The sequence below is a fragment of the Homo sapiens genome, chromosome 4 (genome assembly GCF_000001405.40).
Source record: "Homo sapiens chromosome 4, GRCh38.p14 Primary Assembly".
Taxonomy (NCBI): Eukaryota; Metazoa; Chordata; class Mammalia; order Primates; family Hominidae; genus Homo; species Homo sapiens.
The window spans coordinates 128,042,863-128,331,220 of record NC_000004.12 but is presented as its reverse complement, the minus strand read 5'-3'; the positions used below and the strand labels follow the sequence as shown (position 1 = coordinate 128,331,220).

The 288,358-nt window shown below is 39.7% G+C and overlaps 2 protein-coding genes and 2 pseudogenes across 55 annotated transcripts, besides 15 other annotated features; 2 read left to right on the top strand and 2 right to left on the bottom strand.

Moving 5' to 3' along the window:
- Positions 9,048–9,610: an enhancer, noted in NCBI's record as "OCT4-NANOG hESC enhancer chr4:129242766-129243328 (GRCh37/hg19 assembly coordinates)". NCBI's record gives its function as "activates a minimal SCP1, AML or CMV promoter by ChIP-STARR-seq in primed H9 embryonic stem cells {active_cell/tissue: H9 hESC(primed)}" and the evidence as "EXISTENCE:reporter gene assay evidence [ECO:0000049][PMID:30033119]".
- Positions 42,113–42,407: a silencer, noted in NCBI's record as "tiled region #12082; K562 Repressive DNase matched - State 5:Enh". NCBI's record gives its function as "represses a minimal TATA promoter and a strong SV40 promoter by Sharpr-MPRA in K562 cells {active_cell/tissue: K562}" and the evidence as "EXISTENCE:reporter gene assay evidence [ECO:0000049][PMID:27701403]".
- Positions 42,779–42,968: a silencer, noted in NCBI's record as "silent region_15684". NCBI's record gives its function as "represses an Ori minimal core promoter by ATAC-STARR-seq in GM12878 lymphoblastoid cells {active_cell/tissue: GM12878}" and the evidence as "EXISTENCE:reporter gene assay evidence [ECO:0000049][PMID:35858748]".
- Positions 43,289–43,468: a silencer, noted in NCBI's record as "silent region_15683". NCBI's record gives its function as "represses an Ori minimal core promoter by ATAC-STARR-seq in GM12878 lymphoblastoid cells {active_cell/tissue: GM12878}" and the evidence as "EXISTENCE:reporter gene assay evidence [ECO:0000049][PMID:35858748]".
- Positions 43,408–61,979, top strand: PGRMC2 (progesterone receptor membrane component 2). The gene is made up of 3 exons (NM_006320.6): positions 43,408–43,848; positions 58,704–58,859; positions 59,808–61,979. The coding sequence occupies exons 1-3, from the start codon at positions 43,431–43,433 to the stop codon at positions 59,903–59,905; spliced, it is 672 nt and encodes a 223-aa protein (NP_006311.3). The 5' UTR covers positions 43,408–43,430; the 3' UTR covers positions 59,906–61,979.
- Positions 43,479–43,528: a silencer, noted in NCBI's record as "silent region_15682". NCBI's record gives its function as "represses an Ori minimal core promoter by ATAC-STARR-seq in GM12878 lymphoblastoid cells {active_cell/tissue: GM12878}" and the evidence as "EXISTENCE:reporter gene assay evidence [ECO:0000049][PMID:35858748]".
- Positions 43,709–43,768: a silencer, noted in NCBI's record as "silent region_15681". NCBI's record gives its function as "represses an Ori minimal core promoter by ATAC-STARR-seq in GM12878 lymphoblastoid cells {active_cell/tissue: GM12878}" and the evidence as "EXISTENCE:reporter gene assay evidence [ECO:0000049][PMID:35858748]".
- Positions 50,433–50,727: a silencer, noted in NCBI's record as "tiled region #13521; HepG2 Repressive non-DNase unmatched - State 16:ElonW". NCBI's record gives its function as "represses a minimal TATA promoter and a strong SV40 promoter by Sharpr-MPRA in HepG2 cells {active_cell/tissue: HepG2}" and the evidence as "EXISTENCE:reporter gene assay evidence [ECO:0000049][PMID:27701403]".
- Positions 54,616–54,813: a silencer, noted in NCBI's record as "fragment chr4:129197563-129197760 (GRCh37/hg19 assembly coordinates)". NCBI's record gives its function as "represses an EF-1alpha promoter that drives an FKBP-Casp9 reporter gene in an ReSE screen in phorbol 12-myristate 13-acetate-treated (for megakaryocytic differentiation) K562 erythroleukemia cells {active_cell/tissue: K562(+PMA)}" and the evidence as "EXISTENCE:reporter gene assay evidence [ECO:0000049][PMID:32094911]".
- Positions 65,287–65,788: an enhancer, noted in NCBI's record as "NANOG hESC enhancer chr4:129186588-129187089 (GRCh37/hg19 assembly coordinates)". NCBI's record gives its function as "activates a minimal SCP1, AML or CMV promoter by ChIP-STARR-seq in naive H9 embryonic stem cells {active_cell/tissue: H9 hESC(naive)}" and the evidence as "EXISTENCE:reporter gene assay evidence [ECO:0000049][PMID:30033119]".
- Positions 108,295–270,432, bottom strand: LARP1B (La ribonucleoprotein 1B). Of its 54 annotated transcripts, XR_938753.3 has the most exons (24): positions 269,002–269,909; positions 256,703–256,761; positions 256,228–256,287; positions 253,259–253,433; positions 248,916–249,056; positions 240,077–240,220; positions 239,709–239,874; positions 232,891–233,035; positions 223,908–224,082; positions 216,479–216,651; positions 209,033–209,395; positions 168,904–169,027; positions 162,376–162,403; positions 154,314–154,349; positions 153,955–154,010; positions 152,579–152,790; positions 151,709–151,815; positions 131,622–131,782; positions 130,556–130,700; positions 124,684–124,793; positions 123,838–123,965; positions 121,228–121,365; positions 110,781–110,866; positions 108,295–108,872 (listed from the first exon to the last, which is right to left on the bottom strand). XR_938753.3 is itself a non-coding variant. In XM_011532057.3 (23 exons), exons 1-23 carry the CDS (start codon positions 269,525–269,527, stop codon positions 108,831–108,833), a joined length of 3,414 nt encoding a protein of 1,137 aa, XP_011530359.2. In that variant the 5' UTR covers positions 269,528–269,909; the 3' UTR covers positions 108,295–108,830. The 54 variants fall into 54 exon arrangements, 50 of the variants coding, with proteins under 50 accessions (XP_011530359.2, XP_016863829.1, XP_016863827.1 ...); XR_938754.3 differs by lacking the exon at positions 121,228–121,365; XM_011532057.3 differs by lacking the exon at positions 110,781–110,866.
- FOSL1P1 (FOSL1 pseudogene 1) lies at positions 174,822–175,881 on the bottom strand (annotated as a pseudogene).
- Positions 249,421–249,621: a silencer, noted in NCBI's record as "peak5106 fragment used in MPRA reporter construct". NCBI's record gives its function as "represses an SCP1 promoter by STARR-seq MPRAs in K562 erythroleukemia cells {active_cell/tissue: K562}" and the evidence as "EXISTENCE:reporter gene assay evidence [ECO:0000049][PMID:32103011]".
- RPL15P8 (ribosomal protein L15 pseudogene 8) lies at positions 261,573–262,522 on the top strand (annotated as a pseudogene).
- Positions 268,827–269,685: an enhancer, noted in NCBI's record as "H3K27ac hESC enhancer chr4:128982691-128983549 (GRCh37/hg19 assembly coordinates)". NCBI's record gives its function as "activates a minimal SCP1, AML or CMV promoter by ChIP-STARR-seq in naive H9 embryonic stem cells {active_cell/tissue: H9 hESC(naive)}" and the evidence as "EXISTENCE:reporter gene assay evidence [ECO:0000049][PMID:30033119]".
- Positions 268,827–270,544: a biological region, named in NCBI's record as "H3K27ac hESC enhancers GRCh37_chr4:128981832-128982690 and GRCh37_chr4:128982691-128983549".
- Positions 269,003–270,502: a silencer, noted in NCBI's record as "silent region_15680". NCBI's record gives its function as "represses an Ori minimal core promoter by ATAC-STARR-seq in GM12878 lymphoblastoid cells {active_cell/tissue: GM12878}" and the evidence as "EXISTENCE:reporter gene assay evidence [ECO:0000049][PMID:35858748]".
- Positions 269,686–270,544: an enhancer, noted in NCBI's record as "H3K27ac hESC enhancer chr4:128981832-128982690 (GRCh37/hg19 assembly coordinates)". NCBI's record gives its function as "activates a minimal SCP1, AML or CMV promoter by ChIP-STARR-seq in primed H9 embryonic stem cells {active_cell/tissue: H9 hESC(primed)}" and the evidence as "EXISTENCE:reporter gene assay evidence [ECO:0000049][PMID:30033119]".
- Positions 278,361–278,530: an enhancer, noted in NCBI's record as "experimental_73968 CRE fragment used in MPRA reporter constructs". NCBI's record gives its function as "activates a minimal promoter by MPRAs in K562 erythroleukemia cells, with activity observed for both the introgressed and non-introgressed 4:128973931 variant alleles {active_cell/tissue: K562}" and the evidence as "EXISTENCE:reporter gene assay evidence [ECO:0000049][PMID:34662402]".

The following is a 288,358-nucleotide window of genomic DNA, read 5'->3' as shown; positions in this document are numbered from 1 at the left end:
GCATCTTACCTGATTTTGACCACTCTGGGCCCCTAAATCTTAAGTTCAATTAAGCTGAATCCTTATAGTACAGAAATTTATTTGTAAAAAGGCCTTACATGATTGTTAATTTCAGAACTTTATAAAGACAGACTTGTTGAGAATGATAACCTACCTTATGGAATGAGAACTATAAATATTTTACTATACAGTTAATGTAAATAGTTATGTGCCAACTAAAAGTGGAATTCTAATGCTAAATTTTCAGCTGCAAGCCCACTAGGGAATTGGTTCTTTAAAAAAATATTAACTAAATTTGGCTACCAAAACAGTCTCTATTTTTGTCCAGATTTCTTTTTTCCTTGCATTCTCCAGGCCAATCCTCTGTCTCTGTCATTTTAGGTATGGAGTAGGGATGTGGCTTCTTGGTATCAGGGTCCTTGTTCAAATCCATTGTAGTTGTTGATAGTGTCTATCTACAGTGCCTCCAAATCCACTTTAAAATACCAAGTCCTTATTAATAACACTCCTAAAGAGGTCTCACCAGGCTTTCCCAGTGCTTCAGACAATTTTTAGCTCTATAGTTCTTCCCAATTTAAAAACAAAATGAATTTCACAAACAGAATTGAAATGTCAAATTTTACTACCATCTGGATTTAAAGACTGCAAGAAAAACTAGGTTTGGGTTGTTTTATTTTTGCAGCCAAAGTGAATGTATTACAGTACATTTGTTTTCAGACCATTTACCTCTCTATCTCTATGCATTTCACTCCAGGGGAATAAGGTATTCAAGTGAAAAAAAGGAAACCATCCAGAAAATTCTAAGAGGACCCTATAAAATTCAGTAGCTGCATTCGATATAATGGAAGAAAAGTCTTCCAATTCCTCTTCATCATCATGAGGATAAACCCGATCTGCTCACTGCACTGAATTTAGAACCGTGAATGTGAGTTAACAACTTGGCTCTGCTCCTCTGGGGGCTTACAATCTGATATATGTAGAGACATAAAGGATGTACGGGCAACTTAACAAAGGCTTTATGGTCCATCGTTTTAAAGCACAATGCAGCCCCAGTGCCTCCAGCGTAGGAGAAAGAATGGCAGCAGCTGAGACGTATGGGGTGGAGAAGGGGTGGATGGTGACTGGCAGCAAGGACAGGGGTGACTGGGCACCTCAGGGAAGAGCCCAGGACTGGGACACATGCAAAAGGCAGCTGAGTAATTCCATGTACTACAAGATCCCCTCCAGAGTGCATCATTCAGTTCTCTCAAGAATCCCACCAAAAGGTTGGTCAAAGACTATCCACCAAATCTTAGACATGGAAACTAAGATCCTGAGAAGTTATGATTTGGCTTAGTGACTTCTGAGAAGCACAGCAGGAGATATGCCACAAAACGCTACGTTGGCTTTTGTCCAATATTCCCTGAATGGAAACCTGGTTTCTCCCCAACTTCGGGCATTCATTCAATTCCAACAAATGATTCTACTATGCCCCAAACACTATGCTAGATGCCGGGGATACAGCAGTGAAAAAGACAAGGTTCCTGCCCCAATTAAACTTACATTTAGCAGAAAATATAGATTTTACATTTTTTCTTTTATTAATTTTACATTTTTTATTGTAAAATATACATAACAAAAATGTACCATTTTAGAACATTTTTAGGTGTGCAGTTCAGTGGCATTAAACACATTCACATTGTTGTGCAACCATCACCAACATCCATCTCCAGACCCCTTTTCATCTTGTCAAGCTGAAATTCTGTACCCAATAAATAATAATCCTCCTTTTCCCTCTGCCCCCCACCTCTTTTGACCATTTTATCTGTTGTCTTTATGAATTTGACTTCACTAGATATCTCACACAAGTGGAATTATACAATATTTGTCCTTTCGTTTCTGGCTTATTTCACCTAGGATAATGTCTTCAAGGTTCACCCAGGTTGTAGCAAGCATCAGAATGTCATTACTTTTTAAGGTTGAATAATTCTGTTATATGTAAATATCACATTTTGTTTATCCATTCATCCATTGATGGGCACTTGGGTTCTTTCCATCTTTTGGCTATTGTGAATAATGCTGCTGTGAACATTGTTGTACCATTATCTGTTTGAGTCCCTGCTTTCAATATTTTGAATATACCCAGAAGTGGAATTGCTGGATCATATGGTAAGCCTATTTTTAATTTTTTGAGAAACCACTATGCCATTTTTCACAGAGGGTGCACTATTATACATGCCTGCCAGTAATGTCCTAGTGCCCTAATTTCTCTATATCCTCATCAACACTTGTTATTTTCTGGTTTTTTGTTTGTTTGTTTTTAATAATAGCCAGTATGAAGTGGTATCTCATTGTGATTTTGATGTTCATTTACAAATAATTAGTGGTGTTGGGCATCTTCTCACATTTATTAGATACCTGTATACATTCTTTGGAGAAATGTCTATTTAAGTCCTTTCCCCATTTTTAAATTGGATTTTTTGTTGTTATTGTTGAGTTTTAGGAGTTCTTTATATACTCTGGATATTATCCCTTATCAGATATAAGATTTGCAAACATTTTCTACCATTCCATGGTTGCTTTTTCATTCTGTTGATAGTTTCTGTCTTAGTCCATTTGCATTGCTATAAAGGAAAACCTGAGACTGAATAATTTATAAAGAAAAAAATGTTTATTTGGTTCATGGTTCTGCTGGCTGAAAGATTGGGCATCTGATAAAAGCCTCAGGTTGCTTCCATTCACGGTGGAAGTCAAAGGGGAGCCAGTGCACGGTGGAAGTCAAAGGGGAGCCAGTGCATGCAGATATCACGTGGTGAGAGAAGATGCAAGAGAGAGAGGGGAGGGAGGTACCAGGCTCTTTTTAACAACCAGCTCTGGTGGGAACTAACAGAGCGAGAATTCACTAATTACTGTGAGGATGGAACCAAGCCATTCATGATGAATCTGCCCCCATGACCCAAACAGCTCTCATTGGGCCCCCACCTCCAACACTGGAGATCAAATTTCAAGGTTTGGGGGACAAACATCCTAACTATAGCAGTGTGCTTTGATGTGAATGCCGATTTAAACAAAAAATTACAGGCTTTGGGCATGCTGGGAAAGTAAGAAGAAATCTCACGGACTGGGAGGATGAAACCCTTCCTCCCTCATTTGTTCATTCAACATTCACTGCTCTACGCAGTGGGCATACAACAGTGAACAAAACAGACAAATTCCCTGGCTCCAAAGAGCTCCCATTCTAATGACATTCTTGAAGTAACATCTAAGTCAAAAGACAAAAGATAAAGAGGAGATTGCTGGGGATTGAGCAGTAGGAGGATAAGGGAGAATGACAGAGTGGAAGGAGCTCTCTAGGGGCAAGAAACAGCCTGTCTGAAGGCCTTGATAAGATGAGAAGTTGCTATGTTTAAGGAACAAAATTAAGGCCAGCAAGACTTGAGCAGAAAAATCAGCAAAAAGGTTAAGCCTGAAAAAGTGAACAAAGCCCAGTTATAGAGAGTATATACTATGTTGGAACCTTGGTTTTCATCAAAAAGCAACAGAAAGCCATTTAGAGTTTTGGGCAGAAGGATGACATAAATAGTTATATTTATGAAAAATTACCTGACTCTAGAGAAGAGAAAAGATAGAAGGGTGGGTATGGGGGGCAAGAGACCAATTATGGGGATATTGCAGTAGTGAACCTTGGATCAGAAAGGTTGGAAGCTGCATTAATAATAACACTAAATAGAACTGACAAAAAGCTAACTCAAACTCTCTCAACTAAAGGAAGAAACTTATTGTTTCATAAAACATGAAGTTCCAAAGAGTAGTCTTAGGTCCAGCTGGATCCAAGGATTTCACATGAAGTCAACAGTTCCCCCTCTCTACCACAGGAATCTATATTGAAAACATATTATTTATAGCTGCTGAAAAACATTTTCACATTTTTATAGTTTTCCATATTGTGAATTATTTCTTCTAAAAGTAGAATATAAAAAATTACATTTACTGGATTTCTTTGCATTTAGAGTAAAGGTGTATGATCTAGGCATTGCCAAACAGATACAACTACAGGAGACTTGAATGTGGAGGGGAGTTATAATCAGTGATGGCCCCACACTGGGAGATTGATTTCCTGACAAGGACAGTGGTCAAGGAATCTAGTTCTTTTGGGGCAACAGCAACACAGATTATGGCTTCAGGTTCAGGGTTGGTGCCATATCAATTGGCAACAGGTAGTAGGAATGATGTTTTTGCCAGTATAATTTTTCAGCAAGATCAGCCAGTGTTCTTAGCTTCAATGTCCATGGCAATGAACTATCAAGCCTGTTTTCCAGCAATTCTGGAAATTCCTTGAGCTACCTAATATCTTTTAATAAATCCACTTTTGCTTATTTTTGGACTATTTGGAATGGATCTGTTGTTCATAATCAAGAATGTTGACTATTATACTCCTCCCTTTTTCTTGACTCCTTTCATGTGTTAACCTCAATCTCGTCTCATGCAGACTTTTTCCACATGGTAGGGAAAGGACTACCAGCAGTCATTAACTGGCATTTTCCAGCTCCATAACCCAAAAGGCGAGTCCCCTTCCATTTCAGCACCAAATTTAAAAGCTTGGGAAATAACAATAGCTACCATTAGTATAGCCATTAATATAGCATTTACTATAAACAGACACTAAGATGGTCTATATTTACTTTTTTTTTGAGATAGTCTCACTCTGTTGCCCAGGCTGGATGGCAATGGCATGATCATGGCTCACTGCAGCCTCGAACTCCTGGGCTCAAGTGATCCTCCAGCATCAGCCTCCTGAGCAGCTGGGACCAAAGGTACAGGCCACCACACCCGACTTTTTAATTGTAGAGATGGGGTCTTGCCATGTTGCAGGCTGGTCTTGAACTCCTGGGCTCAAGCAATCCGCCTGCCTCAGCCTCCCAAGAGCTGGGATTACAGGTGTGAGCCACCGTGCCCAGCCAAACTCATTTAATCTTTACCACATCTCTAAGAAACAGGTACTATGATTTTTCCTCATTTTTCAAAAAGGGAAATGATACAATAAATTTCTCAAGGTCATATAGCTAGGAAGTAATAGAATCAGAATTTAAACTCAAGCAATTTGACTCCAGAGTCTGTGCTCCCAATGCAGGGACATTCCAACACAGAAGTGCAGTAAAGATTTTATTCCTACCTCACTGGTTTCCCTTTCCAGAACAAGCAAAGGTCTGAAAAGGGAAGCCAGAGGAAAATCAGATAAAATCTGGAGGAAAATGTGATGGCTTAGAGAAGAAAGGGTTTCAAAAAAGGAGATATGTATCTACTCAATTAGAAGTTACCCTTCAAAACATGTCATATATTCAATTATCTCCATGTGTAAATTATTGAGAGACTGCAGAGAAATTTCCAAATGAAAAGTTACATCATTGAAGAGTAAAGTGAATTTTGAATAGGCTTTCATTATCTATTAATAATCATAACTTCAGAATTATTGACTAACATGTTTCATTTGTGAAGCAAACAATAAACATCATTAAGCATGAAAAAAAGAAGGAAAGAGAGATCAACTGTGTCAGATGCTAGTGAGAGGCTGAATTAGATTCAGACAGAAAATTGACCACTATATTAGATGCTATTGATAAACTGGATAGGATCTATTTCAACAGAGTGGTGGGTACAAAAAAGTGTACTTGGAATGGGCATATGAAAGGAAAAAAATGAGAAAGTAGAGACAGAAAGTATAAACAAATAGTTTGAAGACTGTGAAGAGAGGGAAAGAAATAAAACATATGAGGATGATGTGACGTCAAGGGAGATATAGTTTTATTTTATTTTATTTTTTTAGGTTCCCTCAAATCATGGGATTCAAGGGATGATTAATAATAAAACATGTTTGTATATCATTAGGAATAATTCCATGATGAAAAAAAACAATAATTAAGAAGAGAGAGGGTAACTCCAGTATTGAGGTCCTTGAGTAAACAAATGTGGATGTGATGTGATCTAAGACGCTAACAGAGGGGCTGGACATCAGAAGTAGAAACACTACTTCCAGTGTTCAGAAAGAAACATAAAATACATGGAGGGTACAGATGCAAGTAGATTGGTAGGTTTAGTGATGGGAAGATGAGGCAATTCTAAGTTAGCTACATTTCCTTGGCCGAGGTTATTGGCTGAGAGTGAATGGGATGAAAGAATGGAGGTTTTAGAAGAAAGATTGTCCTAGAGTGTAGGAGGGTGAATGTACCAAGGAAGTGAAACAGCATCATCTAGCAGCATTGGATTCCATTTGGGATTTACAGTGGAAAACTTTAGGCAAGTCCAGTCATCATGGTTGTATGAATTTCCTCTAGTAACATTAGTTTCTCAGGTGTAGTTACAGCATAGGAGGATAACTGGGTTTCACAAGGGGTGAGTTTTTTCAGATGTGTTCAGTGGAGAGAAAGGAAAACAAGAAAGTTCAGGTTTTCTGCAAGAATCTGGCTCAAGTGCCAGACCATGGAAGCTAGCTTAACAAGAAGATAAATAACAATATGAAAGTTAGGGAAATTAAAAAATAAAATCAGCAGGATCAATGGATTGAATGTCCCTATAGGGTCAAAGAACAGTTCCAAGGGAACTGGTAGGAGTGAGATAGAGACTCAAAATGTGATAATCAGACAGCAGGATAGTGATTGCTGTCCAGAGATTTTAAAGGCTATTGGTATTGACTGTTAATAATGTCTATGGTGTGGCTGTAAGAATGGCAGTGGCTGGTTGCAGTGGAGTGAAGATATTTGAAGTAGAGAAGTTCAAGAAATTGAGAGACCAGGGTACTGGGTGGATAATCTACAAGGACAGCAAAACCAACAGGATTGTAGGAATAATGGAGGAAATCAAATACAATAAACTAGATGATAAAGTCATCAAAGAATGATGAGAGACAGCAAGAGATTCTGAAAGATGACAACTATTAGAAGAGAGATTAGGTGGTAAAGTCTGAAGACATGAACTCAACAGACTTAGGGTTTTCAAAGTCAAAAGAAGGATAGATAGTTTGGAAGGATCAATAGGAAGAAAAAAGATACTTACTCTACCTACAGCCAAATAAAGGTTTACCAGAAAGGGGTCCCGATGCAGACCCCAAGAGAGGGTTCTTGGACCTTGTGCAAGAAGGAATCCAGGGTGAGTCCACAGAGTAAACTGAAGGCAAGTTCATGAGTGAAGTAAAGAAACAAAAGAATCGCTGCTCCATAGACAGAGCAGCCCCAAGGGCTACTGGTTGGCTATTTTTATGATTATTTCTTGATTATATGATAAACAAGGGGTAGATTATTCATGAGTTTTCTGGGAAAGGGGCAGACAATTCCCAGAATGGTTCCAAAAAGGGTTCCTCCCCTTTTTAGAATGTATAAGGTAACTTCCAGACGTTGCCATGGTATTGTAAACTGTCATGGCACTGGTGGGAGTGTCTTTTAGCATGCTAATGCATTCAGTTAGTGTATAATGAGCAGTGAGGATGGCCAGGTATCACTTTCACTGCCATCTTGGTTTTGGTGGGGTTTGGCTGGCTTCTTTATGGTGTCCTGTTTTGCCTGAATCTTGTGATACCAGTCCTGCTGACCTCCTATCTCATCTTGTGACTACAAATGCCTAACCTCCTGGGAATGTGGTCCAGTAGGTCTCAGCCTCATTTTATCCAGCCCCTGCTCATGATGGAGTCACTCTAGCTCGAACACCTCTGACAGAAAGACAAGACATCTTCCATTTGGGAGGAAACTGCTTCTAGGAAAGAAATTTCCTCAGGGAACAGCCAAGTTTCAGTTAGAGGAAGAAGGGGAAGCAAATGTTCAGAGAGCAGTTTTGGGATGTAGAAAAGTTTGGTAATGGAAAACCAAGAATTATAGAGGGCAGTGGAGGAGTCTGAGATTGCAGAGCAGCATAAACAAGATAGAGTGGGGAAGGTAAAAAGCAGTGTTGAGACAAGCGATAATGATCTAGGAGGTGTGGACTTCTAGCACTGAGGTTATTGGAATGTGGGGTATGTTGTGAGCTGTCCTGGAAGGCTAGAGGAAGCTGAGTAACCAGTGTTATCCAGAGTGTTTAGCCAAGAGGTGTGGGTCATTGTTTAGTCCCATATCTCACAGAGGCGTTTGGGCCTGGGGAATGGAAGAGGGCCTCCTAGAAAAACAGCTCATCATGGGTTGTAAGCTGTTCAATGAGCAGTGCTGGCTGGGGAGGAGTTCTCTCTAGAAGCACTACTTGCTGTTGGGACCTCCAGACCCTGGTCTCTCTTTTCATTGCAGTACTGTCACAGCCTGAGCATCAGTGGGGCCACAGGTCGCTTCACCAGGTGAGAGGTGCAGAAAGAAGAGCCATAGTGGGTCTCAGAGCAGAAAGTTTTGGGGCAACTGGAAAATGAGACCACATGAGGAGCTGGGGCCATTAGTCTCTCTCTCTGGAAAGAGAAAAGGAGTTTCATTGTTTTGTTTTGTTTTGTTTTTGTTTTTGTCATCTGGCATTACAGCCTTATCTTTAACCAAGTTTTCTTTGCTCCATTTTTCAAGTTTCACTACCCTGAATTTTGCCTCTTTCAACCCCAGAAAAGTCCTTTTCTTCCTTGACCACGATTTCAACAAATAATACAAGCTAGGTATGACTGAACTACCTTCACGCAACACTTTGAACAAACTCCAGTGATATTTGAGACTTCAGACAACTACTGCTCTCTTATCATCCTTTGCTGCCATTCCATCAAAACAAAACAAAGTAGACAAAGACATGACTCACAGATGACTGATTGAGGTTAGACATACAGATGGATAGATAGACAAATAGATAATAAATAAATGAGAGAAGGGAAGAGGAAGAGTGGGGAGGGGAGTGGTAAGGAGAGAAGAGGACAGATTTGGTCATCCCTTTGATGGCTGGTAAAATGTCTAGATATTCTTTGGAATAATTCAATTCTACAATCTTATCAAAAGGATAATCTTATTTAGAAACATAATCAGCAAAACTAAAACTAATTTCCCAATTCCCCAACTTCCACATCCAAAAAATTATTACAGCTCCCAGACAAATGCAGATTTGAATTAGGAAAGGCCTAAAGGGAGCATTAGAAGGCACACTGAAAACTGTCTTCCTAACCTCTCAATCAGAACTGATCTTAAAAACCCAAAGCTAGAAGAATCTGTTTGGAGGCAAAAATCAGAGCTCTAGTCCAAAGACCTGTTTAAATAGAAGCTAAATCCTGATCTTGCCTGGAAAATGAGGTTCTTACATCAGGGTTACTCTCATAACAATGAGGAGAAACTGGCATTGTCTCTCGAGGTAAGGCTCCATCGGTGGATTATGGCAGCTAAGGAAGGGAGTCAGGATCAGAGCTTCAAACACAACCAGCTAAGGAGCCCTCATTTAGAATTCCCATTGTGAGTTTACCCCCTGGGTGGCCCATAAGGCTTCCTCTACTTTCCCTTAAACACCACACACACACACACACACACACACACACACACACAACTATTCTGCACCTTTTGAAGCTAGTATGGCAGTTATCCAAGCAAAATGGAAAATTTTTTAAATTCTACAGCATTTCAAAGAATGTTAAATTACCCAAAAAAGTGAGAATTATTTCTCCAGGGCATAGAATTATTTATATAGCTACCATAACTTTTAAAACAATGTTGATGTATAATGACATTTGTTCCATTAAAAAAAAATCTCCCCTGGCCTTTTCAGGTTCATTGTTCCTTGATTAGTTGATCCAAACTAAGCATTCCAGACATTGTTGTACAATAGCTCCATTCTGTATTCCAAAATATTTATATGGTATGACACACTTGAGCTATGTTTGCCTATGGTAGTTAGGTTTAGAACCACTTTAGAACACACACAGACCTATAATCCAGCCAGTGTTCCAATTAGACTTTTCAGAACTCCCCATCCCCTCCGTACTCTTCTCAAATCTGTTTCTGCTGGCCAGGTGCAGTGGCTCACGCCTGTAATCCCAGCACTTTGGGAGGCCAAGGTGGATCACTTGAGGTCAGGAGTTCAAGATCAGCCTGGCCAACCTGGTAAAACCCTGTTTCTACTAAAAATACAAAATTAGCTGGGAGTGGGGGCGCACGCCTGTAATCCCAGCTACTCCAGAGGCTTAGGCAGGAGAATGGCTTGAACCTGGGAGGTGGAGGTTGCAGTGAGCTGAGGCCGCACCACTGCACTTCAGCCTGAGTTAAAAAACAAACAAACAAACAAACAAAAAAAACAACAATAAGAAAACTACCTGTACATATCTGTTAAATTTACATGTATATATCTTTAAGAAATCACATATTGGAATTTGGTGTTTTTGAAACTGCTCATTATGACCATTTGTCCATGTAAACAAAATGCAGCTTTCAAGGCTTCTCGGTGACATATCTCTTAGGAATTGGCAAAAAGGCTTTAGAAAATAGATATTTGGCTGGGCATGGTAGCTCATGTCTGTAATCCCAACACTTTGGGAGGCTGAGGTAGGAGAATCACTTGCCTCCAGGAGTTCAAGAGCAGCCTGGGCAACATGGTGAGACCCCATCTCTACAAAAAAATAAAAAATTATTTAAGCATAGTGGCACATGCCTGTAGTCCCAGCTACTCAGGAGGCTGAGGTGGGAGGATCGCTTGAGTCCCGGAGGTTGAGGCTGCAGTGAGCTGTGTTCACACCACTGCAGTCGGCCTGGGTGACAGAGTGAGACAAGAAGAAAGAAAGGAAGGAGGGAGGGAGGGAAGCAGGGAGGGAAGGAAGGAAAGAGGGAGGGAGGGAGAGAGAGAAGGAGGGGGGAAAGAGAGAAAGACAAAATAAAAGAAAAAGAAAGGAAGGAAGGAAGGAAGGGAGGGAGGGAGAAGAGAGAAGAGAAGAGAAGAGAAGAGAAGTAAGGAAGGAAAAATATGGTTGTGAAGCATCTTCCCACCCCTTCAACCTCTCTCTCAAACCATAGTGATGGCTGAGCTTATGGATGAAATGATCAGTTTAGAGAAAAATAACTGTTTAATCTTCTTTGCTGGTTAAAAAGACAAGAAAATATTTCCCCCTTGAAGAGTCTGGTTTATGAAAGATGAAGAATATATCAATCCAGAAACAGCAATGGCAGAAATAATTTGTCAATACTTTAGAATGCTTTGTCAAACCCACCATGGACTTTCAGTCTTTGTAGTTAGCAAGTCCCAGAGCTTCATGGTGCAGCAAAAGGGCTTTGGACTTATTCCAGCTTACCCACTAACAGGCTATGAGACCTTGTCAAAGTTACACCTTGCTTTTGGCCTCAATTTCTCTATCTGTAAAATAAGGAGGCTAACATACTAGGTGATCTGTAAGGTTCCTTTTATCCACGACTTTCTTTTTTGTTTTGTGTTTTTTTTTGTTTGTTTGTTTTTTGTTTTGGTTTTGGTTTTGGTTTTCTGAGACGGAGTCTCGCTCTGTCACCCAGGCTGGAGTGCAGTGGCGCAATCTTGGCTCACTGCAAGCTCCGCCTCCCGGGTTCACGCCATTCTCCTGCCTCAGCCTCCCCAGCAGCTGGGACTACAGGCACATGCTGCCACACCCAGCTAATTTTTGTATTTTTAGTACAGACAGGGTTTCTTTGTGTTAGCCAGGATGGTCTCGATCTCCTGACCTTGTGATCCGCCCGCCTCGACCTCCCAAAGTGCTGGGATTACAGGCGTGAGCCACCGCGCCTGGCCTTATCCATGACTTTCTCTAAGATATGTATCTCCATCTGCAGCCATCTGAAGCAAAGGGGTGAAGAATCTAAGTACTACTGTCAGACTGCTGGGGTACAAATCCTATCCTTGGTCACTCCAGCTGCATGAAATGGAGGAAGATACATGACCTCTCTGTTCTCAGTTTCTTCATCTATAGAAAGGTTATGATGATGATAACAGTAACTCTTTTACAGGGTTATTGTAAGAAAATAAAGAAATGTATCAACTGCTTTGCACCATGCCTGGCACATAGCAAGCACTTGATAAACTTAGTGATTATTAACTTAAATGAGGTCAATTTTCAAAAACAGTAAATGTATCCCAAGCACACTTAGTGAACCACTTTCTGTACATATGTGCCCAAGTATGACCTGAGGCAGCCAGGAAATGGCCTTAGACTTTTAAAGGCAGAGTTTACAAACTGATAACCCACAAGCTGTATGCCCCATGAGTATATTTTCTCTGTATGAATGGTGTTATTGTTGTTGTTTAATTGAATCAGTTGCCAAAATTTAAAAATCAGAATTTCACATTCTGGCTTCAATGGAAAATTGGCGTATCTGGCAACAGTGGACCTGCATTCCTGCATAGCACCAGTGACTAGAGTTTCCCCTTAATGTTCCCATTACTTCCTCTTGTCTTCCAAGCAGCCTGCTTTACTCATTGACACTGCAAGCCTTGACCCTCTAGGTATTTCGGTTTTGATTCCTGCACTGCACTAGGGGATGAGGACAACTGTTCTCCATTAAAGAAAATCCACCCTTTTCCCACCACATGCACAGTCCAAGAAGAAATTATCACATAGAGGAAAATGGAACTGAAATATGGAGTGAGTGGGAGACTTAATTACATTATTTGACCTGTGAATCCAGCTTGGCTTGAACCCCTTATATCTTTAGATTTTCCAGTTAAATCAGTCATTGAATTTCCATTTTAACTGAGGGAGCTTTATTTGTTTTTTTGTCCCTTGCAACCAAGAGACATAACCAATTTCATGACAAGGGCGGCCAATTCATCCTTGTTTTATGACTGAAAATATCACATCCCTGGAAACCTCTCAGTCCCAGGCAAACTGGGATGGTTGGCTCTCCTATTCATGGCAGAGTTGTGGTTCAAAGTCAGTAGCAGTCAGCAAAGCCAATGCTTTCTAACTCTCCATATCTCTCATTTTCATTTCCAAAATTTATTATCATATTGTCAAAATTTGAACCAGATCTTGGTTTCTAACACCATTGTTCTATAAAATGAACAAAGGATCCTTGGAGAAATAGCTGATTCTAGCGCTGGGGCAGAAAATACATAAGATAAGCCTGGAGCATGTTGTATTATAGTGTTAGAAAGCAAGGAAGTACTCAAAAAATAAAACAATGGGGCACACCAAAGAGACACAAGGGCCAACTGAAAGAGGCTTCAATGGCCAAAGCTGGAACAATTTGAGCAACAAAATAAAAAACATAATATTGAGTTATATCCCAAAGCATAATAAAGATCCAAAAGTCCATTCTGATGTAAATAAATGGTTGAATAAATAAATAGGAGAAAGGACAAATCTCCCTTACAGAACAATTCCAATAATTTACGTAGATACTCTCCTTTCCAAGAGGCAGAACTTGACTTCCCACCCACTTACCCCCTTTAGGGTATTCTGGTGGGCATAGCGACTTGCTCCCAAAAAGCAGAGTATGGAAAGTGAGGAAAAAGTAACTTTATAGTATAGAAACCTGATTGTCTTTCCCAGGTGATCAAAGCTAACATCAATATGATGTATCATGTGGATAGTATGTAACCTTAATATGACGTGATAGTATGTAACCTTAATGTGATGTGGTGTGTGTGTGTAATTGGACCACAGACATGTAGTGCACCCTCCTCTCAAAAATCCGTGACTTCCATCTAACCATGAGAAACATACTGAAGAAGCCCGAAGTGAGGAACATTCTACAGAAAATATGATCAGTACTTCTTAAAACTGACAAAGTCATCAAAGACAAGAAAAGTTTGAGAAACTGTCATAGACCAGAAGAGGCTACAGAGACATGATGTCTTAGTCCATTTGTGCTGCCATAACAGAATATCCTAGGCTAGAGAATACCCTAGGCTAGGTAATTTATAATGAACAAAAATTTGTTGGCTTACAATTCCAAAGGCTGGGAAGTAAAATGTCAAGGTGCTAGCATCTGGTGAGGGCCTTCTTGCCATATCATAACATGGTGGAAGGGGTCACATGGCAGAAGGACAAAGAGAGGGCAAGAGAGAGAAAGAGGGGGCAAGCCCATTCCTGCGATAACATCATTGGTTCACTCATAAGGGCAGAGCCCTCATGACCTAACCACCTCTTAAAAGTCTCACCTCCCAATACCATCACAATGGCAATTAAATTTCAACATGAGTTTTGGAGGGGGAAAACATTCTAAGCATTGCACATGATGACTAAATATAATGTGATGTCCTGCATGGGATCCTAGAACAACAACAATAAAAAAGGATGCTAAAGAAAAACTGGTGAAATTGGAATGAAGCATTAATTTTAGTTATTAATAATAATGTACCGATGTTGGTTTCTAACTTGCCACAAATGTACATAGTAATGTGGAATGACAACAATAGGGGCAAGCAGTGAGGGTATATGGAAGTTCTCTGAACTGCCTTTGAAGCTTTTCTAGAAATCTAAAACTATTCTAAAATTTAAAAATGTATTTAAAAAATAATAATAGATCAGTTCCTATTCTAAAGGAAAGCCCCACTGTGAAGAATGACATGGCTTCATCAATTTCAAAAGCTTATAAAAAATTACATTTTAGAAAAAGGTTTTATGTGTTTTGTACATTTCCTATATAAAGTAACAAGCATCCCAGTGTCATCTGTCTGGACATGTTTTTCCAACATTGCAAGTTAGTTGTACCATTAGATTTGATTGACCTACTTAGAATTTTGGTTCTTCCAATCGTTCATTAAACTTACAAACTAAATTAATGCTTGTTCTTACATGTCTTGGCAGAACAAATTAATACTATCTAAGCAAATTAATAACCTTGGCTCCTAACTCCTGTGATTTTGGCAGGTTATACCTTCAGATTCTAAAGCCTGTACACAGGGGAATCTTTGGGTAAGGATACACTCTCCTATCAATACACATACAAAGTTATCCTTAATTAGTGTTAGAAGAATGCCCCAGAGGAGGAGCAGACTCATCATACCTTCTTGTCAAGCAATAAGAATCTGGCCCAGTGCCCTTGTAAGAAACTCAGACAGAAACACAAATACAAATCCTCATGGTAAGGAAGTAACTTCTTCACTCGACAACACTTTTCTTAACACCTGAGCTAAGAATACAGAAATGACAGACACTGAAGGATTTCCATTTCTACTTGAAGGGCAAAATAGCAACATGTTGTTAAATAGGAGATGCAGAGATATTAAGCAGATGAAATTGAGGAGTTCTTGAAATACACAATTGGGTATTCAACTAGCACATCAGAAGTGGTAAGTACTAGGAGTATAAATATGCATTTCATGAACACTGATCATGTGCCTCCCACTGAAAGCCTCTTCTGGGCTCTGCAGAGTATGCAAAAATGATTAAGACACAGTCCGTGCCCTCAAGGCATCATGCTATCCTAGTCTGGTGACTAGGATAAAGGAAATACACAAATACTTACAACCACAAAGTAGAAGTTAATATGTGCCCCAAGAAAAGTACAAAGTGCTCCTAGAGGTTGAAGAGGAAGACATAAAATTTAGTTAAGGACAGGGAAACAGACAGCACTTTGAGATAGCCTTAAATTGTGGTACAAAATAAGCTTGAATGGGGGTATTACAGGCACAGGGACAACCTCAGCAAAATCACCCAGGTTTTCCTGTTTACCTAGGGTACATGTAAATAAGTCTTGGGCAACGTGGCTTTTAAAAGGAGTCAAGATAGATGCTAGGTCTAGGGGAGAGAGTGGAATGAGAAGCATGGTGTTTATGTGCTTTTAATGCATCTCTCCTCAGATTTCTTATCAATTGTAAGGGGAAAAATAGTAACTGTACTGTGGAGAAACCAGACAATGGCATAATCAAATAATCAACATTAACACAGCCAATGAAATACAGGCAGCCAGCATGTGACTCCAAATGCGATACCCTGAAAAAGATGTAACATCCCTTTTGTAGTTTTCTAGCAGATGTGTATTATCTGAAACTCAAAAGAAAACATCACACAAACTCAAACTGAGAAATATAAAGTAACTAACCTGGTGTGGTGGCTCATGTCTGTAATCTGAACACTTTGGGAAGCTGAGGCAGAAGGATCACTTAAGCCCAGAAGTTTGAGAGCAATCTGAGAAACACACAGAGACCCTGTCTCCACAGAAAATGTAAAAATCATGGTGGCACATGCATGTAGTCCCAGCTACTGGGGAGGCTGAGGCAAGAGGATCACTTGAGCTCAGGAATTTGAGGCTGCAGTGAGTCCTATTTGCAACACTGCACTCCAGCCTGGGTGACAAAGCAAGACTGTCACAAAAATAGTAATTAAAATAAAATAAAATAACTGGCCCATGTTCTTCAAATATGTCAGTGTCATAAAAGACTGAAAAAAAAAACAAAAAAACAAAGGTGAGTTCATCCAAACTAAAGAGATAGCATGACTAAACATAATGGCATCATCCTGGACTGCATTCTGAGCTGGAGGAGGGAAATGCTAGAAAGGACAATATTGGACTGTAGGGATTTTTCTTAAGTATTGTACCCATATAAATGTCCTGAATTTAATAATTGTACTGTGGTTACATAGAGAATATCCTTGTTTCTGGGAAAGACACATTGAAGAATTACTGTTGGCTGGGCGTGGTGGCTTAGGCCTATAATCCCAGCACTTTTGGAGGCTGAGGCAGGTGGATCGCTTGAGCCTAGAAGTTCAAGACCAGCCTGGGCAATATGGCAAAATCCCACTCTAAAAAAAATACAAAAATTAGTGGGTGTGGTGGTGGCACGCACCTATAGTCCCAGCTACCTGGGAGGCTGAAGTGGAAGGATGGCTTGAGCCTGGGAAACGGAGGTTGCAGTGAGCTGAGATCCCACCACTGCACTCCAGCCTGGGTGACAGAGCAAGACGCTGTCTTAAAAAAAAAAGGAACTACTGTAAATGTGTATGATGTATGCCACTTACTCTCAAATTATTCAGAAAAAGTAATATGTGTATATGGAAGGAGAAAATGATAATAAAACAACTATGGCAAAGAGTTAAAAATCGGTGAATATGAGTAAAGGGTACGTGGGGTCAGGGGAAATTCTTGACATCATCTTGACACCATTCTTGTACATTTTCTGCAGTTTGAAGTTATTATGAAATAGAACCTTTTTTAAAAAAACAAAGACCCTAGAAAGCATTAAAATAAAAATTACTGGCCGGGCACAGTGGCTCACACCTGTAATCCCAGCACTTTGGGAGGCCGAGGTGGGCAGATCACGAGGTCAAGAGCTCGAGACGATCCTGGCCAACATGGTGAAACCCCATCTCTACTAAAAATACAAAAAATTAGCCAGGCGTGGTGGCAGGCACCTGTAGTCCCAGCTACTCAGGAGGCTGAGGCAGGAGAATGGTGTGAACTCAGGAGGTGGAGCTTGCAGTGAGCCGAGATCGCGCCACTGCACTCTGGCTTGGGCGACAGAGCGAGACTCCGTCTCAAAAAAAAAAAAAAAAAAATCAAAATTACTTTCAGGTAGGAAAGTAACCAAGTTCTATTAAGGTATAAATATTTTTCCATGACTGTAAATTACTATTTATATAGTACTTCAAATTTTAAAATATTCTTTTTCACTTAATATTATCTTATTTAATTTAAATATTTCCATGTATCCACTTGGTCACATATCAATCCCATTTAGTAACTATATAGTTCTCTATCATTTTCAGCATCTTCCATTATTGAACAATTTCCATTATTTCTAGTTTTCACAATTGTAATTCACTGCTATGAATATATTCATAAAAATTACTTTATATCTTTTGGGACTATTTCCTAGGGATTTTGGAATAATTTTGCAGAACAAGATCTAAAACGAGGACTGTACTCTGTTTTAGATGTTAAAATTATATGGATTGAGATCCACTCATGCCAGAGGACATTTTCCATGTTTGTGAATATGAAGTTATTCTCAAAAATTAATCATCAGCACATTGGTACCATTGCCAGACTGCAGCGAGCTCTCTGTCTCTCTCTGTCTCTCTCTCTCTCTCTCTCTCTCACACACACACACACACACACACACACACACCATTCACCAAGACCAAGGAGCAAACCAAACAGGAAAAGAGGAAGATGCTCAGGGGCAGGGCTGACTGATGATTGCCAGAAGACCATTGCCAACTCAGCTGGAAAGCTTCATCCAGTTAAAACAAAGCACAGAAAATCAAATTTGCCCATGTTCAGATGCACTGGTTTTAGTAAATATGTCTTTTTCTGTTATTTGTGGTTTTTTTTTTCCTGAGACGGAGTCTTGCTCTGTTGCCCAGGCTGGAATACAGTGGCATGATCTCAGCTCACTGCAACCTCTGCCTCCCAGGTTCAAGTGATCCTCCTGCCTCAGCCCTCCCAGTAGCTGGAATTACAGGCACGTACCACCATGCCCAGCCAATTTTTGTATTTTTAGTAGAGATGGGGTTTCACCATGTTGGCCAGGCTGGTCTCGAACTCCTGACGTCAGGTGATCCACCCGCCTCGGCCTCCCAAAGTGCTGGGATTACAGACATGAGCCACCGCGCCCGGCCATATGTCTTATTCTTAGAGCTTCCAGGATTGTAATATAGAAACTGCTCAGTTAAAAAAAAAAAAAAAGACATGTACTCTGATTATAAATGTGTCTGGGGAGCTTTCAGAATTAAATGACTAAAAAATAATTTTATATGTAATGATAATTATGTCAGGCTAAAGACCAACTTGAGTTAATGTTTGTAAACAAGGAACAGCAATTAGCAATTTCAGTAATTAGGAACTGGTTTGTAAAGGATAAGAAGAGCATGGAACTTTGTTAAAACCCTGTTTCTGTCTTTAAGGAAGTACACAGACACACTAAGGTGTGTCTCTTTTGGGAACTGTAAAATGTGTGAATATATAGGAAATATAAGCACTTGAATTCTTACCAGCGCACATGAACGGGCAAGGCAAAGTTTTCAAAGAGATGCCTAGCACAAGAGAACATTCAGGAGTAATGGAAATAATCTATATCTTGGCTCTGGAGTTGGTTATGTGCATACAAGCTTTTGCTGAAACTCTCAGACTTTTCACTTAAGATCTGTTAAGTCTTGCTCCAAAGTACACGTTGAAAAGTGCAGCAGAGGCACACAAAGTTGGGCAGTAGCAGACCTGTTCTATCACTAACTAGTACTGTGAGTTTAAGCAAATCATGTAACTTCAGTTTCCTCATTTGAAAAACAAGATTATGATGAATGATTTCTTAGTTCCCTACCAGCTTTAAGAGTCTCATTGACAAATTTTTTTAAGTAGTAATGATTTTATGGAAATTATTAATCTGATTTAGGACTTCGGCAATTTTAACTGTAAAAGTTAAAGTTTTATCCATTATATTAAGTAATACATGGATACATTATAATTATAAAAAGAAATTCAAATGATATGATAAGGCCAAAGTTTTCCTGGCACCCTTCCCATAATCCTAGAGGAAACCTGTCTTACCAGCTTGCAGTGTATTCTTCTAGGTTTCTTTGTTGTTAATGCAGGAGAGGTATTATGGCTCTGTGGCTGTTAGCCTTAGCTTTAGCCTCTGTGACTCTTCAGTCTTAAAGACTGAGGAATAATTTTGCCCAGATCCAGAACCCAGTAAAACCACTAGCCAGTGTAGAACCCTGCTGAAGTCATCCAAACTCCCTATGCTTCAGTTCCGAACTAAAAACAGCAACAAAAATGGCAACCACTCAGGAGATTGTTGTGCCGATTAGATATGGTACATATAAAACACACAACAGAGCCTGGCACCCAGGAAGTATCAGTTATTACTGATAAACTTTTAGCTATTTTGTAATAAAATATCTATACTTACTTCTTCACCAATTCATTTGAAGAATAAGTAATTTAAACACATATCCTAACTCAAGAAAGTCACTCAAAGAGCAACATGAAATACAAATGCACTCAGGAAAATAGATCTCTTCTCTTGGAATATTTAATCATTGATCTTGAGACCAAAGTCTTCTTTGATATCATCTGATAAACCTTGCAGATGAGGGAAGTCAGGCTCATCAAGTTATGTTACTAACACTTCAGATTTTTATTTAATATGGGAAATATTTAGTAGGTGGGGGGAGGGATGAAAAATAAAATTGAAGAGAGCTATGTCCAGCCTTGTCTCTATAGTTTTGTCCCATCACTGAAAATCATTAAGCAGTCATGATACCTAGGGACCCGAGGACACCGACAGCATAACATGGCTAAACACACTGTGATGAATATCTGAGCTTTGTTTCTAACTTAGGAATGAGGGTTCAATGTGCTTGCTTTATTTTCATTTAGCATTTATTCTATAATAGATTTTCCTTTCTTAATTAAGAATCCTTTAATCAAGGAGGCCGAGGCAGGAGAATCGCTTGAACCTGGGAGGCAGAGGTTGCAGTAAGCCGAGATCATGCCACTGCACTCCAGCCTGGGTGACAGAGCGAGACTCTGTCTCAAAAAAAAAAAAAAAAAAAAAAAATCCTTTAATCAAGCGGGGGAAAAGCCTGCCTGGTTAGATTTGGATTTTACTATTTTCTTGACACAGAAAGACACAGAGACTAAAGTTTCAACTGAGAAAAAATAAAGTATCACGTTTTCTTCCACTTGAGCCTAATCAATTTTTTACCTTTACACACAGTGATAAGAGCCTGTGCCAAAGGTTCTTGATTCTGTCTACGTGAAAGGGCTATACCTGACAGCCACTTAGTCCACAAGTCAATAGCCTTCAATAATGAAAAGTCAAGGGCCCTGACTCTGGGTTTGCACCATTCCTGCACTGCTCCAGGACAGATGCTCCCTCTGCTGGGGTGGCCCCTGCTCTGGCAGATGATCCTTTTGCTCCCATGACAACCCACCGTGCAGAGAGCACACCCATGCAGTGCCCTGTTGGAGATGAGAGAGACGAAGGGTAGAGCGAAAGACCGGGGCTTGCCCTTTAACCAGACCCAAATGTTTCCCTGGCCTTCTTGGCTAAATGCCATTATCAACACATTTCCAAGAGCAACAGCTGGCCTCGGGGAGCAGTGAACTATGGCCCTTGTGTGATTTAAAGATCCCTCTGCCCCACATTTCACCTCACTCTCCTTTTAAACTGTCTGATACACTGTATTTGAGACTTATTCCTTTAGTTTAACAATCATGTCTTAAGATGTAAATGTCCTTGGGACCATTTGCTAATGCAGTAAGATCCATCAGTCATTCCTGCTACGGCATGAGTTTGTTTCATCCATCCCTTTCTTTCTACCAGCTAAGATCATCAAATCTAGAGGAGGAGAGTTGGGTTATGTTTTATTGTTCTTATTTTATCTTTTGACTCAAGAGATGAACTTATGAGGGAAGGAAGGGTGATTTGGGAGAATAGGGCCCTGCTGGGAAGGGTAGGGAGGTGAGTAAAAAGGGTGGGCTTCTGGCAGACAGCAGGAGGGCCTGGATCAATCTGGGTGAGTGGGGAATCCAGCAAGGAAGCATACATCCAAAACAAGCCCCATTATTTCACAACTATGGGACTAGCCTACTTCAGGGAATATCACTCCAGATCTTGGCCATGACCTAGAGTTGCATAAAATCTGCTTATCTTTCAAATTAATACCACAGTGATTGATGAGAGAGCATTTTTTCAGTAAACTGAATTTAAAACCCAGTGATCACATGAAAAAAAGCATAATAAAAAATCACACACACACACACACACACACACACACCCATCATGTACAAATTATAATTTAGATAAGGAATATAATTCCCAATTACAAAGTGAAGGCTGTGGCAGTATTATGTATAATGACCTTGACAGAGAAGATTATCTTCCCACATTGGCCTGCCACCCCGTCCTACATTTTGTATAGCCGTGACCATGCCGTATTTAGGATGGAATAAGGACAAAGGCCTACACAACCATTGATCCCCCGAGGATGGAACGACTGGCTACTTTTCCTCAAAAGTGTGCTAAGCACATGTGTGAGCTGGTAGCTATGGATTGCCTTCAAATAAACAACTGTTTCCAAATCTGCCTGGATTGTAAAAATCACCCAAGGTGCCTGTTTAAACCAAGCCATTCCACAGAATTCTGATTCAATAGGCCTGGAAAGGCCCCAGGAAATTGTGTTTTTCATCAACACTTCAGATTACTTTTGTAATCAGGCATATGCTATAAATACCAAGATAAGACGTCTACAATTTCAGGAAGAAAATTAGAAAGGGGGAGAGGCCAGAGGGAGTCATTTCTTTCTTGAGCTTGGAAATATGCATTGCTGCCCCGTTTAGAGGATAGAGTATGACTTCAGGCCCAATTCATTGCCTGTCTTGAGCTGAGAACTTTCCATAATATCAACAGAACATAAGAATCCCAGATAAAGAGGGAATTCAGCTCTTATGTACGAAGGCCTATTAATATCCATAAACTCACTAACCTTTTGGAAATATGCAATTAAGATCTAGTGTTGACCGGACACGGTAGCTCACGCCTGTAATCCCAGCACTTTGCGAGGCCAAGGCGGGCAGATCACTTGAGGCCGGGAGTTCAAAACCAATCTGGCCAACATGGCAAAACACCATCTCTGCTAAAAATAAAAAAAAATAAAAAAAATAAAGCCAGATTTGTGGCACACACCTGTAATCCCAACTACTCGAGAGGCTGAGGCAGGAGAACCGCTTGAACCTGGGAGGCAGAGGTTGCAGTGAGCCAAGATCATGCCACTGCACTCCAGCCTAGATGATAGAGTGAGACTCCGTCTCAAAAAAAAAAAATCTAGTGTCGTGGAGCTTATTGTGATATTCCTTGATATGCTGGTGGTAAAGGCCCCACCACTGCCAAAAAAAAGATGAATGTTGCTACTATAATGGTGCAGCCAGAGTTCTGAGATAATAAACTAAAGCTGGTTAACACAGCAAGTTAAAATGTGGGTAGTGCCCAGAGCTAGTTTGAAGTACAATACACAAATGGAACACAACTTTTCACAAGAATTCCTTTACCACGGAGCTAGCTGTATTCAGAGCCCCATTCAGCAGCCTCCTAATACATGGCCTAGGCCTGAAAGGGAACACAGGAAAATAAAACAGTAATTATATGGAGCGATAGGATTGTAAGTGAAGTTTTTCTATATTTATTTTCTGTATTGTTATTTTAATATGAATGAGTGCAATAAGAAATCAGCAGTTTTTAATGTATTACTTGCTATTCACTCATGACTATTTTGTCAAAAAGCAAATGAAAGTATTTCTTAATGACAACTGAGCCAGTTTACTAATGCTTCTATTCATGAAGATATTATATTCCATCAACACATTCCTCTGTCATAAACTTCATTTTCAGACATGAAAACAATATAAGAGGCACTGAGACTCATGTCTCAATTTTGGAAAAAGCATTTCATACACTATGAAAATGGAGTTCAATGCTTATTAAAATAGCACTGGACATTCTGGAAAAACTTAAAATATGCCACAGAAGCCTCTGAGGTAAAGAGAAGGGAGAAGTTAGGGTTGAGAGGGTTAGGAAGTAAGAGCAGGGTGGAAGAGGCCAACAGCCCAGGAATTTCCTTGGTACAGGTAGGCTTTGGTCTTTTTCACTGCCTAAGGCTGGGGCCAGAGCCTTGAGGAAACGCATTGTGGTTAGCCCCAGGCACCCCAGGACAGAAAGGCTCTCTGGTGGAAATAGAAATGTACATTGGAACCATTGCATCTGGGCCTCATGGTCCTTTCATGCTTTGATAGAGGGAAGGGGTAGAGCAACTGCCTAATGGTGGGACTGGGAGAATGATCACAAACAGGATGCTAGGCTGCTGAAAGTGGAGTGGGAATGGCTGATATCAGAGGGAGGGGCTAAGACCAGCCCTGTGATGGTGGGGGGAATCCTGGCTAAGTGAGGGAAAAGGAAAAGATAAAAGCCCCAAGGAGAAACCACGAGGACTTGCAGCCCCACTGCTCTGTAGCTGAGTGCAGGCAGTCAGGCACCCAAACAGACAGACAGACTAAGGCTGTTCTCAGCCATCATGGCTGAGCTCAGGCTACCCTGCTTTGCATATCTCATGAGCATTTTCATGTTTGACCACAGCTGACTAAAGTATATTTGCTTCCAGACAATTTGCTAATAGAGATATAACTGCAAGAGAAAGGCAGATATTCCAGTCCAGGCCAATAGGAAAAGCTGAACTTTCACCTTTCTCCCAGAGTTTATGATGAGGTTTGGAATTCAGACTAATGTTCAGAAGACTTTTTCTTTCTTTTTTCACTTGACTTTCCAAATGATGGCAGGGACCTTAGATAACAATTTTCAAACTAATATTTTCACCAAAAAGGATTAGATAAAAAACAACTAGCAATCTTTCTTTTTATATTTTGGTTTAAAGTTTAGTATTCTCTTTCAGGTGGAGGATGACCAGTTTTACACTTTACTGAAAAAAAAATATGTTTTAATTTTATAATTTACTTTCCCAAGAGTCCATCAGATTTCTCCAAACACTCATCTAGAATATATCCTTCAATTTTTCATGAGACTCTGGACATCAATGGGTAAGACTCTTCCATGACATCATGACACCTTAGCCCAAACACCCTCTCCTGTGGTTGTATTTCCTTCTACAGTCATGTGCTGCCACATCATGTTTCAGTAAAACAACAGATCACATACACAACAGTGGTTCCATAAGAGTATAATGGGCCAGGTGTGGTGGCTCATGCCTGTAATCCCAACACTTTGAGAGGCTGAGGCAGGTGGATCACCTGAGGTCAGGAGTTCCAGACCAGCCTAGCCAACATGGTAAAACCCCTTCTCTACTAAAAATACAAAAATTAGCCAGGTATGGTGGCGAGCACCTATAATCGCAGCTACTTGGGAGGCTGAGGCAAGAGAATTACTTGAACCCAGGAGGCGGAGGCTGCAGTGAGGCAAAATCACACCACTGCACTCCAGCCTGGGCAACAAGAGCAAAACTCCATCTCAAAAAAAAAAGAAGAGTATAATGGAGCTGAGAAACTGCAACACCACAGTAAACAAACTTAACTGCAAGCAAGAGAGCCAGGATTTGAACACCCCTGACTCCAGACCCCGTGTGCTGAGCTACCAAGCCTTCCTGCTCTCACCAGTGTGAAATATTAAATGCTCTGGGATCACCTCCTCCAAGTAGCCTTCCTGGCCAGCATTTCCACCCCACCTCCTCTGCTCTGGGTTGCATCCGCCCTTAGTGTTCTCATAGCTCTTTATCAATTGTCTCCCAGCAGGGACTGCATATCCCTTGAAGACAAGGTCCATGGCTTATTATCTTTATAATCCCAGCACCTCCCAGGGTGGCTAGCAGAGAGTAGGAGCTTAAGGAGTGTTGAAATAAGAGACATCTAGAGAAGATGCCAGAATTAAACATCTATTATTCTCATGTTGAATCTATTATATATATTTATACTTTCATTTTATATAATGGCATTACTATAATTATCCCTTTTACAACATAATATTGATGGCTAATTTAGATGAATTGATTCTATTTTCAAGTAATTCTGCTAGAGCTCTTTGACTATAGTAGGCAGCTAAAATATTCAAGGTATCAACAGTGGCCAAATGAATAAATAAAAGAAAAATAAAGGTCATATATTAAATAAAGTGGAATCAAATAGTAATTGTTAAGAGTGAAGGCCAAAATGTAACCAACCATAATGAATATTTAAGAGCTCCCATTTTAGCAATCAATGCCCTTCCCCCACAGGAACTCACTATAACGCACTGCTCAGATCCCATTGAAGGGAAGAGTTCCTGTCACCTCTCTTCCAGATTCCCTGTTAAGCCAGGCTTTCTCCTCTCGAAAGCACCCTTAACCCTTGACTTCAGGAGGCTGGTAGCAAAAGTCATGACACAGAGAAAATGTGCACTAGCAGAGTCCTTACTGGGAGCACAAAGTTAGGAGCCCAGCTCCTGAGCAAGAGAGCAGAAGAGCATAGTGGTAAATCTTGAGCCTATACCTACTAGCATTTATCTTGAGCAGGTTACTTAACTTCTTCAGGTCTCAGTTTCCTCATATGTAAAACAGCCCCTACTTCATAAGTCTGCTGGGAGGATTTGGTAAGATGATGTATACAAAGTACTTTCCACATTACCTGGCACATAGTAAGTGCTCAGTAAATGTCAGCTACTGTGGTCTAGGCAGATTGGTGAGTGATAGCATCAATGTCTCACACAACAGAACCAGCCTGTGGGGTAGCTTTAGCACAGGTTCCAGGATTGGAGAACTTTGATCCTCAGTGAGTCCTGCAAGAATATGTCAAGGGAACTGATATGGTATAGATTGCCTGGATGCAAATGATCAGTTTCTAGCTGTGTGAGCTTAGAAGAGTGGCTTAACATCATTGTGCCTCAGTTTCCACATGTGTAAAATAGTGATAATAATTGTACCTGACCCATACATTATTGTGAGGATTAAAGGTGTATTTGTGTGTGTGTGTGTTGTGTGTGTACAGGTATATCCATATATATATATACATGTGTAGTGTGTATGTGTGTATACATATATATGGATATACCTGTACACACACAACACACAAACATATATGAACAGCTTTGGTACAAAACAATATAAATAAGCTGTTACTGTTATTATTCCAGGTGACCTTCAGCCTTCACTTTCTACCCAACAGCTCTGTGTTGAAGCAGATAGAGAAATGACATTCTATGTGGTCACTGAGGGAAATTTTAAATATCTTCCTACATTTGTTCAAATAAGCTGAGAAATCCTTGGTACTCAGTATGTCTACTGGACAAAGTTGGAGTCCAATATTTCAATAGGACCCTTTCTGCTTTTAAATTATTTATTAACCAGTTTGTGACAATGTACAAGAATTCATATTTCTCCTATAAAAGTCTGGTTCTCCTGCCCCTAAGTGTTTCAGAGAAAGAAAGAGGTCTGGCTCAGGAGAACAGTTTTGTCGAGTAAAAATGGCCCCAAAACTGTTTACAATTCTCATTTGATTACTCTTACCATAGAAAACAAAACAAAACAAAAAAACGGTTATGAGGACTTTAAATAAAACTCATTACGTGAAAAGGAAATGGCAAAAGTCACACAAAACTATTGCATAGTTTCTGAATTAAGTCAAATAAAGTAAGGAAGCATCCAAGATAAGGCTGAAACACACCCTTCCCACTAGTGATCTGTTATTCTCTGATAAAAAAAAAAAAAAAAAAACTAACTAATAGAAGCCAACCCTGGGCTACGTGAGGTCCTTGCAAAAGGTACCTTCTCTATTTCCTCCTATCAATATCCACAGCAGCGCTGTACCAAGACATTTCTGCACCCTAGTGCTTTCATAGTCACTAGATCTCTCTCCCACCCCCAACACCACCCCCCTCAACACACAGACAGTTACATGGATGGTTTGGGGTGAGGGCGAGGAAAGAGAAGACTGAACAGTTTCTGATTCACTGCACACGCAGGGTCCTGTTGTAAACACCTGGACACTCAGCAACCACCAGCTCTCCCCCATCATCCCTCCCCAGCACTTGGTTTCCGAACATGGAAGAAATAGCCCCTTCAAAAGACTGTATCTAAAACTGTCACAATGCCCACCCCATACCCAGCACAATGCAGAATTCATCAATATCATATTTAACAGGCCCCAGAAATTTCAAACTACTAAAATTTTTCTGGTAGTGCTATCTGGATACATGCCTGTTGCATTTTAAGCTAGATGAGGTAAAATACTTGAAAGAATCCTATACTCTAGCTCTCCTAATATAATAATATACATCATTTATTATCCAAACTTGCCACATGTCAGAAAGCCATTACTCTGGTGGCAGCTCAGCAGCCTATGGAAAATGAGTCAGGACACTCAGTCTAGTTGCAGATGGCAGATGCCTGGGTCACATATCACCCATACAGGGGACAAATCTAGAACCAGTGTCCCAGTGAGGTTCGGTCGGTGGCAAGACAGGCCAGAACAGGGAAATCTGGGACCCCGAGTAGTCAGAGTCCAGGAGCAGAACTGGTGTGGGAGAAAGGTTCCAAGAGGGACAACTGGTACTAAGGAGTTCACAGAAGAAAAAAGGAAGAAAATCTGGGGCCTGAGGCAGCACACCACCCCAGGGAGGGGACCAGCTGAGGCTCAGTCATAAGGAACAGGACAAAAACCAGTCACCAGTGAGCCACACCAGATCTTTTCAGGAATTAGTGGTGTTTGGATACACAAACACACATAAATATACATAACTATGTATGAGAGAGAAACTCTAGTTTAGAAAGCATAGAATTAGGTATCTAGTCTCAGATTTAAGCCTCACAAGCTATGTGACCTTAGGCAAATCACTTACCCTCTCTCAGCCTATTTCAGTAGCCGTAAATGGAGACTACATCTTTCACACTTGTTGCACAATGTTGTGAGGACCTGATGAAAGAACAGATGTGAACACAGTTTATAATCCACAGTGCTCAAGAGCCATAGCAGGGGCTTCTTTCCTTCCTTATTAACATACCTGAGGGATGCTCTGGAAGGATCAGATTCTGTGCAGCCTTTACAAGCCCCCTTTTGCCTTTCAAGTCTACTCACTCTCACTCTCTCTCTCTCTCTCTCTCTCTCTCTCTCTCTCTCTCTCTCTCCTCTCTCTCTCTCTGAAAATCATTGCTCTAGTCCAACAATGAAGCAGACATTTAATTATTCTAAGTTCATACTGGAGGCCTGGAGGCCACGAGGCTCACAGATGTGGTTTCTTTAGCCTGCAGTTTGGCCTGTACAGGGTACCTCTTCCCACTTCTCATGCTCCCCAAAATTACATATATCCTGTACAACTTCTAATATTTAAAAATCAGTAGATTCCATAAGGATTTAGCTTTATAGCTTCCCTTGAAAAAAATCAAAAGATCTAGCAACACTGGATCTAAATTCCCACAAGGCAACACCATGGTACAACAGTGGTTCTCAAATCGCCAAAGTGTATTAAAGCAGAGACTGCAAGGCTCCCATGTTTAGAGTTTCTGAATCAGTGGGCTGAGACGGGGCTGAAAATCTTCCATTTCTAACAGGTTTCCAGGTGATTCTGATGCTGCAGGTCCAGGGACCCATACTTTGAACACCACTATGCTAGATCTTTGTATGGGCTGCTCTCTTTACATAGGGTGTGCAACTCCCATTTGCCATAGCACCCACCACCTCCTATTGTCAGTGACACAAGTAAGAATCTGATGTCATTTATCTGGCTAACTCTGTTGTTTTTCTTACACATGCAAAGCCATGTGACTGACTGAATCTACCCGGCCTCCTAGGCAATTGAGTTAGCAACCTCTGCTCCTTGGAGGCAAGAACTCTGCCTTACCTAATACAGCACTCTCTTCTCTTTCTCCCTCTCTCCTCTCTCTTCCACACACACACACACACACACACACACACACACACACACACCATCCCATACAATGTCTTGCACATAGCATTTAAATATATTAATTGATTTTAATTTCTGCATACAACCTAAAACTTTCAAGGCCTGAGGATAAGGGACAGAAAGACTTTTAAGCAAGGAGTTGGTGTAGTCATCTCCTCTTACCTAACAGATCCACAGCTAAGAGCAGGGGGGCCATGCTGCCTCAAATCTCATGGAGATGGGAGGCAAAGAATGAACCAGATCAATGGGTCAGCCATGAGTTCTCCTGAGATCCACTTGTCCAATTAGCTTCTCAATCCTAGTACTTATCCCCAAATCCCCTAAAATTAGCTACCATCCAAGAGTATTATCAACTGAGCAATTCAACAAACTGCCTTCACTGATTGGTTTTGTTATTCACCAGCCTGAGGGCATGGGGGACACCTGGGTAATAACTTTATGTCTCTTCTTGCTTTATTTTCTATGAGCCCATTAATAAACCTGGAACAAATTCTGTGTGCATTTCAAAATCCACTAAGTAAAGTCACTACGGAAAACAATATGGAGGTTCCTCAAAAAACTAAATATAAAATTACCATATGATCCAGCAATCCCACTTCTAGGCATATATCCACAAGAATTGAAATCAGTATGTCAAAGAGATATCTGCACTCCCGTGTTCATTGCTGCAGTGTTCACAATAGCCAAGTTATGAAATCAACCTAAGTGTCCACCAATGGACAAAAGAAAGTGGACATATCCAAAAGAAAATATGCTAGGTGAAATAAGCCAGGCATAGAAAGACAAATACTGAATAATCTTACTTGCATGTGGAATATAAAAAAGTTGAACTTATAAAAGTAGAGAATGGTGGTTACCAGAGGCTGGGAGTCTAGGGAGTGGCTGAGGAGATGTTGGTCAAAGGATATACAAAGTTAGACTGGTTAGACGGAGGAATAATTTTTTGAAATTTATCATACAGTAGCATTATTATTATGTATTATTAATCATAGTTATAGCACTGTATTTTATATATCAAATTTGTCAAAAGAATATATTTTAAATGTTCTCAATAGAAAATAATGGTAAGTATGTGAGGTTATGGATATGTTAACTCACCTGGTATAATCATTCCATAATGCATACATATATCGAAACATCACATTGTGCCCCATAAATATATACAATTATTATTTCTCAATTAAACATAAAGATTTAAATTTTTAAAAATCTACCACAATGCAGGCCAGACTCTTTCCCTTGTCCACTCCCAACTCACATGATCTATCTCAGTTCCTTGGACCAAAGCCATGGTTTGTGTAAAATGACCCCAAATTTAACTTCCACGAAGAGTTTAAATGTTTCTCTTCTCAACAGTGAAATAGGCAGTTCATTCTAGAGACTCTATAAAAGACACCAGTCATTAAGGCAAACAAATTTTATCCTTCTTTCATGGGCTAACAGTGAATGAAAAGAGGGGTACACCAAGGTAATTTGTGAAGGCGTAAGCACAAGTCTTGAAATTAAAATATTCTTGAAATGCGACCAACAAGGACGAAACATTTAAATTAACGGTTAGAGTCCTCTCCTGCACTGTCAAAAAGTAGCTTCAGAGCAGTATTATTATTTTATGGAAAAGGGCCTGGAGACCTATTACAACTTCCCAGGATTATACAGTTATAATCAAAGACAGAGACTAACTCATTCTCAAATCCACAGCCTCAAAACCAATCGTCATCACTATCCATAGGCCTTGTATCAAGGGCATACCTTCTCCACAAACTGTCTCCAAAAAGCTTAAGGACTCAAAGGCTGAAGATGGCTCAAAAACGAAATGGAGCATGATGATTACTCCTTAAAACAAGGAGAGAGAAACAGAAAATTAAAACATAGTGAATCAGAGAAAAGACATGCAAACACACTTTTACAATGACAAATGATTCCCAGCCCAGACATACTTTGCTTTAGTCTAGTTGAATGTAATAACAAATTCCAAGAAAGAACAGATCTCTCAGAAGGAGACTGGGAAGTAGAAACAAAGGTAAAAGAGTCTGAGACAAAAGTTTTCAAAGCCCATCAAGCACCTCCAGGGAGAGCCTTGGCCAAGTGTCCCAATCCTTAATGAACAGAAATGCCTAAAACCTGTGAATTCCAGGAAAGCCAAAAGGAAAAGACTAACAGATTTGACCACATAAAAAGTAAACACTTCTATAAGGTAAAAGATCCCATAGCAAATTCAAAAGGTGAATGAATATAGACAAGGAGAAAGTATTTGAACCTATGTGAGAAAAAGGGTTAAAATTATTTATTATATTATAAACATCCCTCCACATACACATATACCATACCCTCCACCAAAAATGATCAAGGACAAACAACCCAACAGAAAAAATAGACAGGAGAGGAAATTCATGGACAAATCATGAAACAGGAAATGCAAACATCCCAAAAACATGCAGAAAAATTCACAATCTCACCTGTAGTCAGAAAACATGCAAATCAAAATAAAGATGTATTGTTTTTACTGATCACACAGCCAGGGGTAAAAAAACAAACGAACAAACTAAAAAACTAAAAATATCAGCATCACCCAGGACTGGCAGGAATATAAGGAAACAGATATGCCTCTATGTTGCTTGGGCTATATAATCCTTGGAATATAATTTGGCCATGCTTAATAAAAATAGTATGTTCTTTGATCTCAAGTCCCTCCTTGGAGAAGTGCAGTGGCAAAAAATAACCTCAACATTCATCAACAAGAGAAATAATTGAATATATTCCAGACATCCATACGAATATTGTAAAGTTATTAAAAAGAACAAAAATAGCATTAATTTGGGAGACAGTAAAAGGCAGTGGTAGCACTTTGGACTCAAAAGCCAGATTGCCCAAGTTCCAGCTGCTGCTCCCACAATCACTAGCTGTGCAACTTTGGGCAAATTAATCACATGTCAGTTCCTTGTCTACCCACTGGGGACAATAGTGCCATGGTAGTTGTAGGGTAAATGAGGTGAGGCACAGGGCCTGGCACCCAGCAGGTGCTAGAGTGATGTCCATGAGATTCTGTTGGGAGACGGAGAGACTGCACAAAATGAATAGCATGAATCTATTTAAGTTAAAAAAAAACTGTTTTATACAGTGGACTCTGTGTGTATGGGTATGGTGGTGGTGGTGGTGGTGGTGGTGAGAGGAAAGGAGAAAGTTTTAATTTTTTCTTTCCACATCTCTCTGTCCTTTGGCTTGTTACAAAGAACATGTCTTACTTCCGTCATTTGGAAAAATGATTCAGTAACATTTTTTGGAAGTGGGGTAGACGAGCATGCTTCACAAGTGCAGGGGATACAAAGGCATAATTAAAGACGGGAGTGAATCTGGAAACCAGGAAGTTTGGTGTGTCTGGAGCACAGATCATGTGCTGCAAAGCAGTAGGATATAAGGCTGGAGAGTACATATAAAGGAAGGGTCATGTGTTCAAGGGAGGGAGTGTAGACTTTAGCCAGATATTCATGGAAAGTTCTTAGGAAGAAAGGAATGCAAAATATCAGCTGTGCTCCGGCAACCTAAAAAATAGATTCTACCTCCCCACTGAAACAAAACTTTCAGTGGCTCCTCTTTACTCTATGTAGGGATAAAGTCCAAGCCTAAGTCCATGAGCCTTATCTGCAGCCTTCTCACCTCACCCTACAGCTCTTCACTACCGCCGCACTCAGCTACCTGTGTTTCTTAGAAAACTCTGCCCTCTCCGGGTCCACACCTTGGTTCAGGTCACAGCTTCTGCACACAGTGCTCTTTCTCCTCATGCTGCACTAACTCCTCAGAGTTCACCTCAATTCCCTAAGGCTCAGTTTCCCATCTAAATCCTCCCATATTACCCTAAGATTATCCTAAAAAAATATTTTGACATTGATTTATAATTGTCAGCTTATTGTTAGCCTCCCCAACTAGACTGCAAATCTTTAAGGACTGGTACTTGATATGATTCCCTGTTGACTCCTCAATACCTAGCACACCACACAAAAGATAGAGATCTTGAAATATTTGTGAAATAAATGAATGCTTTTAAATATATGAGCCATCTAACTAATTTCCCTTTCTAGTATTCAATGTTTTTCAAAAAGCTTTCTGATTCAATTCACTATCCTTTATATGTCAGCCCATAGGCAGAGATTTTTCAACACATCATGTTGGTGCAACTCTGAGTCCATGTGACAGTTATACTGCTCACCAGAAACTAATAAATTGGCTTAGGGATTTTATATGTCACTCTTGCAACTCAGTTCATGAAAGTTCTTTCCTGGAGAAAAAAAATTTCCATGTGCTGGCAAAAGCAGATTTCTTAGCATTCAAAATGAAAGGCCACAACTCTGAACCATGAAAAATTAGTATGATCAAAGCCCCTTGAAAGGCCTTTTCTGGGTACATCAGGGCCTTGATTTATTCATTTATTCAGCAAATATTTAGTAATCCCCACCAAATGCCAACCTTTGTTCTAAGCTTTGAGGATAGAGCAGGAAACAAGACAGTAAAAGCTCTACCACCGTGAAATCACATTCCACATTCTACTAGGGGCTAACAGACAGACAGATAATAAACATGTAAAAAATAAGATAATTTCAGGTAGTGCTAAATGCTATGAAGAAAATTAAGCAGGATAGAGAATGATTAAAGTTGGGGGAGAGGATGTGAGAGCTCTTTAGACAGGTGGTCAGGATAAGGCTTCTCAGAGGAGAGAATATTTGAGCTGAGACTTCAGTGATGAGAACAAGTCAGCCATGAGAAATGGGGTAGAGAATTCCAGACCCAGAGGAAGATCAAATGCAAAATCTCTAAGTTAGGAATGAGGTTGGAGTATTCAAGCAAAGACAGAAAATCAATATGACTGGATCATAATGAGCAAGGAAGGCGATTTGAGAGCAATCAAAGGGAAGGTATAGAATAGGTCATATAGGCCATGATAAAGAGTTTGGATTTTATTCTAATTGCAAGGCAAAGACATTAGTGAAGTATAGGAAGGGAAGTGGTAGGTCTGATTTATATTGTTAAATGGCTAATAACAGAGAATGAACTCTGGGAAGGCAAGAGTGGAAACCAAGACGCCAGTCAAGAAGCTGTTGTCATGGTTCAGATGATAGCTGCTGATGGCGTGCACTAGGATAGTAGCTATAAACATGGAAGGTGGTCAGTCAGATTTGGGACAATATATTGGAAGGCCAGTGGAACTTGACAGTTGGATACTGGAAAGAAGAGAAAAAGAAGAATCAAAGTTTTGATCTCTTGGTTCTCTCATCAGAAATTTCTACACCTGCATGCTGCTAAAAGTCAGTTGTTCTACTGCAGATCTTTCATTCAGCAACCATAACAATGTAAAGCTAGTCAAAATTTCTGCTTCTGCATGACAATACTCGAATTATGTGTGCCAATTTATTATAGAGGAGTCAAAAACAGTTTATTTTGCATTAAACTAAGGCTCTTAGCTTCTGAGGGGTTTTTTTGTTTGTTTGTTTTTTGCAATCTGAAAAGCAGATTGCATTTTCTAAAGACCCAAGTACTTATAAAACAACATCGATTTGTACCCCCTTTAAAAAGCACCATTTCTATATTAGAGATCTATAGGCACATAGCTTCTATTACAGTAATCACGTCTTTATTTTGCTTTTTAGTCTTATTTTCTCATATGATGGCCGTGTTTCATATCATAGTTTTATGAATGTTAAAACCAAGGCTTAGCAAGCCAGGCTGCTTACAGCACAGGAAGAAACAGAATGGCAAGCTGACTTCCTTAGAGTCAAACCTTAATGTATTCATTCATCTTCTGTGAAACTCCGGCAATAGTGAATCTCAAAGAACTAACTGTTTAAGGCTGTAGAGCAATTTTCTTTCTCCTGAACCTAACTCTTTTGATGCTTTATATATATGTCCCAGTAACAGACTCTTACAAAACAACATTTTGAAAATATAATTACTATGTACAAATCTATGAAATGTATATAAAATATTATTAAAGGGAAAAAGCAGGATTGAACATATCCTCATAGCCAAAGTGACCTTAGGAAAATTCACAGTACTTATTGTATTAATATGCACAGTACTGTTAAGAACTGAGAGTATTTAGGGCTTGGGAGTAAACCACACTCCTCTTTCCCACCAAGGTATAAACCACCTGAGAGACTGCATTGGATACTGGAGAGGAGAGAAAATAAAGAATCAAAGTTATGATCTTTTGGTTCTTCTCATCAGAAATTTCTGCACCTGCATGCTGCTAAAAGTCAGTTGTTCTACTGGAGAACTTTCACTCAGTATCAAAACGAAGTACAGCTTGTCAATATTTTGTATATGTTTCACAGATCTGTAAATAATTCAGTCTAACACAAAAGAGTAGACAGCCAAAAACTACCACGGCTACTGATAAAGCTGATGCTGGAGATTGCATGGCAACAATGGGCCTCCCAACACCAAACTGTAGGATGAGGCAGGCTTACACTGAGGTGCTAACCGGTAGTGCAGGGCAACTGCAATCCTCCCCTCCCCTCACTCCACAGGCCTATCCCTGTAAAATCTGCAGCCCAAAGAAATAGGCCAGAAGGCATGATTCCTGAGAGAAGCCTGGCCCCAAGAGTAAGACTGGCCAAAGAGGCCAAGGTTTCTCACAGTTTCTCACCATCAGGTATCTTACTTCATGGAGAAGAGGAAGGGGTGACCCAAGAGGCCAGGAGTGTTAACAGCACCCCCTGTAACTACATCACATTCCCCACTCAATTTTATTCTCTTAATTTAGTAGTCTTCACTCTGGCATAAGTCTACCCTGTGATTCCATGGGTACTTTCTAAGGAGAATACAGACATAGGAAATTTTAAGGAAATCTATTCCATTTATTCAACTTTCACCTATTCTTTCCCAAAATTGAGCTGCCTGAAATATGACTGAGGTTGAGATGTCACATCAATTCTATTTTTACAACTCCTTTTAAAAATCATTCTTTAAGCTTCAAGTCAGTGACAAGTAAAAAAAAAAAAAAAAAATCATTCTTTTCCCGCTTATAAAAGACAGGCATCTTCTTATCCATCCCAGATCCTTCTATAGCAAATTGCTCTGGTGTGCAAAAAAACCTCTAAGGCATCATACAAAGGAACAATTCCAAATACTGTCTTGAAATCAAAATTTGATTTAATCAGGGTATAAGAAACCTACATGAGGATTTCCTGGCTTTCCTTATATATATTTCAGTTAAGAGAAGAGCCTGGTGCTAGAAATTGGGTATTTTGGTCTATGTTGAGGTGTTCTGAGTATACATACACTGGGACAAGGGCGGGTGCTGTGCTAATTTTTGTCCAATGCCATTTCCTCTTCCATTTCCTGATGATGTCAAAGAACGCGGGTGAGAGAGCAAACAAAAATACTAAAGGAGGTTGTACCCTACTTCATCCAGATAACAAACTCACAGTCAGGTTCCATGCTCCACATATACATCTCAGAATTTGGATATGCAAGATTTGTGAAAATCATTCTGGGAAATACCAATTAGCTACAAGGCACACTTACTCCGGAATGAGAGCATTTGATGTAAAATCTCATTCTCCTGTGTCTCAGATGCAAATTCCAAATGATTTCAAGGAAAAGAATGTAAAAAATTCCAAATTTCCTTTCAATATATCAATGTTACATGAAAAAGGAACATATATAACTAGAAAGTTAATGTTTCTCATTTTCTTTAATAGATATTCAGATCTTAGAAGAAAATATTCTAATTAATTTTTGCCAAAAGATTATTGAATACAGTAAATCTATATTCATTTTTTTACCAAAATATGTCTGCTCAGTGTTATTTGTTAAACATTTCTCACCTCATTATTCATTCCTACCATTCATGTAATAGACTTAGATTTAGATATATTGTTTTCTATTTTAAACAACACATTTAACAACAATCATTTATTTGCTTGTGTAAGCCCTATACCTAATTATCACCCAACATATTTTCCCATTTTGTTGCCTAGCAAAAAGTTACATTTACCTATAAATACATGAAGTAATTGAGAAGGGAGCTCCATTCACTTCGTTGAGAGATATATTTCCAATAAAATTTTAGTTCTCTTTAGTAATTATTTGTAAAAATTTATAATGTAGTTATGATTATTATGTACTAACAATAATTGTAATGATAACTCCATTCAAAAGAAATTTCTGACATTTAGAACCTTATAGTCATAGGAATTTTTTTAAATTACAAACTATTTTTTTTGAGATAAGAGTCTCACTCTTGTCATCCACGCTGGAGTGCAATGACATGATCTCAGCTCACTGCAACCTCCACCTCCCAGGTTCAAGTGATTCTCCTGCCTCAGCCTCCCAAGTAGCTGGGATTACAGGTGTCCACCACCACACCCAGCTAATTTTAGTAGAGACAGGGGTTTCACCATGTTGGCCAGGCTGATCTGGAACTCCTGAGCTCAGATGATCCACCCACCTCAGCCTCCCAAAGTGCTGGGATTACAGGCATGAGCCACCATGCCCAGCCTATAAACAACTTATTATTGTGGAAAAGAATAATAGAGTAAGCAATAAAATATATTTGGGCACAAAATACATTAAAATAAAATTATGTTAGGGAAGTAGAATGAAAATACAAATTCAAATAGGAAAAGGCATAATGTAAAATTTCTGTGAAAATAAATGATGGTGAGTATTCCTTTTCTATGGATTTAGATTTCATTTAGATTGCATTTTAGGTAACATAACCCTTTTTATTTTAAAATATTCACATTTATATTACGCAAAAAATTACATGTTTTGCCACTAAGGTCAAAATATTTTACATGTCAACTTAAAAACTATTTTAGGGGTGTGTCAGCAAAAGTATGAAGACCATTACCTTAACCCTGTGGGCTTATCCACTGAGATTAGGCTGGGATACAGTTACTTCCTTGGGTGAGAAGTCAGCAGTCAATTGTAGTAGTCGTGCTCCCATCTTCATGAGACCACTTCTCCAATACTGATTTCACCTCTTTTGCAGGATGTCCTGGGGCCACTAGTAAACTGTAGAGTCTGTCCCCAAAATGCCCTGAATGGGTCAGAACAATTTATCGATTAAATCAGTTCCAATGCTATTCTGTATCCAAGGCTGTAATTCACAATATGTTCTATCGCCATCTCAAACTATGTCCTGTCAGCTTGCCCAAAGTTATCAGAATTTCTAAAATGTGATCAAATACTTTAATAACTAAGAACCAACAAGATGTTCTCAATTTGATTTTAACCCTCTCCCAGTATTAATTTTCCAGAGAGAAATTAAAAGTTCAGAGATTAAATCACTCTGTCCTTCTAAATTATGGCCCAAAGTAATCAGTACCAACTTCATGTTAAAGTCCAAATCATTAATGGCCAACATTGAACTCTTTTACTCTGTGAATTAAAGTTCAAACAGGCTTTGTCACTCCCTGGAAGTGAACTTAGCTCCAAACCTGAAATTTCCCTTCCCCCGGGGAGCTGATGCTGTTTGGCTTACCCCAAGCCTCCCCTGGCAGGAGCAAGCTCCTTTGAAACTTGTGTGAGGTAGCAGAGGAGAAAGCACACTTTCCATGAGCAGGATGGCTCCCAAGAGAAAGTGGAGAGGAAGAAGGTGGGCTGCCCACGAGCCAAACTTAAACATCGGGAAACTCACTGGTGGCACTCAAACAGAGCATCAAATGATATGTTCGTGGCACTCCAATGTTTCAAGAAAAATGTGATATGGAAAAAAAAAAAAAGTTTTTCCCTAAAATAGGGAAAAATTACAAGAAACAATCTCTCTTATTTAAGAATTATTTATTGAATATCATGGTGCAAACTTCTGAGCTAGGTTCACTGGGAAATGCATAAGTGAGTCAAAGCTGGATGCTGCCTAACAACCAACCACTAGTATTTCTAACTCAATTATTATATATGTCAGTGACTCATATTTTAGATTTTTGTTATAGCACCACCCTATTTCCAGTACCAATTTTTATATTAGTATGCAAAAGTTGATACCAAACAACTCCAAATAGCTAAGTGACTCAGGACAGCAGAGATGTATTTCTTATTCATATACCTAGGTATGTTATTTGGGAGCTGTTTTCCACTTTGTCCTGTCTCCGAGACCCTGGCTGATGGAAGCCCACTCAATTTGAAACATCGTTGGAGTAGTGATTAAAGATGGCCACATTTTCCTGTAACTCTGTGGTTGACAAAAATTTTTGTAATAAAGATGGCCACAAATTCTTTGTCACTCTCCCTCCACCCCTATCAAGTGTTTATTTCCTCTCCCCTTAAAATTGAGCTGGCCCTGTAACTGCTTTTACCAATACAACATGTCATTTCCAGACCTAAGACTTACAAAACCTCGAAGTTTTTGCTTTTATTGCATTTGAGAATCCTAAGCCACCATGCAAGAAAGAAGTCAGGCTACTCTGCTGAAGAAGCCATGTGAATCAGAGAGTCTTTGGAACGGCATGGGTAAATAGAAAAGCTCAGCTACTCTAGCAACCTAGTTGAGCCTCCAAAAACTCCAGCCCCAAACAATACCAGGCTGGAACCACATGAGAGACCCTGAGCAAGATTAGACAACTGCCCATGAGCCTAGTCAACCCACAAAACTGTTACACATAATAAAATGGTGACTGTTTTAAACCATTAAGATTTAAGGTGCTTTGTCATGGGACAATAGATAATTAAAATATTTCATCACTGTTGGCAGGAAGAAACAGCGCAGGATAAATGTCCACAGGCTCTTAAAGCTTTTATTTGGAAATGACACAAGTCACTTCCAATCACATTTCATTGGCCATTCTTGAGGTAAAAGGAGTAGGGAAATCCAAATCTACGTGTGTGGAAAAAGAAATAGAAATATTTGGTGGCTAGTACTAATATCTTCCAGAGATTTACAAGTAAATCAGTAAATAGATGAAGTGTCAGGGGAAAAAAGCTAACAACAGGAGAAAAGAATGTACATGACGATTCTTGTAGATGTCCTCTAGGCAAAGCAGGGATGTAAGAGGAAAAGGAGGGTAGAAAGAAGTCAAAAATAAAAAAAATAAAAAAGCATCCGCAGGGAAAAAGTAGAAATCTTGGGATCTAAAGGACAGTTTCAATAACAGAATAGTCAAGAAGAGCATAAAATAAAAGGCCAAAATGGGTGGTACAGGTAAGGAACACACAGAAATTCAAAGAAGGTAGGTTAATGTGGGCTGATAGAGGCCTCAGGTGGAAGTAGAATTGAAAGAATGGATAGGTCATGGAATTTGTATGGTTAGAAATAAGAAGGGCATGCTCCGTGAGGAAACAGCATGAGTCAAGTCCTAGACTGTGCAATACACATAGCATATATGGGGCAAGGGACTAGGTATTGTAAGGGGAAACGTATCATTTAATAGAGGGTATCCAAGGGATTGTTTGCTGGGGAACGGGAAGGCAGGGAAGCCACTCAGGGACTTATGGAGGCCCTTGAGTGCTTTCTGAGTTGTCCTCTTCAAATTACAGAGCACCCCTGGAGATTGGTGTCTGAGCAAAGGAAATCAGAACACAGTTCTAGTCTCTTCGTGTAGGAATGAAATAGGAAAAGACTGACGGCAAGTCACCAATTGGAAAGTTATTGCAGTACTCAAAGCAAGAGTATCCTATTGGGACAAGAGCTTGTTACTTAGGGTGGAAAATAAGAACTTCCAACTAGTCCAGTTCAAGGGGCTTACAATGAGAATCAAAAAAGCTGGGGTTTTGGGAAGGCTTCAAGTGTGAAGAAGTCGAGACACTATTTTATCAAGGATATAAAGGAAAACTTTTTTACTTCACGTGGCAGCCAATGTTGGTTAGCTACCCAACATTCCCCAGCCCACTTCCTTGACAGCAGAACTTTAATACTGTCCAATTCCTCTCTTCCCTCCAAACCAACTGGAAAAGAAACCTACACACACTAATTCAGCCCCAAGGTAAATCCTGAGGGTCTAAGCTACTGGTTCTCAACCAGTACCACACCTCTGGGGGGTGGGAGGGAAAAACGGTTGATTTACGGTGTCACAATGCCTGAGGTGTGGTACTGACATTTAGCTGGAAGGAACCAGAGATGGTAAATGTCCAGCAATGCTCAACACAGTCCTGAATAAGAATTAAAAAAGCCAGATAAACACTAGGCAATCATGGATGTCCCATGCTCCTTGTCTGTTACTGCTTTAGGGACAGCTAATAGCCCAGTTCTGGTCAATAAGATATAAGGAGTGGCCTGCTTCTGGGGTGCTTTCTTCCTTCCTATCAATGTTGTCTCAACTGTATACAGCTCTTGGGACTGCTACAGCTATCTTCTCCTCAAAACCAGTTTCTTCTTTATCTTCCTATTTCCATCACTGGCACCTCCCATTTTCTGTTACCAAGTCCTAAAGCAATTTTGACTTCTCCTAACCCTTAACCTTAAGGTGACTATTCCTTTAGGTTTGCCTGGGATAAAACTGATATAACTCCTGGTCTCTGGCTATAATTATTAATGCCCTACTTTACTTCCAAAAGTGTTCCATATTGAAGGATAGAGTATATGGTCATTTACTACCAATTGTGTCGCTCTCCCTCAGGTACCTCTAATGCAGGGCTCAGCAATATGGCTTATAAGTTGTTTTTGCACCTCTCCAGAACTAAAAAAAAAAAAATTTACATATTTCAATGATTTTCTTAAAAATCAAAAGAATATTTCATACCTGAAATTATATTAAAAATTCAATGTCCATAGTTTTACTGAAGACAGCTACACTCATTCAAGTATTGTCTATGGCTGCTTTCTCGTTACAAGGTAGAGCTGAGTAGTTAAGGCAGAGACTTAAAATATGATCGGGCCCTTTACAAAAAATGTTTGCCAACCCCTGCTCTAATGTCTCCCCTAGCTCTGAGTCTCCTCACCTCACGCACAAATACCCTAGCCTACTAACTGCTTTCCCACTCTTTCCCCAGCCTCTAATCCTTCAGACACCTGGTTGCTATACAGCCTCTCTACAAGAGTGTCGACCCTGTCACTTGCCTCGTCAATATCCTCAGTGACTCCTACAAAACCGACAGTGAAAGGTTCAAACCTATTCTATGAGACTCAAGACAACAGACAACAAAGGGCAAGAGAGAACACGTCAAACGAGTTCGTCAAACGAGTTGAGTGCGTGAGACTTCAGAGGTCACTTTTTCACACTAGAATTTCAAGGTGTGAGAGGCTAAAAGACGTCCAAGTACATGAAACAGAACCTGCAAATAAGAGTGAATGACGAATAGAAAGACCACCTCAACCTGTCCACTTCCCTACGGCCGCAGAAGTTATGATTCAAGGAATAATGAGACTCTAAATCCTTTAAAATTCTACAAGAGCAGCCTTTGCCAAACCCAGCGGGGAGTGGCTGCTCGGTGCCAGCGCGAGGAGCACGTAGACTGCCGATGCCAGAGAAGCCCGGTGCGGGTTCCGTGCTTTCTCTCCGTTCCAGGAAGACCCCAGCTCGTGGCCAAATCTTCTTGCCGCTTCCCGGTCTGCGCGCCTACGCTGCCGGTTTCCCGACAAAAGCGACGGCGCCCTGGTGAAAAGCAGACGCCCCTCATCGGTTTGCGCCTTGCAGCTCAACTATGCCCCAGCCTCCCACAAGCCACCTGCCCGCGTCCTCCGCCAGGCGTCCAGCCCGGACCTGCCCCCGCGGCCGCCAAGGCGCACGTGAAGCTCCCGGGCGGGGGGAGCGCAAGGAGGCGGGAGTTTGCGGACGCGAACGCAGGCCTAGGAAGGGAAGCGATTCCAGGGCGCACGCGCAGAGCCTGGAGACTGGGCGGGGCGTGCCTCCCGCAGGGGTTACGAACGAAAGGCGAGCGCGTGGCGCTCAGGAGCCCGCGCACGCGCTGTGGTCTCGCCCCGCCCATGAGCGTCCGCGCGGCCGTCGTAGCATCTTTTCTTCAGACCCGCCCGGCTCGTCTACTTAACCTAGCGGAGGCTTGGAGTGAGAGCAGGGAAGTGTGGGGCGAGGTGGGCGGGGCGTTGCACGCGTGCGCGGCCAGCGAAAGAAGGGAGGGGGCGGGAGATCCGAGACAACGTTACCCCGTCAACACCCAATCAGGAGCCGGCCTGACCCCGCCCCCTCTTCTCACGTTATTGGCTGAGAGGCCCCCAGATGGGCGGGGCCGGCCGTGGGGTTGGGGAGGGCAGGGGGCGGGGAGGAGGAGGAAGGCGCTGGCGGGCAGTGATGGCGGCTGGTGATGGGGACGTGAAGCTAGGCACCCTGGGGAGTGGCAGCGAGAGCAGCAACGACGGCGGCAGCGAGAGTCCAGGCGACGCGGGAGCGGCAGCGGAAGGGGGAGGCTGGGCGGCGGCGGCGTTGGCGCTTCTGACGGGGGGCGGGGAAATGCTGCTGAACGTGGCGCTGGTGGCTCTGGTGCTGCTGGGGGCCTACCGGCTGTGGGTGCGCTGGGGGCGGCGGGGTCTGGGGGCCGGGGCCGGGGCGGGCGAGGAGAGCCCCGCCACCTCTCTGCCTCGCATGAAGAAGCGGGACTTCAGCTTGGAGCAGCTGCGCCAGTACGACGGCTCCCGCAACCCGCGCATCCTGCTCGCGGTCAATGGGAAAGTCTTCGACGTGACCAAAGGCAGCAAGTTCTACGGCCCGGGTGAGGAGTTGGAAGGGGAGGGGAAGGACCCCCTGCAGCTGAAGCACAACCCCCTTCGGACAGGGAGGCCTCTGGGCACCGGGTTAGTTTGCCCAGCCTTCTCGTCTCCGGGACCCCCGCGCCTCGGCCGCCGCACCTGGGACGGCCCATCCCGCCCCTACACACACACCGTCCCCCCGCAGCTACGGGCACCTCCAGTTCTTCCCCCGAAACCAGGGTCCCCGGTGGCGCCCCAGAGACCAGCTCTCAGCATTCATCTTTCTTCCATCCCATTTCTCCTCGCAGCCTTTTTTTTTTGTTTCTTTGGCTGGATTTTTCAAAATCGTTTTAGTTGTCACAGGTCAACGCTGGCCCTTAACCTTTTTTGAGTCTCCTGATTCCTGGGATGGATGGGGCACCAGGGAAGGGAGATTTCTGAAGTTGGGACCTAAACTAAAGTTTTGGGCTCTGTAATTCACCGTTTTCTTTTCCTTGCCCCCTTTTTTTTTTTTTTTGCCACTGATCTCCTTTTTTCCCTCGCTGTATTACTCCGTAAGGCCACGTTTAGGGGCATGTAAAGTCCCAACCCTCCAGTCTCTGAAGTCCAGACGTATAAGCAACACCTCGGACTCTCTTTAAACCAGTTTTAGTTCGGAGTTGCTTTCCATGATTAACAAGGTATGTGGGATGAGAACAGACCAGAATGCAGAGCTTATTAAAGACTGGTAAGGATATTCACCTTGAGTTTTGGGGGTGGAGCTCCTATACCCAGCAGGCGTGTCTCTGGTTTCTTTTTTCTTTTTTTTTCTCTTTTCAAGTACACGTTGATAATGACTTGTGTTTTCACTTAGCAGAACTAAGGAGAAAAAACTTAGAAGAGTTGTAGATTTATACCCCCATGTGCCAGTTATGCAAGTTAAAGATTTTTAGAACTTTGTTTTGAGAGAACTTTGTTTTCAGGGAACTTTGTGTAGGGTAGTTGATTTAGACGCCCTTTTTTTACAGTGTGGTTGTAGCATACATTTTGGATTATGTTAATAAACCCCAGACTCATGGAACCTGTTGGTATATCATACAGTTGAGCAACATTGTGCATCCTGGTTGTGCACTGATTAATACTAAGCTTTAAAAAAAAGTGGTGACTACAATAAGAATAAATAATTAAATTAGAGACCTAAAGTGACCTGTTATTGGAGAGAGTACCTCCAAGCCTTAAAGTCATAGGGTTGGCAGTCTGGAAGTAAGCTGGTTTTCTCCTTAATTTAATCTGTAGGTGTATAAGATTTATTGACACTTAAAAATATATACTTCTGATTTCAGTGCTTGATAGCTGGAAGATATTTTAGAAGTGCTTTGGTTTGTAGTTTGTTCATTGGAATAGGGATAAGAAATAGGAGATTTTTGGTGTTGAATTATGTAATTTATTTCTTAGTTGTTTGTACTTCTGTGTATATATACACATTTAATCCAACCAAGTAAATACATAGCTTACAGAGTTTTTGCTTCTGGTTACATAAATGTGAACACAAGGTGTCTGCCTACTTATATCAACTGAAATGGTTAATACATTTTTGTTTACTTAAGCACACGTGGGACAAGAGAACAGGGCCAAAGTACAGTATTTAAACAGGCCAAGCGAAGTAAATTTTTTTTAAATCAAGGATTTAGACAGCATTTTATACCTAGTTCAAGCTTTTCCCCCATTGGTATTAAAATGTGTTAAGTGATTAGAAATCCTGTACAGGTTTAAATTTTTAATATAGACCTTACCCAGCTAAAAGATCAGCTTTTGTACCCTGTCTGAACTGCCACTGAAGAAAACAAAGTATTAGTACAAAGAATCGTATTAGTCCTCACACATTATGCCTTGGCAGTATCTGAAAATAGCTAAGAGAGACAGTCATAGAAACAGTTTGGCAGCCTCCAGTGGCAAACGTTTGTTCTGTGATAGAAATTAAAAATTAAAGCCAGGCGTGGTGGTTCATGCCTGTAATCCCAGTGCTTTGGGAGGCCGAGGCGGGTGGATCACCAGAGGTCAGGAGTTCGAAACCAGCCTGGCCAATATAACAAAACCTCGTCTCTACTAAAAATACAAGAAAATCAGCTAGACGTGGTGGCGGGTGCCTGTAATCCCAGCTACTCGGGAGGCGGAGGCAGGGAGAGTTGCTGGAACCCGGGAGGTGGGGGTTGCAGTGAGCCGAGATTGCGCCATTGCACTCCAGCCTGGGCGACAGAGAGAGACTCGGTATAAAAAAAAATTAAAAATTAAGAGTCATAGGTGGTAGATTGCTTTTTTATGGTATGTGCACTGAGGGAGGCTCTTGAGATTACAATGGAGAAGTCAGTTTTAGATTAGTTTCTGCCAGTTCCTAGGTTCTGTTGAACAGCCTAAGAGTGATATACAGTTAGTATTCTACAGTTGATCAACAACATAACAGATATTTGAATATTTTATTATTGAAAGGAACCTTAAAGAAAGCCAGATCATTTTATGGGCTTAGAATATGTTGATATTGCATATTAATAGAAAATGTAATAAGTAGTACTTTTCAAAAAATCTTAAAGCCAAATTTCTGGCTATAAAACAGATACAAGTTCAGTTTTGCTTTTAATTTTTATTTTCATCCTCATAAATTAAGCAGTTTTGTAGCAGAATAATTCAGAAGCAGTAATTGTTAGTTTCTATGCCTAGCCAATATCTACCCTAATTTCACAATAATGGTTTTAGGATTAAATTTTGTGAGATTTTTCCATAATGCTAAACATGTGTTTATTTTTAGTCATACATTTTTAAAGTTCAGGCTCTTAATTAAATATTGACAGTGTAATTTGGTGGAGTATACACATTTTGGCAAACAGTTGGCATTAACTGTATTTGCCAATATTAAATTTAGTAACAGATCAGGCACTTGGCCAGCAGGTGAGGAAAGTTTGGTCATGTAAAAAACTGAATACAGGAGGAGAAAGAAAACCAGATTCGTTAAGCACCCACAATATCAGATCCATTAATTTTTTTATCTCCATAATTCCTCAGTGAAGTTGGTAAGTATTCCTGCTCTACAGGTGGGGAGTCTGAGGTCTAGGTATTTTAGGTAAATTGGCTTGGATTACATGTATGTCTAATAAATCCAGATGGATATTACCACACAGCTTATCTATACTATTTCTAGTAAACTGCATCCTGTGATAAACTTGTAGAGAATCTTACTGTTGTTTTTCTTTATACTCTTCCCTGGTTCCCATAAATCCAAGGATTTAAAGCCTCAAAAAAAACATGCCTTTCGGCCAGGCACGGTGGCTCACGCGTGTAATCCCAGCACTTTGGGAGGCTGAGGCAAGCGGATCACTTGAGGTCAGGAGTTTGAGACCAGACTGTCCAACATGGTGAAACCCCATCTCTACTAAAAAAAAAAAAATAAAAATAAAAAAATAAAGGCCAGGCACGGTGGCTCATGCCTTAATCCCAGCACTTTGAGAGACCAAGGCGGGCAGATCACCTGAGGTCAGGAGTTCGGGACCAGCCTGGCCAACATGGCCAAACCCTGTTTCTACAAAAATACAAAAAAAAATTAGCTGAGCTTGATGGTGGGTGCCTGTAATCCCAGCTACTGGGGAGGCTGAGGCAAGAGAATCACTTGAACCTAGGAGGTGGAGGTTGCAGTGAGCTGAGATCTCGCCATTGCACTCCAGCCTGGATGACAGAACGAGACTCTGTCTCAAAAAAAAAAAAAAAATGCTTTTATGGCTTTATGTTATACTGCCCAAAATGGTGGCCCCAGGTGGCTAATTAAAAGTAAATTAATTAAAATTAGATATAATTAAAAATTGAGTTCCTTAGTAACACTAGCCACATATAAAGTGCTGAGCCCACCATGGCTACCATTTTGGACAGTGCACTTTGTATATTTTCATATTGTGAGACTGGCGTGCCACCTACTGCACTAACAAGGCACCTCTTAGAGTATTTCTGTCTTCCCAGAGAGTTGTTGAAAACAACACTGATTCTAAAGGTCAGAGGAGGAGAAGGAGGAAACTCCATTTATTGAGCTTAGTATCGCTAATTTTCAAACAGCCCTATGAGATTGCCCAAAGCCACATATCTAGTAGGTGGCAACACTAAAAATTAAATCCAGATTTTCATAGCTTCAATCCTTCCCATTGTATTACAACATAGTCTATTCAGTTTCACATGTTTACAGAATCATAAGTTTTGAAGACTCAAACAGCTAGTATAATTTTTAACAATTTTATTTAATATTACTGCAATGGAACTTTACCAAAACAGTGCTTTTATTTTTTTGGAATGGCAAAAAATTATACACTTGACTTTTTGATAGTTTATTTTGCGTTGTTGAACCTTGCAATACTGCTGCTCCCTTATTCCAGGTGGAGTATTCTTTGACATATACCAAAGCTATATTTTTTCCAACTTACCTTTTAAATTCCACTGAAAGAAAAAAGTCACGTAAGAAGAACCCCATGAGATGCCTAATATTTAGGAGGTTGGGGAAAAGAACACATGTACCTTGAAGTGTTTTTCCTCCATTTTAAACTTTATCTTCAATTTGTTCACTTTTATTTAACACTTTAGTTTGCAGAATTGGAAACTCTGTGTTTGCAGAGTTGCATCATAAAAACTGGACCCAATCTTACCTATTTCTTCATGGATGTCCTAAAGTTGCCACTGCCCACCTCTCATCCCAGCTTCTTGCTTTGAAGCCAACTGGCTTTGTTGTTTGGGCTAATGCCCATATGCATCTATTACCTACCAGTAAGATAAAAGGATTAGCTAGGTTTTCTGATGATTTTTTATATTCTGCTCAAATTTCTACTAGTTATTTCTATTATAACTACTTAGTTGGCTCTGAATTCAACATCATCCCGTTGTTTTTAATCTTTGAGGGAATCGTATTTGTGTTAAATCCTAAAGCATATTATAAAAGGATAGCTTGAAACCAGAAGCTGTTATTCAGGGTGGAAGAAAGGAGTAGATTTAATAACATCTGGAATTAGCCATTCAAGTTCTTTTAATTGTTTTTTCAACACTCTGACATAGACCACTCCTTTCCCTGTGCACCCAAGACAGACATGACTGTATAACTCCTGTATTCTTTTGGAGCCTATATCCAGTCTCAGGATCTTTAATAATAGGATTTCAGCTCCATTTTTAAATACTGAGGAAGACTTCCCTGGATTTCATTACAGTAAAAGCTTAAGAGATGAGAAATGGAGTTAACTGAGTCTTCAAAACAGATGTGTTCCTATCCTCATGGAGTTAATAGTCTATTAAGGAAGAGAGGCAGTAAACAAGGATTTCAGTATGTAATTATAATCTGTAATATGCTATAAAAGAAATTAATAGAATGGGAATAGAGGGTAACAAAGGACTTTATTTAGATTAAGTGGCTAAGCAAGGTTACCTTTTTTATGTTAGATTCTCGAGAAAAAGGGCTCGACATTTAAGCAAAAACCTAACAGAGCCAGCCATACAAAGATTGGGTATGAGAATGTTCTGAAGTGAGATTGTTACTATGCTTTCTATACCGAGCAAAGCCATCTAGCAGTAGATCTAGAACTGATCATACTAGAAACCTCTTTAACACTGTTGATTTTCAGATTTTACTTCAGCCTTTATCTGATTAGTATTAACACAATATTTCATTTTCCATCCCTTTTAGTCAATCTGTGTTGTTTTATTTTTCTCACATTAATGACATATAGCTGGATTTTTTCATTTAATATTAGCACTATGTCCTTTAATAGCTTAATTAGTGTATATGTTTTGTGATTACGGGTATATTTAGGTTTATTTCTATCATCTTATTTTGTGATTTCTCTTCACCTTACTTTTCTTTGCCTCTTTTCCCACTATTTTTCCTTCTCTGATTGATTTTTTTATTTCTTCCATTTTCTCTCCTCTACTGATTTGGATGTATTCTATTTCTATCCTTTTAGTGATTTCCTTAAGTTTTTGCTATAGATGACTATCCTATGCTTCTGAACAATATAAGAATTTTAGCCAAACATCATTTTAGTGTCAATTTGAAAAAGCTGCCTCTTTAAGATACTTTACTGACATTTGACAGATTATTTCTTAATAAATAAGCAAAACTGCCATGACTACAAATATGGATAGTATCCCCTGCGTTGTACATAGTCATATGTTGAGGCCCTGGTTAGAAAGCTTTAACTCTGATTCCTCCCCCATCCTGTTTTCCACAGTATCACTATTAGACTTTAGCTTCACTTTGTTTTTTCAAACTCCACCCCAAAATTGATGAAATTATTATCTTTTTAATATAGTCCTTGTTTAAATTTACTAACATGGTTATCATTTTTTTAATTCACTGTTGTTTCTTGCATCTCATTTCTTTGGGGTTCACTTTTTATTTTAGTGAGGTGTGTCCTATAGTTTTTCACTGGCAGGAAAAAATTTTTTATTTTTCCTCACTCAGGAATAATAGTTTGGGTTTAGAATATAAAATTGTAGATTGGGCCAGGCGCAGTGGCTCATGCCTATAATCCTACCATTTTTGGGAGACCAAGGTGGGAGGACTGCTTGAGCCCAGCAGTTCAAGACTAGCCTGGGCAATATGGCGAGACTCTGTCTCTTACAAAAATATAAAAAATTAGCTAGGCATAGTGACATGCACCTGTGGCCCCAGCTACTCAAGAGTCTGAGGTATTAAGATCGCTTGAGCCCAGAAGATCAATGAGCCTTGATAACACCACTGCACTCAACCTGGGTGACAGAGCAAGACCCTGTCTCAAAAAAAAATGTAAATTGACCTTATTATACCTCAACTCTTGAGTAGCGTTATGCCACTGTCTTCCACTTGTTGGTGAGGAGTCGGCTTGTAGTTTCTCTTTACTTTTATTAATCTTTTTCTTCCTTTTGGTTGTAGTTGAGATCTTTTTGTCTTTGGGGTTTTGCTATTTTACTAGGATTTGTCCAGGTATGGATTTGATTTTATTTACCATGTACCAAACTCTACTCAAGTCTGTGGATATATTGTCCTTTTTTTTTTTTTTTTTTTTTTCCCAGAAAATTTGCTGTTACTTATTGCCTCTTCCATTATCTCTGTTCCTTCCTCTGGAACTGTTAATAGATATACATTAGGTTTTCATTCTATTCTTAATGTCTCTTAATCTTTCCTTTTGTACCATTTCTTAATAATTTTAAGCAAATTTACTTTAGTTCTTTAATCTGCTTCTGTATCTGTTATATGTGCCCACTCCTCCATGATGGTTTGTTTCTTCATGTAGTTTATATTTTTTATTGTGAACTTATTATCTTCAGTAGTTACTTTTTTTAATTTTGGAGTATTTCCTGTAAAATTCCATGAGCCCTAAGTTGTGAAAGAGGTAAAGTGCTTTGGGTATGTTGCAAAATAGGGCCTCACGTAAGTTAAAACAATGATTTTTTAAATTAAGTAATACATGCTCAAAATAGAAAATTCAAAAGGATATACAGTGAAAAATAAGTCTACTTCCCACAACTAGTCCCAGCCACCATGTTCCCTTCCATAGCAGCAAAGCACCAGTCTACGTATTGTTCTAGAGCTATTTTGGGTGCAAGTACAAGCATGTGGATATCTTCCTTTCCCCCCACACTAATTATAGTATACTATGCATACCCTTCACAATATTTTAATATCACAAGAGCCTTTGACATCAGTATAGAGAGCCATCTTATTCTTTTGAATACATGCATAATATTCTATTTTATGAATAAGTCATAATTTAACAGTCCACTGTTAACATTTGTTTTCAGTCTCCTGTTATTGCATGATGCTGCAATAAATATGTACATGTCATTTTACACATGTGTGTAAAATTATGATTATAAAGTAAATTCCTGGAAATAAAATTACCGAGGCTTGGGGTATGGATATTTTTAATTTGGATTCTTGTTTCTAAACTGCCCTTCAGAGAGGTTGGACCAATTTACACTTGATGAAAATGCCTGTTTCTCACTTCTTGCCAAAAACGTGGTATTAAGCTTCTTGGTCTTTGTCACTCTTGAGAGGTTAAAATGGTATCTCAATATTTGTTTAAATTTACATTTCTCATTTACTTAATGAGGTTGGACTTCTTTTTAAAAAGTTGAGTCATTTATGATGCCTTTTCTACAAATTGTTTATTCATATATCCTTTGCCACAGTTTTTCTCTTTTTTTTTTTTTGAGACAGAGTTTCACTCTTGTTGCCCAGGCTGGAGTGCAATGATGCAATCTCGGCTCACTGCAACCTCTGCCTGCTGGGTTCAAGCGATTCTCCTGCCTCAGCCTCCCGAGTAGCTGGGATTGCAGGCATGCGCCACGACACCCAGCTAATTTTGTATTTTTAGTAGAGACGGGGTTTCTCCATGTTGGTCAGTCTGGTCTCGAACTCCTGACCTCGGGCAATCCGCCCACCTCAGCCTCCCAAAGTGCTGAGATTACAGGCATGAGCCACTGCGCCCAGCCCTGCTGCAGTTTTTCAATCATCATATTGATCGTACAGATTTTAGGTGTTCTTTATAAAGTAAATCAGCCTTTGCCGCAAATATTTTTTCTAGTTTGTCCTTTTACTTATTTATGGTGTTTTTTTGAACCACACAAAGTTTTGGTTTTATGTATTCAAATTTATCTTTTCTTTTATAGCTGCTAAGTTATGTATTATATTTAAAGACTTTATGCACTTAAAATTGTTTTTAAAAATCTGTAGTTTTTTTAGTACTTCTGTGGTCTCAGTTTTTTAGTTCCATTTGAAATTGATTTTGCTTTAAGATGTGAAATTAGAGTCCAAATTTGGTGGGGTGGTGGGTGTTTGTTTGTTTTTGAGAAGGAATCTTGCTCTGTCACCCAGGCTAGAGTGCAGTGGCGCCATCTCGGCTCACTGCAACCTGCGTATCCCGGGTTCAAGCGATTCTCCTGCCTCAGCCTCTTGAGTAACCGGGATTACAGGCGCCCACCACCGTGCCCGGCTAATTTTTATATTTTTAGTATAAGAGACAGGGTTTCACCATCTTGGCCAGGTTGGTCTCAAACTCCTGACCTCGTGATCTACCCGCCTTGGCCTCCCAAGGGGTTGTGTTTTTTAACAGAAGGTTATCTAGTTGTCCCAACATGTTTCCCCAACAGGGGAATAATCCCTTTTTCCTAATACTTGAAGTATTATCTTTAGTGTTCATTAATTCTTATAGATATTTGAGTTCATACTATTTTTTCACCTTGGAATTTTCATTCTGCATGGGTTGCATAAACTCAGGCCCCACTCCCATAAGTGGCACGGGCCTGGGCTTTTAATTTTTCTGTCTTTTCTTTACCCCAGCCTACCCATGCACCCTGGAGTTAAGGCCATATGCTCAGTTCACAATGTTGCTGAGCGCTTTTGACAGTAGCTCAAATTTCAGAAGCAAGATTGCACTTTCAGTCACTTATAGAATCATACTATTCAAGAGATTATTTAGTTTGGTCTCAACTTCAGGCAGGTAAAATAATTTTCCTAATTTATATTTGAGGGATCTAAGGACTATGGAAATCGAGACTTGTTGATTGTGAGTGGATCCTCTAGAACCCAAGTATCTGTCTTCTTGAGAGGTATTATTTCAGTTTTACCATACTGCATTCTCTCTAAAAGTCTTGGGACTTACTGGACCTAAGCATAAAAAAATTTATTAGTTCAGTTAATCACTTTTACATATTGCCTCATTTGTTGATAGGCTGATTATAATCTTATTTGAAATAAATTACCCAATACTAAGTGTTATTAGTTACTCAATTTATAATCACAAAAGATTATTGTCAAAACAGGCCTGAAAACTGCACTGTTGATAAACTTTAATTAATTAAAGTTCATCTCTGAGAGATATGGTTTTTAAACTGTGAGAATAATTAAAATATCCCTTTAGAAACACTAAGGTAGCTATATAATCATCCTAATAATCACAAAATTATCTGTTACTACATATTTACTTCCTCCTGGAATTTTCTGTTTATTAAATTAATATTTAAAACATTTTACAATGAGCATATGTTGTTGCTGTTTCAAGAATATGTCACCTCATTCTAACTGATTGTATTAAAGTAAGCAGTTTTAGGATACGGTAACAAATAGGTTTATTGAACTTTAAAATATCTTGACCACAAGTTGGATTGACACTGAAAACTAAATGAAATCTGAATTCTGACTAGTATAGTACTTCATGTTGGGTTTGTTTTGTTTGTTTGTTTGTTTGTTTGTTTGTTTGTTTTGAGATGGAGTCTCGCTCTGTCGCCTAGGCTGGTGTGCAGTGGCGAGATCTCAGCTCACTGCAAGCTCTGCCTCCCAGGTTCACGCCATTCTCCTGCCTCAGCCTCCCAAGTAGCTGGGACTACAGGTGCCCACTACCATGCCCGACTAATTTTTTGTATTTTTTAGTAGATACTGGGTTTCACCACGTTGGCCAGGATGGTCACGATCTCCTGACCTCGTGATCCGCCTGCCTCTTGTTGGTATATTTAACAATAGCTTTGAAATAAAATTTATCTTTAAAATGATGTCCTTGAATATTTGTTATGTAAGTATATTTCAGAGTATTTGCTTTGACTGAATAATGCTGTTCATTTTTTGTAGCACGAATTTGCTTAAAATTGGGAGGCTGTTTTTGGATCAGCATTATATTTTAATATTTGATAAAGCAACAGAATTTAATTCTTCTAGTTACTACTGAACTGTTAGTGTCTAAATGAGCCTTAATAATAAAAAATAACCAGATCATGTAAACTAGCCTTTTTAAAAATAAATTAGGCTGGGCACAGTGGCTCATGCCTGTAATCCCAGCACTGTGGGAGGTTGAGGTAGGCGGATCACCTGAGGTCAGGAGTTCAAGACCAGCCTGTCCACCATATATGGTGAAACCCCCTCTCTACCAAAAATATAAAAATTAGCTGGGCGTGGTGCCACACCCAATAATCCCAGCTACTTGGGAGGCTGAGTGAGGCAGGAGAATCACTTAAACCTAGGAGGCAGAGGTTGCAGTGAGTTGAGATCACACCACAGAGTGTGACTCTGTCTCAAAAAAAAATACTAATACAAATAAATAAATTATACCATGCAACAGACTTAAACCATTTCAAATTGGCTTTATTTGGGGAGCTCCCTATTGTTTTAGTATTATGAATAGCCAAGTATACTTACCAAATATTAGAATTGGTAAATATTTAGGTTTTTTATGTAAGGGGATAACGGAATGGGAAGGTATTGCTGACTTTTCAGATAAGCTCCTGGTTGTATTATGAATGCAGGGAAATCTCCTTTTATTAGACATCAAATCCTTCCTCAGAATAACCCATCCAGTTCCAACTTTAGTTCCTAATGTTATATTCTTTAATGGCCTTACAGAAGGCTGGGCATGGTGGCTTAGGCCTGTAATTCTAACACTTTGGGAGGCAAAGGCAGGAGGATTGCTTGAGGCCAGGAGTTCAAGATCAGCTGGGCAACATAGGGAGACCTTGTCTCTACAAAAAATAAAAGAAATTATGCAGGCCTGGTGGGCCATGCTTCTAGTCCCAGCTATTTGGGAGGTTAGGGCAGGAGGATTACTTGAGCCCAGGAAGTAGAGGCCACAGTGAAATATGATTGAGCCGCTGTACTCCAGCCTGGGTGACAGAGTAAGACCCTGTCTCAAAAAACAACAAAAAAAATTTTTTTAATGGTCTTACAGGAAAGAGCATAGAAAATTATTACTAAAAAGACCTTTGCAGAAGTTAAATGCTTCCTGAGGGAAATTCTAAACATATGGAGAAGACAGCTTAATATAGTTTAGGGAGTGGGGGAATATGTTAATCACTGAATTATTCTTTTCTATTCAAGAGTCAACAGAACATCATTTGTCTGGAATTTGGCTTGGATTATTAACTGTTGACTCAAGTTCACTCTTACCAAGTCAATCATTCCCTACCCCCAGTACCCCAGAAAGAGCATATTTTATGAAATTTTTTATTATTATTATTCATTCAGTGTTGAAGCTTTCTTAGGGAAGTTGGTAGAGAAATTAATAGAGAATGCACTGGTATATATTAATATACTCAAAGATGGAGGGCTTTCTGATTGCTGTTTTTATAATGATTTTATCTTCTCTCCTTTGTATCATTTAAATGTGTTTTATGGCTTATACTCTGAAGTGCCTGAAGTAGATTAATGTTTGCAGGCCATGGAGATAAATACTATAATAGAATGCTTAGAAAAGCTATTAAGTAGAGCTTTTTTGTTAATTCTCTTCCATTTTGATTTAATAAGTATTCTAAAATTTTCATTCCCTTGAAATTTTGTAAGTAGTAAAATGCTCCAGTTTTCATGGTCGTTACTCCATCTTTGGGCTTGTGAGTCTTCTATGTGTTTTCTTGAGGTACACTGGAGGATTTAGGAAAGTGGAAATAGTACTCTCAGTTCTGTCAGTAATTTTAGGCAAATCACACTGAATGCCTCCGCTCCTGTTTTTTATCTGCCAAATGGGGAAGGCAGTCTGTCCCTTCCACTTTGGGAAACTCTGAGAGAGAAAAGTGAGGTTGCTGGAAAATTCTTTTAAAAATTGAACCTATAATTTTCCATTTGTAGATTGTTATGGCCTTTATTAGTTTTATTTTTCCTTTTGTATGTTTCACTTTTTGCTTTTTTAAGTTTATAAGCATTGGTCTAGTCAGCATTAAGGGTAAATATAATGTTTATAGATTTTTTTTATCATTGTTTCTTAGAAATTTTTATTTTTAAACACACTAGTTCTCTGTCTCTGTCTCTCTCCTTGTCCTCCTGAAAACACCCATTGCCACAAAGTGTGTAGAATTTTGCACGCACATGTGCATGTACACACACAGACATAACTGGTTAATACCTTTTTTTTTTTTTTTTTTTTTTCTTTGGAGAAGGAGTCTTGCTTTCTCGGCCAGGCCGTAGTGCAGTGGCATGATCTCAACTCACTGCAACCTCCGTCTCCTGGATTCAAGCAATTCTCCTGCCTCAGACTCCTGAGTAGCTGGGATTACAGGCGTGCGCCACCACAGCCGGCTAATTTTTGTAGTTTTAGTAGAGATGAGGTTTCACCATGTTGGCCAGGCTGGTCTCAAACTGCTGACCTCAACACTGCTGCCACAGAGTTGGGATTACAGGCATGAGCCACCGCACCTGGCCTGGTTAATACCCTTTTGAATGTCAGTTGAGATGATAGAAAAAGTTTGAAGGTTACGAATATTGGCCAGTGGTAAATTGTGTTCCATATTCTTATATAGAAGACACATTTGAAAGTATAAAATGGTAGCCTATGTTAATAAGACTGATTAAATAAATTACAGGTACACATCCATTCAGTGGGATAATATATAACCATTCAATGATAAATAATTGTTGATAGTCATGTGATACGATGTAGCAATATGGAAAATGCAATAAGAATAAGAAAAGCAGAATACAAATGTACTTTACTGGAACTGTTAGCTTTACTTTCATGTTACTGTATCAATACCTATGAATGCTACTCTTAAAATTATTGCTAATGCTACTTCTAGTTCCATGCAGTAAACTTTTCAGAGAATGAATTTCACATCTGGTTAACTTTATAGTACAGTGCTGTTAGCAACTCAAATTAATACTCATAAATGCTTAGATATCTATTTAAGTGAAACCTCGATTTCTACTCTCAGAAGGTACAGAGACTTTTTGACACATAACTTTCAGTTTCCTAAATACTTTTATATATGAATATAATCATTTCGCTCATTTAAAAATCAAGGAATTTCTAGTTTTTTCTGCTTGTTTACTTATCAGAACATACTTTGTTCTTTTATTTATAAGCCCTGTTTTTCACCACTCTGTTGTTGTTGTTCATAATAGTGTCTTTGCCTACCATAAGTGAATCTGTTTACAGAATCTTGAGTTTCTTTTTATTCGGAACTACAGCTAAGTCATTTGGAAGAAAATTATTACGTTCCTACTTTATGCCAGGCACAGTGCTAGGCATTGAGGATACAAATCCTCAATTGATGAACAAATTGCTGTTCTCAAGGACAAACCTTGGGAATGGTTTTTGTCAACACATCAGTCATGCCATTTCTCCTCAGAGAGAATGGTACCCAATTCCTTGGATAAAATGCTAATTATTGCTTAATGTGTCAGTCCAGAAGAATTATTCCTTATAGCTACTTCCTCTGTTTTCCAAAAGTCATGACAAGTAAGAGCTATTATTTTCCTTAATGACTTTTCCTAGTTTATATAGATCATTGTATATATATTATGGTAGTCAGATGATTTATTTTGAATATGGGTCTTTTTTTATTAAACCACTCAGCAAAGATTTATTAAATGCGTGTTGAGCACTGAACTAGTCACTGGGACCACAAAGATGATACAGTCTCTTTTCTCATAGAATTACAACCTTCATAAGGATAGCAGAAAGAAAAATGTTACAGATTCAAGTTCAGCTGAGTCTTTACATAATACATGATGTTCTGTTGATTATTTTTATTTTTTTGATGCCACTATTAACAGCAACCAGTAAACATTATTTCCCCTCAAGCAGACTGGCTTCTAAACCTAACCACTTAAGTTTCTTCTTCTCCCTCATTACCTCACAGTCTTCATTTTGAATATTAAGTTTGGGGATATCTGAAGTAATTGAAATTGAGGGTTTTAAGATCTAAGTGAAAAGCTTTACTTGGGTCAAAAGGCAGATTTCCAACAAATTTCTTTTCTTATTCCATCTAGTATCTGTACATGTTTTGAAATTAAGGGTATATACAAATGTGAATTATGAGGGGTTTTTTTCTTTGTTGTGTTTTTTTTTTTTTTTTTTTACTTTTTCCTTTGAGACATTCTAAAATATTGTTAGGTGATCTAAATAATTTATTTTCTTTTTTCCAGCGGGTCCATATGGAATATTTGCTGGTAGGGATGCCTCCAGAGGACTGGCCACATTTTGCCTAGATAAAGATGCACTTAGAGATGAATATGATGATCTCTCAGATTTGAATGCAGTACAAATGGAGAGTGTTCGAGAATGGGAAATGCAGTTTAAAGGTATTTTTATTTTGTTGGATTCTTTGGAAAATTAAATATTTGTTCAAAGAAAATATATACTATTTTACATGCTTTAAGAGCCTAAGGATGTCATCCGTTTTCATTGCCATCATTATTTGATAATATTTTTAAAGATAGCTAAAGCTGGGTGAAGTGGCACATGCCTGTGGTCCTAGCTGCTGATGGGAATCCCTTGAGCTCAGGAGTTCAAGGACTAACCTGGGCAACATAGTGAGACTTGTCCAAAAAAAGAAATTGCAAAAAATAGCTAAATAAAAATATGATTGTTACATGTGATAATTATTTTGAAAATCAATATTTAAAAAAATGACTTGTTACAAATTCTAAGCCTCAAAAATTGTGATACTTACAGTCAGCTTCTTCATTAAGGTTTAGTTTTTTAAAAATACAGGCTTATATTTAAAACTGAGTTGATTACTGATTTCAATACTATAATTTATTCCAAAATGATTTTACAGATCTTAACACTCGAAATGTAGATAAAAAATATCTTTCCCCTTTCTTATGCCCTCATAACATCAGTTTTTACCACTTGTGTGATGCTGTCCCAGCTGTTTATCTGACCCCTGGGTCCCTTGGAACAGCTGTTCTGGTTTAGCTGGGTACTGAGATGGGTCCTGGACTTACTCATTTTTAAAAAAGATCTCCAAGTGATTCTGATGCAGTATCCAACTAAGAATCACTGGTACAGAACACCCTCTTGCAAAGAATTCCCAAGCCTTATAAGTTCCCTAATCCTGTTTTCTTTTGTTCAGGCTTTACATGTGTATAAAGACCAGCCATGGTGAAGCAATTTTAGAATATTTAGATAATATTCTAATAATCATATTTTATATGATTCTAAAACAGACAAATGCCTTTTCTCTGTATAATGGAATAGTGAAACAAATTTGATCACCACTGATTTTCTTTTGATGTATCTTTCAGAAAAATATGATTATGTAGGCAGACTCCTAAAACCAGGAGAAGAACCATCAGAATATACAGATGAAGAAGATACCAAGGATCACAATAAACAGGATTGAACTTTGTAAACAACCAAAGTCAGGGGCCTTCAGAACTGCAATTCTTACTCCCTTTCACAGACTGTCCGGAGTCTTTGGGTTTGATTCACCTGCTGCGAAAAACATTCAACAAATTGTGTACAAGATAAATTAATCTCACTATGAAGATTTGAATAACTAGACATTATTTATGCTGCCAAACTCATTTGTTGCAGTTGTTTGTAATGTCTAGTGGGGCTTCATCATCCTGAAAAGAAGGAGACAGGGATTTTTTTAAAGAGCAAGAAAGTCACAATATTACTTCTTTCCTTCCTTTTTTCCTTCTTTCCTTTCTTCTTTCTCTTTCTTTCTTTTTAAAATATATTGAAGACAACCAGATATGTATTTGCTACTCAAGTGTACAGATCTCCTCAAGAAACATCAAGGGACTCCTGTGTCACATACTGTGTTTTTATTTTAACATGGGTGAGGGAGGCGACCTGATCAGGGGAGGTGGGGGTACACATCAATTTGAGTTGTTCAGGCTACTGAAACATTAAAATGTGAATTCCCAAACTTTTCTTTTTGGCTTTGTCAGGGAAAAGAAAAATATCTTTATAAAGAAATCTTTGGAAATTAGGAGAAGGAATTTCAGGTGGGTTTAAGTCAGAGCTAGTTCCCCAACAGAAAGATCATTTGAAACCAGTTTTTATCCCTTCTCTTTCCTTCCCTTTCCCTAAATCAAATCAATATTAATTGTGCCTTATTTCACTTAACATAGACTTGAATTATTTTTAGGGAAAGCCCCTATAATGAATTCAGAAATCACTACAAGCAGCATTAAGACTGAAGTTGGAATATTCTGTTGACCATAAAACCTTGATATCATTCTGTGTATATAGAATGTAAAAGGAATATTACAGTGTTAACTGCCATATATGTAATATACACAAACTCAATTAGCATTGTAATGGCCAAATGCATTCCCCCATGCTTTTCTGTTTTCAAAAAAATTGAAAAACAAATCAACTCTTATCCCCAACAGCTGCCTAATTTTAGGAGTCTGACCCTCCACATCTCACTGGTGTGGGTGCATGGGGCTGTGGAGTGGGTGTCAGTATGGATGTGTCTGAATGTGTGAGGCCTTGGAAGGGACTCTTTCTGCAGATACTGTAAATACAAGTACCATTTTAATAAAGCATGTACAATAAACCAAAATAAGCTTGAGTTGGACTTTATATACAGAACTGTAAGCCAGTGCATTATGATACAGTTGTAAGATTGTGCATTTGATTCAAGATAAGGAAAAATCTTGGAAATGAAAAGCAGGCACTGGTTAACCAAGTTGTACACATTGTACCACATTCAGCATAACTTTAGGAAGAAATTCCACTTTGTGGAACATTCTCCAGAAATCCAAGATTATTCAGGTAAGAATTGGTATATTAAATGTACATCTTTTTACTTTCTATTTTGATGCCAACTGATTATACTAGACAATTAGCACTCCAGGTGGTTATTGAACACAAAACAGTAAAAGAATATTGCACTGATAGATACTAAATTATTATTTTATTAGGTTGAAAAAGCCCTTACTAAAAGCCCCTCATATATCAATTACTTTATTTCATTATGACTACTTAGGTTCCGGGCTGGGGACAAGTTCACTTAAAAAGGCAATGTTATTTAACAGGTCACCAGTTAAGACTTCTGCTTTGTAGATACATGCAGAAGCCATCAAACAAGGGGGAGCTTTTAACTGCAACAATAAGCTAAAGTATGTAAAATACTACATTCTATTCAGTCTTGGAGTGTTTTGTAGAAAGTTATCTTCAGCCAAATCTTTGCTGAAGACTGGTTGTGGAGTGTTGGTAAATGCTTTGTGTTTTTATGTAAAATATTTTCTAAACAAAAAATGTTAAAAGTACATGTCCTCTGTAGTAAACTGATATCTATATATATGAATCATTCAAGCCTAAAGTCTAGTAATAAACTGTACTTGTGAATAGAGAAACCCTAAATATTCATGCAGAAAAAATTATGCGGTCTGTTAAGAAAAATGAGTAATTTGTGTTTTGGACTTGAAATAAACAGTGTTCTGTAGATAATTCCTCAACTTCAGTTGAATGTTTCTCATTCTCAGGTAGTTTTTCAGGCAGTATTTGAATGAGGGGACCAGACAGTGCTGGTATTGTTCCTTTGTTCCTGTTCCCCGCTCCCCCCTCCACACAGACAGACACATGCACACACACACACACACACTCCTGCTTAGCCCTATTTTCGAAACTTGCCTGATAATTAGAATTGCTTAAGGTACAGATTCTTAGCCTTCAATCCAGACGTACCACCCGCTAAGCCAGAATCTTTAAGAGAATGGGCCTCAGAATTTATTTGTAAGGAATACCTCAGGTAATTCTGATCAGGAACACTTAGGAAACACTGGTTTTTCAAGTTAATATTGACCATCTTTGTTAGGCACTTGAAATGGCCTTACTCAGGTAATTTTGGTCTGATTCCCTTCATCTGGTTTTGTGTCATTCAGAAGACTTCACAAAATTCTAATGTATGATTTTAGAAAACAGCAAATTTTGATAGTCTTTAGATTTTTATCTTTGGGTAGCATTTCCAAGTTGTCATATTTCCCACATTAAATCTACACTGTGTGTACTAGCCAGTTTCTCTGCATTAGGAAATGAACCCATAACAGTTACAGATCAGGTTTTTAAAACCTTGACCATGGTGCTAAGGCTGCTTAGGTTTCCTAACAGTAATTCTACGTGCCTTTCTGTAGGTAGATCTGTTTCTGCAGGTAGATCTTCAGAATCCAACATTACACCTACCTTTACCCACATTCTTGAACCTAATTTGCTGAATTACCACTGGGAGATATTTTGTTCTATAGAAAACAGATATTTTCTACAGAATCAGGCTGTCCTTATCCAAGTATTTCACATAACCTCTATTGATAACAGAAGTGCAGCAAGTTGCTAGTAAGATGTGCCATTAACATGTTAACAGTGTGTAACTACAGAGCTTTTATGTGTCAGAATAAGCGGGTAATACTGTAGTAAAGAATTTATAAAACTTTCAAGTTGCTTTGAGTATATTGAAAATAAGAGTCATGGAATATTGTAACAGTGATACTGAATGAATTGTTCTAATTAAAGTAGCAAATGCTTAAAAGATAGCTTTTGAGTATGTTCCATTAAGGTCAGCCATCAATTTGTTAGATGATACTCATCACTGATTATTTTCTATTTGACTATGGCAAGAAAGCTCCAATAAAGACGACCCAACTTTCCTGTTTTTAGGCAAAAACCATCATTCCTAGGCACTGTTAGAAAAGCACGTACAGAAAAATTGCCATACTCCTGAGTCACTTTGAGTACCAGCTTTGCATTTGTTCTACCACCACTAGTGGCTGAGAGCACATTTGGGCTGCCTGTAATTACTCCATTCAAGAGAGCATTTGACATGCTATGAACACTGGCTTATTCCTAAAATTTTTCTTTTACAGTATCCACACAAGATCCAAGAAAACCACATCATGATGTTTAGTGTAAGAAGACCAATATTTGCATATGCTTTTAAATACTTTGAAAGCATGATTTTAGTGGCTGCATAGTATTGTTCCCAAATAATAAAGTTTTTAATGAAAATGCAGGAAGTTCTGTAGCAGGATGAGCTGCAGACAAGAACCCCTCAGACACCAAGTTGTGGAAGCAAAGGGCTTTATTCAGCTGGGAGCATCGGCGGACTCAAAAACCGAGCTCCCCAAGTGAGCAATTTCTGTCCCTTTTAAGGGCTTACAACTCTAAGGGGGTCTGTGTGAGAGGGTCGTGATCGACTGAGCAAGCAGTAAGAGTATGTGACTGGGGGCTGCATGCACTGGTAATCAGAATGGAACAGAAAAGGACTGGGATTTTCACAGTGCTTTTCCATACAATGTCTGGAATCTATAGATATAACATAACTGGTTAGATCAGGGGTTAATCTTTAACTACCAGACCTGGAATGCAGTGCCGGGCTGTCTTACTGATTTTGCTTCTTTCTTTTCTTTAACTCCTACTTTTTCTTTGAGGCAGAAATTGGTCATAAGACAATATGAGGGGTGGTCTCCTCCCTTATTCCCCCACATTGAGAACCTCACTCATTAGTGGGAGTTCTCACTTCCATCCTCACTACCCATGTCTTCTTGCAAGACAGGTCATGATTCATATAGCACATTTGTGCTGAAGCATTTTGGTGAACTAAGGTAGCAATGAAGCTTTTTATCATTTGAAGTACAGGTAGCAAACAAAGGAACAGTAAGCAGGTTCCTATTACTATTATAACTCCTATTATAAGAGTTTTAAATCTTCCTAGCACTGGGAACCATTTTCCAAACATGGCCCCAGGATTAAATCTATGCCACACTTGCACAGGCACATGTGCCAGTTTTGTCATTTCTAACTATGTCTTAAACTACTTGCCCTTGATCATCTATGTGTAGACAGCAATTAATAAGGTTAAATTTCCTACAGACCCCTCCTTCAGCTGCTAGCAAGTAGTTGAGAGCCCATCTATTTTGATAGATAGTATTTCTCATCTGAGTTTCTTGCTGGGCCAGAATAGTCAAGGCTCTGCCAGTTTTATTAGTGATTATTTCTAAGACAGTTTGTAACCATATGATTCAGTTGAGCATGCAAATTGGGGTCCGGTATCCCCACGAGCCATCTTGTGCCTAAGTAGCAGGCTCATACTACTGTATGATTCTTTCAGGGGGCCACTTATCATCTTTCCAGTCGCCTATATCTATGCTTCTATTTTCTCGGGAAGCATAGACTGGGAAGCCTAGAAGTTTGCCTGTTTTTATGGGCAGTAGGAAAAAGGACGGGTTATAGCACACATCAGGCTGGTCACTTCCTGGGCTACATACCTTGTATAGAACAGCATTATACAAACAAGTTCCTTTTAGAGTCCCTGTACACTTATGGTAACCATAAAATAATAGGACTGTAGCAACCTTTTGTCCTATGTTGTGGGAAGTCAGGGACCCCAAATGGAGGGACTGGCTGAAGCCATGGCAAAAGAACATAAATTGTGAAAATTTCACGGACATTTATTAGTTCCCCAAATTAATACTTTTATAATTTCTTACACCTGTCTTTACTGCAGTCTCTGAACATAAATTGTGAAGATTTCATGGACATTTATCACTTCCCCAATCAATACTCTTATAATTTCCTATGCCTGTCTTTAATCTCTTTATCCCGTCATCTTCATAGGCTGAGGATGTATGTCGCCTCAGGACACTGTGATGATTGCGTTAACTGTACAAATTGCTTGTAAAGCATGTGTGTTTGAACAATATGAAATCTGGGCACCTTGAAAAAAACAGGATAACAGCGATTTTCAGAGAACAAGGGAGATAACCATAAAGTCTGCCTGCCTGCAGGGCCAAGCAGAACAGAGTCATATTTCTCTTCTTTCAGAAAGCGAATAGGAGAAATATCACTGAATTCTTTTCTCAGCAAGGAATAACCCTGGGAAAACGAGTGCATTCCCAGGGGGAGGTCTCTAAAATGGCAACTCTGGGAGTGTCTGTCTTATGCAGTTGTAGATAAGGGATGAAATATGCCCTGGTCTCCTGCAGCGCCCCCAGGCTTGTTAGGATTGGGAAATTCCAGCAATTCCAGCCTGGTGAAATTCTAGTCAGACTGGTTGTCTGCTCTCAAACCCTGTTTCCTGTTAAGATGTTTATCAATGACAATGTGTGCCCAGCAGGACATGGACCTTCATCAGTAATTCTAGTTTCACCCTGGCCTTGTGATCTCACTCTGCCTCTCTGCCTTTGTGATATTTTATTGCCTTTGAAGCATGTGATCTCTGTCACCCACTCCCTATTCATACACCCCTCCCCTTTTGAAATCCATAATAAAAACTTGCTGGTTTTGTGGCTCAGGGGGCATCACAGAACCTGCCGATATGTGATGTCTCCCCCAGTGGCCCAGCTGTAAAATTTCTCTCTTGTGCTCTTTCTTTTTATTTCTCAGACCAGCCGACATTTAGGGAAAATAGGAAAGAACTACATTGAAATATTGGGGGCTAGTTCCCCTGATAGTCCCACCTTAGTGACTTGATGTATATACTGGGAATAGTCCTCAGTCTGAGGAAGGTCATTTGAAGTCCTTACTGTACAAGTCCAAATTTTAAGGGAAATGAGTCCTGCAATGACTTTCCTCATTCTTTGGCCATGCGGGGACCAGTTAGCTTCCGGGTGTGACTGGAGCAGGGCTTGTCGTCTTCTTCAGAGTCACTTTGCAGGGGTTGGCGAAGCTGCTTCCATCCACATAAAGCTCCCAGTCTACTAATGTTTAAGGATGGTCTCAGAGGTTGGGCCTGCTAGAATAAACTGAATCCAAAACCTCTACCCAGTTATGTTTAACTAGGCTCTCTGATACCAGGAGCAAGGTGGCGGGGTTTAGGGTGTTGTAAACTTCAACCGTTATGCGGGAATTTTCACAGAGCAAGCTTTGGTATTTAGTTAGTCTAGCATTCGTTAGCCAATGATGTCCTTTGGTATTTATTAAAGTCACCACAGTATGAGGGGCCTTTATGTTTAGGTTTTGCCCAAGAGTTAGCTTATCTGCTTCTTGTGCTAGCAGAGCTGTTGCTGCCAAGGCCCTCAAACACGGGAGCCAATCCTTAGAAACCCCATCTAGTTGTTCAGAGGGGTAGGCCACCAGCCTTGGCTAGGGCCCCACAGTCTGGGTCAAAACTCTAACTGCCTTTTTTTTTTCTCTCTGACACATACAGTGTAAAATGTTTTGTCAGGTCAGGTAGTCCCAGGGCTGGGGCCGACATGAATTTTTGTTTTAACTCATGAAAAGCTCGTTGCTGTTTGTTGTAATAGATATAGTTTATTCAATCTACATTTTTATTAACTGTCACCCACCAAAATATTGACTCAAATCCTGCAGCTATTTGATTTCAGGCTTTAAATTGATCTGGTATTCCCCATGGACTCCAATTGCATCTAAATAGACGTGAGAGTCGAAAGACCCATAAGGGGCTTCTCTCACTTTATGATGTCTTATTTTTCCTCCCTCTGGTTGATGAAATGCCAGGGTGAAAGGGATAGCCAATTGGACTAAAGCACAAGTGCCACTCCAGTTATTTGGCAGAGTGCCCAGTAAAGGTCCACCACAATACCACCACACATCCCCTCAGGGATGAACAAGGGCTAACTGATTGATAAGCTCTTGAAAATTTTTAAGCTCACTACATCCCTTTAGGTCTCTAAGGAATGCTAAGTTTCCTCCTTGTCACGAGACACACAAACTGAACTTAGTGTTGGGAGATGGAAGCTGGATGGTCCTCAGGGGCTGACCCACAGGGTGCCAGACTTCGGGATATAGCAGAGAGAGCTTGGCATGACTTATTACTCCAGGCTGTAGAATCCTGGAAAAGAGCTACCATGCAGCCCACACCTGGTTGATTGGAGGACCACCTTAGTGGAAAGGGGACAGTCTGGGCCTCTGGCCTGCCACGTGCACAAGCATAACAATTGCTTTTGTTTAATGTGCAGACGGAATATTTGATCCATTCCAACCAGGCATTCACATCTTGGTATCCTGTCTTAATTGCCAAAGTTTGTTTTAAGTCTTTAACTTCTATGATCCTCTAGTAAAATGAATGTATGATTTTAGGAAATTACAAAAAATGGTTGGGGCAGTCTATCCTTGCTCTTTAGTGGTCCACAGAACGTTGGGCCAACTATGGCATAAAAGCTCTACATTGGGGGGCAGGACTCCCAGTTGACACTGGGGTCTTTATCGAAATCTCCCTGGATTAAATGGTCCTAATTTACTAAAGCCCAGCTGAGGGGAGTCAGGAGGGACATAGGTAATTTTCTGAAGTAGAGAGCTGTCTTTGACTTGGTGAATGCCCACAGTGTATAACAAGGCAAGCATTAAATGCAATGGTTTGAAGCAAAATTGACTTGGTTATGTTAAGAACTAGATGGTCAGCAATAGAGCAAGGAAAGAAGAAAGAGTAATAGAATAGATTGAAGAGTTTCATTTTTCTTAGCTTTAGTTTGGTAGGGTTTTCCCCTGGGACTATGGCCCACAACTCTGGAGGGGGTGCCACTTTCTTGACTTGGGTGTGATGAGTCCAACCCTTTTTTGCTGTCCGAACAGCAGCCTCGGTGGTTAGCAGCACAAGGTAGGGTCCTTCCCAGGCTGGCTCGAGTTTCCCTTCTTTTCACCCTTTGATGAGAACATGATCTTCAGGCTGGTGCTGGTTTACCGGAAATTCTAGGGGTGGTACATGTGCTGAAAGGCTTTTAGTTTTGAGGGAAAGGAAAATGGAAGATAAACCAAGTATATAATTTTTAAGAAATTGACCTTTTGTTTTAAATGTGGGACATCAGCAGTAGACTTTGTAGTCCTTCATGCCTTTCTACTGAGAAATTTCCTTTAGCACCTATTTTTATTAGTTTTTAGACCAAAGAAAGCCAAACACCATTTTATATTTGACAATGCTTCCTGTATGATTTTTATACCAGATAAGCTAAATTTCATTTTTATATTAGTGTGTTATTAATGTTAAACTTAGTTTTAATAAAACTTTGTAGACATATTTATTCAGTTTTTAATGTTTCACCATAAGGTAAGATTTCTATAGACTCTTTTTAACCTTTTATAATTTTTGTTAAAGAGCAGGTTAATGCTTTAAGAAAAACCCATTGTGTTTTTATTTTAATGTTCAGATCACAGAAAAACTGGATGATACCTCTTTGACTTTAGCCAATATGTTTACACACAGAATTTCCTTTACAATTAATGTTTTAAAACTTGCTTAAACCTTCAAAACAATTTTTTTAACCTTTTAATGTAGGTAAAACTCCACATTCTTATGCCTCCTTATAATCCCTTTACCAAAGGTATATTTTACTTTTCTTATATACCTTGCACATAAACTGTTTTTTTTTAATAGTTTTACATTCAGGAGGCCTAATTACTTTTAAATTATACAATATTTCTTGCATAAATTTTTTTATAACTTTTTTTCTCTTTCACAACTTTCGCAGACAATTCTTTGACATGCCTCAACTTTCTGACTTATTACAAACATTTCTTTAAACAACTAGTTAATTTATTTCAGGACAAGAATTTACCATATAACATTCTTTTTACATAAATTCTGCTCCGCCTTTTTTTCCCTTTTTTTGAAAGATGATAACCATTCTTTTCCAAAGCAAACTTCCTTTATGTCTGTGGACTACACTGTCTAAGGCCACAGATTAGAAGTTACTATAATACATGTTACACTGTTAACTTTTAGCTAACTCTACTTTTGTTGAAAACCTTATAAGTTTGGGATTTCAATTATCCTTTGCTATTAATAAGATCTTGTTTAGTCCAAATTAACTTAGAATTGGTATAGATAGCTGTGTGGTTTTGGTTTGTTTGTTTTTTTTTTTTTTTTTTTAAGGATACTTCTGAACTGTTGAGGTGTGCTCACAATGAGGTTTCCTCTAAAAGTTATTTTTCTACTTTCTTCTGTTAGCAAAGCAGTTGCTGCTACAGATTGAATGCATTTGGGCCATCCGTGGGTCACTGGATTAAGGATTTTTGATAGGAAGGCTATGCGTTATTAGTGGCCTCAGTGCTTTCGGGATACGCCCTTGTTTACACTGACAACAATGTGGTATTGGAGTGTTATAGGGTTACGGAGAATACCCTTAATTATCAATTATAGGTTTTAAATTTACCTTGGCTTTTAAAGGAATAGGGTACACTGTTTTTTTCTTAACTACTTGTATATCTCTCTCTTTCTGTCTTTCTTTCTCTGACTTTCTGTCTCTCTCTCTCTCTCTTTGACTTTCCTTTTGCGTCTGTTTCTTCCCCTCTCTCTGCCTCTCTCTTTCTCTCTCTCTCCTTGACTCCCTCTTTGTCTCTGTCTCTTCCTCTCTGTCTTTGCCTCTTTTCCTCTCTGTGTCTTTCCTCTCTGTCTCTCTGCTGGTCTTTCCTTGCCTCTGCCAGCCGCTTATGCTGCTGTTCTCTCAACCACTGTGGTGGGAGGGGGGTGTCTAAAACCAGCTGTAACCAGGAATCTATATATGGGAACTGATCCGGGTGCCCTGACTTACAGATTACCTTGTGCCACACCTTTGAAACAAGGGACCTGTCCAGGTTTCCTTCTGATGGCCAACCTACTTCTAATCCTGGCCAGTCTATTTCAAAGTTCTAAGTTTTCCTGGTGTTATAGTAACTTCATAGTCTCCCCTAAATCCCTTTTTGAAATTTTTCAATATAGTTCCTAGTGGGGTGGGCTTACTTTGTGCCTGACCTATGTTTCCTTGAGACAAAACACCACGCTCACACCACACACACGCCACAAAACAAAGAATGGGTAAAAAGGGCACACACACACTTTTACAGTTTACACCAAACCAGAATCAAAATCAAAACAGAGTATCAAGAAATCCAAGCCAGGTCAAAACCAAAACCAAAGTATCAAGCAATCCAAGTCAAGTCAAAAACAAAAACCAAAGTGCCGGTACAGGCACGTCATGGGTGATCAGGCTACACTTCCACTCAAATGGAGTGAGCAAGTTCCAAAGACCAGTCTTACCAAGTTTCAGATGTCCAGACTCCAAGTACCAGTTCCTTTCGGTGTTCAGCCACTGTGTTGATCCTCCGCGGGGGCCTGCCATGCACCGCTCTGATGAGGCATTCCACCAGGGCAAATGCCTACCTGGGAGAACTCTCAGGATCTGGGGAGCGCTCTCAGGATCTGCATCACTCAAGCTGGCCGGAGTCCCCCACAGGGATGCTCCACAGGGTATGCCTAAGCTGCGTAATGGGCTGACTCGGCCTCCCACTAATCACCTCACTTCCTGGTCAGGGAACCAAGAAATGTAGCAGGACGAGCCACAGACAAGAACCCCTCAGACACCGAGTTGTGGAAGGAAAGGGCTTTATTCAGCTGGGAGCATCGGTGGACTCTCATCTCCAAAAACCGAGCTCCCCGAGTGAGCAATTCCTGTCCCTTTTAAGGGCTTACAACTCTAAGGGGGTCCATGTGAGAGGGTCGTGATCAATTGAGCAGGCCATGGGTATGTGACTGAGGGCTGCATGCACTGCAGGTAATCAGAATGGAACAGAACAGGACAGGGATTTTCACAGTGCTTTTCACAAGCCACGGGTACGTGACTGGGGGCTGCATTCACTGCAAGTAATCAGAACAGAACAGAACAGGACAGGGATTTTCACAGTGCTTTTCCATACAATGTCTGGAATCTATAGATAACATAACCAGTTAGGTCAGGGGTCAGTCTTTAACTACCAGGCCTGGAATGCAGCACCGGGCTATCTGACTACCGATTTCACTTCTGTCTTTTCTTTAACTCCTACTTTTTCTTTGAGGCAGAAATTGGTCATAAGACAATATGAGGAGTGGTCTCCTCCCTTAACTCTATATATGGTATGGTCCAGTTTGGTTAAAAAAGAAAATTGAAGGAGAGCAAAGTTTAAAAGTTAACTCTAAAATAATCATGGTTTTGCTTGGTTATAAAATGAATATATGTTCATGGTACAGAAAAGTATTAAGAAAATAAGAATTGACCAAAGATCAGAGTTAAGTTAGCCTTTTCCAAAATCCCTTTTCTCTCCAATCCCCTTCTATGTATATGAGATTATAATGCATATTTAGACACTCCAAGATTTCAGATTCAAGATACCCATCCAGTCTTACTGGGTATCGCTACCTGACTGTTCCTGGAACCTCAAGATAACTTGCTTCTGCTATTATAGTCTGTTAGTGAGCTTCTATACTCCCCTGACAGGTCTTCCTGCATCTCATTGTTCTCATTAAATGTATGATTCCTGTTAATCTAAAACTCCAATTTGGCTTTGTTTCTTCCCTCCTTAAAGGCCTTCAGTAACGGCTGATCTTCTAAAGAATCAAGACAAGGCTCAGAGCCTTCTATGCCCACCTCCTCACCAGTTCCCACTGCACAGTCTGCTATATAAAGCCACTTCCAACTTGGTTCTGGGGTAGCTTCCAGAATATACCCTAGCTGCTTACTCCATTCTTCAGTCTGGATTATACTCTTCCCCACACTCAAGCTAAGTGCCTTCCTTGCTAATTTGCTCAGTCTTAGAGACTCAGTCTCAGACTCAATGTCCCCAGAATGAATTAGGGAGCCCTCATTCTGTACTTTCATAATATCATAGGGGTACTTTCGTATCGTTGAATTTACTATGTTGTAATTATCTGTCTCCTCTGATAAGCTAGGGACTGGATTTATACTCATTTTAGGCCCAGTGTTTTTCCCAAACTTAATATACTGCTGGCTACACGGTGTTTGCTCAAAATATTTTTGTTAAATGAGTTGATAAAATGAGAGGGTAGACCAGTAACAGTAGTTTTTATACCAACCTCCAAGGAAACATCAATGTCTGAGAAGAGAGCCTAGGAGCTGCATTAGAGCAGTACCTCTTTTCCTGTTTGGTTTTTATTGGGTTTACAATTAAGAATCTTAAGGGTTTTTATGCTACCAAAAAAAAAAATAAAGGTTAGAAAACCACGGGACTCAATGACCTCTGGTACCTTTTCAGTTATGGTTTTTGTTTTTGTTTTGTTTTGTTTGGAGACAGAGTCTCACTCTTTTTGCCCAGGCTGGAGTGCAATGGCTCGATCTTGGCTCACCGCAACCTCCACCTCCCGGGTTTGAGAGATTCTTCTGCCTCAGCCTCCCAAGTAGCTGGGATTACAGGCATGCGCCACCATGCCTGGCTCATTTTGTATTTTTAATAGAGATGGGGTTTCTCCATGTTGGTCAGGCTAGTCTCAAACTCCCAACCTCAGGTGATCTGCCCACCTCGGCCTCCCAAAGTGTTGGGATTACAGGCATGAGCCACCGCACCTGGCACTTTTTCGGTTTATGAGTACAATTCAAGAGCAGAACCATGCAGTCATAAATCGCTAGCATAGCTCAATGACTGCAAAACACAGATTTGTCTTCCTGATAACTGAATGAAGGTGGAAACCACAGTGCAACCCTGACCTGAGTGCCTATGTAGTCAAAATTGTTCTGCAGCAACTGCAGCTTAGGCATCATTGCAGGAGGGGAGAGGACCCCCAATTGTTTTTCTTTTAACAAAACACTCTTCAATGCCTTTGAAATCCTACCTGGGGAGCCCTTTGCTCCCTTCCACTGTGTCCCTGGCCTCCAGCCCCACCACCCCCATCACAGAGGCACTCCTTGTTGTTGCTAGTCTATTCCACTTGCGATTTAGAAAAAGACCAGCTAAAATGAGAAGAAGATTTAAATTTGATCTTCCCAAAGACAAACTGCAATGTAGTGAGAGTATAATGAAAATGGCCCAACCTGACAAGGCTTTCCTGGGAAGGAATGCCTTTTTAGTAGGGAAAGACCTTTCGCCTTTAAAATAGTGCTAACAATGAGAAAGGAAAACAAAAGCAAGATAAGGTAGACAAGGTAGGAATAAGTAACCATTCTTATGTAAAAAAATGTAAGAGCAAGCATTTTATTTTATTTTTTTTAAGTGAACGTATCTATTTTTATAATGAAACATTAAGTTTTGATACATTGCCTCATTTGCTTTTTTAAAATCTATTATCTGACTTAAACCTATTCAGCAAAAATGCCAATAAATTATATTAATCATAGTTTGGGTCTTTTTAAAACTAGGAACATAATATGTTTTATGATAAACAATAATACTAAATCTGAGTTGTATGTACTGTTAACTTGAAATTTGTTTTAGATGTTTAGCTTAAAACAAAAAGAAAACCAATCACATTAATACACTGTTGCAAAAGTTTCTCCCGAATGCCCTCCACATCACTGTGTGTCAGCATCCTTCAGCTTCTTCACTGAGGTATGGAATGCAGCCATATGTGGGTGTCAAGGCACTCATTCTAAGCTGTCCTATCCTGTACATCTTAGCAATCACATTAGATGGATGGCTGATGATATGCACTAACTCCCAGCCCAGGCTATCAAGAGCAAGCATTTTAATTCCTTCTGTGTTTCAGAATCTGTAGTGAAAAGCAGGCCCTGGAGTGGGTCTGCTGCTTTGAGCAAGTTTCATAACTTGGCTGAGCGTAATTTTCCACATGCATGGAAAAGGACTAGTTCTAAGTATTTTTAGGTAATATATAATTGTCTTATTTAAAATAATCTGAATAACCCTTTGTTAATTATACTGATAGTTCTAAGTCTGAAAAATAATCACTAGCTTTCCCACAGTTAATCTGTCAGCAACAAAGTATTGATGTATTTACATTTAGTCCCACAGCATCTATGCAATATTAAAGTTTAGCAACAATGCCAGGAGTCACCGTTTCCACATTTATTAATATTCTTACATGCCCAACTCACAACTCATTAAGACTAGGGACTCGTGGGGTGGGGGTTATCCTGAAATCATTTGCATGACTTGATTCATTTGTAAATGAAATATCAGAGATGGAAGTGAGAGATTACATTGAATTGTGAAAACACCTCATTACTGACCATCTTCACTGTAGAACAGTACAGTACATTGTGCATGTTAGCTATTTTTAAATTGGAAGCAAAATTGAAAATGCCAGATGATGGCAGTGAGTTCACCAGTGTGTTTCCTGTTTAGCTTCACTAATTTGTTTGCATTGTTTTATTATAGTTGGCCTCCTTTCAACCATCATGAAATAATTCAGAATCACTTCACAAGCCACCTTGTGTTAAGCAAAACTACTGATTAGAATGGCTAAATACATTGCAAATATACTGTTGAAAGATTTTCCTCAAATGACTGGTCAACTGAGTCTTAAAGCAAATTAAAACTTCAGTCATCCTAAATTTTAAAAATCACTGCTCTTTGGAAATAGGAAAAAAATCAATCACTAGACTCATATTCTTGAGCAGACAGAATTTAGTTCAAATTGGAATCTGCTCATGCTAGTTATTTTTATATCAACTTGACTAGCCTAGGGTGCCCAGGTGTTTTGTCAAACACTAGTCTCGATGTCGCTGTAAAGATATTTGTAGATGTGGTAAAATTTATAATCATTTGACTTTAAGTAAAGTAAAACAGATCACCCTCCATAATGTGGATGGGCCTGATCCAATCAGTTGAAGAATTTAAGAGCAAACAGGTTTCCTGAAAAAAAAAAAGCCGTTCTTCCTCAGTATTTCAACACAGAAGCCCTGCCTGAGTTTTCAGCCTATTGGCCTGCTCTGCAGATTTTGGACTCAAGACTGAAACATCAGCTCTTACCTGAATTTCCGGCCAACCAGCTCTACAGATTTCAGACTTGACAATCATGTGAGCCAATTCCTTTAAACAAATATAGACAGAGACATATTTAGATATCTATCATCTCCTCTTAGTTCTGTTTCTCTGAATACCCTAATATACTATATCGTTAGTAGTACACTATAAGATTTTTTAAAGTTTTACTTCATTTTTGTAATTAAATAACAAAACCCTCTTAGTTCAATACTTCATACTTGATCTGATATAGCCACCTGGGCTTCAGTTTCTGAACTATGAAAGACATTTCAGCCCTAAAATGTAATACATTTACCAATATACCTCCCATTATTCCAGATAAAATCTGAAATATCTTCTCATCTAATTCTCTAAAATAATATTTCATCAGATGTCATGAGACTCTCCAAGAGCAAAGATGAAATGATTAATACTTCTGATCTCAATGACACCAAAGTCCCTGTGACATATAGGTTGAGGAGCATAATATAATAATTTTATTTAGAATCACTTAGGTTGACCCCAAGAATGATTTTTTAAAATATTTTAAAATGTAATTGTAAATACGTTTAACAACAGAAGTAACGTGAAATCCTTCTCTCTGGCGATGGAGGGACCAAAAAACCTCAAACATTGCAGCTAATGGAATGTTTGAATTAACCCTGCCTCATCTCCAATTCCTGATTGCTCTCCAAAGATGACCGTGATTTTCGGTTTAGTGTGTAACCATTTTAGTGTAAAACCATTTTGATCTTTTAACATGAATTTGAATTGCATTTTATAAATAAATGATTCATTACATCCCACACCAAATATTTCATTATTACTGTTCACTCCTTCAAATCCTTTCCTGATATACAGAAGCAAATGCCACAATTAATTACGTGTGTGTGTATGTGTGTGTGTGTGTGTAATAGAAATGACATATATATGTGTGTATGTTACCTGAGGCAAATCTGTATGAGTCTGCAGCATCCTCAGTTCTTGCCTCCTCAGAAGAAAGAATTCAACTGAGGGACATGAGGCAGAAAAAAAGAACAAGGTCAAGTTTTAGAGCAGGAGCGAAAGTTGATTAGAAAGCTCTAGAGCAGGAACAAAAGGAAGGAAAGTACACCTGGAAGGGGGCCAAGCGGGCAACTTGACATTTTTGTTTGACATTTTGACTTGGGGTTTTATATGTTGGCATACGTTTAGGGTCTTCCATCCCTTCTCCCCTAATTCTTCCCTTAGAGAGGAATGGGTGGGCTGTCTGCATGCACAGTGGCTGCCAGCACTTGGGAGGGGAGCATGCATAGTTTGTTTACTGCAGTTGTAGGCATGCTCACTTGAGGCATTCTTCCCTTTCCAGCCAAATGTCCCTAGGAGGTCATATACCAGTTAAACTCTGCTATTTTGCCTCTTAATGCACATGCTTGCGCTCACTCGCCCAGCTCCTGAGATCTTATCGGGAAGCTGCTGATCACCAGTTTCAGGTTTTTTCTATCTATAGCAAGACTGACTTTCCCTGATGCTGAGACGAATTATTATTTTAGAGAAACTGTTAACAACCACCTGACCATCACCTGATGGTCGCCTGACATTCCTGGTGTGTGTGTATGGCGGGAGGGGGAGTGCAGGGGAGCCCTTTCCTGCCCTGCTCATGTCTGACTTGCTACGTACTGTAACATGTATATATAAAAAACACTGACTTTTTAAGTTTAATAACAAGCCAAATTATAAACATTGCATCTCTATACAGAAGAAATCTATCTGATGTTTGTTAAGGAACATATGAACTCCTGAAATCTGGGATATTGGATAAATATAGTAAGAAGAAGCACAGCTGAGAATGAAAAAGGTGACAAACAATTCATATTTCAAAGAAAACTACAGGTTAGTCTTGTGAAAGGAAAATAAATCTTGGGGCCCCAGAATCACTAAGCTAAAGGGAAAAGTCAAACTGGGAACTGCTTAGGGCAAACCTGCCTCCCGTTCTATTCAAAGTCACCCCTCTGCTCACTGAGATAAATGCATATCTGATTGCCTCGTTTGGAGAGGCTAATCAGAAACTCAAAAGAACGCAATCATTTTTCTGTTATCTACCTATGACCCGGAAGCGCCTCCCCACTTCAAGTTGTCCTGTCTTCACCACAAGTTGTTCCACCTTTCCAGACTGAACCAATATACCAATGTACATCTTACACATATTGATTGATGTCTTATGTCTCCCTAAAATGTATAAACCCAAGCTGTGCCCCTACCATCTTGGGCACATGTCATCAGGACCTCCTGAGGCTGTGTCACAGGCACGCGTCCTCAACCTTGGCAAAATATACTTTCTAAGTTAACTGAGACCTGTCTCAGATTTTCGGGGTTCACATTTTGGTAACCATGAAGGGATTCTGAGTGGAGATACCCCTGACCTGTGATGAATATCCTATCAGTGCCTGGTACCATCATGAGCTAACTTTATGGCTCAAACAAATAGGACAATTTGCTGAGGTCGGGGGGTACCCCTCCATTGAATCCCTGGTCTCCTAAAATCTGGTCGAGATCTAAAGTTTATTTTGCTGTACAACTCCCTTCTTTTGGGGTTTTACTTGCTTCCAAGAAGGAAGGCAAGATTTCCTGTTTCCATGATGATGGAAGGCAGGTAACTTGTTTCTGGAGTTTGAGCTTGCTCCCAGCAAAGCAACACGAGTTTGAGGGTTTTTTTGGTTTTTTTTTTCCTGCTTCTAGGATGATAGAAAGCAGTCTTCAGCCTGAGACCCATTTCTAGGTAAGTAGCTGAGTTGGGGTTTTGTCTTGGCTAAAGTTTAACAACCAGCTGGTTTTAATTTCTCCTTACCATTAGAGCACTAGGTGACCATATTGTTGGGTGATGGTGGTGGTGGTGTTCATTCCAGTCTTTCTTCTATCAGATTTGACCAACTCTACCTGATTTGGTCAAATCCAAGTTAGAATTCCAAATTATGGGTGACAAAACCTCTCAATTTGGCCAAAATTTCTCACAGCTGCAAAAGAGAAAAAAGCCAAACAAAAAACCCCAAAGAAATCACGCACTTGGTTTCTGTGTTTGCTTCTTATTTTAGAAAAAAAGAGAAAACAAATGTTCATTTACTTTTCTTCCACCCTATATCTCCTTCCCCTTTGCCATCTGCAGTACCAAAAAATCTAGAGAAGGCTTCTAATGACTTGAACCCCTTTAAAGAATTCAGAACAAAGGTGCCACTCATCCCTTTGGGGTGTTCTGTTATCTTTGTGGAGTTTCAAGGGTCATGGGCAATAAAGCTCTGTTTTCCTATATTGCATGACCTGACCTCTTTGGCTCTGGGGGTACCAGAGATGACCTCGTACTGTGAGAGGAATTGACTTTAGCATGTGTAATGGCGGACAAGAGCTACAAAGTAGGGGTGGCTGAGCACGGTTTACAGGAAGTGGTCTTGGCTGGCCTTTTTTCTCTCCCAAAAAGCTGTTCTTTAAGCATCCTAATTCTAGTTCAGAGGTGCATTCTAAGGGGTCTTCTCTGTTGCTTTTTCTCTCAAAATTAATCTCGATTCAGCTTGTCTGTGCACACTTGCATGAGGAACTAAACTGTTGTTCATAGGTAAATGAGAGACTGAGTTTTCTCAGCTCCAAAAAGAAAGGGCATTTGCTCTTCCCAGCCAAAAGGCACCCCTGGGTGACCAAGAGCCTTATGGGAGTGTCTGGGGAGCTGACCCCCTGTGACATGCAGCAGCCCCACAGCGAAATCCCCAATAAAAATTAATGTTAAAAAAAGAGTCATCCAGGAAACGCATATAAGAGCTGATCACCTCATGTTTTGAGCCCTCTCAGAGGTGATAGACCTTTGGAGAGAGAAACCGAGACATGTAAGAGGGCAGAAACGGCTCAGTGGCGACACACTATGTGTGCCCACAAGCAGCACACATTGATCCACCACACAAAAATTCTAGGCCACTCCTCAGTTCTTCTTTTTTTTTTTTTTTTTTGAGACAGAGTCTAGCTCTGTCACCAGGCTGGAGTTCAGTGGTGCGATGTCAGCTCACTGCAACCTCCTACTCCCAGGTCCAAGCGATTCTCCTGCCTCAGCCTCCCAAGTAGCTGGGGTTACAGGCATGTGCCACCATGCCCAGCTGATTATTGTATTTTTAATAGAGACAGGGTTTCACCGTGTTAGCCAGGATGATCTCGATCTCCTGACCTCGTGATCCACCCACCTCAGCCTCCCAAAGTGCTGGGATTACAGGCTTGAGCCACCGTGCCCCGCATCAGTTCTTCCTTTTAAGAAAAAAAAGTGGGAAACAATCTAAGAATGAGAAGAAAAGGAGAATGACCCCCTTTCAAGCACTCTGTAGGTTTTATGGCAACTCTACTTGCCAGAGTTTATGTAAAATGGAAGTAATATGGTCTTTGTGCACATTTACATTAAGGAAAAAGAGCCCTGGGGTTGACCTGCAAACTACAGAGTTCCTAAGTTCTCTTTTCTCATTTTTCTTTTCTGCCTGCTTTAAATCTGCTGTTATTTTTTTATTAAGATAAAAACCACTGTTTGGATCCAACAGATTCTTTTTGCAAGCCAGTGAGTTTGTATTTATCTCATGGCTAAAGTTCTGAAGTAAAAGCTATAGGATCTTTGTGTGTGTGTATTTATGTGTTTGTGTATATATTTAAAAGGCCTTTGTAATTTCTATAATTTTATATTTAATTGGCAATTAAATCCATTTTAGTTTTTCTCTAGCACACCACACTTCTTCTCTCTGTACCTTATGAAGTAAATTTTGCTATTTGATTTTCACCTGAGTTGTTTCCTTTAATATGCAAATTTAAGGCTATTTAGCTGACAACTGCCTGGGGTAGTAAAGCAGGTTATCAATAATTTGAAAGTCTAAGATAGAATTAAAAAGGTTTTTATGACTCTGTAAGATGTAGTTCTATTGACATGTCTAATATGTCTATGTATTTAAGTGTTGTGTACACAATGTTTCACTACTGAAAATATATAAAGAGCTCTAATTAATTGGCTTAAGAAAACAAAAGTGTCTGAATCAAAAGCTTTATTGAAAAAAGACAAAACTAGTCAAATGCTTTTTCAAATTTAAATAACTTAAGTAAAATATTTAATAAATAAGCTATCTTTGAAATTACTGGTAAAGTAATATTATAAATGTCTTAAGAATTGCCAGCATACATTTTTGTTTGCATTTATTAAACAAGCAATTTCATACTTATACCTGCCAAATACTATAAGGTTTCAAAATTTGGCATAGTGGTTACAAAACTATAAATCCAGCCCAAAACAGAATGATCTCTGCTTGTGTAATCTATAATAAATAAGACATTGATATTCGTTTAAGAAAAATAGCTATATCTTGAATTTAGTAAAATTACTGCAACTTCTAATCTTGTGGCTTTATGAAATTTAGTCCAAAGGTAGTAAGGTTTGTTTTGGGAAGGGACTATTACCATTTGTTTCAAAGCTAAACTATCAGCAAAGTTCCTCCCAAAATTAGTTTGGCCTATGCCCAGAAATGAACAAGGATAGCTTGGAGGTTAGAAACAAGATGGAGTCAGGTCAGATCTTTTTCACTGTCTCAGTTATAATTTTGCAATGACAATTCCATAACTTTAAATGATGACTATTGCAGTTTTCATAAATAATCTAGGTAAATGATTAAAATAAAATAATTAGGTAAATGTAATGGGATAAATATACGTAGACAAACTCATCATAATTTAGAATCTAAAGTTAAATTAAATAATAGATATTTTATTATTTGAGTATTTTTTCCAATAAAAATATATTTGTAGGGAAACATTCTTTCTAAAAAAGGTGTGTTCATTTTAAAAAGGTTAACAATTTTTGTCTAAATCAAAGCTTATATAAATTTTATGTATAAGACAAGGTAAAAGGAACCAGGAAATAAGAGAAATTTAAAGAAAGTTATAAAAATAAAGAGGTGGTTTTTTTGGGGGGAAGAAAGCTTAAAGAGAAATAATTTTATGTGAGAAAGAATCTTGTATGGTAGATTTAGTCCTAGAATAAAACGACTATTTTTGAAGAAAGAAGGATGTTCAGGACAAACCAGAAAGTCCAAGCATATCATGAACGGTCTGTGTAAGTCACAAGAGGATTTATTTTAAAAAAGCAGAAACTTTTATGTGATCAATCTGTCTATTAATTAAAGAGAAATTATAATGGTCTTTCTAGAGATTACGCTTGAGGTAAAAAAAAAATACTTATATGCTAAATAATTTGTTAGAACAATTAATTTTTTTAAACCCAAAGTTCAACTTTTATTGCATCTCCCTAATTTTAGTTTTCTCTCCCCTTTTAAAGGGTACAAAATAGTAACACTCCCCTTCAACTCATTTTCGGTTCATGTAAGATTTTTTCCTCGAGTTCTATTTGTTGTGGCCTGATGCTAACAATGTTTTCTTAAAGGTCTAAAGGAAATGTTTTCTTTCAACATAATATACTGTGCAATGCAGAAGGTCTTTTCTTTTGCCTTTTGGTAACTGGCCCAAAAGATTTTATGGTTTATCAAAACAATTCCTATGCCATTATTATTAAGTTTTGGTTTGCTTAGGAAGAAAAGAGAAAAAAAAATTTTTTAATGAAGGTTATTATGTCCATGTATCTTTCTGTGTGTGCTTTTAAAGTACTTGTGAAATTGAGTTACAGGGTTTTGACTCCTGGGTCTAGAAAGGACACCAATTCCTGCTAAATCTTAAACACTGACAGCAATTAGAGCCTCATCTTCAGGCCCAGTAGAAGATACCAATCAAAATATACTACATTCCTGAGACACAGGGCCAGAAAATAAAGCTATTCAACTCCTCAAGGCCCCAGGACTATAGCAGAAGAGATGGACATGTGAGATTGTAAAGGCCAATTTTGAGAGATAAAATAAGTTCAGTTTCCCTATAAATTAATCATTAATGTAAAGACACAGTGATACAAGATCAGCATATGGGCCCCTATGTCAGATTAACAAGGTTTTCTTGAAGCATTAACCAACTCCTTAATAAAGGTTATAAAGGTTATAAAAGGCTTATAGAAGTTATATCTTACAATCAAGATTAAAATTTTATAGATTGTTTATAAAATTTTGAAAAACAAATTTAATTGGCTTCATGCTGTTTTTATTAGGGCTTATTATTTGGAAAATTAAGTCTCCTCTCTCAAAAAATGAAGGTTTTTGCTTTTTTTTTTTTAAATCCTCAAGTTAGCACTTTGGTCAAATTAATGACTTATTTTACAATGGCCTGTGATATCAAGTGTTTTAAACCTTTGATATTTGACAAACCTTTCAAAAGCAAACTATAAATTATGTCTTTTTCTGACCTAATTAAATCTTTAAGATATTAGGTTCCCTGAAGTCCAAAAATGACATAATTTGGTTTATTTGGTATAAAAATTATACAGGAAACATTGTCAAATATGAAATGGTGTTTGGTTTTTTTGGGCTGTATTTGTATAAATATGTTATTGGTATGTTCTCCAAAATTATGGGAAACTCCTATAATTCTGATATGACTTAGTATACATTATCAGTAATAATTATAATTGTTATGTTAAATTTTTGTGTGCCACAGAGGTAAAAATTTCCTTGTCAATTGTGTTCTCAACTATGGCTGCCCTAAAACTTTTTGTCATCCATGGACAATCGTTGTCTTGTTTTGGTCCTCTTTGGAAGGTGGTTTTATAATCAGCTCTAAAACTCTAACAGGTGCTTTTGAATACAAGTTTTTTGAAAACTTTGGCGATTGTGACATCAGGATAGAAGAAAAACTTTTAGGACTCATGGAGAACAGAAATGTTCATGAATATCAAGCAGAACAGAAATTAACTACATGGACTGAACTAATAGCAGGCAGAAGCAATCTTTTTGACTTTTTGCTTAAGACATTGCTGATCCTTTGTTTTATTTTTTCAGAGTAAAGGAAACTTTTCTTTTGAGATATTGATGCTTTTAATAATTTAGTATGCTCCTGTGAACAAAATTTAGAACATATTGACTTCGCTCTACCTGATTTCTCCAGAATTTGGAAACTATTTTTGAGTATTCTTAACTAATGGCAATATAGTTATTTGTATAAATGCAATAAGAATCTGTTTTCATTTATAACAGAACACAACTGGAGAAACTGGTTATAAGGCTTTGACTGGAATGCTGTGCTTTCCTTTAAGGAATCAAACTTGACTTATGGGAAAACTGCCCTCATACCTTGTACATACAGTCTCTGTACAGGGTTCCTGACCTGTGGTAAGTAAAGAATGTCATTTTCTGACAGGCACAGGAGCCCCAAGTTTATCTCGGAATCTCAAGAGGAGAGGAATTCACCCAACTTATAGGTATTTGATGTTATAAATCCATGGTTGGACTCGGCTTTAAAAAAAAGTCTTTTCTGAGATTCCCTCTATAGAACAAAGTTCCATCAAAGCCAATTTAAAAGCCTATGTAAGAAAATAATTATTCCTGCTGCACTGTATACAAATAATCAGGCCAAGTAAAACAAAGCAAACCGGTCCTACCATGCTTTGTCTTTACTAAAAATGGAAAACTGGAGATAGAAAAATTATTTTCCAAAAACTACAGTACACCAGTTGTTAGATTCTAGTCTTGCCTAATGTTTTTCAGTGTTAATTATTTTCTGCAGTTTGAACTGAATTCTAATTTTTCTTGGCTATAAGTCTTCAGAATAATGTTTTCCATTTTTTTCCTTCTTTTTTCCCCATTTTTCCTAATTTGGAGTCACTGAAAACTAAGCTGTGCTTTCATAAAGCCCTGTGAACTGAAGCTAGACAACTTAAACTTCAGAAGAAAATAATAGCAACCTATTTACATACACAAGCCACTTTCATACCTGCCTACTGATGTATGGAATTCAGAGTAATGTGGCCTATACTGATTTTCCAGGATTATTCTTTTTTTGTTTGTTGTGTTTCATTTTTTTGAGACAGAGTCTAGCTCTGTTGCCCTGGCTGGAGTACAGTGGCACGATCTCGGCTCACTGCAACTTTTGCCTCCCAGGTTCAAGTGATTTTCCTACCTCAGCCTCCTGATTAGCTGGGATTACAGGCACGTACCACTGTGCCTGGCTGATTTTTTGTATTTTTAGTAAAGATGGGGTTTCACTGGTCTTGAACTCCTGACCTCAAATGATCAGCCCTCCTTGGCCTCCCAAAGTTCTGGGATTACAGGCATTAGCACCACACCTGGCCTTCCAGAATTGTTCTTTGGCTTGTTGTTGTTTTTCTTCCTTCCTCCCCCTACTTTTTCTTTACAGGACATGAGACTTCACAACCTGCTAACAATGAACTTTCCTAATAACTCAGGACCTACCAATCTAGGAATAAACCATCCCAGCCATGACAGATCAGAGGAAACATGAGACCAGAGACTCATTTTCTCCTAAAATTCTTTCTCCAAAAGATTTTTAAAAATAAAAAGGGGGAAATGTGACAGGAAAATAAGTCTCGGGGCCCAAAATCACTAAGCTAAATGGAAAAGTCAAGCTGTGAACTGCTTAGAGCAAACCTGCCTCCCATTCTATTCAGTCACCCTGCTGCTCATTGAAACAAATGCGTATATGATTGCCTTATTTGGAGAGGCTAATCAGAAACTCAAAAGAATGCAACCATTTGCCTCTTATCTGCCTATGACCTGGGAGCTCCCTCCCTGCTTCAAGTTGTCCTGCCTTCATCTCGAGTTGTCCCACCTTTCCAGACTGAACCAATGTACATCTTACACATATTGATTGATGTCTTATGTCTCCCTAAAATGTATAAACCTAAGCTATGCCCCTACCACCTTGAGCATATATCATCAGGACCGCCTGAGGCTGTGTCATAGGTGCATGTCCTCAACCTTGGCAAAATAAACTTTCCGAATTAACTGAGACCTGTCTCAGATTTTCAGGGTTCACAGTCTCTAATTCATTTATCTTTTTTTCTGTAGGATTTTAGTAACCAAAGTAGACTACAAAAATGTAGAAAAGTAGACTTTAGCCACTATATTAGAAAAGTATATGAAATAACAGACAGTATTTAATTTTACTCTTAAATATTTAAGAACGTTAGGGATTTCATCTCTCATCAATCACAATTCATTGTTTGGCATTTGAATTTTCCTCCCTATTTCATCACTTTATAACATGACTGAGGAAAATTTAAAAAACAACAACTTGATTTGAAAGTCAGAGTCACATGTATTTAACCCTTCCCCAAATATAGTTGTTTCTCATATCCCAGCTTGGAAAGGTAGCATCACAGAAAATTGCATTGACTTCAACATGAAGTGGTCTTAGGTTAACTGCTTTGGAGAGGAAAGGAAGAGAGAGAGAGTAAGGATTTATCAGCTGCAAAAGCTGAATAGTCATTTGGATACCAGTGGTGTCACATTTGCCTAACATCTGGGGACATGACTGACCTTTTTTCTAAGCATTTGTATTAGTCCATTTTCATGCTGCTGATTAAGACATAACCCGGACTGGGAAGAAAAAGAGGCTTAACTGGACTTACAGTTCCACATGGCTGAGGAGGCCTCAGAATCATGGTGGAAAGCAAAAGGTACTTCTTACGTGGCAGCGGCAAGAGAAAATGAGGAAGAAGCAAAAGTGGAAACCCCTGATAAACCTATCAGATCTCGTGAGACTTATTCACTACCACGAGAATAGCACAGGAAAGACTGGCCTCCATGATTCAATTACCTCCCCCTGGGTCCATCCCACAACAGGTGGGAATTCTGGGAGATACAATTCAAGTTGAGATTTGGATGGGGACACAGCCAAACCATATCAGCATTTATATTCATATAGCTATACCTGTAGAAATATTGTAGAGCTTATGGTCCAGAATCTGTAGACAAACTGCCTAGGTATAAATCCTTGCTCCATCACTTATTAGCTGTATGACTGGGCAAGCCACTTACCCTCTCCGTGCCCTAGTTCTCAAATTTGTAAAATGAAGATAATAATAGTGCCAGATTTGTAGATTTGTTTGGAGGATCAAATGAGTTCATGCATGTGAAGCACTTAGAACAGTGTCTAGCACATCATAAGCACTATAAACTATTAGCTATTATCATCCTCCTCTTTTTTTCCTAACATCAATGGCATCCTACTGTATGTTATTCTGCAGACTTGTTTGTTTAATTCATTAATGTATTTTGGAAATAGTTCCACAGTATTACAGGTAAAATTTGCCTCTTTTTTTTTTAACTACTTCAAGTCTAATTTTCCATATAATGATTTCAAACCGTTCCTTAGTACCTAAAAGAAATGTCTACATTTACCACAACAGCTTACCTCTTTTGATTCAGTGAACTAAAGTAGGGGGGAAGTGCATGATAAACTAAAATGTGTTATGGAAATGTTAATGTATGTCTGTCTTTACCAGGTGTCCAATGGGGAAGGAGGTGAGAAGCGTCTGCTTTGCCTGGGACTGACCCATTACCACTCATGGTAGCCTCCGTTCATCTTTGAGTCTTGCTTGCATTTCCTAAAGACAGTGACTCACCAGAGATGCACAGCAGAGTAGCAGGGAAAGCTACCATTCTCTGACTGTCCTACCTCTCCCTGCCAGCAACTTAAGTTGCTGCTTCACTACTTTGAATGAACCTACATGTGTAGGGTTGTTTTGGTTTTTGTTTGGTTGTTTTTTTGCTTGTTTGTTTCTTACAAGCTCAAAGAGTGGAAGCTGCATGTGTATTTAAAGAAAGGCAAGGGGAGGTCTATGATTGACATGGTAAGGTGACAGGCACATTGGGGACCTGCTTTCAGAGTCCACTTCCAGGGCATAGCCTCCTCCAGACCCAGAAAGGATTAGGAACCGCTGCCACTTCATCTCGTGCTCTTGGCATCCATGCTGTACGGGTCTTTCACACCTCAAAAACTGGGGAGGACAAAATAAAAGGGCACTGTGGCAGGGGAGAGTGGGAGACGCCTTCCTCTGATCTTCTCAGCATTCATTCCCCTCAGGCTGTCCCTCAGGTGGTCTTTCTGCTGCCACAGCACCTGGTACAGGGCCTGGTACCAAGCAGGCATGCCACAAATGTTTACTGATTAAAGCAATAAATTGATTGAACCTTCACTTACCTTATCAGGACAAAGTGTATTTGACATTTTTAAAAGGTTGGGGAAGGGGTTCTGCTAGCAACATAGACATTTAAAAGCAGAAAAACATCTAAGATAATAGAATTATGTGAGGAAAAACGAAATTTTTTTGTGTGTTTTTAAAGGTATCAGGAGAGGAATACACTAGAAGGAAAAAAATAACCTGGAAAGGATAGCGATTTGCTGACGGGCACTCTAACAACCTAAAAAGACATGACTCGCTCCCAGCACCTGTTGGCCTTGGAAGCTTCTGATAAAGTGCAGCACGCCTTGGGTAGAAGTCCTGCTGGGGGCTGATTCCTGGAGGGGAGTGAGCAGGGCTCCAGAAACGGACTCAGAGGCTGCTGAAGGGAGGCCCACCCAGAGGGCCAGAATTTCCAGCCCCTGTTCCTTTTCAGGGCAAGCTCCAGGGACCTGCAATTCCTTTTGTGATTCATTCTCAGAAAAACTTTTCTGCCCTTATTTTGCCACATGGCCACCACTGCATTCTCCTTGACTTTGACAGCAGGACTCCACACCACCCTGGGCTTCTACCTCAGGCCTCATAGTTTCTTCCTCAGCCAACGCAAGAGTGGCTGCCCCAGCTTTTGTGGGCCTCTTCTTTCCTCGCTCCCATACACACCTGAGCAATCTCTGCCACTCCCCTGACTGTCACCTCCATCTTTGGACTGATGACTCTGTCCCAGGCACAGACCTTAGTGCCCTTGGCCCACTGAGTCCCTCCTCGTGATGGCCCACAGGTTCCCCCGGTTCAGTGTGTTCAAGGCATTCATCAGCTTCTCCACTAAAAAAGAAAACAAACCATCTATCCTCTGGCCTTCCCGTTTGCCAACAGCACTGTCCTCAGTCACCCACGCCAGAAACCTGGAGTCTTCCTTGGCCCATGCTCTCTACTCCACACCCACCCACCCACCCACCCACCCAGCTCTGCCAAATATAACTCCTCATCATCTTAGAAGGCCTCTCCAATTCTTCACCTCCCACTCCCTCTCAGGGATCTGTCCCCGCAGTTCCATATATTCTCTTAAGCACACATTTAAGATCGCTCCACTGACAAAATGGCTCTCTTTCCAATGGTTCCCTGTCCCCAGAGGACAAATTGCAAGCTGTTAGCATTACATTCATGGCCCTTCATCACTGGGCCTCCACTGCCATCTTCAATCTGATCTCTCATCATGCGCTCCAGGTGGTACAGTGCCCTAGGCCCTCTCTTGCCTCTGCACCTTTGCACATCTCATCTCATCTTCTAGGAAATCTCTCAACCTTTGCCTAGCGAATTCCAAACTTTTTCTTCAAGACTGAGTCCAAGGATCCTTTTCTTCAAAAAGCCTTTACTAACACCACTCCCATGAGCCCTCTGGGGTGAGGTGTGCCTCATCTGTTCTCCCCTGCTATGCTCACCTACCTCTGTCATAGCATGGCCACCCTGTGTCATCAGCATCTAATCTATTGTCTCTTTCCTCCCTCTCTTAGACCCTCCCCGCGTTGCCTGATCTGTTAAGAGCAGAAATTGACTATCTTTGTGCCTGCTGTGGTTTGAATGTTTGTGCCCCTCCAGATTTCATGTTGAAACTTAATCCACAATGCAGCAGCATTAAAATGTGGGGCTATAAGGAGGTGATTAGGCCATGGGGCTGGAGCCCTCATGAATGGATTAGTGCCTTATAAAGGGCTTGCAGGGGCAAGTTTGCCCTTCCACTCTTCTGCCCATGAGGACACAGTGTTTGTCCCCTTTTCGCTCTTCTGTCCCTTCTGCCAAGTGAGGACATCTGGACGGTACTGTCTATGAACAAGTGGCCTTCACCAGACACTGAACCTGCCTTGATCTTGGACTTCCCAGCCTCCAGAACTGTGAGAATATAAATTTCTGTTTTTCATAAATTATTCAGTCTCATGTATTTGGTTATAGCAGCACAGGAAGACTAAAACAGTATCCCTACCCCCAGGACAGTATCTGCTCACTTAGTGAGTGCATCAATAAATTTCACTGAATTACGACTGTCCTAAAACAACACTTATTCCTTAGATTAGCTCCAGAAACACAGAAGCCCCTGACAGTGCTCCAAAAGACATAGAACCTGAGGCCAGGATCACTTCAGCTTCTGCCAGGGAAAACCCCCCTTTTTGAGGCTGGGTCAGAAACAGTCAGCCTGTGAATATTTTAGGAATGAGAGATGAGGCAGATCCCCCTGGGGCATTTTGACATTTTGCCATCCACCAAGCTGGGAAGTATGCCTCATTCTTAACCAGATGGTCTTTGAGCTGGTATTTCTGCCCAGTCACATGTCTGAGTTGATGCAATTGTGTTCCAGAGGTCATAAGAGAAAAGCTGCTGGCGAATGTATCTGAAAGAGGCAGCCCCTCGTTTTTGTTTCTGTGGCAAAGGTTTTCACAACAATCAGCCTTCTCAAGAAGTGTACACACAGCTTGCCTGACCAGACCATGGTGGGAGACACAGCATGAGCTGTGGTCAGGTGGAAAACATCACAGACAGCTCAGAGGATGACACACGTACACTGTGCCTTATGAGAAATAAGAACAGAAATCTGAGTCCTGGAGAGTTTTCAAGTGGATCCCAAGACCAAATGGTGTGGTTCTTCATCCAAATGTAAAGAGTAAAGAAACAAGATGGACTATTCCACTGGGCCCATCTTGTTTCTTTACAACAGAGGGATATTTGAACTTTTCATTTTTGTAAGAGGTTCTGTAAATGTGTCAGTTAAGAGTTCAGAATGAAAGTGGAAATGGTGTGCTATCGATGATGGCTTCCCTTGCTTACACCTTGCAGCGCTCACATTGATCTAGCCCAAAGAGTTTGCAGAAAGGAGGTCGGCAGCAAATTAGGGATCCAATCTGTCCCCTACACCACATCTCAGAGTCCCCAGAGAATCCTGGGGAGGACAGGGCTGGTCTGATGTGTTAGCAGAGACAAAAGCCAGGCTACTCCAAGAGAGGCCAAAAGAGCATTTTTCAAATGAATTTTTTCCCTGCCTTCATTCCCCACCCACAGCCTTGTCCCTGAAGTGGCAAGTTAGTTCCACAAGGCTTCTGTGGGCTCACGGCATCAGTGCCATTGCTCTGTCATCAACCCCTTCATGTTAGCATCCACCAAAATAAATTCCCTTTTGGTTGTCCACTGTTGCTGTCTCCTCAATGGTATCTCCAACCACGCAGCCTATGCTGCAGCCACTGATATAATAGTCTCCCCGCTTCCTAGCTGTGAGGCCCCTCCAGATCTCCTGTTCTCAGGCTTTTGCCAGCCACTCTTCCAAGCATGCTGAGCATACAGGACATCCCTCAGACTGCCAGAGCCCCACCTGATCTTCCCTGCCACAGTGGCCTCAGGAATGCCCTGTGGGCCTTGCTACTTCTCACAAGCAAGTGGACTCTCCCAGCTTGTCTCTATAAGCTGATCTGACTTGGCTGGAGGATGAAGGGGCACAAGGGTGATATAGGACCCCTTCTTTGGGACTCCAACCAATAGCTCACTTTCTTTCCTATTGAACTCTTCTCCGCATTCCCCAGCCTAGTAAGTTTTTCGACAAAGTTGGGCTACCGGGGATAACGAGACTATGCTCTTGTTCTGTTCTAGGTTCGACAACTATTGTTTTTTGTTTCCTTGGTTTATTTTTTCAAGACATAGCCTCACTCTGTTGCCCAGACTGCAGGGCAGTGGTGTGATCTTAGTGTTCACTGCAGCCTCAACCTTCCAGGCTCTGGCGATCCTCCTGCCTCAACCTCTGAAGTAGCTGGGACCACTGGCAGGTGCCACCACACCTGGCTAATTTTTAAATTATTTGTAGAAATGGAATCTCACTATGTTACCCAGGTTGGTTTTGAACTCCTGGGCTCAAGTGATCCTCCTACCTTGGTCTCCTAAAGCGCTGGGATTAAAGGAATGAGTCACTGCACCCAGTCTGATGTCTATTGTTTAGACCAGGATTTCAGTTCAGGACTGAAAACATCTAGGCTCTCAGAACTCAAAGATTCTTTTTCTTTCCAGTCAACTAACTCTGTCTTGAGTTTCAAAACTCAGTATCTTTAAATCAACTTTATTGATATATAAGTAACATACAACAAATACATTCATTTTAAGGATACAGTTCAATGACTTTTGACAATTATATATACTAATGCAACCATTACCACTGTGAAGAGAAAGAATATTTTTCTCACTCCAAAAAGTTCTCTCTTGCCTAGGTTGCCTGATCTTAAGTAACCACTGATCTGCTCTCACTTTAGATTAGATTTGCCTTTTTCTTTAACCGATATGTTATGTTTTGCTTTTTTCACTTACTATAATGTTTTGAGATGTATCCACATTGTTTCATGCATGTTGTTGCAATAAAAACTTTATTCCTTTTTATTGTTGACTAGTATTCCTTTGTACACATATACCACAGCTTCTTCATTCTTTCACCTGTCTGGGTTATTTCTTATTTGCAGCTATTATTAATAAAACTTCTTTGAATAAATCTTTACATGGACAGAAGTTTTTACTTCTCCTGGATTAATACTTAAGAATGGAATTGCTGTTATGAATGGTAAGTGTGTGTTTAACTTAATAAGAAACTGCTAAATTGTATTTCCAAAGTAGTTGTATCATTTTATATTTCCACCATAGTATATGCAACTTCCAGTTGCTCCATATCCTCACTAACATTCAGTACTACCAGGCTTCTCAATTTTATCCATTCTGGTAGGTGGACATATTGTAATATCACATTGCATTTCCCTGGTGAATAACGCATTTGAGCATCTTTTCCTGTGCTTAATGGTGATTTACACATTTCTTTAGTGAAGTATCTGATAAAATCTTTTGCCCATATTTAATTTCCTTGTCTATCATATTATGAGAGTTGTTTTGTGTTTTGTAGCTCTCTTAGGATTTTCTACATAAACAATCATGCTAACTGCAAGCAAAGATAGTTTTGCTTCTTCTCTTCCATTCTTGATGACTTTTCTTTTTCTTGCCTTACTGTGCTAACAACCTCCAGTACAATGTTGAATTCGAGTGGTTAAGAGCAAGCATCCTTGCGTTGTTCCCAATTTTGGATAGAAAACATTTCAACCTTTCACCATTAAGTAAAATACCGCTGCAGGGTTTTTGTAGAACCCCTTTGTTAGGTTGAGGAAGTTTCCTTCTATTCCTGGTTGGCTGAGAGACTATCTCTCATGAAATATTATTTATGGGCCAGGCATGGTGGCTCATGCCTGTAATCCCAGCACTTTGGGAGGCCAAGGCAGGTGGATCATGAGGTCAGGAGTTCAAGACCAGCCTGGCCAATATGGTGAAACCCCGTCTCTACTAAAAATACAAAAATTAGCCAGGCATGGTGGCGCACACCTGTAGTCCCAGCTACTCTGGAGGCTGAGGCAGAAGAATCACTTAAATCAGGGAGGCAGAGGTTGCAGCGAGCTGAGATCGTGCCACTGCACTCCAGCCTGAATGACAAAGTGAGACTCTATCTCAAAAAAAAAAAAATATATATATATATATAAAATTTATATTCATTACAGCTTCTAAATGATGGTAGTTAGTAGGCAGACTCCTAGATCTTATTGTTTAATGAGTTAACAATTAGGCCTTTATATTAATATGTAATAATTTTTTAAATGTTTGATACTATATTTCAATATAATTTATTTTCTTCTGTAATAAAGGAGGCCTATTCTAGAGACTATGCTATGTCAAGTCATCAAGTCCATCAGAGTGGTGTGCAGGAATGGCACAGTCAAGCACTTTTGTTTATCCAAATGACAATGGACTAGAAGGCTTTGAGAAGGGGGGGCTCAGAATCAATTTCTGTTTACAAAATGGTATATATATATATATATATAATTTTTGTGTGTGTATATTTATATGGCATACCATATACAATGGTATATCTATGTGTATACCATGTACACACACACACACACACACACACACACATATATACACCAATCAAACCAATATACATTTGGTTTTCTTCGTAATTCTATGTATTTTATCTTGTACATTTAAAAATCGTATTTTGAGAAAGGGTGCCTAGGATTCAACAGATTACCAAAGGAGTCCATAGCACTACAAACTGCAAAAGCCTCCCTGTTTTAGAGGATGAGATAGAAGGGAGAGCCAAAAGGAGATTGTGTGGGGAGAGGGTGGACTGAGAGACCCGAATAAGGTGGTTCAAGAAGAAAAGACTCAAATGCTGCCAAGTCCAGTGAGATTAGGAGTGAGAATTGACTGTTGCTTTTGTTTGCCTGCTTACTGTTTTCTTTTATTTATTTGTTTTTGGACCTGTGGCACAAAGGATCTGTTTACTGACCATCCTTATTGTGAGGCACACAGTCACCATGGCACCCTGCGCGTTACTCCTGTTCCACTTGTTTATTCTCTGTATCCCCATACTCTACTCCTATCTGCTGCATTTCCATGAGAATCTTTTTGTCTGCATATGTATTTTCTTAAATAGATTTTATTTTTTGGAATCATTTTAGATTTCTGAACATATAAAAATTGAGAATATAGTACAGAGAGTTCCCCATACCCCACATGCAGTTTCCCACATTATTAACATCTTACATTAGTATGGTGCATTTATTAGAATTCATGAACTGCTGGACACGGTGGCTCACACCTGTAATCCCAGCACTTTGGGAGGCCAAGGTGGGTGGATCACAAGGTCAGGAGTTCCAGATCAACCTGGCCAACATGATGAAACCCTGTCTCTACTAAAAATACAAAAAAAAAAAATTGCTGGGCATGGTGGCAGGCACCTCTAATCCCAGCTACTAGGTAGGCTGAGGCAGGAGAATCTCTTGAACCTGGGAGGCGGAGGTTGCAGTGAGCAGAGATCACACCACTGCACTCCAGCCTGGGTGACAGTGCAAGACTCCATCTCAAAAAGAAAAAAAAAAAAAAAAGAATATCTCTCCATTTAACCCCCACCCCCACTTTTTTTTTTTTTTTTTTTTTTTTGCCACAGGGTTTGTCTCCTGTCTCCCAGGCTGGAATGCAGTGGTGTGCTCTTGGCTCACTACAACCTCTGGGTTCAAGCAATCCTCTTGCCTCAGACTCCTGAGTAGCTGGGATTACAGGCATGTGCCACCACACCCGGCTAATTTTCATATTTTTAGTAGAGACGGGGTTTCACCATGTTGGCCAGGCTGGTCTCGAACACCTGACCTCAAGTGATCTGGCTTCCTCGGCCTCTCAAAGTGTCGGGATTACAGGTGTGAGCCACTGTGGTCAGCTTTAGCCAGATCCCTTTCTATGTCCCTTACTAGCACTTTAAAGTTTACTTCATAGAAATATTATATTTTTGTCTTAGAATATTTTATTCTTGTCTTAATCCTATAAAGTTTTTGTTGCTATTATGAATAGTGTAAATTAACCTGCCATAATGCAATAAAATTAGATGTTAACAACCAAAGGATACCTTTTTAAAACTGAAATGTTTACTAAACACAAGGGTTTTAGGTGATAATAGAAAAACTCCATGCCAAAATCTGAGATTTGCCTAAGCATTTCTCAGAAGGAAATTTATAGCTTTAAATAAATTTTTCAAAAACAGGAAATATTAAAATAAATTACCCAGGTCTTTAAGTTCTTTTGAGTTGGGCTCTCTGGAAGTTGCAGTCAAAAGCATCCTCATGATACTAGGCCTTCAGTTTTTATAAAGGTTGTCAGCTCCCCCAATCTTAATTGATGTTTAAAGTCTATGAATTAGCTGAGTGTGGTGGTGCACACCTGTAATCCCAGCTACTTGGGAGGCTGAGGCAGGAAGATGGCTTGAGCCCAAGAGTTCAAGGTTACAGTGAGCCATGATCACGCCACTGCACTCCAGCTTGGGTATCTCTTCCTGACTTCCTGGGTCCAAAATACAGAAGCTAGCTCCTTTCCTCTTTTCTCCTTTTCTTTTTATTGGTCAATAAATCACAACCCTGGAGAAATCTTGGATATTTCTTGGTTTAATAGATTCATAGCCGGGTAGAAGGAGTATTTTACAGGCAGAAAGAAGAACAGCAAAGGCACATTCAAAGACAGGATGATCCGATGGGAAAACTGTGCAGGTGGTGCGGGAAACATTAAAAAGACATATTTAGAAGCCCTCCTGGAAGGGCACACAGGAAACAAATAGGGGAACTGAAATAAAAATGGAAAGGAAGACTTTTCACCATATACCTAGGTGCTTTTTTGAGCCATGTGACTATAAAATCTACTCTAAAAAGAATTAAAATTATTTTTTAAAAAATTAAGATCCCAATTTGGAAGGCCTAAATGCTAAGGAGTTAGGATGTTTTCTTTTCAGCAACACTGAATGACATTATTTATTTACGTGGCATTTAAGAAAATAGAGTCTGGCATCAGAGGACAGGGTAGAAGGTGGTGGGAGGATCTAGCACCTTTTTAGATACTTTGAAAGCAGAGGCTTCGGCCGGGCATGGTGGCTCATGCCTGTAATCCCAGCACTTTGGGAGGCCAAGGTGGGTGGATCAGCTGAGGTCAGGAGTTCGAGACCAGCCTGGCCAACATGGTGAAACCACGTCTCTACTAAAAATACAAAAATTAGCTGAGTGTGGTGGCACACACCTGTAATCCCAGCTACTCCGGAGGCTGAGGCAGGAGAATTGCTTGAACCTGGGAGGCGAAGGTTGCAGTGAGCCGAAATCGTGCCATTGCACTCCAGCCTGGCGACAAGAGTGAAACTCCATCTTTAAAAAAAAGAATGTGGAGGCTTAAACTTTTGTTTGTAGCTCTGGTTAGTGGTTTCCACCCATTAGGGTCTCATAGCATATTCACTGCTACTGTGGTTATTATTGCTGTGACTGAAGATAATAGCATTCATGATGGTGAGGACCATGAGGATGCAATGATACCATTTGGTACAGTAGGGATTCAGGAAGCTTTGGAGTAATACACACAGAGGCAATGTTTGATGCTGACTCGTCAAAATCCCATCTCCCCCACCTGACAACCACTGGTCTAGTTCAGAATGCTGATCTTGTTGCCGATTTTCATTTCTTTCCCATCCAAAGGATCCTTTACACAGTGAGGTCACCCATGTTCTCCAGAGATCCGTCTCCTTCCCAGAATCTTACATTGAGTCCCAAAGGCTGTTCAGATCCAAATTTCTCACTAATTGCTTCCCTGCCTCAACTCTCTTCTTCCCTATTATATAATAGGCCAGCTCTGGCCCTCCACTCCAATGAGAAGCCTGTTTGGCCTTCAAATGCAGTTGTTATAGGTATCCTTGCCCATCCTTTCTGCCATGATTTTCATCTCAAAATTCTACTCAAACATCACCTTCACTCAAAAAACATTTAGGGCCAGGCGCAGTGGCTCATGCCTGAAATCCCAGCACTTTAGGAGGCCGAGGTGGGGGATCACTTGAGGTCAGGAGTTCGAGACCAGCCTGTCCAACATAGTGAAACCCTGTCTTTACTAAAAATTCAAAATTAGGCAGGCGTGGTGGTGGGCGCCTGTAATCCCAGCTACTTGGGAGGCTGAGGCAGGAGAATCACTTGAACTCAGGAGGCAGAGGTTGCAGTGAGCCAAGATTGCGTCGCTGCACTCCAGCCTGGGCAACAAGAGCAAAACTCCGTCTGGAAAAAAAAAATCACATACCTTTTTAACAATTAATAAAATAGAGTTTTTGCCATTGTGAAATGCACAAATGGTAGAACGATCTTTAGTGAACAATCTACTATGGTATAGAGGGCTGTAAAAAAAAGGTCTCAGCCTCCTATGGGGGCATAGAGGATAAAGCAGTCAAAAAAAATGCAAAATCCTGTTATACTTAGAACTTCCTAGTTTAAAAATTACTTCTCATTTAACCCTCACAACAACTCTGTGGGGTGGATATTGTTTCCAGTTCTTTCTTTTTTTTGAGATGGAGTTTCACTCTTTCTGCCCAGGCTAGAGTACAATGGCACCATCTCGGCTCACTGCAACCTCTACCTCCCGGGTTCAAGCAATTCTCCTGCCTCACCCTCCCGAGTAGCTGGGATTACAGGTGCCCACCACCACACCCGGCTAATGTGTATTTTTAGTAGAGACAGGGTTTCACCATGTTGGCCAGGCTGGTCTTGAACTTCTGACCTCAGGTGATCTACCCGCCTCAGCCTTTCAAAGCTCTGGGATTACAGATGTGAGCCACTGCACCCAGCCCTGTTCCAGTTCTTAACCAAAAAAGTTGAGATTGACAAAATTAGAATATGGGTTCTGGAAGCGACAGATTGGGTTTTGATTTCTGGCTCTGCCACTCACTGGGTGAGTCCTTGAGCAAGTGACTTAATTAACTTAAGGTTCTGTTCCTTCATATGAAACAGGTTACTAACAGGATGTACCACACACAATTGCCGTGAGGATGAAATGAAAAGTACATAAAAGCTTTCCCTGCGGAGTCTGCCAAATGATGATCACTTAACAACCGTGCTCTTTCCCTTCTTACTCCACAGGCTTTTCCTTGAAGCTGTCTCCAATTCACCCCTCTTGGTTTCAGCCACTCACATCCTGTCCCCTTCTTTCCAACTAGCTTTATGATTATTTTCTGAGCAGCTGTGAATTTCTGCTTCTCTATCTCTATGAAGTTACCTGGTCTGTAATTTTTTAAAAATTATGTTCAAATCTGTTTTTATGGTGGTAAAATATATATAACATAAAATTTACCATTTTAAGTGTACAATTCAGTGGCATTAAATACATTCACAACATTGTGCAACCATCACTGCTCCCTGTTTCCAAAACTTTTCCATCACCCCGAACAGAAACTCTATACTCATTAAGCAACAATTCCCATTTCCCTTTCCCCCAACCCCTTGGTAATCTTTAATCTAAGTTCTGTCTCTGAGCTTGCCTATTCTAAGTATCTCATAAAAGTGGAATCATATGTACCCAAAATAATTGCTTTTTTACAAAGTGAAATCATAAAATATTCCTTTCATGTCTGGCTTCTTTCGTGTAGCTTGTTTTTAAGGCTCATCTATGTTGTCGTGTGTTTCAGAATTCCATTCCTCTTTATGGCTGAGTAATATCCATTGTACGGATAGACCTCATTTTTCTTATCCAGTCATCTGTCAATAGGTACTTGGGTTGTTTCAGCCTTCTGGCTATTGTGAATAATGCTAACATTAGTGTACAAGTATGTGTTTGAGTCCCTGTTTTCAATTCTTTTTAACACAGACCTAGGGGTGAAACTGCTGATCATATAGTAACTCTAAGTTTAATATTTTGAGGAACTGCCAAAGTATTTTCCACAGGGGAGGCACCATTCATATTTCACCAGAAATACGTAAGTGTTCTAATTTCTCCACATCATCACCATTTGTTATTTTCTGGTTCTGTTTTGTTTAGTTTGCTTTAGAATAGCCCATTCAACTGGGAATAATAGTAAGAGGAGTTAAAAAAAAAAGCCCATTAGTTATTAGGGAATAACTCGAGTGTTTCTCATTTGGGTTTTGATCTGCATTTCCCTAATGGCTAATGATGTTGAGCATCTTTTCATGTGTTTATTGGTCTTTTGTATATCTTCTTTGGAGAAATGCCTATTCAAGTCCTTCATCTATATTTGAACTGAGGTTTTTTTTGTTGTTGAGCTATAGGAGTTCCTTATATATTCTGGATACTAATCCCTGATCAGATATGTGGTTGGTAAATATTTTCTTCCACAATTGTTTTTCATTCTCTTTATGGTATCTTTTGATGCACAAAAGTTTCTAATTTTGATGATGTCTAATATCTATTTTTTCTTTTGTTTCCTGTGCTTTTGTTGACATACTTAAGAAACCATTGTCAAATTCAAGGTCATGAAGATTTCCCCTAGGTTTTCTTCTAAGAGTTTTATAGTTTGTGTCTTAAATTTAGGTCTTTGGTTCATTTTGAGTTAATTTCTGTATGTGGTATAATTAAGGGTCCAACTTCATTCTCTGCATGTGGATACCCAGCTTTCCCAGCCCCATTTGTTGAATAGGTAATCCTTTCCCCATTGAATGGTCTTGTCTCTACTGTCAAAAATTAATTGACTATACTGTCGTGTTGCTTAACAACAGGGATATGTCCTGAGAAATGTGTCATTAGGCAATTTCATCATTGTGGAAACATCATAGAGTGTACTTAGACAAATCTGGATGGTATAGCCTCCTACACACCTAGCTTATATGGTAAAGCTATTGCTCCTAGGCTACATATCTGCACAAATGTTACTCTACTGAATACTGTAGACAATTGTAACACAGGTATTTGTGTATCTAAACATATCTAGACAGGAATCTCTGATATAGGTTCTGTCTCTGAACTTGCCTATTCTAAGTAGCTCATAAAAGTAGACTCATCTATACAGGAAATATGGTAAAGGTACAATAAAAATAAAGTATAAAAGATAAAAATGGTATACCTGTTTGGGGCACTTAGCATGAATGGGACTTGCAGGATTGAAAATTGCTCTGGGTGAGTCAGTGAGTGAGTGGTGAGTGAATGTGAAGGCCTAGATATTACTTTACCCTACTGTAGATTTTATAAACACTGTACACTTGGGCTACACCTTTATAAAATATATTTGTCTTTCTTCAATAAGTTAACCTTAGCTTACTGTAACTTTTTTACTTTATAAGCATTTCAATATTTTTAATGTTTTGATATAACACTTAGCTTAAAACACATACTATAAAAAAGTTTCAAAAATAGTTGTGCAGAGTTTTTTTAATCTTTATTCTATAAGCTTTTTTCAATTTTTAAAATTTTTTTTTAACTTTTTAAACTTTAAAAAAAGACAAAAATCCTTTATATCCTTATTCCATAAGCTTTTCTCTGTTTTTAAAATTTTTTATTTTTTTAATTTTTTAAACTTTTTTTTATAAAAACTAAGACACACACACATTAGCCTAGGCCTACATAAGGTCAAGATCATCAATATCACTGTCTTCCCCTTCATATCCAGTCCTACCAGAAGGTCTTCAGGGGCAATGAAACACAAGGAGCTGTCATCTCCTATGATAACAATGCCTTCTTCTGGAATGCCTCTTGAAGGACCTGGCTAAGGCTGTTTTATAGTTTTGTTTTGTTTTTTTAATAAGTAGAAGGAGTAAACACTAAAATGATAATTGAAAAGTATAATAAATACATAAACCAGTTACATAGTTGTTTATTGTCAAGTACTATGTACTGTACCTAAATGTGCTATACTTTTATGACTGGCAGCAGAGTAGGTGTGTTTATACCAGCATCACCACAAACACATGAGTAATGTCATGACATTATGACATCACTAGGCAATAGGAATTTTTCAGCTCCATTGTCTTTTTTTTTTTTTTTTTTTTTGAGACGGAGTTTCACTCTTGTTGCCCAGGCTGGAGTGCAATTACGTGATCTCGGCTCACTGCAACCTCTGCCTCCCGGGTTCAAGCGATTCTCCTGTCTCAGCCTCCTGAGTAGCTGGGATTACAGGTGCCCGCCACTATGCCCAGCTAATTTTTGATATTTTTAATAGATAGGGGGTTTCACCATGTTGGCCAGGCTGGTCTCTAACTCCTGACCTCAGGTGATCTGCCCACCTCGACCTCCCAAAGTGCTGGAATTACAGGCATGAGCCACCGCCTCCGGCCCAGCTCCATTATCTTATAGGACCACTGTTGTACACGCAGTCCATCATTGACCAAAATGTCATCCTACAGTGGATGCCTGTATATGTGAGGACTTATTTCTAGACACACCATTCTATTCCACTGGTCTATATGTCTGTCTGCATGCCAGCACCACACTGTTTTGATTACTGTAGCTTTGTAGTAAGTTTTGATGTTGGGAAGTGTGGGTCTTCCAACTTTGTTCTTTTTCAAGATTGTTTTGGTAGTCATCATTTTTATGCAGGTGAATTTGGGTATGTGGTGGACACATTCAAGAGAAAAAGGGGAAACTCAAAATTCAGGTTATCTCACAGTTCTCCACCTCTGGCAAGATCCCATTTAATGTCTTTGGTCAGAATGGTCCACCCTGCACTCCTCACAGTATATTGCAGCTTGTGGTCACATTACAGCTAAATGGACATGGCATATGGCACTGTAATTAAGGGATGTATGAAAACTCCAACAGGGTACAATATTGGAAAGAGCACTGCACAAGGGGACCAGAATCAGAATTCTAGTCCTGCCTCTGCATTTAAAAGGAGTGGGCCTTAATAATTCTCTTAGCGCTCTAAGGCTCAGTTTACTTATGCTTTTATTTTCATTGATCTGTAAAATGGGGATTATACTACCTGCCCTACCTCACAGAGATATCTTGAGGCTCAAGTGACGTAAAGTGTGTGAACAGGTTTTCGTGTACTGTAAAGCACTCTAACACAGAAGCTATTATTACTCACACAACTATTAATCATCCGTCCCAAGAGCTATGAAGCATCTGGTCAGGTCCTTGATAACTGTTAAGTAGAATTTTCTGGTCATAAAAGTTCACAGATACTCCAAGGTTCATCAATAAGGGTTTGTCTGGTTTTAGTTGACAGCTTCTTAACCCATCACACTTCATGTCAACAACCAAGAAGAAGCAATGCTCTGTAATACAGTGTTTTAATCCGTCTATTTCACACAGCCAAGGGTGAGGGCTTTGTGAGAAGCCTGGAAGCCTGTGAGAGATGAAACTCACAGGCATCTGGGAAAGCCTCTCATTCTATCTTCCCAACCTGAAAGGAGATATACTATTGCTGATTCATTTATGAGATTGCCTTCAGCTGGTGAAATAGCAAGGGCTAATCACAACAGGAGGGCTCTTAAAAAAGACAAAATAAGAGAAAACAACAAAAGCCCTCCCCATTAGCTGTTGGTTTCACTTATAAGCAATTGCCAGGACTCTGGCAGCAGTCGTTTTGGGGCCCTCTTGACAGGATTCACACACAATCCACAGAAGGTAGAAAGAAATCTCTTCATCTCTGCATGTTAATTAAGGAGGACAGATGGCCCTGTGATTATTCAACCATATGTAGGTCAAGACTAAATGAATTAATAAGCAACTTAATTCTCAGTCGCCTCCAAGAGCTTATGAGGCATCTATGAACAAACAATTGCCACAGTATCCTGGGAAACAGGAGATGGGGGCAGGGAGAGAGATTAAATTTCCCTCATTGCACACTAAGTTCCACAGTCTAGGAAAGGACATCTTAATCCCTCTACCACACATTGTCTTCCATACAATATTTGGGATATGAAAATGAGTCCAAATTTATCTTAGTTATCCAGGTATATATTGTATAACTGCAGCCCATAGGGTTTCTTTTTTAAAAAGTTAAGCTTGATGGATTACTTTAGGACTGAAAAGCAAAGAAAGTAAAGCCTGGAATCATAAAGAGAAATGTAACAAGACGGGCAGCACATGCTGGGGCCAAAACAGGGGTCAGAAAACAAGTTCTGAAAAGGCTCAGAGGAGCACAAAGATGCTGTCCCTGGGACTGCCAGAGCTAGAGCTCGATTTGGACCTGAAGAGCCAATTGGGGAGAAAAGGGGATCATTACTATTTTGAGTGCAAAAGGTAGGAAACTGTGCAAGGCATGCAAGGGGCAGTAATCAAACCAGTGTGAGCAAAGGAGACAGGTGATGCAAGGGAACTGTGAGGGAACAGCTGGCACAGGTGACAGGCAGCAAGGAGAGCCCTGGATGGCAGCAGTGCTGGCTGCTTTCAGGAGAAACCAGTCTGTCCTCCTCCCAGTGTTCCTGCCAGAGTCCACAGAATAGAAATTTGAAACCCTTCAGGCATTTGTACTGGAAAAAGTATTTCTTTCCTCCTCCCCGCTGCTCCCAACTCTTCCCCATGTATGAGTGATTGATGAGACTGGCAGAGGAACCAAGCTGCCCTGCTCAGCAATTCTCTCCCTTCCTCTTACCAGCCATAACTCCCTGTGGAACTGACTGATCTTCCCTCATCTCTTCCTCCTCTTCTAAGTGTTAAGCTGGTTGCCTCTAAGGAGAGGCCTGCATTTGTCCAGCTGTCTCTGGATGGCAAGTTTAATTATCTGAGCAAAGGCATAGGTATTAAACCCAGTTGTCAAATCCAGCACTATTGGTAGTGATGGCTATTTTGCTCCCTTTCTGTCTGCATCCTGGGTATATCTGATTTGTTGCAGCACACTGAAGGGGAACAAAGGGGGCATAATTTATTATCTCCTGCTTAAAATCCCAACACCCACAAGTCCAGAAGGATATACATAGATGCTGTACTATTTGTCTTTATAACAAAACCAAATGCTTTTGCACCACACATTGTCTTCTATATTGTATTTGGGCTGTTAAGACCAGGCAACAGCAATACATCTTAGTTTCTCAGCCTCGTGAAGTTTAGGAACTTTCTAAAAAAATTTTTTTTTAAATATGCATATAACACAAAATTCAAAAGGTGATAGGATAAAAATTCTCTCTCATATAACTCTTTCTACAGGCAGCCATTATTATCACTTTATTATTTATCCTTGTAAGGATATTCATGTATACAGTATGAACATATTTGTATATTTTTTTAACCAAAAGGTGGAAGACATAATGCTGTGTGCCTTGCCTTTTTTAGTTAATATATCTTACAGATCACTCCTTAAGGAATATTCCATTCTTCCTTATCAACTGTTGAGCTGTCATACTTCATGGAATTCCATTATATGACCATACAATAAAAATTAATCACTTTTATTGACAAATACTCATTATAATCTTGTGCTATTTAAAGTAATGACTATATGAGTATTTACATCTTTGCACACATGTGCAAAGATTTTATTTGCAGGGTAAATTCCTAGAAGTGGAATTGCCAGGTCAAATGGCAAATGCACTTAAAATTTTGAAAGCTATTGCTAAATTTTTAACCATAGAGGTTTTCTACCAATTTATACTTCTACCAACATTGGCTACTGTTTTTCAAAATATGGTTCTCTTGTGACTTTCTCTGATCCCTTCCTAAATATAAGAACTCTAGCAACAAATCTGAATTTTAAGGTGGCTCATGAAGGAATAGAACGGTCAGACAATGCCAGGTATTATTTTAACTGCATCTGCCCTGTTTAGCAGGCAGGAACTTTTGCAACTCCACAGCCTTCCCTAGCTTCCGTTCCAGCCATGGCCGCTAGCGTTTATCCGATGTCTCAATAGGTACACACTGTAATCAGGGGTATTAGAAAAAGAAATTGCTAACTTAATGTCTTATTTTCTCTCAGGGATTTAAAAGAATTAAAGGAAACAAGCACAGGTGGTAATTGACCTGGTTAACTCTGGAATCACTTTGAATCTACTTAAAATAGGAGTCACGTGGAACACAAGGGAGGAGGTTCATAAAGCACATGCTGTAATTTAGGGTACATATAAAATCATTACACCCACTTAAAAGCAATCTTTTGAGTGACTTTAAAATATGAGAGCTATTTTCATTGCATGGTAGACTAGAACCAAGGCAAATGAAAGCAAATGTATGCTTTCTTCTCACTTTTCCTTTATGTACAGCCTCGCCAACCTTTCCGGATGTCCTCCAAAATAGGGTCCCATCCAGTATCATTCTGCCATGTAACAGAGCTTCTTCTCTTGGCTTATACTACATGTTCTAAAATTATCCTTTCTCTCCCAAATAAGTTCTTTCCCCTCTGTACCTAATTTTTTAATCTACTCTCAGAAATATGGGCTCTGATTAATTAATTTTCACCTGAGTGGCTAATTTTTCCTTCCTAGAAGTACTTAAGATTTTTAATAGCAAGAGCAGGTTAGTGCCAGATAGCACTTTACATGTATTTTCATTTAATTTATTGAGCAGAATAAGGGCCAATGGGTTAATCTAACTTGCCCAGTCATATAGCAAAAGCAGAGTTTGGATGCAGGGCTACTTAACTCCAAAGCATGCACCTTCCCCCTTTTGTCAGTGCATTTACACTTTTTTGCTTGAAAACCCCCTAAAATAATTTTCATAAGCTATATATCCCTCATGAAGCTTTAAGCTGACATCTAAGCTTTTTATAATTTTAAATAATTGCATAGGTCATAATTTCCAGCATATTATAAATTTCATTTTAAGCGAATCCAACGAAATCCAAATATATAACATTTGGATCTATTTTTTTAAATATATGAGCAAGTTATTCTTTAACTTTTAGAAAGCTTACATCTTTCCTTTTTCTCCTTGAGCTTGTATTCTATCCCATTTTTTCCAGATTTTTATCATAATGTTTTTATGTTTGAAAATATTATTGACCAGATATGTAAATGTATTAAAACAAAAATAAGTACATAATTTAAAATTTTACTTTACTCTGACTATAAGTGGTTCTAGTTGATAAAAACTTTTCTTGAGTTATTACAAATATTAATATAGAATTGATCGAGACAACAACAATATATACACATTTTGGTAATTATTAAACATAAGTAGTAAATTTGTTATTATCACTTAAGTTAATATTAGCTACTGTAACAGATAAAGTTCAAAATCTTGTGGCTTAATATAATTAAAAGCTATTTCTTGATTTAATATAGAGTCCCCAAAAGGACTAGGTAGTGATTCAGGGCTACTCCTCAGGGCTCTGTTGTTTTCAACATATGGCTTCTGTATAGCTGAAGAAGAAAGGAATGAGCATGAAGATGGCACGTGGCCAAGTCTAGAAGTGGAGCCCCTTACTTCATCTGCTTTCCAATAACCAGAACCAATTATATTGGCAAACCTGAAAGAGCAGGAGGACAGGAATGCAGTCTAGCATTCTAGAAATGCTTTGGGTAAACAGCTCGACAATCTTGGCCACAGATTTACTGGAAATGCCTGTCTTGAGAAAAATCATGATTCAACTTTTAAAATAAATCTAATGAAACAGAATGCTTTAGTCTACTAAAAACAAATTTAGCAGCTATTTTTAAAATAATATATTTTGTAAATAAAAAGTTAACAATTTTAAACATTTTGTAGGATGGACTCATAGTAATTGTAATGCATATTTTATGATTTGATAAAAATGTGTTCTAAATCCCTCATTGAATAATACAGTGTACACTAGCCACAATATACAAAGCTTTACCCATAAATATTTATAAAGAAGAGAAATTTAGCAAGTCTTGTGGGTTTATGATAGCTCAATGAATTACTATGAAGATTTCACCTATGTGTGGCCCATGACAGCTTGCATAACTACAGCAGTATTTGGGATAGGTCAGGACAATGCCTTTCTTTTATAAAGTGGAGGAAAAAAATTAGGAATTTGTGCACCTTTTCTCCTTCTCCTCTTCCTCCTTTTTTGTAGAGACTGGATTTCGCTATTTCCTCAGGCTGGTCTCGAACTCTTGACCTCAAGTGTTCCTCCCACCTTGGCCTACGAAAGTGCTGGGATTACAGGCATGAGCCACTGCACCTCCCAGGAGTTTCTAAAGGTGGGAGTTTTTGACAAACCAATTAAATATTTTGATGCCTTCCCTTGGCCCTTGAATTAGACTATATCCTCTGTTTCACTCAATAGGACTTTTAACGTAGTAGTACTAACAATGAAGCTTTGTTCAGGATCAAGAATCCCCCAAAGATAACACAATAATTACCCTGAATCAACTGTGTAAAGCTTTAAAAAATCAAGCAAGTATGTTTAGCTATAACCATACTTCAATCTCATATACAGTTCCATTCCCTGGATGATGGCTAGAAGGATTTCTAGTTACAGCCTGCCTTCTATCAGTCTTCACTCTTTTGGCTCTTATGTGTTTTATCTCTTCAGCACTTGTGATATTGTTTAAAATACCTTACATATTTGAATGTGGCTTTTGCTGAGAAATTAAAAATAAATAAATATAAATAAAATATCTTACATATATTGTCCTTGTATAGTTTAAGAATTTAGGCAAAATATTATGTTATATATGCCAGATGTCATGATAGTTATTTTAGATGACAGGATTTCAAGATATTCCTTCCATCTTTCCTCCTCTTTTCTTTCCCTCTTTCTTTTATTCTTCTTTGTTGGAAATATAATGGTAACCAAGATAGACAATATTCCTGACTTCTCATAGTTGAGAGAAGGTAAAATGCAAAGATTGGAATGAAGTTTTACTTGGGTAATAACTTCCATGATATTCTTTTTTATTCTGAAAATATCCTTATTACGATTATTTGAGCTATTACTATATCACTTTAGCAAAGTTTAGGCACTAGTGATTTAAATAACATAGTCAAGGCCGGGTGCAGTGGCTCAGGCTTGTAATCCCAGCACTTTGGGAGGCTGAGGCAGGCAGATCACCTGAGGTCAGGAGTTCAAGACCAGCCTGGCCAACATGATGACACCTGTCTCTACTAAAAGCACAAAAATTAGCCAGGTGTGGTAGCGTGCGCCTGTAACCCCAGCTACTCAGAAGGCTGAGGCAGGAGAATCGCTCGAAGCCATGAGGCAGGCTGTTGCAGTGAGCCAAGATCGCACCACTCCACTCCGGCCTGGGTGACAGGGCAAGACTCCATCTCAAAAAAATTAAAATAAATAAGTAAATAACATAGTTGAATGGAAAAATATGACAAGTATGAAAAGTTTCAGGAATAGTCATTAGAGATTGGTTCTAGGAAATTGTGCCGATATGCTTTAAAGTGAATATAATGGTATCAAGTTCATTTCAATACATTCATGCACCAAGTCAAAAACTGTATTGTATGTAATCCACAAACTTTAAGGTTTTGAAAATAAATTTTTATTAAATAGCTAAATATTACCTAGAATATGAGAACCTCCATCCAGGCTTCCTAGAAACCTATACTGTAATCTTCAAAATAATAAAACAGGCCAGGCGCGCAGTGCTCACGCCTGTAATCCCAGCACTCTGGGAGGCTGAGGAGAGAGGATCAATTGAGGTCAGGAGTTCAAGATCATCCTGGGCAACCTGGCAAAACCCCATCTCTACAAAAATAGAAAAGTTAGGCGGACATGGTGGTGCATGTCTGTAGTCCCAGCTACTCGCGAGGCTGAGGCACGAGAGTCGTTTGAACCTGGGAGGCGGAGGTTGCAGTGAGCCGAGATCTCACCACTGTGCTCCAGCCTGGGAGAAACAGGGAGACTCTGCCTCAAAAAAAATAACATAACATAACATAACACATATAAAATAAAATAAAATAAACATGTAGTGTTTATTAAAATGTAGAACAACAATAAAGCTGGCTGAAGATCAAGATAATCTGGTGGTCCGAGAAGTTACCTGCCTCCCCTGCGGGCTCTGCCTGTGGCCTAGATAAACCAGCTTTTTGCCTTCAGTGGTGGGCAGACACCAATGTAATTTGCTATTTCCACAATCCTCAATTGGAATGTCTATTGGAGACAGGTCTTAACACAAGTAGAGGAAAAAGCTGGTACAAATTTACCTGTAATAAAACTGACTTAAAGAGTAAGTTATTCCCCTTCTTGGGAATAAAGACAACTTCTCACAATAAAGACAACTTCTCTTGGTGGGAGGTAAATTTTTGTTGAAGTTGTTATCTAAAAGTTATTAAAAATGTCCCAGGGCAGAAAAAAAGTAAACAGAAATATGGTTTGTAAGATGCAAGTCAAACTTGGAAGTGGCATTGATGTGGGGTGGGGCGGCGACTGGAGTGTCACTGAGCCCAGGAGAGGTCACAGGAAGGCAGATTCTCATATCCTGCTTAGGAACTAGATGTTTATGATGAGCAGAAGTAATCGATCATGGTGATTCTGGGAAAACATAATAAGCAAAATTGTTAAAAAACAAAGGGAAAGAACTAAAACTGAAGGTGTGATTTCAGATTCATGGTAACTGCTTCATGGAAATCATGCTCTTGTCACTTGGTCAAGGTCAGTAGAAATAACGGCATCTAAGCAACTCTACTACTTCTCACATGGAAGTCAGTGAACCACCACAAGGGCAGAAAAGCATTCATAAACCACTATGTTAGGACAATAAAACAATTAAAATCAGACTTTTCCTTACTAATTAAAATGTTTTAAGTAGATTAATTTCCCATGAAAATTTAAAATTATATTCACAGCCTACTGGAGAAAATACCTTGCAATACCTGGAGATAATTTGTCCAGTGCTTAGCCCTAATGATAGCTCATGTTTACTAAGTGCTTACTGTACCACCATGCACTGTGTTACATGCTGTGCATTTATTCTTCAGGACACTATGAGGTAAGTGTAATTTTGTAGATAAAGGACTGTAACTTAGTGAGAGGGGCCAGGATTCAACTCATGTTTCTAACAAATAAGCTGTCTCTAGAGCAGCAGTTAACTAAATTTTGGCTCTCACAGACCCTTTCCCTTAAAGTCCATCCACTGACTCATTAAAATAAGTCTCACCTCAGATTATACTTAAAGGCATTCAACTGGAAACCAGAAAATGTTAACATTAAGCATTACAGTACTGTGATAATGTTTGTGTTACAATAAAAGTCTAATGAATCTTAAAACACATGGAGAAAGGTACTCAATTTTGTAGACTTGGAACACTATCTGGAAAAAAACAAAACAATAGCAGCGGATTCTGGTTTCTAGAATTTATTGAAGCTAATACGTGCAGTATATTGTTAGAAACCATTCTATTAACCAAAGTATTTCTCAATTTGCAAGGAAAAAACAGGCTTATTGTAAAGAACTCAGAAAACTGACACAGAGTGTAAAGTCAGAATTGATTCCTATCAATTAACCTTGTGGGATATTTCCTTCAAGCCGAACAGTTCAGAATCTTCAGTTGTCAATAATAACCCTAAATAAACTAATGCAAAATTTCTAAGCAAATTCTAAATAAAATGCTCAGTTTCATTTGTATTTTACCTTATCTAATTCTAGGAAAACATTTAAACACATGGATGATATTTGTTTCCTAATCAAAATTTCCTCCCAAAAGATTTAGCATATATTGTAAATCATTTATCACATAATTTATGTTTTTAAATACTCCATTAGACCCTCCATTACTGCAGAGGATGCCTATCATCAAAAAAAAATGCAGTCTTAACCACAAGAATCCAATCTTGATTTATAATACTTAAGAATCATTGCAGTTGAGTTCGAAAGTCAGGGGTTCTGTGTTCTATTTCACGCTGTTAAAGAACAATCTGGTTAAGATGAAGAGCCTGGGCTCTGAAGCCAGACTACTGGAGTTCAAACGCTAGCTCAGCCATTCAACTAGTTGTGTGATAACACTTTGTTCTAGTTACAAGATTAACAACTAGTTTTAAGTTTATCGTGTTTTAGGTAGGATCCATTCATTAACTTGCTGTGTGACTTAACTACATGGCTTAGGTTAGCCAGGAGATATACCTTAAAATCTGCTTGCTTTGTTCACATCTCAAGAGTTAAAAAAATAATGCTAATGAAGTACTTCAAACTCTTAAGTGAAAGGACAATACCAAAGCAAAAGTATTTCCATTTTTAACTATACACAAGTCTTAATGTTATCATATATATTTACTAATAACCAAATAACTAATGCAAATTTACCAATAACTAGGGCAATGCCTAACCACGTAACGAGTTGTGAGACACACATATGACTATTAGGAATGCAAGAGTAATTGATATAATTATATGATATCACCACAAGATGGAGTAAGAGGTCTCAAAAACACACACATACTCACTTTCCTGTCAAAAGTCTACAGATCTGACATTCCGTTTTGCCATCTCATGGTGATATAATTAGGTATTACTCTATCGGATCAGCCTCCTATGCAAGAATAAAATAAAAATAATAGTTACATAAAAGCCAAGAAATTAGTTGAAGGAAAAGATTAAACACACAAAGGAAAGTGGTGACACTACTTTGTAAAATGGCAAGAAGCATACAGAATGTCAGAGTGGAGTTCCAAACTAACATAAGCTTAAAAAATAAAATCTAGCCAGGAGCAGTGGCTCACACCTGTAATCACAGCACTTTGGGAGGCTGAGGTGGGTGGATCACCTGAGGTCGGGAGTTTGAGACCACCCTGACCAACATGGAGAAACCCTGTCTCTATTAAAAATAAAAAATTAGCCGGGCGTGGTGGCACATGCCTGTAATCCCAGCTACTCAGGAGGCTGAGGCAGGAGAATCGCTTGAACCTGGTAGACAGAGGTTACAGTGAGCCGAGATCGTGCCATTGCACTCCAGCCTGGGCAACAAGAGCGAAACTCTGTCTCAAAAAAATAAAATAAAATAAAATGTATTTCAAAGCTAAAATAATATAAACATAACCCCCTTCCTAATTCCATTTATTTATTTATTTATTTATTTATTTATTTATTTTATTATACTTTAAGTTTTAGGGTACATGTGCACATTGTGCAGGTTAGTTACCTATGTATACATGTGCCATGCTGGTGCGCTGCACCCACTAACGCGTCATCTAGCATTAGGTATATCTCCCAATGCTATCCCTCCCCCCTCCCCCCACCCCACCACAGTCCCCAGAGTGTGATATTCCCCTTCCTGTGTCCATGTGATCTCATTGTTCAATTCCCACCTATGAGTGAGAATATGCGGTGTTTGGTTTTTTGTTCTTGCGATAGTTTACTGAGAATGATGGTTTCCAATTTCATCCATGTCCCTACAAAGGACATGAACTCATCATTTTTTATGGCTGCATAGTATTCCATGGTGTATATGTGCCACATTTTCTTAATCCAGTCTATCATTGTTGGACATTTGGGTTGGTTCCAAGTCTTTGCTATTGTGAATAATGCCGCAATAAACATACGTGTGCATGTGTCTTTATAGCAGCATGATTTATAGTCATTTGGGTATATACCCAGTAATGGGATGGCTGGGTCAAATGGTATTTCTAGTTCTAGATCCCTGAGGAATTGCCACACTGACTTCCACAATGGTTGAACTAGTTTACAGTCCCACCAACAGTGTCAAAGTGTTCCTATTTCTCCACATCCTCTCCAGCACCTGTTGTTTCCTGACTTTTGAATGATTGCCATTCTAACTGCTGTGAGATGATATCTCATAGTGGTTTTGATTTGCATTTCTCTGATGGCCAGTGATGATGAGCATTTTTTCATGTGTTTTTTGGCTGCATAAATGTCTTCTTTTGAGAAGTGTCTGTTCATGTCCTTCGCCCACTTTTTGATGGGGTTGTTTGTTTTTTTCTTGTAAATTTGTTTGAGTTCATTGTAGATTCTGGATATTAGCCCTTTGTCAGATGAGTAGGTTGCGAAAATTTTCTCCCATGTTGTAGGTTGCCTGTTCACTCTGATGGTAGTTTCTTTTGCTGTGCAGAAGCTCTTTAGTTTAATTAGATCCCATTTGTCAATTTTGGCTTTTGTTGCCATTGCTTTTGGTGTTTTGGACATGAAGTCCTTGCCCACGCCTATGTCCTGAATGGTAATGCCTAGGTTTTCTTCTAGGGTTTTATGGTTTTAGGTCTAACGTTTAAATCTTTAATCCATCTTGAATTGATTTTTGTATAAGGTGTAAGGAAGGGATCCAGTTTCAGCTTTCTACATATGGCTAGCCAGTTTTCCCAGCACCATTTATTAAATAGGGAATCCTTTCCCCATTGCTTGTTTTTCTCAGGTTTGTCAAAGATCAGATAGTTGTAGATATGCGGCATTATTTCTGAGGGCTCTGTTCTGTTCCATTGATCTATATCTCTGTTTTGGTACCAGTACCATGCTGTTTTGGTTACTGTAGCCTTGTAGTATAGTTTGAAGTCAGGTAGTGTGATGCCTCCAGCTTTGTTCTTTTGGCTTAGGATTGACTTGGCGACGCGGGCTCTTTTTTGGTTCCATATGAACTTTAAAGTAGTTTTTTCCAATTCTGTGAAGAAAGTCATTGGTAGCTTGATGGGGATGGCATTGAATCTGTAAATTACCTTGGGCAGTATGGCCATTTTCACAATATTGATTCTTCCTACCCATGAGCATGGAATGTTCTTCCATTTCTTTGTGTCCTCTTTTATTTCCTTGAGCAGTGGTTTGTAGTTCTCCTTGAAGAGGTCCTTCACATCCCTTGTAAGTTGGATTCCTAGGTATTTTATTCTCTTTGAAGCAATTGTGAATGGGAGTTCACTCATGATTTGGCTCTCTGTTTGTCTGTTGTTGGTGTATAAGAATGCTTGTGATTTTTGTACATTGATTTTGTATCCTGAGACTTTGCTGAAGTTGCTTATCAGCTTAAGGAGATTTTGGGCTGAGACGATGGGGTTTTCTAGATAAACAATCATGTCGTCTGCAAACAGGGGTAATTTGACTTCCTCTTTTCCTAATTGAATACCCTTTATTTCCTTCTCCTGCCTGATTGCCCTGGCCAGAACTTCCAACACTATGTTGAATAGGAGCGGTGAGAGAGGGCATCCCTGTCTTGTGCCAGTTTTCAAAGGGAATGCTTCCAGTTTTTGCCCATTCAGTATGATATTGGCTGTGGGTTTGTCATAGATAGCTCTTATTATTTTGAGATACGTCCCATCAATACCTAATTTATTGAGAGTTTTTAGCATGAAGGGTTGTTGAATTTTGTCAAAGGCTTTTTCTGCATCTATTGAGATAATCATGTGGTTTTTGTCTTTGGCTCTGTTTATATGCTGGATTACATTTATTGATTTGTGTATATTGAACCAGCCTTGCATCCCAGGGATGAAGCCCACTTGATCATGGTGGATAAGCTTTTTGATGTGCTGCTGGATTCGGTTTGCCAGTATTTTATTGAGGATTTTTGCATCAATGTTCATCAAGGATATTGGTCTAAAATTCTCTTTTTTGGTTGTGTCTCTGCCCGGCTTTGGTATCAGAATGATGCTGGCCTCATAAAATGAGTTAGGGAGGATTCCCTCTTTTTCTATTGATTGGAATAGTTTCAGAAGGAATGGTACCAGTTCCTCCTTGTACCTCTGGCAGAATTCGGCTGTGAATCCATCTGGTCCTGGACTCTTTTTGGTTGGTAAACTATTGATTATTGCCACAATTTCAGAGCCTGTTATTGGTCTATTCAGAGATTCAATTTCTTCCTGGTTTAGTCTTGGGAGAGTGTATGTGTCGAGGAATGTATCCATTTCTTCTAGATTTTCTAGTTTATTTGCGTAGAGTTGTTTGTAGTATTCTCTGATGGTAGTTTGTATTTCTGTGGGATCGGTGGTGATATCCCCTTTATCATTTTTTATTGTGTCTATTTGATTCTTCTCTTTTTTTCTTTATTAGTCTTGCTAGCGGTCTATCAATTTTGTTCATCCTTTCAAAAAACCAGCTCCTGGATTCACTGATTTTTTGAAGGGTTTTTTGTGTCTCTATTTCCTTCAGTTCTGCTCTGATCTTAGTTATTTCTTGCCTTCTGCTAGCTTTTGAATGTGTTTGCTCTTGCTTCTCTAGTTCTTTTAATTGTGATGTTAGGGTGTCAATTTTGGATCTTTCCTGCTTTCTCTTGTAGGCATTTAGTGCTATAAATTTCCCTCTACACACTGCTTTGAATGCGTCCCAGAGATTCTGGTATGTCGTGTCTTTGTTCTCGTTGGTTTCAAAGAACATCTTTATTTCTGCCTTCATTTCGTTATGTACCCAGTAGTCATTCAGGAGCAGGTTGTTCAGTTTCCAAGTAGTTGAGCAGCTTTGAGTGAGATTCTTAATCCTGAGTTCTAGTTTGATTGCACTGTGGTCTGAGAGACAGTTTGTTATAATTTCTGTTCTTTTACATTTGCTGAGGAGAGCTTTACTTCCAACTATGTGGTCAATTTTGGAATAGGTGTGGTGTGGTGCTGAAAAAAATGTATATTCTGTTGATTTGGGGTGGAGAGTTCTGTAGATGTCTATTAGGTCCGCTTGGTGCAGAGCTGAGTTCAATTCCTGGGTATCCTTGTTGACTTTCTGTCTCGTTGATCTGTCTAATGTTGACAGTGGGGTGTTAAAGTCTCCCATTATTAATGTGTGGGAGTCTAAGTCTCTTTGTAGGTCACTCAGGACTTGCTTTATGAATCTGGGTGCTCCTGTATTGGGTGCATAAATATTTAGGATAGTTAGCTCCTCTTGTTGAATTGATCCCTTTACCATTATGTAATGGCCTTCTTTGTCTCTTTTGATCTTTGTTGGTTTAAAGTCTGTTTTATTAGAGACTAGGATTGCAACCCCTGCCTTTTTTTGTTTTCCATTGGCTTGGTAGATCTTCCTCCATCCTTTTATTTTGAGCCTATGTGTGTCTCTGCACGTGAGATGGGTTTCCTGAATACAGCACACTGATGGGTCTTGACTCTTTATCCAACTTGCCAGTCTGTGTCTTTTAATTGCAGAATTTAGTCCATTTATATTTAAAGTTAATATTGTTATGTGTGAATTTGATCCTGTCATTATGATGTTAGCTGGTGATTTTGCTCGTTAGTTGATGCAGTTTCTTCCTAGTCTCGACGGTCTTTACATTTTGGCATGATTTTGCAGCGGCTGGTACCGGTTGTTCCTTTCCATGTTTAGCGCTTCCTTCAGGAGCTCTTTTAGGGCAGGCCTGGTGGTGACAAAATCTCTCAGCATTTGCTTGTCTATAAAGTATTTTATTTCTCCTTCACTTATGAAGCTTAGTTTGGCTGGATATGAAATTCTGGGTTGAAAATTCTTTTCTTTAAGAATGTTGAATATTGGCCCCCACTCTCTTCTGGCTTGTAGGGTTTCTGCCGAGAGATCCGCTGTTAGTCTGATGGGCTTTCCTTTGAGGGTAACCCGACCTTTCTCTCTGGCTGCCCTTAACATTTTTTCCTTCATTTCAACTTTGGTGAATCTGACAATTATGTGTCTTGGAGTTGCTCTTCTCGAGGAGTATCTTTGTGGCGTTCTCTGTATTTCCTGAATCTGAACGTTGGCCTGCCTTGCTAGATTGGGGAAGTTCTCCTGGATAATATCCTGCAGAGTGTTTTCCAACTTGGTTCCATTCTCCACATCACTTTCAGGTACACCAATCAGACGTAGATTTGGTCTTTTCACATAGTCCCATATTTCTTGGAGGCTTTGCTCATTTCTTTTTATTCTTTTTTCTCTAAACTTCCCTTCTCGCTTCATTTCATTCATTTCATCTTCCATTGCTGATACCCTTTCTTCCAGTTGATCGCATCGGCTCCTGAGGCTTCTGCATTCTTCACGTAGTTCTCGAGCCTTGGTTTTCAGCTCCATCAGCTCCTTTAAGCACTTCTCTGTATTGGTTATTCTAGTTATACATTCTTCTAAATTTTTTTCAAAGTTTTCAACTTCTTTGCCTTTGGTTTGAATGTCCTCCCGTAGCTCAGAGTAATTTGATCGTCTGAAGCCTTCTTCTCTCAGCTCGTCAAAATCATTCTCCATCCAGCTTTGTTCCGTTGCTGGTGAGGAACTGCGTTCCTTTGGAGGAGGAGAGGCGCTCTGCGTTTTAGAGTTTCCAGTTTTTCTGTTCTGTTTTTTCCCCATCTTTGTGGTTTTATCTACTTTTGGTCTTTGATGATGGTGATGTACAGATGGGTTTTCGGTGTAGATGTCCTTTCTGGTTGTTAGTTTTCCTTCTAACAGACAGGACCCTCAGCTGCAGGTCTGTTGGAATACCCTGCCGTGTGAGGTGTCAGTGTGCCCCTGCCTCCCAGTTAGGCTGCTCGGGGGTCAGGGGTCAGGGACCCACTTGAGGAGGCAGTCTGCCAGTTCTCAGATCTCCAGCTGCGTGCTGGGAGAACCACTGCTCTCTTCAAAGCTGTCAGACAGGGACACTTAAGTCTGCAGAGGTTACTGCTGTCTTTTTGTTTGTCTGTGCCCTGCCCCCAGAAGTGGAGCCTACAGAGGCAGGCAGGCCTCCTTGAGCTGTGGTGGGCTCCACCCAGTTCGAGCTTCCCGGCTGCTTTGTTTACCTAAGCAAGCCTGGGCAATGGCGGGCGCCCCTCCACCAGCCTCGTTGCCACCTTGCAGTTTGATCTCAGACTGCTGTGCTAGCAATCAGCGAGATTCCGTGGGCGTAGGACCCTCTGAGCCAGGTGTGGGATATAGTCTCGTGGTGCGCCGTTTTTTAAGCCGGTCTGAAAAGCGCAATATTCGGGTGGGAGTGACCCGATTTTCCAGGTGCGTCCGTCACCCCTTTCTTTGACTCGGAAAGGGAACTCCCTGACCCCTTGCGCTTCCCAGGTGAGGCAATGCCTCGCCCTGCTTCGGCTCGCGCACGGTGCACGCACACACTGGCCTGCGCCCACTGTCTGGCACTCCCTAGTGAGATGAACCCGGTACCTCAGATGGAAATGCAGAAATCACCCGTCTTCTGCGTCGCTCACGCTGGGAGCTGTAGACCGGAGCTGTTCCTATTCAGCCATCTTGGCTCCTCCCCCCACTAATTCCTTTTATATAGAAAATGTCAAAGACAGCTTCAACTAATCTCTTAAAAGGAGGAGGAGGAGTTTGAATAACATTTTTAGCATTGCCTTTTTTGATATTGAAAATTGTGCAAAATAATAAAAAAGGAAGCCCTAAGGTCTGTAGGGACTTTCATAAATTTTGGGTAGGGCCATTTAGATTTATAGTCAATAATGTTTTTCTTTTCATTAAATAGCAGTGCTTTTATTTGCTTGAGCTTTACATTCAGAATTTCTTTAAGGGGTATAGTTTTTTAAAATTTTACCCAAAAAAAGTACATACCATGTCAAGCATACATAAGCAAAATTAGAAAGCAAAGGGTTAATATTCTTGATAAGTGAAAACACTCCATAAATTTATCAGAAAGAGATAATCACTCCAAAAGGAAAACGTAAGGGGTATTTTCAAGCAATCTACAAACAATATGGTTAATAAGCAATAAAAATTATTGCTCATTAGTGACCTGATTAAAATGGTCACTATTTAAAATGATTAAAATGATTAAATCATTTAAAATGATTAAAATGGTGACATTAATAATGAGATTTAGTGGCCAGGCGCAGTGGCTCACACCTGTAATCCCAGCACTTTGGGAGGCCAAGGTGGATCACCTGAGGTCAGTAGTTCGAGACCAGCCTAGCCAACATGGTGAAACCCCATCTCAACTAAAAATACAAAATTAGCCGGGCATAGTGGTGCATGCCTATAGTCCCAGCTACTCGGAAGGCTGAGGCGGGAGAATTGCTTGGATCTGGAAGGTGGAAGTTGCAGTGAGACGAGATCGCGTCATTGCACTCCAGCCCGGGCAACAAGAGCAAAGCTCCATCTCAAAAAAAAAAAAAAAAAAAAAAAGAGAGAGATTTAAATGATTTTTTGCTTATCAGTCTAAAGAGAAAGATTTATCATAATTGGTGTTGATAAGGATGTAGGGAAGCAGATGTTGATAAAAGTGTAAACTGTGCAACCTTCCTAGAGGTCTTAAATGGAGACACGTTTTTACTTAGAGTTCCAACTTCTAGGAGTTCTTGACAGTAACTCTTTTATACACAAAGATTTATCTGTAAGGATACTATTCATTGTTGTTTGTTTGTTTTTTGTTTTTGTTTTTGTTTTTTTGAGACAGAGTCTCACTCTGTCGCCCAGGCTGGAGTGCAGTGGTGCGGACTCGGCTCATTGCAACCTCTCTGCCTCTTGGGTTCAAGCGATTCTCCTGTCTCAGCCTCCCCAGTAGCTGAGATTACAGACATGCACCACCACGCCCAGCTAGTTTTTTGTATTTTTAGTAGAGATGGGGTTTCACATCATGTTGGCCAGGCTGGTCTCGCATTTCTGATCTCAAGTGATCCACCCGCCTCAGCCTCCCAAAGTGCTGGGATTACAGGCATGAGCCACCATGCCCAGCCTATTAATTGTTGTTTGTAACAGCTAAAACCTAGCCACAGCCAAAGTTCAACAGTCAGCAGTTAGCTACGTAAACTCGGCATATTCACACACTGGAATACTATGTAACTAGTAAAAGCCATGAAATAGAAATATTAATGACATCACTGGCCAGGCACGGTGGCTCATCATGCCTGTAATTCAAGCACTTTAGGAGGCCGAGGAAGGTGGATCACTTGAGACCAGGAGTTCAAGATCAGCCTGGTCAACATGGTGAAACCCCATCTCTACAATTTAAAAAAAAAAAGTAATGAGAAATATTAATGACATCAGAAAATGTTCAACTCCATTAAGTGACAAATGCAGGTTATAACACTATATATAGCCTGACACCAATTTTGGTTTTTCTTCTTTTTATAACAAGTACTTTATTTTCTTCTTTGTGCTTTTCTAAATTTCCCAATGTACATGTATTACTTTTATAATAAAAATATGATAAAACTACTAATTAATACAAACCACAAAACTCCTGATTATTGTATTTTCATTTATAATATACAATTTTCCAATCAAATTTACACTTGTATATTCAGTTGAGTAGAAATATCTGGTTAAATACAGGTTTCAGATATATGTGTTCAACACAAAAAGGACACTGAGAAAAATTTATGATCATTTCAAGAGACCATTTAAAGCTAATAAGCACGGTTTGGAAATTTCTCACTGAAAAGCTGGAACTACATACCCCATTTAAGAAAAGACTTGAAGATCTATTATTCTAACCCATTGCTTGTTTTGCACCCTCTTTACAATATATCTAAATAAATTTATTTTCTGAATATTCAAATTTGACTATTTCTGCAATTTAAAGCATCAAAATGACCCTCCAAATAGTAAATATTATAAAACTGCTGATTATTACTTATCATGAGAAATAACTTAATGAAAACCTATTTACAAATTAACAGCCCATCCATCCAAAGATTATATGTATTTCAATATTATAATTTATAAGAACAAGATATCCAATCTGCTCAAAAAGAAAATACAATTAATTTAGCATATGGAAACCACTTGCTTTTGCCAATACAACAAAATATCTGTAAATTATGTAGTGCTCAATAAAGTGAATGTAAGTTTATAATTGAAACTTCATTCACACAAAAAAATGGTCTTTTACTAGCAAAACTGAATATTACAGCTTTTCAACTATATTCTAAATAAAAATAATTAAAAATCAATTCAAAAAATTCAGAATAAGTGCTTTATTTTTTTAAATCTCACAAAAACTGAAACTACCATTTACATCAGTTGTAATAGCAATAAAAATTAGAAATCAATTTGCTATAACTCTTGAAAACATTTATAAAAACAAAATTAAACAAAAAATAAACAAAAAGGTAAAACTAAGTATTCATTTTAAATTAAAGATAATCTGACTCCTTATGACATACCCACTTGCAGATGTATAAATAGCAGATGCATTCAAAACAGTGCAAGATTTAATTAATTTAGGACAATATTCCAATCAATCCCAATGCAGGTTTTAAATTACTCGTGCACGTTTATATAGAATCATAAAAATAAACCTCTAATATGTAATCAGCTTATAGCCAATTCAGAAAACTCCACACCAATACAACAACTGTGGAAATCATGAGATATGACTGGGGGGAGAAAAGCAAAACCTAGCATCAAAAGTGCATATACTCATTGTAACTACAATCTTACTATATATTCCTACTTTTGTTTTAAAAAAAGTTTTCTTTAAACTATATGTCTCAAAGGGATACTAAAGGTATAATTTCATATTCTTTTTTGAATTTAAAAAACATATACGTAATCCTCCTTTGTTTTGGTAAGTTCAAATATGAATTGACAGTGGGGTAATTGGATTGTGGATTCTTTAAGAAAGCTCTAAGAAGAGAATACAACATACTATATCTTCTTTAAGAAGTATGAGCTGAAATGTTAGGCATTCCTTGTATTGTTTTTTAAATATATTTAAGGAATGCTGTTTTTGTAAAACCATGGCTTTGAAAAAGAAATCTGAGATCAAAATACATTACTAGAAGATCTCTATAAAAGGTCACCAAGACTATCCTTGTTTGTGAAATCAGGGAAAACATTTTTAGAATTTATCTTGTTAGAAAAAATGCTACCACTTTTCTTTCTTTTTCTTCTTTCTTATTATCACAATTAAACACCAGAAGATTTTCCCCAAATAAATACTGATGTAAATGTTGACTTCAAGGACAAAGAACTTTCATAAGAGTCTATTTCTCAGGCATTTCACCATTTCTTGAGACCACAGGACACAGGCAGCACTGTTTAATGTGAATTGTCACTGGACTCCGGTGAAATATTCCTTCTGGGAGAGTTTATTGGTACCTGAAGCTCACTGGTAGATGTAGGTTTAGCAGCATTTGGTGGCTTTGTAGAGGAATTAGGTGGAAGTCTATGACGATTACTCTCCTCACCAGAAGTAGAGGAATGTCTTTTTCTTCCAAATTCATCACTAATAGGGGGCTGCAAATGATGAAAGGCAACACCGTTGACAATTTTACTGTTTTTCCTCCCTTCAGAATCTAAGGCTAGACTTTTCCCCAAAAAAGTAAGTTAAATGGACACTTCAGTATAATTTTTTTTTTTTTTTTTTTTTTTGATGGAGTCTCATTCTGTCACCCAGGCTGGAGTGCAGTGGCGCGATCTCGGGTCACTGCAAGCTCCGCCTCCCGGGTTCACGCCATTCTTCCGCCTCACAGATTGTATTAGTATAACAAAAACTTAACAGCAACTTAAGGTACTAAACTTAAATTTCCTTCCTAACTAAATCAGCCTACTAGTATTTGCTCATTCTTTTACTCAACATATGTTTGTGGTTTTTGTTTTTTGTTTTTGAGACGGAGTCTCACTCTGTAGCCCGAGTGTTTTTTTTGTTTGCTTGTTTTTTGTTTTTGTTTTGAGACAGAGTCTCACTCTGTAGCCCAAGCTGATGTGCAGTGGTGCCACATCGGCTCACTGGAATCTTTGCCTTTGGGGTTCAAGCGATTCTCCTGCCTCAGCCTCCCAAGTAGCTGGGAGTAGAGGCGCAAGCCACCACACCCAGTTAATTTTTTCGTATTTTTAGTAGAGACGGGGTTTCACCATGTTGCCCTGGGTGGTCTCAAACTCCTAAGCTCAGGCGATCCACCCGCCTCGGCCTCCCAAAGTGCTGAGATTACAGGCATGAGCCACCATGCCTGGCCTCAACACATGTTTACTAAGCTTCTCTCATTTTTTAGGGCCTGAGCTATCTGATGGGGCATAACTATAAGGCTGGGTTCCTTGGCTCCAAGAAAATGTTTCAGCGAGGCTATTTGCCTTCTTTATTAATTTCATCAACTGTAAAGGATTTGTATTTCCAGTCTCTTTCTCAATCCTAAACTCCTATTCCAGGCTTGCTTAAGTGAAAATGTTTAAATAACAGATAAATGAAAGCAGTAGGGGAATAAAAGAGATGCCAAGTTAAATTATCGTTAGCAAGTTTGAAGGTTTATCTAGAATTCCTATGATGAGACTGGAGAATATTATTGATGGCACCAAATTTAAACATCTTCAAACGTTTAAGTACCCAGTGAAAAGGTATCCTGCATTCAAAAAAAGTCAGCTTTTTATGCCTTTCCAGTTACCAAGATTTGGGAGCCCAGAACTGGACACCAATGAACTAGTATTTTTATGTGGAGCTAAACTAAGATAGTAACCTCCTCATCCAATCTTCCGTTGTACTTAAAGAAGGAGGCCTGAATTCTTAGCTTATGTTCAGATGGGGCAAGAGTCTCAAATATAGAGCAAGGATGTCTTTGTGACAGAACTGGCTAGGCCACTCTAGAAAAATAGCTCTTAATTCCAGAGACAGGCACTTTTATTAACCCTATCCCTGGGTCATCAAGTCCATTTACACAAAACTGCAAGACAAATTACAACACAAAGCAGAGATGATGAACCTAGCCTTCCTTTTACTTCTTTCCTATTTTTAAATTTAAAATTTTTCTTCTTCCCTTTTTTTTTTTTTTTTGAGACAGAGTCTCATTCTGTTGCCTAGGCTGGAGTGCAGTGGCACAATCTCTGCCCACTGCAACCTCCACCTCCCAGGTTCAAGCAATTCTTGTGCCTCAGCCTCCTGAGTAGCAGGGATTACACACGTGCACCATCACACCCAGCTAATTTTTGTATTTTTAGTAGAGACAGAGTTTTGCCATGTTGACCAGGCTGGTCTTGAACTCCTGGCATCAGGTGATCCACCCGCCTCGGCCTCCCAAAGTGCTGGAATTACAGGTGTGAGCCACCACACCCAGGCTTTTTCCTTTATTTTTTATTTATCTTCTTCCTCCTTTTCCTCTATCTTCTTACATTCGTGACATTTTTTAATGCTTTTCTTTTCCTCTTGAAATCAAATGGATAAAGCCTATATAAGTTCAACCTTCCACCAAAGGTGATGAGAAGAACGCATGAGAGTGGACATCGTTGTAAGATGGCAGCAAAAGGACCTTGTCTGGCTGACTCAACTAAAAGACACCACTCTTGTGCTTGCACACATGCACACAACATTCTCTCCTTAATTTTATTATGCAGGTACCCTAAATCCATATCAGCACATGTTACAGGAATTATATGGATAAAAGATCATTAAAAAGTGAAAAGTTTTCACATTGCTAGTGACAAATTAGCATATCAGGTAAAAATTAATAAATCTAGAAAATGTTTAATTATAGCAGCATATGAAAATTAAATTGAATTAACAATTGCACTGTGGTTATACAAGATGTTAACATTTGCGAAATCTGAGTGAACAGAGTATATGGGAATTCTCTGAACTATTTTTATATCTATTTCAAAGTTTAATTTTAAAACTAAAAAGTTAAAAAATAAAAATTACAAAATTAAAGCTTAAAAAGTCACTGATAAGAGACTGAAATATATGGATAATAAAAAGAATAGAGGAAATGACTTAAAACTTACATCAACACGGAAGTCTTCTAACCTCTTAAAACTACAGAGGTATTCCTGAAGTTTTGGGTCAATAGACTGTGTCTTAGATTGAGAATATTTCAAATAAGCCCAAAACTTTTCTAGTCCATACAGCTGACCTAATAACAAAGAATAATATACATTATGAATTATATGAAATTTTAAAAATTATTCACATTAAATATAATCCTATCAGCAATAAACAATTTATCTTCCAATATATGCTTACTCTAGATCTTGAGAATAAGACATGTAATGAATTAACCAATAATGGCAGCTAATATTTATTGAGCATTTGTTATGTAACAAGCATTAAGTGCTTTATTATGCATCAAACTAATTTGAACCATATACAACCCAAAAGATGGGTGTTCTCATATATGTTACAGATGAGAAAACTGAGGCTAGCAAGGGTAGGCAATTTACCCACAATCACATAGCTTCTAAATAGTGGAAAGGGAATTTGCACCTAGCAGTCTGTCCCAGAGCCTGCACTCTTAACCACTGTGCTATTTCTGCCTTTCCAAGCTTACCTGCTGATGTTGCATAGAATTTTCATGTAACGGAACATCAGTGAGTAGCCACGTTTGTCAAAGGGATAATGACAAAATATACCTCCATAAAAGAAAGACTTGAGAGTAGTTACTTTCCAACACCTCCCAGGAAAGGCCTTCTTACTACCTGGTGCCCCATCCTTCATCAAGAAACACAACAATAGCATGAAGATCTTAAATGGTTTGCCCTGAAGAAAAAAACTATGAACTCCTTCCCTATTTACTGACAGACTCAGGTTTACAATTTCCAATTAGAGTACAAGTTTTCTGATGTTATTGTTACCAGATTCGTAGTCTTTTTTGGTTTCTTCTTGGAAATCCTGAAAAATTTCTCGCCTGAATTTTTTTTCCAGTCCATAACTATAAAACCTGAACAGACATTCTAACCCATACCTATAAAGAGAAAATAAAAGGTTTATAATAAAATACAATATCTCTATAGTTAGTAACATCAATATAAGCAAACATGGCACAACTAATCCTAAACAAAAAATAAAATTTTAGCATTCAGATTTTTTAATTATTTTTGAGACAGAGTCTCACTCTTGTTGCTCAGGCTGGAGTGCAATGGTGCGACCTCGGCTCACTGCAACCTCCGCCTCCCTGGTTCAAGCTATTCTCCTGCCTCAGCCTCCCGAGTAGCTGGGATTACAGGTGCCCACCACCACATCCAGCTAATTTTTTGTATTTTTAGTAGAGACGGGGTTTCACCATGTTGGCCAGGCTGGTCTCAAACTCCTGGCCTCAGGGGATCCATCTGCCTCGGCCTCCCAAAGTGCTGGGATTACAGGTGTGAGTCACTGCGCCCGGCCGGTATGCAGATTTTTAACTGAACTGGTAATTAGTAATCTACAGCTGGCTTTGCTATTTTTGTTGACTCAGCCGTAGCACATCATGAAGGTATACTGAGAACCTGCTGCATGAAAGGCAGCCCTTGGACAGTTCAGTATGACCTCTTTAGATGCACACATTATCTCTCCCTGGTATTTCTGAAGAACTGGCCAAAAGATTTAGTGATAAATTGGGGATGTGTTAGATTTTCCCCAAACCAAAATTTATAATGGTATCTTTGTACACAGCATTAAATAAATACTCTTGAATGTAAGCTTTACTCTAGGAAGATAAAGACTGTACGGCTGTGCCCTAGATCCCAGGTGTGGCTGTCCCATTCAACTATAATGGTACAAACATAATTAAATGGTTAAGAGAGCCTCCCTGCTTTCATTATAAAGTACAATTAATAGTAGATATATTGCTAATAGAGCTATAATCACTACGTAAATGAGAAAACAAATTTCCTTGTTTCTGTCTATAACTATCTTGAGAATCTAGGAGTTCTGCTCAGTAGATCAGCAAACTATATAGGCTCAACCTTCAACCACAGGTGATGAGCAGAACCCATGAGAGTGAAACAAGGCTGTAAGATGGCAGCAAAAAGACCTTGTCTAGCTGACTCAACTAAAAGATACCACAATTAAAACACTCCTAAGTTAGAATCCTAAGTCATTCTGGGTACCTCAGCAGAAAGGTTACAACCTCTTCATTCTGCTAACATAATATTAACTGGCTGTCAGTCACAGGAAGCAGGGTATGTGATTGTGTGTCTCTTTTGCAACCAGCTTATTTACAAGACGAAGAGTGATGGTCTGGCAAGCCAACAAGAGAAATGCAGGACTGCCAACTACACACTTATACAGCAACCTGAGCCCTTGGCTCCCATAGCCTTAAGTGATGCTACTGGTTGAGCTTGCATGACTGAAGTCTAAGGAGATCAAAGACTAAAGGAACCACAGTTCAGAATGACAAACTTGCTTTGATGTTCCTCTTATGGGATCATATACCGACATCAGTTGTTCTCAATCTTAGCTACACATTATAATCATCTGGGGAGCTTTTAAAAATACTGATGCCCAGGCTCTGCTCCAAACCAATGGAATCAGGATCTTTTTTTTTAATTTTTAAAATTTTTGTGGGTACACAGTGGGTGCATATATTTATGGGGCACATGACATGTTTTGATACAGGCATGCAATGTGAGATAAGCATATCATTGGGAATGGAGTATCCATCCCCTCAAGCATTTATCCTTTGAGTTACAAACAATTCAATTATACTCTTTAAGCCATTTTATTTATTTATTTTTTAATTTTAATTTTTTTTTTTTTGAGACAGAGTTTTACTCTTGTTGCCCAGGATGGAGTGTAGTGGTGCGATCTCGGCTCACTGCAACCTCCACCTCCTGGGTTCAAGTGATTCTCCTGCCTCAGCCTCCCAAGTAGCTGGGATTACAGGCGCCTGCCACCACGTCTGGCTAATTTTTGTATTTTTAGTAGAGATGGGGTTTCACCATGTTGGCCAGGCTGGTCTTGAACTCCTAATGTCATGTGATCCACCTACCTCGGTCTCCCAAAGTGCTGGGATTACAGGCATGAGCCACCACGCCTGGCCTCTTTAAGCCATTTTAAAATGTACAATTAAGCTACCATTGACTATAGTCACCCTATTATGCTATCAAATAGTAGGTCTTACTCATTCTTTCCAACCATTTTTTTTTTTTGTACCCAAAACCAGAATCTTTGAGGTGAAGCCTCAGTATCTCTCTTTATTTCTGGAGAAGTAAGTTTTTGGTTTTTATCAAGTAAATCATATTTTAGAGGAATATAGAAATTCTTAGATTATTGATAAAGGATGACAATACAACATTTATATTGAATAGGCAATATTTGGATTTTTACTCTTATTTCTTAGCAAACTATTCCAAAGACCAAAAGTATGACATTAATAACACAACCCAAATACACAGCATAACTGCTGGAGTGAAGGACAAAGGCAAATGATCAGCCTTCTCAGTTGTCATTTACTCATTTACCACTAACTGCAAGACAGCTCAGAGGAGTAGAAAACCTAGAGGCTTAGAACCAGAAAGAACTATATTTGAATCATGGGCTTGTCATTATATCACTGAAAATTGAGTCAATTAGATCCTATTTTTCGAAAATAGATATTTGTAAACCCTCTAGACCAGAGCTAGCACATTGAAGAGATGTAAGCGATGTTAGCTCTCTCCCTCCTTCCTGTAATCACATTATTACTACTTTCAACCAATGGACAGAATTAGTAACAATTCCCTAATGACAATAATCATCTGGCCGGCCACAGTGGCTCACACCTGTAATCCTAGCACTTTGGGAGGCCGAGGTGGGTGGATCACTTGAGGTCAGGTGTTCAAGACCAGCCTGGCCAATATGGTAAAACCCCATTTCTACTAAAAATACAAAAATTAGCCGGGTGTGGTGGTGGGCACCTGTGATGCCAGCTACTTACGAGGCTGAGGCAGAAGAATTGCTTGAACCCAGGAGGCAGAGGTTGCAGTGAGCCGAGATCGCGACACTGCACTCCAGCCTAGGCAACAGTGTGACTTTGTCTCAAAGAAAAAAAGAAAGGAAGGGAGGGAGGGAGGAAAAAGAAAAGAAAAGAGGGAGGGAGGGAGGGAGGGAGGGAGAGAGGGAATCATTTGTCAAGCACTTACTATACATAAGTTAATGTGTTAAGCCCTTTAAATGCTTTGTGTAATCTTCACAATAACCCCATGAGAGAGTATCTATCACAATTTAACCTTTTTTTTTGTTGAGACAGAGTCTTGTTCAGTCACCCAGACTGAAGTGCAGTAGCACAACCTTGGCTCACTGCAACCTCCTCCTCCCAGGCTCAAGCAGTTCTCATGTTTCAGCCTCCCAAGCAGCTATAAGCGCAGGCCACCACGCCAAGCTAATTTTTGTATTTTTAGAAGAGACGGGGTTTTGCCATGTTGGCCAGGCTAGTCTCGAACTCCTGGCTTCAGTGATCTGCCTGCCTCGGCCTCCCAAAGTGCAGGGATTACAGGTGTGAGCCACCATGCCTGGCTTAACCTACTTTTTATAAAGAACCTAAAGCCTGGTGGGATTATAATCTGCCAAGGCCACAGTAAATTAATGGCTGCAACTCAAACATAGTCCTGATTTCAAGGACTTCAGGTGCTTAACCACTACTTCCTAAGAAGTAGCTAATACAGTCTAGTGGTAAATACTGCAGAAACAGAACCAAAGGTAGGAAACTGTGTTACAAAGGTATTAGAAACATACACAGAGGTATGTGTATAGGAACACAGAAGAGGAACTCCCAACCTAGACTTGGGTGGAAATGGAATCAGAGAAGTTATCAGAAAGTCTTAAGGAACAAACAGAAATTGCATAAATAGCAAAATAGTCTGAGATCAATTAAAACAATGGCTTTCAAACTTTTCTGACTAGGTCCAATACCATGAAAAATATTTTACCTTATAACTAAATCAATATGCATGTCTCTATATGTGTGTACATAAAAAGATATATGTTTTGCAAAACAGTTCTTAAATTTGTATGTATATGGGTATGAATTAAATTCATATGTATGAATTACTATGCTCAGTGCAGTCTGGTATTTTCTACTGTATTTTTTAAAGCATGTTAGAACCACTCAATTGATTTTACAATTGACGAATAGGTAGCAAACCACAGTTTGAATAAGAACAATGAGATTAGGAATGGCAAATTTTGCTTTTTATGCCAACTCTGGTAAACTGGCAGTAGCTATTAAAGTCATAAGGAAGAGTATAAATCTTAAAAGTGTGGTAAGAAAGAACATAAAACATAACTGGGATTGATTAGAGATATCAGTAATAGAGGAAAAAGAAATAGAAGTACACCTGCCATGGATCTGCTGTTCCTGATATAGATAACAGATAAAAATTAAACGGGCTTTGTTTTTACATAAGTCAACACAAAGAAATTTTTGTGATTTTAATCAGAAAAATGTATTTGTAGCACACCTTGTATTCTTCTCAAAGATCACAATATCTGGTAAACAATATATTCTTATTTGATATTTACAAGAGGAATCCATTTTCAGAACTTAAAGAAGGGTAAGTTTAGGTAAATATGATTGAATGAAAAATCATCTTTTTCCCTTCTCTCCATCTCTTGTTCCTTTCTCCTTTTCCCCATGAATAAATAGCCTTCATGAGTCCACGCCATGTTCCTTCTTACCCTCTTTGTCTGCCCTCACTCAGCCCTACAGGCACTCTCAAGACTTTCCATGAACATTTCTGAAGGAAGCAAGGTCTAAGCTGGGACAAAAAGAATAGGATTTAGAAAAGCACAGGGAGGACGAAGAGAAGTAGAAGCAAAGTTAAGAACATGCACAGATGTCCAGAGGCTAGAGAGCTTGGTTCATTTGAAGAATATGTAGTTCAGTATCACTGTTGCCCAGAGTACTACAGGACTAGCGGGGAAAAAATTAGACAAGGTGAGTCAAAGGACATATTGTGAGAGGCCTTGCTTTTTCTTTTCTCAAAGAATCTTAAGAACTGGGTTGGCTCTAAGCACATATCAATTGGGGTATGTATATGTACATGCAAGGGAAGTCTGTAATGGTGGGAGCATGGGAGAGAAAAGTTTTGTAATTTCATTCAGCCCTTCTGCCAGCCTCTAAGATGGTTCCTAATGATCCCATCTCTTGGTATTAACAACCTTGTGTAGTACCCTCCTATACTGTACCAGGACTGGTCTGTATGGACTATACAATATGGCAGAAATAATGGTATGCCACTTCCAAGTGCAGGTTGTATAAAATACTGAGGCTTCCATTTTGGAAGCTCTACTCATTCAGGGTGAAACCGTATTGTAAAATGCCCTAGGGAAGGTCAGTGTGGCAAGGAACTGAAGCCTCCTGCCAAGAGCCATGTGAATGAGCTTGAAAAAGATCCTCCAGCCCAGGCCAAGTCTTCAGAGACCACAGCCCACTTCAACATCTTGGCTGCAAGCTCATGAGAAACCATAAGCCAGAACCACCCAGCTAAGCAGTTTCTGGAGTCTCAACTCTTTGAAGCTGTGAACTAACAAATGTTTATTGTTTTAACCTATGGAGTTTTGGGGTAATTTGCAATGCAGAAATAGAAAACTAATACAGGTCTCCCTCTAGTTATATTGTGCTACTTTCACGGTTCAAAATCAGGCTACTTCAGTACTAGTTTTAAAAATTATTTTCTAAAAACTCCCTCTATCGGATCTACCTGGGTAAAGAAAAAAAGAAGAAGAAAATAATAAAACTCCCTTGAAGTGTAAAAGAAAATATCTGACCTGTAATTTTCTTTTGCATCTTCCCAAGCAAGTTGTCTAAATTCCTCATACATTTTTTTATTGAAGTGATCTCTGAGGAAAAAGGACCAGAAACGAAAGAGGGTATTCATTTCTTGGGACTGACCAATTCCCAAGCGTTTTCTCTCTGAAAAAAGTTAAATAAAATATTATTTTATTAAACATACTTTTTAAAGACAAGACAGCAGATGTTATATATAAAATGAAGAAAGCTCAACCATATTAATCCTCAAAGTGTATTTAGGTTTCTTCTAAATAGAGTGGGGATCTCCAACCTCCAGGCCACAGACTGGTACCCTACTGTGAACTGCACATGTGAGGGATCTAGACTGGACACTCCTTAAGAGAATCTAATGCCTGATGATCTGAGGTGGAACAGTTTTATCCAAAACCATCCCCCATGGAAAAATTGTCTTCCATGAAACAGGTCCCTGGTGCCAAAAAGATTGAGGACTGCTGAAACAGCTGACAAATGCTAACCCATTTTTTGACTCACTGCTTAAATTATAAATATCTCTCAATAGCAACAAGAAGAGTATAATAAATTTTTTTTTCTTTTTTTGAGACAGAGTCTCACTCTGTTGCCCAGGCTGGAGTGCAATGGCACGATTTTGGCTCACTGCAACCTCTGCCTCCCAGGTCCCAGCAATTCTCCTGCCTCAATCTCCTGGGTAGCTGGGATTACAGGCGCCTGCCATCACACCCAGCTAACTTTTGTATTTTTAGTACAGATGGAGTTTCACTATGTTGGCCAGGCTGGTCTCATACTCCTGACCTCAAGTGATCTGCATGCCTCGGCCTCCCAAAGTGCTGAGATTACTGGCATGAGCCACCATGCTCAGCCGAGTATATTAATTTTTATTTCCTAATGTGTCTAAGTTATAAAGTACATGAATAAAGAATATATGTAAACATGTTTAAAGTAAAACTATGTATAGTCTAACAATAAAAGAATATCTTAACCTGATATTAAATGACAACATTTAAATTTTTTAGAATTATATTTTAATTTTAAATATATTAGATAGATAAAGGACAAGCATCTTACCACTTAGGCATCTTCGACGATACTTGTGGTACACTTGTTGGGTAAAGCCATTTTCCTTCAAAAGTTCATGAGAAGGATGCTGGAACTTTGGGAATGAATGAGGAGTACATCCATAACTTCCTGCTAGTGGTGCGCCTTCTGAAGGTGAAGCATTTGAAGTGCTGTTTGAGAAAGGGGAAAAAAGCCTTCAAAATGAAAAATCAAGAACCAAGTATATGAACCAATTTGTACTATTTTTTTCATTATTGGGGGTCTAAGCAGTGGAAAAGACAGTAGTCCCTAAAACTCTCCTAAATTAATGACATACAGATCTGCATATAGTGCTATTTATGTTCAATACACATATGTAAATTCAGAAGCTGATAAAAAGCATGGTCATAAACTCTCAAGCTAACACAGTTTAAGCAGAAGCAGATAACTGAATAGCTCATTCCTCCTCCAAATCATTATTAATTTCATTTAGATTAGTTTTTTATTATGTGGAAACTTTCAACTTATCTTGAATAATTTAGGTTAGTGATGTAAATTGAATACATGGAGATTAGGGATAAAATCTGGCACAAAGATGGGCAATAATTTCATTATCTCAAAGACATACCTGCAATTTTCTTTTTTTCTAAAGGCATCAAAAGTAAGACAGAACCTGCAATTCTCTAAATCAATTCCACTTTTGATCTATCTCCTAAATCTGTCTTTTCCTTCTCATCTGCACTCAAATTCAAATATAGACCTAAATTCAAATTTAGACCTTCCTCTTCTTTCACTTGAATTAACCAGTCTCTCTTCTTTCACTTGAATTAACCAGTCTCTTTGTTTTTCCAAGTGTCCCTTCTCTATCCTGCCACCAAAGTTATCTTCCTAAAACATTTATCTAAATCAGTGGTTCTCAAAGTGGTCTGTGGACTGTTGGAAGGTTCCTAAGAACCTTCTAGAAAGTCTACAAAGTCAAAACTGATTTCATAATAAGAAGACATTGTTGGCCCTTGCCTCTATGTTGACCTTTCTACTGATGGTACAAAAGCAATGGTGTGTAAAACTGATGTGAATTGAGGCAGTGGCACCAAACTTTACTTACTTGTGACTGCATCCTTCATTGTTATGCACTTGCAATTAGAAAAAATAAAACAATTCCAGTTTCAACTTAAAAATATCCTTGATAAAGCCAAAAAATTATAAAATCTCACTCATGAGTACATATCTTTTTGTGTGTGACAAACATGAAATGGAAGCTTGTTTTGCAAGATGAAAATGTTCTGGAGATCTGTTTCACAACAATGTGAATATACTGAACACTACTGAGTTGTACACTTAAGAACTGTTAAGATGGTAAATTTCATGTTATACATTTTTTTACAATTTTTTAAAAATGAGAAGAAAACACAAAGCATTTTTGCAGCATATTAAACTACAATGGGGCTGGGTGTGGTGGGTTCACGCCTGTAATCCCAGCACTTTGGGAGGCCGAGGTTGGCGGATCACCTGAGGTCAGGAGTTCGAGACCAGCCTGGCCAACATGGTGAAACCCTGTCTCTATAAAAAATACAAAAATTAGCTGGACGTGGTGGCATGTACCTGTAATCCCAGCTACTCGGGAGGCTGAGGCAGGAAAATCACTTGAACCCGGGCAGCGGAGGTTGCAGTGAGCAGAGATCATGCCATTGCACTCCAGCCTAGGTGATGAGCAAAACTCCATCTCAAAAAAAAAAAAAAAAAAAAAAAGCTACAATCGTTTTCTTAAAGCAAAGCACTTGTGTGATTAAGTTATAAGGCAAACTAGCAACTTTTTTCATGTTTAACTAAAAGAACAACCCACAAACTATGGTTACTCAGACTTTATTATTTCTCAGATATTTCCTTGAAAATGAAAAAAAATAGGTTTTTTTTCTTTCTTTGTTTTTCTTTTTTTTGAGACAGAGTGTCGCTCTGTTGCCAGGCTGGAGTGCAGTGGCGCCATCTCGGCTCACTGCAACCTCCACCTCCTGGGTTCAAGCGATTCTCCTGCCTCAGCCTCCTGAGTAGCTGGGACTACAGGCACCTGCCACCACACCCAACTAATTTTTGTATTTTTAGTAGAGATGGGGTTTCACCATGTTGGCCAGGATGGTCTCAATCTCTTGACCTCGTGATCTGCCCGCCTCGGCCTCCCAAAGTGCTGGGATTACAGGCGTAAGCTACTGCGCCCAGCTGATAAAAAAATGAGTTTTTAATGTCAAGGAAAACAACTGTTTTTTCCAATGATAAAATTTGAGCTTTCAAGCAAAAATGAAAATTTTGGAAATCTTGTATTTGTCACTAAGAGCCTGACAGTTACAACCAATACTTAAAGACTTTTCTAATGAAATAAAAAAGAATTTTAGGAGTTTTTGTGTGTACATGTGTGGTAAAAATATACCTAACATAATATATATCATTTTAAACACTATTCATAAGTGTATAATTAATAGGCATTAAATATAATCACAATATTCTGTAATCATCACCACTATCTAGACTCAAAATTTTTTCATCATCTCCATCAAAAACTGTACCTGTTAAATAAAAACTACCCCTCTACCCCTCCCTACAGCCCTAGTAACCTCTATTCTACTTTCTGTCTATAAATTTGACTATTCTAGGTACTCCATATAAGTGGGATCGTATAATATTTATCCTTCTGTGTCAACCTTGTTTCATTAAGCATAATGTTTTCAAAGCTCATCCATGTAGCAGCATAAATCAAAATTTCATTCCTTTTTGTGGTTGAATATTTATATTCCATTGTATGTGTTTATCTAATCATTTGTTGTTGGATACTTGCTTATCCAGTCTTTTGTTGAGAATCCCACTTTTTGGCTATCATGAATAATGCTGCTACAAACATGGGCATACAATATGTGTTTTCAATACTTTTGATATATAACTAAGAGTGGTATAGCTGGTAGAGGTTGCAGTGAGCCGAGATTGCACCACTGCACTCCAGCCTGGGCGACAGAGTGAGACTCCGTGTCCGAAAAAAAAAAACAGAAAACAAAAATTCCTTCAATTTTTTTGAAAGAATTTGAGAAGGATTGGTGTTAATTCTTTTTTACTTTTTATTTTTTTGAGACAGGGTCTTGCTCTGTCGCCCAGACTGGAGTGCAGTGGCATGGTCATGGCTCACTGCAGCTTCAACCTCCTGGGTTCAGGCAATCCTCCCACCTCAGCCTCCCAAGTAGCTAAGACTACAGGCAAGTACCACTATGCCTGGCTAATTTTTTGGATTTTTAGTAGAGACGTGGTCTCACCGTGTTGCGCAGGCTGGGTGTTAATTTTTGGGTTTTTTTTTTTCCCTTTTCTTTTTCTTTCTTTCTTTCTTTTTTTTTTTTTTTTTTTGACAGACTCTCACTCTGTCGCCCAGGCTGAAGTGTAGTGACATGATCTCGGCTCACTGTGACATCCGCTTCCCGGGCTCAAGTGATTTTCCTGCCTCAGCCTCCTGAGTAGCTGGGACTACAGGCGCCCACCACCATGCCCAGCTAATTTTTGTATTTTTAGTAGAGACAGGGTTTCACCATATTGGCAAGCTGGTCTCGAACTCCTGACCTTGTGATCCACCTGCCTCAGCCTCACAAAGTGCTGGGATTACAGGCATGAGCCACCACGCCCAGCCCACAGTATTCTCATATCCTTTTTATCTCTGTAAGGTCAACCAGTAGTAATATCCCATTTGTTTGTTTGTTTTTCTGATTCTAGTTATTTGCATCTTCTCTCTTTCTTTGTCAGTCTAGCTAAAGTTTCGTCAATTTTGTTGATCTCTTCAAAGAATCAACTTTTAGTTTCCTTGATTTTCTCTACTATTTTGGGTTTAGTTTGCTCTTCTTTTTCTAGTTCCTTAAAGTATAAAGCTAGGTTGCCGATTTCAGATCTTTTTTCTTTTTTAAATGTAGGCATTTACAGCTATAAACTTCCCTGTCTCTATATGGAATCAGTAGTTTCATTCATGTAGTTATTTATTGACTGCAAAGTATGACAGGTACTGAGAAGTTCTTTACATTAAAGAACTTATTGTCTAAAGAAGACATAGAGAAACAATGCATGTAAAATGTTGAGCACAGTGCCTGGAACATTTATTGAAAGCATATAAAAGTGGTAGCTATCATTAAATAAATTCTCCACAATGAATAAATATACCTTACTGGCATACTTATCACAGGGAGCCAGAAGGAAGCAAAGAGGTAGATCAAAATGAAGACTAACAAATAGAAATTTGAAAACAGTTTTCAAAAGATGGAACAATGAGAGATAAAGAATTCCTCAATCAAAAGGAAAGAACGAAGATAAAATTAATATCGAATACTTAGATTAGTAAAAGAAATGCAGATAACATCGAAGCTCTAACTATAATTACAGCACATGAATCTATATTACTATCAATAAGCCTAGGACTTACTTTAGCAACATTCAGTAGACTAGGAGCAAATATAATAGAAAGCTGGATTTATTCAGACTGGGATTTGGCAAGATTTCAACAACAAAAAAAAGTCTAGAAGTAATAATCTAGAATTCAATCAAAATGTATAAGACACACAAAAAGAAAAAATAAAATTCAGGAGACAATGAATAGAACCAGACTTACAGATAACTCAGTACTAGCATAATCACAAATGAACTTTAAAATAACCATGATTAATATGTTGAAGACTCTAATGTAAAAGATGAACATTCATGAAGAGATGGAGAATTTCAGCAGAAAAAAAGAAAACTTTTTTTTTTTTGCGATGGAGTCTCACTCAGTTGCCCAGGTTGGAGTGCAGTGGCCCCATCCCAGCTCACTGCAATTTCCACCTCCTAGGTTCAAGCGATTCTCCTGCCTCAGCCTCCTAAGTAGTTGGGATTACCAGTGAGCGCCACCACATCCAGCCAAGAAAACTTTTTTTTTTTTTTTTTTTTTTTTTTTTTGAGACAGAGTCTTGCTCTGTCGCCCAGGCTGGAGTGCAGTGGCGAGATCTTGGCTCACTGCAAGCTCCGCCTCCCGGGTTCACGCCATTCTCCTGCCTCAGCCTCCCGAGTAGCTGGGACTACAGGCGCCCGCCACCATGCCCGGCTAATTTTTGTGTATTTTTAGCAGAGACGGGGTTTCACCGTGTTAGCCAGGATGGTCTCAATCTCCTGACCTCGTGATCCGCCCGCCTCGGCCTCCCAAAGTGCTGGGATTACAGGCGTGAGCCACTGCGACCAGCCAAGAAAACTATTTTTAAAAAGTCAAATGGGGCCGGGCGCGGTAACTCACACTTGTAATCCCAGCATTTTCGGAGGCCGAGGTGGGCGGATCACCTGACATCAGGGGTCCAAGGCTAGCCTGGCCAACACGGTGAAACCCTGTCTCTATTAAAATACAAAAATTAGCCGGGTGTGGTAGCGGGCACCTGTAATCCCAGCTACTTAGGAGGCTGAGGCAGAAGAATCGCTTGAACCCAGGAGGTGGAGGTTGCAGTGAGCTGAGATCGTGCCATTGCACTCCAGCCTGGGCGACATGAGTGAAACTGCATCTCAATAAATAAATAGTCAAACAGTAATGCAAAATATACACAACACAATATCAGAAATGAATACTTCTTTGATGGACTTCTTAGCACACTAGAACAGCTAAGGAAAGAATCAGGAAACCTGAATATAAATCAATCAAAATTACACAAAGTGAAATACAATTTAAAAGGAGTAAGAGGCCAAGCGCAGTGGCTCACGCCTGTAATCCCAGCACTTTGGAAGGCCAAGGCAGGCGGATCTCCTGAGGTCAGGAATTCACGACTAACTTGACCAACATGGTGAAACCCTGTCTCTACCAAAAATACAAAAAATTAGCTGGGCGTGGTGGCTTGCACCTGTAATTCCAGCTACTCAGGAGGCTGAGGCAGGAGAATCGTTTGAACCCAGGAGGCAGGGGTTGCAGTGAGCCAAGATCACTCCATTGCACTCCAACCTGGGCAACGAGAGCGAAACTCTGTCTCAAAAATAAAAATAAAAATAAAAAAATAAAATAAAAAAGGAGTAGGAGAAAAAGCAGATCAGAGCATCCAACAGCTATGGGTATTATCAAATGGTCTAACATATATGTAATTTGAAACCCAGAAGAAGGAAAAAAAGAAAACAGGGCAAAAAAATTTATGATGAGTCAAAAATTATTCTAACAATTTAAAAAGCCATAAATCTGAAACCATCAGAGAACCAGAGCAGGATACTTTATAGGTGTGTGTATGTGTTTGTGTGTGGGTGTATTAATAACAGGCAAATATCTATTACGAACCTACTAAAGAAATCTCCCAGATTCTCAATGGCATTTAGAAAGTTTTTAATAGATATATATGAAGGATTTAATGTGCTAAACTATCTACTCAAACTATATGTGTGTATGTGTGTATGCACATGTGCACATATATGTATGTGTATATACATGTACACATAACTGTCTAAAGAAAAATAATAACAAAGTATAGCACAAAGAATGGGGGACTGGGTGTGGTGACTCATAACGGTAATCCCAACACCTTGGGAGGCTAAGGCAGGAGAATTGCTTGAGCCCAGGAGTTCAAGACCAGCCTGAATTACATAGCAAGATCTTGTCGCAACAAAAATTTTTTTAAAAATTAGCCAGCTATTGTGGTGCACACCTGTAGTCCCAGATACTTGAGGTTAAGGTGGGAGGACTGCTTAAGTTCAGGAGTTTGAGACTGCAGTAACCTGAGATTTTGCCACTGCACTCTATCCTGGGTGAAAGATCGAGACTCTGTCTCTAATTTAAAAAAAAAAAACAAAGAAACAAACAGAGAAATGGGGAGAAATAATGAAAATTTAATGTTGTAAGGTGCTTATACTACACATGAAGTGGGATAAGATTATTTGAAAGTAGACTGTGGTACGTTAAAATGTATAAAGCTGGTCCTCAACTTAAAAGATGGTTTCACTTACGGTTTTTCAGGTTTATGATGGTACAAAAGCAATATGCATTCAGTAAAAACCATAGCTCAAGTACCATACAACCATTCTGTTCTTCAGTTTCAGCAAAGCATTCAATAAATTACATAAGATATTCAACATTTTATTATAAAATAGGCTTTGTGCTAGATTTTGCCCAACTATAGGTTAATATAAGTGTTCTGAGCACATTTAAGGTAAGCTAGGCTGAGCCATGATGTTCAGTAGGTTAGGTGTATTAAATGCATTTTCAACTTATGATATTTTCAAGCTACAAAGGGTTCATCAGGATGTAACCACATCATAATTCAAGGAACAGCTGAATTATATGGGCATATCTCAGAGATATTGCTGGTTCAATTCTAGACCACCACAAAACAGCACATATTGCAAAAAAGCAAGTCACATGAATATTTTGGCTTCCCAGTAAATATAAAAGTTATATTTACATTATACTGTACTCTACCAAGTGTGCAATAGCATTATGACTTAAAAAAAGTACATACCTTAATTTAAAAATACTTTATTGAGACAATGATGTCACCAAAATGGCAGAGTAGAAGCAATCTGGCTTCACTCTCCCACAGAAAGCCAAAAACAAATATCTAGCACAAAGCTTATCATCAGCAATATCCCAGAACTCAAATCTGAGGCTGATAGTACCCGTGAGCCACAGAGAACTGAAAAACTCCAAGCAAACAGTAAGAGAAATAGCCTTCTCTTTGCATGATGCCTTTTCTGCAATCTGCCAGGCCCTGTGCATGAAAAATTCCTCCCAGACTCAGCTTCTTCATTGGAAAAAGTTAGATGGAGGAGGACAGCCAGCTTTCCCACCATCTTGGGTTCCCTTGCAGGAAAACTGTTCCTGCCTCAACCCATAAGAAGTATAATATCATGAGGGCTAGCAGGGAGAAAAAAAAATCATGAAGGCAGAAAAAGAGGGGAAGCAGGAACAGAAACCCTAGCCCTGAAATTCTCCTCTTTATTTCAGCCAAAAGAGATGCCATATCAGAGTGGCTGTTCAGCAGGACCACACTGTAGGAGGTATGATCCATGAGTTTTCTGGGTACAAACCGTTTGCCAGCCTTACCACACAGTTGGGGTAATCCCCTTTGCCACCCCCACCATCTGACAGGCAGTGCTCCAATGTTTGTGAGAGCCAAGGCAAACTTGGGCTTAAGGCGCCATCTAGTGCCCAAAAGGAGGCACTGATATACAATAGTATTAAGGGAACTCACACGCTACTGCAAAGAATCTCTAAGAAAACATACCTTAGAAAGACAAAACAAGCAAGACAGCAAAGACTGGGATAAATAATAAATCCTTTAAAGCAAAGCCACAAATGTACATCCACGAGAAACAACAGCAAACACGGAACTATGACATCCCCAAATGCACAAAGCAAGGAGTCAGGGAGAAGAAAAGCAATGTGTGAGGTCTCAGATCAAGAACAAAATAACAGTTCTACAGACACTCAGCAAAATCCAAGATAACACAGAGAAGCAATTAAATTTATCAGAGAAATGTAACACAAAGAGATTGAAATTAAAAAAAAAAATCCTGGAACTCAGAAATACGTTTTCTGAAAAATGGATTACAGGCTCTCACATTGCAAGAAACAATCAGTGAGCTCAAATACAGCCTATTGGAAAATACAGTCAGAGGAGAAAAAGAAAGGAATGAAGAACACCTGCAAGATATAAAGAATAATCTCAAAAGAACAAATGTAAGAGCCACTGGCATTCAATGATGAGTTAAGAGCAAGGAGTAGTAAGCTTATTCAAAGAAATAACAGAAAACATTCCAAATCTAAAGAAAGATATAAATATCTAGGTACAGAAGGTCAGAAATTACCAAATATATTTTTATTAGTCCATTTTCACTCTGCTATAAATAATACCTGAGGCTGGGTAATTTATGAGGGAAAGTGGTTTAATTGACTCAGTTCCACATGGCTGGGGAGGCTTCAGGAAACTTACAATCGTGGTGGGAGGGGAAGCAGGCACCCTTACACTGCAGCAGGTGAGAGAGAGTATGTGTGAAGGAGAAACCGTCAAACACTTATAAAACCATCAGATCTTGTGAGAACTCACTCACTATCACAAGAACGGCATGGGATAAGTGCCCCCATGATCCAATCACCTCCTACCAGGTCCCTCCCTTGACACATGGGGATTATGGGAATTACAATTCGAGATGAGACGGGTGGGAACACAAAGCCAAACCATATCAATATTCAATCCAAATAAGAGTATCCCAAGGCAAATAATAATCAAACCTGAAAATGTCAAGGACAAAGAGAAGATCCTTAAAACAGCAAGAGAAAAAAAATAAAAGAACATATAAAAGAGCTCTGATTTTTTTGGCAAGAGACTTTTCAACAGAAACCAAACAGGCCATGAGGGAGTTAAGTGACACATTCAAAGTGCTACAGGATAAATGGAAACAAAAACAAAACCTGCCAACCAACTATGCTGTACCCAGCAAAGTTTTCCTTCAAACAGGAAGGAGATATAAAGTCTTTCCTAGACAAAAGCTAAGGGAATTCATCACTACTAGACCCATCTTTTCAGAAATGCTAAAGGGAGTTCTTTAATTTGAAAGAAAACAAACTTTGATGTGCAAAACCAAAAATGTTTGAAGGTATAAAACTCACTGGTAAAAGTAGACAAATTCAGAATGCTCTAATGCAGTAATTGTTACATGTAATCCATTCATATCTCTAATATGAAGACTAAAAGACAAATCTACTGAAAATATTAACAGCAACCTGTTAAGAGATAGGGAAGATAAATAGATGTAAATTAAGACAACAAAATGTCAAAATGTGGGAGGATGGAGTTGAAGTGTAGAGTTTTTTAGTTTTTCCCTTGATTCTTTCCTTTTCTTTGTGATCAAAGTTAAGTTGTCATATGTTTAAAATAACTTACAGCTATGGCTTTGGTAAGCCTCATGGTAACCACAAAGCAAAGACTTATGATAGATACACTAAAAATAAAAAGCAATGAATTAAAACATACTCCCAGAGAAAAACCACTTAATCACAAACAAAGGCAGTAAGAAGGAAGTAAGGGAGGAGTTACAAAACAACCAGAAACCAAGTAATGACATACTGCGTAGTAAGTCCTTATCTATCAATAATAATACTGAATGTAAATGAACTAAATTCTCCAACCAAAAGATATAAGCATGGCTGAGTGAAAAACTTTTAGAAACAAGATCCAACTATATATTGCCTACAAGAAACTCAAATCACCTATAAAGACACACATAGTCTGAAAGTGAAGAATGGAAAAAGACATTCCACGCAAATGGAAGCAAAAAAAAAAAAAAAAAAAAAAAAAAGTAGCCATACTTGTATCAAACAAAATAGAACAAGTGAAAGTCTGTAAAAAAAAAAAAAAAAAGGACACGGAAGGTCACTGTATGATGATAAAGGAAAGGATCAATTCAGCAAGAGGCTGTAACAATTTAAAAATATATGCACCCAATTCTGGAGCACCCAGATATATTAAGTAAACATTAATAAATCTAGAGGAGAGATAGACTATAATACAAATAATAGCAGGGGGCTTCAACACCCATCTCTCAATAATGGACAGATCATCCAGACAGAAAATCAACAAAGATACAATGAAGTTAAACTACACCTAGACCAACTGGACCTAGTGACATTTATAGAACATTTCACCTACTACTGCAGAATACACATTCTTCTCATTAGCACATGGAACATTCTCCAGGATAAAACATATGTTAGGCTACAAAACATGTCTCAACAAATTTAAAAAAGTCAAAATCATATCAAGTATCTTTTCTGGCTACAACAGAATAAAAATAGAAATCAATAACATGAAGAATTTTGGAATCTACACAAACGTGGAAATTAAACAACATGCTCCTGAATGATCAACAGATTAATAAAGAAATTAAGAAGAAAACTTCAAAATGTCTTCAAACAAATGCAAATGGAAACGTAACTTTCCAAAACCTATGAGATACAGCATAGCAGTACTAAGAGAGAATTTTATAGCAATAAATGCCTACATCAAAAAAGTAGGTTTCAAATAAGCAACCTAACGATGTACTTAAAAGAACTAGAAAAGAACAAATCAAACCCAAAATTAGTAGAAAGAAACAATAAAGATCAAGGCAGAAATAAATAAAATTGAGACTAAAACAAGTACAAAAAATCAATGAAATGAAAAAGTTGGTTTTTTGAAAAGATAAACAAAATCAACAAACCTTCAGCTAGATGTATTAGGCTGTTCTCACATTACTATAAAGAAATACCCAGCCAGGCGCAGTGGCTCATGCCTGTAATCCCAGCACTTTGGGAGACCAAGGCGGGCGGATGACCTGAGGTTGGGAGTTCGAGACCAGCCTGACCAACATGGAGAAACCCCATCTCTACTAAAAATACAAAAATTACCCAGACATGGTGGTGCATGCCTGTAATCCCAGCTACTCAGGAGGCTGAAGCAGGAGAATCACTTGAACCCGGGAGGCGGAGGTTGCAGTGAGCTGAAATCACACCACTGCACTTGAGCCTGGGCAACAAGAGCAAAACTCCGCCTCAAAAAAAAAAAAAAATACCCGAGACTGGGTAAATTATAGAGGAAAGAGGTTTAATTGGCTCATGGTTCTGTAGGCAGTACAGCATGATGCTGGCTCAGCTTCTAGGGAGGCCTTAGGAAAACTTACAATCATGGTGGAAGGCAGGGGGAGCAGCACTTCACATAGCTGGAGCAGGAGGAAGAGAGACAGTGGAGGTGCCACACACTTTTAAACAACCAGATCTCACAACTCACTATCACAATGACAACTCCAAGGCAGATGGTGTTAAACCATGAGAAACTGCCCCGGTGATCCAATCACCTCCCACCAGGCCCCACCTCCAATACTGGGGATTACAATTGAACATGAGATTTGGGTGGGGACATAGATCCAAACCATATAATTCTACCCTGGCCCCTGCCAAATCTCATGTCCTTCTCACATTGCAAAATCTAGTCATGTCTTCCCAACAATCCCCCAAAGTCTTAACTCATTCTAGCATTAACTCAAAAGTCCAAAGTCTCATTTGAGACAAGGCTAGTCCCTTCCACCTATGAGCCTGTAAAATCAAAAACAAGGTAGGTACTTCCAAGATACAATGGAGGTATAGGCCTTGGGTAAATACACAAAAGGAAGAAATAGCCCAAAAGAAAGGGGCTACAGGCTGCATGCAAGTCCAAAGCCCAGAAGGGCAATCACTAAATCTTAAAGTTCCAAAATAATATCCTTTGACTCCATATGTTACATCCAGGGTATGCTGGTGCAAGGGGTGGGCTCACAAAGCCTTGGGCAGCTCCATGCCTATGGCTTTCCAGGGTTTAGCCCACATGGCTGCTCTTAAGGGCTGGCACTGAGTGCCTGTGGCTTTTCGAGGCTGAGGATGCAGGCTGCTAGTGGATCTACCATTCTGGGGTCTGGAGGACAGTGGCCCTCTTCTCAAAGCTTCACTAGGCAGTGCCCCAGTGGGGAGTCTGTATGAGGGATCCAACCCCACATTTCCTCTCTGCACTGTCCTTGTAGAGGTTCTCCATGAGGGCTCTGCCCCTACAGCAGGCTTTAGTCTAGACATCCAGGATTTTCCATACATCCTCTGAAATATAGGCAGAGGCTCCCAAGCCTCAACTCTTGCATTCTGTGCACCACCTGCAGGCTTACTACCACATGGAACCTGCCAAGGTTTATGGTTTGCACCCTCTGAAGCAGCAGCCCCAAGCTGTATCTGGGCCCCTTTTAGCCATGCTACAGCTGGAGCAGCTGGAATGCAGGGAGCAGTTTCCCAAGGTTGCACAGGGCCCCATTCTGTCCTCCTAGGCCTCTGGTCCTGCGGCGGGAGGTCTCTAAAATGCCTACAAGGTGTTTTTCTCATTGTCTTAGACATGAGCACTTGGCCTTTCCTCTAAGATCTGGAATAACACAAGGTTGTCCACTTTACCACTTTAATTGAACATAGTACTGTAAGTCCTAGCAAGAGCAATTAGGCAAGAGAAAGAGCATCCACACTGGAAAAGAAGAAGTCAAATTATCCTTGCCTGCAGATGATCTGATATTATATTTAGAAAAATCTAAAGACTCCACCAAAAATCTGGGTCAATTCAGTAAAGTTGCACAATACAAAATCAATATACAAAAAAACAGTAGCATTTATATATGCCAAAAGCAAACACACTGAAAAAGAAATCAAGACAGCTACAAAAATACATAAAGTATCTAGGTATAAGTGTAACCAAAGTGAAAGATCTCTACAAAGAAAACTAAAAAACACAGATGAAAGAAATTAAAGAGGTCACACGAAAGAAAGGGAATGATAGCACATGCTCATGGATTGGAAAAATTAACATTGTTAAAATCTCAATACTATGCAGCAACTTCTACAGATTTAATTCCATCCCTATCAAAATTTCTTCACAGAAATAGAAAAAAAATCCTAAAATTTATACAGAACCACAAAAGGCCGTGAAAAATCAAATTAATTCTGGGCAAAAAGAATAAACCTGGAGGCATCACACTACCCAACTTCAAAATATAATACAAAGCCATAGTAACCAAGGTAGCATGGTACTGGTGTAAAAGCAGACACATAGACCAATGGAACAAAATAGAAAATTTAGAAAAAAATCTACACATTATCAGCCAATTCATTTTTGACAAAGGTACCAAGAACATACATTGAAGAAAGGACAGTCACTTCGATAAGTGGGGCTAAGAAAACTAGATAACCATAATGCAAAAGTCTGAAGCTAGACCCCTCTCTACAAAAAGCCAATCAAAATGGACTAAAGACTTAAACTAGGACCCAAAGCTATGAAATTACTAGAAGAAAATATTGGGAAAACACTCTAGGCCATTGGTCTAGGCAAAGATGTTTTGTGTTAGATGCTAAAAGCACAAGGAACAAAAGCAAAAATAGACTAATGAGATTATATCAAGCAAAAAAGTTTCTGCACAGCACATGAAGGAATCAACAAAGTGAAGAGACAACCTACAGAATAGGAGAAAATATTTGCAAACTATCCATCCAAAAAAGGACTAATAACTAGAATATACAAGGAACTCAAACAACTCAGTAGAAAAAAAAAAACAATACAAATAATCCCATTTTAAAACTGACAAAAGATCTAATAGACATTTCTCCAAAGAAGACATCAACTGGACAACAGGTATATTTTAAAGTGCTCAACATTACTAATTATCAAGAAGATAAAGAAAATCAAAACTACAATGATAAAGCATCTCACCCCAGTTAAAATGGCTTTTATCAAGAAAACAAAAAATAATGGATGTTGCAAGGATGCAGAGAAAGGAGAATGCTTCACACACCATTGGTGGGAATGTAAATTAGTACAGCCACTACAGAAAACAGAATAGAAGTTCCTCAAAAAACAAAAACAGAACTACCATATGATCCAGAAATCTCCCTGCTGGATATATATCCAAAATAGAGGAAATCAGTATATCAAAGAGACAGCTGCACTTCCATGTTTATTGCAGCACTATTCACTATAGCCAAGACATGTAATCAACCTAAGTGTCTATCAATGGATGAATGAAGAAAATTTTATATATGGGTATATATATGTGTATGTACATGTATGTATATGTGTATATATGTATATATGTGTAAATATATGCACATACATACATAGGCACATACATAAACATACACACATACACAATGGAATACTATTCAGCCATAAAAAAGAATTATGTCATTTGCAGAAACATAGAACTGGAAGTCATTATATTATATGAAATAAGCCAGGCACAGAAAGATAAGTACCACATGTTCTCACTAATAAGTGGGAGGTAAAAAAGTAGATCTCATAGAGATAAGAGAGTTGATTAGTGCTTACCAGGGACTAGAATGGGTAGGGGGAAGGGCGGTGAAAAGCAGTTATTTAACAGGTACAAAAATACAGTTAATACCAGAAATGAGACCTAGTGTTTTATAGTACAGTAGAATAACCATACTTAACAATAACATATTGTATAGTACAAAATAGCTAGAAGGTTGGTATGCAAAAAGATCTTAAAAAGAAAAGGAAAAAAATGGAACAGAATAAAGAAAAATGTTTGAGGTGATTGATATCCCCATTACCCTGATTTGATCATTACACATTGTATGCATGTATCAAAATATCACATGCACCCCCAAAATATGTACAACTGTTATGTATCAATTTTTTTAAAAACTGTATTGCTAAAAATGCTAATGGTCATATGAGCCTTCAGCAAGTCATAGTCTTTTTGCTGGTGGAGGGTTTTGCCTCGATGCTGATGGCTGCTGACTGATCAGAGCGGTGGTTGCTGACGGTTGGAATGGCTGTGGCAATTTCTTAAAATAAGACAACAATGAAATTTGCTACATTGATTGACTCTTCTGTTCCCAAGTTTTCTCTGTAGCATGGATGCTGTCCTGATAGCATTTTACCCACAGTAGAACTCCTTTGAAAATTGGAGTCAGTCCTCTCAAACCCTGCCACTGCTTTATATAATATTCTAAATCTGTTGTTGTCATTTCAACAATGTTCACAGAATCTTCACCAGGAGTAGATTCTATCTCAAGAAACTACTCTCTGTGCTCGTCCATAAGAAGCAATTCCTCATCCTTTCAGGTTTTATCGTGAGATCGCAGCAATTCAGTCACATCTTCAGGCTCCACTTCTAATTCTACTTCTCTTGCTATTTCCACCACATCTGTAATTAAATCCTCCACTGAAGTCTGAGCCTCTCAAAGTCATCCATGAGGGTAGAAATCAACTTCTTTTAAAATCCTGTTAATGTTGATATTTTGACTTCCTCCTATGAATCACCAATGTTCTTAATGGCATGTAGAATGGTGAATACTCTCCAGAATGTTTTCAATTTACTTTGCTCAGGTCCAACAGAGGAATGACTAGCTGTGGCAGCTATAGCCTTATGAATATACTATATATGAATATTCTAAATAATAAGACTAGAAAGTTAAAATGACTCCTTGGAATCCATGGACTGCAGAATAAATGTGTTAGCAGGTATGAAAAAAACATTAATCTCCTTGTATATATTCATCAGCATTCTTGGGTGATGACGTACACTGTCAATGAGCAGTAATATTTTGAAAGGAATCTTTTTTTCTAAATAGTAGGTCTTAACAGTGGGCTTAAAATATTTAGTAACCCACATTGTAAGTAGATGTGCTGTCACATAGACTTTGTTGTTCTATTTATAGAGCATAAGCAGATTAGTAGATTCAGCATAATTCAAAAGAGCCCTGGCATTGCCTTCAACTTAAAGTCACCACCTGCATTAGCCCCTAACAAGAGAGTCAGCCCCATCCCTTGAAGCTCTGAAGCCAAACATTGACTGCTCCTTCCTAACTATGAAAGTCCTAGATGGCTTCTTCTCCCAATAGAAGGCTGTTTTGTCTACACTGAAAATCTATTGTTTAAGGTAGCCACACTTTTTTTTCAGATCTAGACCTGCAGAAATGTAGCCACTTTTATTATCTTAGCTAGATCTTCCTTAAAACTTGCTGCACCTTCCCCATCAGCACTTGCTCCTTCACCTTGCACTTTTATATTATGGAGACAGCTTCTTAAACCTCATTAACCAACTTCTGCTAGCTTCCAACTTTTCTTCTGCACCTCCCTCGCCTCTTTCAGTCTTCAGAGAATTGAAGAGAGTCAGGGCCTTGCTCTGGATTATGCTTTGGCTTAAGGGAATATTGGGGGTGGTTTGATCTTTTATCCAGACCACTCAAACTCTATCCCTATCATCAATAAAACTGTTTCACTTTCTTATCATTTGTGTATTCACTGGAGTAGCACTTTTAATTTCCCTCAAAAACTTTGCCTTCATATTTTGGCTGTTTGACACAAGAGATCTAGTTTTCAGCCTGTCTTGGGGCTTTCAACGTGCCTTCCTCATTAATGATGACATTCCTAATTTTGAAGAATTTTGACTCTTAATTTCACTTGAACAATTAGGGGCCACTGTAGGGTTATTAGTTGGTCTAATTTCAACATTTTTGTCTCTCAGGGTACAGGGATGCCCAAGAAGAGGGGGAGAGATGGAGAAATGGCCAGTCAGTGGAGCAGCCAGAAAACATACAATATTTATTAAGTTCACTGTCTTATCCTGGCATGGTTCATGGTGTACCAAAACAATTACAATAGTTAACATCAAAGATCACTAATCACAGATCACCATAAAATACAAAATAGTAGCTGGGCATGGTGGTTCATGTCTGTAATCACAGCACTTTGGAAGGCCGAGATAGGAGAACTGCTTGAGTCCAGGAATTCAAGACCAGCCCAGACAGCAGAGACCCCATCTCTATAAAAAATACAAAAATTAGCTGGATATGGTGGCATGCAACTGTAGTTCCAGCTACTCAGGAGGCTGAAGTGGGAGGATCACTTGAGTCTGGGAGGTTACGGTTGCAGTGGGCCATGATTGTGCCACAGAACTCCAGCCTGTGCAACAGAGTGAGACTCTGTCTCAAAAAAAAAAAAAAAAAAAAGGCCGGGTGCAGTGGCTCATGCCTGTAATCCCAGCACTTTGGGAGGCCAAGGCGGGCAGATCACGAGATCAGGAGATTGAGACCATCCTGGCTAACACGGTGAAACCCCGTCTCTACTAAAAAAATACAAAAAAAAAAGTTAGCCAGGCGTGGTGGCGGGCACCTGTAGTCCCAGCTACTCAGGAGGCTGAGGCAGGAGAATGGCGTGAACCCAGGAGGCAGAGCTTGCAGTGAGCTGAGATCACACCCCTGCACTCCAGCCTGGGCGACAGAGCGAGACTTCGTCTCAAAAAAAAAAAAAAAAAAAAAAGGACATCATAATAATAATAAAGTTTGAAATATTGCAAGAATTACCAAAAGGTGACACAGAGACATGAATTGAGTACATCTGTTAGATAAAGGGCATTGATAAACTTGCTCAACACAGGGGTGCCACAAACCTTCACTTTGTGAAAAACAGTATCTATGAAGCACAACAAAACAAAGTATACCTGTAAATCCTAGAGGATCAGTAAAAAATAAAAAAGAGACATAACTAATAAGTCAATAGTAGAGATAAAATAGGATCATTATAAAAACTCAATCCAAAAGAAAGCAGAAAAAGAGAAAAAAGAATGAAGAATAGATGAGACAGCTGGGCGCAGTGTGGCTCATGCCTGTAATCCCAGCACCTGAGGAGGCCAAGACAGGTGGATCACCTGAGGTCAGCAGTTGGAGACCAGCCTGGCCAACCTGGTGAAACCCCATCTCTACTAAAAATACAAAAATTAGCTGGGTGTGGTGCCAGGCACCTGTAATCCCAGCTACTCAGGAGGTTGAGTCCTCACCTGAACCTGGGAGCCGGAAGTTGAAGTGAGCCAAGATCATGCCATTGCACTCCAGAATGGGAGACAGAGTGAGACTCAGTCTCAAAAGAAAAAAAAAAAAAAAAGAATGGATGAGAAAAATAAATGATAGATTTAAATCCAACCACATCAATAACTACACTAAATGTGGATGGTCTAAACATACTAATTAAACAACACATTATCAGACTGGGTTATAAAAAGCAAAGAAAGACCCAAATATATGCTGCCTACATTAAACCCACTTTAAAACAAAGAGATTGCTTAAAAGTAAAAAGGTAGAAAAAGATACACTGGCAAACACTCATCTAAAGAAAGTTGGCATAATTATATAAATATCAGACAAGGCTGACTTCAAAACAAGACATTACCAAGGTTAAAAAGAAACATTACTGGTGAGAATGCAAAATGATAGGGCCACTTTGGAAAACAGTTTGGCAGTTTCTTACAAAACTAAATATATTCTTATTATACAATCCAGCAATCATGCTCCTTAGTATTTATCTAAGGGATTTAAAAATATGTCCACACTAAAACCTTTACATAGATGTTTATAGCAGCTTTATTCATAATTCCCAAAACTTGGAAGCAACAAAGACAAGATGTCCTTCATTAGGTAAATTAAACATTTTCCATTGTTGTTGATCTCTACATATACTGCTCCAATAAAAAGAAATACTCTGGGGAAAAAAACTGAAAAATCACTTATAACCCCAAAATAACTATTAGTATACCACAGGTGTGCAGAAGAACATACACACTTTTTATCTTTTAGAGACAATATAGCTAGTAAGAACAATGTAAAATAATCAAATGTGTATCACTAACAAGACAGATTTCAAGGTTTTGAGAGCATGATAAACTCCCTAGCATTTCTTTTCATGAAACTAACTAATCCTTCTTTTCTAGTAACCAGTCAAAAACATATTTTCCCAAAGTTTTCAAATGGAAAAACTATCAGTTAATTATTCTGAAAATATCTAGTATAAACACAAAATGGTTTTTAAGAAACACAGGCTGGGTGAGGTGGCTCATGCCTGTAATCCCAGCACTTTACAAGGCTGAGGTAGGAGGACTGCTTGAGGCCAGAAGTTTGAGACCATCCTAGGTAACAGAGCAAGATTCTGTCTCTATTTTTATTTTAAAAAAAGCATCACAAAGCAACGAGCAATAAATCACCTCTGCAACCCCTCTGAAGGACAAAACATACCATAGTGCTTTGCAGATCACTGGCACTCTAAGAGATTTGCTCTAGACTTCTTCTTTTTTTAATTAATTTTCTTCTTTCTTATAAAAAAAAATTCCTGCTAATAATCAGCTAATCTTAATGATTTTCAAAAAAGGGGGAAAAAAGCAAAATAACAATGCTTCGTTTCCATATTATTTATACAGTTTGAGTTGTTTGTTTAGCACATTAATGTCCTCAATAAATATCTACTAAGAACCTATTAAATGCCACTAAGACTCTGGGAACTTTCCAAAGATAATAACTTTCATAGACCTACATAGCTTATAAATCTAAGAGTTCACATTTGTGAAAAATAATTTAAATGGGAAAAAAAAACTGTCCAACTGGATTATTTCCTTAACATACTTGTAAAACTTATCTCTTCTTTGGCTTCTTTGTACCATTTTCATTGCTCTATAATTTGCTAACATATTAATTTTTAAATATTTTGAAATATCCAATTAGTAACTGTTTTCAAAAAACTTCAAATCACGAACAAAAAAGTAATGTTTGAGAAATATAGTACCTGACAGAGGATGTTCCTGGCCCACGGTCTCTGGAATCCATTACCCAACCAACATGACACTCTAGAGGGGGATTTGTGCTATGCCTTGTTTTTCTCTTTCTTGGACTCTAAAGAAAATAAAGTCAAGCATTGCAATTAGTTTCAATAGTGTGAACTTCACAAGTAAATTAAAACCCTCTGACTATAAATGAACTCAAACATTTTCATACTGTAGATAACACATTGTGAAATCATATGAAGTCACAAAACTCAAAAATCTCACACACAAGTTACAAAACTTAATAAATAAAGTCCTTTGGTAGGTTTGTGACACAAAGATGAAATGAAGTGCAGCTTAGTGTGATTCTTCATTATACTTTCTGTTCGTCTTTAATTACACTATCCAATTGTAAAAAAGGTTTTTGTTTGTTTGTTTATTTTTAAATGGGGTCTTACTCTGTTGCCAAGGCTGGAGTGCAGTGGCATGATCATGGCTCACTGCAGCCCTGACCCCTACAGGCTCAAGCAATCCTGCCACCTCAGCCTCCCAAGTAGCTGGGACTACAGGCACACGCCACCACGCCCATCTAATTTTTGTATTTTTTTAGAGATGGGGTCCCACTGCATTGCCCAGGCTCGTCTCCAACTCCTGGGCACAAGCGATCCACCTGCCTCGGTCTCCCAAAGTGTTGGATTACAGGCATAAACCACCGTGCCCAACCGAAAAATTTCCTAACCAGAGAAAATATCACTATGGTAAAGTATGATTTTTAAGTGAAATATTACAAGTTATAACACACATTTTTCAATGTGATAGAAACTAAAACGTTTCATTCTGTAATGTTAAAGGATACAAAATGCAAGCCTTATATTCCTGGTTGTTTTGTATACCTTTACATCAATGGCTTTTGGTTCTTTAACAACAGGATAAAATCTTGGTGTTTTGTTAGGATCTTGTAACCTAGGTGTTCGAGGTGTTTTGGGTGTTCTTGTAGGATGAATTCTAGGAGATTCTGGAACTGCTGTAGGCAACGAATGAACCATTGCTGCTGAAGTTATTTCTGAAACATCAAATAACTTCTGAGCTAATTCATCAGTCAAATCTGCAAAATAAAAAACTCTTAAAATTATTTAGATGCTAGGAAAATATTTTACTTTGAGAATAAGGATAATTTTGTAATTCTCTAAGCTCAAAGGATTTTTCACTGAAAACATTTCAAATATATAAAAACAAAAATAACAAATACTTTTTTGACCATTATCTAGCTTTATAAAATTTTTATTTTTCTATATCTGTTTATGACCTTTTTTTCTTTTAAAGAAAGGGTGAAGCTTCCTGTGTAACCTCCCCTAATCCCATTTCCCTCCTGCTTTCCCTTCTCAGAGATAACTAGCCTCTTAAATTGGAATTTTGATCTTTTATTACATATATGTAATATTATTTTGCATAATTAACTTTATGTAACATAATGCTATATATATATATATATATATATATCACTTTGTAAACTTTTTTCATGTTTTATTTACATAGCTCTAATTTGTTCATTTTCATTGCTGAATAGTATGTGGTGTACAAATATATCACAATTTATCCATTCTCCTGCAGATAGACATTTATGTTATTTCAAAGTTTTTTGTTTAATCAACAATGCTGTGATCAACATTGCTGAACATGTCTCTGTACAGGTACAAGCATTTCTCTAGGGTTTATATCTGAGTGGAAATGCTGAGTCAAAAGAGATAAGCATCTTCTAACTTAATGACTACTGACAGCCAAACCACTTTCCATAATGATTTCACCAACTTACACTCTCACCAGCAGCATGTGAGAATTCCAATTCAACATTCTGGTGAAGACTGGGTTTTGTGCAAACTCTTAAATATTCTTCCATCTCATGGGATTTAAATGATCTAGTTGTTGCTAGTGAAATTGAGCATGTTTTCATATTTCTAGTTACCCTTCAGACTTCCTCTTTTGTAAGCCTGCTATTCAAATCCTTTGACTGTTTTTTTTATTCGGTTATTTTACTTACTGATTTGTTCATGAAAATCTTATGGTAAGATAACAAACAAGCCAGCAGATGAATCAAGCAGTAGCAACAAAAAAAAATAGGCACTATTTCTGTGTGGTTTTTCTTCAGACTTATCGACTTTTTTTGATTCATATAACAACTTTTTGTTTTTTCACTCAACAAATACTAAGTGCCCGCTATTTGCCAAGCACTATTCTAGGCACGAATTTGTAAAGTCAAAAGTGAACTTACACATTTGCCATTTCCTCTCCCAATCCATTTTCTTCACTGTTACCAGAATGATTATTCTGAGGAGCAAATTAGATCATTTCATATTTCTGCTTAACATCCTTCAGTGTTTCCCATTTGCCTCTAGAATAAGCCTAGGCTCTTTACCCTGGCATATGAGATTTTGCTGATTTTGCCTCATCTGTTGTCATTTTCCACTTTGTTCTTGGTGACACAAATAGCACCAAACTGTCAGTCCTGTTCCTTGTTCCATATCTTTTCATATGCTTTTTCTTCTGTCTGAAAGTCCCTTTCCTGCATCTTTTGTATACCCAATGCAAAGGATATCATAGCCTCCCTTTAATACCCACCACAGATGTTACCTTTCTTGGGAATGTGAAGCACTCCTTGAACACCTCCTGCCAAGAGAGTTAATTAGTCCCTTTTTGTGCTGTGTCTGCATTTTATCCATTTATTGTTTCATTTATTAAATTAAAATTTATTTTCTTACATATCATCCCATAGATGCCAAGAGTAAGTCTCATTGCTTCCCAGAAAGCAACTACCACAACTGCATCGAATACTAGTGCCTACCATACATAATGTTTGGGAAAAAATGTATCCTCATCAAAGGAATGCTAAACTTAATTGAATTGTGTTAATACTGTTTTCCTTATGCCAAAAATATATACAATCTGGCCAGGTGCAGTGGCTCACGCCTGTAATCCCAGCACTTTGGGAGGCCGAGGCGGGTAGATCACATGAGGTCAGCAGCTCGAGACCAGCCTGTCCAATGTGGTGAAACCCCATCTCTACTAAAAATGCAAAAATTAGCCAGGCGTGGTAGCAGGCGCCTGTAATCCCAGCTACTCGGGAGGCTGAGGCAGGAGAATTGCTTGAACCCGGCAGGTGGAGGCTGCAGTGAGCCGAGATCATGCCATTGCACTCCAGCCTGGGGAACAAGAGCAAGACTTCATCTAAAAAAAAAATATATATATATATATACACACACACACACACATATGTGTATATATATAAATGTATATATTTATATAAATGTATATATAAATTTATATATAAATATATAATATATAAAAATATATTTATATATTTATATATAATATATATATTTATATATATAATATAAATATATATACACACATATATGTGTATATATATGTGTGTATATATATATATCGAGAGAGAGAGACAGAGACAATCCTAGAGATAAAAACATGAACATATACTGAAAAATGTGTTAAATCCAGTACCTTTGTGAAAGAAATTTTCAAAGATCTAGGAACAGTAACAACCCAGAAAGAGTAAGCTTCCTAGCACCTAGATTATGGTCTATAAATTCCAATTCCCACTAATTAGTTCTCCTCAAAAAAATAACATCTGGAGCACAGAATGTATAATCTGAGCCTGGGAAATCTTGAGCAAAAGGCAATAAAGTAGTTTTAAAAATACTAGCATAAATCAAAGGACACAAGAGTAAATCTTAGAGGTCCACCAGTCAAAAATAAAACAATTTGACCACTGAAAACAACGACCGAAATGGATTAATAAACACATTGAATAAATAAGCTCCATGAGTTCATAATGATACTTTAAAACTCAGTCACATTTAGAGTGTCCTAGGGCACCAACTCATTATTTTGAAAACCAATAAACTGAATAAAAAGAAAGAAGCAAGCATTTATCCTTCCTTGTCTGTAAAGGTTGAATTTCAGGGTAACCAAAGAGTTGATGAAAGAACATTCTTCACAGAAAAATTTTATGTAAGGATTGCAGAAGGAATGATGGAATTAGAAGATAACCATTTTGCAATTCTACTGAAATAGAGGAAATCTAGGGAATATTCATCAATAGCTGCTAAAACCATTTGGTAAAAGATTGGAGGGAAACTTGATAATGAAAGCATCAGGCTGACAACACCTGAATCAAATCATGAATCACAGCATCAGTAAAAGTGGGAGTGACAGATATGCTATGATGCTATAGGAAATAGACAAGTCTTCCTAAGAAATATCCTTGCTACTAGGAAAAAAACCATGCCAAAACCTGAATATACTCAGTCCTATATCTAAATCCTTTGTACTTATACTTCATTAATAATACATGGGATAAATGATATACTAAATGATATGAAGAAGATACAGTCAGGTAAATGCAGATCATAAGAAATCCTACCAGTTTCTTCAACAAATTAACCAGTTTCTTCAACAAATCATTGTCATGGAAAAACAAGGGAAGAGAAATCATTATAGATTAAGATTAACTTAACGGTGTTATCAGTCAATTGCAATGTTTGCATCTTGTTTCATCCTAGTTCAATCAAACAATTTGAAAAATATACGTCACACAATTAGGGACAACTAAACATATACTGGGTAGTAGATGATATTACAAATTATTGCTATTTTTGTTAGGTGAATTAATGGTGCTGTAAAAATTTACATACATACTTGTTTCGTAAGTCCTCATCAGTTTGCAATATATAGTGAAGTATTTCCAGGAGAAATGATATGATTTTGAGATTCAATATAGAACACCAGGAATAGATCGGGAGGCAAGGTACAGATTAAAAAAGAATGTCAAACTATTAACAATTGTTGAAATTAGGTGAGATGGATACATGGGGATTTCATTAAACAATTCTCCCTACTGTTATCTGTATCTGAACATTTCCAACATCAAAAGCTAAGTTTTATTTGTTTTATACTTATTTTATTCCAGGGTGAATTTTGCCCACCAATAAGAGTAGATATATTAATTTTGTAAGATCAACATCTATAGAGTATGTTGATTATCTCAAAAGAAACATTTTACAAAATGTTTATAGACTATCATATACCAATTTATAATATTTTGACATAAAATTATCAAATATTCATTGCAAGAACATAAAATATTCATAGTAAATATTAAAATATTATTATTGGAAATATATTAGGAAACAAGAATATATTAACATTTTTTGTCAACTACAAGCATAGGATAATATATGAATATCATCTAGATATTATAACTTCCTTCTGCTCAAAAGCATATGCCATCTCTTGAACATGAATAGTCATAATAGCATTTTTCATAATAGCCAAAACTAGAAACAATCCAAATGTCCATAAAATGTTGAATGGACAAAAAAATGTAGTATGCTCATTCTATGAAATAATACTTAGCAATAAAAGAAAGTTACTGATACATGCAATGACATAGATGAATCTCAAAAATATTATGTTAAGTGAAACATTCCAAGTATATAACTATGTATCATATAATTCCATTTATATAAAATTTCTGAAAAGTGCAAAACCATAGTGAAAGAAAGATAACTAGTTGCCTCAGGCTGAAGGGGAATGTTGGCATTGACTGCAAATGTGCATGAGGAACTCTTTAGTATGATGGAATTGTTCTAAAACCGGACTGTGGTGCTGGTATACAATTTTATACATCTACTGAAATTCAAATGATACACTTAAAAAGGGTTAGAGCAGTAATTTTCAAGGTATAGTCCCAAACAGAACTATTGGCATGACTTGGGAACTTGTTAGAAATGTATATTCTCATATCCCACCTAACTTACTGAATAAGAAAGTTGATACAGAGTCCTTTAATCTGTTTCAACAAGCTTTCCAGGTGAACCTTAAACATGCTAAATGTAAAAACCACTGAAGGGGTGTGCTAACTATTTTACTATCTAAGATTTTCCAAATTTTATCACTACCAAATCAGATCATTGCACAGCTTCATACCTGAACCATATGAGCCTTGTCTGCAGTCTCTACTGCCTTTATAAAAATAAAACTCAATATTATGCTGTTAGTGTTTAGTGAACGTCAAAAATTAAAAATGCTACATGAGAACTGGCACTTCAGGTTTTTTATAAATAAAAATGCCTCTAAAGCAGAACTCAGCAAACTTTTCCTACAAATGTTAGATAGTAAATATTTTTGGCTTTTCAAGACATAAGGTCTCTGTTGAAACAGCTCAGCTCTGCTTTTGTAGCATAAAAACAGCGAGAGGCCATATGTAAATGACCAGCGTTATCACATTGGCCCGTGGCAGGCTAGTTTCAGCCAATGGGCCACAATTTGCTGGCCACTGAACTATAGCGGTCAGATAGATATGAATCCAAATCCTGGATTCACACTTTGCTAGCAAAAAAACAAAATCATAACTATATTTTGTGTATTCAATAAAGCACAGAAAAACATAAGCATATTAAAATATATATATAGGCAGTATAAAAGAGAACCCAATCAAGCTTCTAGATGAGAAAAGGACAACAGCTGAGATTTTAAAACATACACATACACACACACACACACACACACACACACACACACATTGGATGGGATTAAAAATAGACTCTGTAGAAGAAAAGGCTAATAAACTTGAAGAGAGGAATAAAAGTTACCTAAAACAAAAACAGAGTAAAAGGACTGAAAAACAACAACAACAAAACAGAGCATTAGTGAAGTATGGGACAACTTCAAGTGCCCTAATATAAATTTTAAATGTAATTGGAGTCTTGAGAGAAAGAGAAAAAAGTAACAAGAAAACATTATTAATTTTCTTTTCTTTTTTTTTTTAAGACAGAGTCTGACTCTGTCACCCAGGCTGGAATGCAGTGGTTTGATCTTGGCTCACCGCAACCTCTACCTCCCGGGTTCAAGTGATTCTCGTGCCTCAGCCTCCCAAGTACCTTGGATTATAGGTGTGCGCCACCACACCCAGCGAATTTTTGTATTTTTAGTAGAGATGGGGTTTCACCATGTTGGCCAGGCTGGTCTCGAACTCCTGACCTCAGGTGATACACCCGCCTTGGCCTCCCAAAGTGCTGGGATTATAGGCATGAGCTGCCACACCCAGCCTATTAATTTTTTAATTAAAATTTTAAATTTAAAGGAACAGCTGAACACTTTCCAAATTTGATTAAAAATGTATAAACACACATATTTTAAAAATCCAGTGAGTTCAAGCACAAGAAACATGAAAAGTACACCAAAGCAATCGTAATTAAGGTGCTTAAAATAGGTGACAGAGGAAACATTAAAAGCAGCCAGAATCAACAGAAATTGAACCGAAAACAGAAAAGCAACCTCAACAACAGAAAAAAAAAGAAATTGAAAAAAAATAATCAGCCAATCCTTAAGAACCTGTGAGACAACAAAAGGTCTAGGAGAGAAGAAATGCAGGGCTAAAAATTTTTTTTGAGGAAATAATAGCTGAGAACTTCCCAAATTTGTCTAAAGTCAAACCTACAGATTTAAGAAACAGAGAATCCCATCCAGGATAAACCCAAAGAACTCCATACCAAGGCACATCACACTCTATTTGCTGTAAATGTCAGATGAAAAAAAAAAAAAATCTTGAAAGTAGCTAGAGATGCATTACTTGTAGGGAAACAATTTGAATGACTATAAATTATTATACCAAAAACCATGGAGGACAGAAAGGAGTGGTACAACAGTTTTGAATCACTAACAGAAAACAATTGTCAGTTCAGAATTCTTTATCCAGTGAAAATATCCTTGGCAATGAGGTGAAATAAAGACATTCTCAGAAGAAAGAAAACTATAAATCATAGCCAACTGAACTGCTCTAAAAGAATTGCTAACCTGAGTATTTCAGACAGAAGAAAATGATAACAAAGGAAACCTGAAACATCACAAATAGAGGAACAGCAAGATAAACGGTAAAGGTCCAGATAAATATAATAGACTATTCTCCTTTTAAGTTATTTAAAACACGCTTGAAAGTAAAACACGCTTGAAAGACAATCAAACATTGTCTGATGGGCTTTTTAACATATGAAGATATATAAGACAATTATTACATAAAGAAATTTCAGCTGAGTGTGGTGATTCATGCCTATAATCCCAGCACTTTGGGAGGCTGAGGTAGGAGAATCTCTTGAGGCCAGCCAGCAGTACTAGACCAATCTGGTCAATGTAGTGAGACCCTGTCTCCACAAAAAATAAAAAAATTAGTTGGGCTTTGTGGCGTGCACCTGTAGTCCGACCTACTCGGGAGGCTGAGGTGGTAGGATTGCTTGAACCCAGCAGTATGAGGCTGCAGTGAGCCATGACTAGACCACTGCACTCCAGCCTTGGCAACAGAGTGAGACCCTATCTCTTGGGGTGGGGCCGGTGGGGAGAGAAAGGAAAAAAAAAAAATCTCTATGGAGGTTAGGTTTCTACATTCTTATTGAAATGGTAAAATACTGATTCCAAATAAACTGAAAAGTATGTGTTTTGCAACCCCTAGAGCAATCACTAAAAACAATTATACAAAAAAAGATATATATGTCCAAATTCATAGTACATAAATTAAAATGTAATGGAAAAAGTTACAAACAACACAAAGAATGCACAAAATGGGCAATAGAAGCCAAAAAAAAAAAAAAAAAGAAAAGAAAAAGAAAATGAATAATAAAAAGGTTGACCTAAATCCAAACATACCAATAATTACATTAGTCAAAACATACCAATTAAAAGATATACTGTCAGACTGAATAAAAAACATGAACTAACTATATGCTATCTATAATAAACTGACTTCAAATATAATGATATGGGTACGTTAAAAGTAAAAAGTTGGCAAAAGATACATCACATACCATGAGAAAGAAATGAAAGAAAGCTGGAATGGCTATATTAAAATCAGACAAACTAAATTTCAAAGCAAACAAGGACAACATATATGAATGAAAGGGCCAATTCACCAAGATGACACAATATACCAATGGGTATAAGGTGAACTAACAAAAGAGCTTCTAAATAAATAAAGCAAAATACAACAGAACTGAAATAGGAAATAAACAAGTCTGCAATTATAGGTGGTGACTTCAACACTCCTCTCTCAGTAAGACAGAACCAGTAGACAAAAAATCAGCAAAGATATAGAACTCATCAACACCATTAACCAACTGAATTGAACAGACAATATGGAACATTCTACTCAAAAATAGTGTAATAAACATTCTTCTCAGATGCATATGGCATATTCACCAAGACAGACTATATTGTGGGTGATAAAATTAGCAAATTAATTAAACAAATTTGAAATTAACAAATTAATTTTAAATTTTAAAATAATGTAAAGTATGTTCTCTGGCTATAATATAATTAAACTATATATCAATAAGATTAATAACAGAGGGGTAACTGAAAAAATTCCAATCACTTGGAAATTACACCGAATACACTCCTAAATAATCCATAAAGAGGAAGTCTCAAAAGAATTTAGAAAATGTTTTGAAAAGAATAAAAATTAATAAAATACAGCATATCAAATTTGTGGAATGCAGCTAAATCAGTGCTTAAATAAAAATACATAGAATTAAGGGCTGTGCTCATGGCTCATGCCTGTAATCCCAGCACTTTGGGAGGCCGAGGTGGGTGGATCATTTGAGGCCAGGAGTTTGAGACCGGCCTGGCCAACGTGGTGAAACCTGGTCTTTACTAAAAATACAAAAATTAGCCAGGTGTGGTGGCACAGACCTGTAATCCCAGCTACTTAGGAGGCTGAGGCAGGAGAATCGCTTGAACTCAGGAGGCAGAGGTGGCAGTGAGCCGAGATTGTACCACTGCACTCCAGCCTGGGCGACAGGGCGAGACTCCGAGATTCTGTCTTAAAAAAATATATAGATAGATAGAGATAAAGATAGAAATAGAGATAGAGAGAGAATATTAAATGCTTATATCAGAAAAGAAACTCTCAAATCAATAATTTAAACTCTCCCTTAAAAATTAGATTTCAAAAAAATAGATTTCAGGAAGATATCCAAATTTTAAAAATTAAACAAAAACACTTCTAAATAGCTGATGTATCAAAAAATTAAAAAGAAATTAGAAAATATATAGAACTGAATGAAAATCAAAATACAATAACACCTAAAATACTGCTTAGGTGGAAATTTGTAGTATTAAATGGTTATAATAGGAAAGAAAAATGGTGTCAAATAAATGATCTAAGCTTCCACTCAAACTAGAAAAGGAGGAACAAAATAAGAAAAAAGGAAATAATAAGGAGCAAAAATTAATAAACCTGGAATAAAAATAAAGTAAATCAATGAAAATAAAACTTAAAAAAATTAAACTGATGAACCTCTAGCTAGATCGATCAAGACAAAAAAGACACAAATTTATAAATAGTAGGAATGAAAGAAGAGATATCTCTACAGAACCTACGAACAGTAAAAGGAGAAAAAGAGCATATTATAAATTCCAGGAAATGAATAAATTCAATAGGTACAAAAGCTCACCTGAGAAAAAAGACTTACTTAGTCTTATGTTTCTTAAATAAATAAATGTGTAGTTTAAAACATTCCAATAGTTCCAGGCCCAGATGGCATCACTTGGGAATGCTACCAATGTGTAAGAAATAAACAATTGTGGACAAACTCTTCCAAAATACAAAAGAAGGAACACTTACCAACTCATTTTATGACGCCAGCATTCCTCTGACACCAAAATCAGACAAATATAATCCAAGACAATGAAAAAAAAAAACAATATTCCTCATGAATATAGTACAAAAGGCTTCAAAAAATATGTAAGCAACCTGAGTCTAACAATATATAAAAGGATAATATAATAACTAAATGAGGCTTATCCTGAGAATCCAAGACTAGTTCAACATTTGAAAACCAATCAATGTACTTTACAACACAAACAGACTAATTAAGACAAGCCACATGACGTGAGCCACTGCAACTGGCCCAAAAGATATACCTAAAAAATGAAAATATAAGCCCCAGGTTCTGAGAAGATATGTGCAAATTACATATGTACATATGTAACAAAGGACTTGTATCCAGAGTAAAGAACTCTCAAAGCTCAGTAACAAAAGAAACAACTCAATAAAAGAAATGTCCAAAGATTTGAGCAGGCACTTTACCAAGCATAAACTGATGGCAAATAAGCACATAAAAAGATACTCAACAGCATCAGTCACAATGAGATACTACTATTAGATGGGCAAAATTTTTTAAAAAAAAAACTAACAATACTAAATGCTGGTGATGATGTAGAGCAACTGGAACCCTCATATATTGTTGGTAAGAACGTAAAATGGCACAACCACTTTGGAAAAGTTAGACAGTTTCTTAAAAAGTTATACTTACTGTATGATCCAACAGTGCCCTCAAAAGCATTTACCCAAGTGAAATGAAAACATATATTCACATAGCAACTTGATACTCATAGCAGCTTTATTCATAATCACCAAAAACAGGAACACAACCTATATGCCTTCAACTAATAAGTGGATAAATAAACTGTTTACATCCATGCAATGGAATACTACTTGTCAATAAAAAGGTAATACACACAAAAGCATGAATAAATCTGAAAGGCACTAGGCTAAATGAAAGGAGCCAGACTCAAAAGTCTGTATTTTATATGATTCTATTTATATGACATTCTAGAAATGGCAAAACTATAGGGATAGAAAATAGAAAACAAACTGCCAAAAACTTGGCCTGGGTTGAATACAAAGAGGCATGGAAAAATTCTCAGGGAGCAATGGAAATGTTCAGTAACTTAACTAGGTGGTGTTTACATGATTGCATTCATCTGTCAAAGTTCCCAAAATAATATACATAAATGGTGTGAAACTTACTGAATGTAAACTATATCTTAATTTTTTTAAAAATATGACCCACAAAGCTCAGGCAACAAAAGCAAAAATAAACAAACATGGCATCAAATGAAAAAGCTGCTTCTGCACAGCAAAGGAAACAATCAACAGAGTGAACAGACAACCTACAGAATAAGAAAAAACATTTGCAAACCACACATCTGATTAGGAGTTATATCCAAAATACATAAGTAACTCAGACAACTCAATAGCAAGAATGCAAATAATCCAATTAAAACATGGGCAAAAGACCTGATTAGAGATCTCTCCAAAGAAGACATAACAATGCCAACAGGTATATGAAAAGGTGCACTGGTGCAGCCATTGTGGAAAACAGTATGGAGATTTGTAAAGAAATTAAAAGTAGAATTACCATATGACCCAACAGTCCCTCTTCTGGGTACACCTTATATATATACCCAAAGGAAATGAAATCATCACCATAGAAAGATATCTATCTGCACTCACATGTCCATTGCCACATTATTCACAACAGCCAAGATATAAGATATGGGAACAACTAAAGTATGAGTCCACTTATGATAAACAGAGAAATGGTGATGTGTGTGTGTGTGTATATGTGTGTGTGTGTGTATATATACGTACACACGTGTGTATGTATATATGTATATATATGTGTGTGTGTATATATATATATATATATATATAGAGAGAGAGAGAGAGAGAGAGAGAGAGAGAGAGAGAGAGAATAGAATATAATTAAGCCTTTAAAAAAGGAGATCCTGCCATTTGCTACAACATGGATGAAACTGGAGGACATTATGCTAAATGAAATAAGCCAGACACAGAAAGAAAAATACTTCATAATGTCACTTATATATAGAATCTTTAAAAAAAAAAGTATATAGATGTAGATAATAAAACAGTAGTTACCAAGGGTGGGATGAAGGAGAATGGGGAGATGTAGGTAAAAAAATACCAAGTTGCAGATATGTAGGATAGATAAGTCTAGAGATCTAATGTACAACCTGAGGGCCATAGCTAATAACATTATATTATATTTGGTATTTTTGCTAAGAGAGATTTTAGGTGCTCTTGCCACAAAAAAAGGTAACTATGTGAGATAATGAATATGTTCATTTGCTTAACTATTGTAACCATTACACTATATATATATCAAAACATCATGTTGTACACCTTATATATATTTTTAAGAGGAAACAAAAAATATAACTGGATATTTGTAGGGTGATCAGAATGAAAGGAGGGAGACAGGCTAGGAGTTCATTACAATTAACCAAGGAGAAAACGCTGGTGACTTTTACAGGGTGATAGAGATGGAGAAAGTGAGAAGTGGTTAGATTCTAGATATATTTTAAATATATATGAATATAACTTTCCAATAAATAAGATACGGAATTTAAAAAACAAATGGATCAAAAATGACACAAACGTTTTGACCTGTGCAACTGGAAAAATGGAGGTAATATTTAGAGATGTGGAAGTCTAGGAGGAAGAGTCCTTGGAGAGGGGTGGGAATTCAGAACTTAGATTTTGGACATATGATATTTAACATGCTTATAAAATATACAAGTGGTACTGTTAACCACACAGTTGAATATTTGTCTGAAATACAGGATGGAGGTCTGGTCTATACATATTAATTTGATACTCATTAGTATAATAATGCTCTTTAAAACCCATGAGACTTGATGCTATTACACAAGGAGTTATTGAGGATTCAAAAGAGGAGAAATTTGAGGACTGGGTCCTAAAGCTTCCAAATTTTAGAAGTTAGGGAAACACTGAAGAACTAGCAAAAAAGACTCTATGAGGCAGAAGGAGAATAAGTGAATAAGTATCCAGGAAGTAAAAATGTGTTTCAGGACAGAGCGATTAATTTGATCTAATGCTGATGTCAGGTAAGATGAGGACTGATTTGACCCCTCTTATATATGGAGATTTCTGGTGGTATTATCAGTAGCTGATTTGGGATGTGGAGGACAGAGGCCTGTTTGGAGCAGGTATAGGGAATAAATAGGAATATAGATACTGAAGACAGTGAAAATAAACTCCTTCTTTATGCCTTAAATTCTATATCGTAATAGCAATACCAACTCTTTTCTATTAGGATCATTCTTTTATATGATTTCCCATCCTTTACCTTCCAATCTTTCCATATGTTATGACATATAACTAGCATAGAGTGAATTTTTTTAAGTCCAATTAATTTAAAGATTAAAATTATCTTTTAATTTGAACATTAATCTATTCAACATTTCCTGTCATAGCAATATATTGGTCAAATTCTATCTTTTAAATTTTTGCTTTATTTTTATATTTTTCTGTTCATATATTTAAAAACTAGACATTATAGCACACAAATAAAAATTAATAAATTTATATATAAATTTTAAAATAGAGCTGATACACACTCATACCGACCAACTAGACCAATACATACATAAATTCCAGATGCTAGCAAACACATGTGCAGACCTTCCAGATGGGATTTCCCCCACCCTCAGGAGTAAATTAATATATTAATTTTTTATATTAATAATTCCCCTTGCTTCTCTTCATGGCTCCTATGTGCTATGCATCTATCCATGAATTTTATACTTTATGTAATAGCATTACACTGAATGAACTTCTTTGTTCTAGCTTATTTTATACATCCCTTTTTTATTTTTTTATTTTTTCCTATATTTTTAGATTAACACATTTTGTCACATGTAACATTAGTTCTTTCATTTTCCACTGCTGCCTATTTTTCCTACGTATGACTACACCACATCTTATAATACATTCTACTATAACTGGGCATTTTTTAGTTTTCATTTGCTTTTTTCTATTATGAACAATGATACTACAAATGTTCTCTTGGTAAACATTTGCAACAGTATGCCCAGGCTGGTCTCAAACTCCTGGGCTCAAGTGATCCTCCTGCCTTGGCCTCCCGAAGTGTTGGGATTATAGGCATGAGCCACAATGGCCTGCAACAGTATCTCTTGAAATGAAACTGCTGGGTTATAATATGGCGTATTGCTATGGTTTTAATTGGAAAACCTCAGTAAAAATAGCCTCTTTTCATATTTATTGGCCATTTGGTCTTCCCAAATATGAAACTGATGTTCATGTTTCATTTACTACTTTTTCTATTCATGTTTGCCATTTTTCATATTAATTTTTAAGGTTTTAGATTTCTATGATATTAATTCTTTGTTAATGTCATGCAATGCCAAATTTATCTCCTTATTTGTGACTTGTATGCTTTCTATGATGTGCAAAGGAATATACATTCTCAATTTTAAAGTATTCAAATTTAACAAGGCAAAAAATCCAGCAATTTAACTGAACAGCCCTAGTGGGACACACTAAGAACTTTAAAGAAAGCTTTAAAGTATGAAGTTTTTAAAAGTTTACAGTTTAAAGAACTCTAAAAGAAGTTACCTTTCAGTATTTATAATATTATTATTTAATGTTATTGTTATTCTGGAACTATTATATCATAGGATTAGCAAATAAATAATTATGTTACTGTGGTTAGGAAGAAAGATTTTTTATATATAAGTAAAAAGCAATACAACTACAAAATCAAAGAAATTAAAATTAAAACCTATAATCTTAAATTTAGACAGAAAATATCAACATGAATACGTAATATATTTTTCTCCTTAAAAAATTTCCTAGCTCTTTCTATTCAAAAGGCCTAGAAACAAGGACCAACTGAGTAGCAGATCCGGTACTGACAAAGCTCAACCTTGGTGGGGGCTCAACCTTCTGTGGGGTGGGAAACATTAAAGTTAACAGTCCAACTCCATTATTACTGAGCAAGAAAATGAAAGGTGGCTTTAGAGCTAAAAGTCAATAAACTGATAACTGGCATAGGTATCAATAATAATAATAATAACTGTAATAGAATGAAACCCATCTCATGTATTTATGAGTTCACAATGATCATTTAAAAACAAACAAACAAAAACTTCATTAGTCACCAGCGAAGAATGTTAAGGAACCAGCTAGTACTTTGAAACTAGTAAACAAAGGGAAATAATTCAGCACTGACTCACTTTCCTGTAAGAACTCTATCTCAGAATAAATAAATATTCTGGGGAAAGTTCTCTTTATAAAAGTATTCTACCTATTAAGGTAAGACGTAATGATTAAAAATAGAATCATCACTATTTTGCAACCCCTAGTAAAATAAAAGCTTCACTCACTGATCATCAATGACTGCTAACATTACAAAAAGAGACAATAGAGCATTATGTATCTCCTAATAGTATTCAATACTACATATGACATATTCTTACAGAGATTTGAGTCTTAATCTAATCAAGTCTCTATGCTGAACTAACAGTTATAGATAATTCAGGACTAGAAAACAGGTTAAATGAAACCATGGGGATGCAATCAGCAAAATTCAGAATGTGAAAAATTCTACAAGACAAACAACCCAGTTTCTTCAATACCAAATTGCAAGGACCAATAAATTATAAGGCAAAAAATAGTAGAAACCTGTAGACTAAAAAAGACATATCAATCTATTGCAATCTATTTGAAGAAACTGGAAAAAAAAAGTGATGAATGAGGAAATTTGAACACTAGATATCTAACGTTAAGGAATTACTGTTAATTTTAGATATGATAATGTCCTGCTATTTATGTGTTAAAAGATATAGCCCTTATCTTTTTAAAGACACATACAGAAATCTTTAAGGACAAAAAAATATGAATCATGTGATTGAGAATTTGTTTAAAAATAATCCACAGGGAGGTATAGGAGTTACTGGAGTCGAGACAAAATTGGGTATGAGATGATTAAGTATAGCAGGTACATGGGAGTTTTATTATAAAATTCACTCTATCTTTGTATATGTGTGACTTTTTATAAATCATTTTTTTAACCACCTTCAGGAAAAGGCTATAATAAAATCAGTTATACTTGTCTGAAATGTCAGATTCAATTTATGGATCTCCCAATGTATTTATTTACACTCTCACACAGAGCTAAGCCCTTAAAACAAAAGAATGACTCTAGCGCATTCTAAGGATCAGTGAGTCAGTGAAAAATTTTATTTTGGGAAGAGAAACATTCCCAGCAATCTTAAAATCACATCAGATACATAAAGAACCAACAAATTCTGCCTACTTCTAAGTAAGCCTCTGGCTTTGAGCATAATCTGGTGTGATAATAGAAGTTCACAAAAGGATAAAAGTTGAGTTTTAAAATTCTAGCATTTTACCATTTACCTAATGATTTTCCACAAATAAAGAAAAAAAAGGAGCAATTTTTAAAAACAATTCAGAACTGCTTTAATACTATTCAGACACTTACACAAAAGCAGATTTACATACCTTGCCTGGACTGTGAAGGTGCTACAGGAACTTCTTGGTTTGGCTCAAAAGGAAGTTCAGGTGTTAGGTTTTCAAACTGCTCTTTACTAATGAGATTTAGCTTCTTAAAGTTCTCAACTTCTTGCTGAAGTAGAATGGAGGAATCTAATTACTAAACTGGCTAACAGAGTAACCAACAGACAATAATTGATACCAACCTCAAAAAAATGAACTTCTAAAACAGGGATTAATTACAATGGAGTGAAAAAGACGTTCTAATAAAGAGTCTAGCATTATACTTAATAACAACATTCAGAATCTAAGAGGCATATAACACCCTAAAATATTATAATGATTTTATAATTAAAAAACATTATAAGACCACACATACTAATCATTAATTATTTGTTGAGCATTTACATACAAGACTACCAGGTATTACAGACGTTACAAAGTAATCTAATACATGTTCCCTACCATTAAGGAATTTATATGTTAGATGAAAAGGAAGAAATGAACACATAAAAATAAATAATATTAGGTAGTATGTGAAGAGCGATATTGGTGTAAGAATTACGATCATCAGGAAGCCATCACAGGAGAGATGGGACAAAAGCACCTCTTGAAGGATGAGAATTTAGAGAAAGGGAGAAACATTCTAAATAGGTAATGAGAGCAAAGATAAGAAGCTTGGAAAAAGCAATGTGTTTATTACAAAGTAATTAAGTGACTAAGAAAATCTGTGTAGAACCAGTGGCAAAGAGGACTGATGAGGAAGTTGGAGAAAGCTACTAGAAGACCTTTAATACTGGGTCAAGAAGATTTCACTTTGTTTTATAATAATGGGATGCATGTGATAAAGATAAATCTGGATGGCCCTGGATAGCTGCAGCAAAGAGACTCAGTATATTTGAGTTGTTAGCTCAAAGGAAGAATAGACCCCTCCCTGCCTCTGGGGTTCTGGAGGCTTCCCCTTTGTAACTACTATTGCATAGTCACTTAAGTGTTTCCGGCCCTGACCTACAAATGTGTGGAGCATTACAGAGGGTAGAGGTCATTCTCTACTGGAAGTTCACTTGGCCACAGGTGAACTTAAAGGTTGAACCCTAAAGGTTGAACCCTATGGTTCACCCAGGTGAACCATAAAGACCCTCTATGTCTGGCCTAAACTGTGAGATAAAAAAGGAGTTTGAGGGACTGCTTACACTCCACTATTTCTTCTAAGTTTTTCCCAATAAAACCCTATATCACATCTACTCCACATGGTACTAATGGGTACATGAATCTTTACAGGGCAACATCCAAAGCGGGTTTAAGCAAGTAAAAAACATAAGAAAGAATTTTTCGGGTTGAAGCAAATTTAAAACAGGAAGGAAATTAAATATCATTACAAAATAGTTGTAGCTTGCTCTTAATAACAAAAGAATCTTTTCCTTCTGTCTTCAAAGATGAAGTCACTTGTCAGCTCAAACCATTTATTAAATCCCAATGTTAGCCTTTTAGATTATGATCTTTTTTCACTAAAGTACCTTTAATTACATCAAAATGTATATTTATCAACATTTCTTCCTCAAAAGTTTTCAATAAGCTCTTCAGGCTAAATCAGAATCATTGCTCACTCCTCTTGTCCTTTATCTTGCTACAGAGCTTGCTATTAGCAACTCCCAATTCTATAAATAATTATTGTATGTTTACTACATGCCAGAGATAAATAACACAATTCTACCCTGATGGAAACACAAGTTGTGTATGTTTTTGTTTATTTTTATTTTTAACTAATTCATTAATGTATAACATACACACACACACACACACAAGAAGTGTACAAATCATAAGTATATATCTCAATGAATAATCGAAGGTAAACAGACTTAATCACCATTCAGGTAAAGCAATTATTAGCACCCTAGAAGCTTCCTTTTCATGTCCCTTCTGGTCAGGATCTCCTCTTTCTCCCCCAAAATAGCTCATACACCTTCAATACAGTAGGTGTTTTGCATGTTTCTGAACTTTATAAAAATTGAATTACACCACATGGTTTCTTTCATGCAAAATTATGTTTATGAGACTGATCCATGTACGTGCATGTAACCACAGTTTGTGGCTCTACAGCAGAGGTCAGCAAACTACAGGCCCAAAGGCTAAAGCCTGTTTTTATAAATGGCTGTGTTGGAACATAACCACACTCATTTGTTTACATATTGCCTATGACTACTTCATTGCTACAACTGCAGTTAGGTAGACAATGTATGACCACAGACAACGTATGACCCACAAAGTCTAAGATATTTACTATATTTGTCTACCCTTGCTCTATCCTACCATATGAATACACTGCAAGTTTTTAAGAAATCCATTCTGCTATTGATGAGCATTTGGGTCCTTTCTCAGATTATAGCTATTACAAACAAATTCCTATAAATACGTTTTTACAAAAACTTCTTTTGGGGAACAGGGACACAAATTTTTGTTGGATATTTACTTAGGAGTGGAATTGCTGAATTGAGCAGTAGGTTTCTATTTAGCCTTAGTAGAAAATGCCAGTTTTTCACAGTGGCTGTACCTATTTTTATCCCCATTAGCAGTATATTAAAGTTCCTGTTGATCTACATCTGCACCAATGTGTGGTATTTTCAGTCTCAAAATTTAGCCATTTGAACAAGAATGAACCCTAATGTAAACTATAAACTTTTAGTGAGAATGATGCATCTAGGTAGGTTCATGAACTGCAACAAATGTACCACTGTGGTAGGGGATGTTGACAATACGGGAGGCTATGCTTGTGTAGGGGAAGAGGATCTATGGAAAATCTATCTTCTGCTCAATTTTGCTATGAATCTAAAATTGCTCTAAGAAATGTGTGATTCCATCATGTAACATTCTCAAAATGACAAAATTATAGAGATGAAGAACAGATTAGTGGTTGCCAGGGGTTAGGGATAGTGGAGGTGAGGCAGGTGGGTTAGACTCTAAAGGGGTAACTTTAGAGAGCACAGGGAGAACTTTGTGGTAATAATACAGTTCAGTGTCTTGACTGTGGTGATAGTTATATGAATCTACATGTGATAAAATGGCACAAAACTATACACATACATTTGTGATAAGAAATGTCTATTTTCTTGTTTTAATATTACACAACATATTTCCTTTTTTTTTTTTTTCCCTAGAGACAGGGTCTTGCTCTGTTGCCCAGACTGGAACGCAGTGGTACGACCACAGCTCTCTGTAGCCTTGAACTCCTGGGCCCAGGTGATCTTCCCACCTCAACCTGTAGCTGGCACTACAGGTGCATGCCACCATGACAGGCTAATTTTTTTTTTTAATTTTTTTTTTAAGAGATGAAGTCTCACTATGTTGCCCACACTGGTCTTGAACTCCTGGCCTCAAGCAATCCTCCTGCCTCAGCCTCCAGAACAGCTGGGATTACAGGCATGAGCTACCTTGCCCAGCATTGTGCTATAGTTACATAAGATGTATATATAGTTATATATAAGATGTGACTTTTGAAGGGAAGTGACGGTACACAGTACCTCTCTGTACACTTTTTGCAACTTCCTGTGAATCTATAAATATCTCAAAATAAATATTCAGAAAAAGCTTTTAATGTAGTCATCCTGGTAGGTATATGTGTTATCTCACTGCAGCTTTAATTTGTATCTCTCTGATTACTAATGAGGCTGAAAAGCTTGAGTATATTTGCTGATTTGGATAGCTTCTTTTGTTGAGATGACTATTCAATACTATTGCTCATTTTTCTATAGGGTTGTCTTTCTCTTATTGATTTGTAAGAGTTCTTTATAAAATATTGTAAATACTTTTTGACACTTTTTTAACTTGCCTTTTTATTCTCTTATAGTATCTTGATGAAAAGAAGTCCTTTAATGTAGTGCAATTTATCAATCATTTCCTTCATTGTGCTTCCTGTTCAATAAATCTTCCCCACTGAAATATTACTGAGCTATTATTTCTATAAGTTTTATTATTTTGTGTTTCACGTTTAGAACTATAATCCATCTGGAATTCACTTTTCTAAACTGCATTCACATTTTGTATAACCTTACTGATTTTTTGGTTCTGATTGCTCCATCTTACACCTTTCTTTATACGAAAGGTGTGTGTTACAATCTCCCACTATGATTATGAATGCACCTATTTGCCTGCAAATTTTATGTACTTTGAAGCTACATTATTAGATGCACACAAATTTAGAAATATTATATCTTCTAAGGCAATGAAACTTGTCATGATTATAAAATATCCATCTTTATATCTTGAATAAGTTTTGCCTTAAAAACCTACTTTGCCTGATAGAGTAAATAGAGTTACACCAGCGTTGTTGTGTTTATTGCCACTATTTATTTAAATATATACACATATTTACCCTTCCCATTGCTCTTCATTTCTTCCTGCATCTCCAACCTTCTTTCTGGAATCATTGTCCTCTGCCTGAAAAATTCCCTTTAGTATTTTCTTTAAAGCAGATCTGCTGCAAATAAATTTTCATAGTTTTCATTTCTCTGATAATATCTCTATTTTACCTTCATTTTTATACAGGTTTATTTAGAGCTTTATTTTACATCTCATAAATTCACCTATTTAAGCGTACAATTCACTTATTTGTTTACCTTAATTCTTGAACACTATTTTCCCTTTCTTTCAGGCACTGTAACTACATCATCCCTTTGTTCCCTCACCTCCATTATTTCTACTGAGAAGTTAGCTGTAAGTCTTACTATTAATGCTTGTAATCTGTCCTTTTTATCCAGCTTTTGTTTTCAGTTGTTTTATATGGTCTTGATGAGGTTTTCTCTGTATTTATCTTCTTTGAAGTTTTTAGGACTAGAATCTGTCCTTTGGTGTCTTTCATCAGTTTTGGAAAATTCTTACCCATAATCTCTTCAAATATTACTTACGCTTTATTCTCTCTCTCTTCCCCCATTGGAGGATCCAATGATATGTGTTAGACTATGTCTCTTACACCCTTTTCTGTATTTTCCATCTTTTTGCTCAATGCTTCACTCTGGATTTTTCTTTTGATCCATCTTCCAGTTTAATAATTATCTCTTCACTGTCCTGATCTACTATTAAGCCTACCCATTGCACTTGATTATCATATTTTGTATTTCTAAAATTTCCACTTGATTATTTTTTAAAGTTTCTGGCTCTATACTGAAATTCTCCATCTTATCTTTTATTTTTTAACTTATTAAAAACAAAGTCTGCTTGATAACTCTATTTTCTGGATCACTAGGGGTCTGTTTCTATTTCCTGTTGTTTCTTTTGTTTTTTTTCTATCATATCATATTGTCTTCTAATATTCCTAATTATTTTTTGAGGATCAGACACTATTACTAAAAGCTTGAGGCTTAGGATGGAACTGGCAGATGAGTCTGAGGGAAATGAAGACCCAAATGCCAGCCTTATTTCTCTAGGTTTTCTTCTCTTTCCAGTTTTTTTTTTTTTTTTTTTTTTTTTAGCTTCAAGCCTTTTATTCCATTTTGGTAGGTTTGTATAAAAATACTCTCTTTAGGAAAATAAATAGCAGCTGCTCTCACTGTGGAGGCTTGGATTCCCTGGAGCTGAAGGCTTCTCAAAGCTGAGATCTGCAGATCAGCTCATCACAGAAGCCATGGGCACCTCCCAAGCTGTGCGGTTCAGGAGGGGGCGGCAGAATGGCCTGGTCCAATCACCTGCTGCTGCTGGCAGTGGGGCTGGTGAGTTGGTGTTCTAGGTGGGTAAAGTGGCACCTTCTGTCACGGGGGTAGGGTTGGATCACAGGAAGAGGGTGATGGAGAGTGTGGCAGTGATCTGGAAGGGGTTAGGGCTCCAGAGGACCTCTAAGGATCTACAAAGTCTCTGGGCTTCCAGGATTCCTCCGGCAGAAATGGGAAATATTTTGTCTCTGATTTAGTGCAAATTGTGCTAGAGAGGCCAGCTCTAGAGAAACAATGGGCAGCTTTGGTGGCCCCAAGCTGGCTCTACTGTGAAGCACAATATGGTTAGTCTCATTAGAGGGATGGAGAAGCAGCTGCTGGAGTTGGGTATGGGATACTGTCCAGGCCAGCTGGACTGGTGGGGGAAGGGGAGCAGACGTTGCTTAGGGTGGCACCTGCAGGGAGTAAGGCTCGGGTGCCTCACAAAGCGAGGAGGGTTGGAGAGCCAAGGGGGTCAGAGGATGGGTCTCCGCTGCTGCTGCTACTCTTGTGATGAGCTGAGGCACAGGGCTCAGGAGTGCTGGGGTAGGTGAAGACCAGGCTGGGGGTGAAAGGAGTTAGGGAGGGTGTGGTCATGAGCTTGGGGGTGTGCAGTGCCGCAGGTTCAAGCACAGGCCCTGGGGAAAGGGAGATACAAGGTACAGGGCGGCAGGGGGCTGGCGGGCTGCTGGTGCCGCTGGTACCGCCTGTGTACCCCTCCTTGGCTCCTTCGGGGATTTTGCAGATGGGTCAGTGGGCTTCCAGCACCAGCTCCAGGCGCTCCTTCTGCTTCTGCAGCTCCTCGATCTCTCGCTGCAGCCCTGATTTCTCATCTTCCAGTTTATCAGTCTCCGCCTGCAGGAAGTCAGTCAGTTCCTTCCTCCAGTTCCTACACTTGGCCGCAGCCAGCTTGTTCCGCTCGGGCCTTACTCGGCGGCGCTCCTCTTCCTCCGGGCTGATCTGTTCACAAGGCCTTGGACACACCACTGGAGGCGGCCCCAGGGCCCGGATGGCTCCTGGCTGGGGTTGTAGGGGGCTGGACTAAGGGTAGGTCAGAGGCCTGGGGCAACTGCTGGGCCCCAGAAAATGAAGCTGTACCATCCACTGCAGCTCCTCACTGCCACTCATGTTGCTGATCCTTGGCACGAGGTGGAACTTCTGCTGGGCTGCCTGCACTGCGGCCGGGGGGCTGCGCGGGGTCGCCATACCCACGCCATTCCCGGAGCTCGGGCCGGGTTCCCTGAAGTCTCAGAACATGCCCCGGGCTGGCGGCTCCGCGTGGTCCACGGCCGCTGGCTTCCGACTCTCTTTCCAGATTTTGACCACATGATGTTTTACTGTCTTGGCCCTCTACTGTGCCTTCACACAGATTTTTTAAACCTACTTTTTCAGCTGTTCTCAGCAATAGGGTTCATCTGAATTAGCCAGTCTACCACAACTGGATGCACAACCAAAGCCTAATTTTGGTTTTTGTTTTTGTTGTTGTTGTTATTTTTAATAAATTTATACCTTGCCTTGTTCAAAAAGGGACCAAAGAGATTTAATGATCTAATGGATATAAAAAAATTTGTAGCCTGGGCACAGTGGCTCACACCAGTAATCCCAGCACTTTGCAAGGCTAAGGCAGGTGGATCACCTGATGTCAAGAGTTCGAGAGGAGCCTAGCCAACATAGTGAAACCTCATCTCTATTAAAAATATAAAAATTAGCTGGGCGTGGTGGTGGGCGCCTGTAGTCCCAGCTACTCAGGAGGCTGAGGTAGGAGAACTGCTTGAACCCAGGAGACGGAGGTTGCAGTGAGCCGAGATCACACCATTGCACTCCAACTTGGGTGACAGAGCAAAAAACTCCGTCTCAAAAAAAATAAAATTTTGTAAACAGATTACAATTCAGTATAAGTCAAAAACAAACATACATATGTGGTGCAAAGGTAGAACAGGAGAGTAATTTTTCTGGGATTGAGCACAAAATTTATCAAATAAGATTTTCCTGGAAGAGTAATATCTGAACTGGGGTTTATTTAGCTAAAAGATAATGAATTTGGCAAGTAAACAATGTGAAAAGCCACTGCAGGCAGAGGAAACTGCACATGCAACTTGGTATTTATGGATACAAATTTTAAAGCAGAGAGCAACAGGACAATGAAAATATGTAAAAGCCAAATCAAGAATTCATGAATTCTTGCTTGCCAAAGAATTTGAACTTTATCCTGAAGGGGGTGAGGAACCACTGAATAGAATTAAGAAAAACAGAGAAATAATCATATTTATATTTTACGATGATGAAGGATTTTAGAAGGATGAAGGATTTTCCTTGGAATCATTTACTTTGAAAATAATGAAAGCCTGAAACCATCAATGGCCACTGTTGCTCCCACTCAGAGAAAGCGTAACTGAAAATGAAGCTAACACAGAGCAAAGTACACCAAAGATAGGGGTAAAGAAAAGCAAAGTCTTTCTTTGGTGTCTTATACAAAGCCTTGCCTAAAATCAAGAACTGCTTCTTGGACTTGTAGTAAATTATCTAATTTGCTAGGGAAAAAAAATGAAATGAGAAATAAGGAGGAAAGACTACTCTGACAAGAGTTAAGCTAGAAAGAGAATGAACTAGAGCCAAGAACATCCTATAAAACTTCTATAGAGAGATGACGCATGGCAGTAGGAATGAATATGAAAGGACTGATAGGACCTAGTGACAAACTGCATGTTAGAAGTTACGATAAGTGGATGGGGATTCCTAAGGCATCCAAGCAAAATAAAAAATATAGGTTTGGGGTGGGTTTTCTTTCATTTTTTAAAATGAGAGACAGAATATAAAAAAGATGCCTATGAAACATAAGACAAATAACTGGAGAATTTAGTAGGCTACCGGTAATATAGTTCTAGAGTCCCACAAAGACACAAGGGAGTCATTAGCATACAGTTAATAAATAAAAACCCAAAACTTAAGAATAGAGTCTATCATTTCTAGACAAGCTATCAAAATAATAAGAGAAGTAGGCCAGGGATAAACCAGGGAAGACCACATTTTAAAAGGCAAACTGGCCAGGCACTGTGGCTCATGCCTGTAATTCCAGCACTTTGGGAGGCCAAGGCGGATGGATCACGAGGTCAGGAATTCGAGGCCAGCCTGGCCAAAATGGTGAAACCCCATCTCTACTAAAAGTACAAAAATTAGCCAGGCGTGGTGGTGCACGCCTGTAGTCCGTGGCTGAGGCAGAAGAATCGCTTGAATCCGGGAGGCGGAAGTTGCAGTGAGCCAAGATCGCGCCACTGCACTCCAGCCTGGGCGACAGACTGAGAGTCTGTCTCATAAATAAATAAATAAATAAATAAATAAATAAATAAATAAATGGCAAACCAAGGCCAGGCGTGGTGGTTCATGCCTGTAATCCCAACACTTTGGGAGGTCGAGGCAGGCGGATCAGCTGAGGTCAGGAGTTCAAGACCAGCCTGGCCAACATAGTGACACCCCGTCTCTACTAAAAATACAAAAATGAGCTGGGTGTGCTGGCGGGCACCTGTAATCCCAGCTACTGGGGAGGCTGAGACAGGAGAATCGCTTGAACCCAGGAGGTGGAGGTTGCAGTGAGCCAAGGTTACACCATTGCACTCCAGCCTGGGTGACAAGAGCAAAACTCCATCTCAAAAAAAAAAAAAAAAAAAAAAAAAAGGCAAACCAAAATTGTAAACTTAAAACTGTAAAATAATAAATCCTGTTGTGTGTTTTATCACAATTAAAAAACAAAAGTAAAAAAGGAAGAGGGCAACAAGACCACTTTGTTGTGCCATAAAATATAAATGTGCTGAACAGATGACAACATGCTGGTTATAAGCAGGAACCATCTTGAGAGAGCTCTAACCTGACTAGGTTTGAGATATTCTGAACATCAAAATGAATGAGGACAAGAATGGATAGAAATCCATGTTGGAGTCCATACTATCACTAAAAAGGGAGAAAATTAAAATATAAAAATAAAAAAATGAAGTGGAGAGGAAAGTTCTTCTTTATAGAAGAATACTAACAGACATATAGGGAATAACAAATTTAAAAATCACCATCTAAATAAAAAAATAAAAATAAAAAATAAAAAACATTAACCTAAAAAATAAAAAAATAAAAAATAAATAAAAATCACCATGTTGGCCGGGCGCAGTGGCTCACACCTGTAATCTCAGCACTTTGGGAGGCCGAGGCAGGTGGATCACGAGGTCAGGAGTTCGAGACCATCCTGGCCAACATGGTGAAACCTCGTCTCTACTGAAAATACAAAAATTAGCTGGGCGTGGTGGTATGCGCCTGTAGTCCAAGCTACTCGGGAGGCTAAGGCAGGAGAATCGCTTGAACCCGGGAGGTGGAGGTTTCAGTGAGCCGAGATTGCGCCACTGCACTCCAGCCTGGGGACAGAGCGAGAGTCCACCTCAAAAAAAAAAAAAAATCACCATCTTATAATAAGCATAATAGCTGATTCAAGCAAAAATCACCAATGGAAGCTAAAATACTGAATAAAGACTGTTGGGGAACACAGTTTTAAAATATCACTCCAAGGATCATTTATTAATTACAAAAGAGAAAAGGTACATTTACAGTGAGCAAATCTGGTAGATATCATCATAACCAAATGACCAAATCACCAATTCTAACCACATCAAATTTTGTAACTGACATCACATGTCTCTGGAGAGCATATACTAAACAAGGCACATTGCCTATGTAATGTTCTTGTCAAAAATACTTAACCTGGCTGGGCGCGGTGGCTCACACCTGTAATCCCAGCACTTTGGGAGGCCAAGGTGGGCAGATCACTTGAGGTCTGGAGTTCGAGACCAACCTGGCCAACATGGTGAAACCTTGTCTCTACTGAAAATACAGAAAATTAGCCAGACATGGTAGTGCATGCCTGTAATCCCAGCTACTCAGGAGGCTGAGGCAGGAGAATCACTTGAACTCGGGAGGCAGAGCCTGCAGTGAGCCGAGATCACGCCATTGCACTCCAGCCTGGGTGACAGAGCGAGACTCCACCTTAAAAAAAAAAAATCTTAACCTGAAGCTAATCATATAAAGATATCGGGCAAATCCAAACTGAAGGACAAAACAACTGGCCTGAACTCTTGAAAAACATCAATGTCATGAATAGCCAAAAAGAAAAAAAAAGGCAGCACAACTATTCTAAATGAAAGAACATTAAAATTATATGACTCTCAAGGCAATGTGTGATTCCTGTCTGGAATTGACTTAGAAAAAAATAAAAGAAATTATAAAGGACAACTGAGACAACTGGAGAAATGTAAATATAAACTGCATATTCAATAATAGCATTCTATCAATGTTAAACTTCTTGTGTTTTTGATAATTGTGGTTATGTAGGAGAGTGTACTTGTTTTTAGGAGATACTTGCTGATGTATTTTAGGATAAGCTGACATAATGTCTACAACTAACTTTCAAATGATTCAGGAAAAAATGTATATATATGCACCTATATATTTATACATAGAAAAAAAGGAAATATGGTAAGATGTTTGCCAAATCTAGGTGAACAATATACTGGCATTCCTCATATTATGTATGTAACTTTTCTGAAGGTTTGAAGTATTTCAAAATGAAGACTTGGAGGGAATAAAATATAGATGCATATTACTGATACAGAAAAATATTCATAACATTAAGTGAGAAAATGGCATTGTCTTTCAAAGTCTACATTTCTCTGCAACTCATATTGGTCTGACTAGAAAGAAGAAGCTTAAGCAACAAGGATTTCCCTTCAGCCAAATTGCTTGAAAGAACCCTTGGTGCTTCAACTTTCTCACTTCCCATTCATGTCAATGTGAATTACAGTCTGATGGTAGGTCCAAGGTGGTCAGCAGTAAGGGATTTTTATTTTTTTATTTTACATTTCTTCATTTATTTTTTTTTCCCAAGACAGAGTCTTGCTGTCTTGCCCAGGCTGGAGTGCAGTGGCGCAATCTTGGCTCACTGCAACTTCTGCTTCTCGGGTTCAAGCAATTTTCTCTGCCTTAAAATAAGAAGTCAGTGGGGGAAAAAAGATGAAGCTGGTTGGGTGCAGTGGCTCACATCTATAATTCCAGCTCTTCAGGAGGCTGATGTGGAAGGATTACTTGAGGCCAGGAATTCAAGACCAGCATGAGCAACACAGTGAGACACTGTCTCCACAAAAAAGTAAAAAATTAGTCAGGTGTGGTAACACATGCCTGTAGTACCAACTACTAGGGAGGCTGAGACAGAAGACTCCCTTGAGCCCAGGAGTTTGAGGCTGCAGTACGCTATGATCTCACCACTGCATTCCAGCCTAGGCACAACAGGGTGAGACCCTGTCTGAAAAAAAAAAAAAAAAGAAAAAAATTAAAGCTATAGTTGAGATAGAATGTGTCCCTTTATGGGTCATAATCTCAGACACCATTTATTTTCTTGGCTTCTTCAGTGAAACTATATATAATAACCACACCTTTTTTGTTGTTGTTGTTTTGTTTTGTTTTGAGATGGAGTCTTGGTCTGTCGCCCAGGCTGGAGTGCAGTGGCACGATCTCGGCTCACTGCAACCTCCGCCTCCCGGGTTCAAGTGATTCTCCTGCCTCAGCCTCCTGAACAGCTGGGAGTACAGGTGTGCACCACCATGCCTGGCTAATTTTTGTATTTTTAGTAGAGACAGGGTTTCACCATGTAGGCCAGGATGGTCTCGAACTCCTGACTTTGTAATCCGCCTGCCTCTGCCTCCCAAAATGCTGGGATTACAGGCGTGAGCCACTGCGCCCAGCCCACACCTATTTTTTTCCTCCAAATTACCACTAGTGGACTTCCTGTCTCAATTGTTCCCTCTCCTTTTCTTTAATACCTTAAAAAGTTCAATCACTTTTCCTGCTTTAAGTCTCCCTTCTTTACTAAATACTCCAAAATCTACATTTCTGGCCTTCTTATCATCTCTAGGATTTAGAGAGAGGGCAAAAGACATTTTACATAAATAGACACCATGAATCAACTCAACATTTCCAAATCTGATCTTAAGATCATTCTCTCCTAGGTTTTCCTTGCTAATGTCCCTACTTCTTTCACAAGGTATTATGAACAGATTCTTTAAAATCGCTTCCCAATTTTGGCACTTTTTCATTCTCACGTAGGTTATTAATGAATGTTGAGAAAATAAACGATATTCCTTTTGTTCAGCTCTTCATTTCACCCTTGGATTACTATAAGTGGGTTTTTTAACTCAACTTCTGTCCTCCCCTATTCTGATCTAGGTTAATGCCTCACATATATAAACCTATTAAACCACTATTTTGATCATTCCACTTTCTTTATAAAAACTGCAATTGCTCTTTATTCTAAATTCCTATAAAGCTTTCAAGACACTTTGCAATCTGGTCCCACCTCACCTACCCAATCTTCAGAGTACTGTAGTGCTAACATTTAACTTACAGAAATTCAATTATACTTGTTTAGCAATAATAATACTTTTTAAATGGGCCAGCAATGCCACTGCTATTCTACTCAATGAATGTATGCATTGATGTAATCAAATCCTAATGTTAATGCACAGAAAGAAAAACCTAACGAAAGGATGAATACATTTCGATAATGTCCTGACCACTGAAAAGTGCCCAAACAAGTATAGTTTTACCATATCCTTTCATGTTCAAAAATGTTGAAAAGCATAGGGAAATAACAACTAAAAGTAGAAAGAATTATTTTAAGTATTAGCCTCTGGCCAGGTGCAGTGGCTCATGCCTGTAACTCCACCACTTTGGGAGGCCAAGGCAGGTGGATTACTTGAGGTCAGGACTTCGAGACCAGCCAGGCCAACATGGTGAAACCCCATCTCTACTAAAAATTCAAAACTTAGCCAGGCATTGTGGTGAGCACCTATAATCCCAGCTACTCAGGAGGCTGCAGCAGAATTGCTTGAACCCCGAGGGTGGAGGTTGCAATGAGCCAAGACCCCGCCACTGTGCTCCAGCCTGGGCAACAGAATGAGACTCCATCTCAAAAATAAATAAATAAAATAAAGTAAAATAATAAAATTTAAAAAAAAATCAGCTTCTAAAGAGAAAGATGACTATGGACAGGAAGACCCATCAAATTAGAATCTTTATAAATATGCTCAAGTACTTCAAAATTCAAGCACTTCAATACTTTATTTTATAAATATGATCCTGCTACATTACTACATATATATTTAGAAGCTTTTTTTTTTTTGAGACAGAGTTTCACTCTTGTTGCCCAGGCTGGACTGGAGTGCAATGGTGCAATCTCGGCTCACTTCAACCTCCACCTCCCAGGTTCAAGAGATTCTCCGGCCTCAACCTCCCAAGTAGCTGGGGTTATAGGCGCCCACCACCACGCCCAGCTAGTTTTTTATATTTTTAGTAGAGAGGGACTTCACCATGTTGGCCAGGCTGGTCTCAAACTCCTGCCCTTAGGTGATCTACCTGCCTCAGCCTCCCAAAGTGCTAGGATTACAGGCATGTGCCACCGCGCCCAGCTTTAGATGCATATTAAGGTGTAAGGCTATGCATAAAGTGATACGTATTTTACTGGTGATTTAAGAGAATTAGGAATGTTTTGATCATTCTCAATTTTCAACTTAAAAGGGCTCTAAAACCTATTCCCAAATAATATTGAACTCTGTTAGATAATTCACATACTTAGCTCTCATTAGATAATCAATGTCAAGAAACTTTTTATTACTCAGGAGCCAATTTCAAAAAAAAGTTGTAAACTCTGTATTTTTTTCATAAATTATATCAACAGGCTATTAATAAACACATTCGTGCTTACATATTACTGTATTCTATCAGTGAAGGAGTGACTAGAAACTTTATAAATTATATTGTAATTACTGGCCATAACTCTTTTTTCTTTTTTTTACTACTGGCCATAATTCTATTATTTGATGAAGACACTTCAGAAACTCATTTGTTTTCCATTTATTGACTTTATAAGTTTTTAATTTTGAATTCTGGGTCACAAAAAGTACTCTTCAATCCACTTTCTTTGAAACACAAGATTTTCTTCAGCCACTGTTCTAGCAATAACCACATCCAGATTTCATTATTTAAGAGGCAATCTACCCACTTAGAGCACCCCATACTACTTTCTGTCCTCAACTTCTCTTTTTTACTGTTCCCCTTCATAAATCAAACCCACCAGCTACCTTCTCTAGCTAGACTACTTATTCTCTGTTTTGATTTTGTACATATATCCAAATATTGCCTAATAATCAAGGCAAAACTCTTGCATGCATCAAGGGGAGAACTTTTTGAAAGAATGTATAAAAGAGCAAATTTTTCAATCGCTGTCTTAGCAGTGAGAAAAAGGGAAAGACTCTGTCACAGAAATCTGAGCAAAGAAACCAGGCGATCTTAGAAAAAGGGCAAGAAAGAAGCCAGCCAGTTGTTTGGGGCTAACTAGTTCACACCTCAAAGCAAATATACAAAAGAGGTCTCTCGTCCCAGCTAACAAAGCTGAGAATCATAAAGAATCTGGGGACTGGAAACTCCATCACTCCTCAACACTGTTCACAAATTGCCTATCACTATGCTTAGCACCTAACAGCTACTCAAATATCTGTTAAATGAATAAATGGATAGATGAATGAATGAGTGAACCAATGGGATAGACACTGTCATCAAGGAGAATGTGTTGCAATGGAAGTTATCTTCTGTGTCCTTTATTTTTGGTCAGGAATACTAAGCATAACAGTGGGTCCTAGATCAGATGTTTTATAATATAGAATATTCGTTATTTAGGACCTAGTTTTAAGTTCTAGGCTTCTCTAGGATGCTTCCCTTGATTATGCCAACCTAAAACTCTCAAAATTCTTTCATCCAGCTATTTTTAAATAACTGTTCTGCTTTGAAATATCTTGTATAAAACCTATGTGTATGGTATGAAAATTAATACAATGAACACCACATGCTACTACCATCTATGTTAATAGGACACTGCCAATATCCTGGAAGTCCCTTTTTGCCCCTGCCCAATCCCATTCCCCTCCTTCTCTCCAGAAAAACCACCATATTGACCTTAGCAAGACCGATTTCCTAACTGTTCTTTCATTTATTACCTTTGAAAGTTTCCCTATGCAATATATTTCATTTCCCCTGTTTTGGAACTGTATATTAATAAAATCATATTTTCTGCATATATTATATGGCTAACATCCACCAAACTTTTAAAACTTCTTTACTTTGGAATTTTTCTAACATATACAAAAATAGAATAGTATAACAAAGTCCTATATACACATCACATGGTTTCAACAACTATCACCATTTTACCATTCTCTTATTTGATCTATATTGGCATTGTTTTTAAAATCATCTTCATTTCTATACCAATTATTTCACTGTTAAATACCATACCACTGTATACAAAACATATATAATACCATTTTAGACATAATGAAGCTATTAGATTTAACAATATGGATGTGTCTCATAGTCCACACATTCAAAAGTTTCTCTACAAAAGATACACACACGTACACATATAGACATAACTAGAAATGGAACTGATGTGTATTAGAAAAATGCATGTATACATATGTACATGTGGAAATGGAACTGATGCTTCTTAGGATACATAAACAATCAACTTTAATAAGTAATACTAAAGTTGGTTGTAACAATTTAATTTAACACCAATAGTGATGTGTGAATTCATGTTGCACCACTTCTTTACCAAGACTTAATATTGTCAGACTTTTTAATTTTATGATGTAATGGGTATGGTCTTCTGCTTCTGGCTATGACGGAGCAACCAATACCAGCCTGTGCCTCCTAATGTAAATAACCATAAAACTGATATGACTATGAAACAACTATTTTTAGGGATTGAACAAAAGCAATGTAAGACTGTGATCTCTGAGAGAAGAGCTCACAAGATGGGCTCCACGATCACTCCAGCTCTATTTCTGGGTACAATTTCCTAACCATGGCACAGTAAGCTTCAGCCCAAGCAAAGTATAACTGTCCTGCTGAGCTGAGAAGGTAGTGCTTTAGAGTTTAGTACAGTTGAAGCAGTGGAACCTGTGGAATAGAGCGCTGGAGACAATCTATGCAGGGAAGAGGGGGGCAATAAGTCCATGTGAGGGTCAGGCTGCTGTGTGTCCTTGGCTGGAGGCAGAGCACATATGTTCAGGATAAGACTACCTAAGACATACCCCAAAGTGACTGCTATGTGGTTAAGCTGAACAGATATACTAAAGGTCCAGTAGTGCTGGGGGATGGTGAGCATACAAGCCCAGTTAAGAATGGATACCCTTTGTAAGCTACTCATTAACCCTTTGGGCATTCATGTGTGATACAGCTTAGAAATGAAGCCATGCTACAGAATAAGGTCCACACTCGAGTCTAGAGAATAAGACCTACTCTAGACTCACTAGCAAAGCCTAATATAAAACCTCATAAGATCTAGAGGAGACACAGAATTTGGAGGTTAAGTTCTGTCAAGTTAAAGAGGCTTTCCACAGATCTAACCTAACGAAAGAGTAAAATAAGTCTACACAATTCCAAGTGTAGCCTACAACGCCCAATAAAACAAAAAACTCAACATCCTTCAGAGGAAGATGACATCTATAATCTCTACAGCATATGTATAATGAACAGTATAAAACTTTAAAAATTACTAGCAGTGAAAATAAATAGGAAAATGTAACCCATAGTCAAGGTAAAAAAGCAGTCAGTAGATCGCTCAAATGTTATCACAAGATCTCTCAAATGTCAAATGTCAGATTTTAAGACAAGGACTTCAAAGCAACTATTATAAATATATATGAAGAAACAGAAGAAAAACATGGTCTTAATAAGTGAATAGATAGGAAATCGCAGCCCAAAAAATGCAAACTATAAAAAATGGAAATTCCAGAACTGAAAAACTTTTACTTGGACGGGCCTAAAAATAGAATGAAAATGGTAGACAAAAATTAGTGAAGTTTAAGACAGAATGATAAATACAGTCCAATCTATAGAACATAAATATTCCAGAAAACAGAAAGAACCAGGCATGGCGGCTCACACCTGAAATCCCAGCTACTCAGGAGGCTGATGTGGGAAGATCACTTGAGCCTAGGATTTCACAAAAAGTCTGGGTAATATCTCAAAAAAACAAAACAAAAAAAACAGAAAGAACCTCAAGGACCTGTGAAATATTATCAAATAGTATAACATATCTATAAGTGAATTCCCAAGTAAAAAATGAGTAAGGAACATAAAAAATATTTGAAGAATTAATGACTGAAATGTGCCCAAATTTGATGAAAAACATCAAATTACTAATTCAAAAGTTTCAGTTAACCTCAAATTGGATATATTCAAAGAAAACCAAACCAAGACACATCATAGTAAAACTGCTGAAAATCAATGGTAAAGTAAAAATCTTGAAAGCCAGAGGGGAAAACAACACATTACATACAAGGGGACAAGAATACAAATAATGGCTGACTTCTGTGGTTCTCAACTGGGTTTTGATTTTGTCCACACCTCCACCATACATTTTTCATTGTCATGGGATTGGGGTGGGGGGATGCTACTGGCATCTTGTGGGTAGAGACTAGAGATAATGCTAACCATCCTATGATTTATAAGACAGCTTCTACAACAAAGAATCACCTAGTTCGAAATGTTAATAGTACTGAGGTTGAGAAACCCTGTACTACATGCTCCAAATCCTATCTAGTCTCGTATTTTCAGGAACTTAGCCCCATTATCTACTCTCAACTGTATCTTCCATTCTCTCTTTACACTGGACCGTTCCCATCACCATGTAAAATGTTCTAGTACTTTTCACTCTTTAAAAGCATATTAATATAGATACACACACACACACACACACACCCTGTGCCTTAACTTATCTATGTTCAGATACTGTCATTTCTCCAATACCTATACCAAGTTTCAATATTTGAGTGCAATATACTCATACATTTGAATGTATCATACTCATATTTCTGCTTATTAATTCATTCACACTCTCCCCCACCACTGTTCCACTGAGATATCTCAGCACATTTCTTCTCTCTTGTTTATCAAGAGGCTCAAAACTGAATTCAGTGGTCAATTATGATAGTTCTCTTCTGCCTAGATTTTCCAGTTTAATTAGCTCCACCCACCCCACCATTTTGAATTATTTAGAGATTGTATTTTCAATTGTCAGTCATGTTCACTACCAAATTCCCAGCTTCCAACATTGTTTGGTACACAGCAGACACTCAAATATATGTTAATGAATGAATCCCTGGCAGAGTCAATTTATTATAAGGCTGCCATATTTGAAATATAGTACTAACTTGTGCAAGGGATTATGGCTAGAATTTACATAATGAGGCAAAACTTGAAATCAGGTCTCTTTTTTTTGAAACGGAGTCTTGCTCTGTCACGGAGTGCAGTGGCATGATCTTGGCTCACTGCAACCTCCACCTCCCGGGTTCAAGTGATTCTCCTGCCTCAGCCTCCCGAATAGCTGAGACTACAGCTGTGTGCCACCACACCCAGCTAATTTTTACATTTTTAGTAGGGATGGGGTTTCACCATGTTGGCCAGGATGGTCTCAATCTCTTGACCTCATGATCAGCCTGCCTCGGCCTCCCAAAGTGCTGGGATTACAGGCGTGAGCCACCGTGCCTGGCCTCTAAAATCAGGTCTCTTGATTCACTTGACTCTCCAGCAGAAAGAACTTTAGTTCAAAACCATTTCTAAAGAGAGAGTGACTACAGTTAACTTGAGAGCTCACGTTGTCCATGAAAGGAAAGCGATCTGAGAAGTCTTTCAGAGTAAGGTGTTAGGAAGAGTGTAAAAGAATTTTGTATTTTGAAATATACAACATAACCCAGGCACAGTGGCTCACGCCTGTAATCCCAGGACTTTGGTAGGCCAAGGCGGGCAGATCACCTGAGGTTGGGAGTTCGAGACCAGTTTGAGAAACATGGAGAAACCCCGTCTCTACTAAAAATACAAAATTAGCCAGGTGTGGTGGCGCATGCCTGTAATCCCAGATACTCGGGGGGCTGAGGCAGAAGAATAGCTTGAACCCGGGAGGCAGAGGCTGCAGTGAGCAGAGATCGCGCCATTGAACTCCAGCCTGGGCAACAAGAGCGAAACTCCATCTCAAAAAAAAAAAAAAAGAAAGAAATATACAACATAAGAGGACTAATAATGGAACTGTGGCACCTGGAAGAACTCCACAGACTGTACTTTGATGGCACAGTTTCTATGTAAAGGCTGCCTAAGCTTCTACATTCCTTAAATTCCTGGTCTTTCCTCCATTTGTAGCATTGTTTCTGGTCCCACATAACCATCTGGTCTTTGTTCTTTCTTCATATATGCCCAGTTTTTTACAGTTTTCAAATTCTTTACAACCTCATGAGGTGGACAGGGTAAGAATGATCCCCACCTGAGATTCACAGAAGTTAGGTGTTGGTCCAGAACTGCACTCCCAGTGGAACTTGCACATAGTTGACTGCTGGTCAAGAACAGGCTTTGCCAGACAGGTTCTCAACTTGGTGCACTTCTCTAATGAGAAAAGGTCAGCTCAAGTGGTGGTGAGGAGACAGGAAGTTTACATGACTCTCCTCTTGACAAGTCAGTATGAAGCTATTGTTTCTGTCTGCCAGCCATCTCCTGATAAATGTGTACAGCATGTCCACCTTTATACCAAATACTCTGCCACAACTGAAGTTCCTTTCACTATCTGAAATAAATACAGGTAAGGACTTGCCTCATTTGTAAGGGGGAATGCTGCATAAGAGAGTGAAGTAATCAGCAAAGTCAAAGTGAATGAGAGCTATCCAGTCTTCCAAGGCTCAAGGACCCCAATAATTCCAGAATGCTGTCTGGGTCAAGGCAGAAGAAAGCCACTAGAGGTACGCTTTCTTGTTGAGAGTGTAACCTCTCAACAACGTGCTTGCTGATGGTCTCAATCATCTAACAACTGGAAATGTTCTCTCAAATACCACAAAGCTAAGTACCTCCAAGAAAAATTCTGGGAACTGATGTTTAGGCCACCAGTGAGGAGTGTTAAGTTCACCTGATAATACTATAAGTAGTACTGGACAAAACTGGTATATTTCACTACTGTAAATGCAATGAGCCTAACGATGAGATTAAGTGACTAGCAGATGTGATTCATAAGTTTCAAATTTGAAGGTTCTTCCTAAAATGTTGGAGATAAACACATTAGCATATTTGAGTTTCTACACAAGCAACTTGGGCAGAGGATAGAATACTGAGCAACTCGTTGTAACGTGTTTCTCTCTTATTCTGTAGATACAAATTAAACATTTATAGTTAGGGGAAGGTATCATGAGATAGTGGACCAGGAAATTCCTGAGCTCATGAGCCCAGACGCTAGCCAATGATACCAATGATAAGATGTAAAGGCCTATCAGCACATTTTTGGAATGGACGTCTGATCTCTACATCCTATGTTAACAAAGTCTTCAATACTGTACAGATTTATACCACTCAAGCAGACCACTGGAAAGGAAGACAAATAGCTGGACGCAAAAAAGCAGAGACAATTGGCCAGGTGCGGTGGCTCATGCCTGTAATCCCAGCACTTTGGGAGGCCGAGGCAGGTGGATCACGAGGTCAGGAGTTCAAGACCAGCCTGGCCAAGATGATGAAACTCCATCTCTACTAAAAATACAAAAATTAGCCAGGCATGGTGGTGCATGCCTGTAATCCCAGCTACTTGGGAGGCTGAGGCAGCAGAATCGCTTGAACCCGGGAGGCGGAGGTTGCAGTGAGCCGAGATCACGCCACTGCACTCTAGCCTGGGCGACAGAGCAAGACTCTGCCAAAAAAAAAAACAGAGACAATTAACCTACCTTGACTTTAGACCAAGGAACAACAATGTGGCAGCTTCAAGAAGTAAATAAATCAGCTTTGGCTTGCCTCTTTTGTACTACCCATCCCCCTTTAATTCTAGCCTTTTAGTATTGTTATGAAATATGTCTCCTAGAATAATGCATAAAATATACATGTGCAACTTATAACGCATTCATGTAACAACTACCAGAAACACAACTGTTAGTATTTTAGAAACTTCTGAGGATCCTACACCTCCCCCCAGCCCCCACAATGAACAAATTCTGACTTACGTAGTAATTATTCCAGGTTTTTCTTTATGCAACCATCTATATACGTTAAGTGTACCTAAAAAATCATGTTTCATTTGATCTGTTCTTGAGTTTTGTGGAGTCATATTGTGTATGAACCCTCACTTCTTTCATTCAGCATTGTTTTCTAGATGTATTCATAAAGATGTGTATGGCAATCATTTTTTTCTCTACTATATAGCTACTTTTCACTACTATAATGATGACATAGTCAGCTACTGATAGATACTTCAAATATTTTCAATTTGTGACTATAATGAATTATTCTGCTACATTATTACATACTGCTCCTGGTGAACACATCTAAATTCCTCCAGGGTAGTGCCAGCCAATACAAACACAATGTAATCTTAAATTTCCCATAACTACAAAAAATATACAAGATGTACATTTTAAATAATCTATTTCGACATGCAATAATTATTAAAATTTGAGATATTTTATATTCCTTTTTGTTACTAAGTCTTCAAAATCCAGTATTTTACATTTAAAACACATCCTATTTGGACTAGCCACATTTCAAGGGCTCAATAACTACATGTGGTTAATGTCTACTAAACAATGCAACTCGAGAATATATTCCTGAGTGGAAATGGTGGATCATAGCATATGGTTTACCATTTTTTATTCCCACAGATTGAGGTTCTTGCTCCAAATACTCCCAAACTCTACTTACCATCTGATGTCTTAACATTGCTAATATAAGTTTTATGAACTATTTCATTGAAATATTTTCATCTCCTTGACTAATAATGTTGAACATCTTTTCATGTTCTCAGTCATTTAGACTTCTTCTTTTGTAAAAAGTTTGTTCATGTCTTATAAGCAGTATACTGAATCTTTTGTGTGTGTGTGTGTGTGACAGTCTCACTCTGTCGCCCAGGCTGGAGTGCAATGGCACGATCTTATACTGTTTTTTTGTTTTTTTTTTTAACAGTTATACAGTTACAAGCATTTAGTAAATCTACTTTATGGATTCTTTTCTTCTATTTTAAGAGATGGGCCTCACTATATTGCCCAGGCTGGAGTGCAGTGGCCATTCACAGGTGCACACTACATCGCAGCTGTGATCATCACACACTACAGCACTGAATTTTTGGGCTCAAGGGATCCTCCTGCCTTAGCCTCTAGAATAGCTGGGACTACAGGTGCACAGCACTATGCCTGACTTACAGATATTCTTTAATGCCTAGACTGTTACTGGTTTGGGGACTTTTTATGCTTCTTAAAAAAACTGATATATGTATATTAGTTGTACATACTTCTGGGGTACATGTGCCATTTTGATACCTGTATACAATGTGTAATGATCACATCAGGGTAATGGGGATATCAATCACCTCAAATATTTTTCTTTATTTTCTTCTATTTTTTTCTTTTTTATTCAAGTGATCACAATCTTTCTTCAATCCGTTAATGTGAATTTCCTTTACTAACTTTTCTTATGTACAATTAATCCATGATCTTGAAATGAACACAACTTGGTTATCTGTTTTTTAAAAAACTGCTATATTTGGTTTACTAAAATATTGTTTAGACCTTTTTAAATTATTATTATTATTTTTTGAGAGTCTCACTCTGTCACCCGGGCTGGAGTGAAGTGGCATGATCTCGGCTCAATGCAACTGCCTCCCAGGTTCAAGCGATTCTCATGCCTCAGCCTCCCAAGTAGCTCGGACTACAGGTGCCTACCACCATGCCTGGCTAATTTTGTATTTTTAGTAGAGATAGGATTTCACCACGGTGGCCAGGCTGGTCTTGAACTCCTGACCTCAGGTAATCCACCTGGCTTGGCCTCACAAAAGGTTGGGATTACAGGCATGAGCCACCATGCCCAGCTGTTTAGCCTTTTTATACCTAGGTAATGCCTGACTCTCATTCACGTTCTCATGAATTCTAATTTCTTATGTACAGCTCAGGTACCAAAGATATGTTCTTCTCATAAGTGTTCTCCCCCACCACTACCCTTTCCACAAATATTTGACTTATTATTAGCTCTATTCTCTGGAAATATTTGTGCATTCCTGAAATTATTCATTCCAATCATAAAAAGATATGTTAATAAAATATCTATATTTGAAGTTATTATAGAGTTTGAAGATTTTTAAATTGTCATAGCACTATCTAGACTTTCTTTTCCACTCCATTTTGAAGTTATATACTTTTCTAGAAATCTGTCTTTATAAAAAAGTTCAAATTTATTGCTCTAAAATTACATTTTAAAATTTCTGTATGGTTAGTAACTATATCCCCTCTTGCATTCCATGTAAAATATCTATTTTCTTTTTTTGTTATGATAAGCTTAATTCTAGCCTTTTTGAAAAATTAAGTCCTGATATGATTAATCCTCTATTGTGCGTTAGATATAATTAATTAAATTCTGCTATTTATTTCCTTCCATATTTTTTATGGGAGTTTATATTGCTAATTCTTTTCCTAACTTCTTGAGATCAATGCTATAACAGATTCTGTTATGTTGTTCAATCCTCATATTCCCCAGAAGAGAAGATTATGCATATTCAACACTGTCACCTGCCTTTTAAGAATATATATTCCAAAATTAGCCAGGTTTGGTGGTGCATGCCTGTAGTCCCAGCTACTCAGGAGGCTGAAGCACTGCTTGAGCCCAGGAGGCGGTGGTTGCAGTGAGCTGAGATCCATGCCACTGAACTCCATCCTGGGAGACAAAGCAAAACTCTGTCACCAACCCCCCTAAAAAAAAAATATATATATATATATATATATGTATACACACACGTTTCTGTATATATATAATGTGTGTATGTATATATATATTCCCCATTCAAATACAAAGAAATGATAAATGTTTGAGGTGATAGATATATAAATTACCCTAATTTGATCATTACACATTGTATGCATGTATCAAAATATCACATGTATCCCATAAATATATACAATTATTATGTATCACTAAAAAATAAATACCAAATGGAAGGAAAAAATATATATTCCCCAGCCTATATAGGCTTGGCCATATAGTCAATGGAATATAAAAAATGCACATAAAGCACATATAAGCAGCAACATCAAATATAACTAAGATTTGGCTCTGCCTCTTGTTCTTCCCCTCTGCCACATGAATAAGCATGTAATGTATAGGAACTGCTGTTTTGGAATTAATCCCCAAATGAGAAGACAATTGGAGAAGAACCAAATATACAGAGCTGTAATAGCTGACCCACAGCCAATATCAGGTAACATGAATGAGATGCTTTTGCTCTGTCTTTGAGAATTGGGGGAGTTTTTGTTTTTTGTTTTTTTTTGAGATGGACTCTTGCTCTGTCGCCCAGGTTGAAGTGCAGTGGCACAATCTCTGCTCACTGCAACCTGTCGGGGGAGTTTTTTTAATTAAAGTCAAGATAATATTGGTAATTGGACTATTAATTTCAAGTGTTTTTCCTAATATTTGCATTTAAGCCTATTGCCTTAGCTGCACTTTTTAACTTTAGTTACCATTCAATTCATATTTTCTAATTTCCATTAATTTCTTCTTTGAATGCTGAGTTGTTTAATTTAAAAACATATCATTGTTTTGGGGAATATGGGAATTTATTACGTTCACTTATATTATTATTATTAATCACTAGCTTGACCAGGTGCAGTGTGGCATGCCTATAATCCCAACACTTTGGGAGGGCAAGGCCATAGAATCTCTTGAGGCCAGGAGTTCAAGACCAGCCAGGCAACATAGTGAGACCTCATCTCTACAAAAATATTTAAAAATTAACAAATAAAATCACCAGTTTAATTCCACTAATAATGTGCTTTGTGTAATATAAATGCCTTGGAATTCACTTTATATACCAGTGGAGGTCTAAGTACCATGTATATACTAAAAAAGAACAATGCTCTGCAATTCTTAGGCAAAACGTTTCTGAAATTACTTTTTATTGTCTGATTATGCCTTGTTTACTTAGAGAGTAAATCACTTAGAGAGTAAATTACAACAGTGGATTTGTTTTACCAACTTTTGTTTCATATATTTGAAGCTTTAATATTAAATACATTGAATTTGAAGTTATCTCCTCTGATAAACTTCACTTTTTATCATTATATGACACTTTCACACTAGTAATGCTTTTTATCTCTAAGTCAACTTTGTAAGTCTTCCATCTGCTACTAATATGTAAGTTTTGTTTTTTGTTTTTTGTTTTGTTTTTTTGTTTTTTTGTTTTTCTTGAGACTGTTATTTGTTTTTTAAGATGGAGTCTAGCTCTGTCTCCCAGACTGAAGTACGATGGCGCAATCTCAGCTCACTGCCACCTCCACTTCCTGGGCTCAAGCAATTCTCCTACCTCAGCCTCCCAAGTAGCTGGGATTACAGGCGTGCACCACCACACCCAGCTAATTTTTGTATTTTTAGAAGAGATGGGGTTTTGCCATGTTGGCCAGGCTGGTCTCGAACTCCTGACCTCAGGTGATCTGCCCACCTTGGCCTCCGAAAGTGGTGGGATTACAGGTCTGAGCCACCGCACCTGGCCTATGTGTATTAAGTTTTCTTTTGGTTATTTTTTTTTTAATTTGGTATGTAGTTGGATTTTTAAAATAATTTTTAATAATGTTAAAAAACACATCACAAAATTTACGATCTTAACCATTTTAAAGTGTGCAATTCAGTAGTGTTAAATATATTCACACTGCTGTGCAATAGATCTCCAAAACTTTCATCTAGCAAAAATAAAACCCTATACCCATTAAGCAACACTTTCCCAGTTTCTCTCCTCCCTTCAGCTCCTGGCAACTACCTTCTTACTTTGTTTCTATAAACTTCACCACTTTAGTTAGCTATCTCCTATAAGTGGAAACATACTTCGACTGAGTCTTTTTGTGACTGAATATTTCCCTTAGCATAAAGTCCTCAAGGTTCATCCGTGTTGCAGCAATATTTCCATCCTTTCTAAGGTGGAATAATACTCCATTGTTATGTATATACTACATTTTGTTTATCCATTCCTCCACTGAAAGACATTTGGCTTACTCCCACCTCTTGGGTTATTGTGAATAATGCTGCTCTGAACATGGACACGCAAATACCTCTTAGAGATCCTGCCTTCATTTTTTTGGATATATGCCTAGAATTGGTATTGCTGGATAACATGATATTTCTATCCTTAATTTTTTGAGAAACTGCCATCCTGTATTCCATAAGGGCTGCACCATTTTACATTCACATGAGAGTTCGCAAGGGTCTAATTTCTCCAAATCCTTGTTAACAACTATTTTCTGTGTGTTTTTTTAAATGGTAACCATCCTAATCAGTGTGAGGTGATAATCCTCTGATTTTTTTATTTGCATTTCTATTCTGAGTAGTGACTTCGAGCATCTTTTCAAATGTTTGTTATCCTTTTTATTTATTTATTTATTTATTTATTTATTTATTTATTTATTTATTTTGAGATGAAGTCTCAGTCACCCAGGCTAGAGTGCAGTGGTGCGATCTCAGCTCACCACAACCCCCACCTCCGGGGTTCAAGCGATTCCCCTGCCTCAGCCTCCTGAATGGCTGGGATTACAGGCATGCACCACCAACCCTAATTTTTTGTATTTTTAGTAGAGATGGAGTTTCGCCATGTTGGCCAGGCTGGTCTTAAACTCCTGACCTCAAGTGATTGACCCACCTCAGCCTCCTAAAGTGCTGGGATTACAGGCATGAGCCATTGCGCCCAGCCTTATTAGCCATTTTCATATCACCTTTAGAGAACTATCTACACAAGTCTTCTGTCCATTTTTAAAATCAGGTTATATTTTTTGTTGATTTGTAGGAGTTCTTTATATACTCAGGATACTAATCCCTTATCAGATATATAATTTGCAAATATTTTTCTGCATTCCATAGGTTGCCTACTGTTAACTGTGTCCTTTCATACACATAAATTTTTAATTTTCAAGAATTCCATTTGTCTACATTTGTTCTGTAACATGTGATTTTAGTGTGATATCCAAGAAACCACTGCCAAATCCAAGATCATGAAGGCCTTCCCCAAAGGCTTTCTTCTAAATGTTCTATAATTTTATGTAATATGTTTAAGTCTTTAATCTAGGTTAATTAATCTTCATTTATGGTATAAGGTAAAGATCTAACTTCCTTCTTTTACATGTGGATACCCAATTTTCCCAATATCATTTGTTGAAGAGATTATCCTTTCTCCATTGAGTGGTCTTGATACACTTGTCAAAAAAATCATTTACCCAGCCAGCTTCAGTAGCTCACACCTGTAATCCCAATACTTTGCAAGGCCAAGATGGAAGGATTGCTTAAGGCCAGGAGTTTGAAACCAGGTATAACAAGACCCTGCCTCCACACACACAAAAAAAATTCATTAATTACCCAGGTGTGGCAGTGTGAGCCTGTAGTCCCAACTACTCTGGAGGCTGAGGTGAGAGGATTGCATGAGCCCAGGAGGTCAAGACTGCAGTGAGCCATGATGATGCCACCATACTCCAGACTGGGCAAAAGAGTGAGAAACTGTCTTAAAAAAAAAAAAAAAAAAATTGGGCTGGGCACAGTGGCCCACGCCTGTAATCCCAGCACTTTGGGAGGCTGAGACAGGTGGATCACTTCAGGTCAGGAGTTCAAGACCAGCCTGGTCAACATGGTGAAACCCCCTTTCTACTAAAAATACAAACAATGGTCGGGCATGGTGGTGCAGGCCTGTAGTCCCAGCTACTCGAGAGGCTGAGGCAGGAGAATCACTTGAACCTGGGAGGCGGAGGTTGCAGTGAGCTGAGATCGCACCACTGCACTCTAGCCTGGGCAACAAGAGCGAAACTCTGTCTCAAAAAAGAAAAAAAAATCATTTAACCATATACTTAAGGGTTTATTTCTGGACTGTCTATTCAATTGGTCCGTATGTCTGTCTTTATGACAGTACCACAAGGTTTTGATTACTGTAACAAGCAGGAAGTCTGAAGCTTCCAAATTTCTTCTTTTTCAATAATAATGTTTTGACTATTCAAGGCCCCATGAGATTCCACGTGAATTTTTTGGGTGGCTTTTTCTAACTGTGCAAAAAATGCCATTGGGATTTTCATAGGCATTGCACTGAAGCTGTAGATACTTTGGATAGTACTGACATGTTAATAATATTAAGTCATCCATGAACATGAGATGACTTTCCATTTATTTGTTGTTCATAACAGCTTTATTAATGTGTAATTCACATGTAGTACAATTCACTGAAGTATACAATTCAATTGTTTTTCATATATTCAGAGTTTCACAACCATTACCACAATCAACTATAGAACATTTTTATCACCTCCAAAAGAAACCTGGTAACCATTAACAGTCACTCCACATTTCCTCCTAGCCACTCACCAGTACTGGTCTGTAGCCTGTTAGGAACCACGGTTGAGTGGTGGGTGGGCAAGTGAGCAAAGCTTCATCTGTATTTACAGCTGCTCCCTATCGCTCTCATTACTGCCTGAGCTCCACCGTCTGCCAGATCAGTGGCAGCATTAGATTCTCATAGGAGCATGAACCCTATTGTGAACTGCAAATGCGAGGAATCTAGGTTGCATGATCCTCATGAGAATCTAATGCTTGATGATCTGTCATTGTCTCCCATCACCCCCAGATGGGACCATCTAGTTGCAGAAAAACAAGCTTAGGGCTCCTGCTGATTCTACATTATGATAAATTGCACAATTATTTCATTATATATTATAATGAATAACAGAAATAAAGTGCACAATAAATGTAATGTGCTTAAATTATTCCAAAACCATGCCCCCCAGTCCACAGAAAAACTGTCTTCCATAAAATTAGTCTCTGGTATCAAAAAGGTTGGGGACCGCTGCTCTACAATATGTAGTCTTTTATGATGGCTCCTTTCACATACTGTCTTCATAATGCTTCATTATGAAGTATTAGTCCTTCATTTCTCTTTCTCTGAAGCAGGTTAGAGAAAAAAGATCTTAAGACAAAAAATAAAAATTTAAAAATTGGCCGGGCACAGTGGCTCACCCCTGTAATCTCAGCACTTTTGGAGACTGATGCAGGCAGATCACTTGAGGTCAGGAGTTTGAGACCAGCCTGGCCAACATGGTGAAATTCCGTCTCTACCAAAAAATACAAAAATTAGCCAAGCGTGGTGGGGCGTGCCTGTAATCCCAGCTACTTGGGAGGCTGAGGCAGGAGAATCACTTGAACCCGAGAGACAGAGGTTGCAGTGAGCCAAGATCGCGCCACTGCACTCCAGCCAGGGCGACAGAGTAAGACTCTGTCTCAAAACACAATAATAATAATCAAAAACAAATAGTACTTCATTTCTTTTGATTGCCAAATACTCTATTGTATGGATATACCACATTCATCCAAACATCAGTTAATAAAAATCTGAGTTCTGTTCATTTTTTGAAATGCTGAAATGAACATTCATGTACAAGAACATGACATCTGTGTGGACAAATGTCTTTGTTTCTTTGGATTACATACATAAAAGTGGAATTGCTAGGTTACATGGTAACCCTATGTTTAGCCTTTTGAAAACTGCCAGACTGTATTCCAAAGCAGATGCACCATTTTACATTCCCAGCAGCAGAGTATAAGGGTTCCAATTTCTCCCTTTCCTCACACTTGTCAGTATATCTGTCTTCTTTATTATAGTTATCCTTTTGGGTATAACATGGTATAACAACGATTTTATTTCAATTCCCCTGGTGGCTAATGATGTTAAGCAACTTTTCAAGTGCTTATTGGCCCCATGTATATCTTCTTTGAAGAAATGTCTACTCAAATTCTCTGCCCATTTTAATTTATGTATTATTTTTTAGAGACAGGGACTTGCTTGATTGCTCAGGCTGGAGTGCAGTGGCACAATCACAGCTCACTGTAACCTCAAACTCCTGGGCTCACACAATCCTCCTGCCTCAACCTCTGGAGTAGCTGGGAATACAGACACACACCACCACACCTGCCTAGTTTATATCTTTACGTTTTTTAGAGACAGGGTCTCACTAAGTTGCCCAGGCTGGCCTTGAACTCTTGTTTACCCATTTTAAAATTAGGTTATTTGTCTTATTGATTTGTAAGAGCTCTTTGCATATTACAAATATTTTTCAACACACACAGACTGGTAAAAACTTTTTTTAAAGAAAAATTTTTAGAAGAAAATAAGCTCTTTGCCCCTCCCTCCTTTGATTTGCAAATATTTTCTCCTAACCTGTTATCTTTCTTTAGGTATTTTTAGAAGTTTTAGGTTCACAGCAAAACCAAGCAGAAAGTACAGAGTATACCATAGACCCTCTGCACCCAAACACATACAACCTCCCACACTATCATCCTGCACTAGAGTGATACATTAGTTACAATAGATGAAAACACTGACAGTATTATCAAAATTGTCCTGTACATTTTCTATGGGTTTTGAGAAGTGTACAATGACATGTATCGTCATCAGAACATCATAGAAAATACTGTCACTGCCCTAAAAAACCTGTGCTCTGTCCATTCATCTCTTCCCCTTCCAACCATTGGCAATCACTGATCTTTTTACTGTTACTATAGTTTTGCCCTTTCCAGAATGCCACGTAGTTGGAATCATACAGTATGTAGTCTTTTCAAATAGGCTTTTTTCACCCAATATAAACTCAGTCTTTGTATGAATCCATGTCTTTTCACAGCTTGATAGCTCATGCATTTTTGAGCTCTGAGTAAGTCCATTGTCTGAATGTACCACAGCTTGTTTATCCATCCACCTATTCAAAGACACCTTGGGTTTTTCCAAGTTTTGACAATTTATGGATAAGCTGCTATAAACATCCACGTTCAGGTTATTGTGTGGCTACACATCTCAACTCATTTGAGTAAATTTGCTAGATCCTTTGGTAAGAGTTTAGTTTAGTTCAGTTTTATACGAAATTGTCAAACTACCTTCCAAAGAAGCTGTACTGTTTTGCATTGCCACCAGGAATGAATGAGATTTCCTAATGCTCCACATCCTTGCAAGCATTTGGTTATTGTTTTGGATTTTGGCACTCCTAATGAATCTACAGTAGTATCTCATTGTTGTTTTTACTTGCAGCTCCCTAATGATATTTGATGTTGAGCATCTTTTCATATGCATATTTGCTGTTTATCTTCTTTGGTGAAGTGTCAGCTCAGGTCTTTCAAGTTTTTTCTTTTTTTCTTCAATAAACTGGTCTATCGACCATTTTTTAGTGAACCATTTTTAAATTGGGTTCTGTTTTCTTAGTCTTAATAGTTCTTTGTATATTTTGGATAATAGCCCTCTATCAAATTTGTCATTTGTAAATATTTTCTAGCAGTCAATGGCTTCTCTCCTTTTTTAAAAAAATTTTTCGTAGAGACAGTCTCACTATGTTGCCCAGGCTGGTCTCAAACTCGTGGTCTCAAGCAATCCTCCCACTTCAGCCTCCCAAAGTACTGAGATTATAGGCATGAGCCACTCACTGCACCTGGCCTTCCTCATTCTCTTGACAGTATCTTTCACTGGGCAGAAGTTCTGAATTTTAAAGAATTCTAGCTTATTATTTCTTTCATGGATTGTTTTGGTATTGAATCTAAAAAGTCATGATAAGCCCAAGGTCATCTAGATTTTCTCTTAGATCATCTTCTAGGACGTTTATGGTTTTGTCTTTTACATTTTGGACGATGGTCCGTCCACTTTAATTTTTCTGAAGGGTGAAGATTCATTTTTTTTTTTTCACCTCAATGCTCAGCTGTTCTAGCACCATTTGTGGAAAAGACTTTTCTCTATTGTATTGCCTTTGCTTCTTTGTCAAGCATCAGTTGACTGCATCTGTGTGGGTCTATTTCTGCACTTTCCATTCTGTTCTATTGATTTAGTTGTCTATTCTTTCACCAGTACCGTACTGCCTTCATTACTGCAGCTTTACAGTAAATCTTGAAGTCAGGTAGTGTCGTCTTCCAATTTTCAATGTTGTATTAGCTATTCTGGGTTTTTTAGGTGTTTTTTGCCTCTGGAGATATCCACAAAATCATTTGCTGGGATTTTGATTGGGTATACTAAATGCATCTCAATTTAACAAGACCATAAACTGCACAGAATCTATGGTTATGTTGGAAAGAACTGACATGACATTATTGAGTCTTCCTATCTATAATATGAACAAGGAATGTTTCTCGATTTATTTACTTATTCCTTTTTTTTTTTTTTTTGAGACGGAGTCTTGCTCTGTCGCCCAGGCTGCAGTGTGTGACCTCGGCTCACTGCACCCTCCGCCTTCCGGGTTCAATCTGTTCTCCTGTCTCAGCCTCTCCAGTAGCTGGGACTACAGGCACGCGCCACCACGCACGGCTGAATTTTTTTTTTTTTTTTTTTTTTTTTTTTTTTTTTTTTTTTGAGACAGAGTCTCGCTCTGTCGCCCAGGATGGAGAGCAGTGGCGCGATCTTGGCTCACTGCAAGCTCCGCCTCCCGGGTTCACGCCATTCTCCTGCCTCAACCTCCTGAGTAGCTGGGACTACAGGCGCCCACCATCACGCCTGGCTAATTTTTTTGTATTTTTAATAGAGACGCGGTTTCACCATGTTAGCCAGGGTGGTCTCGATCTCCTGACCTCGTGATCTGCCCACCTCGTCCTCCCAAAGTGCTGGGATTACAGGCGTGAGCCACTGCGCCCAGCCCCTTTTTCTTTCATCAGGGTTTTGTAGTAATCCTCAGATAGATCCTGTACATATTTTGTCAGATTTATAAACTATTTCATGTATTTGGGTGCCAATGTAAATTGTATTGTGTTTTTTTGTACAAACAGCCCCAGGCTTATGATAGTTTGACTTATGGTTTTGCCTTTACAATGTTGTGAAAGCAAGAGGCACTTACTAGAAGAAACTGTACTTCAAATTTTTAAATTCTCCCAGGCCAGCAATACGTGGTATATTTTCTTGCAATGCAGGGCAGCAGCAGTGAGCCATTCTGTTTTTTACTTTCAGTATAATAATTAATACATTATATAAGCTATTAATACTTTATTATAAAATATGCCTTGTGTTTAAATGATTTTGCCCAACTAAGGCTAACATAAGTGCTCTGAGCATGTTTAAGGTAGGCTAGGCTAAGCTATGATGTGTGGTAGGTTGGGTGTACTAAATACATTTCAGTTTAACAGTGTATTTTCAATTTATGATGAGTTTATAAGCATGTAACCCCAACATAATTTGAGGAACATCTGTACTGGCTTTTCACTTTCTGTATAGTGTCCTTTGAGATTCAAAATTTTTAAATTTTGATGTCCAATTTACCTGTTTTTATTGTTTGTTGCTTGTGCTATTAGTGTCATATGAAAAACCACCATCAAATCCAAGGTCATGAAGATTTTACACATTTTATTCTAAGAGTTTTATACTTTTTCCTCTTAAATTTATGAATTTAACTCAAGTTAATTTTGATACATGATGTAAGATAGGGAGGGACCCAACTTCCTTCTTTTGTTTGTAGATATCAAGTTGACAGAGTCCCAGTTGTTGAAACAACTATTCTTTCCATACTGAATGGTCTAGGCACATTTGTTGCAAAGTCAGTTGAAAATAGACATGTTTATTTCTGGGCTCTGAATTTTATTCCATTGATCTATATGTTCATCCTTATGACAGCACCACTATCTTGATTACTGCAGCTTTGTAGTAAGTTTTGAAATCATAAAATATGAGTCCTTCAATTTTGTTTTTTGTTTGTTTTGCGAGTTTTCACGCTTGTTGCCCAGGATGGATTGCAATGGCGCAATTTCGGCTCACTGCAACCTCCACCTCCCGGGGTTCAAGCAATTCCCCTGCCTCAGCCTCCCAAGTAGCTGGGATTATAGGCACACACCACCATGCCCGGCTAATTTTGTATTTTTAGTAGAGACAGGGTTTCACCATGTTGGTCAGGCTGGTCTCCAACTCCTGACCTCAGGTAATACACCCACCTCGGCCTCCCGAAGTGCTGGGATTACAGGCGTGAGCCACCGTGCCCGGCCGTAATTTTGTTATTTTTTAAGAGTGTTTTGACTACTATGGATTCCTGAAATTTCCAAATGAACTTAGATCACCTTGTCAATTAAATGTGTATCCTTCAAACTGCAATTTGCAAACTTTAATAACTTTAATCAGTACCCTTTGTCCAGATATGAAGTTACATTTAAATATTAGATTCATTTACTGCTCTCTCTCCCAGTTTGTGTTGTTATAGTAAATCTATAAGACATAATAATTGCTTTATACAGTTAATATTCACTTAGGTTTATTCATGTATTTATTACTTGTTTTGCTCTGCAGTCCTTTCTGTGTCTCTGATAGGTAAAATCACTTTTATTCTACCCTTTGGGACTTTCTTTCATGAGACTCTGCTGGTGGCCATTTCTCATATTCTACACTCTTACTGAAAGATATTTTTGCAAGGCCTACAATTATCAGTTGATAGTTATTTTCCCTTGGCAAATTAAAGCTATCATTCCAATGTCTATTGGTTGTCACTGTTGGGAAACTAGCTATCAGCTGTCTAATGATTCTTCTTTCTTGAAAGTAATCTCTTTTTTTTCTGGCTAAACTCTGACACCTCTCCTCAGTTCTGTAGAGGTCCTAATTGCCTCTTATAATAATGACTTGGCCCCATTCTCTCTACCCTTTCATTCTGGAACTCTGACTAAATGTATATTTTAGACCTTCTCCGTTATCCTATATTCCAAGTTTCTTGCTTACCTTTTTTTAAAAAAAAAACAAAAACAAATAAAAAGCTTTATAATAAAATCTACTAGATGTTAAATTACAAAACTTGATTAAAACTTACCAACCAATAGCAAAGACTGTAGAAAATCATTCTGTATCCTCTTTTCATATATTCTATTTCTTTGCTACTCTGTGGAAATTTCTGAATAAATTCTTGGGAACAGTCTTCCAATTGACTAATTCTCTAATTCTGTCTAATCTGTTGCTAATCCCTTCAATTGATTTGGTTCTTAATTTTAATCATAATTGTTTTTACTTCCAGTTCTATCGTTATTCTTTAGGATTTCTTCTTCTCTACACATATTTTTATTTCCTTAAACACAGTAAGCCTAGCTACTGCATATTTTGTTTAATAATCTGACTATCTAAATTATTTTAAGGGGCCAGGCATGGTGGCTCACGCCTGTAATCCCAGCACTTTCGGAAGCCGAGGTAAGCAGATCACTTGAGGTCAGGAGTTCGAGACCAGCCTGGCCAACGTGGTGAAACCCCATCTCTACAAAAAACATAAAAAATTAGCCAGGTGTGATGGCACACGCCTGTAATCCCAGCTACTTTGGAGGCTGAGGCAGGAGAATCACTTGAACCTGGGAGGCGGAGGTTGCAGTGAGCTGAGATGGTGCCACTGCACTCCAGCCTGGGTGACGGAGAGAGACTCCATCTCAAAAAAAAAAAAAAAAAAAAAAAAAAGATTATTTTAAGGTATGTTTCTGCTGCCTGTTACTTTTGCTCATTCTCACATGCGAGATCTCACTTTCTTGTTAGATTATTCACTTTATGTGCTGCTAACTTTCCTTGCAATATAATGTGAATAAAGGAGGTCTAAGATAAAGGTGAATATTTTCATACACAAAAAATCTTTATTTTCATATGCTAGGTGTCTGGGAAACTAAGAGACCACAATCACATCAAATTTACAACTAGTGCTTCCTTTAGTCACCCAGAGTATGAACTTGGGTTGCATGAATACAACTTCTAGCCCAATTTTTTCCTCTCTATTCTGCTCAGCACAACCAGAAAAACATTCTGTTTTGTTTTTGTTTTTGTTTTTTGTTTTTTGAGTTAGAGTCTTGTTCTGTCACAAGGCTGGAATGCATTGACGTGATCTCCACTCACTGCAACCTCCACCTCCCGGGTTCAAGTGATTCTCCTGCCTTCAGCCTCCCGAGTAGCTGGGACTACAGGCACGCGCCACCATGTCCAGCTAATTTTTGTATTTTTAGTAGAGATGGGGTTTCATCATGTTGGCCAGATGGTCTCAATCTCTTGACCTCGTGATCCACCCACATCGGCCTCCCGAAGTGCTGGGATTACAGGCGTGAGCCACTGCGCCAGCCAGAAAAATATTCTTTACAGAGTCCCTTGGGGAGCAGGTAGGAAGCAAGTTTAGTTCTTCCACTGTAAGTGTATTCTTTTGGGGTATCTTTTTTCTCCCATAGATTTTTGGGGAACAGGTGGTATTTGGTTACACGAGTAAGTTATTTAGTAGTGATCTGTGAGATCTTGGTGCACTTTTGGGTACCAATTAAATGGGAAAAGGAATCCTATGGGAATCCACAGTTTTGAATGGTCCCTGAGTTTATGGTTTTTACCCGTTTTGGGTAGCTTCTACAAAGGGTCCTAAGGGTAAAACTAAGTTTCAGTACTTCACTTCTGTATAGTTTTATCCTGATAATAACTTACCTAGCATATCTTCAAAGATTTTAAGCAGATATTTTCTTACCTATAAGCCTATCATTTTAGTAGTCTTCAGCAGTAAATATATGCCAAAAACAGAATAAAGCCTTTACTCACTCTTTGGTCCAGTTCAACATAGCTTCTGGATCCACCAAAACTCTTTTTGCAGAGGTCAAAAATGAGTACTAAACTGCCCTATCAATTTGGCATACTTTTCATTCCTATCTAATTCAACCTGTAAAGTTGCTGACACACCTGATTATTTTCTTCTCTTAGAGCCAGCTTTTGACTTCCACAACAACACACTTTCCTATACAACTCCTATATAATCATTCCTCAAGGCTCAGATGAGACAGGTCTTCTCACTTCTATATTTCCTCTGCCACCTGTTTGTCTTGGCCGACCAATTCATCTTCTATATGGACAGCCTGTTAACTGGATTTCTTCTGCCCACTCTTGTCCCTGTACAATCCATTCTGTGCCAAAACAACCAGAGTGATCTATTAAAAATAAAAATTAGATGTCACACTGCCTTTGCAAAACCTAAGGTACTGGATTTGAACTTTAGATAAACTCCACATTATTTAACATGGCGCATAAATGATGACTCCTGCCTATTCATCTATAATTAACATTTTATATAATACCGTAGGCAAACTGACCTTTTTTCCAGTTCCTCAAATACACCAAAATCTTTTCTGCCAGATCCTTGACATTTACTGTTCCCTTTTCCTGGAATACTGTTTCCCTACTCTTTGCTTGGTTATGTCCTACTTCCACTTCAGATTTCACTATTACTGACTTTCTCAGAGGCCTTCCCTGACTACTCAATGAAATAGCATCCTGTTTTTTTCTTTTAGAGTATTTATTGTAATTTGTGATTAAGTACTTATTGTGGGTTTATTTTTAAGTCTGTTCCCCCAGTTAGCTGTAGGTTCTAGGCATGTAGAAACCCTATTTGTTACCTTCTCACTCTGTGCCCAGTTTCTAAGCAGTGTCTGGCACATAGTAAGCACTCAATGAGTATATGTTAAATGACTGATTTCTCTCCCTTTAAGCAGACCCACAGGAAAAGTACAAGTCTAATGAGATACTACATGTAGAAGACAGAATCAGAACCAAAGGGGATGAGTTAAATGATGGGAATGTACATAAGAATCAGGTCAAAGTAAGACATATCTGCAATTATAATGGTTAAAGTTATATAAGCCAAGATTACTTTCCGTTAATATTTAATGAATAAGATCAGCACATGCCTCAAGAACTCAATACATGGCTTTTAATTATTGTCTATAATTTAAGGAAATAATCACCTACAAATAGGATGTTTCTCAAGTTGGCTTACAAATTTGTTACTTGGCAGACTGAAAACATTTCCCACAGAACAAATATTATACACAATGGTTGGGTTCCTTTGGTTAATGCATAATGTTTACTCCATAATTTATTTACCCACAAACATGAATTGAACATTTCTTTGTGCCAGAAACTATTCTAACACTAGAAATACAATAGTAATGAACAAATAGAAAAAAATCCTATTGTCATTGGTATTACATCCATAGTTTTTTCTCCAAGAGAATAAAAGTAAGTAAAATATATAGAATTATAGATAATGATATATGCTATGGTGAAAAACAAAGCTGGGTAAAGGGATAGAGAATGGGGGAAGGATAATTTTAACTGATTATTAGTAGAATGTACTAGTATCTCTGTTCTAAAAGGATTTAAGATAGGTATTACTTACCGAACCTAAGTATTACAAATAAAATAGCAATGCTTACACTAGGAAAGACTTTCAACTGAGAAGCATTATAAAAACACACTTCCTTTCCCACAGCAGTAGGACAGGCAGAGAACTGCTAAGGCTCTAAGTCACGTAACAAGCTATCATAGCCTGAGGCAGGTCCTCCAAGAAGGCAGTGGTTACAGAAGGCTAAAAGCAGTACTGGGGATTCCAGGAAGAAAAGAAATGAGGAGCCAAGAAGGCTAGCACACTTCTTGTTGATGATATGAAGCCCCACCGACAGGCAGTCCCCTCTACTCAGCCACTAATTGGCTAGCTTTTCTTCCTACAACTTTATTTCCAACCAAGATCAGTTTCCTATTTGGCATATAATGTTATATAATTTTCCCTTATTATACCCTCTACTGAAAACAAATATTTAACTATTGGGGCTTTTCTGATAAACTTAATAGCAGAAAAAGATTCCTTTTATCCCCATATCTGTACCATTATAATTCATATTGAAGGAATGCAGATACCTGATAAACTATTCTGGTTCTCTATTTTACCTTAATAACTAGGATAGGAACCAGGATCTGGGATGAAATGCAAGAAGTTAAAAAAAATTAGAACAAGATTGTAAAAAGTAACCCTAGCACCACAGTAATGACTAGACCAAGAGAGATAATCATCCAGTTTAGTCATTTATAGTTTGTCCACAACCATTTCCACTACCTTAGATCATGCACCATAGACTAAGTGGGGAAAACAGAAAGAGGCAAGAAGAGTGCTCTCTAAAGCCACTGGCTCATACAGCTGCGGTGAGAGCCAGGTAAGCAATGAGCATATAAATTAAGCCTGTCCACAGTAACTTGTTTTTATTCTTTCATACGAGAAAGGGCGTTCTCAGTATTGTCACCTAAAACAAAAACAAAAAAAAACAAAACAAAAAAAAAAAAAAACAAGGGTATAAGTCAGTGAGTACTAATTTTCTTTTGTAATTACAGTATTCATCACGCTGTTACTTTCATAAAATAAAACGATTCCTCAGGTGGTAATTATCAGGTATATTTCCAGGAATTTTTCAAGTTAAATACAATGTATTTATATTCAACATTTCATAAAATAGAGCCTCAAGTTTGAGAAAATATAAACAGCAACATACAATCAAAACAAAGCATCAGTAGAAAGATGTTGGCCAGAAACAATTACCTTTATGGCTGTGTGTTTGTTTTCATCTTCTTCCATCCATAGATCCTGTTCATAATAGTATAAGCCATCATTGATAACTTTAGCAAGTTCAGATGTGATTTTTGCCCGAGACATGTGGGTGCCTGTTCGATCTCCTCCAGGATGTTTTTTCACATAAGGTGGTGTCTGAGTTACAATCAAAATCTTGTTTAAGTCTTGGTCATCAATTTCATAATCTGAATCATTATCAGACCAATCAGTAAATGTGTTTTTTCGTCCTATTTGTTCAATCTCTTCATCAAACAAAAAATCAAGTTCTTCTTGTTCTGGTTCTTCTGAAGAACATAGCTGATTTAATGACCCTTCAGGGACAGACACTGATTCCTGAAGGAAGAAATTGGTAATTTATATAAAAAACTTTCTATCATTTTTAAATTAAATGTCATAAAACAGTGTTACAAGTAAGTAATATCAAGCTTTTATGCTCAATTGCTAGTTTAACAGCCAAACTGTAAAAGAAAATCAAGTGAGTATTATTTTGGCCCAGTAAATTTAAGACTAAAGAAAAACACAAAGTTGAATAAAGAAAGGATTACATTAAAGACTCTTTTAGAGTTGGAATAGTCTTAATCATCCATTACATTGCACTGATTCATTTTACTGATTAAAACAAAGGCCTAGAGATATGAAAGTATTTGCCTATGATTTCATAATTATAAACAGAACCAATTATCTGGTTGTGGATTGCTGTATTCCCAGCTACTCGGGAGGCTGAGGCAGGAGAATCGTTTGAACCTGGGAGGCAGGGAGGTTGCAGTGAGCCAAGATCGCGCCATTGCGCTAGAGCCTGGGCGACAAGAGCGAAACTCTGTCTCAAAAAATAAATAGATAGATAGATAGATAGACAGATAGATAGAATCAAGGTCTTCTGATTTTCAGAGTCAATGGTCTTCCCTATTCCGAACCTTTTTACCTCACAATGATAATAACATAGTTTCTGAGCTAATCCCTCTACTCTATCCTCATCCCCATTCTACATGGCCCAGTTTTCATGTCAAATTCATGCTAATATTCAGCAAATGTTAAAATGTCTACCCCTCAGGCCAGGTGCAGTGGCTCACACCTATAATCCCAGCACTTTGGGACGCTGAGGCGGGTGGATCACAAGGTCAGGAGTTCAAGACCAGCCTGGCCAACATGGTGAAACCCCGTCTCTACTAAAAATACAAAAATTAGCCAGGCGTGGTGGCACGCACCTGTAGTCCCAGCTACTCGGGAGGCTGAGGCAGGAGAATTGCTTGAACCTGGGAGCCAGAGGTTGCAGTGAGCCGAGATCACGCCACTGGACTCCAGCCTGGGAGACAGAGCGAGACTCTGTCTGAAGAAAAAAAAAAAAAAAAAAAAAATTGTCTACCCCTTCTATAGAACTTAAAACAGCTAGGCCAGGTGCAGTGGCTCACATCTGTAATCCCAACACTTTGGGAGGCCAAGATGGGCAGATCACCTGAGGCCAGGAGTTCAAGACCTGCCTGGCCAACATGGTGAGACCCCATCTCTACTAAAAATGCAAAAATTACCCAGGTATAGTGGCACACACCTGTAGTCCTAGCTACTCGGGAGGCTGAGACAGGAGAATCGCTTGAACCCTGGAGGCGGAGGCTTGAACCCTGGAGGCGGAGGCTGCAGTGAGCTGAGATTGTGCCACTGTACTCCAGCCTGGGTGACAGAGCGAGACCCCATCTCAAAAAAAAAAAAAAGAACTTAAAACAGTTGTTGGTTTACATTAAAAGTCTAAGCTTTTAGATCCTAGATCTTATAACATGTAAACTAGTTTAAAACTCCCAACAGAAGGAAGTAGTTTCTACTTGGTGTTACATTCATTTTTCGTCCTCTGGCCTATTTTACCCTTCAGTTCATGCTAACTTCCTATGTCTAGGAAAAAAACAATTCCTCCCTTTCAAAATTCCCAATAATGTAGATCCATATTCATTTAGTCGATAACTATCTGAGTGCTTCCTCTGAGCCAGGCACTGTTCTAGGCAGGGACAGACAGCAATAAATTTAACAACAACTATGCCCTGATGGAGCTCACATTCTAGTAAACAGAAGACTACCCAAGATGTTTTTACTAAAAAAAGACAAGTTGTAAAACACTGTGAATATATATTTTTTAAAATACTGATGATATATTTTAAACAATATACATTGCTTTTCACATTTGCAGGTACATGATAAAAGTCTAAGAGAATAAACAAACTGTTAAATTTGTTTTTGTAATTTCTGAGGAAAAGACCATTATTAAGAGATTAGGGGTTGAAGATGACTTAAGTTTGCATGCTTATTTGCAGTAATAATACACAGTGCAAAGAATAAAAACAATAAATCCACATCAATACTGAAAACAAGTATTACTATCAGAAGATCAAAGACTTTTATGACTTTCGGGAAAGCAGAAAATAAATGGGATTGTATTGATAATAAACAAAAGCAGAGAAAACAGCAACCTAGAACTGATACAAAGGTTAAAGGGGAAGCAAAAGCCATTGATCCCGCCAGGGTTCTAGAAAGTTTTGAGATGGCAGTTACAAGGAGTAGGAATGGACTATTGGATGGCAATCAAAATAGGTATTTGGAAAACCAACTATAGAACACAGCTGGAACAGTCAATCCAATCCCTTTATCTCAGAATATAAAACTATATAAAGATCGCTCCCAACTAAAAGCCCAAGAATTACTTTCTAAACAAAATAAGATTTGACAAGAGAGGGCTCATGTTTTGTGTACTGGGGCTGAACAGAAGTTGAACACATCCTAGCATTATTCTGAACCTCTAAAATAGAGCTGGGGGGAGGAAAAGAAAAGGTAATTTCACCAATGAATGAGATACACTAAGAAATTCTACATCCCAGAGAAAAGTACTGCTTTTTTTGTTTTAGCAATTTTGGAGAAAAAGAGCCAGCATCCCTATTCTCTGCCTAGGTGTCCAAGTCCATAGGACGTTTTCACTTACCAAGAACGTGCAATCAGCTGGGCACAGTGGCTCACGCCTGTAATCCCAGCACTTTGGGAGGCCGAGGCAGGTGGATCACCTGAGGTCAGGAGTTCGAGACCAGCCTGGCCAACATGGTGAAACCCCATCTCTATTAAAAATACACAAAAAAATTAGCTGGGCATGGCGGCGGGTGCCTGTAATCCCAGCTACTCGGGAGGCTGAGGCAGAAGAATTGCTTGAACCTGGGAGGCGGAGGTTACAGTGAGCCGAGATCACACTGCCATTGCACTCCAGCCTGGGCAACAAGAGCGAAACTCTGTCTCAAAAAAAAAAAAAGACTGTGGAATCATACCTCACATTAAACAAAACAGCCCACTAGATGAGCAGATTAGATCAAACAAGAAAACCATGCATATTTACTAATATTAATATGAACTATCAACCAAAAATCGCCAGATATTAAGAAAGCATTCAAAAAGCAACCAAAACAATGATGGAAATAATGAAAATATCAGAAGAGAACTTTTTTTAAACACCCAAGGCCCAGTATTTAGATGATCTATCAAGGAGGTCCAACATCAGATGAAAACAGATACCAGAAAGTGGAAATAAGAGAAACATTAGTTTCTCCCAAATGAAGGACATGAATACTCAGCACAATGCATAAAAATAGACCAGACAGAGCAGGGCGCGGTGACTCACGCCTGTAATCCCAGCACTTTGGGAGGCTGAGGCGGGCGGATCACGAGGTAAGGAGATCAAGACCATCCTGGCTAACACGATGAAACCCCGTCTCTACTAAAAATACAAAAAAAAAAATTAGCTGGGCGTGGTGGCAAGCGCCTGTAGTCCCAGCTACTTGGGAGGCTGAGGCAGGAGAATGGCATGAACCCGGGAGGTGAAGGTTGCAGGGAGCCGAGATCGCGCCACTGCACTCCAGCCTAGTGACAGGGCAAGACTCCATCTCAAAAAAAAAAAAAAAAAATAGACCTGACTGGGCAAGGTGGCTCATGCCTGTAATCCCAACACTTTGAAAGATCGAGGTGGGTGGATCACTAGAGCCCAGGAGTTCAAGACTAGCCTGGGCAGCAAGGAGAAACCCTGTCTCTACAAAAAAAAAAAAAAAAAAAAAAAATTAGCCGGGCCTGTTGGTTTGTGCCTGTAGTCCCAGCTACTTGGGAGGCTGAAGCAGGGGAATCGCTTGAGCCCAGGAGGCAGAGGCTGCAGTGAGCAGAGATCGCGCCACTGCACACCAGTCTAGGCAAAGGGAGTGAAACCCTCTGCCAAAAAAAAAAAAAAAAAAAGATTTTCTGTTTAAAATTAGACCTACACCAAAGCACATCATCTTGAAATTTCAAGAGCTGGGGATGAAGAAATGATCTTAAAAATCTCAAGCAAGGCCAGGTGTGGTGGTTCACACCTGTAATCCCAACACTTTGGGAGGCCGAGGCCAGCGGTTCACCTGAGGTCAGGAGTTCGAGAACAGCCTGGCCAACATAGTGAAACCACGTCTCTACTAAATATACAAAAATTAGGCCAGGTGCAGTGGGCCACACCTGTAATCCCAGCACTTTGGGAGGCCGAGGCGGGTGGATCACCTGAGGTCAGGAGTTCGAGAACAGCCTGGCCAACATGGTGAAACCCCGTCTACTAAAAACATAAAAATTAGCTGGGTGTGGTGGCCTGTGCCTTTAATCCCATCTACTCTGGAGGCTGAGGCAGGAGAATCGCTTGAACCCGGGAGGGGAAAGTTGTACAGAGCCGAGATCACGCCACTGTACTCCAGCTTGGGCAAAAGAGTGAGATTCTGTCTGAAAAAAATAAATAGATAAATGCAAAAATTAGCCGGGTGTAGTAGCAGGTGCCTGTAATCCCAGCTACTCACGAATCTGAGGCAGGAGAATCTCTTGAACCCAGGAGGTGAAGGTTGCAGTGAGCTAAGATCACACCATTGCACTCCACTGCAGCCTGGGCAACAAGAGCAAGACTCTGTCTCAAAAAAAAAAAAAAATCTCAGGCCGGGCATGGCAGCTCATCCCTATAATCCCAGCACTTTGGGAGGCTAAGGCAGGCGGATCAGGAGGTCAGGAGATCCTGGCTAACATGGTAAAACTCCATCTCCATTAAAAATACAAAAAATTAGCTGGGCATGATAGCACACACCTATAGTCCCAGCTGCTCGGTAGGCTGAGACAGGAGAATTGCTTGAACCCAGAAGGCAGAGGTTGCAGTGAGCCAAGACTGCGCCACTGCACTCTAGCCTGGGCGACACAGCAAGACTCAAAAAAAAAAAAAACTCAAGAGGAAAAAAAAATCACTTGATAAAAAGAATGTGAATGGACTGACTTTCATAAGATGACAAAAGAAACCAAGATGACAAAAGAAAAATGCTTTTAGAATTCCAAAGAAAAATGATGCCCAACAAAGATCTGTATACCCACTCTAGAATGTTTTTAAAAGATCACTTTTTTAAAAGTATATTAAAAATAATGTCAATAACTGAGCTACCTCAACAGTTATCTCTGAAATATCTAGGCCCCCAGAACCTAAAGCCATGTTTCCTCCAGGCCAGATCCTCAGTCTGTAGCATCAGAATACCATACATTTCAGATATACTGGCATTGTTTGGCCATAAAACTACACAGTTCTCCTTATACTTTTAAAACCAGCTACCAGAACCAATTTGCTGGTCCTCCACATCACAATCCTCTCAATACCTTCCATCCCCTTTAGAGAGCTTACTTTCAATATTTGAATCTTTTGAGTGGCATTCTCCCCAAGTTTATTTTTAGTGAACTTTTACTTTGAAATAATTATACATTCAGATACAGTTGTAAGAAATAATAGAGATCTCATATATCCTGGTTTCCCCCAATGTTAACATCTCACAAAAATATACTACAACATCCCAAACAAGGTATTGACTTTGATATAAATCAATCTTAGCTTATACTTCCCCAGTTTTACTTGCACTCATTTGTGATTTAGATCAAAGCAATCCTATCACATATGTAAGTTCGTGTATCTACCACCAGTGAAAAATGCAGAGCAGTACCACCACAAGGATCTCCTATTTCTCTTTTTATAAATATAACCATCTCACTCTCTTATGTACCCTCCACCAAAAATTCAATTTTCTTTTCCTTTTGCACATTAAATCACCAAAACATATATAAACCAGATATATAAATCACCAACACTTATATAAACCTTATAAATAATTAACATGAGTGTAACTTCAAAATTTATACATTTTCTGGCCAGGCCGCAGAGGCTCACGCCTGTAATCCTAGCACTCTGGGAGGCCAAGGCAGCCAAATTATTTGAGGACAGGAGTTTGAGACCAGCCTGGACAATATGGTGTAATCCCGTCTCTACCAGAAACACACAAAAAAATAGTTGGGCATGGTGGAGTGACCCTGTAATCCCAGTAAGTCAGGTGGCTGAGGCACAAGACTCTCTCGAACCCAGCAGGCAAAGGCTGCAGTGAGCCAACATGGCAGCAACAGCACCCCAGCCTGGGCGACAGAGCGAGACTCTGTCTCAAAAAATAAAAGTCATATTTTTTCAACTTCATAAAAAACTGAAATATTATTCAAGTTAAAATTAGTCACAAGTAGAAAAACCAAGACAAAATTCTTTTTTTTGAGACAGGGTCTCACTTTGTCACCCTCCCTGGAGTGCAGTGGTGTGATCATGGCTCACTGCAGTCTTGACCTCCTGAGCTCAAGTGTTCCTCCTGTCTCAGCCTCCTGAGTAGCTGAGACCACAGGCACATTCCACCAAAAAATTAGCATTAGCTAACTTTATGAATTATTTGTAGAGACAGGGTCACCCTATGTTGCCCAGGGGGCCCCGAACTCCTGCGCTCAAGCAATCTTCCTGCCTTGGCCTCCCGAAGTGTTGTGATTACAGGAATGAGCCACTGTGCCCAGCCTCCAAAATTCTTAAATCATGTTCAGAAATAAAAAATATACTTTAAGGCCGGGTGCAGTGGCTCATGCCTCTAATCCCAGCACTTTGGGAGGACGAGGCGGGCGGATCATGAGGTCAGGAGTTCAAGACCAGCCTGACCAACATGGTGAAACCCCGTCTCTACTACAAATACAAAAATTAGCTGGGCATGGTGGCTCGCGCCTATAATCCCAGCTACTCAGGAGGCCAGGGCAGGAGAATCGCTTGAACCTGGGAGGCAGAGGTGGCAGTGAGCCAAGATCGCGCCACTGCACTCCAGCCTGGGCAATAGGGCAAGACTCCATCTCAAAAAAAAAAAAATAAATAACATTTTAAAAATTGATACAACTTATTTTCCTCATAGAATAACCCATAAGTGTCTACTGAAGGCCAACAATTACAAAGTTAAAATTGTGCTAAACTTTTCCAAATTTTACATATGTACCTAACAAACATAAAGTGCACTGACCTTATACTCCACCCAGGGTATGTCACACTTCACTCAGTCTGTAACAACTTACCCTCAATTTCACTGGGGCTGGCTGATGTCTTTTTTTAACTTCTATCCAAGGTTCTGAGTCCAAGTCAGGCAAACTGGTAGACAAACCTCTAGACATTGCTTGAAGAATACTTGTTTCACTGTTTTTCTTTGGGCTCAATGGGCTTCCAATTCTTGGAGAATTTGGGGCAGACTCTAAAATTTTAAGTTAGTTCTATAGTTAAAATGATAATGGCTTTTCTTACTTACAAAATACACTTCATTTTTTCCTTAACTGGGGCTTGATATTTTTTCACAAAAACATGATCAGTCTCAACTGTAAGCTTTCCAGTGATTTTCAAACCTGAAGGGCTCATAAGATTTACTCAAAAGTGAAGCCACTGAATAATTAAAGCATGTCACCAAGTCTTACACAGACCACTACATTCATGTAAACTTCTCAAAAATATCAATGTGAGTCACTTCCTAATTATGACAGTACAACTATTAGGAAGTCAAGTTCTCTGAAAAATCTTAGATTAAAATCTATAAATTATAAGGAAATTATGGCATCTCAGTTGCTATTAAGCCATAGTTAAGCTAAATGCACATCTTATTCAAGGTAAAATTAGTCTCTTGTTCTACTAGGGTCTATACTAAAGCCATTATTACTCCTACTTTTCACATTTCCTTGGCTCAGCAAGGTTTGTCTACTGCAATAAATGCAGTGTAGTCATTTACTACTTTGGCTCATACTGAAATACTTTAAAGAGTGAAGTGTCGACTGGCCTGACCAACACGGAGAAACCCTATCTCTACTAAAAATACAAAATTAGCCGGGCGTGGTGGCACATGCCTGTAATCCCAGCTACTCAGGAGGCTGACGCAGGAGAATCGCTTGAACCTGGGAGGTGGAGGTTGCAGTGAGCCGAGATGGCGCTATTGCACTCCAGCCTGGGCAACAAAAGCGAAACTCCATCTCAAAAAAAAAAAAAAAAAAAAAAGAGTAAATGTCACATCACTAACGCACACAGCCCTGGCAATAACATTAAAAGCATTTAAAAATTGTTGGAACTTAAAAGGTCTTTCTATACAGTACACTTCTGTAGGTTTATTTTTAATCAAAATGATAAAATTCAAATTGCAGCCAGGCGCAGTGGCTCACACCTACAATCCCAGCAGTTTGGGAGGCTGAGGCGGGTGGATCACAAGGTCAGGAGTTCAAGACCAGCCTGGCCAAGATGGTGAAACTCCGTGTCTACTAAAAATACAAAAAAATTAGCCAGGCCTGGTGGTGAGCACCTGTAATTCCCACTACTCAGGAGGATGAGGCAGAGAATTGCTTGAATCCGCAAGGCAGAGGTTGCAGTGAGCTAAGATCTGCGCTCCAGCCTGGGCGACAGAGCAACTCTCTGTCTCAAAAAAAAAAAAAAAGAAAAAAAGAAAAGAAAAAGAAAAAAAATCAAATGGCTTCTTTTATAAATATTTTTTCAAAAGTCAAAGAATATTTAAATATTTTAAGTTATATTCATGTTTAGATCTGAAGATGCAATATGAACTTGCTTTGAACACAAGGTGTCTTCAAAAAATGTACTCTGTAACATTATGTTGTAAGCCTCAAATATACACAATAAAATTTATTTTTCAAAAATGTATACCATAAAATTCTTAACATCATTAACTCCTCTAAGTCAATTCACTGAAAATATTGAGAAGTTAAATGTTAAATGCAGAAAGCTGAAATAAATTAACACCAGCAATCTTTTGTTTAATATTTACTAAATGAAAGGCACATTTCAAGAATGGGTTTAAGAAGAGTATTTCAAGATTTTACATTCATCTACATGCTAGACATAGATGAGAGTAAAATCAGATAGCTTTAATATCTTCCCCTTGGACACATGGACTCAACCAGGACTCAACTACTAGATTACTGTATTATTTATAAAAGACTATATATTGTTTCATAACAGGAAAAGCTCTAGAACTGTGCTGTTCAATACAGTAGGCACAGCTGGGCGTGGTGGCTCATGCCTGTAATCCCAGCACTTTGGGGGGCCGAGGTGGGCGGATCACCTAAGGTCAGGAGTTGGAGACCAGCCTGACCAACATGGCAAAACCCCATCCCTACTGAAAATACAAAAACTAGCCGGGCGTGGTGGTGGGTGCCTGTAATCCCAACTACTTGGGAGGCTGAGACAGAAGAATCCCTTGAACCAAGGAGGCAGAGGTTGCAGTGAGCTGAGATCACGCCATTGCACTCCAGCCTGGGAGACACAGCAAGACTCCATCTCAAAAAAAAAAAAAAAAAAAAAAAAATAGAGTAAGCATTAGCTATATGCAGTTATCTATCACTTCAAATGTGGCTAGTCCTGAAACATGCTCAGGACAAGAGTAAAATACACACCAGGTATTAAAGACCAGGTACTCCCAACCCCGCTAAAAAAAAATAGTGCCATTAATTTTTACACTGAGCATATAACATTTGGATCTATTAAGTTAAATTAAAATATCTATTTAAAATATTAAAATTAATTTCATGTTTTATAATTTTAAGAATACTAAAATTTTTAGAGTTATATACATGGCTCACATTTTTATTGGACAGTGGTGCTCTGTAACTTTATTAACACTACATATATCACCAATTCATTCACAAAAAAAGTACAAGTGAAATACAAGCTTTGGATGAACATTAATTGTCTAGTTATAGGAATGGGAAAAATATTAACTCCAGAGAACACTTTTTTTTTTCTTTTTAATGAACCATACATGAAACTTTTTTTAAGAGACAGAGGATGGGCACAGTGGCTCATGCCTATAATCCCAGCACTTTGGGAGGCCGAGGCAGGCAGATCATCTGAGGTCAGGAGTTCAAGACCAGCCTGGCCAACTGGTGAAACCCCGTCTCTACTAAAAAAAAAAAAAATACAAAAATTAGCCAGGCGTGGTGGTAGGCACCTGTAATCCCAGCTACTTGGGAGGATGAGGCAGGAAAATCACTTGAACCCAGGAGGCGGAGGTTGCAGTGAGCCACTGCACTCCAGCCTGGGGGACAAGAACAAGACTTTGTCTCAAAAACAAAACAAAAAAAAGAGACAGGGCCCCTTACAGCTGTACAGTGCCATGATCATAGCTCACTACAGCCTCAAACTCCTGCGCTCAAGTAATCCTCTCAACTCAGCCTGCTGAATAACTAGTACTACACATGCACACCACCACACCCAGTCAACATAAAAATACATGTATTTTGTAGACTGGGTCTCACTTTGTTACCCAGGCTGGCCTTGAACTCCTGGCCTCAAGCAATCCTCTCACCTCAATCTCTAAAGCGCTGCGATTATAGGCATGAGCTACTGCACCTGGCCCAGAGAACTCTATTTCTAATACTATGAATTATCAATGTTCATATTAAATAAAGCCTTAAAAGTAGATGAAGAGCTGGGCTTGGTGGCTCATGCCTATAATCCCAGCACTTTGGGGGGCCGAGACAGGTGATCACCTGAAGTCAGGAGTTCGAGACCAGCCTGACCAACATGGTGAAACCCCGTCTCTACTAAAAATACAAAAAAATAGCCGGGCGTGGCAGCACACACCTGTAGTCCCAGCTACCCGGGAGGCTGAGGCAGGAGAATTGCTTGAACCTGGGAGGCGGAGTCTGCAGTGAGCAGAGATCGTGCCATTGCACTCCAGCCTGGGCAACGGAGCAAGACACCATCTCTTAAAAAAAAAAAAAAAAAAATTATGAGTTTTTGGTATGTCACCCAGTCTGGCCTTGGAACTCCTGGGCTCAAGTATCCTCCAAACTTAACCTCCCAAGTAGCTGGGCTACAGGTGTACACCCCCACACTCAGATGCTTCTTATAAAATTATCTCTAAATGTTATTTAAGCTTGAATTATGCTTAAATACTTCTACTGGGAAGTAAAGTATTTCAATATATTCGCCAACACATATGCTTAGAAATGAAATGACATTAAAACACTAAAGAATTTGGGTAAGACAAGAAAACGTACAATTCTTAGAATAAGACTCGTAAAGGTGTTAACCTCATAATTAATTTACATATATGCTCTGTGTGGTCTGCTGCATCTTTTTTTTTTTTTTTTTGAGACGGAGTCTCGCTCTGTCGCCCAGGCTGGAGTGCAGTGGCGGGATCTCGGCTCACTGCAAGCTCCGCCTCCCGGGTTCACGCCATTCTCCTGCCTCAGCCTCCCAAGTAGCTGGGACTACAGGCGCCCGCCACTACGCCCGGCTAATTTTTTGTATTTTTAGTAGAGACGGGGTTTCACCGTTTTTTTTAGCCGGGATGGTCTCGATCTCCTGACCTCGTGATCCGCCCGCCTCGGCCTCCCAAATCTTTTTTTTTTTAATAATGAAAAGACTTCAAACTATACATCTGAACGGATTAAGGGTAATAGTAAACCCTAATCTTCCAAGACAAAATGAGTTTAAATGACTTAGATTACCTGATATTAAACTACTTAGAAACAAAAAAAATTTAGATACATATATTTAATACTTGTTTTAATTTGTAAGAACACAGAAAATTTATCTTTGCTGCTTTTATTAACTGAAAATTATCAGTGGCCGGGCACAGTGGCTCACGCCTGTAATCCCATTTTAGGAGGCCGAGGTGGGCTGATCACAAGGTCAGGAGTTCGAGACAAGCCTGACCAACATGGTGAAACTCCATCTCTACTAAAAATACAAAAATAAGCCAAGCGTGGTGGCACACACCTGTAATCTCAGCTACTCGGGAGGCTGAGGCAAGAGAATTGCTTGAATCCAGGAGGCGGAAGTTGCAGTGAGCCGAGACTGCGCCACTGTACTCCAGCCTGAGCGACAGAGTGAGGCTCCGTCTCAACAACAACAAAAAAAATATCAACTGAACTCTCCAAAGATAAATCACCATATACATTTCATCTCTGGTATGATTTTTTTTTTGTACCTTGGGAGGATCACAGTTCTGGGTAATTAAAAAGGTTTCCTGAAAAAAGGATTATATATTTTATGTGTGGCACTTTTTAAAATTTTCATTGAGTGGTGCTAAGAGTCAAGGGGAAAAAAAAAAGAAAAGAAAGAAAAACACTACATTACAGTGCCCTTGTGAAGATTATTAAAATTTAAAAAAAGAAAAAAACCCAACATTGTCAGGTACCTGACCTTTCAATTCTGATGAATGAAATCCTTTCATTTAAGAGTTAATAGTAAAATACTAACAATATCCATAAAACTGCAAAACCTATGTTTCAGAAGTAATCTTACCATTCCCATAATCAATGTTTTCTGGTGCATAAAGGTAGACTTCTGCTCAGTTCAACCCCTATTAGAAAATTCAACCTCCAGATAGGAAAAAAAATAGAAATTTTAATCTCTTTGATGAAGAAGACCAATTATGTTAGAATATTTTACCATACAAATCCCTCAGAAATCATAAAGAGTTATGTTGTTAAAATTTTAAGGTCTTCAAATTTGAGATTAAAATGATATACAGTTTCACTACTTTTCTCTACTCATAGATACATATAAGCACAGTCTATGCTTCTTATCTCTATTTCCACTTCAAATTTTTGGTGACATACTACTCTCCATTGACTTAAAGAAACTAGGCTTTCTTATCACTAGGAAATTATTAAGGTCAGAAATTTGGGAATTCATGGAAAGAGGTGATTTACATATTTATTCCTATGACCTAATGTGAATCAGCATAATTCTAAGAACCCTCCATCTTCCTATATTTCTTCATTAACCATCTAGTTTCTGATATGTAATCTAAATAACCTAAAATTTATGACATTTTAATATATACTGGCTTGTTTCAGACAATATGTATGTGCATGCATCTGAGTGTATATTAAAAAACACAAAAATGTACAACATTATGATTTTATTCTTATAATTTTATTAGTATGCATAAATGGTTAATGGACAGGCATTACCAACTTGACTGACCTATCTTACCTACCCTGCAGAGAAAGTATATGCTATTTTATCTAACTTACCCAATGCCTTGTGAACCCAATGTTCATAAGCTAGCTAAAACTATCATCTTGGACCCAAGTTGATATCATAAATAAATCTAACTTATATAATCACCCATTATATCTTAACAAAAAATAAATTAAAAACCACTAGCTAAAATAATGTCACTTTTCTTCAGCTTTTAAAATGCCTGTCCAAGTTGCTTACTGGGATTAGAAGCAGAAGGCTGACAAAGAAACATATGATAAAAATAGTGTGAGACTGTCCATCATCGATGCTTTGTTGATGGGACGTCCTCTCATACTGATGTATCAAAAATACATTTTGAAGAGTAAAGGAAGAAATAACCTCATCCAGTTCTTAAATTCCTTACCCCTTAAGTGACCACATTAATAAGTCTTATGTCCAAGTGAAACATCATGACAATATCTGAGTTTTACAATGTACACTACACTGAAAGGCAAATCGAATAGCAAAGTACTTAAGAATCTGGGAAATGCTACTCAATCCCCTCTTTTTCTGCTTTATTCATCTGGACACAAGTACATAACCCTGGAAACAGAAAACATAATCTTGCGGTATTTCCAGAATAATAATAATTAACTTTCCCACCATGAATAAAAGCAGCCCATGCAGCCCAGGCCAATTACACAGAAATAGGCAGCTCCTATAAAAAGAGTAGCAGTCCTCTGGTCTGTCTCTCATTATCGCAAAGGTGGTTATCTCCACTGCAGTGTTGGCCCAACTTCCTCCACCAAGAGGTGGGAATAGACATTCTTGAACAGAAGACAGTCTGATCGCTTTCATTTTTGCAGCAGGATTTGTTCCAGTATTTATAAAGGCATTTCAGTGAGTCACCTATTCCACTGCATATTCCGATCAAATGACATCCAAGAGCTTCAGAAGATCATCACCCTGACTGAAAAAAGTTTAAGCACACATTTTTTCCCAAGAGGGAATGTCTTAAAAATGATCCAGGAAAAAATTATTAACATTAAATCTTTTGGAAATTCTAAACACAACCAAATTAAACAGAACCCCAATTCTAATTTAGAATGCAGGTCATTTTATCTTTCCAAGACAAGATTAAAGCGTATTGGTAACAAAATTAAAGGAAGACTACCCCACTCTTGAGTATAAGACCTTTTTAGAATAATCCAATCATACTATTCCAATTTTACAGGGGAAAACGATACATATCTATAGTTATTTAGTAAAAATAAAAGATAGAAACTCCATACATGACAAAGTACACATATAATTTAAGAACAAGAAACATAAGACAGCTTTCCTCATAATTCTTAAATCCTTATTTAATTTGTAACTCTGTGAGTGAGGCAATATGAATACAAAATGGGACTCAAAAGTCTTTCAGTTAGCTTTAATTTTCCTATCAAATCTAAATAAACTGAAAATAAATAAATAAGTAAGTAAATTGGACCAAATAACCCACTGTTACATCGTTTGCTCTAGAAGAAAAGATGTTACCTGTATGTGAGCAAAAGGCTTGGCCTGGTACAAACTCTGGACAATCAATCAGTTGAGAGAAGTCTGTTGGTGGCACACTGCGTGGAGGAGGGCCTGGAATTGGCCATTTTTCTGGTTCTATCTTTTTTCTCATTTTCTCATCCACAATTTCTACTTCTGTGCTATCCTTCAGTGCCTATTAACAGAAATTGAGCTATTAAAATTATGAGCTATTTCACTGTCTGTGCTATACTTCTAAGAACCTAAAAATTTGAAAACCTGAAATTAGCAAACTAATTTGCAGTTAAGATTCTAAAAAATCCATAAGTTAACCACATAGAACACAAGTTTTAAAATCATTTGCACCTGTAAGGTAACAAATATCCTGATCTCCCACTTATTTAACTTCAGATGATATATTTTTCACAATTAGAACAGTCATTTAAGGAATACTGAATCAGCTAGAAGCAAATTGACTTTTACTATTTTCTTCTCTCTCATATTTCCTTGTCTTCCATTAAAATATTACCAAATAAAATGTAGGCATTTTATTATTGTAATAATTACCACAATTTATTGAATAATAAGTACTACATGTACTCATGATTCCTCACAATACCTCATAAAGAAGGTATCACCCCTACATATAGATGAGGAAACTGAGGCTCAAAGAAATAAACTTAATCAAAGATCACAGATCTAGTATGAGACAACACCAGGACTCAAACCACTATCTATCTACAACTAAAAGTCTTAGCCATTAGGCAAAGGTGCCTCCCCAATATGTACTACAAGGATAAAACAAAACTAGGCCAAAATTTCTTCAAGATACAAACTAAATCCTTATTGGTTTAACTTCTCACTGAAATACAGGAGTACTCACCTTTTAGAAATTAGGATAAATACAAAATGTATAATATAAAAACAATATAAAGTTATATGTACATTAACTTATAAAAATTAAAGCCCACTACATTTTAGCTGGAGAACATGCTGTATATAATTAAGAACATTAACCGGGCCAGGTGCTCATGCCTGTAATCCCAACACTTTGGGAGACCGGGGCGGGTGGATCACGAGGTCAGGAGATTGAGACCATCTTGGCCAATATGGTGAAACCTCATCTCTACTAAAAATACAGAAATTAGCTGGGCATGGTGGCATGTGCCTGTAATCCCAGCTACTTGGGAGGCAGAGGCAGGAGAATCACTTGAACCAGGGAGCTGGAGGTTGCAGTGAGCCGAGATGGCGCCACTGGACTCCAGCCTGGAGACAGAGCAAGATTCCATCTCAAAAAAAAAAAAGAACATTATCCATTCAGAAATGAACAGATTTTGAAAAAAGAACCTACTCTTGCTCTTAATATTAGTATGGTACTTAACTCTCAAGTTATATTTTCCATAACTGGGCATTTCTTTTTTTATTATTATTATTTTTATTTTTTGAGACGGAGTCTCACTCTGTCACCCAGGCTACAGTGCAGTGTTGTCAACTTGGCTCACTGCAACCTCCGCCTCCCAAGTTCAAGCAATTCTCTGCCTCAGCCTTCGGAGTAGCTGGGATTACAGGCACCCACTACCACACCCGGCTAATTTTTTTGTACTTTTAGTAGAGACGGGGTTTCACCAAGTTGGCCAGGCTGGTCTTGAACTCCTGACCTCATGATCCACCCGCCTCGGCCTCCCAAAATGCAGGATTACAGGTGTGAAACACCACGCCTGGCCATAATTGGGGATTCCTTTAAATTACAATTAGGACTTATTTTAAATGAAACTCCTTTGAGAAGGGAGTCTGAAATATAAAATGGAGAAAGATAGGAAAGAATCCTATGGTGAAAGCTTTAGATGAGTAAAATCAGTGTATTTTTCCCAACATATATTTTCCTCATTTTGTCCACTGAAAGACCTAGAAGCAATGACACCCCAGTAGCAAACAGTATGCCCAGCATCCAGACCATTGCAACAACATGGATGAATGTCAAAAACTACCAATGAAAAGAACTCAGAGACAGAAGAAATCAATTTACACAAATGCCAAGAACAGACTAATCTAATCTATGATATGAAAATCAGAAAAGTTGTTGGAGAGGCTGTGTGACACTGACTAGAAAGAGCCATGAAGGAAGTTTTTAGAATAATGAAAGTATTCTACATCTTGCCTGGGGTAATGCTTATGTTTAATTTTCAAAACTCACAGTGAACATCTAAGATCGCTGTATTTTACCATGTATTATCTATCCCTGAATGTAAAAAAAAAACAAAAAAAAAACTCCTTGAAACTTTCCCATATGTTTAAATTTTCCAAAGTAAAGTTGTGGAAAAAGACTGCTAGTAGTGTTGGTTAGAATGTGAAGCAAGTCAAACTCCCAATAGTGGTGGTTTTGATTGGTTTGATACTTTAAAAAAATGCTTAGCAGTATCTACAAAAGGTAATCACACATTTATGCCCTGTTACCCACCAGTTTCCCAGGAAAATAAATGCTTATGTTCACCCAGAAATATCTATGACAACGTTCACAGTAGCATCAAAGACCCAAAGTGGAAAGAACCCAAATATGTCTATCAATAGGAGCATAGAAAAATTAACTGTTGCCGGGCACGGTGGCTCAAGCCTGTAATCCCAGCACTTTGGGAGGCCGAGGTGAGTGGATCACCTGAGATCAGGAGTTCAAGACCAGCCTGGCCAACATGGTGAAACCCTGTCTCTACCAAAAATACAAAAACTTAGCCAGGCTTGGTGGTGGGTGCCTGTAATCCCAGCTACTCGGGAGGCTGAGGCAGGAGAATCGCTTGAAACTGGGAGGTGGAAGTTGCAGTGAGCTGAGATCAGGTCAGTACAACTCCAGCCTGGGCCATAGAGTGAGAGCGGTCTCAAAAAAAAGGAAGAAAGCAAGAAAAGAAAGATTGATTAACTGTTATATTCATACAATGGAAAAACTACCAAAAAACAGAAAGTAAACAACTGCTATACACCAATATGAATAAATCTCACAGAAATAACTTCAGAAATAAAATCAGATATAAAAGTCATAACACCATTTATGTGAAGTTCAAAAACAGGAGAGAGGCCTCTTAAAAGGGAAAGCAGTGGTACTGACTAGGAGGGTACAGAAAGCAGCTTGCCTGGGTCTTGAAAATGTTCTGTATCTTAATCTGGATGGCAGTTACCTGACCGTATACATAGGAAAAAAAATCATCTCTAATCTTATGAGTTACAATATATAATGTATAAAGGCCAGGCACGGTGGCTCACACCTGTAATCCCAGCACTTTGGGAGGCTGAGGCAGGCAGATCATGAGACTCCATCTCTAAATAAATAAATAAATAAAATAATAATAATGTATAAATTATGCCTCAATTTAAAAGAAAATATTTAAAGAAAAACTTGTGGGATGAAAAGCTCAAAGTTCTTTATGTACAGCTACTAAAGCCTCTTCCAACACATGTTTTTTATAAAAAATAAAAAAAGAGGAGGCCAGGCATGGTGGCTCACACCTGTAATCCCAGCACTTTGGGAGGCCGAGACGGGCGGATCACCTGAGGTCAGGAGTTCCAGACCAGCCTGGCCAACATGGCAAAAACCCGTCTCTACTAAAATACAAAAATTAGCCAGGCGTGGTGGCAGGCGCTTGTAATCCCAGCTACTCAGGAGGCTGAGGCGGAAGAATCGCTTGAACCTAGGAGGCAGAGGTTGTAGTGAGCCAAGATCATGCCACCGCACTCCAACCTGGGTGACAGAGTGAGACTCTGTCTCAAAAAAAAAAAAAAAAAAAGAGGAAGGGGCATAACAAACATTGTATGTAGTAAGGTATCATAGTATTCTCTTACATAAACAAACTATCTCAGGAGGAAGACACAAGAAAGAAGTAACACTGACCACTACCAAGGCAGGTAATTCATTCATTGTTGGTGGAAAAATGGGGAAAAAAAAATTTTTACCATATACCTTTTTTTTCCTTGGACAATCACTGGAAGATAACCATATACCCTTTTGAGTTTTGAATTTTGTGTAATTTATTTCCTATTTAGAAATAATAAATTTAAAAGGGAAATGAAGAACACATAAAGTGAAACATTCATCACTCAGGCCATAAAAGGATCATATAAAAATTACACCATGCACAAAATTAAGGTAAAGACCTAGAAGAAACATCGAGTTATAAAACCAAGCCTTGGTAATCCTGAACTCCTAAACAATGAGTTACTGGGTACATCAGTATTTTCCAGTATCTGAGGTTTTAACTGACTTAGCTATTAATTTTGGTTCTTTTCTTAATGATACAGACCTACTACTATGAATAACTACCAATGCCGGAATACATAGATGTTGCATTCTTACTGCCTGGTAGTAAGAGAAAGACTTGAATGTGCAAAGACCTGGAGATAAAAAGAAAAGAGCACAAGTTTTGAGGAACCACAAGTTCAGACAATTTAGAAAACAAGGTTTGAGATGAAAGTAGCAGGCACAGTTCTGAGGCTGATATTATATTAATTATTCCTCTAAATCCTCATACTCTATTATAGCTTAAGTATTATTTGCTATATTTTAACAAGAAAATTGAAGCATGAAGATATTACGTTAATTGCTTAGTTATACAACTGGTAAGCTATAGAACCAAGATCAATTTGCTCTAACAAATGGAAGACACAAAAAGCTTTCAATTATGGGGAAGACATCGAGAATGCAGTAAGCTAAAAAATAAATGAGCGGAGAAGAATCAGATTCAACAAGTTTGGTTTGCGTTTGCATACTCAACCAGGGCAGATACGGGTATCAGCTAAATTATTTTGCTTCTCTTGAGAGTTTTTCAAGAAAGGAAAAACTTGAGCATATTCAAATACATATGGGAAGAAGCTGGTTAAAATGAAATGCATGAAGATAAAGGAGTTATCAACAGAACGACATCGTTTAAGACTAACAATAATAGCAAATGCTTACTTATTTAGAGCTTACTACATTTGCCAGATACTTTCATTAACACAATTCATCCTCATGACAACCCTAGGAAATATATATTACTGTCTCAGGACACTGACAATAGTCACAGAGCTACAAGGGACATATTCATAGGTCCATGATCTTGATATGTTAACACTACAATGCCTAATGAAGCCTTACTTTCTCAACAGAAAAAGAACACCTTTCCTACTATTACAAATGGTAGGTGCATAATGAATGTTAAGTGAATGCAGACTTATGTTCTTCTAAATTGCTATGCTTATGTGTTTCTGCTTTTCAATAGTGGTATTATTTTTTACTGTATCATTAGCTACTGTATCAGTGCTAACCATAACAGTAGCTCAAAGCTTCCTTTTAAAAATCCTTCCTTACTGCTGTAGGTTGTAAAAACAAAATGTCAATGATCTTAAAATTGTGCTTGAGGATTTAATGGGACTACAAACAGACCAAAAAGGCATACAATAATAAAATTACAACTACATTCGTACAGAAGTAGACAGGGAAAAAATGGCAACAACTTCATAAAAAACGGCAGCTGAGTTGGCTACAGCACTTTGCTATAGCACAATGGCAGCAGTTAATAAACTCATTCTAATGCCGGCGGCGGTAGCTCATGCCTGTAATCCCAGCACTTTGGGAAGCTGAGGCAGGAAGATCACTTGAGGCCAGGAGTTCGAGACCAACCTGGCCAACGTGGTGAAACTCCATCTCTACTAAAAAATGAAAATAAATAAATAAGTAAATAAATAAACTCATTCTACTATGAATCATAATATTTGCTCTAAGAGCAAATTTTGCAAAAAAAAAAAAAAACTAATTTTCTCTGTTAATTACAATATATAGAAACCTTATATACTTATCTATAAACAAATGCAATAATGACATTGCTTACAGTAATTATTTTCATGAAACCAAGAATCATTAATTATACACCAACAAATCATTATTTTATGTTATTTTCAAAACATGGACTTTACTATAGTAAAATCAATTCTCCTGTCTCAGCCTCCCAAATAGCTGGGATTACAGGCACGTCACCATGTCCAGCTAATTTTTGTATTTTAGTAGAGACAGAGTTTGACCATGTTGACCAAGCTGGTGTCAAACTCCTGACCTCAAGTGATCCATCGGCCTTGGCCTCCCAAAGTGCTGGGATTACAGGCATGAGCCACCGCGCCCAGCCCTGTAGTTGATTTTTAAAACACGAAGCACACGTGTTCAAAAACTTGCTATTCAAAGAAGCCTGTTAAGAAATGAAGCCAGGCGCGGTGGCTCATTCCTGTAATCCCAGCACTTTGGGAGGCCGAGGCAGGTGGATCACCTGAGATAGAAGTTCGAGACCAGCCTGACCAACATGGTGAAACCCTGTCTCTACTAAAAAATACAAAAATTAGCCAGGCATGGTGGCAGGCGCCTGTAATCCCAGCTACTCGGGAGGCTGAGGCAGGAGACTCGCTTGAACCCAGGAAACGCAGGTTGCAGTGAGCTGAGATCACACCATTACACTCCAACCTGGGTGACAGAGCAAGACTCTGTCTCAAAAACAAAAACAAAAAACAAAAAAAAAAAGAAAAGAAAAGAAAATGAAAAGACAAAAACTAGGAAAAAATATTTGCAAAATACATAATGGACTTGTATCCAGAATGAAGAACTCATACAATTATCTTTTAAAAAACACTTCAATAATAATGAATAAAAAATCTGAACAGACATTTCCACTAATAAGGTATGCAGACAAAAAAGCACATGAAAAACTGCTAACAACTTTAATCATTAGTGAAATGCAAATTAAAACCACAATGAGTCCAGGCGTGGTGGCTCACGCCTGTAATCCCAGCACTTTGGGAGGCTGAGGCGGGCAGATCATAAGGTCAAAAGATCAAGACCATCCTGGCCAACATGGTGAAACCCCCATCCCTACTAAAAACACAAAAGTTAGATAGGCTTGGTGGCGTGCGCCTGTAGTACCAGCTACTTGGGAGGCTGAGGCAGGAGAATCACTTGAACCCAGGAGGTGGAGGTTGCAGTGAGCCAAGATCGCACCAGAACACTCCAGCATGGGCGACAGAGAGAGACTCTGTCTCAAAAAACAAACAAAAAAACACAATCAGGCCAGGCGCGCGGTAGCTCATGCCTGTAATCCCGGCACTTTGGGAGGCCAAGGCGGATGGATCGCCTGAAAGTCAGGAGTTCGAGACCAGCCTGGCCAACATGGTGAAATCTCGTCTCTATTAAAAATATTTAAAAATTAGCTGAGTGTGGTGGCAGGCGCCTGTAATCCCAGATACTTGGGAGGCTGAGGCAGGAGAATTGCTTGAATCCGGGAGGTGGAGGTTGCAGTGAGCCAAGATCATGGCATTGCACTCCACTCCAGCCTGGGCAACAAGAGCAAAACTGAAACTTTGTCCCAAAAAAATAAAAAACCCACAATGAGAAACCACTATATATCTATTATTCAAAAAACTGACAATATATGCAATGATAAGGCTGAGGAACAAGTCCTATAGATAATCGTGGGAATGCAAAATGGTAAAGCCACTTTGGACAATAGGTTGGCATTTTCTTATAAAGATAGGCATATACTTACTATACTTTCCAGCAATCACAATACTAGATATTTATCCAACAGAAATATATATGTGTGTGTGTGTGTGTGTGTATATATATATCCCTATAAAGATCTTCATGCTTTACTCACACTCTCCAAAACCATAAATAATCTGAATGTCCACCAACAAGTGAATGGATAAACTGTGGTATATCCATACCATGGAATACTAGTCAGCAATATGAAAGAACAAACTACTGCTACATGCAACATAGGTGAATCTCAAAAGCACAATACTAAGTGAAAAATCAGAAACAAAAGGCTACAACCTGGCCAACATTGGGAAACCCTGTCTCTACTAAAAATACAAAAATTAGCTGGGTATGGTGGCACACTCCAGTTATCCCAGCTACTTGGGAGGCTGAGGCAGGAAAATCCTTGAACCTGGGAGGCAGAAGTTGCAGTGAGCCAAGATTGTGCCACTGCACTCCATACTGGGCAACAGAATGAGACTCTGTCTCAAAAAAAAAAAAAAAGAAAGAAAAAAAGAAAAAGCAGATTAGTGATTGTGGTTACCAAGGGTTGTGTGTAGGGAAAGAAATTGGCTAGAAAAAAAAAGATGTTGAAAGCATTTCTAGAAACAGACCAGATGAGAGATTTTTTTTTTCCCCAAAGTGCTGGGATTACAGGCATGAGCCACCATGCCCAGCCAGAAGGACTATTTGAAATTAGCCTTTCAATAAGTGGGAACGGCTGGGAGTGCTGGCTCACACCTGTAATCCTAGCATTTTGGGAGGCGAAGGTGGGCGGATCACAAGGTCAGGAGTTCGAGACCAGCCTGGCCAAGATAGTGAAGCCAAGTCTCTAATAAAAATACAAAAATTAGCCGGGCATGATGGTGCGTGCTTGTAGTCCCAGCTACTCAGAAGGCTGAGGCAGGAGAATCGCTTGAACCCAAGAGGCAGATGTTGTGGTGAGCCGATATCATGCCACTGCACTCCAGCCTGGGCAACAGAGTGAGACACTGTCTTAAAAAAAAAAAAAAAAAAAAAAAAAAAATATATATATATATATATATACACATACATATACAGGAACACATGCTTTTTTACAGTAACCTGAAGAAATTTGTGTTTGATTGCGCCGTTGTACTCTATCACCCAGGTGCGAGCCGCCACGCCCAGCCCTGAAGAAGTTTTAAGGACCAAGGGTGTTCAAAAGGGTTAAAGTTTGAAGGATCAGGTTTAAAATAGGTTGACTAATTGAGGGGGAGGGGAAGGAGAAAATACACAGTAACATCGTTAGCAATACTTTCAGGGGTTTCCAAGGTTAGACATTTATGAAGGTTTTACAAAATAGAAAAACATCATGGAATGCTGTCTGAGCCTCAAGCAACTACAGATTGTCTGTTTTTAGTACTCTGTTTTTCAGAGAAGTTTTAGGTACAAAGGAAATTTGAGCAGAAAGTACAAATTGTTCATCAAATGAGCAATTACCTCTAAGATGAGATTAAGGTTTGTAGTGAGAGCCTGAACACGCTGAAAACCAGCAATCAGGGAAATAGGCAAGAAACCTTGTTCATCCATCTTTCCCCGAAGAAAGAAGTCTCGTTCCAAATTTTCTACACTGAAGTAATATTCACTGAAAAGAGAAATCAGAATTTCATCCATTTATTTAGTAGGAAATAAATATTTCTATTGCTCCCACATTAACTGTGAAAACCAATCATTAACATGAAAATATTGTAATTTGGTTAACAATATGTATAGCTCTAATACAACACAGATAGGGTAAACATATAAGATAGCAAAAAACTCTACTGAATTAATAATTTCTCTTAAACTTAAAATATTATTTTCCAAAAAATTAATAACTTCTATTTAGATCAGTTTCACTAAATATAAAGAATTAAGCTGCTCATTTTACCTTAAAATAGTTCAATAATTTTTTTTAATGAGTTAATTAGATGAAAATCTTTACAAAGCCACTTCTACTTGTTTCATTTAAGCATTAGATAACAAAGCTAATCCCATGTTAGCATAATGCCTTCCACCTTTTTCCCAGTCGCTGAGAAGAGTGGTATACTGGAAATATCCTTTGTCAAATTCACATACAGAAAAGTAGTTCATTTTGTTTTCTAAGTTGACAAAGTACTGCCATGTTTAATACTTCTGAAGCCTAGTAACCAGCACAATTCTTAGTTAAAAACTCAGTGAACATGGCCAGGCGCGGTGGCTGATGCCTGTAATCCCAGCACTTGGGGAGGCTGAGATGGGTGGATCCCCTGAGGTCGGCAGTTCAAGATCAGCCTGACCAACATGCAGAAAACCTGTCTCTACTAAAAACACAAAATTATCCGGGTGTGGTAGCGCATGCCTGTAATCCCAGCTACTCAGGAGGCTGAGGCAGGAGAATCCCTTGAACCCGGGCAGCAAACATTGCAGTGAGCCAAGATCGCGTCATTGCACTCCAGCCTGGGCAACAAGAGCAAAACTCCATCTCAAAAAAAAACAAAACAAAACAAAAAAAACTTAGTGAACACACAGGCATATGTGCACATATATATTTTGAACGATTCAAGTTCTCCATGCTTCTTTCTTTGATAGACAGACCATAAGACATTAAGGGTGGCCCGGTGAGGTGGCTCACGCCTGTAACCCCAGCACCTTCGGAGGCTGAGGTGGGTGGATCGCTTGAGGTCAGGAGTTTAAGACCAGCGTAACCAATATGGGGAAACCCCATCTCTACTAAAATACAAAAACTAGCTGGGCATGGTGGCGGGTGCCTGTAATCCCAGCTACTCGGGAAGCTGAGGCAGGAGAATCAATTGCACCCAGGAGGCAGAGGTTGCAGTGAACAGGGATGGTGCCACTATACTCCAGCCTGGGCGAGAGCAAGACTGTCTAAAAACAATAATAAAAGACGTTAGCCAGGCATGGTGGCTCACGCCTGTAATCCCAGCACTTTGGGAGGCTGAGGCGGGCAGATCACAAGGTCAGGAGATCGAGACCATCCTGGCTAACATGGTGAAACTCCGTCTCTACTAAAAATACAAAAAATTAGCCGGGTGTGGTGGCAGGCGCCTGTAGTCCCAGCTACTCGGGAGGTTGAGGCAGGAGAATGGCGTGAACCTGGGAGGCGGAGCTTTCAGTGAGCCAAGATTACACCACTGCACTCCAGCCTGGGCGACAGAGCGAGACTCCATCTCAAACAGAAAAAAAAAAAAGAAAGACATTAAGGGTGAACAGAATATAGCTAAAGAAGGAATATCCTTGACACCATGAGGCACATGGAAGCAAAAATATAGAAGATGATTAGATGTTTTATCTTCTCTTGAAAAACACAAACCCACTTAACCTTTCCGAGAGAAATGTAAATGGATGAACTGTCAGTATGATCAGTAACTACAAATCCCAAGATATAAAGATAATATTCACAATACATTTAATAATAGCCTTTGAGAAATACATGTTTATCCACACCATAGGAAAGGTTAAAGAGAGAGAAATACATGTTTAAATTATAGCCTCCATAGGCCGGGCGCGGTGGCTCACGCCTGTAATCCCAGCACTTTGGGAGGCCGAGGCGGGCGGATCACGAGGTCAGAAGATCGAGACCATCCTGGCTAACACGGTGAAACCCTGTCTCTACTAAAAATACAAAAAATTAGCCGGGCAAGGTGGCGGGCGCCTGTAGTGCCAGCTACGTGGGAGGCTGAGGCAGGAGAATGGTGTGAACCCGGGAGGCGGAGCTTGCAGTGAGCTGAGATCGTGCCACTGCACTCCAGCCTGGGCAACAGAGCGAGACTCCGTCTCAAAAAAAAAAAAAAAAAAATTATAGCCTCCATATATGTAAATGAGAGTATGAGGATTTTAAAGACAGAGAAGAAGACAAACGGGAAAATATAGAGAAGAATGATACAAAAGAAATACATAACATCAATGATGATGGGGCCTACAGTTTAATAATCCCACACTATTTCCAAATCACAGAGAAAGTTTTCAAACATGGAATACAAGTTATGAGAAAACAAACCAGCTCACATTTTGGGGTATAAAACTCAGTGACTAAAGATGCCCTTGAAGTATATGGGCCAAATTCTATCTTTGAAAAAAAGGCATCTATAACTGGAAACTTGTTTTCAGCTACCTTTTACTGAAGGGGAAGAAAATAAATCAACTTATTTTAAGAATGTAAATATCCAAATTTTCCTTTAATAGTTTGATATTTACCCAATTGTCAGAGTGCAAAGCTCTCTCAAAGACTACTGAAATACTACTGACATCTCACTCAGTAACACTAGTAAATCATTTACTTTTTTTTTTTTTTTTTTTTTTGAGATGGAGTTTCACTCTTATTGCCCAGGCTGGAGTGGGATGGCATGATCTCGGCTCACTGCGACCTCCGCCTCACAGGTTCAAGCGATTCTCCTGCCTCACCCTCCTGAGTAGCTGGGACTACAGGTGTGTGCCACCATGCCCGGCTAATTTTTGTATTCTTAGTAGAGACGGGGTTTCACTATGTTGGCCAGCCTGGTCTCGAACTCCTGACCTCAGATGATCCACCTGCCTCAGCCTCTCAAAGTGCTGGGATTACAGGAGTGAGCCACCATGCCCTGGCCTCATTTACTCTTTTTAAACACTAAAGGAAAAAATTTTAAACACTGAAGTCTTAAAGCAATGAAGATTCTGATGGTTGTTACACCTCAAAAGCCTTATTCATAGTGTCTGGCATGTGGCAGATACATAATACATGTGTTAAAATTCTAAAATTTCATGCAGGGCACGGTGGCTCACGTCTGTCATTTCCACACTTTGAGAGGCCATGGCAGGCAGATCACCTGAGGTCAGGAATCCGAGACCAGCCTGACCAACATGGTGGAACCCCGACTTTACTAAAAATACAAAATTAGTCGGCCATGGTGTTGCGTGCCTGTAATCCCAGCTACTGGGGAGGCTGAGGCAGGAGAATCGCTTGGACTCGGGAGGCGGAGGTTGCAGTGAGCCAAGATTGCACCATTGCACTGCAGCCTGGGTGACAACAGCAAAACTCCATTTCAAAAGAAAAAAAAAATTCTAAAATTTCAGACATTAAGACATTTAATTTAGTCACAAGTTACAACTGTTCTTAGCTGTGAGATGTGAACTTCCCTAAATCAATAACAAACTGTCCTGGCCAGGCACTTTGAGCTCAGGCATTCGAGACCAGATGGGGCAACATGGCAAAACCCTGTCTCTACTAAAAATACAAAAATTAGCTGGGCGCAGTGTCACGTGCCTCTAATCCCAGCTATTCGAGAGGCTAAGGCAGGAGAATTGCTTGAACTTGAACCCGGGAGGCAGAGGTTGAGGTGAGCCGAGATTGCGCCACTGTACTCCATCCTGGGCGACAGAGTGAGACAATGTCTCAAAAAAAAAAAAAAAAAAGAAAAAGAAAAAGAAAAAAGGAAAAAACCTCTAAAGATCTACAAATCTATCAGAGTGCTGTCATCTGAGTGCCAAGAGAGATTATCACAGCTAGAAATAATCAAGATCTTTACATTTTAATGCTGACATCACAAACAATTAATACAAGTTTTCACTTAAAATGTTAAAAACAAGTAGGCCAGGTGTGGTGGCTCACGCCTGTAATCCCAGCACTTTGGGAGGCCGAGGACGGCGGATCACAAGGTCAGGAGTTCGAGACCAGCCTGACCAACGTGGTGAAACCTTGTCTCTAATAAAAATACAAAAATTAGCATCTCAAAAAAATTTTTAAAAAGTTAAAAAAAAGTAGACTGCAATAAAAAGTTTTTAAAATGTTTTTAAAAAAAAAAAGGTCAGGCACGGTGGTTCACGCCTGTAATCCCAGCACTCTGGGAAGCTGATGTGGGTGGATCACCTGAGGACAGGAGTTTGAGACCAGCCTGACCAACAAGATGAAACCCCGTCTCTACTAAAACTACAAAAATTAGCTGGGCGTGGTGGCATATGCCTGTAATCACAGCCACTCGGGAGGCTGAGGCAGGAGAATTGCTTGAACCTGGGAGGCGGACGTTGCAGTGAGCCGAGATCGTGCCATTGCACTCCAGCCTGCACAACGAGAGCAAAACTCCATTTCAAAAAAAAAAAAAAAAAAGTTTAAAAAAAACCCCTCAACCATTTTGAATACGTTTAGGCCTCATACTGTACGATACATTTTGCATCATTTTTCCACAGGTGTCAGGAAAACATTTTTTTTTCTTTCTTTTTTGAGACAGAGTCTGGCTCTTTTGCCCAGGCCGGACTGCAGTGGCACTATCTCGGCTCACTGCACGCTCTGCCTCCCAGGTTCACACCATTCTCCTGCCTCAGCCTCCAGAGTAGCTGGGACTACAGGCGCCCGCCACCGCGCCCGGCTAATTTTTTGTATTTTTAGTAGAGACGGGGTTTCACTGTGTTAGCCAAGATGGTCTCGATCTCCTGACCTCGTGATCCGCCCGCCTCGGCCTCCCAAAGTGCTAGGATTACAGGCGTGAGCCACCGCACCTGGCCAGGAAAACTTTTAGTGACTTCTCAAAAAGAAAATCAAAACCTCAATCAATCAGCCTATCTATATATTAGAAACCAAATAATACAAAGTAAAAAGCACGACTCCTTCAAAGCCACATCTCCACTAATCAAAGAATGGTAATAATAATAACAAGCCACACTAAACCTAGTGCTCTACTAACATTTGCCAAAATCCCTACTGCTAGAACAACAACAAAAAAAGAGGCATGACCAATGCCATGTCTGACATTTTGCTCAGTGTCCTAGGGACATCATCAAGTCCTACCTTAGAGGCTCTGGATTCTACACTGCATGATCAGAAATTTTGTCAACACTGAAGTAGCTCTGCTCCTCCCTCACTTGTATGAGCACACTGGAGGCCGATTATCCTGACATGGAGTTGCATGTCCACTGTCAGGTCTCAGAAGGGACTTGGCAGCAAAAGTTACAAAAAAGACAGTAATAGTGGTATGAAGTTGACAGCCACATGTCAAGCACTTTCTGCCCACAAAAAGGCCCTTTTCTTCAGTGTTTGCATCAACTGTAACAAAAGAAGCAAGAACAATATAAACAAGTTGCTCCACACTGTAAGCAAATTGGATCCACCATGAAGGCAACCCAGGAAGGTGCCTGGCTGATGATGATAAAGAAATTTTCTAGTAACAGAGTAGAGTCTATTTTATTTTGGAAAAACAGATGATTTTTAAATGCCTATGCCCTTTCAAAAATAGCCCTTTTCCTTCACCTTGTAAGGAGAGAAAAATTTCAAGTTTTAACAAATTGGTTATGCAAATTACTTGGCAACATTTTTCTCTTGCCTCTATAAAAACATACTATATAAATAAGCAAAATATCCTATACAATACTAATATGCATAGGGTTTGTTTTTTCTTTCAGAAAATAGAACTAATATTCTCCTGACTTCACATTCAGTACCCAGAAAGCAACTACTATGAGAACTAGAGTAAGAAATCTGAACTAAAATATAAGGTAGTCCCCATTTAATTGTGTCACAAAGAAAAACTTAGAAGATAAAAAAAACTTAAGAATTCAGAAGTCAATTGCTAAGAAGAAAATCAAAAGATACCACCATTTTTTATTTATGTTAATTTGCAAATTCTAATATAAACACCTATTGGCAAATAATAAGCCAAATTTTACTTGTTCAGTTTCAAGTATATATAGAGAAGCTTTACAGTCTTATATTTATTCATATTATGCAATAACATTTTACCTAATCTCCTTTAAGGAGAAAAATATCTAAATACTATAGAAGCCAGGAGACTTATATAAACAACATAAACCAAATATAAAATTTTAAAAACACCTACTTTAATCACATTCCCTAAAAATATATAATCAAAATAATTTTTAACATTTTCCAACCTTTACAAATAAGTAGCTTTAAAAATGTTATAAACAGCCAGGCATGGTGGCTCACGCCTATAATCCCAGCACTTTGAGAGGCCAAGGTGGGCAGATCAGCTGAGGCCGGGAGTTCAATACCAGCCTGGTCAACATGGCAAAACCCGTTCTCTACCAGAACTACAAAAATTAGCCAGGTGTGGTGGCATGTGCCTGTAATCCCAACTACCCAGGAGGCTGAGGCGGAACAATCACTTGAACCCAGGAGGCAGAGGTTGCAGTGAGCCAAGATCGTACCACTACACTCCAGCCTGGGCAACAGAGTGAGACTCTGTCTCAAAAAAAAAAAAAAATTATAGCATATTCATTATCAATGACATTAAAGTTCATATTGCAACAGATTTTGCTATCCCGTCTGCTTACATCAAACATCCACTTACATTTGACGCTTAATATACTCTTTAAGCAATGCTTCTTCCACAGGATACACCTGTACACCTGTACCATCATCATAGTAATACATCATACTGGTATTAAGTTCTGTTTGAAATGGTTGATCAGTCCTTTCACCATGTTCTTGATAACCATATGAATAATCAAAGTTCACTTGATGTGAATAAAGAAAAAGAAAGGTAATCACATATTAGAAAAAAATAGTTACTACGGATAAAGTGAAGAACTTCAAAGGTTAACAAACATAAAACCATCTATTATCAGACAAAGAAAATTAGTTAAAACATAATAGAGGATAGTTGCTCTATTTTTTTCAAAGTTTATCTAATTTAACGAAACAAAAATTATGTCATACATCGAGGATTTCCTCTGCCTCGTCCTCTTCCCCGTCCTCGGCCTCTTCCTCGACCTCTAAAGGAACCTCGGATATTACCACCCTCACTTCTCACACTGGAAACGTCATCTTGATCATCCCTTTTTTCTCTATCTCGCTTCCAACCTTTTAAAAATAAAAATATTTTTATATACTTCGATTTGCCAAGTAAAATAACATGATTGTCTTTATGAAAACATAATAGCCACCTTCTTCCACTTTGTAACTAATGAACAGTAGCCAGGCATTTTTCAGATGGATACAAACTGAAGAGATCCAATAAGAATTTATCAAAAATATCTCTAGCATAAAACAGAGCCTAAAAGGTACTGACACATGAAGAATACATTCTAACAAGTAAAATAACATACTAGAAAGGTAAAGAGATAGTTTTATTAAGATTGTGCTGTTAAAGATTCAAGAAGTTCCAAGACTACTAAGTTTGTACTACATAAAACTGCTAAAAAACATTTCTCACGAAATATTTAAGGATGGTTCTATTTAAGTAAATGACATTCCTTATAAAGTAAAAAGGAAATGAAAACACAAAACAAATTGAGAAAAGATATCTGAAGCGAAATATAGAAATTCTATCTAGAGTACATGTAAGAACTCATACGACTCTCTCTCATGCAACACACACAGACACAACCACTCAATGGGAAAAATATCTAAAATACAAGCAAGGTAAAAAAATGCAAGTGGACAATAAATACAGAAAACGGTGCCTACCAATGGGTCAATAATCATACAAGGCCGGGCGCGGTGGCTCAGGCCGGCAATCCCAGCACTTTGGGAGGCCAAGGGGGGCGGATCAACTGAGGTCAGAAGCTGGAGACCAGCCTGGCTGACATACTGAAATACCGCCTCTACTAAAAATACAAAAATTATCCGGGTGCCATAGCACACACCTGTAATCCCAGCTACTCGGGAGGCTGAAGGAGGAGAATCACTTGAACTCGGGAGGCAGGGGTTGCATTGAGCCAAGATTGCACCACTGCACTCCAGCCTGGGCTACAGAGCGAGATTCCCTCTCCAAAAAAAAAAAAAAAGAGGCCCGGTGTGGTGGCTCACACTTGTAATACCAGCACTTTGGTAGGCTGAGACAGGCAAATTGCTTGAACTCAGGAGTTCAAGACCAGCCTGGGAAACATGGCGAAACCCTGCCTCTACCAAAAATACAAAAAATTAGCCAGGCGTGGTGGTGGAGTGCCTGTAATCCCAGCTACTCAGTAGGCTGAGGCAGAAAAATTGTTTGAACCTGGGAGGCGGAGGTTGCAGTGAGCCAAGACCCTGCCACTGCACTCCAGCCTGGGCATAGAACAAGACTCCGTCTCAGAATAAAAAAAAAAGAAAAACGAAAACAGTGTTCAGCCTTATGGACTGTAAGAAATGCAAATTAAGACAATGAAAGGCTCTTTACCCCAGTACAACAAATATTTTAATGTCTCTAATATGAAATGTTGACAAAGTTTAAAAAGGTAGAACATTAGCCGGGTGCGGTGGCTCACACCTGTAATCCCAGCACTTTGGGAGGCTGAGGTGGGTGGATCACTTGAGGTCAGGAGTTCGAGACCAGCCTGGCCGACATGGCAAAACCCCATCTCTACTAAAAATACAAAAATTAGCCAGACATAGTGGTGGGCGCCGGTAATCCCAGCTACTCGGGAGGCTAGGGCAGGAGAATCACCTGAACCTGGGAGGCAGAGGTTGCAGTGAGCCGAGACCTCGCCACTGCACTCTAGCCTAGGTAACAGAGTGAGATTCTGTCTCAAAAAACAGGTAGAACATTCATATATTGCTAATGAGGTTGAAAATAGGTATATCTACTTTGAAAATCAACTTGGAATAATCTAATTAATGTGAAGATATGCAAATCCTAGAGACAAGGTTTTACAACCTTAGCACTTTAGACTCTGGTGTGGGGGCCTGTTCTGTGGACTACAGGATGTTTGGCATCATCCATGACCACCACCCACTAGATGCCAGTAGCACCCACTCACTCCCTCAGTTGTGACAACCAGTAACAAATATCTCCAGACAATGCCAAATGACTCTTTGGGGAAAAAAAAATCACCCTCACTGAGAACATTACCCTAGATCCCATAGTTCCATCCTCAATGCTTAGACCTAAAACAGTCTTTTTCAAACATTTCCTTTTTTTTAACAGAGATGAGTTCTCACTATGTTGCCCAGGCTGGTCTCAAACTCCTGAGCTCAAGCGATCCACCCACCTCCCCCTCCCAGATCAAGCCACCTCCCGCTCCCAAAGTGTTGGGATTACAGGTGTGCACCACTGCGTCCAGCCACTTTTTCAAACATTTCTGCCTTAATCTGTAAGTAAGCCTTATTTATTTTACATACAAGTACACTTACAAAAAATTTTATAAACACATATCATTTAAAAATTTACTATGTGAAGCACTCTAGGTTTTTAAAAACCTGATCATGAACCAATATACTGATTTCATAACCCACTCACAGAGTGTAGTCTGCAGTCTGAAAAAATTACCATAGAGAGCCTCTTGTACTTGTGTGCTGGAAAACATGCATTAAAATGTTCGTGGTAGTACCTTAATATCAAAAAAACTGGAAACAATCCAAATACCCACCGTTAGTACAGATTTTATCAAATAGTGAAACAGCCTTTCAGCAGGAAAAGACTTACAGTAATACAACCAACATGCATTAATCTAAAGAAAAGTAGGCTGAATTAAAAAAACAAAAATTCCTGCCAAAGAATGTTGATAAAGTCACATTGCATGGCGATTTCAAAACATGAAAGAAACCAATGCACTTAAGCTCATTTTTTCCGAGACAATGGGATGAAATTGCAGAGTGCACAAAGCGAAGTTTAAAAGTAATAGTAACATACATTTCTTAAACAGGGTGAGTTTCCACTGTTCATCATCATCATCATCATTATTATTGATTTTAGAGATGGGGTCTCACTCTGTCACCCAGGCTGCAGTGGCATGATCATAGCTCACTGCAGCCTGGAACTCTTGGGCTCTCAAGCAATCCTCCTTACCTCAGCCTACCAAGTAGCTGGGACTACAGGTGAGTGCCACCATACTCAGCTCATTATATTGTTGTTCTGTATAACTTTGTCTATTTTCTTATATATTCAATATTTAATAAGAAAAAAATTAATGAAATTATGAGAATCCATTACTTTTAGAATAAAAACTTAAAATGACATTTTGAAAAACAATAGAAAAAAAGTCAATTTTTCTATAGACAAGTTTTATACATATGCATATATATATATATGCTCCCCCCCACACATGTATGATCATTGTGCACTACAGCCCCAAATTCGCAGGCTCAAGCAATCCTCCTGCCTCAACCTCCCAAGTAGCTGGGACTACAGGCTTGCACCACTGCATTTAGCTAAAGTTTTATAATTTAAAAGTCATATTTTGTGGACAATTGAGAAAAATTAACTATTGACTAGATTTTAGATGGTACTAGGAAACTAGTGTGATTTTCTTAGATGATGCATTTTCTTAGGACATTAGTGATAAAGCGTCAACATCTCCAAGTTACTTTCAAGGGATTCAGCAGATGAATGAATTAAATACAGAGAAATTATTAATCTAGATGGTGGCTAGACAGGTATTCACTGAACAATTCTTTCAATTTTTTGTATGTTTAAAGTTTTTCATAATATATTGGAAATTTTTTTAATCAAAATACATTTACCTCTACATAGGTATATTTAAAATTTTTGAATGCTAATATTAAGTCTGTAAAATTTCCTTAGGCCTTCTTATCCATTCACAGGACATGACTTATCAGATTTCAGCAGAAAACTATAAAAACAAATGCTCATCCTATTGTTTCCACATATCCTATCCTCTGCTTTCTGAAAATCTGAGCAATCCCTGTGAAAAAATGTATCTGGGCCGGATGCGGTGGATCGCACCTGTAATCCTAGCACTTTGGGAGGCCAAGGGAGGCAGATCACTTGAGGTCAGGAGTTCGTGACCAGCCTGGCCCAAAATGGTGAAACCCTGCCTCTACTAAAACCACAAAAATTAGCCAGACATGGTGGCCCATGTCTGTAATCCCAGCTACTCGGGAGGCTGAGGCAGGAGAACCCAGCCTGGGCAATAGTGCGAGACTCTGTCTCAAGACAAAAAAAAAGTATCTGGCCAATGATTTTAATGAAAGTAAAACCATTCAGTAAAGACTAATGGGCCAGGGTGCAGTGGCTCATACCTGTAATCCCAGCACTTTGGAAGGCAGTGAGCCAAAATCGCGCCACTGCACTCCAGCCTGGGTGACAGAGTGAGGCTTTGTCTCAAAAAAAAAGACTAATGGAATAATTTATAATGGACTGATCAACCTAACACCTGAGCTAACTCAATATTAACACAACTGAAAGTGAAATACACACAGCAGTATTCCAAGCAAAAAAATAAGCCTGAATCTAATCAACCTAGCTCCTTCTTATTGCCAGTTATAAAAAGAAAAGACAAAAGGAACAGGCAGGCCAGGTACAGTGGCTCTCACACCTCTAATCCCAGCACTTTGGGAGGCTGATGCTGGAAGATCGCTTGGGCCCAAGAGTTTGAGACCAGCCTGGGCAACATGGGGAAACCCCATCTCTACAAAAAAATACAAAATTAGCCAGGTACTGTTGTGCATGCCTGTAGTCCCAGCTACTGAGGAGGCTAAGACAGGAGAATCGCTTGAGCCTAGGAAGTGAAGGTTGCAGTGAGCCGAGATCATGCCATTGCACTTAGCCTGGAAGACAGAGTGAGACCCTGTCTCAAAAAAAGGAACATGCAAATGCCAAAGAATACTATGACAAAGCGGCTGGGCGAGGTGGCTCACGCCTGTAATCCTAGCACTTTGGGAGGCCAAAGAGGGTGGATCATGAGGTCAGGAGATCAAGACCATCCTGGCTAATGTGGTGAAACTCCCTCTCTACTAAAAACTACAAAAAAAATAGCCGGGCGTGCTGGCAGGTGCTTGTAGTCCCAGCTACTCAGTGGGTGAATGGCGTGAACCAGGGAGGCGGAACTTGCAGCGAGCCGAGATCGCGCCACTGCACTCCAGCCTGGGCGACAGAGCGAGACTCAGTCTCAAAAAAAAAAAAAAAAAAAAAAGAATACCATGACAAAGCAATCAGCCAAATCCAAAATACAGGAATTCCACTAGACATGGGACTTAACACATAGCAAAAAGAAAAAAAGTTGCTGATGGAAATGTAAAATGCTACAAGTAGCAGTTTCTTATAATGTTAAATATACAGCTACTATATGACCAATCAATTCACTCACAGGCATTTGAGAAATACATACATTCCACACAAAGACTTGTAAACAACTATTCATCAGCGTTATTCATGAAGACCAAAAACTATAAACAAGCCACTTATCCATCAACAGATGAAAAGACAAAGGGCTATATGCATTCAACAGAATATTATTTGGCAATAAAGAGGGAGAAGCTAAGTGCGGTGGCTCATGCTTGTAATCCCAACACTTCGGGAGGCCGAGGCAGGAGAATCGCTTGAGGCTAGGAGTTCAAGACCAGCCCGGGCAACGAAGCAAGACTGTCTCTAAAGAAAACTTTTTTTTTAATTAGCCGGGCATGGTGGCACGCACCTGTCATCATAGCTACTTGGGAAGCTGAGGTGGGAGGATCGCTTGAGCCCAAGAGTTCAAGACTGCAGTGAGCTATGACTGTCCCACTGCACTCCAGCCTGGGCAACAGAATGAGACCCCATCACTTATTTAAAAAAAAAAAAAAAAAAAAAAAAGGAAGCTAAGGCTTGTTTGAAAAGTCTGAGAAAATTATTATCTCCACAGTCTCAAAGCCTCTCTCCACAAATTACACAGTAATTACAAAGGGAGAAAAGAAATTAAACAAAAAAGCTGAAGAAACTTAAAAATTTTTTAAAAGTCTAGAGTACACTACCTCAACCAAGTAATCAAGGTTAATAATCATTGTGGCCAGTCGCAGTGGCTCAAGCCTATAACCCAGCACTTTGGGACATCGAGGTGGGTGGATCACCTGAGGTCAAGAGTTCGAGCCCAGCCTGACCAATATGGTGAAACCCCATCTCTACTAAAAATTTAAAAATTAGCCGGGTGTGGTGGCATGTGCCTGTAGTCCCAGCTACTTGGGAGGCTGAAACAGAAGAATTGCTTGAACCCGGGAGGCAGAGGTTGCAGTGAGCCCAGATCACACGCCACTGCACTCCAACCTGGGCAACAGAACGAGACTCCATCTCAAACAAAAAACAAATAATAATAATAATAATCAATGTTGTAATCAAACTAATAATCAAATAAAGTTACAGGGGTAATCAAAGTTAATATTAATCAATGTTGTAATCAAACTAATAATCAAAGTTACAGGGGTAATCAAAGTTAGTATCTTCAATAATGGGACAAATCAAGGTCATACTCCCATGTGATTCGCTAAGAAGAAAATGATAGAATAAATTCCGCTCTCCCTCTCCCTCTCCCTCTCCCCCTCCCCTCTCCCCTCTCCCTCTCGGTCTCCCTCTGATGCCGAGCCGAAGCTGGACTGTACTGCTGCCATCTCGGCTCACTGCAACCTCCCTGCCTGATTCTCCTGCCTCAGCCTGCCGAGTGCCTGCGATTGCAGGCGCGCGCCACCACGCCTGACTGGTTTTCGTACTTTTTTGGTGGAGACGGGGTTTCGCTGTGCTGGCCGGGCTGGTCTCCAGCTCCTAACCGCGAGTGATCCGCCAGCCTCGGCCTCCCGGAGGTGCCGGGATTGCAGACGGAGTCTGGTTCACTCAGTGCTCAATGGTGCCCAGGCTGGAGTGCAGTGGCGTGATCTCAGCTCGCTACAACCTCCATCTCCCAGCCGCCTGCCTTGGCCTCCCAAAGTGCCGAGATTGCAGCCTCTGCCCGGCCGCCACCCCGTCTGGGAAGTGAGGAGCATCTCTGCCTGGCCGCCCATTGTCTGGGACGTGAGGAGCCCCTCTGCCTGGCTGCCCAGTCTGGAAAGTGAGAAGCGTCTCTGCCGGCCGCCATCCCATCTAGGAAGTGAGGAGCGCCTCTTCCCGGCAACCATCCCATCTGGGAAGTGAGGAGCGTCTCTGCCCGGCCGCCCATCGTCTGAGATGTGGGGAGCACCTCTGCCCAGCCACCCCGTCTGAGAAGTGAGGAGACCCTCCGCCCAGCAACCGCCCCGTCTGAGAAGTGAGGAGCCCCTCCACCCGGCAGCCGCCCCGTCTGAGAAGTGAGGAGCCCCTCTGCCCGGCAGCCACCCCGTCTGGGAAGTGAGGAGCGTCTCCGCCCGGCAGCCGCCCCGTCCGGGAGGGAGGTGGGGGGGTCAGCCCCCCGCCCGGCCAGCCGCCCCGTCCAGGAGGTGAGGGGCGCCTCTGCCCAGCCGCCCCTACTGGGAAGTGAGGAGCCCCTCTGCCGGGCCAGCCACCCTGTCCGGGAGGGAGGTGGGGGGGCTCAGCCCCCCCACCTGGCCAGCCGCCCCGTCCGGGAGGGAGGTGGGGGGGTCAGCACCCCGCCCGGCCAGCCGCCCCGTCTGGGAGGGAGGTGGGGGGGTCAGCCCCCTGCCCGCCAGCCGCCCCGTCCGGGAGGTGAGGGGCGCCTCTGCCCGGCCGCCCCTACTGGGAAGTGAGGCGCCCCTCTGCCTGGCCAGCCTCTCCGTCCGGGAGGGAGGTGGGGGGGGTCAGCCCCCTGCCCGGCCAGCCGCCCCGTCCGGGAGGTGAGGGGCGCCTCTGCCCAGCCGCCCCTACTGGGAGGTGAGGAGCCCCTCTGCCCGGCCACCACCCCGTCTGGGAGGTGTACCCAACAGCTCATTGAGAACGGGCCAGGATGACAATGGCGGTTTTGTGGAATAGAAAGGGGGGAAAGGTGGGGAAAAGATTGAGAAATCGGATGGTTGCCGTGTCTGTGTGGAAAGTAGTAGACATGGGAGACTTTTCATTTTGTTCTGTACTAAGATAAATTCTTCTGCCTTGGGATCCTGTTGATCTATGACCTTACCCCCAACCCTGTGCTCTCTGAAACATGTGCTGTGTCCACTCAGGGTTAAATGGATTAAGGGCGGTGCAAGATGTGTTTTGTTAAACAGATGCTTGAAGGCAGCATGCTCGTTAAGAATCATCACCACTCCCTAATCTCAAGTACCCAGGGACACAAACACTGCGGAAGGCCGCAGGGTCCTCTGCCTAGGAAAACCAGAGACCTTTGTTCACTTGTTTATCTGCCGACCTTCCCTCCACTATTGTCCTATGACCCTGCCAAATCCCCCTCTGCGAGAAACACCCAAGAATGATCAATAAAAAAAATAAAAATTAAAAAAAAAAAAAAAGAAGAAAATGATATATTTTCTTATACAGTACTCCTGCCAAAAATTCACAACCCCAATCCAATCATAAGGAAACATTAGAAAACCCAAAGTAAGGGATATCTACAATACGATTATCCTACAATCTTCAAAAAAATCAATGTCATGAAAGACAAAAGCAAGAACTGTTACAGATTAATGGAGCCTAAAGAGAAAAAAAAAATTAAATTAAATGGGTGATCCCAGAATGGATCCTTGGAGCAGGGGAGGGGACGACTATAAAGGACTTTATTGAGAAAAATCTGCCTGTGGACAATCACATTGTATTAATGTTAAGTTTCATTGTTGTTAATTGCATTACGGTTATATTGTTCTTATGAAATATACCCTGAAGGTATTTGGGGTTAAAGGGACATGATGTCTTCAACTTATTCTCAAATGGTTTATACATGTGGTTACTAAAATAACGAGCATTAAGACTAAGTCTTTCCTTAGTCATTTTTGTCTTAGAATGGTAACTTACTTCGTGTATCATTTCTCCTATTGTTATGTGTTGGTTTATTTGCTTCAGGTTGACATCTTGAGCTGTTCCGGGATCCAGGTCTTTCTTGACTCTCTGATCTTACAACATCTAAGTGGAGTGGTACCCACTTGTGCTTATTAGCTTGAAGAAAACAAAATCATTTAAGGACAAATGTACAATTTTCACTAAACCCTTGCAATTTGAAAGCACTCTGAACTTTAATCAAATAAGTGAAACACTTAATGTGTATTTTAAGATTATTTGTAAAGAGGCCAGACACGGTGGCTCATGCCTGTAATCCCAGCACTTTGGGAGGCCGCGGTGGGCGGATGACTTGAGGCCAGGAGTTCAAGACCAGCCTGACCAACATGGAGAAACCCTGTCTCTACTAAAAAACACAAAAATTAGCCAGGTGTGGTGGCACACGCCAGTAATCCCAGCTACTCGGGAGGCTGAGGCACGAGAATAGCTTGAGCCTGGGAAGCGGAGCTTGCAGTGAGCCGAGATCGTGCCATTGCACTCCAGCCTGGGTGATAGCTGGTTGTCCAAGATAGAATCTTAGTTCAACTTTAAATTTGCCTACAGAACCCCCAATCCCCTTGTAAATTTAACTGTTAGTCTAAAGAAGGACAGCTCTTTAGACACTAGGAAAAAACCTTGTAAAGAGAGTAAAAAGTACAATCCCCATAGTTGGCCTAAAAGCAGCCATCAAAGCGTTCAAGCTCGACGCCCAGCCGCCCAAAAATCCCAAACACACAACTGAACTCCTTACATCACATTGGACCAATCTGTCATTTCGTAGAAGAAACAATGTTAATATAAGTAACATGAAAACATTCTCCTCTGCATAAGCCTACCTCAGACCAAAATACTTCAATGACAATTAACAGTCCAATATCTATATCTCAAAAAAAAAAAAAAAAAAAAGGCCGGGCGCAGTGGCTCATGCCTGTAATCCTAGCACTTTGGGAGGCTGAAGCGGGCAGATAACCTAAGGTCAGGAGTTCAAAACCAGCCTGGCAAACATGGTGAAACCCCATCTCTACTAAAAATACAAAAATCAGCCAGGCATGGTGGCACATGCCTGTAGTCCCAGCTACTCGGGAAGCTGAGACAGGAGAATTCCTTAAACCCGGGAGGCAGAGGTTGCAGTGAGCCGAGATCGTGCCACTGCACTCTAGCCTGGGTGACAGAGACGAGAGTCTGTCTCAAAAAAAAAAAAAAAAAAGTATATATACATAACATTCCTGTTTAGTACTTGATTCTTAGGCTTTTTTAAAAAAAAATCTGTTTAATTTAAAATTCTTAGGCTTTAGAATGGGATATATCTGATAAAACGCTATAATGTATACTTTGGAAAGTTAGGCTTTAGGTTTGCAGCACTTTTAGTTCCACATCACTGCCTAAAATATTAATTTACCCAGGATTTTTACAAATGAATGAGGTTTCTCAAAATATAAGAGGGAAGAGGGATAAGTATAAAATTTGTTTAACTTGACAGAACATTTTACAGCTATTATGCATCTTCCTAAGGAAAAAAAAACACAAGCAGTTTAACTTTTCTTGATGACTAAATGACAATGTAACTAATTATTTATGGTTATTCTATAGTGAAATTCTGAAGATCATCTATTCATGAATGCCATAGCTCAGGTTTCAAAATGTTCAGTATTCTGCCCAATCTAAATTTTCTACCAAAATAAAGACTCATGGCAATGAAAAAACTGCCAAGGCAATTTAAAAATAAATATTAGTGTGCAACTACAATATTGATATCCTATAAATCCTGCAAACTATGGATCAAATGAGGAAAAGTGAATATAAATGCATCTAAAAAGGCTTTTAATCTTATACTATAAATTATGTCAACGAGATTCCTTGACACAAAGAAGCCCTTCTTTTAAAGTCAAAAATCTGTACTCTAGATCAATTAAAAGCTTGATTATACCAATTGTTCTAACTACAAAACACCTGGGTTTTACTGTTGACTGACCAGTTTTAATTGAAGCAATTAAAGACAAATTGCCAGGCGTGGTGGCTCACGCCTGTAATCCCAGCACTTTGGGAAGCCAAGGCGGGCAGATCACCTGAGGTTGGGAGCTCGAGACCACCCTGACCAACATGGAGAAACCCGTCTCTACTAAAAAAAAAAAATACAAAATTAGCTGGGTGTGGTGCCTGTAATCCCAGCTGCTTGGGAGGCTGAGGCAGGAGAATCGCTTCAACCCAGGAGGCAGAGGTTGCAGTGAGCTGGAGATCGCGCCATTGCACTCCAGCGTGGCAACAAGAGCGAAACTCCATCTCAAAAAAAAAAAAAAAGACAAATTTTAGATCAGGATAACAAATCTGTCATCTGTATGGATTCTAGACAGTCAAGAACACTACTTACGTATGTAGGAAGCAGGGAACAGTTAAGTGACGAAGTAGTTAAGAAATGAGGAGGCCAGGCATGGTGGCGCACACTTCTAATCCCAGCACTTTGGGAGGCTGAGGCAGATGGATCGCTTGAGCCCAGGAGTTCAAGACCAGCCTGGCCAACATGGCAAAACCCTGTCTCTACAAAAAAATACAAAAATTAGCCAGGCATGGTGGCACATGCCTGTAGTCCCAGCTACTCAGGAGGCTGAGGTGGGAGGATCACTTGAGCCCAGGTCATCGAGGCTGCAGTGGGCCACGAGCATGCCACTGAACTCCAGCCTGGGTGACAGAGCAAGACCCTGTTTCAAAATTTTAAAAACATTTTTAAATTTAAAAATTAAAAAAAAAGAAACAGGAAGAAATTTTTCTAACAACCACTTGTTTGTCTTGTTGTCACTGTTTTTGAGCAATTAGCCTTTATTCATTGTATCAAGTGAATATAATGCTCATCCTGCACTAAGGATTAGTTATTTATTAAAAAGACAAACTATTCGGCCAGGCCCGGTGGCTCATGCCTGTAATCCTAGCACTTTGGGAGGCCGAGGCAGGTGGATCGCCTGAGCTCAGGATTTCAAGACCAGCCTGGGCAACACAGTGAAACCCCGTCTCTACTAAAATACAAAAAGTTAGCTGGGCATGGTAGCATGGGCCTGTAATCCCAGCTACTCAGGAGGCTGAGGCAGAAGAATTCCTAGAACCCGGGAGGCAGAGGTTGCAGTGAGTCAAGACTGGGCCACTGCACTCCAGCCTGGGTGACAGAGCAAGACTCTGTCTCTTAAAAAAAAAAAAAAAAAAGACAAACTATTCAAGTAAGTGATCAGTCTACGGTAAAAGTTAAAGTGTTAAAGAAGTTGGCAACAACTTTACCATTAAATGTTCCCTCCCATGCCATATCACCTCCAGAGAATCTTGGTTCAATGGTTTCCCATGGTATTCAAAATGGAATCATAACTCCAAGGCCCTGTATACCATGGACGTTGTCTATCTATGTCTCTAACCTCACCTCCTGCTACTCTCCCAGAAAATCACCTTGCTTCAGTCACTGACAACTTAACAGTTTAAAGCCCTTTTCTGCCTAGAAGCGCCTGAAGACACTTTTACGAAGACTCCGAGCACTGATTTACAAAGCATGTAAATCATAAACTGTCCCTAGACACACGAAAAGTTCAGAAAAGAAAATGGAAAAGGATATGAAGACAATATTTTCATTCCTTCAAAGTGTAATTTTGACAGGGGAATGCTATGAGGGAAAAGATTGACTAAAATTATTCTCACTTTTTTTTTTTTTTGAGACAGTCTTGCACTGCCGCCCAGGCTGGAGTGCAATGGCGCGACCTCGGCTCACTGCAACCTCCACCTCCTGGGTTCAAGCAATTCTCCTGCCTCAGCCTCCCGAGTAGCTGGGACTACAAGTGCGCAACACGATGTTCGGCTAATTTTTTTGTGTATTTTTAGTGGAGACAGGGTTTCACCATGTCTCCTGACCTCAAGTGGTCCGCCTGCCTCAGCCTCCCAGAGTGCTAGGATTACAGGTGTGAGCCACTGCGCCCAGCCTATTCTCACTTTTCTCTTAGGAAAAAAATGTATTTAATTTTCACAGTACTCCCTAAATATAGGGAGCAGTTCCAATGCAGATCTAAAAGAACAATAATTATCACACAACTTTCCAAGAATGTATCTACAACTGTACCTCTAAGTGGAACTCCATTCCATTTTCTTGCATAGAATACAAGTTACATACAAAAAGGAAAGTCTAATAGTTCAGAAATGTTACAAAAGCAAATGAGTTACCTCTGCAGATTGTTTATCCTGAAGAAATACAAACTATACATTTTTGACTACCAGAGATCAGTTAATGAAATGTAATTCCTCATTACAACTTTCTTCAAAAACTAAAATCAAAATAAAGATATGGACAAACTGACCTCTCTTACGTTGATTACTTGACTGAGCCTCATCCTCACTGACGTTTTCACCAGGACCATTTAATTTTGTTTCCCGGTTTTCTTTGCTGTCACTGTTACTTCTCTTTTCAACCTTCTCTTCTTTTTCTTTTCTATTTTGTGGCTTTTTATTTCCTTGGCTGAGGACGCTCTGAAACTGCAAAAAGGTTTTCAGAATGAAATGATTTCCATTAATATTTTCACTAACATACCCAAAAATTTGTGGCAATATACCTAACCTAAAATTGCAAAACAAATGACAAAAACTGTTATCAAAGGCAAAAAATTACTTTTCAAAAGACAGTTAAAAGTAAAGCTGCAGACTAGGAGAAAGTATTTGCTAAGTATTTGATAAAGAACTTTTACCTCAAATACATATGAACTTTCAAAACTCAGTAACAACAAATCAATACCACTTTTTTTTTTTGCAGGGGCGGGGGCGGGAGGACAGAGTCTCACTTTGTTGCCCAGGCTGGAGTGCAGTGGCACGATCTCGGCTCACTGCAGCCTCCACCTCCTGGGTTCAAGCAATTATCCTGCCTCAGCCTCCCTAGTAGCTGGTATTACAGGCACATGTCACCACACCTGGCTAACTCTTTTTTTTTTTTAAGTAGAGAGGGGGTTTCGCCATGTTGGTCAGGCTGGTCTCGAACTCCTAACCCCAAATGATTCACCGTCCTCAGCCTCCCAAAGTGCTGCGATACACGCATGACCCATTGCACCCAGCCTTCCATTTTTTTAAATGGGCAGATTGATCACATACTTCATCAAAAAGATACACTGATGGCAAATCTATGAAAAGATTATTGCATTCATTCATCAGAAAAATGCAAATTAAAACTGCAATGGGATACCACTCCTCATTTATTAGAATGGCTAAAATATTTTTTGAAACTTGACCATATTATCGGTGAGTAAAGATGGGTTCGGTGGCTCACACCTGTAATCCTAGCACTTTGGGAAGCCAAGGCAGGTAGATCACTTGAGCTCAGGAGTTTGAGACCAGCCTGGGCACATGACGAAACCCCATCTCTACAAAAAATACAAAAAAATTAGCCAGGCGTGGTGGTGCATGCCTATAGTCGCAGCTACTTATGGGGCTGAGGTGGGGGGGTCACTTGAGCCCAGGAGGTCAAGACTGCAATGAGCTGAGATCATGCCACTGTACTCCAGCCTGGGTGACAAAGTGAGACCCGGTCTCACACACACACACAAAAAAGAGAGTGAGTGAAGATGTGGAGTAACTGGAATTCATGTACACTGCTGATAGAAGTGCAAACTCAGCAGTTTCTTAAAAAGCTAAAACAGGTAGCTACTAAGTGATCCAACCTAGTTACATATCCAAGAAAAAATGAAAAATTTTCTACACAAACGTTCATATAGCAGTTTTATTTGTATCAACCAAAACGTAAAATTAATCCAAATGTCCATTAACAATAGGTGAATGGACAAACTGTGTTACATCCATACTACTCAGTAAGAAAAAAGAATGAACTGCTGACACACAAGTAAATCTCAAAATAATGCTGAGTACAAGCCAGGAAAAAAAAGAGTACCTACTCAATGCTTCCACATATATAAAATTCTAGAAAATGCAAATCTCAAATATAAGATTACCTCTTAAGAATACAACGAGATGAGGCTGGGCGCAGTGGCTCACGCCTGTAATCCCAGCACTTTGGGAGGCCAAGGTGGGTGGATCACCTGAGGTCAGGAGTTCGAGACCAACATGGCGAAACCCTGTCTCTACTAAAAATACAAAAATTAGCCAGATGTGGTGGTGCGTGCCTGTAATACCAGCTACTCAGGAGGCTGAGGCAGGAGAATCACTTAAACCCGGGAGGCGGAGGTTGCAGTGAGCTGAAATCCCACCACTGTACTCCAGCCTGGGCGACAGACCAAGACTCTGTCTCAAAAAAAGAATATAACCAGATGAGGGAAATGTGATGAATTAAATTAGGTTATCTGAAAAGCGGGTAAACTATCAAAAGGATAGCTGCCACGTTTTCAGCACCTCTTTATCAATGTATGTGATTTTATACAAATATAAAAATTTGATTACAATTTATAATATGTCTTCATTATTAAAGAAATAATAGGCGAGGTATGGTGGCTAACGCCTATAATCCCAGCACTTTGGGAGGCTGAGGCGAGCCAATTGCTTGAGCTCAGGAGTTTGATACCAGCCTGGGCAACATGACCAAACCCCCATCTCTACAAAAAGTTTAAAAATCTCCCAGTGTGGTGGCACACACCTGTAGTCCCAGTCACTTGGGAGGCAAAGGTGGAGGATCACCTGAGCCTGGAAGGCCAAGGCTGCAGTGAGCTGTGATCACATCACTGCACTCCAGCCTGGGTAATGGAGTGAGACCCTATCTCAAAGGAAAAAAAAAAAAAGAAAAGAAAGAAAGAAATAATAGGTTAGGTTAAGCTTCCCATGAGTAAAGCTTAAGACAACAAGTTCATTACCAATGTTACTGGCAGCATCGAAGAATAACTGCAAATTAAAGTAACAAAATGTAATCTTCTTGATGAATCAAGTTTTTAAATCTGTTCCTCAGCCAGAATGGTAGCTCATACTGTAATCTCAACATTTTGGGAGGCTGAGGCAGGAGGATCACTTGAGCTCAGGAGTTGGAGACCAGCAAAATCCTGTCTCTATGAAAAATACAAAAATTAGCTGTGCACAGTGGTGCGTGCCTGTAGTCCCAGCTACTCTGGAGGTCGAGGTAGGAAGATCACCTGAGCCTAGCAGTTTGAGGCTACAATGAGCTGTGATCACACCACTGCACTCCAGCCTGGAGACAGAGCAAGACCCTGTCTCAAAAAAATAAAAAAAATCTGTCCCCCAGTATGACAATTCTTTACATTTTAAGTAAAATAAAATTCTGCATGTCGAAATGAATACATTTTCCTTTCTTTAAAAAAAAAAACTTTAAAACAATACTCACTCCAGTGTTCACTAATTCACTTGGTGTTGGCCAATTCTCCATATCACTGAAATCACTAGCCTAAGAAGTAACAAATAAGTGTTAGGTCTGAAATTACTTTTAGAAATTTTAAGCAGGAAAAAAACATTTTCTAAAAGTGAAAGGAGTTTTAAATAATCATTTATATTCAGTTATATGCAGGCATCTGCCAAATTAATCAAAAAGTTTCTGCAAACAATAGAACATTTTGAAATAAGAATGGCTTAATCTTATGATAAAACTTTCACCACTATTTAATAACATTAAATTGAGTTATACATGATAACAAAGGCATATATAGAGATTTGGATAAAGGTTATGATTTTCCATAATATTAACTTTAATCTAATACCAATAATACAATTAGAAGAAAAATACACTTATAATAACCTAAGAGTTCTTAGCCTCAATTTTCAAAAATCAATACAGTTAAGAACTATTTCCTATGAAGACATACCTTGTTGGATTTCTTTGTCTTGAGCTTTCCTGCCTTTATAATTTTGAGGGAACCGAATTCTAAAGAAAATATATAGAATTGTTTTTACAACTACTTCATTCAATAAATTCAACAAAATAACTATTATGTCAATTTCAGTAAATCAGTATAATCATCATTTCCAACCAAAATCCAAGGTTCTGAGACTTAAATTCCTAGCAAAAAATCAACCCCATTTGACACATAGATTCAAGGTGATCTTCAGTCTCCAAATCAAGAAGTAAGAAATATTAACAGTGTTGCCGGGCGGGGTGGCTCACGCCTGTAATCCCAGCACTTTGGGAGGCCGAGGTGGGTGGATCACCTGAGGTCAGGAGTTCGAGACCGGCCTGACCAACATGGAGAAACCCCGTCTCTACTAAAAATACAAAATCAGCCGGGCACAGTGGCACATGCCTGTAATCCCAGATACTCAGGAGGCTGAGGCAGGAGAATCGCTTGAACCTGGGAGGCAGAGGATGCGGTAAGCTGAGATCTTGCCATTCCACTCCAGCCTGGGCAACAAGAGCAAAACTCCACCACAAAAAACAAAAAAAAACACAGCGTATTACACTGAACTGACAGAACAATCCTCTCATTAACAGAATATAGGCTGGGCCTGGTGGCTCACACCTGTAATCCCAGCACTTCGGGAGGCCAAGATGGGCGGATCACTGGAGTCAGGAGTTTGAGACCAGCCTGGCCAACATGGTGAAACCCCATCTCTACTAAAAATAGAAAAATTAGCCCAGTGTGGTAGCACATGCCCATAGTCCCAGCTACTCAGAAGGCTGAGGCAGGAGAATCGCTTGAACCTGGGAGGTGGAGGTTGCAGTGAGCCTAGATTGCACCACTGCACTCCAGCTGGGGCGACAGAGCTAGACTCTGTCCAAAAAAAAAAAAAAAAAAAAAAAAAAAAAAAAAAAAACGACAACAATATAACAGGAGAAAATTACAAATACAACTTTTTTTTTTTTGAGACAGAGTCTCTTTATTTCTCTCATGCTGTTTGCTGTTGGTAAGAGTATGAGGTAGTATTTCTTTCTTTCTTTCTTTTTTTTTTTTTTTTTTTTTTTTTTTTTGAGACGGAATCTTCTCACTCTGTCGCCCAGGCTGGAGTGCAGTGGCGCAATCTTGGCTCACTGCAACCTCCCCCTCCGGGGTTCAAGCCATTCTCCTGCCTCAGCCTCCCAAGCAGCTGGGATTACAGGCGCCTGCCACCATGCCTGGCTAATTTTTTTGTATTTTTAGGAGAGACAGGGTTTCACCATTTTAGCCAGGCTGGTCTCAAACTCCTGACCTCAAGTAATCCGCCCACCTCGGCCTCCCAAAGTGCCAGGATTACAGGCATGAGCCACGGCGCCCAGCCAAGGTAGTATATCTTTCAAGGGTAATCTGTCATCTAAAATGTATATAACTTTTAATAAAAGAATTCCATTTTCAGGAAATTATCTAGGAATCAAGAAAAGGTACAAAGATGTCCATATAGGATGTTCAGTGCAACTTTGTTGATAATCCTATTTAAACAGTCTCTACGTAATAATACACAGAATACTATATAACTTTTAGAAATCAGACAAAGCTGTATATGTATTGACATGGAAAGAAGTCCACCAGGTTTTAAATATAATTTTATATATACAGGCCAGGCTCAGTGGCTCACACCTGTAATCCAAACAGCTTTGGGAGGCCAAGGCAGGCAGATCTCTTGAGGCCAGGAGTTCAAGACCAGCCTGGCCAAAATGACGAAACCCCATCTCTACTAAAAAAACAAAAATTAACCAGGTGTGGTGGCGCATGCCTGTAATCCCAGCTACTTAGGAGGCTGAGGCAGGAGAATCACTTGAATCCAGGAGGTGAAAGTTGCAGTGAGCCGAGACTGCACCACTGCACTCCAGCCTGGGCAACAGAGTGAGACTCTGATTAAAAAAAAAAAAATTATATATACGTACAGATTACAAGTAAAAGAAGCCTAAGAAAGGAAATTTTTCATTTTCTCATGTTTTAACATGGAGGAAATCATGCTGCATGTCATTAGAGAACACCTAAGACTGAAATAGCAAGCCAGTTGAGGAAATTGTTTTAAATTTAAAAATTTAAAACATATCTCCATTTTTCAAACATCATTAGTAAGACAGACACTATATACCAGTACATCTTTTTTGAGCATTATTTCACTATCTTTAAAATGTTACTCTTAGGCCGGGCACAGTGGCTCACGCCTATAATCCCACCACTTTGGGAGGCCAACGCAGGCAGATTACCTGAGGTCAGGAGTTTGAGAGCAGCCTGGCCAACATGGCAAAACCCCGTCTCTACTAAAAAACACAAAAATTAGCCAGGCATAGCAGCGGGTGCCTGTTATCCTAGCTACTCTGGAGGCTGAGGCACGAGAATCGCTTGAACCCAGGAGGTAGAGGTTGCAGTGAGCCGAGATCGCACCACCACACTCCAGCCTGAGGAACAGAGCGAGACTCCATCTCAAATAAATAAATAAAGTAAAAATAAATAAATAATAAAACGTTATCCTTAAACCCTGGGACCTACAAGGAAATAACTGTAAATAGTTAAAGAAAATAATATATTTTTAAGGGCTAGGATACTTTAAACAAAAGCTACAACACAGCAGAGCCTATTTCACTCAGCTTAATTCTTATGACCATAATCTTTTGGCAAAATTTTAATTAAGAAAATGCACTGATGATATCAATATTTCACATCTTATCATATTTAAGGGAAAATGTGGTAAAAATTAGTGCTTTTTAAAATGTGAAAGAATGGCCAGGCGCGGTGGCTCATGCCTGTAATCCCAGCACTTTGGGAGGCTGAGGCAGGTGGATCACCTGAGGTCAGGAGTTCAAGACCAGCCTGGCCAACATGGTGAAACCCCATCTCTACTAAAAATATAAAAACTAACTGGGCGTGGTGGTAGACGCCTGTAATCCCAGCTACTCGGGAGGCTGAGGCAGAAGAATTGCTTGAACCCAGGAGACGGAGGTTGCAGTGAGCCGACACAGTGCCACTGCCCTCCAGCCTTGGCGACAGAGTGAGACTGTCTCAAAAAAAAAAAAAAAAAAAATTGTGAAAGAAGACAATTCTCAAACTCTAATAGTGGGAGTATCAGTTTATACAGTTACTTTAAAAAGCAACTTGTAAAGGCCAGTGCGGTGGCTCACGCCTGTAATCCCAGCACTTTGGGAGGCCGAGGTGGCGGATCACGAGGTCAGGAGATCGAGACCATCCTGGCTAACACAGTGAAACTCCGTCTCCATTAAAAATACAAAAAATTAGCTGGGTGTGGTGGCGGGCGCCTGTAGTCCCAGCTACTCAGGAGGCTAAGGCAGGAGAATGGCATGAACCCAGGAGGTGGAGCTTGCAGTGAGCCAAGATCACGCCACTGCACTCCAGCCTGGGCGACAGAGCGAGACTCTGTCTCAAAAAATAAAAAATAAAAATAAAAACATTAAAAAATAAATAAATAAAAAGTGACTCATAAACTTAAAAAATGCCCTATAACCTAACAATTCTACTTCTCAGCATCTACCCTAGAGAAAGGCACACATGGATATAAGACATATGTATAAAAATGTTCAGTTTCTTCTAGATACAAAAATGAAAAAAATCAAGATAATCAACAGGTAAATCTCTAAATCAACTATGTCAGCCATATTTAGGACCACTCCTTAGCTATTTTTTTTTTTAATTGAGATAGGGTTTCACTATGTTGCCCAGGCTGATCTCAAATTCCTGTCCTCAAACCCCGGTCACCTTGGTCTCCCAGAGTGTTAGGATTACAGGTATGAGCCACTACAGCCGGTCATCCTAAGCCTTTTTTCTTTTTGAGACGGAATTTCACTCGTTGCCCAGGCTGAAATGCAATGGCACCATCTTGGCTCAGTGCAACCTCCGCCTCCCGGGTTCAAGCAATTCTCCCACCTCAGCCTCCCAAGTAGCTGGGATTACAGGTGCCAGCCACCACACTCAGCTGATTTTTGTATTTTTAGTAGAGAGAGGGTTTCACCATGTTGGCCAGGCTGGTCTCGAACTCCTGACCTCAGGTGATCTGCCTACTTCAGCCTCCCAAAGTGCTCGGATTGCAGGCATGAGCCACCGTGCCCGGGCAGTCCTCAGCAATTTTTAAAAGGAGTTTAGATTTAGTAAATTATCTTCTTTTTTTTTTTGAGACGGAGTCTCACTCTGTCACCCAGGCTGGAGTGCAGTGGTGCAATCTCTGCTCACTGCAAGCTCCGCCTCCCGGCTTCACCCCATTCTGCTGCCTCAGCCTCCCAAGTAGCTGGGACTACAGGTGCCTGCCACCACGCCCAGCTAATTTTTTTTGTATTTTTAGTAGAGACAGGGTTTCACCGTGTTAGACAGGATGGTCTCGATTTCCCGACCTCATGATCCGCCCACCTCAGCCTCCCAAAGTGCTGGGATTACGGGTGTGAGCCACTGCGCTCGGCCTCAGTAAATTATCTTAAGATGACATCAAAGTTTTTCATTTTTGTAAGGAGAATATATTTATGCATTTTTTCTATATAACTTACTTAAAATGGTATTTCATTAGGGTAACAACAGTAAGCTTACTTGAGGTTTCTAGGAACCAAACAGGAGAAAATAAGGTTGATGAACCAAATAGTAGGAGAAAAGAGGTTGATGATGAACATAGGGTTCGAGAAAAATAAGAATAAAAAAGACAGAAAAAAATCAGTATTTTTTAAACATCATATTGTTATGAGTAAAAGAATGGAAATTATACTAGAATGCTGATGTTTAATAGGCAAAAAACAACCATAAATACAAGTAAGGGATTAATAAACCCATATTGTGATTTTAATAAAAGAATCCGTGCCCCTTCTGTCTAGCAGCAGCCATCAGGTAAGCCAAGATGGGGGCATACAAGTAAATCCAGGAGCTATGGAGAAAATGCACTTTCTTCTGAGAGTTGGTTGCTGGCAGTACCACCAGCTCTCTGCTCTCCACAGGGCTCCCCACCCCATCTGGCTTGATAAAGCGCACCAGCTGGGCTACAAGGCCAACCAAGTTTATGTTATATATAGGATTCGTGTTCGCCATGGTGGCCGAAAGCACCCAGTTCCTAAGGGTGCAACTTATGGCAAGCCTGTCCATCATGGTGTTAACCAGCTAAAGTTTGCTCAAAGTCTTCAGTCCATTGCAAAGCGGCAAGCTGGATGCCACTGTGGGGCTCTAAAAGTCCTGAATTCTCACTGGGTTGGTGAAGATTCCACATACAAGTTTTTTGAGGTTATCCTCATTGATCCATTCCATAAAGCTATCAGAAGAAATCCTGACACCCAATGGATCACCAAACCAGTCCACAAGCATAGGAAGATGCATGGGCTGCCATCTGCAGGCCGAAAGAGCCATAGCCTTGGAAAGGGCCTTAAGTGCCACCACACTATTGGTGGTTCTCACCAGGGAGCTTGGAGAAGGCGCAATACTCTCCAGCTCCACCGTTACAGCCAATATAAGTAAAGTTTGTAAAATTCATACCTAATAAACAATTTAGGACAATCATGTCTGCTTACAGGTATTATTTATCTGTTAAAACTAGTCTGCAGACTGCTTCATGAATGCTTTGTCAAGTTAAGAAAAGTTAAAGTGCAATAATGCTTGAAGAGAATAAGTGATGGTGTATCTTCCTTCTAATAAGATAAACTTTTTTGTCTTTGCTTTATCTTGTTAGGGGGTTATATGTCAGTGTATAAAACATACTGTGTGATATAATAGGTTTAAAATAAATTATTTAAAAGAGGGAAAAAAAGGAATCTGCCAGGCCAGGCTCACACCTGTAATAGCAGCACTTTGGGAGGCTGAGGCAGGGAATCCTTTGAGGCCGCCAAGAATTCAAGACTGGGCCTGGGCAATATAGTGAGACCCTGTCTCAAAAAAAAAATAAAAATAGCTTGAGTTCAAGAGTTCTGAGACCAGCCTAGGCAACATGGCAAGATACTGTCTCTATTTTTAAATTTAAAAAACAAAAATAAAATAATTTGCCAGGCATGGTGGCACATGCCTGTAGTCCTAGCTACTTGAGAAGCTGAGGCAGGAGGATCCCTTGGGCCCAGGAGTTCTAGGCTGCAGTGAGCTATGATTGTGTCACTGTACTCCTACGCTAGCCTGGGTGACAAAGTGAGACTCGGTCTCTTAAAAAAAAAAAAAAGCCGGGTGTGGTGGCTCATGTCTGCAATCCCATCACTTTGGGAGGCCAAGGTGGGTCAATCATCTGAGGTCCAGAATTCAAGATCAGCCTGGCCAACATGGTGACACCCCATCTCTACTAAATATACAAAAATTATTGGCCGGGCGCAGTGGCTCACGCCTATAATCCCAGCACTTTGGGAGGCCGAGGCGGGTGGATCACGAGGTCAGGAGATCGAGACCATCCTGGCTAACGTGGTGAAACCCCGTCTCTACTAAAAATGCAAAAAATTAGCCGGGCAAGGTGGCGGGCGCCTGTAGTCCCAGCTACTCGGGAGGCTGAGGCAGGAGAATGGCGTGAACCCGGGAGGCGGAGCTTGCAGTGAGCCGAGATTGTGCCACTGCAGTCCAGCCTGGGTGGCAAAGCGAGACTCCATCTCAAAACAAAAACAAAAACAAAAATTATGCAGGCATGGTGGCGAGCGCCTGTAATCCTAGCTACTCGGAAGGCTGAAGCAGAAGAATCGCTTGAACACGGGAGATGGAGGTTGCAATGAGATTGCTCCATTGCACTCCAGCTTGAGCGACGAGAGCAAGGCGCCATCTCAAAAAAAGAAAAAAAAAAAAAGGAGGTATCCAAAATAAAACTAATACCAAGTCAGGACACAGATGGGAGAAGTTCCTTCTGGTCTCATGACTAAATTTCAAGATAAAAGGCCTCTTGGGTGGGCAGCAACTTTGGCTGAAGAGTGCCTCATCTGGATTTCTAGAAACAGCAACACATGATCAAAATCATCCTAAAAGTGGAAGAAAATTTCTCACAAGGGCCGAGGCATCAAGAATCTGGTTCACTTAGATGTGCAGGTTGTAATGTAGAGAAAATTCATAATTTCTGTCCTGAAATATTCTCCCCTGTGTTTCCTATGTTTCTAACTGTAGTAATAAACTTCCTGGCAAAATTCTGTGGATGGAATTCCTTTACCTCATTAACAGAGTAACAGTAAATCCAAGTTTGAGCAGGATAGACCTGATTTAAGTCTGTTATTTCAATACAATTCTCTCTCTCAAAGAGCATCCTGTTTTGTAGAATTATACAATTTATATAGTATAAATTATACAATCACTAATAGATAACTAATAGATTTAGAGGTACCCACTGTGAACTTTAAACAACTTCTGGTCCTATTTCTTTACTTCTTAAGTTGCAAATTTGCTTAAGAAAATAGCCTGAGGTCAACCATGGTGGCTCACCCCTGTAATCCCAGCACTTTGGGAGGCCGAAGCGGGCGCATCAACTGAGGTCAGGAGCTCGAGACCAGCCTGGCCAACGTGGTAAAACCCCATCTCTAGTAAAAATTAAAAAAAAATAATTAGCCGGGCAACCATGGTTGCGCGCGCCTGTAGTCCCAGCTACTCAGGAGACTGAGGCAGGAGAATTGCTCGAACCTGGGAGGTGGGGGGTTGCAGTGAGCCAAGATCGCGCCATTGCACTCCTGCCTGGGTGACAGAGCAAGACTCTGTCTCAAAAAAAAAAAAAAAAATGGCAAGAAAATAGAAAGCCCGGCCAGGCACGGTGGTTCACACCTGTATCCCAGCACTTTGGGAGGTGGAGGTGGGAGGATCACCTGAGGTCAGGAAGTCGAGACCAGCCTGACCAACATAGAGAAACCCTGCCTGTACTAAAAATATAAAAATTAGCCAGGCATGGTGCCGCTTGCCTGTTATCCCAGCTACTTGGCTGGCTGAGGCAGGAGAATCGGGGGAACCCAGGAGGTGGAGGTTGCGGTGAGCAGAGATCACACCATTGCACTCCGGCCTGGGCAACAAGAATGAAACTCCATCTCAAAAAAAAAAAAAAAAAGGCCGGGCGCAGTGGCTCACGCTTGTAATCCTAGCACTTTGGGAGGCCGAGGCCGGCGGATCACGAGGTCAGCAGATCGAGACCATCCTGGCTAAGATGGTGAAATCCCGTCTCTACTAAAATAATACAAAAAATCAGCCGGGCATGGTGGCAGGCGCCTGTAGTCCCAGCTACTCAGGAGGTTGAGGCAGGAGAACAGTGTGAACCCGGGAGGCGGAGCTTGCAGTGAGCAGAGATTGCACCACTGCACTCCAGCCTGGGCGACAGAGCGAGACTCTGTCTCAATATAACAAAAAAAAAAAAAAAAAAAAAGAAGAAAGAAAGAAAATAGACAATAGAAAGCCGCCAGGCAGGGTGGCTTACACCTGTAGTCCCAGCACTTTGTGGGGGCTGAGGCAGGATAGCTTGACCCCAAGAGCTCAAGACCAGCCTGGACAACAAAGGGGGCCCCTGTCTCTACAAAAAAAAATTAAAAATAACTAGCCGGGCATGGCTAATTCCATGGAATGACATGCGTGCCTGTCATCCCAACTACTTGGGATGCCAAGGCAGGGGAATTGCTTGAGTCCAGGAGGTCAAGGCTGCAGTGAGCTATGATCTCACCACTGCAATAGAGCAAGACTGACAATCTATCTACCTATTTAAATAAACTAATGTAAAATGTATTTATTTAAATGAATTAAATAATATTAAATAAATATATAAATGGAAGCCAAGGCAGCCAGGTTATAAGTGGCACTCTGGTATTATGAACCAGAGGAAATGAGTCTATCCATGTTATTCATTTATAATGCCCAGAAATCTTGCCAGAAGTCAACTAGCCAGTTAGTAACAATACCTGCACTAGAACCCAAGTCTCTCAAAACAGTATGTTTCTACACCACAATCTCTTTTATCTAAGTTACCTAAGTTATTTAACTGCAAATAGACTGTGGTCCTGTTTCTTTACTCCTGAAGTTGTAAATTTGCTTAAGAAAATAGAAAGCCTGATTATGTCTGTAATCCCTGCACTTTGGGAAGCAGGAGGATCGCCTGAGGCCAGCAGTTCAAGACCAGCCTGGGAAACACAGAGAGACTCCATCTCTTGAAAAAAGAAAGAAAAGAAAAGAAAAGAAAAGAAAAGAAAAGAAAAGAAAAGAAAGGAAAGAGAGAGAGAGAGAGAAAGAAAGAAAGAAAGAAAGAAAGAAAGAAAGAAAGAAAGAAAGAAAGAAAGAAAGAAAGAAATTAATTGTGGGAGAACAGTGCAGAGTCAGTGTTGGGAAGAGACCATGGTTACTACACTATGCCAGGTCTGAAAGATGGTCTTCCTGCCAGTGCAGAATGGATTCCATCCAAAGACAGAAAGAGTTGCCTACACAAGACAACAGCAAAACTGAAATTTCCATGAACCATACCATACAACTAGTATCACAGTGTTCTTAATCTCCAGTGAAGACTGGAGAATGAAGGCACCAATAGCTTAACTGTTAAATATTTTTCACAGGTCATTTGCAATTAAAGTTCCCAAGGCTTACCTTGACAGTTTTTAAAGTTCTATTATCATTATTATTATTATTAATATTATTATTTTAAACGTGGTCTTGCTATATTGCCCAGGCTAGAATGCAGTGGCTATTCACAGGCACTATGACAGGACACTACAGCCTCAAACTCCTGGGCAAAACTGATTTTTCCTGCCTCAGCCTCCCAGGGAGCTAAAACTACAGGCACACACTACCATGTATGGCTTCGAAGTTTTAAAATCTATGATACTGGTTTTATGATCAACAAAGAGTTCCTACTTGGTAATTCACTTAATTGTCTGTAAGTCTAGAAGTAGAGAGGTGAAACAGCAAATAAGATGATTCACTAGGGTTTTCTTTCTTTGCTAAATTTTAGAGTGCTTGCCACTGGGCTTTAAAAAAGAAAAAAAAGAAAAACTTTATGAGGTCTTCACTTAACCATGTTCTCTTTAGTTAGTAATAGGAGTAAACAAACAGCTCTTTATAGCGAGGAAGGAATTATGCCAATATTAAATCCAGAGCAAACTTTTTTTCTGCAAGTGTCAAAATTTATCAACAATTAATGAGGAGTATTTCTGTGCAAAGGCAAATGAATGAATTAACTCAACACATATCTCCCTCTTTGGAGAGTTCCTCTGAAGAAATGTTAACATAACATAATGGGTGCTTGTAACAATCACCGTACTTTTTTTTTTTTTTTTTTTGAGACTGAGTCTTGCTCTGTCACCCAGGCTGGAATACAGTGGCTCAGTCTTGGCTCACTGCAACCTCCGTCTCCCGGGTTCAAGCGATTCTCCTGCCTCAACCTCCTGAGTAGCTGGTATTACAGGCACGCACCACCATATCCGGCTAATTTTTGTATTTTTAGTAGAGACGGGGTTTCGCCATGTTGGCCAGGCTGATCTCGAACTCCTGACCTCAGGTGATCCACCCGCCTCGGCCTCCCAAAGTGCTGGGATTACAGGCGTGTGCCACCGCGCACAGCCAATCGCCTTACATTTATACCACCTCTTCATCGCATTTGATCCTCACAAGCCAGTAAACACGCTCAAATATTTCTTGTTCTGCTGCTAACCTTTAATTTTAAATAAAAATGAAGACTTGCAAGTAAACAGCTGTCATTTGCATATAAAAAGTTCAAGTCATTTACAACTTAATTTAGAAAGATACGGTTTTGTTTTTTTGTGTTTTTTTTTGAGACGGAGTTTCGCTCCTGTTGCCCAGGCTGGAGTGCAGTGGCGCGATCTCGGCTCACTGCAACCTCTGCCTCCCGGGTTCAAGCGATTCTCCTGCCTCAGCCTCCCCAGTAGCCGGGATTACAGGCATGCGCCACCACGCCAGGTTAATTTTGTATTTATAGTACAGACAAGGTTTCTCCATGTTAGTCAGGATGGTCTTGAACTCCTGACCTCAGGTGATCCACCTGCCTCGGCCTCCCAAAGTGCTGGGATTACAGGCGTGAGCCACCGCGCCCGGCCAGATACTGCTTTTTGTCATGGTTTTTATTTCCATTTTAACTTTTTTTTTTTTTTTTTTTTTTTTTTTTTTGAGAGTGGGTCTCACTCTGCCGACCAGGCTGGAGTGCAGTGGCGCGATCTCGGCTCACTGCAACCTCCACCTCCCGGGTTCAAGCGATTCTCCCTGCCTCAGCCTCTCAAGTAGGTGAGATTACAGGCGCCCGCCACCACGCCTGGCTAATGATCGTATTTCTAGTAGAGACGGGGTTTCGCCATATTGGCCAGCCTGGTCTCGAACTCCTCACCTCAGGTGATCCGCCCGCCTCGGCCTCCCAAAGTGCTGGGATTACAGGCGTGAGCCACCGCGCCGGCCCATTTTTACTTTCTTAAGTTGCAGTTACTACAATCAAAATAAAGCACCGACGGCCATACAGCATTGGTCAGCATTCAAATATAGTGGCATAATCTTATCTCCTCTAAAGGGAAGGAGAGCTGACAATGTTAGAAAACCATTTACCTAACGTGCAATCCACGCTCGCATGTCAACTATCCTATTTCAATTATTTTCCAGCACACTTATAACTTAAAGCACTTTATTTTTTTTAATTATACTTAAAGTTTTAGGGTACATGTGCACAACGTGCAGGTTACACATGTATACATGTGCAGCCATGTTGGTGTGCTGCACCCATCAACTCGTCATTTAACATTAGGTATATCTCCTAATGCTATCCCTCCCCCCTCCCCCCATAAAGCACTTTAAAAACCACATTTAAAGTCTCATTTTTAATATGACTGCTCAGCAGTGTTTTGAAAACCTTTTTTCATCTTATTTCACAAAAGACTACAATCGCGCTTCCACTTACGAATAAATCCCCTTGCTCTGACTTGCTTCAATCCTTTTATGTAAAAAAAAAAAAAAAAAAGTCTACCAAAACTTTCCCATACGAAGCACTGCAGTATCTAAAGTTAGCTACTTTCCCAAGTCACTAACACTGGGGACAAAACACAATCGCAACCGCGCCAGCAGGGATGCGCCGCCAAGCTACCACCTCCGTGCCCCCATCAGGCAAGGAGAACCTGAGGTCCCACCTCTTCCTGCCGCTCCCTTCCCAGATGCCCATGTCTGTAAATAGGCAGAGTGAATGACACCTTGGAACAAATTACCTCCGACTGACAGGGAGGGGAGGCCTGCCGTTACCCGGGCCTGGTGCCCGCTACCGCCGCCACGCGCCGGCAAGTCCCGCAAGTCGCCCCTGCCCGCACCCTGCCAGTGCCCAACGCAGAGCAACCACAGACCTGCCTCCAGGGTTTCCAGCGGGGGCGGTGGCGGACCTGTCGTGTCTGGGGACAGGTGCTGGGGAGGCTTTTTGGTCCAGGGATTTCCCTTAGGCGGCAGCAGCGGCGGCTGCCGCTTTTCCGCAGGGCCAGCTGCCACCTCTTCCCGGGCGTCCTCGGCCGGCGGATCCCGCAGCAACGGCGGCAACGGCGACGGCGGCGGCGGTGGCGGTGGCGGCTCCCCGCCGAAAGGGCCCCCGGGCCCACGCGCCTTGTGCGCCAGGTGCAGCGCCAGGGGCCTCACGGGGACAGCCGCCTGGGGCACGCTGCGTCCCAGCACCAGCGCCGGCGACGGCTCTCCCCGCGCCCCAGCGCTAGTGGCGGCCGCGGCCCTCTCCTCCCTCGCCGCCTCTTTGCCCTCACATTCGGGCGGGGGCGGCTGCTCGGCCGGCCGGTTCGCCGCGGCCAACAGCGACTCCCTCTCAGCAGTCACCGCGGGCGGATCCTCCCGAGAATGGGCGGCGGGCATCGGGGCGCGAGTAGACATCGTCCCTCTGCCCCAGCCGCCCCAGCCGGGGTGGCCCCGAGGCCAGGGAACCCGACTGCCCGTCTCTCCGCCGGGACACCGGCCGGCTCCAACTGGGGACAGACAACCCGAGAGCCCGGCGGCCGTGGCCGCCGCTGCCGCCGCCCGCCGAGGCCGCGCAGCGCCCGGCGTGACGCCCCTCCCCGCACCGAACGGAGCGCCAACCGCCCGCCGGCCCCGTCCTCTCCGCGACGCACGCCCCGAGCCCGCCACCACGCGCCGGGAGCCGCAGCCGGGAGCCGCGAGCCCTCACCTGGCGCAGGGCAGCCGCGGAGGCGCAGCACGCCGAGGCCGAGGAGCTTTACCCGAGTTGGGGAGGCGCGAGCAGCCAAAGCTGGTAACTGCCCGCGGAGGCGTGGAGACGGCGAAGAGGGGCGGCCCGAGAGCACGGGGCGGGGCCTCCCTGAGGAGCGTGACGTGGCTACTCACCGGGTCCTTCTCTCGCCGGGCCTCCCGCGGGAGCTGACGGATTCGCCCGCCCGGGTGCCGCCCGGCCCGAGGGTCTGCCCCGCCCCAGCTGCCCTCCGAGTGCGAGGGAGGACGAAGGGGACGACTCCCGGCTCACTGGCTGAGGCCGCCCCGACTGCAGGCTCAGGGGCGGAGCGCGCACCAGGCCTCTGTGGCTCGCGGCTGGCTCGCGGCCTGCCCCCGCGGCGACGGCGGCCAAGGGCCTGGGCGGGCCGCGCACATGGCGCTGGGAGGACCGAGCGCTCGATTTGCCCTTAGGCCCTAAAGCTGGGTCGCAGCTAGGCTAAGGGAGGGGACGCGGTGTCGACCCCCGGCCTGGGGCAGCTCCCAAGTGAAGTGGGCTCCGCGGCCCGGCCGCTTGGCCCGCTGGCGCCCGGCGCCTCCCCCAGGTGAAAGTTGCCTCCTGGCGCCTCGGGGCACCGCGATCACCTGTAATCTTGAGCCACGTCCCAGATGAAGGGGGAGTTACCTCTCGGTAACTGTTTAGGAAACCTTTGCCCCAGCGTTCGGCTTAGTGCGCTTCCCCGCCCGCATTCCCACCCACCAACTAAAAGAGTTCTAAAGCGTTCCTGAGTAAATTAAATAGTATTTCGCCGGCTTTTAAAATTTTTTGTTACCTGTTTCTTTAATTTGGGTAAATAGCACTTAATTACAAATTAACCATATTCCCAATAGGTTTTTTCTTCCTGGAATGGATGTTAAAATGGTACAAAGACGTTTTGATAATAAATCGGATACGAGCTTTCTACTTGGCACTCACATTCACTTAGAGATGATACTCGTTTCATTTTTGAGTCAGTGTTTGTGTCCTGGTGCAAGGTGGCTGAGAGCAGGTTCCGCCGCTGATTTTTTTCCGAGCCCCCCACCAACCCCATAGCCTTGTTAAATAAATTATCTGTGCTCGCCTTATGTTTGGGCTTTCAACCCCCACCCCCCACCCCACGCCCAATAAGTCGCTTCAATTACATTCAACTTGACGTTAATATTTTTTGCTTACTCAAAAGCCGTATTCGGCACAAATAATTTTCCTAAGGCTAATAACCTATTCATACATAACAGCTATAAACAATAAGGGTTTTCTTGTTTTCCGTGTCAGTGATCTCCAGTTTGCCCAACCCTAAGCAACCTGGCGAACCTTGTTGCAATTAAAAGGGGATTGTACTTCCACCTATATTCCCATCCATCTTTACTAGCTCTGTTATTAGTGGCGCTTTGTATTTTTTATTGGTGGTGGTGATGGTGGTGGTGGTGGTGGTTTGAGACAGAGTCTCACTCTATTGCCCAGGCTGGAGTACAGTGGCGTGATCTCGGCTAACTGCAACCTCTGCCTCCCAGGCTCAAGAGATGCTCCTGCCTTAGCTTCCTGAGTAGCTGGGATTACAGGCGCGCCACTACCACCCGGCTAATTTTTGTATTTTTAGTAGAGACGGGGTTTCATCAGGTTGGCCAGGCTGGTCTTGAACTCCTGACCTCAAATGATCCACCCGCCTCGGCTTCCCAAAGTGCTGGGATTACAGGCATGAGCCACCGCGCCCGGCATTTTTTTTTTTTTAAGAGGTAGTCTCTCTCTGTCGCCCAAGCTAGAGTGCAGTGGCGCGATCGCGGCTCACTGCAACCTCTGCCTCCCGGGTTCAAGCGATTCTCATGCCTCAGCCTCCCGAGTAGCTGAGATTACAGGCGCCCACCACCACACCCGGCTAATTTTTGTATTTTTGGTAGAGACGGTGTTTCACCATGTTGGCCAGGCTGGTCTCGAACTCCTGGCCTCAAGTCATCCCCCCACCTTGGCCTCTCAAAGTGCTGGGATTACAGGCGTGAGCCACCACGCCTAGCCTCACACCTCTGTAAAGTGTCCTTTTAATAATAAACTTAAAATTCCAAAATTTGAGCGTTCCGTCTGATTTTAGTTTCATCTGACTGACCCAATTTGCTGTAATTAACCTCTATCTTGTTACTTCATTCTGCCTCTGCAGCTACGTGCCAGACTCTTCCTCTGCTTCATAGTTCAAAATTAAGGATAAAAGACTGCTTGACCCTACTTATTTTTTCCAGCCAGATTATACAATTCATTAGCCAATCTGTGGATTATCTGCCCTTGGGTAGGGTGTTCACCTGGTCTGGAAGAACAAATTATTTGGTTCAAAACACTGCCATCAGCCAGGCGAGGTGGCTCACGCCTGTAATCCCAGCACTTTGGGAGGCCAAGGCTGGCGGATCACGAGGTCAGGAGTTCCAGACTAGCCTGGCCAACACAGTGAAACCCCGTCTCTACTAAAAATACAAAAATTTAGCTGGGTGTGGTGTCGTGCTGCGATTACAGGTGCCTGCCACCACACCCAGCTAATTTTTGAATTTTTAGTAGAGAAGGGGTTTTCACCATCTTGGCCAGGCTGCTCTCAAACTCCTGACCTCAAGTGATCCACTCACCTCGGCCTCCCAAAGTGCTGGGATTACAGGCGTGAGCCACACACCCAGCCATAAATATCTTTCTTTTTTTGTTTCTTTGTTGGTTTTTTTTTTTTTTTTTTTGAGCTGGAGTCCAGGCTAGAGTGCAGTGGCATGATTTCGGCTAACTGCAACCTCTGCCTCCCAGGTTCAAGAGATTCTCCTGCCTCAGCCTCCCGAGTAGCTGGGACTACAGGCATGCGCTGCCATGCCCAGCTAAGTTTTTGTATTTTCAGTAGAGACGGAGTTTCACCTTGTTGCCCAGGCTGGTGTCGACCTCCTGAGCTCAGGTGATCTGCCCCCGCTTGGCCTCCCAAAGTGCTGGAATTACAGGCGTGAGCCACCGCGCCTGGCCTGTTGAAAGAGGCCTCTTTCTGTTGCCTCACTCTGTTGCCTAGGCTGGAGTGCAGTGGTACGATTTTGGCTCACTACAGCCTCTTCCTCCTGGGTTCAAGCGATTCTCCTGGCATGTGCCACCATGCCTGACTAATTTTTCTTTTTTTGAGATGTAGTCTCACTCTGTTGCCCAGGCTGGAGTGCGGTGGCAGGATCTTAGCTCACTGCAAGCTCCACCTCCCAGGTTCAAGCAATTCTCCTGCCTCAGCCTCCCTAGTAGCTGGGACTACAGGCATGCACCACCATGCCCAGCTAATTTTTTGTATTTTTAGTAGAGACAGGGTTTCACCATATTGACCAGGCTGGTCTTGAACTCCTCACCTCAAGTGATCCACCCTCCTCAGCCTCCCAAAGTGCTGGGATTACAGGCGTGAGCCACCGCGCCTGTCCCTAATTTTTGTGTTTTTAATAGAGACGGGGTTTCACCATGTTTACCAGCCTGGTCTTGAACTCCTGACCTCAGGTGACCTGCCAGCCTCAGCCTCCCAAGGTGCTGGGATTACAGGTGAGAGCCACCGCCTCTGTCTTGCTCTGTCACCCAGGCTGGAGTGCAGTGGCCCGAACTCAGCTCACTTCAAGCTCCGCCTCCCGGGTTCACGCCATTCTCCTGCCTCAGCCTCCTGAGTACCTGGGACTACAGGCGCCCGCCACCACGCCCAGCTAATTTTTGTATTTTTAGTAGAGATGGGGGTTTCACCATTTTGGCCAGGCTGGTTTCGAACTCATGACCTCAGGTGATCCATCCGCCTCGGCCTCCCAAAGTGCTGGGATTACAGCGTGAGCCACTGCGCTGGGCTATGAAGACATTCTTACATGATCTATTCAGTTCCATTTAACTTTTTAATTTAATTTAATTTTTTTTTTTTTTGAGACAGTCTCGCTGCATCGCCCAGACCGTAGTGCAGTGACGCCGTCTCAGCTCACTGCAACCTCCGCCTCCCGGGTTCAAGCGAGACCCTGTCTCAAAAAAAAAAAAAAAAAGAAAAAGAAAAAGAAAACAGCCAGGCGTGGTGGCTCAAGCCTGTAATCCCAGTGCTTTGGGAGACCAAGGCGGGCGGATCACTTGAGGTCAGGAGTTTGAGACCAGCCTGGCCAACATGGTGAAACCCCGTCTCTACTAAAAATACAAAAATTAGCCGGGTGTGGTGGTGGTGCCTGTAATCCCAGCTACTGGGAATGCTGAGGCAGGAGAATTGCTTGAACCCATGAGGCGGAGGTTGCAGTGAGCCAAGATCACCCCACTGCACTCCAGCCTAGGTGAAAAAGCAAGACTGTCTCAAAACAAACAAACAAAAAAACAAAACAAAAAAAAAAACAAAGCATGAGTAAAGATGAGGTTAGAGAGATAGCCTAAGGCAGAGCCTGCAGGGGCTTCTGGATTATGACAGAATTTGAATTCTATCAGAGCAATGGAAAAACACTGAAAAGATGTAAGAGTTAATACCCCTGTTGCTGTAATACGGAAAATGAAGTGGAATGGGCAGTGACAAAATGCAAAATGTGAAAAACATGAAGTTGTTGTAGTATTCCAAGAATGATATGATGATGGTCTGGACTTAAGAGGTGGCAGTGCATAGGACAATGGAATGATTTGAGATACATTTTGGGAATGATCTCATTAACAGGAATTGCTAATCTAATGGATATGAGAAATGAAATAAAGAGATCAAGTTCTAAATTTCTGCCTAAAGCTGGGCACAGTGGCAGCTGCCTGTAGTCCCAGCTACTTGAGAGGCTGAGGCAGGAGAATCACTTGAGCTTAGGAGTTTGAGACCAGACTGGGCAACATAGCAAGACCCTATCTCAGCTCATCTTCTTAGTATTCTTATAATATAATTAAGTAGGAGAAAAAGTTCAGAATTAACTGTAGATAGTGTATTCTGAGTGTAAAATCTGAGAGAATCAAAATGCTTCATATGTTTATATGAAAATCATAGGCTGGGCACAGTAGCTCAAGCCTGTAATCCCAGCACTTTGGGAGGCCAATGTTGGTGGATTGATTGAGCCCAGGAGACTGAACCCAGGAGTTTGAGACTAGCCTGGGCAACATGATGAAACCCGGTCTCTACAAAAAAAAAAAATATATATATATATATATATATATGGCCAGTGAGGACTAAGCTCTCATTTTTTTCATCTTGCCCAAATTCCTATCTGAGGGGTCTGGGGAGTCATGCCCTACAAACCATAAATTCTCATCAGATGGGTTTTATTTAACCCTATATATTGTGACTTACTTTCTAGTGTGACTCTGGCATAACAAAGAAGAAAGTCAAAATATTTTACCCCAAAACATGTTTCTTTGCCATATTTTGTTTTATTTTATTTATTTATTTATTTATTTATTTATTTATTTATTTTTGAGATGGAGTCTCACCCTGTCACCCAGGCTGGAGTGCAGTGGCACGATTTCAGCTCAATGCAACCTCTGCCTCCCGAGTTCAGGCGATTATTTTCCCTCAGCCTCCTGAGTACTTGGGATTACAAGTGCACGACACCACGCCTGGATAGTTTTTTGTATTTTTAGTTGAGTTGGTGTTTCACCATGTTGGCCAGGCTGGCTTCAATCTCAGTGATCTCAGGTGATCTGCCCGCCTGGGCTTCCCAAAGTGCTGGAATTACAGGCTTGAGCCACTGCGAGCGGCCTATTTTTTTTTTCTTTCCTTTGCCATATTTTGAAATGGCCCTGTAAAGCTGTCCTTTGTAGGGGGGGATATTTGCATCTGTAAAGAATCTATATTAACATAGCTAGGTATTTTCTTCCAGGCCCTCCAAATCCTAAAGAGATTAACTAAGAGTGTAGCACCTTTTAAAGATCTGAATAGGAAACATTTGTCATCTATTGTCTCTAAGCGTAGCCACTATAAGGCTTCAAAAATAATCTTGGTCTCCGTAATCTTTTATCTTAACTTCAACATTTTCTTTCTTTCGAAAGGAAAATGCCTTTCTTTCCCAGGTCTTTTTTTTTTTTTTTTTTTTTTTGAGGCGGAGTTTCCCTCTTGTTGCCCAGGCTGAATGGCTCGGTCCTGGCTCACCACAACTTCCACCTCCCGGGTTCAAGTGATCCTCCTGCCTCAGCCTCCCAAGATGCTAGGATTACAGGCACCCACCACCACACCCGGCTAATTTTTGTATTTTTAGTAGAGTTGGGGTTTTACCATGTTGGCCAGGCTAGTCTCGAACGCCTGACCTCAGGTGATCCGCCCGTCCCCGCCTCCCAAAGTACTGGTATTACAGGCATGAGCCACTATGCCTGGCTGCTTTCCCAGGTCTTTAAAGAAACTCAACCAATTGTCAACCAGAAAAGGTTTAAATTTACCTATAGCCTGGAAGCCCCACCCCCGCAACTCCAATTTCAGTTATCCTGCCTTTCCTGTGAAACCAACGTATTTCTTAAATGTACTTGATGTCTCATGCCTCCCTAAAATGCATAAAATCACGCTGCACCCCTACCATCTTGGGCACATGTTCTCAGGACCTCCTGAGGGTTGTGTCACAGGCCATGGTCACTCATATTTGGCTCAGAATAAATCTCTTCAAATATTTTACAGAATTTGACACTTTCATGGATACCCGGTATTGTGGCATGCCTGCAGTCTCAGCCACTAGGGAGGCTGAGGTGGGAGGATCACTTGAGTCTGGGAGATTGAGGCTGCAGTGAGCTGCGATCATACCACTACACTCTAGCCTGGGCAACAAAGTGAAACCCTGTCTCAAAAAAGAAAAAAAAAAAGAAACAAAATCATGTTTAACCTCATTAGAAAGCAGGGAAATGGGGCGGGGCACGGTGGCTCATACCTGTAATCCCAGCACTTTGGGAGGCCAAGACAGGCAGATGACGAAGTCAAAGAGTTTGAGACCAGCCCAGCCAACGTGGTGAAACCCCATCTCTACTGAGAATGCAAAAATTAGCCAGGCATGGTGGCATGTGCCTGTAATCCCAGCTACTCAGGAGGCTGAGGCAGGAGAATCGCTTGAACCTGGGAGGCAGAGGTTGCAGTGAGCCGAGATCACACCACTGCACTCCAGCCTGGGCCACAGAGCAAGAGCAAGATGCTGTCTCAGAAAAAAAAAAAAAAAAGAAAGCAGGGAAATGTAAGTTAAAATCACAAAGAGAAAACACTACAACCTGGCCAGGCTCAATGTCTCACACCTGTAATCCCAACACTTTGGGAGGCCAAGGCGGGCAGATCAAGGAGGTCAGGAGTTTGAGACCAGCCTGACCAACATGGTGAAGCCCCGTCTCTACTAAAAATATAAAAATTAGCCGGGCGTGGTGGCTCATGCCTGTAATCCCAGCTACTCAGGAGGCTGAGGCAGGAGAATTGCTTGAACCCAGGAGGCAGAAGTTGCAGTGAGCCGAGATTGTGCCACTGCACTCCAGCCTGAACGACAGAGCAAGACTCCATCTCAAAAAAATAAAAAAAGAAACAAAGAAACAAACACTACAACTTACCAGATGACATTAAAAAAAAAAAAAAAGAAAAAAAACAGTGTGACACTACCAAAATTAGTACAACTATTGTGGGAAACTGGCAGTACTTAGTATAGTTGAATATGAGCATATCTCTGACCCAGCCATTTTGCTCCAACAGTAATGTGTGCACAAGTGCACCAAAACACATGAACAGAAAAACCCCAGCATTCTTTATCATTCTTCTAGCCCTAAACTGGAAATAGCCTAAATGCCTACCAGCAGTAGAATACATAAATAGTGGCATGGTATATGTGATGGTTAATATTGAGTGTCAACTTGATTGGATTGAAGAATAAAAATCCTTCAATCCAAGAATTGTTCCTGGGTGTGCCTGTGAGGGTGTTGCCAAAAGAGATTAACATTTGAGTTGGTGGACTGGGAGAGGGAAACTCAACCTCAATCTGGGTGGGCACCATCTAATCAGCTGCCAGCATGGCTAGAATAAAGCAGGCAGAAGAAAGTGGAAGGACTAGACTTGCTGAGTCTTCCGACCTTCATCTTTTTCCCATGCTGGATGTTTCCTGCCCTCAAACATCAGACTACAAGCTTTTCAGCTTTTGAACTCTTGGATGTACACCAGTAGTTTGCCAGGGGCTCTTGAGCCTTTGGCCACAAACAGAAGGCTGCTTCCCTACTTTTGGGGTTTTGGGGGACTGATCTACCACTGACTTCCTTGCTCCTCAACTTGCAGACCACCTATCCTGGGATTTTACCTTGTGATAGTGTGAGTCAATTCTCCTTAATAAACTCCCTTTCATATCCTATTAGTTCTGTCCCTCTAAAGAACCCTGACTAATACAGTATATAATGAAATAATATACAGCTTTGAAAAATTAACTACATCTACAGGCAACAATATGGATACATCTCAAAGGCATAGTGTTAGGCTGGTAAACATAAAAGATGGCACACATAAATACACTGTGATTTGTATAGAGTTAAATTTACTTAAAGTTCAAAAAGAGCAAAATTAATCTATTGTGTTAGAAGTAAAGATAGCAGTTATCAGGCCGGGCACAGTGGCTCACGCCTGTAATCCCAGTACTTTGGGAGGGCGAGGCGGGTGGATCACGAGGTCAGGAGTTCAAGACCAGGCTGGCCAAGATGGTGAAACCCTGTCTCTACTAAAAATACAAAAATTAGCCAGGCGTGGTGGCATGTTCCTATAATCCCAGCTACTCGGGAGGCTGAGGCAGATAATTGCTTGAACCGGGGAGGCGGGGTGGCAGTGAGCCGAGATTGTGCCACTGCACTCCAGCCTGGGTGACAGAACGAGACTCCATCTCAAAAAAAAAAAAAAAAAGATAGTAGTTATCTTTGGGAAAGTCAAAGGAGTTAAGAAAAAAATGTAAGGAGTATGATCAATGATTCATGGAAAATTGAGTATGCATCTGTTTCTTCACTTCTCCCTCTTCAGTCCAGTTTCTGGCTCTATCACTCAACCGTGTCACTAAAATATCAAATGACTTACATGTTAATAAGTCTACTGGGTAATTTTCAGTCTTCATCTTTTCCTTTCAGCTTTATTTTTCACAATTAACTACCTAGTGGTAGGTAATAGTTAACACACATATGCTAGACACTAAGTGTTTTACATGTGTTAATTCATTTAATCCTAAGAACAACTATATAAAATACAGATTATTATTGCCCCCATTTTTAAATGAGGAAACTGAGGCAAAATGGATAAATGGCTTGCCTAGAATCATACAATTAGAAAGTGCCAGGGCCGGGCGTGGTGGCTCACGCCTGTAATCCCAGCACTTTGGGAGGCCAAGGCCAGTGGATCACCTGAGGCCAGGAGTTCAAGAGCAGCCTGGCCAACATGGTGAAACCCCATCTTTGCTAAAAATACAAAAATTAGCCGGGTGTGGTGGTACATGCCTGTAGTCACAGCTACTTGGGAGGCTGAGGCGGGAGAATTGCTTGAACCTGGGAGGTGGAGGCTGCAGTGAGCCAAGATCATGCCACTGCACTCCAGCCTGGGCGACAGAGCTAACTAGACTCCCATCTCAAAAAAAAAAAAAAAGACTCCCATCTCAAAAAAAAAAAAAAAAAGAAAGTGCCAGAGCAAGGATTTGAGCCCAAGCAATCTGGCTTCATAGTTCTCCATAGTTCATACTCTTAACCATAACAATACACTATATTGCCTTTTTTTCCCCTTAAAGTTGTTCAACAATACTACAAAATAGCTTGTGGTTTTTAAAATGCAATCAGCCGCCAGGCGTGGTGGCTCACACCTGTAATCCCAGCACTTTGGGAGGCCGAGGTGGGCGGATCACCTGAGGTTGGGAGTTCGAGACCACCCTGACCAACGTGGAGAAACCCCGTCTCTACTAAAAATACAAAATTAGCTGGGTGTGGTGGCCTGTAATCCCAGCTGCTCAGGAGGCTGAGGCAGAAGAATCGCTTGAACCCAGGAGGCAGAGGTTGCAGTGAGCCGCAGATGGCGCCATTGCACTCCAACCTGGGCAACAAGAGCGAAACTCCGTCTCAAAAAAAAAAAAATGCAATTAGCTTATGCATATGGTAACACCAAATGGTACAATATTGTTTATAATGAAAATAAAAAAACAGTTCTACTTCACAAAGGTACTAATCCCCAAAGTTACCATCTTTCAACTTTTGCCTTGCCACTATAAAACATGAGGATTTAACACACTTACATAAGCCCCTGCTCGATTCTCCTCCCAATTTCTGATATTTTTGTTGTTTACTTGGAAATTTTAAATAATTTAAGTAATTTGAACATTTACTTAGTATTTCACCAATTTTAGAAAGAGCTTCTTATATTGCCACTCTATAAAATGAGAATATATCATCCTACCCTTTGTTCTACCTTCCAACGGTTGTCTGCTTTTCTTTATTTTTACATTCAACCCTCTTATTAGAACTCCCATGTGTCCCCCACCAACACACACCATTTTTTTTTTTTTTTTCGAGACAAGATCTCACTCTTTTGTTCAGGCTATAGTGTAGTGCTGCGATCACGGCTCACTGCAGCCTTGACCTCCCAGGTTCAAGAGATCCTCCCACCTCAGCCACTCAAGTAGCTGGGACCAGAGGCATGAGCTGCCAAGCCTGGCAAATTTTTTTTTTTTGAGACGAAATCTCACTTTGTTACCAGGCTGGAATGCAATGATGCAATCTCGGCTCACTGCAACCTCCACCTCCCAGGTTCAAGCAATTCTCCTGCCTCAGCCTCCTAAGTAGCTGGGATTACAGGCACATGCCACCATGCCCAGCTAATTTTTGTATTTTTTTTTTAGTAGAGACGGGGTTTCACCATGTTGGCCAGCGTGGTCTCGATCTCTTGACCTCGTGATCCACCTGCCTCAGCCTCCCAAAGTGCTGGGATTACAGGCGTGAGCCACTGTGCCCGGCCGTGGCAAATTTTTTATTTGTTTCAATTTTTGTAGCGATGAGGTGTCCGTTGCCCAGGCTTGTCTTGGACTCCTGGGCTCAAGCTATACTCCTGCCTTGGCCTCCTCAAATTTCTTGCTTTTCTTTATGGTTTGTCACTAAACATGCATCCCATAGTTTTGCCTATTTTTAAAACTATATGTAGATGGAATCATATGCTACTTTCCGTCTTGCTTCTTTCATTCAATATTATGTTTTTAAGATTCATACAAGTTGAGAGTAGCTGTAGGTCATTTATTCTGTTATAGTATGTGTATTTCATTGAATGACTATATCACAATTTTTTATGCTATTGTTGATGAATTTTTCGGCTTCCAATTTGGGACTACTGTAAACATGGCTTTTATGAACATTTTTTTTTCTGGTGTGCATGTGCCAATTTATTGAGGGTATCATTTTAGGAATAGAATTTCTGAGTCATAGGATCTGCATATCTTCATTTGTTCCAAATATTGCCAAGTCATTTTCCAAACTCTTGTACCAATTCACACACCCACTGGCAGCGTATGAGAGGTCTCCACATCCTGGACATTTCTTCCTTTTCCTTACATTGTCAGGAGTAATCACTTATACTCTATTGAGTAACCATAATATACCTTTGTGCTTTGTTCATAGATTGGTCTGAAAATTTAAGAATCCACAAACAGCTTTATGTTATTTTGAGTTTATAGCTATCTCTTACTGCAGAACAATGTAGTATGAGAGGACTGCATTCCCTTCTCTGTGGTTTCAGTGTCATGATCCCCTAGAAATAAGATCAAATGGGGCTGAGCACGGTGGCTCACACCTGTAATCCTAGCACTTTGGGAGGCCGAGGCGGGCGGATCACCTGAGGTCAGGAGTTCGAGACCAACCTGGCCAACATGGTGAAACCCCGTCTCTACTAAAAAATGCAAAAATTAGCTGGGTGTGGTGGTGGGTGCTTGTAATCCCAGCTACTCCGGAGGCTGAAACAGGAGAATCACACGAACCCAGGAGGCAGAGGTTGCAGTGAGCTGGGATCACGCCCCTACACTCCTAGGGAACAGGGCGAGACTCTGTCACACACACAAAAAAGAAAAAAACTATTGATAACAAAATAGGTTTACTTGTGCTTAGGTAATTTGGCAGACATCTTCTAAAAAATGAATGAAATGAGCCTGTCACATCAGTGGCAACAACTAGACAATATTTGTTGTCAGTGATAACCTTCAAGTTTTCAAGAGAAAATGAGAAGCTTGGAAAACTTTTAACCATTACCATGAACTCAACAGCTTCCTAGTGCTTAAAGATTTTCTGATGAGCTCAGTAGTGATTTTAATGAACCTAATTTTTGATGTTGTGTAATGAAATGTGTCAACATTTTGGAGGTCTGCATAACTCAGTGACCCAATATTTTTCTAATTACAAAATCATACATAGGGAACATGAAGGGTAAGAAGACTACTGGCTTTTTTTCTGACTTACAATGTTTTTATTACTATATGTCACATATATGAACAACCATATTTATTACTATATAACTGATTCCAATCATAAGCACTAGTAAAAATATACTACTTAGAAAACAATTCAAGGTCATATAGATTGTCTGGATCAGGCCTTGGCAAACTATGGCCCATGGGCCAAATCTGTCTACCACCTTTTTTTTTTTTTTTTTTGAGATAGAGTCTCACACTGTTGCCCGAGCTGGAGTGCAGTGGCGCGATCTCGGCTCACTGCAACCTCCGCCTCCCAGGTTGAAGCAATTCTCCTGCCTCAGCCTCCCAAGTAGCTGGGATTATAGGCATGTGTCACCACGCCCAGCTAATTTCTGTATTTTTAGTAGAGAAGGGGTTTCACTATGTTGGTCAGTTTGGTCTCGAACGCCTGACCTCGTGATCCACCCACCTCGGCCTCCCAAAGTGCTGGGAATACAGACGTGAGCCACTGCGCCCAGCCTACCACCTATTTTTATACAGGAACAAACTAAGAATGAATTTTACTTTTTTTAATGATTAAGAAAATAAAAAAAGAGGGGCCAGGCACGATGGCTCATGCCTGTAATCCCAGCATTTTGGCAGGCTGAGGCGGGCGGATCACGAGGTCAGGAGACCGAAACCATTCTGGCTAACACGGTAAAACCCCATCTCTACTAAAAAAAAATAAAAAAAAATTAGCTGGGCTTGGTTGCGGGCACCTGTAGTCCCAGCTACTCGGGAGGCTGAGGCAGGAGAATGGCACGAACCCAGGAGGCAGAAGTTACAGTGAGCCGAGATTGTGCCACTGCACTCCAGCCAGCCTGGGCGACAGAGCGAGACTCTGTCTCAAAAAAAAAAAAAAAAGAAAAAGAAAAAAAGAGTATTGAGAGGTGACAGCGTGCTGGCAGTCCTCACAGCCCTCGCTCGCTCTCGGCGCCTCCTCTGCCTGGGCTCCCACTTTGGTGGCACTGGAGGAGCCCTTCAGCCCACCGCTGCACTATGGGAACCCCTTTCTGGGCTGGCCAAGGCCAGAGCCGGCTCCCTCAGCTTACAGGGAGGTGTGGAGGGAGAGGCGCGAGCGGGAACCGGGGCTGTGTGCAGCGCTTGCGGGCCAACTGGAGTTCCGGGTGGGCGTGGGCTTGGCGGGCCCCGCACTCGGAGCAGCCGGCCGGCCCTGCCGGCCCCGGGCAGTGAGGGACTTGGCACCCGGGCCAGCGGCTGCAGAGGGTGTACTGGGTCCCCCAGCAGTGCCGGCCCACCGGCGCTGTGCTCGATTTCTTGCCGGGCCTGAGCTGCCTTCCCGTGGGGCAGGCCTCGGGACTGCAGCCCGCCATGCCTGAGCCTTCCCCTGCCTCCGTGGGCTCCTGTGCAGCCCGAGCCTCCCCGACGAGCGCCGCCCCCTGCTCCCCGGCGCCTAGTCCCATCGACCACCCACGGGCTGAGGAGTGCGAGCGCATGGCGTGGCACTGGCAGGCAGCTCCACCTGCAGCCCCGCTGCGGGATCCACTGGGTGAAGCCAGTTGGGCTCCTGAGTCTGGTGGGGCCTTGGAGAACCTTTATGTCTAGCTCAGGAATTGTAAATACACCAATCAGCACCCTGTGTTTAGCTCAGGGTTTGTGAGTGCACCAATCGACGCTCTGTATCTAGCTGCTCTGGTGGGGCCTTGGAGAACCTTTGTGTCCATACTCTGTATCTAACTAATCTGATGGGGACGTGGAGAACCTTTGTGTCTAGCTCAGGGATTGTAAACGCACCAATCAGCGCCCTGTCAAAACAGGCTACTCGGCTCTACCAATCAGCAGGATGTGGGTGGGGCCAGATAAGAGAATAAAAGCAGGCTGCCCGAGCCAACTGTGGCAAGCCGCTTTGGTCCCCTTCTATACTGTGGAAGCTTTAGTTTTTTTGCTCTTTGCAATAAATCTTGCCACTGCTCACTCTTTGGGTCCAGACTGCTTTTATGAGCCCTAACACTCACCGGGAAGGTCTGCAGATTCACTCCTGAAGCCAGCGAGACCAAGAGCCCACCGGGAGAAACAGGCAACTCCAGACGTGCTGCTTTAAGAGCTGTAACACTGCGAAGGTCTGCAGCTTCACTCCTGAGCCAGTGAGACTACGAACCCACCAGAAGGAAGAAACTCAGAACATCAGAAGAAACAAACTCCAGACGCGCCACCTTAAGAGCTGTAACACTCACCGCGAGGGTCCGCGGCTTCATTCTTGAAGTCAGTGAGACCAAGAACCCTCATTTCCAGACACAGTATTTTGTTACGCGTAAAAAAACACATAAATTTCAAATTTTTTTTTTTTTTCTGAGATGGAGTCTTAAAATTCAACCAATGTAGTGGCTCGATGTTGGCTCACTGCAATCTCAGCATCCCAGGCTCAAGCGGGTCTCCTGCCTCAGCCTCCGAGTAGCTGGGACTACAGGTGTGCACAACCACGTCTGGCTTATTTTTGTATTTTTTCAGTAGAGACAAGGTTTGGTCTTGAACTCCTGACCTCAGGTGATCCACTACCCTTGGCCTCTCAAACTGCTGCAATTACAGGCATGAGCCACTGCACCCAGCAAAATTCAAATTTCAATTCCATAAATTAAATGATGTTGGAACAAGACCATACTTATTCATTTATGTATTGTCTATGGCTGTTGTCACACTACAACAACAGAGTTGAGTAGTGGTAACAGAGACTTTATGTTGTGCTATCGTCACTTTATATTGCTGCAAAAAGGCAATAAAAAGGCAATATAAAGAAGGGCAAATAACAGGAACAGAATCAAATAGAATTCTATAAATTGCCTTTCAAATGGTGAATATGTTCAATTAAAAGCATTTCCTGGTTGGGCGCGGTGGCTCATGCCTATAATCCCAGCACTTTGGGAGGCCGAGGCGGGCGGATCACGAGGTCAGGAGATCGAGACCATCTTGGCTAACACGGTGAAACCCTGTCTCTACTAAAAATACAAAAAATTAGCTGGGTGTGGTGGTGGGCGCCTGTAGTCTCAGCTACTCGGGAGGCTGAGGCAGGAGAAAGGCGTGAACATGGGAGGTGGAGCTTGCAGTGAGCCGAGATCGCGCCACTGCACTCCAGCCTGGGCGACAGAGCGAGACTCTGTCTCAAAAAAAAAAAAAAAAAAAAAAAATTTCTTGGCTGGGCGCCCTGGCTCACCCTTGTAATCCCAGCACTTTTGGAGGCCGAGGCAGGCAGATCACCTGAGGTCAGGAGTTTGAGACCAGGCTGGCCATTATGGTGAAACCCCATCTCTACTAAAAATACAAAAACTAGCTGGGCATAGTGGCAGGCATCTGTAATTCCAGCTACTCAGGAAGCTGAGGCAGGAGAATTGCTTGAACTTGGGAGGCGGAGGTTGCAGTGAGCCAAGATGATGCCACTGCACTCCAGCCTGGGCGACAGAGCGAGACTCTTGTCTCCAAAAAAGAAAAAAAAAAATTTGCTTTTAGATTGATATCAGTATTTGACAGTACCTATCTGTGTGGAGACATTTTCAAAGCTGAAATATGTAAAATTTCATTACAGATCAGTATTAACAGATGAATATTTCCAACAGATTTTGATGATAGGGAAAACAAATCTTGATCCTCAACTAAGTGAATTGTCTCCTCCAAAAAGAATCCCATTCTTCTCATTAGTAGAGCTATAGTAGAAACAATAATTATTATCATATTTTGAATTTCATCAATAAAAATTTGTGGGCATTTATTTTCATCCTCATGTAAGTACCTAAATTATAGCCTCAATTTTGGGTGTTGGCCTGCAAAGCCTAAAATATTTACTATCTGGCCCTTTATAGGTGAAGTTTGCCAACCCTTGATCTAGATCATGGTAAATCTCAACATTGACTCTACATTTTTTATTTTTTTGAGGTGGAGTTTCACTTTTGTCACCCAGGGTGGAGTGCAATGGCGTGATCTTGGCTCACTGTAACCTCTGCCTCCTAGGTTTAAGTGAGTCTCCTGCCTCAGCCTCCTGAGTAGCTGGGATTACAGGTGCCCACCACCACGCCTGCCTAATTTTTTGTATTTTTAGTAGAGACAGGGTTTCACCATGTTGGCCAGGCTGGTCTCGAACTCCTGACCTCAGGTGATCCACCCACCTTGGCCTCCCAAAATGCTGGGATTACAGGCGTGAGCTACCATGCCTGGCCTTGACTGTACATTTAAATCACCTCAAGATTTTTTGAGGAAAAAATGCCCTTGTAGGGGGCCCCCTTCTCAGAGGTTCTGATTTAATTAGCCTGGAGTATAGCTTGGACATCAATATTTATTAACAGCTTTCTGCTGAGACTCAAATCCGTAACCAGGATTGAGAACTATTGGCCTAAATGATGCAGAAGATTGTATACTAGTTGTTTTAGAATGTCATTAAGACGAAAGCATGTACTTTTTTTTTTTTTTTTAATGAGATGGAGTCTCACTCTGTCACCCAGGCTGGAGTGCAGTGGCGTGATCTCGGCTCACTGGAACTTCCGCCTCCCAGGTTCAAGCAATTCTCCCACTTCAGCCTCCCGAGTAGCTGGGATTACAGGCGTGCGCCACCACGCCCGGCTAACTTTTTGTATTTTTAGTAGAAACGGGTTTTTACCATGTTGGCCAGGCTGGTCTCAAACTCCTGACCTCAGGTGATCCACCCACCTTGCCCTCCCAAAGTGCTGGGATTACAGGCGTGAGCCACCTCACCTGGCCGTAATTTTTTAATTCTAAAAAACAACTCTCAGAAGCATGTGGAACCCAGTTTGAAAACCACTGGAGAAGATCATAAAATTTCTGCTTAAAATTCCTGCTTAAAATTCCTTTCTAATATGGTTTAAAACTACAAGCTGGAACAGTGAAAAGAACACTACACTTCAAATCATTCTGCAAACTTTGATGGAACACTTAGTAATGCCTCCAACCGTGCCAGGCACTGAGGGCATAAAAATGAGTAAGATCTGCTTCCTTCACAGACTGGGTATGGAGGGGGTGGGACACAATTAACTAATTATTTAAATATAATGAAATAAGGGCTGTGATAAAGGAAAGTACTAAGTGTCACAGAAATAACAAAATTAGGGGCCTTAGCCCCAGCTAAGAGAAATCTCTGGAGGGCTGATTGAAAAGGAGGGGAAGGGGAAGAGTTCTGGCTCTACCATTAAACTAACAGTGAGGATCTCATCAAGTACCTGAATGCCTTTCACTGTGTTTTCTTTTTATAAAATAGATATAGTTCAGGCTGGGTGTGGTGGCTCACGCCTGTAATCCCAGCACTTTGGGAGACCGAGGCGGACGGATAACTTGAGGTCAGGAGTTTGATACCAGCCTGGCCAACATGGCGAAACCCCGTCCCTACTAAAACTATAAAAAAATTAGCTGGGCGTGGTGGCATGTGCCTGTAATCCCAGCTACTCAGGAGGCTGAGCCAGGAGAATCGCTTGAACCCGGGAGGCGGAGGTTGAAGTGAGATCGTGCCATTGCACTCTAGCCTGGGCAACAAGAGCAAAACTCCGTCTTCAAAAAAAATAAAAAAAAGAGTTAAAGGATTTCTTAGATGAAAAAGTTTGAGAACCATTGTCCAATGTCCTCTTCCTTTCCTAGGCTGTCCTCAAAATCTCACCCATGCCTGTAACATCAGTTACCATCTAAATACTAGTGATTAGGAGTTTTTATCTCCTGTTCAGGCCTCTGCTTTGAGCCTCCAACTGCCATGTTACTGTCTAGTTTTAGACATATAAAAATCTGTATGGGCCGGGCGCGGTGGCTCACACCTGTAATCCCAGCACTTTGGGAAGCCAAGGTGGGTAGATCGCCTGAGCTCAGGAGTTCCACACCAGCCTGGGGTAACATGGTGAAACCCTGTCTCTACTAAAAAATACAAATAATTAGCGGGGCCGGGTGGCAGGCCCCTGTAGTCCCAGCTACACAGGAGGCTGAGGCAGGAGAATCGCTTGAACCCAAGAGGCAGAGGTTGCAGTGAGACAGGATCGTGCCACTGCACTCCAGCCTGGGTGACAGAGTGAGACTCTGGCAAAAAACAAAACAAAACAAACAAACAAATAAAAACCAAAAAAAACCAAGGTATGTGCCAGACTAGATTTTTAATCTGTATTCTCACACTAGTTTTCTTCCAGGGTTCTCTATCTCTTTGAA

What these genes read in the sequence shown, in the direction of transcription:
- PGRMC2 (NM_006320.6), top strand. Translation starts at nt 43,431, where the DNA reads ATGGCGGCTGGTGATGGGGACGTGAAGCTAGGCACCCTGGGGAGTGGC. An exon ending in CAGCAAGTTCTACGGCCCGG is followed by an intron (nt 43,849 to 58,703) that starts GTGAGGAGTTGG and finishes TCTTTTTTCCAG; the next exon opens with CGGGTCCATATGGAATATTT. An exon ending in ATGGGAAATGCAGTTTAAAG is followed by an intron (nt 58,860 to 59,807) that starts GTATTTTTATTT and finishes TGTATCTTTCAG; the next exon opens with AAAAATATGATTATGTAGGC.
- LARP1B (XM_017008338.2), bottom strand. Translation starts at nt 269,527, where the DNA reads ATGTCTACTCGCGCCCCGATGCCCGCCGCCCATTCTCGGGAGGATCCG. An exon ending in GGAGAGGAAATGGCAAATGT is followed by an intron (nt 152,791 to 153,954) that starts GTAAGTTCACTT and finishes TTTATTTTGCAG; the next exon opens with ATTTGACTGATGAATTAGCT. An exon ending in CAAAAGCCATTGATGTAAAG is followed by an intron (nt 151,816 to 152,578) that starts GTATACAAAACA and finishes TATTTTCTTTAG; the next exon opens with AGTCCAAGAAAGAGAAAAAC.